General features: G+C 35.2%; 14 protein-coding genes and 3 long non-coding RNA genes across 31 annotated transcripts; 9 read left to right on the forward strand and 8 right to left on the reverse strand.

Annotated features, from left to right (window-relative positions):
• Window positions 1-9790: 9790 nt before the first annotated feature.
• LOC127966698 (hypermethylated in cancer 2 protein) lies at window positions 9791-17206 on the reverse strand. Its single transcript, XM_052567881.1, has 2 exons — window positions 16918-17206; window positions 9791-11745 (listed from the first exon to the last, which is right to left on the reverse strand). Exon 2 carries the CDS (start codon window positions 11713-11715, stop codon window positions 10030-10032), a length of 1686 nt encoding a protein of 561 aa, XP_052423841.1. The 5' UTR covers window positions 11716-11745; window positions 16918-17206; the 3' UTR covers window positions 9791-10029.
• Window positions 17207-19109: 1903 nt separating this feature from the next.
• LOC127966886 (ubiquitin-conjugating enzyme E2 L3) lies at window positions 19110-21812 on the forward strand. Its single transcript, XM_052568224.1, has 4 exons — window positions 19110-19180; window positions 20529-20624; window positions 20738-20924; window positions 21007-21812. Exons 1-4 carry the CDS (start codon window positions 19154-19156, stop codon window positions 21159-21161), a joined length of 465 nt encoding a protein of 154 aa, XP_052424184.1. The 5' UTR covers window positions 19110-19153; the 3' UTR covers window positions 21162-21812.
• Window positions 21813-23650: 1838 nt separating this feature from the next.
• On the reverse strand, window positions 23651-28590 carry LOC127966270 (creatine kinase S-type, mitochondrial). 3 transcript variants are annotated; one of them, XM_052567156.1, is made up of 10 exons: window positions 28449-28590; window positions 27338-27531; window positions 26077-26275; window positions 25592-25687; window positions 25269-25490; window positions 25051-25136; window positions 24428-24551; window positions 24190-24324; window positions 23983-24108; window positions 23651-23890 (listed from the first exon to the last, which is right to left on the reverse strand). In XM_052567156.1, exons 2-10 carry the CDS (start codon window positions 27484-27486, stop codon window positions 23774-23776), a joined length of 1254 nt encoding a protein of 417 aa, XP_052423116.1. In that variant the 5' UTR covers window positions 27487-27531; window positions 28449-28590; the 3' UTR covers window positions 23651-23773. The 3 variants fall into 3 exon arrangements, with proteins under 3 accessions (XP_052423116.1, XP_052423115.1, XP_052423114.1); XM_052567155.1 differs by lacking the exon at window positions 25051-25136 and adding an exon at window positions 24764-24849 and having other exon boundaries at window positions 27338-27528; window positions 28449-28566; XM_052567154.1 differs by having other exon boundaries at window positions 27338-27528; window positions 28449-28566.
• Window positions 28591-34694: 6104 nt separating this feature from the next.
• LOC127966272 (uncharacterized) lies at window positions 34695-44147 on the forward strand. The gene is made up of 3 exons (XR_008155572.1): window positions 34695-35371; window positions 42612-42822; window positions 43999-44147. It is a non-coding gene; the product is annotated as an uncharacterized LOC127966272 (long non-coding RNA).
• Window positions 36512-59270, reverse strand: zfyve16 (zinc finger, FYVE domain containing 16). 7 transcript variants are annotated; one of them, XM_052567152.1, is made up of 18 exons: window positions 59224-59270; window positions 57454-57567; window positions 54463-56405; window positions 52827-52923; window positions 47733-47900; window positions 46481-46620; window positions 46175-46397; window positions 44186-44308; window positions 43948-44103; window positions 42593-42817; window positions 42388-42470; window positions 41966-42070; window positions 41727-41877; window positions 40886-40966; window positions 40641-40803; window positions 39952-40057; window positions 39680-39856; window positions 36512-38606 (listed from the first exon to the last, which is right to left on the reverse strand). In XM_052567152.1, the coding sequence occupies exons 2-18, from the start codon at window positions 57521-57523 to the stop codon at window positions 38448-38450; spliced, it is 4170 nt and encodes a 1389-aa protein (XP_052423112.1). In that variant the 5' UTR covers window positions 57524-57567; window positions 59224-59270; the 3' UTR covers window positions 36512-38447. The 7 variants fall into 7 exon arrangements, with proteins under 7 accessions (XP_052423112.1, XP_052423109.1, XP_052423107.1 ...); XM_052567149.1 differs by having other exon boundaries at window positions 47724-47900; window positions 59224-59242; XM_052567147.1 differs by lacking the exon at window positions 59224-59270 and adding an exon at window positions 58877-59045 and having other exon boundaries at window positions 47724-47900.
• Window positions 59271-61510: 2240 nt separating this feature from the next.
• On the forward strand, window positions 61511-69751 carry marveld2a (MARVEL domain containing 2a). 3 transcript variants are annotated; one of them, XM_052568107.1, is made up of 9 exons: window positions 61513-61621; window positions 62281-62337; window positions 62440-62555; window positions 64509-65668; window positions 66295-66330; window positions 66924-67066; window positions 67172-67343; window positions 67756-67806; window positions 69096-69751. In XM_052568107.1, the coding sequence occupies exons 4-9, from the start codon at window positions 64559-64561 to the stop codon at window positions 69213-69215; spliced, it is 1632 nt and encodes a 543-aa protein (XP_052424067.1). In that variant the 5' UTR covers window positions 61513-61621; window positions 62281-62337; window positions 62440-62555; window positions 64509-64558; the 3' UTR covers window positions 69216-69751. The 3 variants fall into 3 exon arrangements, with proteins under 3 accessions (XP_052424065.1, XP_052424067.1, XP_052424066.1); XM_052568105.1 differs by lacking the exon at window positions 62440-62555 and having other exon boundaries at window positions 61511-61621; XM_052568106.1 differs by lacking the exon at window positions 62440-62555 and having other exon boundaries at window positions 61514-61621; window positions 62281-62368.
• A 706-nt stretch (window positions 69752-70457) lies between these two features.
• On the forward strand, window positions 70458-78468 carry LOC127966826 (occludin). Its single transcript, XM_052568108.1, has 9 exons — window positions 70458-70559; window positions 70975-71034; window positions 71778-72429; window positions 72510-72677; window positions 74737-74864; window positions 76403-76585; window positions 76660-76831; window positions 77662-77703; window positions 77790-78468. The coding sequence occupies exons 2-9, from the start codon at window positions 70976-70978 to the stop codon at window positions 77886-77888; spliced, it is 1503 nt and encodes a 500-aa protein (XP_052424068.1). The 5' UTR covers window positions 70458-70559; window position 70975; the 3' UTR covers window positions 77889-78468.
• A 2251-nt stretch (window positions 78469-80719) lies between these two features.
• On the reverse strand, window positions 80720-90557 carry erap1a (endoplasmic reticulum aminopeptidase 1a). Its single transcript, XM_052568104.1, has 18 exons — window positions 89760-90557; window positions 89492-89630; window positions 88985-89119; window positions 88761-88881; window positions 88435-88589; window positions 87262-87375; window positions 87035-87166; window positions 86427-86558; window positions 86246-86329; window positions 85931-86088; window positions 85348-85436; window positions 85085-85268; window positions 84067-84223; window positions 82626-82810; window positions 82377-82538; window positions 82002-82142; window positions 81776-81857; window positions 80720-81195 (listed from the first exon to the last, which is right to left on the reverse strand). The coding sequence occupies exons 1-18, from the start codon at window positions 90245-90247 to the stop codon at window positions 81046-81048; spliced, it is 2808 nt and encodes a 935-aa protein (XP_052424064.1). The 5' UTR covers window positions 90248-90557; the 3' UTR covers window positions 80720-81045.
• Window positions 90558-90807: 250 nt separating this feature from the next.
• LOC127966829 (uncharacterized) lies at window positions 90808-98758 on the forward strand. The gene is made up of 4 exons (XR_008155708.1): window positions 90808-91150; window positions 91588-95687; window positions 97226-97280; window positions 97658-98758. It is a non-coding gene; the product is annotated as an uncharacterized LOC127966829 (long non-coding RNA).
• Window positions 98759-111730: 12972 nt separating this feature from the next.
• Window positions 111731-117656, reverse strand: LOC127966827 (synaptobrevin homolog YKT6). Its single transcript, XM_052568110.1, has 9 exons — window positions 117542-117656; window positions 117384-117434; window positions 115909-116019; window positions 115732-115814; window positions 114980-115080; window positions 114204-114308; window positions 114004-114069; window positions 113732-113833; window positions 111731-112400 (listed from the first exon to the last, which is right to left on the reverse strand). The coding sequence occupies exons 1-9, from the start codon at window positions 117553-117555 to the stop codon at window positions 112365-112367; spliced, it is 669 nt and encodes a 222-aa protein (XP_052424070.1). The 5' UTR covers window positions 117556-117656; the 3' UTR covers window positions 111731-112364.
• Window positions 117657-118122: 466 nt separating this feature from the next.
• Window positions 118123-133865, reverse strand: aebp1a (AE binding protein 1a). The gene is made up of 20 exons (XM_052568103.1): window positions 133329-133865; window positions 131663-131920; window positions 131516-131572; window positions 130837-130914; window positions 130005-130088; window positions 129664-129726; window positions 129502-129561; window positions 128642-128719; window positions 128186-128295; window positions 127138-127277; window positions 126966-127050; window positions 125922-126066; window positions 124435-124514; window positions 124127-124250; window positions 123276-123472; window positions 123005-123178; window positions 121680-122058; window positions 120513-120652; window positions 120266-120365; window positions 118123-118907 (listed from the first exon to the last, which is right to left on the reverse strand). Exons 1-20 carry the CDS (start codon window positions 133603-133605, stop codon window positions 118405-118407), a joined length of 3132 nt encoding a protein of 1043 aa, XP_052424063.1. The 5' UTR covers window positions 133606-133865; the 3' UTR covers window positions 118123-118404.
• LOC127966828 (uncharacterized) lies at window positions 121813-128817 on the forward strand. Its single transcript, XR_008155707.1, has 3 exons — window positions 121813-121962; window positions 123286-123486; window positions 128384-128817. It is a non-coding gene; the product is annotated as an uncharacterized LOC127966828 (long non-coding RNA).
• Window positions 133866-136286: 2421 nt separating the features above from the next.
• Window positions 136287-137760, reverse strand: pnx (posterior neuron-specific homeobox). The gene is made up of 2 exons (XM_052566959.1): window positions 137628-137760; window positions 136287-136949 (listed from the first exon to the last, which is right to left on the reverse strand). Exons 1-2 carry the CDS (start codon window positions 137758-137760, stop codon window positions 136537-136539), a joined length of 546 nt encoding a protein of 181 aa, XP_052422919.1. The 3' UTR covers window positions 136287-136536.
• Window positions 137761-145758: 7998 nt separating this feature from the next.
• Window positions 145759-162097, forward strand: LOC127966696 (set1/Ash2 histone methyltransferase complex subunit ASH2). Of its 4 annotated transcripts, XM_052567876.1 has the most exons (18): window positions 145759-145912; window positions 146736-146802; window positions 148472-148617; window positions 148696-148784; window positions 149796-149890; window positions 149975-150070; window positions 150141-150236; window positions 150629-150704; window positions 150781-150816; window positions 151167-151269; window positions 152709-152926; window positions 153339-153506; window positions 153587-153780; window positions 155175-155267; window positions 155349-155447; window positions 157654-157713; window positions 158917-159062; window positions 160398-162097. In XM_052567876.1, exons 1-17 carry the CDS (start codon window positions 145815-145817, stop codon window positions 159022-159024), a joined length of 1842 nt encoding a protein of 613 aa, XP_052423836.1. In that variant the 5' UTR covers window positions 145759-145814; the 3' UTR covers window positions 159025-159062; window positions 160398-162097. The 4 variants fall into 4 exon arrangements, with proteins under 4 accessions (XP_052423836.1, XP_052423835.1, XP_052423837.1 ...); XM_052567875.1 differs by lacking the exon at window positions 160398-162097 and having other exon boundaries at window positions 158917-159487; XM_052567877.1 differs by lacking the exon at window positions 160398-162097 and having other exon boundaries at window positions 150799-150816; window positions 158917-159487.
• LOC127966697 (G protein-coupled receptor kinase 5-like) lies at window positions 159707-173580 on the reverse strand. Of its 2 annotated transcripts, XM_052567880.1 has the most exons (16): window positions 173395-173580; window positions 170947-171045; window positions 170344-170456; window positions 169792-169869; window positions 169554-169627; window positions 169380-169472; window positions 168435-168498; window positions 168196-168336; window positions 167396-167586; window positions 167246-167283; window positions 165872-165961; window positions 164982-165190; window positions 164690-164830; window positions 163472-163609; window positions 162804-162986; window positions 159707-160460 (listed from the first exon to the last, which is right to left on the reverse strand). In XM_052567880.1, exons 1-16 carry the CDS (start codon window positions 173444-173446, stop codon window positions 160401-160403), a joined length of 1764 nt encoding a protein of 587 aa, XP_052423840.1. In that variant the 5' UTR covers window positions 173447-173580; the 3' UTR covers window positions 159707-160400. The 2 variants fall into 2 exon arrangements, with proteins under 2 accessions (XP_052423840.1, XP_052423839.1); XM_052567879.1 differs by lacking the exons at window positions 170344-170456; window positions 170947-171045; window positions 173395-173580 and having other exon boundaries at window positions 159707-160455; window positions 169380-170023.
• Window positions 173581-174459: 879 nt separating this feature from the next.
• Window positions 174460-185719, forward strand: LOC127966779 (mesoderm induction early response protein 3-like). Its single transcript, XM_052568023.1, has 13 exons — window positions 174460-174520; window positions 176178-176202; window positions 176640-176785; window positions 176994-177128; window positions 178202-178322; window positions 178424-178497; window positions 178676-178745; window positions 178898-179040; window positions 180588-180669; window positions 180740-180834; window positions 181115-181242; window positions 181909-182048; window positions 183032-185719. The coding sequence occupies exons 1-13, from the start codon at window positions 174512-174514 to the stop codon at window positions 183451-183453; spliced, it is 1590 nt and encodes a 529-aa protein (XP_052423983.1). The 5' UTR covers window positions 174460-174511; the 3' UTR covers window positions 183454-185719.
• Window positions 185720-189886: 4167 nt separating this feature from the next.
• On the forward strand, window positions 189887-196661 carry LOC127965919 (chronophin-like). The gene is made up of 2 exons (XM_052566642.1): window positions 189887-190829; window positions 193835-196661. The coding sequence occupies exons 1-2, from the start codon at window positions 190238-190240 to the stop codon at window positions 194158-194160; spliced, it is 918 nt and encodes a 305-aa protein (XP_052422602.1). The 5' UTR covers window positions 189887-190237; the 3' UTR covers window positions 194161-196661.
• Window positions 196662-202500: the final 5839 nt, after the last annotated feature.

Genomic DNA, 202500 nt, shown 5'->3' on the forward strand with positions numbered 1-202500 from the left:
TTTGAAGGCTTATTTTCAACTCTTTTTTTTTCAACACCAACTTTAAACTATATATAAATATAAAATAAAAATTTAAATATAGCAAAAAAAATTCAGTAGTATATCAAAGATACTGGCGGACATCAGCCCCTCTTATTTTTCAAATGCACTCCTACAATCTGGTTGGACACGCCCACTTTTCATGCTCCAATCAACTGCTTCCAAAGTTCATAATTACAACATTTTGAAATTATCCAATAAATGCAATCTCAAATGCACATTTTAAGGTAACTGCATTCTGCATTCAAGACAGCAGACATTTCTTCCTTAAGCGAAATCTTAATATCCAGGTCATGGTGAGTAAAGGTGAGCGCTCATCCCAGTATTACCGTAGTATTATCAGACCATTGTCTTAAGCATGTAAAGGAGGGCGAGGGACGGCAAGCGTGATCTTCATCAGACCCACTGCTGTCTCCGACACACACACACACAAAACTAACACAACGTGACAGTGATGAATGTGCTGGGGCCGCTCGGACCCTCTGTGAATCTGCATACATATGGTGGGGGGCCGACCCATGTGACATATTAATGTTAATCAAATACACTTGACAGTTCCTGATTAAAAATGTTGTACCTAGAGGCCAGGCTTCATGGAGCGGGTACAGTCACTGCATTTTAAACACTGCAGGAGCTTCACGTAAACATGCTGCAATCATGAGGAATATGAGGATTCTGGTTCTGATTTAACCATTAATGGTTCGCTCAAAGTTAATTTAGTTAATTGGAAAGTTGTTTAAAAGTTTTTAGTTTTTATTGCATTTATTCAAAATAAAAAATAAATTTCTAATAATATATATTCTAATAATATATTTTCTATATCACTTTTTATCAATTTAACACATCCTTGCTGAATAAAAGTATTGATTTTATTTTAAAAAAAAAAGAAAGAAAAAAAATTACTGACCCCAAATTACTGACCAGTAGTGTATATTGTTACAAAATATTTCTATTTTAAAACATAGCTTCTTTTTTTTTTTCTTTTTTTTTATTCATCAAAGTATCCTAAAAAAAGCATCACATGTTCTGAAAAAATGTTCCAACTTTGATAATGAATCATCATATTAAAATGATTTCTAGAGGATCATGTGATAATGATCCTAAAAATTCAGCTTTGCATCACAGAAATAAATGATCATTTAAAGTATAATAAATTTAAAAACAATTATTTTAAATTGTAATAATATTTCACAATATAAAAAAATTTTCTGTATTTTTGATCAAATAAATGCAGGCTTGATGAGCAGAAGAAACTTCTTTCAAAAACATTAAAAACAGTAATGTTTCCAAACTTTTGGTCTGTACTGTATATATTTGTTTTCCTAAATAAAATAAAAAATTATAAATATTTTTTAAAGTATAGGATGTAAAATAAGTAAGGTTTATATAATATATAATGGAAATAAATTATTGTTATTCGATTTGTTTAAATAAATATGCAAACCTCACACTTGGCATTTATACGTATTCATATGATCCAAACTCATTTTCTTACAGCTCATGGCACCAATTTTAGCATCCTGCATCTTTCAAAAATCCACTGTACCTTTGAATTACTCAGTCAAGCTTCATCGTGTGCGACGAAGAATAAAGAAAAAGAAAAAAAAAGGCATCAGAATATCACATTAAACCTTTTTTTCTTCTCCTTGTCCTTTGTGGCCCTTCAAGCTCAGGCAAAGGAGCCCATTATGTGTTGCCCTAAAGCCTGTTTTGTAAAGCGCCATGGCACAGTGTAAATAGAGCGTCTTTCTCTTTCGGAGAGGCTGCTGTATGAGTCCATGTGAAAGGATCAATATGCTAAACTCGCGCAGTGCCCACCACCTGTAGGGTCATTTCTTTTGGGCCGTTACTCCGTCAGCCTGGCAGTCTGTGCCATTACATTCAGCCCGGTGAAAGAAAGAAAGAAAGAATGAAAGAAAGAAAGAAAGTAGAATAGACTTGGTTCTGCTGGATGGGACGGGCTCGTGTGTATCCCCCCTCTGTCCTGCATTAATCCAGGGCTGGAGGGGCAGCTGCTGTACTGCTGAACAGACACCTGGTGCAAACCGCCGAGAACAAACGCTCAACGCCATGCTCTTCAAACGCTAAAATAAATATCACTTAAATGAGAACAAATATTCAGTGTGATGTTCATCTTCAAACGTTACAATAAACTACACTAAACAAAAAGAACAAACTTGTAACACAATGATCTTCACCAAACGTTCAAATAAAATGCAAAAAACACTAAAATAGAAAAAAAAATACTATTTAACACTTCACCAAACGTTCAGGAAAAAGCGAAAAACACTAAACTAGAAAATAGACTCAATGCAACACTTCACCAAACATTCAAATAAAATGCAAAAAACACTAAACTAGAAAAAAACACTCAATGCAACACTTCACCAAGTAAAAGTAAATAACACTTAAATAAGAACAAATATTCAATGTGACGTTCATCATCAAAAGTTCAAATAAACACTAAACTAGATTTTTTTTCCAAATGTTCAAATAAACAAACATTCAAATGCATAACACTAAACAAAAAGAACAAACCTCTAACGCAATGCTAAACAAGAACAGCATTGTTAAACAGACAAACATTCAAATACATAACACTAAACTACAACAAACGTTTAACACGATGATATTCGCCAAACGTTCAAATAAACAACACTTAAATGAGAAAAAAAACTTTCAATGTGAAGTTCTTCATCAACATTCAAATAAATAACGCTACACGAGAAAACGCTCAACACAACGCTCTTTGCCATATATTGAAAATAAATCGCCGTTAAATGACCATATTCAAGTGACGTCAATCATCAAATGGTCAAATAAATAACACTAACCAAAAACAAACGTCCAACACTTCCAAAAAACAAAAGTGACACTAAAGTTCAATAAATAACCCTTTACATACAAGATGTTCCGCTCTGGTGCTTTTGGTTAATGCCAAATTATGCAACATGGTTGCTAAGGTGTTCTGAATTGTTTTTAGCCTGTTTCAATAAGGTTGCTTTGGTATTCTGGGTTGTTTTTAGCATGTTCTCTATTGCTTCTGGCCTGTTTTTTGATATAGTGTTCTGAATGATTTTTTTTTTTGTATGTTGCTATGTGGTGGCTAAAGTGTTGGAGTGGTTTTAACATGTGGCTATGTGGTGTCTTACTGGCCCAAGTCTCCAGATAGGCCTTATTAGCTGTGATACCACATCACAGGAGTTTGCTGAAATCACCAACCCAAACTATGACCAACAGCAACAGTCCCGCTGGCCTTAACCAGTTTTCATATTCAAATAAGCATCGGGCAGCAGATGCGGCGATCATGGGCATTAGACGCTGAAAGGCCTTTCATGCATTTAAGGGCTTCCTGCAAGATCTGCATGTGATTTTGCCTCCTCGCAGATGTGTCTATAGTTAGTCTGTACTTAGCAGACGGGCCGATTGGGGGGAGGCGGCATCAACATACAACTCATTGTGCCTGAAACTGACCCCTTTCAGGGTCATTTGGCATGTGACACCACTTGAGGCGGGGCTTAATGGCCCTGTAGAATCAGCCACACAAGGAGCATAAAAATGCCAACCCTCTTTTCCCCCGGGGTAGGGAGGTGCACGCTGGCCTCTTGACATACACTGGCAAGCCTGGTGGGGGAACAAAAGGAGGGCCGGTCTAAATGGCCGCGAGAATGCCGAGCAGAGGGCCATGCAGAGGGGAAAGAAAAGTGCCACTGAAGGAGCGAGCCATCCACTCTGATTGGTGAAGCACAGAGAGGGGCTCCCAGATGGCAGACGGACCCCTTGTGCCACGGGCCGTTAGAGCCCGGCTGGGGTGAGGGGCCCCGATTCCCTCTCTTGCCCTCTTGTCATTAATCATCGGTGACCCCCGGTCTCAACGACGCAACACGTCTCGCAGCATTCACCTCTGGATGGTGCAGAAACTCAAGTGCAGCTGCTTTAAATGTGAACAGAGCACTGAACCTGGAACTACAATCAACAGAAAATAATTTCAATTCATTCAGTGAATGATGCATATAAAATTATACAATGCCCTGAAGTAAACTTGCAATGGAAGTAAATGGGGCACTATACCACATAGTTTTATTAAAGCATATTTTATTAACTTCTAGTTATTCATCGCTTGTATATTTACTGTTTGCATGGAAAAATCCACAATAATTTTCATGCATCAATGCATAGATCATGTTAATTTCCATTTTACAATTTTGTATAAAAAAGGTCAAAAAGTGAGTCTTATGTTTTTAAAAGTGCATAAAGCTAAATAATGCATTTAAGTAAATGGGGCACTTTGAGGGCATTAAAAGATGATGTAGCACTAATAGATTGTTTCTTTAAAAAAATTCAAGTATGAATTTGTCCAAATTGACATTTGAGACTACTGTTTTAAACAGATGAACTTGAAGTTATTCCTCACATTGTGTAATTCCTGTGCTTGGAGTTTTCTCTATGTAAAAACGAATTATCCTGCATCATTGCACGGATCATGCAGAAGTAAGATTTTCCTTACTTTGCATGGTCAAAATAGTTGCAGAAGTCAAGAAGTGATTAGATCACAAGAATGTTGCACCAATTTCAAAGGCAAAACTAAGCCTTAAAGCAAACTTACAATTGAAGTAAATAGGGCATTTTTAAAATCACACAAATTTCATTTTGGCAAGCCAATTAAAATAGAAGTAAATGGGGCATTTCGAGGACACAAAAAATGGGATACCATACCACTTTGTTGTTGTTAAAGCACAAAAAAATATATATATATATATATATATGAAGCTGTCCAAATTAGTCATTTCCCTGCATCATTGCATGAACTTTACTAAAAAGAAAATTTAAAAAAAGAACATTTTTGGCTTTGCATGGTCAAGATTGGATTGGATCGTAACTTTGCACTGACAAGGTCAAAAGAAATTATTTCACAATGATATTAAAGGAAAAGACTTGCATTACCCCATTTACTTCCACTGTAAGTCATAAAAGCAAAAGAACATGAAGGAACTCAAACACACAAGGACACACAGAGAACCCAGCATTTTTTTTTTATCAAGATTTTAATGAAAAGATTCTAAAATGACTTCTCGTAGCTGTACATTAAGACTGTGAACGTGAGATGAGCTCTGTACACTGTGTTTTATTCACATGAGACAGAATTTGAGCTGCAAGCTGCATGTAGCTCTGACCTGAATACAAGCTCTCTGAGGAACGTGATACCGCTGTGTTGTCCACGCAACATGTTCAAGGCTGACCAAAAACCAATTCATTTTCGTCAAGAGCAACTTGTCTTCATTCACAAGTGTGCTAAATTAATGCTCCTACTGGTGACAATGTCTGTTTTCCTCCAAATTTCTCTCTAATCTTGTGCCCTGCTCAGTCAGAATGAAAATAAATATTAATCGGCTCATAAAAAAAGTTATTGGAATGCTAAATTAGAACGTGTATGGTGGACAGGCTAGCAATGCAATATGGTGTTTAAGTAAAAACATATGGGAAACATGTCCACCTGCTATGCACGTGCTTGTAAATCTGGCTTTGGTTTAGTTAGTTTGGGTTGGTTTGGTAACTTAAGGTCCCTGACACTTGCCAGTTACATTGACAAAAGGCAATGTTTAACAAAAACAACATATAATACTATCTGGGATATGTAAAGTTGGACAAAACTACACGTTAGCAGCAAACAAGTGTGAGTTATAATCTTTGCATTTACTCAAAGCTTCAGTAAATCTGTAAATAACTGATGAGATGTAATGCGTGAAGGACCTCAGTGAGAACTTAGAAAGTGCATTTTATAAAGCTTAAAAAGATGTGGTCTTACAGTGAAAAAATGAGGAGATTTGAGTGTTTCTTAGGAAAAACCTTTGGCTCTGTTGGGCATTTGTATATAAAACTCCCTTAGAGAGAAAAATGGAATCGACTGGCAGCCTTGAATCGCAGCGTGCAACAACACGACAGCTTTCAGTACAGAAAACACAACCTTGAATGCCTTTAACACAATTCTAAAAGGTCCCTTCCTGTATCGGCGGGCAGAGGCGTACAGACAGAGAACATTTAAAGTCGACAAACAGCCTTCAAGTGTCCGTGACAGGAAACACATGATCCAGAGCACGTGCATGCTTTGAGTGAGATAAGATTACAAAACGATGTGGGATACATCCTTTATGATGGACACTTCATGGAGAAATACATTCCTCATGTCTACGTCTTCACAGGTTTGAAAATGATCCGTCTTGTCATTTTTTTCAGTTTACCTCTCAGCTTACTACGACAGAATACATCAGACCCTGAAGACACGTCGTCTCACCCAAAGTGAAAGCTTAAAGTGTGAAAACAGGATCAAACAAATAAATACATTCATCACTGACAATAGACATTTGATAAAAATAAAAAAAAGTGAACACTGTCAGTAAGTGTTTGCACCAAAGTAGATGGAGGAGAGGCCAGTCGGTTTTTAAGTTGCTTCTTTTACGGACAAAAAACAAAACAAAACACAGGCAGCTCAGAATACTTACAACACAGTTTTTGAAAAACTAAAATAAACTAAGAGAGATGATGATGCAAAGAATTTTTACAAATAAAATATATATATTTATATATGCAGCAAGTTCTAAAAAGTTACTTTGAGGTAAATGTGTTTGTTGTTTTATTCATGCGTATTTACATTTTTTTTTAAGAAAAAAAGAAAAGCAGCAGATTCATAAAAATAATGATGTCAACAACATGATTTTCAGAAGGGGATGTCTCGGCACGTCTTAAAGGGCCAGTCGCAGATCAATAAAAGTAGCAGCCCATCCAAATCAAAAGCATGCGGCTGCGTTCACAGGGTAAGACACACGGTTACGATTCGTTTAAACACGGAAGCAGGTCCAAACTGGCCTCTCCTCACCTGAGGTCTATGACTGTAAAGAGTTTATGTAAACAATGAGATATTATACACAAGTATCTTTAATGTCAGACAAGCTGTCAATCAATCAATCAATCATTCAAAATGTGCTTTGGTTTAGAAAATAGTCAGAAAATTTGGGTATGAGCTTTTATCTTATTAGTTTATACATTTTGCGCTTACTAGAATGTTTTTTTCAAAAAACACTCTTGAACTTAAAAGTAAAACTCTTCCATGTACATCTCTGGATTTGTTTTATTTTTTCATTTGTTTTTTTTTTTTGAAGGCGTTTTGAAATGGGAACACACTCTTAAAATCTATTTCGTAGGAAACTAGTGTTTTGCTTTTCATCAATAAAATACAGAAATTGACACAGTCTTACAAATGTAGTCGAAAGCTCCGCATTTCAAAATATGCAGAACTATCCCTGAAGCTTTGAAGTAGAAACATTATTGTCACAGTTTGAAACTTTGTGTCATCCATTTTTCCGCTCTCCCAGTTCTCTCAGCTATAGTCTCAAACGCTGGAATCAACAACAGAGCCTCGTATCACCCAAGACATAATTTTTTGATGGTTTTCAAATGAAGTGCTTGTAAATTAGCAAGATATCAAGGGGAACCTTTTCCTGGAATCCTGTTCAATATGTTTGACAACAAAAAAATATTTAAGAAGTCTCCCTGAGTTGAGGTGTGCATCAACACCAGAGCGCACTTATACTGTAACAAAACAAAATCTAACATCCAAGATGTGCACAACTTAGTAAATAAGACATTTTGGTTACTTGCATTGGGTTAAAGTTAAATATAACTGGCTAAGCTTTGGTGCTATGCTGAAATCACATGAATACTGTGTGTAAATGGAACGAGTTGCACACATCTTCAGTATACAACTTTAAAAATCAATGGAAAAAAAAACAGAAAAATTAAAGACTGACAGAATTCCAGGAAAAAGGTTATCTGTAAACACTACTCCATTAACACGTCTATAGCTGCACCCCAAAGTTCATCATTAACAAGCACAAACACAAGACTTTGGAGTAAGAACCAGAAAAAAGGAATGCCATTAAGACTTTTACATTAAGAAGGCTAAGAATTACTCATGGAATGTGATACGCTGGGATTGGCGGAATAATTAATCGTAACTCAGTTATGAAATGAAGATGGCAGCAAAGAATTCAACACTGAACTATAAATACATCCATCAGCGTTTACCCAACACTGATCATGTAACATTCACCCGACACAATTACCAGCATTTTGAGTAACCTTAAATTATTTTCAACATGCTTACTTTATATAATACCTTGAATGAGTAAATGATCATGGTTTTAACTTGAGACCAAGTAACTCAGCATGGTTTTAGAACAATGTTTTATTTGGGACTGATGGCTAATAAGCAATCCAGTGCATCAATTCCTCCTCATTCAGTAAGCTTTCCAAGTATGTTCAACATGTAACTAAAGAACCTACGACACTTGTTATGCAGTTTTCTCTTGGTCTGAACTAAAATAAATGAGTCCTTCTGAAGTTCTTCAAAGTCTCTCTGCAGACAAAGTAAGAATCCAGACACTCCTGAAAAACTTCTGTAAACTTAAAAAAAAAAATAGAAAGCCAGTGGCCCACCAACCACCAGAAGATTTCATTGGTTTTTAGTAAAATGTCAAGTACAAACTAACCTCCCACTACATTGCTCTTCATCAAGAACTAAAAGACAAAAGTACATCCTTACCTCCTGCAATGCAATCTAAAAACTTTGGTAGGGATATTCTACAGGAAACGTTTGTTGGTAAGCCATTCTCCCCAATATTACATTTCTCTTTGGATTTCTCTTGACATAAAACTCTCAATACCTTAAATACATGTGCCCAAAAAAACTATTCTCTACAATAATGCTTTTAAAACTTAAAACCTTTGTTGATGGGTAGGTTGCAAGTATTTTGAAAGCCTCAGCAAACTATATATACACCTATATTCAGAGACCTCCATAGCTGCAATTAATGTATTGTTCTTAATTAAGAGGTAGCAATGAGACGATACCTTATGGACTCGCCTTGTTCAGTGAAGGGAAAATACTAATAAAAAAAAACACTAGACAGATTTTCTGAAGTTCAGTATCACTAAAATGAACCCTGCCCAACCCATCACCCAAATCAACCCAACCCTCACTGATCCTAAAGAAATAAAGGAAAGAACTTCCAGTTAAATCATTCACAGAAGCATACCAATAAGTTATCTAAAGAAATCTAAAAACAAGTACCTTTAAGTTTGGCTTTTCTTTGAGAATAAAACCCTATATACTATGCGAGTAAACGACAAAAAAGACACCCATGGCCTCTCGTCACCACTTTGCATTGGCTTGCATCCAGATGTAGGAACAGGGTACATTAGAGTAAATTCATGCCAACTCCTATCACCAAATCATCAACCACAGTACAAAACTTACAAAGACCCTGTTTTCCAGCTACACCAAGAATTAAGCCAATGGATGTGAAGTGCAGAGTAGGTATACTGGGAAATGTTTGGTTGGATGCACAAAGCTTTTATGAAACACCACTTAAATGACGACAGACAAGCCATTTTGCATGTCTGACAACACGATCTTTGAGACCCTTAGGAGACACTTCAAAGAATTAGAACCTTTGTGTATAGAATAACTTGGTCAGTACAAGCTCAAACCTTGCTGAGTGTTTTACATAAAATATATCGCCAGAACTCTCGAGAGTGATAATTTATCAAGGACCAAGAATGGAAAGAAGGAATATTTCCGGGACACGCAAAACCCTTAACAATCAGACAGACCACATGGACTTGTGAAACAATGCATGGATTATAGTGGTTGAGAGTGGTCACAATATCCCAAGGAATCATACAACAGCATTAGTACCTCTGTTTTTCATTCACAGCAAAATTCATACAAAATAAAAATCATATGCCCATAAACTCATACCGATTGGTTTATTTTTTCCATTGTTGGGACTTATTGTTTGAAAGGTTCCTCCTGTAATTAACAGCAGAAGAGAACCCAGCTTTGGGTTATCGGCTCCTTGCAGTGTACTTCAAAAGGAAGATGTGTGCATTGACTCTTTTTGCTGAGGGTCTACTGTTCAAGGTGTCTTTGGCTTATGAAGGGGAGGTATGCATTCGTAGGTGGCTAATGAGGTTACGCTGCTGGGTAAATTTACCCCCACATAGCTGACATTCGTACGGCTTCTCACCTGAGTGAACACGCATGTGCTCCGTGAGCCGGTACTGGCGGGTAAAGCGCATGCCGCACTCGTCGCAGGCGAATGGCTTCAGGCCCAGGTGGCTGCGCATGTGGCGGGTCATGGTGCCACGTTGGGTGAACATCTTGCCGCAGATGTTGCAGGGGAAGGGACGGGTGAGCCAGTGGGTCTTCTCGTGTTGTCGAAGAGTGGCTGGATCTTTGTAGCTCTTGTTGCAGACCGAGCAGCTGAAGCGACGGGACTCGTTGCCAAGGACATGGGTTACTTGTGAAGACAAGTCTTCCGCTTCTACTTCATCTTCCTTTGGATAGGAATCATCCTCCTCCTCTTTGATGTACAACTCTTCCTCTGTGTGGGTCTCCACGTGGGCATTCAGTTCCTCTGAGCTCGGAAAGCCTTTACCACAGGGGATGCAAACATAAAGGTTGTCACCAAGGGCAGGCTCAAAGCCTTCCTGTCGGAAGACGTAATTGGCGCTATTCCGTCCACCTTCACACTCGCTCTGTCCACTCTCTTCACTTTGCTCCTGTCCGTTCTCTAAACCTTCCTCATCATCTTTCCACTGGAAGGATACTTCAGAATTGCCATTTCCTCCACCAGGGAGCCTCTCCCCAACTACTTTAAATCTTTTGACAACACTGTTGGGTAAAATTCCTCGTTTTGCATCTTCCCTCTTGTTGCCTTCACTCTTGGGTTGCCTTCTCTGCCGGGCGACCTGCCGGGAACTTTTACGCTTTTCAACATCCGGAGGCGGTTGGCTTTCTTCGCATTCTCCTCTGCCCTGCTCCATGGGCTCTCCAGCAGTGAGGTTCTGCGTGTTGGTGTTCTCATCAAATGAGGCACTGTTGGCTGTGGATTCTGAGGCAGACTGAGGTGATTCTTGTGGGATGCTGCTGGGACTTACTTCTTCAGTGGCTGTGCTCCCCGAGGGGCTTTTCTTGGAAAGGTCTAGGCCAAGTTCCTGCATGCCACAACTGCCATTGCTTCCATTCTTACTCGTTGAGGGACTGAGCGAATTTGCTGAGGTTGTACAGTGGGTGTTTCTCACAAACATCTCATCATCAGACAAGTCTTCTTTGAGTAGCTCCTCATGCCTCTTTGTCTTCTCACTGTCTTTTAACCCTGACATTTGGTTTGGAGTTACAGGTGTATAGGACAGCCTTTGGTTCCTAGACGTTCTTCCATTGGTAGGTGTGGTTGGCTTATTAAGAAGGGATCTCCCATTACGCTTGAGCTTCTTCCTGCAGAGAGCAGCCAGGTCATGAAGTTGGAGGTAGCTTGCTGCCGTTAGAAGGGCACTAAAATTGTGGTCACTGAACTGATCAGACGATAAAAGCTTCCCAGTATAAATGAAGTCCAGTACCTGCCGGAAAACTGACGGGTTGACCATGTCTGTGTCAAGGTTAATCAAGTTGTCATGAAGGATAAGGGATTTGAAATAGATACTGCTGGCTGCCAGGATATTCTTGTGGGCCCGAAAAAGGGCATTTTCTACTACTATGATCACATCACACAGATAACCTTTGGCTCTTTGTTGGTTTAGCTGCAGCAGCAATTGTTTGGCATGATTTGGCAATTCCATTTCCAACTTCTTTTTCTTCACCTATGAAACCTAAAAAAGAAAAAAGAATGTTATGCATGGTAATGGAAAAAAAATCCATATAGTTTTATGTCCTACATCACTTACTATGAAGTTCACACCAAGTGACCTTTTTTGCTGACTTTCTGGTTTTGTTATTTACAGTTGGGTGTGGCATATTGAAGCACCCAATCCTTATTTTTAAACAGGCAATAGATACAACACAGCTATTGCTCCATACTGGCCAATCACAGGGCTGTAAAGTGCATCTAATTGGACAAATCCCTGTGCAATTCTACATCAGTCACATCTTACTAACAAAGAATGAGTGTTAACATTAAAAGTGCAAAGCAGCTAAAAGTGAACTGTCAATGTTTTGGAACACAAAGCATAAAGATGAGCTCAAAGCTAACAGGCATTAAATAAAAACCACAAAACTCTTGTGCATTAGCAAATCCTGTCTGAAATTTTACATAAATTCTGTGCTCTAAATCTAAACAAATCAAGACTAAGTAGAAACATTTGTTTCTACTGCCAGAGAACACTTGTTAAAAAAGGCCTTCTCATAGTATGCATAAGCTGGCATCTTATTCGTCAGGTGCGTACAAATTCTCAACTTTCAGCTAAAAGCAGAGAAGGGATAAAAGGCTTGAACAGTAACACAATTTCTTTTCTTCTGAGGGCGTCCACTAAGGCTTAACGTTCCTGCCAGCAGTCATTAATGCCAGCCTCCAGGGTCAGTCCCTTTGTTGTCATATGGGGGTTGGGTGAAATAGGCTAGTGGACATCACAAACTAGCTTGTGTGACAGACAGCTTGAAACCTGAGCTGGGATATCACCAAGGGTGTGGTGGAAAACAGGTAAAACAGCACCCTTTCTACAGGATGAACAGGCCACAGCTTGCAGCAGAATCTTTGTAATGCGGCAAACAAGGTTTCTGCCACTTAGACCAGCCGAGACTGGCGTGTCAATGGGAAAAACCTTTAAACAATGCCCAGACATTTTCACATTCAGAGCATTGTGGTTATTCAATGCCTTGTTTATTAACAATTAACAACCCAATTTAGCATGGGTGGAGTACCCGTCCCTGTGGAACACCCAAATGAACACTATTATTTTTTTTTTTACAGATTATTGTAAAAGCTTACTCTTGCATATAAGTCTCAACAAAATCCATAAATACAGACTACAGATCTGTTTCTGTACCATGTTGAATATTTATCAGTTGTTCCAAGTCAGTATGCCTACCTATCTCAGATTAACTATTTATATCTTATTTATGACGGCAATGTACAACTGAGCCAAAACCAATAATGGGGAAAGGAAACCAAACAGTCACTGGAATTTTATGTTAAATTCTGCGTAAAAGCAGACCAATGAAAGAAATTTGTAATGTATTGATATTTAAGTCCCACCAGTGTGGTACATTAAAAAAAAAAAACTAGTGGTTTAATATTTAAAAATGACTCATTCATCAAAATGACAGTCTCCATTTACTTGTCTCATAAAAACCAGAATGCCCAGCCCTAAAACTAAACCCTTTCGCATGATACCATCTCTCAGGGTATTTATAGGCCTCAAGCACAGGAGAAAGAACTGCATAGATAACAATAAACCACGACTGTTTCGCCAAACTTTGATAGCAAAAACCCACTGCTCAAAAAAACAAAAGACATTTAAGAAATGCATTTATCTAGAAGTTGCACACCACCAGTCTTGATAAGATTCTGCTGGTCTTTCAATTGCTTCGGCGACATTCCGATCCCTCAACAAAAACAGCAGTCCTGTCCCAGAGATGAAACAACTGCTCTAATCAGAGAGATTGTCGTCAGGAAAAAAAAAGTCAAAGTGCAAAAACGGCCAGTAACAACATGGGTAAACAAGTCTGGCAAAGACTGTGCTTAACCTCATAAACAAGCTTATCCGGTGGCACGGACCCCTGGGGCCCTGATTTTATTGTCTTATACACACAGAGTACTTTTGCTCATAGGAAAGAGGGCATTGGTAAAACAAAACATTATTCATGAGATGCATCAACATATATCTAGTCTACACTGCAGCAAATTAAGAACAAAAAAAGACAACCATAAACACCTTCAATTTTTCATTGAAGATTTAAAGTGACTAAAATCTCCAAAAACACGGCTGCAAATTGGGTTTTAATAACATCAGGCAGGTTAACTTGATAAGAGACACTTCTTCTATAGATTGTGCACAGAGATGTTACGATCTAAGTGCTTACTGTAACCACCAGTCTCAAGAGATCCAAAAAAACCTGGAAGCCACACAAACCTGAACCAAATAATCTGATGAACGACCTGAACTAAGAGATAACACAAAATCACTTATCTGAAGAATTCAAGGCCTTTGTCCACTGCCCATGTGCTTTTCACTCAATGTTATGCCCTGTTTGTGCTAAATGAAGGATGGGTTTTTATTTCCAGCCCAAAAGCAAGCATAAGATCTTCTAATTGATGATGACAAAACAACTGCACAAACCAGACTAGCTTCTATCTGGATTCAACCATTAAATCTGTAATCTAACACATCAGAAAATTAATGTTCAACAACAACAACAAAAAAAAGTTTTACAGTGTATGCTAAGATTTTTATTTGGAGTAAAATTAAGCAATGAACCATGCACAATAAGACCAGAATCATGCACTAAATCAATTCTGACAAAAAGTCAACGTTGCACTATGATTACACTACTGATAATTTCAAATGCTGTCATACTATTTGAACTCCAGCAGGACATTTCTTGCAATTGTCCAGGCACAGCTGTATTTTGCAGATAAACTAAAAGAGCATCTGGGTTCAGGCCTAAAAATTGTCAGAAGACACCAAAAGACCTTATTCTTACAAACTTGTTTCAAATGCACTTCTATGCATGTCACACTAGTAAATAAAAACAAAATCACTGAAACCAAACATTACACTAAATGCTTAAAATGTAGGCATAACATTTCTCTAATGGAAATCAAGTATTAGGGAATCTGGCACAAAAACAACCACTCAACCAGATTGGGCAACTCTGGAACAACCCTCAAACAGATAAATCACATCGTATTACTCAACCTCCCAACACAATCATGTAATGTCTTTTTTGCCCAAGAAGTGGTTAAAAGGTCCCAGGTTAAAAGGATCTAGTCAATAAACATGCCAAGCATGTTAGACAAGATTTCAGACATGGGGTGATGCCTTAAAGCAACATGCACACAATGCATGCATTCAGACATGAACATCAAAACTGCCCTAAAAGGGTTAAACTAAACAAAGAAATACAAGGTAACCTATATTCTGGTGAAGAACAGTTAAATAACTTCAAACAAGGTTTATAGCCATTTTCCTGTTATAAAACATAAGGGGAATTTAAAAAATAAGTCAAACCATCATTATTACCCAACCAGACTAGACTAGTTCAGAGGTGGCATGACTAGATGAGCAGATAAAGCTGTCAAAAACAACGGAAATGTCATGAAGAATATGAGGAAAAGATTGTGCTCCTCTTAAATGGAAACAAATACTCAACTGGGTGTGAAATAAGATTTCAGTCTAAATGCAAACCCACAACACAATTCCTAACCATCTTCTCAATGATAATGACTAAATAAGTGCTGTTAGATCTGATCATCTGCATTATTCAAAGCAGAAACCCAGAGCTGCCTTTCATAAGAGTATTGATTAGATCCTAACATGCATGCCATTACATCTGTTAAACACACCTTTTATTCCCGTTTTCTCTGACCTTTGTAAAGGACAACAAAACAATTAGGACCCGTCGAGAAGCGTTTGGAAGCAATCTCTACAGTTGAAGATAAGCCTCACTGGACCATGGACCTAAACATCAGCGCCAAAGGACAGAAAACCATGCATCTGCAGGTTTGTTTACCTTCAAAACAATGATCACAAAAGCATGCACAAGACTCGTAACATGCTTTCCTTACACAAAATGGGACTATCTTTGGGTAAAAGTAATTCAACATCTCGTTCAAGCAAATTGTCATCCAGAAAGGGAGATACTTTAATGGTGTGGCACTGATGTAAACCCACCAACCACTGTAAAACATCCCCCTCCCCCAGCCCATTAAAACAGATGAGAGTAAAGGGGTCCTTCAAGCTCTCCTCAAGATACTGAAGTAAAATTATTGAAATATAACATTTATGCATCATTTAAATAACAGAAAGAGTCCTGATGACTACAACCTTAAAAGCACTTTAGAATCTCAAATGCACTTCATAAAGCGAAACAGCACAGCACCTATGTTTCCTTGTGAAGAGGGATCTACGTACAAACATTACAAGAAATGTAAAATAACAAGCTAAAATCTTCACTGCAATGCTTGCCAAACCACAGTGACACAGGCAGAGGCGAGCTGTCACAACACCTCAATATACTCTCCCATATAAACTAGTATAAAACCACAACTCTGGGTAAAAAGTTACTCATCTTCATGTTTGTATGACTCATGTCTCATTACTGCAAGAGGAACAAACTAATAATCCAACGTTGCTTCATCATAATACAACCTAGTCGTGAAGATCCGAATGCACGAGCACACAAACACTCGACAGATCCCACTATAAATCAGCTTTACACTCATAAATAGCGATTTGCTGTCGAGCGTTCAATTAAACAAACACATCCTCATTTTATGACATCTTAATGTATGGATCAACAATGCAAAACATTATTATAAACGAGCATTATAAATGCTTCTTGCGATAGTTCAACGATGCAAAACCATGCACAAATATTCCACTTGAGCATTTTACGTGTTAAAGGTAAAACACAGTCTGAGGGAGGGGTGAAACAGGAATGCTGGCCAAATAAAGGGCCACTGGTCGGGGTTTGCCATCAAGGTGTCGATTAATAATTTTTCGTAAAGTATACAGATGCAGTATACAGGTATTTCATGTTTAAAACAATGCATTTGATTACTGCATAAGCCATGATGAAACAGGTACAATGCTTTGTGGTAAAACACACATATCTGTCCCTGCCAGCTGCGCTCGCGCTGCGTGTGCATTGAAAGCCCAGTGGGCACGCGATACGAGCAGTGTGTTGGAGGAATCTGTGTTTCTTAAAAAATATATATAAATTTAAATAAAATACAGAGAGGAACCCCCTCACAAACCCGCGTTACATCGCACGCACGCGTCCCCTCGCAACACAAAACGCGTATGTAATAATAAAGTATCTACCTTAATGCATCGACAGGAGCTCTTCAAACAGTCATTCTGCTCTCACATCTCACAGCTTTCCGAGCGCCATCTTGCCTGCAAGCTTGTGTGACGTGAGAAATCCTCACCTCTGACCCAAATTTGAATAAGAGGCAGTAAAAAAAAAGAGGGGGAGAGAGGGTAAATGCCCTGCCTCTGCCAGCCACACACTCTCATTTACCTAAACAGCCCAGGGCTGCTCTGAGATGTGTAACGTGCCATGACCTGCCACTGCTGCTGCCACATTTGCAATCCAAATGCTATGTGTGTGATTGTGCATCTCCATCATGCTCAGGGTTGCTATCATTTCTAATTCTAATTCTAATTCTATATTAAAATATACATGCATGGAATATTTGTAGGCTACTTGTTTAAGTGTATTTTTAATTTTGAGGGGAAAATGTGGTTAAAAATGCACCGAAAAATCTATTGGCACAGAAACAGTTTTCACTTAAAAACTGTCGGTCAGTTTCACTAAAAACAAGTAAGACATTGAATAAAGCATGTTTTTGTAAAACTAATTAAACAATGCATTTAGTCAAGCCACATTTATTTATAGTGCTTTATAGGATAGCCTACAGATGTTTTACAAGTACAAGTAATAAACAGGAAACTAACTCTTAATGATGCAAAGTTAATCAGTTACAGCTGTGCGGAAGACAATAGTGTCATTATTCAGATGTGTTTGTGTCAGTACAGTTAGAGCAATAGCATTTTATAATTATTATAAAAGTATTATATTATAATTAGTCATATATCTTTATATAAATTGTTGTCTAAAAAGTCTGTCAGTTATGCATCTTGATGTTGTAGGGGTCTTTTATGTCTCTTGGGACTGTATTGTACAGAAAAACATGTAGTTCTGATATTAAACGCTGATTTCAAACCTACAGGTGTGTACGTTTTTTACTAATTTCACATAAGTGACACTTTCTGACTAAATAATTAACCATATTTACAAGCATTTGATTTTGTTTGAATAGTTTTTTTTATTTTTTATGTTTAAATCTCTGACTGAGGCCAGATGGTTTTGCAAGCTAAATACTTCTGGATCTCAAGCCCCTGGGGTTTTGAGAGACAAACAAGAACAGCAGGTTTGTGAAGACATTTCCATTGACAGTTCATTAACATGTTGTTACTCCAGGAGAAGTGAAACTATGATAAACATATAGACGTATAGAAAAGGAAATAAGTATGTAAGATGTGTTTATTAAATGCCCAGATTCCCTTTACTTTTTCACTTTTCTTTCAGTTTAGGAAATGTTTCATTTTTTAAATTACGTATTCTACAGTAAGCAGACGTGTGTCCTAAATTAACAGGCTTCAGTTGATCTGCAGCCCAGTGATTGAGTGTGTGTGTGTGTGTGTGTGTGTGTGTGGGTGGGTGTCAGAATGTGCAGCATTAATAAAGTGCTCTTACACCATCTTGTGGACTCGTTTTGTTTTACTTTCTCATATTCAAGTCTATTACTGTAGTTTTCATGTAAAGAACATCTCCAAGAGCGTACCTTTGGTTTGGACATTGGGGGAGGTATACTGTTTACACACACACACACACACACACACACACACACACACACACACACACACACACACACACACACACACACACACACACACACACATATATGTATGTACACACACACACACACACACACGCACGCACGCACGCACGCACGCACGCACACACACACACACACACACACACACACACACACACACACACACACACACATATATATATATATATATATATATATATATATATATATATATATACATATACATATACACATACATATATATAGCCATCAGCAATATTTGCTACTTCTTCCTCAATTGTGGTTGCAATTTAATTATTTACATAAGCGTGTTAATGTTATTCACAATATAAATTTTTTGTTGCCTCAAGTAACAGCTATACATTTTCAGTTAAATTAAATTAAAATCTGATTTAGTATAATAACTAAAACTGAAATTAAAATATAATAATATTTATATAAAAACTATAACTAAACACAATATAAATAAACACAAACCGAAATTATTTTAACTAAAATGAACACTGTTAAATTTAATTTATAACATTCTAATGATGGTAAAATAAGACTGTAGTTGTCACAGATGACGCACAAATGATCGTTTATCACTTTTATTCATTTGTTTGAAGTGACTGAATTCATCGCGCTTTGCATTGTGGGCAAAGGCAGATCCAAAGATGGCGGCGAGCAGGCGACTGCATAAGGTAAATATTCTGATAAAAATCTGCTTTTGTGGCTACTAAATCGATATTTTACCGGCTTTATCTCCGTTCATAGTAATAATTTGAACTTGAATCACGGTTGGTCTCGAAGCTGAAACTTTAGAGCACTCTGGTGTGAAATGTGACGAGGATGATGAGGAAGAAGCTAACGATCTTTAGCCATAGTTCGTGTTTACTCTTCTAATGGAAATAAAGAGTCAGATAAAGCTCAAATAAGATATTCAGAGTCTAATTTATAACGTGCTTCAGAATAAACTTATGCACGTCTGTCAAGAGTGTTGTTTTTGTTGTCCGATGATGTTTAGTAGATACGACACAAACTACCTCATCTCTAAGTTTAGTCTATTAAGTTAATATCAAATCAGAAATAGAGATCAAATCGAAGTATAATGAATACTAACTACTTTAATATAACAGATGAAGTTGTTTTATAGTTTTCTTAGGGTGTAATTTAATTTATGAGAAATAGAAACAGGAAGTAACGTTATGATGCCTGTTTTTTCTTCCTTTAATAAAATCATTTGTAAACGACAATTTTTTTTTTTTTTAAAGATTAACGGTGTTTTTATAAATATATGAATTCTGTTAGTTTTTAATGATTACATTCATGTTTCAAAACTCTTGTGCTTCTCACCCTGTTAAATCTCCAAGATATTATACAGTATTTGGCGTGTATTTGTTTCATTTTAACAGATTTAACCTGTTAACTGCCACCTGGACCCTCGGTGGGCCGCCTACGCTTACTTCACTGTATTACAATTAAATCTTAATCTAATCATGACAAACTATAAATCGTTGGAAAGGACTCCTAAATATATATTTTACCAATCTTTTTTGTTAAAAATTATATAGGGAAAGTAATAATTAATTTATGGCAAGAGTGCACCTCAAAAACCTTCTGACCTTTGTCAAAAAAAGTCTTCTTTGTCGCCTTTTTCTCTATCAACCTTAGAAATCATTAGAAATTATATATCACTTAAAAGTCATCCTTTGAAACCCATTTTAAATTCAAACATTGCATTACCATGAAAATGGTACATCAGAATCATGTTACAAAATGTTTTAAATCATGAATTATTAAAATTGAGGTTTGGATCATGCACTTTCAAGTCTATGTTCAAAAATGTGAGTGACAGTTAACAGGTTTAAAATAAAAACTGCATGGATTACAACGTAAAGTTAACTCTAGGTTTTTAACTGAGGATGAGAATTGTTCACATGAGCACGGTGAAACCGAAAGTATTTTGTTCTCACTTTGTGGTTTCTCAAATTTCTCAATGATTCGAGAAGTATCAGGTTTCTTTGTACCTTCATGTGCTGTGTTCAACAGGAACTTGATGAAATCCGCAAGTCTGGAATGAAAAATTTCCGCAACATTCAGGTGGATGAGTCAAACATTCTGACCTGGCAAGGACTCATTGTTCCTGTAAGTTTTTATTGAATGTGAATGTCTTTTTTTGTGCATGCATAAATACGGTACATCACCACCATCATCTCTCAATTGAACCGTTTTGCATGCACCCTGCTTTCTGTTTTCAGGACAACCCTCCATACGACAAAGGTGCGTTCCGGATTGAGATCACATTCCCTGCAGAATACCCTTTTAAGCCTCCAAAGATCACATTTAAAACCAAGATCTACCACCCGAACATTGATGAGAAGGGTCAGGTGTGTCTGCCGGTCATAAGTGCTGAGAACTGGAAACCTGCCACCAAAACTGACCAAGGTATGGCACATCTCTAAACCATTTAATCCACCTCGCACCAATAATATCTGCATTAAATGTGTTTTCTCCTCTCTTTCTCCAGTAATCCAGTCTCTCATCGCTCTCGTCAACGATCCCCAACCAGAACACCCGCTGAGGGCCGACCTAGCGGAGGAATATTCAAAAGACCGTAAAAAATTCTTTAAGAACGCGGATGAGTTTACAAAGAAACATAGCGAGAAGCGGCCATTAGAGTGATATCACGCGGGCGCGTTTCCCTTGTTTCTTCTTTGCCCACTCCTCCAAAACCGTTTCCCCCAATCCGAGTCCCCGCCAGTCCGCCCTCACTCTCGGTCCCCCGCGGAGCATCCCAAACGCATGTCACCTTCGGCAGAAAGACCCGTGACTTCTCAACCTCGGGTGTCGAAGCGTGTCAAAATTGTGATGAGGGAAACGTGCGAATGAGAACTCGATAAAAGTGGTGAGATTAGGGGGTGGGGAAGGACGGGGGCGGAAAGGTTGTTCCTTTTTAATTTGTTCTTAAACTGCACAGAGATGTGTTCAGGTCATGTAATCTGCTGCGTGATGAATCTTGACTGTCTTCATTGCAGAATACTGAACCAGAGTATAATGTTAAGTCGTTTCACTTTAAAAGTTATGACAGAAGAAATCCAAGTCCAATAGTTTCTTGAATGAAAACACATAATACGTCAAAGGTGTGTGGCAAATGTTTCTTTTATATTTCTCTTTCATCTCTGTAATATTTCTTTTTTGCTTAGGTTGCACTGTTTTCTGTGGAACAAGGTTTCATGTTCTTCATAATCTCAGTTTGTAACTCACTAAATCACAAACTAGTCACTGTCATCAATATAATGTTTATGATGTCATAAAAAGGAAAGCAAAACTTGACTTTGTGTCTGACTGAACTTCATGTATCTTAAGGGACACACAAACCAGATAATGGGAACAATGCTCTCTCTTAACTAAGAGTTTTCCCTTCAAAACTCTTAATATCCTGTTTATTAATAGTAAAGTGGTAGTTATGTTAAATATTGGGTCGGGATAAGGGCTCTAGACTATAATCATGCATTAATATGTGCTTTATAAGTACTAATAAACAGACAATATTTTAGTAATATGCATGATAATAAGCAACTAGGTAATGATGGATAGTTTTCCCTAATCTAAAGTGTTACCAAATTACTAAACTTAACCTCCCTTTTAAACTGCATGTGAGATATACAGTCGTATAGGAATAGTAATATCTCTTTTCACTAGTTTATTCCTGGATTTGGCAGAAATGTGTAGTTTACTCATAAGTATACTAGTTATACAAACACTACTAAATTTTAGTTGTCAAGTTTTACAGAGGCCTTTTTTTCTTGGATTGAGGGGTTGTGCAATTAATATGAAAATAACTAATGTTTTTGTTAGTTCTGGGAAAAAAATCAGTTTACTCCTATTATACAGAATCCAAAACACCTTGTACTTCTGACAATGAAGCACGTCTTCATCATGGCCACTAGGGGGCGTTTGATGCTTCAGATCCAGGAAAAGGTTAAATGAACCCCCAAACCACTATGAAGATCTGATTTCAAGGTAAAATGGTCAATTTGTGTAATTCTATTAAAATATATTTTCTTATAAACTACAGGATTCCTCAGTGCATTGAGTTAGTTGATTACAACAAGCTACCATAGTTGCCAACGACAGATAATGTGGTCATTTGCTATTAGCTACCACTTTAATCAAAAACAGAAAGTTCTCAGTTAATGCTAGTCATACCTACAGTTGTACACACACATGGTAAGTTTGGAAGAGTTACAGTATTCTATAAATATTTTTTTCAGTACGAGAAGTAGCAGATCAGACCATTTAACCTATAGTTGAAAGATTTTCTCATATTGATAAGTGTTTTTATAGTTAAACATTCTTCTGTCCATAAAAACGTAGTGCTGGTTCCAAGGTACAGTGATGTTGTCAGAGGGTAAATAGTTTTATTACCATAATTATTGGGTTAATTCTGGATTTTGGTTGCATGTAGAGTAGACCCTCTAAAATAGCCTCTGTGTTTTTTTCAGTGGCTTCTACAGCTAGCACGCTGAACCCATTTTGTAAAAGCACACATATATTTACCCACATCCACTTCTCTCTTAAGTATAGAACCAAGATTAGCATTATTAGATACGGCACTAAGCAGCTCCAAATGTAGCAATTAGCCCCCATGGATTAGTCTGTCTAACTATGGGAGTGGCGTTAAATTAATTACAGTTCAAACTATTGTTAAAAGTAGATCGGACCTTTCTGCATTTTACAATGGATAAAAGACTGTTCATAGTGAAAAAAGTTTTATTTTCCTCAGATGATCAGATATATTTAGTAGGTGACATTGAAACAGTCATCATCGAGAAATCTGGGAGAACAAAAAAGTATTGGTTTGATTTAGTGTAGTGCTTGGGCCATGTGTCCGGCAACTGAGTTCCCAGAACCTTGTAATGATAAACCCATTACTGTCTGTGATGGCAGAGCAACTGCGTTGACCTTGTTAGTGGCATCCTGCTGCTAAATACTTAAATAGAGTAAAAAGCTTCTGGCAGCAACATAAGATGTCTAGCAAGCAACATTAGAAACTAAAACTGCTGTTATAACAAAAGTAGATCTTTACACTGCTAACAAGCATTTTTGTTGATTGCAATGGTAGCATTCTATCAGTTGCATATTGTTAGTGGTTGCAAAGAAAAAAAGCATTTGTAGTTTTATGGTTCATTTTATTGAGCTTTCTATACATAGAAGACCTCCGGTTTTGGGATTAGTGGAAGGAGTGTCCGAGCTTCTCTTGCTGGGTCCATCCTTCATTAAAAGAGCATTGCTCACTTCCTAAAGTGTTGGATGGGGGCAGGGATTTTGATATCCTGGCCCTTTTCCAGCCTCTTCTCACACTCTATCAGGTAGTTGACACCATCAACGACTAGCTGCACCAGTTCCACCTGGTACAGAAAAGCAGAGTCACACAGAGTTTGAGAAACGTATGCATCTAAAACTCCATGCAAGTTAACCCATTTGATTTTGAATGACCTACCTCGGATTTACCCAGGCGGTCAAGGTTAGAGATGTCGAAGACATCGCCCACTGCAGCTGTGTCCACTCCTCCAGTGCCACGCTTCTGCAGCCGCAAGTTATCCAGGATCTTGCCTAAGCGAGGGTCCTACATGCAATTGTTTGAATAACATTAGATATAACTCACGTCCAGAAGCTTTCACTATAAGATAAAGTTAATTATTGTAACCTTGCTGAGCTTTGGCAAGCGGATGTGTACTCCAGCTCTGAGGCCGGTGCCCAAGTTGGATGGGCAGGTCAGGATGTAGCCAAGACGTTCATTCCACATAAACTCCCAGCCTCTCTCCTGAATCAATTGTTCCACCTGTGCAACAGAGAGGCAGCCAACGGATGGAAGACATTAACCTTATAGGACAACTCTAGGTAAGTTTATAATTGTTAAAAGCATGAAGGATGTGTGGTTTTACCTGTTTGAGTCCTCTGCAGAACCTCTCAAACACCCTTTTCATGTTGCCACCCTTCTCCATTGAAATCACACGGGTGTGGTCTTCCTCATTGATCCATATTAGAAAGGTCTTCTCGTTGTTATGCCTTGCAAATAATGGGATTTTTTAAAAGACTAAAAGAGGCTCTGTACTGTTATGCCTTCAATCTAACATTAAAGCTACATATGCAAGTTTTATCTGAATGCAGTTCTTTGCTTGGAGGCAAATGTGAGAATATTTAGATTGTTCTTATGTGACATATCTTGTTAGTAACATAAATGGTGATCAAATCATGCTAAGAACTTCCTAAAGCCATACCAGATGCCTCTTGCATCTGGCCAGTCACGGGCCATAAAAGCACAAGTCAACAAGGGGGACACAGGTTTGTCAAACAGGAAGTGGTCCTACAGAAGGATGAAAGAAAGATAAAGATAGGTGGAACTGGAGGAGGATCACAGAATTAGAAGTAGACCAGACACTTGGAACACTTCTTCAGTCGAATGCAACCTATGAAAAAAAAATGGAAGATGGGAGGAAGGGTCTAGAACTAAAGAGACTGTTGGGGTTGTACTGTCACAGCTTGTTTTCTCTCGGTCTAGCCTTACCAGATCCCACGAGCATCTGGCCAGTCCCTGGCCATCCCAGATGCAGTGAGCAGAGGAGACACAGGCTTGTCAAAGAGAAAATGCTCCTAAGCAATGCCAGCATGAAAGGAAGAGTTCAGCATCATGATGTGTGGAAGCAGCACACTTAAACACAATCACATTATCAACCAAGCACCAAAGTATCCCATGACTGAAAGAACTTTATGGAAGCAACTCACATCGATAAGTCTCTGCTGCTCTTGTTCAGTCATTTCGGTCAGGCTGTAGTAACGACCAGAGAGGTCACCCTTCAGGCCAGCCAAGGCCTGGACCGTGACCCTTTCGACTTCACGTCGTTCAGAGCGGCTGCAGGCAGGGGGAAGGCTGAGGCCACGGATACTTCGGCCTGTGCGTACACGGGAGGACAGGACATACTTTTCATCGAACACACCTGAATGGATCTGGAAGATAAAGAAAAGCCAAAAACAAATTGGTAGAAAATAGAATTAAATGGGAATATAATGCATCATTTTGCATAAAGAAATAAATGTTAGATGTTCACCTTGGAGGCATCCAGGTCAGTGGGATGCTTCATGGTCCTTGGGTCATAGCCATTGTGTCTGTCCTTGATTACTGGATCAAAGATTTCAGCAAAAACCTGCAACATCATTTGGCAAAAAAGTCAAGGGTGTTTTCTTTAGATTAGTTTGCATATCATTACCTTGAAAAGAGAGTAGAGGCAAAGCCAGAACTTGCTGAAAAGTCCTGTTTATACAATAATAAATTAGATTTGGCCAAGGTGGTTTATGTTGTTTAGTGGTGGTCTAGTCAGCAGATCTACATAGTTGTACCATTAACTTGGTCTTTCTGGCAAAGCAGGATGATCAAGGAAGTTGTACTGGTTAAGAAGCCAGCATCCCTAACAAAACATATACCACTGACCAGCTAGTCTTTTCATCAAGGATTGAACAAAATTACCTTAGAAAGAGAATTTGGATATTATGTCATATAAAAAAACATGTAGGTAGTTTAAATGTATGGCTGTACCTCATAGCTCTCCTCGTCACCAGCAACCATCCCAACTGTCTTGATGAAGGGATGACCAGGGTTGTCCACACCAGTCTGAATGCACTGGTCAAGAGTCCAGTTGTTTGGGGTGATCTTGTCCCTCAGTTTGGCATAGATGGCCGGGGTTAGTGCACTGGCCATGCAGTTGTTGTGTTTACGAAGGTCAGGGAAGTCGGCACTGTTGAGGAACACAAACGCACATCTTTAGTCATGTTCTGTCATTGGGAAAGATCTAGCAGTGGTCTCAAGCTCAATTCCTGGAGGGTCACAGCTCTGCAGAGTTTAGCTCCAACTCACATCTGTTTGGAAGTTTCTAGCAGTCCTAAGACCTTGATAAGCTGGATCTGGTGTGTTTGATTAGGGTTGGAGCAAAGCTGTGCAGAGCTGTGGCCCTCCAGGGATTGAGATGAGACCAATGACCTAGAGTCTGTGGAAGTTATGAATGAGAGGAAAATGACGTCCAAATAGTTGCCCCATTGGCATTCTTGCTGGAATGAAGACTGTGCTCAGCAGTAGAGTGATGCAACCTTGATGCAATAGGGAACACTACAGAAGGTTGTTTCTATCTAATGCTATAAGACTGTACAACTCATCCACTATGTGAAGAGTTGTCATTGGCACTGGCTCAAATGGTGAACCTTTTGGAGATTCAGTCAAATCACAAGACTGCTGTATCAATAGTGTACTACTACTCGAAAGTCTATCCAGGATTAAGTCAGTCTGGACTTAGAGGATCTCAAAGCTTGGTGGAGGTATTTGGGACAGATGAACTAAACTATGAAGAATGTTGGTTTTGGATCATTCTAAAAGAGAAACTCTCTTCATATTTGGAATGTAAATCTTGGACTGCTGATCTGATTTGGTCTTCGGCATCGATTACAGTAGTGCAAATAAGGTGATATGCAGGACAGGACATAAGCTACTTAAATGTTCCCACCCATTTACCCTTCACTCAGTTGACGTGTGATACTTCATCACACAGTACATCATGACCTCTTTGTCTGATCATTTTTTTCCATTGCAAAACACATGCAAGTAAGCTGATGGAATAGAAACTACCTCACCCTTTGTTCTTAACTTCTCATGCATTTTATTCTGACATGATTGCTAAATAAGCAATGTGTTAAGTGACAAATGATAATCATAAAAGCAAGTCTAGATATCTATTAAATAACGACTAGCTGTATTTCATGCAATATTATCAATGGGATGTAATTGTACTCATGCCTCCAGTGCTTACCTGGGAGGGTAGAGTTTCCTCCTCTGATCTGCAGAGACGGCAGCATTATCGCTCATTAAGTAACCAGTTGCAATAGCACCAGCTCCAAGGCTCGCCATGAGCAAGCCAGTGGTACGGCTCGACATCACCTTGGCGAATGAGCTTGCCATCTTCACACCGTTTCTTGTCAAAAAGTTCTGACGGGATCAGCACTGCTAGAACAAGGTGGCAAGGTTTTCACAGTGATCACAGCTTCTTTTTAAGACTATAGCTATCAGACTAAACTTTGTGTTAGAGTAGTTGATGGTGTCCTAAGCTGACAAGTATCACCTTATTTCAAATACACCTCTACAATTTGGAACCCCAAAATTTGGTCAATAAGTAATGGTTTCTCCAAAGCAGACTCTTAAACGTTTAACATTTGGTGACATCCTTGACAACGTCCTTTTGACACTGCAACTGGAACTCTAAAAGTGAAAGTGTTATTAATAGACTAGTAGACTACATGAAGTGTTTGGAACAGAGCCCCAGCTGGCACCAGTCTACCCAGAGTCCTTGTGCTCTGACGTGAGATTCTGAACCAGTCACACAACTGAACACAAGACCAGCCTGCCCTGAACTCAGATCTACATTATAAACCCAAAACCATGAACACTCTGTGATACTTCTAAGCAGGTTTCCCGTCAGCACTTGACCGTGGTTTAAAGTCTATCTCTTGGCGATTTGTGAGGGATTATTAGGCTTTAAACTCAAGGATTAGTCCAGAATGTTAAGAGAATAGCTCTAAATAAGATACTGTGTAACGTCCATAATGTCACAGCGATTCCAACTATTGCTTCCTATTGAAATAGTAAACTATATATATGTATCTCCAATCTGTTTTACAGTCATTCAATACAACTTAAGTATATCAAATGAGGAAAATATTTAAAAGTTGTTGCACTTTGTTAACAAGTAAATATCCAACCAAATAAAACAGCTGATTGCTGGCTTACCACTTTGCATTCAGCATTTTCAATATGTACCAATCCAAATCCAATTTATATATCCAGTTTCTGGAATTCCCAATTCTCAACCTTAGCCTAAAGATTTTTGCAATTTTTGTAAGTAGTATAAGAGATGAGAGTTTTACCTGTAGAGTCTCCTCTGTTACAGTAGGCTGTGTCAGGAAGCACACAGTCTGAGAGGGAAGCTGGCGCTCCTCCCAGGATTTGGGATTAGAGGTGGACCTGATGGCCAATCCTCTTCCACGTAAGTGCCAGGTCATAACCCATGTCTGTCGTCCGGCTTGTCCTTGAGACTTGCCGCCATAGTCCAGCATTTTGTCTCCAGGTGACAGCAGCGAAATATACAGTCTCCGGTGTTAATATGATAAAAGCAGAAAATCACTCACTGCTTGTAGAAGACATTTCTTACTTGAACGCTGATTCTGAATCACAATAATTATCCCATTATCAATTAACATGCACAAGCTAGCTAGCTAGCCAGAATGATGCTGATTAATATGTATATGTATATAGATAATTACATATAGATCTATCCCTAACATGTTTGGTTATACAGTATATACTCTTTAAATACAATATATTTGGAAATAAGTTAAGAGCATACCCAGACTTCTTTGGGAACATGCACTAGAATATTTGCAGCTAATATTAAATATCCTAACAGTCAAAACTCATTCATCTCGAAATATACGAGCATGTGTAACACAGCTCAAAATGTTGCATGTGAGCTGAAATGTCACAGAAAGCCTCGTGATCAATGATGGGTTAATTCAGCTTCATCTGAGGTGTAAAGCAGAACTAGGACAGGATTTCTCATTGTGGTCAGATGTGGTCCGTAAACTCATGATTTGACATCCTTTACAGACATCTAAAGGGTTTTCTCTGAGGAGAAGGGGATCAGAAAAAAATGTGACTAAATAAATAAATATATATAGCATCTCTATTTATTATTTATAAGAGATTATTTTATTATTACAAAAATATTTTTGTATTATTTACACAATGCAGAACACATTGTTGATATTTACATTATATTACAAATGATAAAAATCATATTTAAAACATCAGTGTTTTTATAATATGTTATCATATGAATATTATACAATGTTGTATATAAATATACTGCATAAAAATCTAAATAAAAACAAACATACATCACACTGGTTGCTTGTAAATAAAGTTAATTATGTGTAAATATCACATGGAACAGAAACAAAAAATACATTGGATTAAAAAGATACATTTAATAAGATTATAAAAAAAATCACATGCATTTTATTTTTTATTTGATAAACAAAAATATCAGAAAGCAGAAAAATACAGTTATATATGCATACTTATGCATGCATATATACTTATTTCCCTCTCCAGTATATATTTTTTTATTTTTGTATATATATTTTTTTAAATACAAAAGCATTTTTATAATTATCTAATATATTTTTTTATAAATATTTTTTTTTTCATTTTAGACAAATAATAAATATATGTATATATAAAAAATAAATATATGTATATATATATATATAGAGAGAGAGAGAGATAGAGAGAGAGAGAATTTTCTACATATGATTTATCATATAGAGTAAATTTTCTAATATTTTTTGATAATTATTTATCTGAAAAGTTTAACTCAAACAAAGCTGTTAAAACTGCTGATAGAGTGCCATCTTGTGGCACATCCAGAACGAATAGGTCATTTTTAGTGGTGTATGAAAAGCTGAGTATCCTACTATTGTTCATATTTGGTTTTGAAACTTCAGATCATAAATCTTCTGAAAATCATGACTGGGGTCTTTTGATACCCTAAACAACTACTTGGCAACCTTCCAGATCTCAGCAATGTACTAAAAGCCTGAGAAGACTCTTGTAACTGGATAAAACCTGTGCAACCCCACAGCACTAGTATTGTGTCAGCTGGTTTTGCACAGGAAAACAGCTTTCATGGTTTCTTGATCTGAATATAGATTTCACATGCATTTGTACTGAAATGAAAATCAATCTGAGCCAGTTGCGGATTGGGACAGTAAATCAGGCCGGGAATTTGACTCCACACCAGGCCACCTCTGTTGCTGCAGTCACCACCAACCAATTCATGTGTCCACAGACTGCTAAACTCTTTGACTCTTTCAGTTGTTTGAATTGGGTTATACTTAAAAAATAAATCAAAATCCTTAGTCTGTGGACGGCAAAATAATCAAATGGAGTATCAAGAAGAATCAAGGCATTCACTGTCTCTATACTCTTTCCCTGAATCCCCCTCTTTCTCTCACTCTGCACATTTTCTCTGCAATATGATATAAGCACTTTCAATAATCTATATTAATTATGCAGCCATCAATTGTATGTCCCCATGATCACAGTCCTACTACTGATGACCTTATAAATCAGAAATTCAGATCGTGATTGATTTGAGTCAGTTTGGGAGTTCAAAGCGGGTTTGCAAATCATTTGAATCAGTTCGGGAGTTCGGAGCATGATCGCGAGTTATTTGAGTCAGTTCAGGAGTTCGTAGCGGTTTCGCTAATCATTTGAGTCAGTTCGGGAGTTCTTAGCGGGTTCGCGAATCATTTGAGTCAGTTTGGGGATCGCAAACATTTGAATCAGTTCGGGAGTTCGGAGCGGGATCGCGAATCATTTGAGTCAGTTTGGGAGTTCGTAGCGGGTTCGCGGATCATTTGAGTCAGTTCGGGAGTTCACAGCGGGTTCGCGAATCATTTGAGTCAGTTTGGGCATCGCGAATCATTTGAATCAGTTCGGGAGTTCGTAGCAGGTTAGCGAATCATTTGAGTCAATTTGGGAGTTCAAAGCGGTTTCGCGAATCATTTGAATCATTTCGGGAGTTCAAAAAGTGTTCGCGAATCATTTGAGACTGTTTGGGGATCGCAAATCATTTGAATCAGTTCGGGAGTTCAAAGCGTGATCGCGAATCATTTGAGTCAGTTCGGGAGTTCGTACCGGGTTCGCGAATCATTTGAGTCAGTTTGGGAGTTCAAAGCGGTTTCGCGAATCATTTGAATCATTTCGGGAGTTCAAAAAGTGTTCGCGAATCATTTGAGACAGTTTGGGGATCGCAAATCATTTGAATCAGTTCGGGAGTTCGTAGCGGGATCGCGAATCATTTGAGTCAGTTCGGGAGTTCGTAGTGGGTTCGCGAATCATTTGAGTCAGTTTGGGAGTTCGGAGCGGGATTGCGAATCATTTGAATCAGTTCGGGAGTTCGTAGCGGGTTCGCTAATCATTTGAGTCAGTTCGGGAGTTCTTAGCGGGTTCGCGAATCATTTGAGTCAGTTTGGGGATCGCAAATCAATTGAATCAGTTCGGGAGTTCGTAGCGGGTTCGCGAATCATTTGAGTCAATTCGGGAGTTCGTAGTGTATTCGCGAATCATTTGAGTCAGTTTGGGGTTCGCGAATTATAGCTGTATATGGATAGGCATTTTTAACTAATTTAGTAGGCCTAGCTAGTTCTAATTACGTTTTCCAAGCGTGTATAGGTGTGATATGTGAACTTGTATTTTGTTTTACTGATGTGTCTTTTAACAGTATCAAGTATATTCAAAAACGGAACAAATCGTGCCTAAAAGTGCACGCATCTAGGCTAATGTAAAGTTACATGAAGTCATACTAGTGCGCATGTGCATTTTGAGTGAGTTCTTTCACTGCATTATTCGGTGTATTCAAATACATTTTTGAATGCATGTGAATGATCACAAAATTCAAGATATGGGGGTTAGAAAATGTATATATTTATATAATTTTATGTAGTGAATCAATATCACACGAAGAGTGCCATTTCAGTTTTTCTCCAAAAATCAGCATGATTAAAATATGATATTAAGTTACTACAAACAATAATTTAATTACAAATACAAAATGTTGCAGAATAATGTAATATGAATAATAGCCTCAAGAACCTTTCTTTTTGTCATTATAGAACCTTTTTAGCATAAAAAAGGTTCTATACCTCCGCCCCTGATCTGAGCCGATGCATCACTGCTAATAGAGGAAAAGCATCATTAATGTCACTCAGTTTATTGGGAAAAAAGTTACACCTGATGTTCTTGAATAGTTGCCATGATAATGACTAAACATTTAGATTGTCCACTGTGAAGCAGGTTCATGGTTTCTATTAACAGCAGACAACGTGCCAAGAAACAGCTCCATGTGTGCAATAAAAAAAATAATAAAGTAAAAACTTAATAAAATGAAATAAATTAAAAAGTAAAAAATAAATAACAACATTAAACCGAAAATAAAATAGAAAAAGTTGAACAAAATACAGTAAAAAAATATATATATATTTTTTTAATAAATTAAAGATGATAAGTAAAACAGTAAAACATTTAATTAAATACAAATAAAATACAATGAATGAAATAAAATAAACAACATTTAAAAACAGAATGAATAAAATAAAACAAAGTTGAATAAAACAATAGAACAAAATAGAATAAAACAAAAAATAAAAGAGAAAAAAATCTATTAAACAATTAAAGAACAGAGTAAAAAAATAGAATGAAATAAAACCGAAAACAATTTAGAATTGAATATGAAATCCATTTAAACACAAAATTCAATAATAAAAGAAAAATCATTAAAGAAAAATAAAATGGTAAAAAATAAAATAAAAAATAAAATACTAAAACAAAAATAAAATAATGAAATATGCTTTTTAGTATTCCGTTTCAAAAACGTCCATCTATCAAGCAAAATTTCTTTTGATAAATGACTTCTAAACTAATAAAACCACTGTAATTAAAATGCTGCAATATGGAAGGCCTGAAAGGTCCACCAGTCATAGGTTTGGTTAAAATATTAGAGACATTCATTAGACTAATAACTGACATATGCACAGTTATTTCTTATTGCTTAAATAGGACTCATCTGACAACACTTCCAGCTTTTACATATGTAAGATATTAATTCTAGCACTGAAATATTTCTACATTACATAACTCTAGACACCAGAACACCTAATATCATCACAACCAAAACCAATCACGTTAAATAACTCATTTATTATTAATATATTTTTTAATGCAAGTATTGAATGGTGGTAAAGTGCTGAGTTAGTTGCTGCAGTAATCAGATGCACTCGGTCGGAGGGAGCCGTAATCTGGAAGTTTGCATCTTTATGGAGCTGGCATTGCTCAAGTGGACTGAAACCACACCGTCTCACCTTCCAATCAACCTGACGACAGTTCTTTCACATATGTAAAGCAGCTATATTTCACATAAACACCATTATTTCAAAGGTGTGATGCAGAAAGACGGTATGACCAGCTGTCCCAAAACAAGGTGCTTTTCTTCACGAGACAATTCCTGTTTGGTAGAAGCAATGAAACGCATTTTAAAGTGCTGCCATCTGCATGTCATCCTTGAGTTCTGATACAATATACATGCAACAAATGCTGTACAAACCACAGATGAAGGCATCCAGAAGTACAGTTTAATGGTACAGTCAGTGTCCCTGTGAAACCTTAGATCTCTACAGTCATGCAATACTTAAACCAACGACATTAATGATGCCTTACAAGCTACAAAATGATTCATGGATTAATTGCAATAATTAAGCCTCAAAATCAAAACATAAAATAACTTAGTACATTGCATTTAGTTTACAGTAGTATTGCATAAAATCTATCTATCAGTCTATTTATCTATCTATCTATCTATCTGAGATTCTAAATTCTCTGAATATCTGAAGTTCCTGGGAATCAGGGTTATTTTGAGTCTTGATGTTTTCCTGCTTCTCTCTCTTTCTCTCAGTGTGAATAATGATCCTCTCTTTGCCGCTTAGATCTGATCAACGTCATGCCTGCAATGCAAGCACAGTCAAACACATTTACACTACAGACAGACGTGCAGCTGTGATCACTGACTCCAGCCTTCATCCAGATCGGTCTAAATTTCTGATAACACGGTAAGAACAAAATCAATTTTTTTCTCTTCTTTATTCATTTACTTCTGCATTAACACTGCACGTCTGTAGTGTTTGACATTAAACGATGAAATGAGCAGCTTTTGATCATTTAACCATGTGCAAACTAAAGACTCCCATGTCATGAAGTTGTCTGAATGAGGTTTGCTTAAAGCCTTTATTAGATGAATTTTCTTGTGTCTCAATGGTTAAGTTGACACAAAACAGACAGCACTTTGAACCACAGTACATGGTTTAGGATAGAAACACTTTGCGACCTCTTCAAAATCTCAAGTGCATACTGAATGTGTTTCGTACATCATCTTTCCATGTATATTACAATAGCTTGAAGAATTGAAGAAAATGGCATGGAGTCATTTTTTGATTAGGATAGGACTTTAAGTGCATAAGTGGAGCTTCTCTATGACACCAAATGATTGCTGGTCCCTCAAACAGAACAAATATCATCTATACTTTTCAGTCTAATCAAAAACAAACAAAAATATAACCATAAATTCTTAAGGTGAGGTCACATTTTCTACTGTTCTTTGAACTTTTCATGGACAAAAATCCATTCATTCCAATAGGAATCAACATGTGAGCTTCAAGTGATGGTGGAAGATGTCCCTGAACAGATTTTGCACATTCAAGTTGGTTACATACAGAAAATATGTTTGGTTTGAAAGTGATTTCTGTGTTAAGCAGTGCTTCATGCATTCCTATGCTATTGGCAATGGACCTTTTATTTGCCTGTAAAATTTCACAAATTTGACCGCATTTTTAAGGTCAAAGCAGGGGCGGAGCTGGGGGTGGCCATGGCCACAATGGAAATAATCACTGCCACCCCAATCGTAATTGCGATCTATTATAAATAATAATAGTTTCTTAGATTTTGATCAAAAGGGCCACGATCGATCATGGCAAAACGATTACGTTCGGACTGCGAAACTATCGCGACAGTTTAATCACTTGTCGCTTACAAGCAAATGCGCTATCGCGAGAGTTTCCGTAGCGCGCATTTCTTTCCCGCATTTGTAAAAAGTCGAGGACTGACAGAGACGAGGAGTGAAGCTTCGCTTTTGTGCCTGGTTCAACTCGTGTTTGAGCATACAAACACATCTTTTCAGGTGAGTTACGCTGCTTTTTCTTCTGTGTGGGCGTATTCAAGCCGCGCGCTTCAGTTTGAATCTGAATAGCGCGTTCAGCGCTGGGGCAGAGTCACATTAGATATGAGGGGAGACGTGAAAAACGAACATCGCGTAGTTTTCATATAGATTACTTTATCACAGAATATCAGTTTTTGGCAGCACTTGTTTAGTTTAAAAGTAGACATGTCAGGCTTTCTATAGATATCTCTCTCGTATCACTACGTCGAGTATTCACGGAGTTACAGTTCATTTTAATGACGTGTTTGTAAATGAAGACAGCGCAGCACAGACAACGACTAGCAACGCAATGCCTTCTGGGACTTTAGGACACGGACGCTGCTGTATGTATTGTATTGTATTGATAATAGACTGTTTTGTTTGCTCTCTACAGCTAAAAAATAAGTTACAATGGTAAAACCTTGATGTGTAATTAACTGCCATACTCGTACTCATGACCGGCATGGAAAAATAATTTGAATGGAGTGCGATTTTTCAGCTTTCCCGCTGGAAAACCGCACCTTGATCTCAGGTCTCCGAGTTAACAAAGCGGCGTCACATGGCTTGGTTAGCAGCAGTAAGAAGGAAAAGAAGGATTGTCCCTTTGGTCTGATATATACACACGTATGTATGTGCATTTATATATATATATATATATATATATATATATATATATATATATATATATATATATATATATATATATATATACAGAAATGTACGTTATTGTCGCATTGAAACTACGCAGTGACGTAGTTTCCCAAGCTCTATTGGAACAATAAATGTGGATAAAGCATCTATAGCTAAGAAAACAGGATGCAAAAACATTTAAAGGACCTGTAGGTTCAATTCAAAGTTAAGACATTACTGGCACAGAAATTCATCTTGCCAACATACAAATTAATTCAAAATACGTTTTGAGTCATTGTGTATGGAACATACCTTTGCTTGTGTGCCATGTTTAATGTTCACAAAGTCTTTACAAAACTAAAACACTTAGAACTATAATGCGAGCAGTAAGTTTGCAGCAAATCCCTTGCCCATTTACAAAAACTCACTTCATCTAAATGGCAAAACAAAAGTCTGTTAGAAACATATCATAAACGAGCACGAGACAAGGCATTTGCATACTTATAAAAGTTTTATTCTACATGAGATACATATTAGAAATGAATGTTGTTTTGAAGAACATCCTTAGGTCCCATACCAGATCATTCATCAAATAAATCTGGTTTTCATGAATAAATAGATATACATTACGCAAACTGGTACATTTCAACAGCTTTTTGTAAAGCATAAAAATACTGATGATTTAATTGATCAGTAACAGTGAGAAAGTAATTTAACTCCCAAAATATTCCACAAAGCCCAAATAAGGATCTGAGATGTCTATAAAATGCTCAATCCTTCCACAATAATCACTTGTATCTTAAGAACATTTATATTTGGTTTGTGACAGAATTATAGAAGCCTTCAGATTATTTTAATATACCAGTCAATGTATCAAATAAACAGATTCATCACTGCTTATGGTCTGTTTTATCACCATGAAGAAAAACTGAAGAAAAAATAAGAAACAATCACTCGCCCTGTAATTTGCTTTCACGAACCACAATAAAAGTGCATTTGGCAAGTTAATGAATTTAGGTTTTGTTAAGCTGCAGCCTTTAAAAAGTAATGATTTCATAAACTTGACATTAATATAATCAGAATTCATTTGAGGGAAAAAAAAAAGCTTTGTTTTGCAGGGTTGAGGTACATTTTAAGCTCAAGGTAAAATTATAGGATCACAGCCTAGAGAAAGAACTCAAGGTTATTGCATTTATAAAATAGCTACTTAATTCAGAAACGCCATCCGGCATATTTCATAATTCTTCAATCTGTCAAACAGTTAAAGATATTTTAATGCCTGGAGTATATTGAGGACATTTGTCAGCCTTGTTGATTCGCATTATTGTGGGTTGACATTTTTATTGATTTATTAAAAATCTTTGAAAGTGTTCAGATGTGTTGATATCAGGCCAACATTTAAAGCTCTAAGGATCCTTCAATTCCTGGCTGGACACACCAACAACACATTTATAGTGTTAACAGATGGGGCTTGTCCACTAAAATAAAATAATAGTAAAATAAAGCCATTTAAAGATCTCAATAAATGAGCTTTTGTTTAATTAATGCAGTAGTGTGAAAATAATTATATAAATGTTAAAGCAAAGCATTTCATTCAGATCATCCTATCGTCCTTTACTCTGAACTTTTCCGGTAAATATAATATCTGGTTTGAAACAATGTTTTCACAAGCATTTCATTACGTTTTTTGGGGTTATAATAGCAGAATGTATAATAATTTTTAATTTCAATGCCCTATAAAAATATCACTTTCAATCAACACATGAACTGTCTGCTCCAAAAATAGTATTTAAGCTTAATAAAAGCTTAATCGAATTAGCAGATGATTTCATCTTCATGTTTTAAACAATCAACCCTAGGTGCATTTCATCCTGTGTATTTTACAGATCGAGAAAAATGACTAATCAGAAGACGCAGTACTTAAAAAAAGTACAATAATTAGTACATAAAACGTTCATATGGATTCTTAAGTCCACATGAAGCTACTTCATATGGTAAATTATGATGGATGGGAAAAACAGATTCCAGCACAGAATAAAATAGACTTGAAGAAACAGCACTTCATATTCTCAGTTGCAGTGTGTGTAATCAAGTAACAATTATAATTACCAGTATATCTGACATTGTAGTCATACATAAACAATTCTGTTTGCATTCAAACTAACATTCACTGATCAGCATCAGACCCTGGAAACAAGACTGAAGAAGCAAACTTCAGCGTAGTTCTCACATTTTTATTTTTGTTGCTGATCCAAGACCTTTTTCTTTATTCTAAAGGATCGCTAATACAGGGATCGCCCCCTTTTCCTCTAAAAAGCATCAAACTCTCCATACCTTGTCAGAGATCAGATACGGAGTCTGTCTATCTGTCTGTGATTCATTGGTCTGACGGGTGCCTGTGGCTGGAAAGTTTGTAAGTCTCAAGAGTTCAAATGCTCAGTGAGATGAAGAAGAAAAACTCCATGTCCATGGCCTGATGGGGGACGCAGGAGCTTCCTCCGTGGATGACAGGAATTAGAGCCCCGTCCAGATCATTCATGTACTTCTGAGGCAGGAGGCGGCCACCAGAGCCAGCCTGGTACTCAACCTATAAAAATACAATGATTCTGCTAAATATTGGGATTTTAAATGGGATTAAAAAAGGCTCGAAGTGGATAAAAAAACTTGCTGTTCATCAAAATGCATTTCTGGTTTTAGGTTTTAAGACAACTTTGATGAAAGGTTTAGATCCACTTCAAATGTTTCAAATTTTTAACATTAGATTAAATATATTGCATGAAATATCAAACAAATTAGAAATATTATAATTGCAAAATTGTATATTTGCAATGCTAAAATGAACAATTACTATATTTTAAAATGTAAAATTTGTAATATTAATATCTTTAGAGCAACTTAAACTAGCCATGAATATTAGTAGTGCAATTTTACAATATTATATATGGTAACACTTTAGAATAATGGTCCATCAGTTAATGTTAGTTAACTACTTTAGTTGATGTTAATTTCAACATTTACTAATGCATTATTCAAATCATGCACTGTGAATTAGCATGTGAACATTGAATACCTGTATTTTCATTAACTAACATTAACAAAGATGAATAAATACAGTAATAAATGTATTGCTCATTGTTTTTTCATGTTAATTAATTAATTAACTAACATTAACTAATGGACCATTATTCTAAAGTGTTACCCTATATGTACATACACACACACACGTGCATCTAAAATAAATTTAATATCTTGGAAAAGTTCTTTATTTTTTTGTAATTAAAAAAAAATGCAAACTATTTTATATTATAGATTCGCTGCACACAAACTAAAATATTTCAAGAGATTTTAGTTTTAATTCTGATTGTTAAGACTTACGGCTTAGGAAAATGTAAAATTCAGTATGACCAAAAATTTGAAAAATAAAGAATTTTTCCATGATATTCACATTTTTTGAGATGCACCTGTGTGTGTATGTGTGTGTATATATATATATATATATATATATATATATATATATATATATATATGACCATAGGAAGCCCTTAGAACTGCTCGTTTGTTGACAATTCTGATCTTATATTATAAAATGAGCAGGTTTTAGCCTGAGGTGATGTTGTTTAGTCAACACTGCTGTGTAAATTAGCAGCCAAAATAATTTACCATGTCTGTGTCGGTGGAGACCCGGAGAGCGAGAGAGTTAAATCCATTGGCCATGAGCACAGAGAGATGCGGACAGAGAGCAGCGCAGCTGGCCGTGGCGATCTCTCTCTGAAACTGAGCCGATGACGTGAGGACAGCAGACAGAGAGACGTCTGAAGACTTCAACAGATAGAAGACCTGATGGGAGTTAGGACATTCATTTGTGAAATCGACGTGGAGCAGAGGTGACATCAGTAAAATCCCTTGTTTGGCAGACGTCATGCTGTACTCACCTCAGTACACCTGATGCTTCGGCCGTCCATCTCAAACTCTGAGTCTTGCTGGATCTTGACGCTGGACACTCCTTCTAGAGACTTGCCATCCACCGGACTGGTGACTCTGCAAACATGCAAACACGTTATACAGTCTTAGGGAAATTAAATTTGACCTGACACAGCATCTTAACAGTCACAGAATAAATATTAAATGGTGCTTAATTAATGCAGAAAACCTTTTCAAGGTCACTGGCATCAGCAGCCAAACAGATCAATAGTGATTTATCATTCAGTACAGTATTGGTCATACAGAACCTCCACAAGCAAGCATCTGGTGAGAACATGCACTACTGGTCAAAAATCTTTTTTTAAAGTCTCTTCTGCTCACCTATGCTGCATTTATTTGATAAAAATAGTGAAGTATTATCACAGTTAAAAAGAACTGTTTTCTATTTGTATATATTGATGAAATCAGCATAACAGAATGATTTCTGAAGGATCACATGACACTGAAAATACAGCTCTGATCACAGGAATAAATTACATTTCAATATAATATTAAAATAGAAACGTTATGTTAAAATAGTAAAGATATTGCTGTTTTGACCGCATTTTTGATCAGATAAATGCATAAGAGTCCTCTTTCAATATATCTTGAATACTCCAAACTTTTGACAGTGTTAATGTACGTGATAAATGGCTGGTACCCAGTGTTGACAGGTGCGGTCCAGTCCACCCAGCGTACATTCACGTTTTCCCGTGTCTCTTCCGAATCTGCTTTTCCACACGGGATCTGGAAGTCTGTCTGGTCCCTGAGGGCCTGTCGCAAACCCTCCATGGTCTCCGGAGGGATTTGCACCATTAACCCATCTAAAGATGAAGACGGACAGCATGATGATTAAACGTTTTGATCTGTGGAAGTATTTGAAAGCGATTTGTGTGATAGCATTACCTTCCACAATGCTGGATTTGGCAATGAATCCTGATGAGGCTTTCAGAGCACCGTTAAAAACCACAAAACTAGCTCCAGTCACTGCAAATGAAAGACGAGGTCCGGTGAGACATCCACTAATCACATTACATAACAAATGTTACACAACCAACAACTTTAGAGTGATTTCACACTAAACCATTTGGTGCTGACCAAAGTACATTTGAAAGTTTGGTTTTCCTAAAGATTTTGATAATATTAAATAGTTGCAAGACAAGACTTTAAATTTTATATTAAATTATTATCTAAATATTTTTGTGCATACAAAAGCAATTAAAAACTTTTTTTCATGTTAATTCAGTCAAAAACATTAGGAAAACATGCCTTTATTATTTTTTCACAAATATATATGTAGGTAAAATAATATGTATATTATATATATAAAATTAAATGTATACAGTGCATAAATTATGTAAACAAACTTTGATTTGGGATGCAAATTTATTTATTTGACAGCCCTAGTATTGTGCAAAATTTTTGTGCATATAAATAAATATGATTAAAATAAACGTGTTTTCTTTGCGTTTTTTTTAATGTCAAAAACACTGATAAAAAAGCATGGGTTATTTTAAATGTAAATTGGAATAATGCATTTCATGTAAAGTAAAAAAAAAAAAAAAAAATATATTAATCAAATTCTATTTGTGTTAATTTAGTCAAAATCACTGGGAAAAACATGCCTTGATTTTCATTTGATATTTAGATTTTGCATAAAATATCTACTGATTGAAATGTTGGTCCTTCTGATAAAAATAAAACCCTTTTAGGACATTCAAGAGAAAACATATGCTATAGCAGTGACCTCTCCTGGTTTTTCCTGGTTTACTGTTGGCTTGCGTCTGGTAGCTTCCATCCTCGTTCTGCAGGCAAACCAGGTGAGAATCGGCCTCAGTGCTGAAACAGGCGCCGAAACTGATCACGTGCTCATTAGAGGAGTTCACCACCTTCAGCATCTACAACAGCCAGAACAACACAACACATTCAATAACAACACATTAACACTGAAGCCTGACTGCTGCACAATTCAAATATAACTCTGACCTCATTAAACCTGGACTTGGGAATGTCGATGTAGCTGTTGCCCATCTCCATGTGCACGCGCAGATTTTCCACCACCGGTAAACTGTACTGGTAGTTCCTCAGATCCTGTGTCAGAATCAGCAAATCACAAGAATGAAGGTGGATAACAAGGATTTGGCGTTACAAGGCATAAATTGACAATTTGCTGAAAACGCACACACCCTCAGAGTTTGTTTCTTCATTAGATTTCGAGAAATGGAGCATTGCATCAGTTTCAATTTCTTGAGAAATCTCTGCTTTGCATTAATGTACAATGCAATAATGTCAAACTTTGAACTTTGTAACAGACCCCAAACTTTTGAACAACAGTGTACATTTTTAAACAATGCATTGCAAACTCACATGAAACTCACAATATTTGAGGGATAAATGTGAACACGTACTGTAAGCAGATTCATGATGGTGTGTCCCGTCTCTTTAAAAACTGAGTCACGGAAACGCACGCTCACCAAAGTACAGGGATACACTGTAACAATAAACACCACATCACAAGACTGGAGGAGAGGGTGCTACGAGCTCATATTATATCTCTTTAAAACAATATTTTAGTACAAACAGTGTCTAAAGGATGTTTTAATGAGGGCTCACCATTGTATTGCACCCCCAGAGCGAGCAGCAGTCGGAGGGGAAACACTTTAGCCCAGGGAACCTCTAGTTTCTGGATCAAAACACCGCAGAGGAACGAGACCTGCGGCAGAGCAAGACCATCCAGCGGCTGAAAGGTTGGAGTGAAGAACAGGACGCCCCCGTGATCTTTACTGCCCAGGAAACTGTCAGTGAACGTCACATTTCCAAGGTGCTCGATGAACTTCCCTTTAGTGAGAAAATTAAGAAAAAACAATATAAATATCACTCAATTACATCCTGAATATTTAGTGGTTTTATTAAACAGATAAAATATCATGCAACAAAATAAACATTACAACTAAATATTTCTGCTGGTATAAATATTTTGCTACTAATTTATCAGTACAGCAGTAAAAAATCTTGATTTCTAAAAGTCAGAAAGAGAATGGAATATGAAAACTAACTATGACTGTTTTTGTCTCCCCTTTAAGGCAAGACACTATGGATGAACAGGGTAGTAATTTCAAAACTAACAGATATCACCAAACATTTTCAGTTGATAACTGATTACACATTAAGAACCGCAAACATGTTTTGGTATGGTATGTTTAAATATGCAAATTATGCATTAATTAATAAAATATGCACTAATTTGCATGCATTTCTAGAAACAGATTTTTATTATCAAAACTTTTGTTTAGGACAAATTCATGAAACTTTAACAATTTAGTCAATACATAAATATATGTGTGTTTGTGTACACACACATATACATATATATATATATATATATATATATATATATATATATATATATATATACACACACTATACAATCCACCCCCCCAAAATGCATTTTTATTTTATTTTTTATTTTTTTTTCAAAAAGTGCTACAGTACAGAAATGGCACTGTATTAATTAAAACATGGATAAAAAATATTGTAAGAGTTGTAAGTTATTCTTTAATAATAATAATGATTTTACTTCTAATGCTAATAAAAAAAATAATTAAAAGTAACAGAAGTTGTATTATCATTATTATTGATATTATTTTTACTTTGAGAAGTACATCATTTAAGAAAAAAACTGCCAGAAAAATAAAAAAAACATGGTTTTAGATATAAAATGTATAAAAACTGTAAAGTTTGGTGTATGTCAGTGCAACTGAAGTCGAGCAAAATGTCATTTTTTAGAAAACAGCTTTTAAAGATATGCATTGTAATTTAAATGTAGAGACCCAAAAGTAAAAAGTTGTATTTCTTTTCTTTAAACTAGTCTGAAACATCACGTCATGAAAAGCCAAAAATCCTAAGATCTCAAAACCAACTAAGCACAATGTGTTCGTCTGTACTGTGAAGTGTTTTGTGTGACGTACCTTTCTGTGCATCCTGGTATAAACTAATGTACAGACTGAATACGTCTCTAGGCAGGCTGTTCTCCTCTGGGAGACACTCGATTATAAACACCAGCTCCTTCTGGCCCACTCCCTGAAGACCATTAGAGCTCAGGCACCAGCACCTCTTCCCAACATCTACAACACAGACATAGAGAAGGCAAATGAACAAGCTGGACATGATCACACATTTTAATCAGATTGAGACACTGTGACATACATGTGACGATCTTGACGTTCACCAGTAAATTGGCGTTGAGCACAAAGGTCAGAGGTTGTGGGCCTCCCTCTTCCAACAGCAGGAATATTTGGCAAGCAGCAGGACGTTCCTCAACTAATACATCTAGAATGCAATGACAGACAAACAGTTCAACTCCCTCAAGAATCAGCAACAGCAAAATGACTCGTGTGAGGTCACAAAAAAACTACCGAGATGGAAGCAGCTTCAGTTAAAGGTAGTAAGAGACTTTGTCATTTTATACTCAATCAGGATATTAACTGACTTCTGTAAGTAAATAGCATTCTGTTGTCATCTATAAAGCCATACGTGGACACATCTGGCATTGCAATAGAGCCTGAGAGCATGAAATGCAAAATTTCTTATCGAATAGTCTAATGTATGTCTAAAAAACACCTGTTTAGTGGGGTTTGCCAATACTGTCAAAAAATAATATCACAATATTTCATTCAATATTGATTTAATGCAACATTCATTTCATGCCATTCCTGGAGAAGAAAATGAATTCCACATATTTGCTAGACTTCGAGAAGAAATTGGAATATAATTCAATTATTTAGAATTAAACTACAGAATTAGCTGCTTTTTATTCTTTATTTATAAATGTTTTTTTCCCAAATTTTGCATTTCTGTTTCATCAAAAAAGTTGTGTAAAGAGGCAAATTCTTCAAACTTAAACAACAATATAACTACTTATTTCCAGCAAAAAAAATATGTTATTTTGTGTTAAAGTTTTCTTTTTTTTTGGTCAAATTAAGTGCTGCAGAAATTTTATACCGAATTAAGACATGGATGAAAATAACAATAATAATCCTTAAAATAACAATAATAATATTAATGATGATAATGAAAAGTAAAGTTTTATTGTTGTATTATTATTATTTTTTATTTTTGAGAGGAGAAATATATTATACTGATATATTATTGTAATTATTTACTCAAATTGAACCATACTTTTATTCTGGTTGGTCATTGCGAAGACTTTTGAGTTGAGTGTGTATCTGACACTAGTTTTTTATGAAAGGATGGCAAAAGTGACCGCTTGACTCAGAGATGAAGTACATGAGTTCATGTTCGAGTTTATTTTCGATATCGTGCATATTAGGGCTGTCAAAATGGCTGAAAAACTAAATTTGAATTATAATTCAATTTAAAAGGCATAATTTCAGTTAGGAGGACAAAAGCTTTTGGCTTAGGGCAGATCGAGCAAAACATTATGTTTCTTCAAAGCATAATAAAATAACACAACTATCTTTGAAAAAAGTGCATAATGTTTAAAATAATGTTTATAAACCATATATATAAATAATAAAGTTGCTTAAAATTTTTTTAAAGAAAAACAGCACAATGCATATATGCATTCTTTATTACAAATGACCGGAAACCAATCACAAGAGTAGGCTACTTTCTTAATTTAAAACATGAGATACAGTGGGATGGGGGAAAAAATGCCATAAAGTGTTGAGAAATGTTTTTTTAAAAGTTGAACTTACATTAATTTTCCATGGCTATCTAAACGTGCTGGTCTCTTGAGCGAGACGCGAGTGCAATGCTGATATATCCCCCTCTAGAAAATGTGATAAATATGCATTTGTGTGAATGGCTTAGTTTCAGTTTTGACGTAAACAACATCTTCTCTACACTGATGCTCTCGTTTTCTGCAGTATATTAAATGAACACCGTAGCAGCGCCGCATCTAGTGGGTTCAAACTGGATAGGATAACATAAGCATTCAAATGCAATGACACTTAACATCGTCGTCGCATTTCATGCACCACAGATAAGGGGCAACATTTTTTGCATCCGAATGTGGATTTATTTCATTTTTTTAATTCAACAAATATTCAATTTTTTTTATTTATTTTTGGACAACACTAGTGCATTCATTTTTTGGGAATAATATTGATGTTGACTTATCGAGCCCAATCGAAATGAGACTATCCTCTAGTTTAAGCCTTTGAAAGTGCTCACCCCCATCTTCCTCCTCTCCTGTGGTAATGAGCAGAGGAGGCAGACCTTCATCATCCTCTGGCACCAGACTGACCGCTCTCTGCACACAGCTGCCCACCGCACAGAGCAGGCCGTAGTCCCACGGACCTCTGACGGGCGGACGGCTCGCCTCCACAGCGCTGTCAGAACTTCCTCCTGCGCTCTCATCACACTCACCACACTCACCAGGCAATATAGCATCAGGCTGAAAGGCAGCAGATCAGTTAATGACTTCAGTTGCCATTATCAGTTTTCTCCAGCATCAGTTAAGAGGATTTAGCATCTCACCCCCGGCGGGTCTGGTGTTACTGGACTCGACTCCTGAGACGATCTCCGGGTCTGTACACAGAGTTTGGTGGTGTCTGCGACCTCACCGTTCGGCAGGATACCATCAGCAAACCACACATGCTTCTGCTCACGTGGAAAACCTACGAGAACACATGGAGCAACACAAACGGCAACTTCAGGATAAGGCTTGAAACAGGGTTATTGTTGTGAACTAAAACTAAAATAATATAAATAAAACCATATATATATATATATATATATATATATATATATATATATATATAAATTCGTTACTTGAAATAAAAGGTTAAACTGAAAATAAAATGTATATAAAAATCTAACATTTCAGTTAGTTGCCAATGCATCATTGCATTTTTTTATTTCACTTTAAAAAATGCTAAAATAACTGCAATCTTAATAAAATGAATAACTATACAGACACATGAACTGTGACTTAAAATAAACACATTTACTAAAACTTTTACATTTAACACTATGACTGTATATCAATGACACTAAAATAACACTGACTTGAAATAGTTGTCTCAAATAAAATATCCATGATATTTGGTGTGATGAAGAGGAAACTATTTTTTCTGTTTTCTATATTTTTTTACACCAATTACAATACCGTTTAAAAGTTTGCTTTTGGTTTGGGTCAAATGTTTAATCAAAAATACACTAGAATTTGTGAAATATTATTACAATTTAAAATCACCTTTATTTATTTGAATACATTGTAAAATGTAATTTATTCCTGTGATGCACAGCTGTATTTTCAGCATCATTCCTCCAGTCTTCAGTGCCACATGATCTTCAGAAATCATGCTAATTTGCTACTCAAGAAACATTTCTGATTATCACTGTTGAAAACAGTTGTGCTCCTTCATATTTTTGTGGAAACGGAGCTGCTTTTTATTTTTTCAGATTTTTTTATGAACTCAAAGTTAAAAAGAATATAACTTATTGGAAATCTTTTTTAAAAAACATTTTAAATGTCTACTAATGTGCCACTTTTGATCAATTTAATGCATACTTGCTGAATGGAAATATTTGGTAAAAATCACCCTGACCCAAAACTTTCACATAGTAGTGTACAGTTAACACGCTAACCTAGTCTAGCACACTATATGATACGTAGTGCATGGAAATTTGGGACGCAGACACACTTTCATTCATGAACTAATTCTATTAAGTGGACGTCACTGAGAGCTATAACTCTGGCTCAGAGTGCAGTGCGTACCGTCATTACCGGGGTGTTTGAGGACAGACACGGGGACCATGACGGTGGGTGGGGGAGAGTTGAGGGTGCCGGCGGCGCGGGCCTGCTGCATGGGTGGTATGGTGGAGCAGTACTCTGATGGGATGTTGGGATTGGGACTGGGCCCAGTAGGGCTCATCATTCTCTCATGGGCTTGAGCTGCACACAAACACACAAAATCAGCCATTCCTAAATCAGTCTTTACAGTGTGGTGAATGAAAGGTCATGCTGGGAGAGAGAATGAGTGAGAGAGAAAGGAACAGTGGGTACATTTTAGGCTTCTCATTAAAGGCTGTGCAGAATTTTAGTTAATCAGACCCCAAAATTTAAGTAATTGCTAATGAATACTTTTGTAAAATATAGTACTTCATATCTTGACTTATGTAATGAAAGAAATCTAATATGTAATATATTATACGTATCGATCTTGAATTATTTTTATATAATTAATATTCTGTTTTATGCAAACATACATACTCAAACATTAAAAAAAAATATATATATATAATTCAGCAAAAAATTCAGACATCATTTACTCAAAGTTTTATGACTTTCGTTTTTCTTCTCTTGAATACAAAAACAGAGATTTAGCACAAAAAGTTCCATAAACGTATTTAGAAAATCCTTCCCTCCAGTGCAGCACAGTGAATACGATTCAATCTGTTCCTCACTCATCTAACTTCTGGATGACTTTCAATAGCACACTGGCAAGTATGAACTACTTTTATGGTGCTTTTCAGAGATTGATAACCCCTGGTTTATAGGTTTTATTTTATGGAAAGAAAAGCGACAATGTTCTGCTTTTTGTATTCGATAAAACAACATGAGACTTATAAGTGCATTACCATCATCTATCTCTGAAATGGACCATTGACACTTCTAACTGAGATTGTAGATAGAGTGTGAATGGTCCATTTGAGAGATAGGTGGCGGTAATGCACTTATAAGTCTGCGATCCGCCGTAAAGCAAGAAGAAGAAGATGCGTGACACGCCGGCTGTTGACGCACTCAGGACAGTTCGGACATTGTGTGAATCAGAGGTAAAAAACAATATAAATACTGTTCAGTTTCTTGCACAGACTGATCGTTTTGTGTCTTAACACGCCAATGTATCATCAAGAGCTGCAGAGTTTAATTTTGTTTGTGCATTTTTTTTACTCTCAAAGCTTTGATTCCTATCCACTTCCATTATATGACTGAAAACTGCAATGGTTTGAGATAAAAATCTCTGTTTGTGTTCTGATGAAGAAACAAACTTTCATTTTTGGGTGAACTATCCCTTTAATGATGAAAATTTAAATTTTGGGGTGAAGTGCCACTTTAAATGCAGTGAAAGAGCAGTTCAAATGTCAAATATATTTATAATACACTACCATTCAAAAGAATAAGGGGAGTAAGATTTTGTTTTTTAAAGAAATTAATACCTTTATACAGCATTTAATATCTGTTCAAAAGCGACAGTATGTTTAAAATGTCACAAAAGATCATTTAAAATAAATGATGTTATTTTGAACGTTCCATTCATCAAATAATCCGGAAAAATAAAATGCATTACTGTTCACAGAAACATTTTCAACATTGCTAATAATCAGAAATGTTTTTTTGAGCAGCATAATATAATGATTTCTGAAGGATCATGAAACACTGAAGACTGGAGCAAATTACATCTAAAAACATATTCACATAAAAAACAAGTTATTTTAAATTGCAATAATATTTCACAATTGTACAACTTTTTTATGTTGCCTGATCAAATACATGCAGCCTTGGAGAGCAGTAGACACTTTTTGGAAAAACATCTTAAAGACTCCAAGCTTTTGAATGGTAGTGTATATATAGTAAGTCCACTCAAATATTTTGTTATAATTGTCTATTGTCTAGTATTGTAAACCAAATGAAGACTAAAGTCCAAAGTACAAACTTCAATCAGCTGAGTAACATTCTAATAAATCAAACATTTACCAGCAAGAGCGGTTTATGTCAATCACAGTACTGTTGATATTAAAGTGATGGGCACGAGCCACCAAACCAAATTTAAGAAACAGGATGTCCAATGCAGCCACAGTCTCATAGATGCTCATCGACCTGACTACACTGGCACTGCCTGTGACACTCACAAACAAAACAGCTAGAAGCATGAAAGCCGAATATGCTGGCTCCCTGTGAAAACAGCTACAACAAGATGACAGATGGGAAACATGAAGCCAAGAACCAGCAGGACAGAACGTCCTTCAGCATGTGGAAACTCACTAAAGACGGTGCCAAAAAGTTACAAACTTTAAGAGTTAACCAAATAAAACAATCAATTATACTTTGAGCCTCAAGAGGGCTCGATTTCGATTCAGTTCAGTGATCTTACCTCATCCTAAATTAACTCTCTTCCAGGTTAATCATGGTTTGCATGCTAGTCTCCTAGGATCGTGTTAGTGAGCGCCGAGCGAAGGAGGAAGTGTCTCCCTTGCTGTTAAGCGAGAGAGAGTCTGCGAGTGAGTGAGATGGAGGGAACATCCTTGAGCCTCTCTCATCCCGGACGGGGCGCAGCTCACTTCTGCAAGCTCACACTGAGTTGTCGTCTATCCTGGAACAAGCAAACGTCTCTGGCTACGAGTGCAAGCTCAGTCAGTCCATCACACACATGCACAGAGGTCGTATTAAATGGCTGAGAGTGGTGATAAACCCTCCTCGCCTGAAGACGAGATATGTGTGTGTGTGTGTGTGTGTGTGTAACTCTATTCCTCAACCCAGAGAGTGAATGAGAGAGAGTGTCACGAATACTGCACCAGGTGGGTCCTATACCAAACACACACACACACACACACTCAAGGACACGCACAAGAGCCCTGGCTCCACCCAGCCCTGCACCAAACACTGCGAGAACTCATTAATGTCCTTTTTAATGTGCAAATGGACCGCACGCTCTCTGTGCCATAGACCTGCAAAAAAAAAAAACTAAAACCTTGATCTTCTCCATTAATTCAGCCTTTGAAAAATAAAAGAGCTTCAGATGTTTGGTCCACAAAAAAGTTGGACATAAATTAAAAGGATACGGGATCTGTTTGTTTTAAAAGGGACGCAAGTGAGCCAGTGTTATTACTGCTGACTGAAACTAAAAAAATTAAATAAAAACAAAAAAAAGAGGTAAAGCTTGAATTAAATAAAATACACTTATGAGATTAAGAACTTAAAAATGCTCCTTTGGCGATTAAACAAAATACTACTAAAATTAATTAAACTGAAATATATATATTTTTTTAACTGATAAAAATTACATTAAAAATTACTAAAACAAACATGAACATTCAAAATTAAAAAATAAAAGCTAATTCAAAATATTAATAAATACTATTAGAGTACATAATAATAAATTAAACCTAAACTAAATCTGAGGATACAAAAATAAACACAAACTATTTATTCATATTTACAATAATAATGCTAAAATAGCACCATCATGACAGCATTGCATCAACTAAGGATATCAATGTCATTAAAATAATAAAAGTACATTATTAAACTATTGTATTAAAAAAAGCCATTAAAAACATGTATGAAGGTTAAAAAAACAGTCATAATAGTGTTGATTTACACCAAAAAAAACATACATACAATAATAGCTCTATCGGCATCCACATTCATAAACAATAACATTATTCTAATTGTAGACTTTACTCCTAGAAAGTTTTGTGAATGTGACGTCAACATGCGCTTTAATGTTTTTAGCGTTCATTAGATGAAAAAGAAATCATTGAAAATGATTCCAACTATTTTGTTTCTCAATGTTGTTATCGCTTTATTTTTGTGTGGATGCTACTGTTTTCTTAAAGTTAGAGAGTTTTGTTTTTTTAACTTTATGGCTATGGTTATTGTTTTTTTGTGTAAATGCACCTTTAGTAATCAGTTACAATCTATCAGAACTAATAAAGTCTGATAGAGTTTCTAAATTGTTAAAATTGTTCTATATTTAAAAGAACAGAGTTCATATCATATCGTGGTCGACTGATATATCGCCAAGGCCGATATATCGGCTGATGTTTGGCATTGTTCTGCCGATACGTTTTTCTGTTTGATCTAATAATCAGATAGAACTGTTACAATAACAAATACAATACAAAAGAACAATACAAAAAGTATTATAAAGATATAATGCTTTTATATTATTAGTAATAGAAAGGCAAACATTATAATACTATCTCGTTTGCATCCGGATTCAGCAAATACGCATTTATTTCATTTAAACAAATCTTTGAATGACTAATGAATATTTAGTTTCACAAACCTTGCAGACTTGGGTTATGAGTATTACCTTGGCTTAATTTGAAGAAAAAAAATATGATTCCCAATGCACACAACTTCCCAGAATATTGAGTGCCCTGTTGGTAACAGTGTTTACTTTCTTTTTAATTATATTTCAATGTAATATTTATTTTTACAGTACATTTTTCTTTTAACGTTTTCATTACTGTTATCGTTTTACGTGCAAATGGGCCTTTAGAGTCAATTACTTCTCAGACATAACTAATGCATACTAAGTGCATCAAACAAAGCTCTTTCAAAAATGTAATGCCAATATCACAATACTAATACAATAAGTGCTTTCAAATAGTTCTCCCTCAAAAACTAATTTTATCAATCTAATTTCTGTTTACCACATAACAGCAGCTAAATATAAACCATCTGTGGCTTTAGTTCATGTAGGCCAAAGTGTAGAAATGGGTCAATCAAAATGAATCAGCTTTTGATTCTCCAGATCTTTACTGATGGACTGGAGTGGTGTGGATGACTTGTGGATTATTGTGATGTTTCTATCAGCTGTTTGGAGTCTCAATCTGACGGCACCCATTCACTCCAAAGCATCCATTTCTGAGCAAGTGATGCAATGCTACATTTCTCCAAATCTGTTCCAACGAAGACACAAACTGGTGAGGACATTTTCAGCAAAATGTTGTGTTTGGGTGTACTATCCCTTTAATGTTTGATTGTTGTAATGGATGTTTTAAAGGTACAGTATATTGCATCCACTGGAACATATTGAATTCATTTTTATCAAGCCAGCTGGGGAGTATATTAAAGTGGTTTAGCACTCACCTTTCTGTATGGTAGCATGGCAGATGACACAAACCCTGGCCTCTTTATCCAGATACTTCAGTCTGCATTTGCGGTTGCAGCAGTTTGCACAGTACACCTGCAAAGCAGACAACATTATTCACTCAGTCACTGAATAAACGCAGTACTTCATCCGACATAAATCTGGAGAAAACCCTCTGGTGTCCTTTAGCACATTTTATCTATTGGCCCAATATGAAAACAGAAACTCAGTGCTGCAATTCAAGCGGGAAACTATATCAACGCTAAAAATACATTCTGCTGACCCAGTAAATCTGCCTCTATATTTAGCACCTCCAGAGAAAAATAAACCACACAATGACGTAATAAAACAAAAGACCTCGCATGAATACATAAAATGAGTACTTCTGCTGTCTAAAGCAGCGGGCTACAGGTTTAAGGCTTTCCTGTGATTATAAATAAACGAGAACACAATGACACAGACCTCAACGCAGCTGACTGCATGTTAATTCATTGATTCACACTGCGGTTATTTGCCTTTCACCTCCAAAAGTCAGGGGACACTCAACAACTTCACAAAGTTACAAAGTCACTTTCAGAACTGAAGCAAACACATTATTAAGACTCTAATTATGTTCATGTATACAAAATAAACCCCTGATTGTACATATATTGCTTATTATGAAGATGCTTACTTGAGAAATAATTAATGGACTTTAAATATTGATCAGTGTTTAAACAATTTTTTTATGTGAATAGAAAGAGTACAGAGTAATATAGCAAGTAATTCACCATCCTGGGACAATGGTCAATTATACAAAATTTCATTAAAACTTTGGGGTCATTGAGATAAAAAAAAAAAAAGTACAATATATTTGTTAGACTGTTTTATAATAATATGTAGGTAAAATCGCTCAGTTCAGTTTGTATCATGCAGCTGTGGTCAATAAAAGTAATATGCATGCACTAATTAGCACTAAATCTTGTGTTGTTTTTTTTAAAAAGACTCTTTTACCAGACGTTTACAAACATCCATGTTCACATTCATATAGTGCAGTAAAATACACATAAAACCAATGCAGCAAATTATTATTATTACAATGTATTTTATCAAAATATCAAATATATAACTACTTAAGTTCAAATTTTATGTTAATGTTAAACTCAATGTTTTTGAGAGAAGACTCTTCTGCTCAACAAGACATTTATTTGATCAAATTACAGTAAAAACATCGATACTGTGAAATAAATACTACAATTTAAAATATCTATTCGAATTTCAGGGAGAATTTTGAATGCATTTTATAATGTAATTTATTCCTGTAATCAAAGCGGTATTTTCAGCATCATTCCTCCAGTCTTCAGTGTCACATGATCCTTCAGAAACCATTCTAATATGCTGATTTGCTGCTAAATGAACATTTATTATTATTTATTATTTTCTGAAACAGGTGCATCTTATTTCAGTGGAACACTTGATGCATTTTATTCTTCAGGATTCTTTGATGAATAGAAAAGTGGCCACTTTCGATAAATTTAATGCATCCTTTCAGAATAAAAGTATTAATTTCTTTCAAAAAATGAATCGTAAGACTCCATACTATTTAAAATCTTTCAAATAATTGTTGGTACCGACACTGAGGGACAACAAACTCACCTTCCCACATGCTCTGCAATGGTGTCTCCTCTTGGTAAAGGTAAACTTTTGCTCACAGTTCATGCAGTTAGGAGCCTCAGAGTCCGGGACCCACGGAGGCTGCTTTGACCCCAGATCCTCGGCCTCGTGTCCTGGTGGATCAGGACTCTCTCCTGGGTACGGTGGAGGCTCTGAAAGCTCATCGTGGCTGTAACTGGTATCATATTGCTGATAAGAAGGGGGTTCACAGTTATTTTCATCTTGGTAAGGAGAAACCTGTGAGCCATTCTCTGAAGAAAGGCATGACACATTGGGTTCAGCATGACTAGTCCGGTGTCTTTCAGATGGAGGCCGTGCGCGTGCGGTTCGGTTGGACAACTGCTTTGGTCTCGCCCCGCCATAATTTGACTCTTGGTGAGGGGTGCAAACTGACTGAATCTCAACAGGGCTGGTTGCAGTTTCATGGCTAATAGTTTGTGTGGCGTCTGTCCTCAGCGGGCTGCTGTCCTGAGATGAGGAAGAAACGTTCGAACCTTCGCTCTCCTCCAGATATTGAAGTGATCCATCGCTCTCAGGAGAAGCAAACGTCTCAACTTTGCAGCTCTGCAGCTCCTCGTCTAAAAAGCCTTCCACGTTATCGTTCAATTCTGAAAAGCCGTCATCTGCGAATTTTTCTGCGTCGGAGTTGATCTCCACACCCTGACCCATCAGAAAGGCGTCCAGCTCCTCGTCCGTGACCATCATCACAGTCTGGTCGCTTTCAGGAAGGTAATCGTTCGCGATACTTAAATCGTAGGAGTAATTTGGACTCTCTGAATAGGGCGGAGAAGGAAACTGTTTTTCTGTCGGTGACAAATTGCGCTTAAAGTTTCTTTCAGGGTAATGGCCCGAGACAGCAGTCGCTCTTTCTGTGTTCGACATGATTTGGACAAGCTCAGGTTCATCTTCAGGTGAGGAATCAGGTCTATTGGAGGAGAACGGTGTTGAGGGTTCTTCTAACGGAAGAATTAACTCTTCAGCCTCTTGAATCGCTGATTTTTTTTCCAGTTCAGCCACATCTTTGGTTTCAATCACTGCTGCCTGTGGGTCTAAAGATGCCACAAGGGATCCACACATAGAAACAGCCATCGGCAAGCAAGACAGAGAAGTTTCCTTCTCCAAGGAGGGACTTCCATCTGGATCCTCTGGAGTTTTAACACTGAGATCTTCAGGTAGTTGTGTATCTGATAAATCCGGCTGGAGCGACACAACGTGATCTTTACTGGTTACTGAAACAGCTTCATCTGTAGCTTGAGGATCTGAATGACTAACTTCCTCGTTTACTGAGACTTCACATGGAGAACTGTTCTGATCATTGGAGTTTGAGTCTTCAGGACTTTCAATTCGACTGCACTCCAAAGGAGTGATGCTACTTAATCCATGAGGGTCACCAACAGTCGGTAATATGACATCTAGCAGGCTGAATGAGTTGTAGTTAACCTCAGAGTCATGTTTTGGTAATTCACCGGCGTTGGAAGCATCTTCTGGACAAGAAACTACAGGACTCTCGAAATCCACTAGCAGCTCCTCGTTAGTTTGTTTCTCAGGAACGTCCTGTTCTTTAAAGTCCTCCTGACTATCAGCTTGCTGGAGGTTTGCAGAACCCGTATCATTCACCAGATCACACACCGGCTTCAAGGAGCGGTCCGGACAAGGAGGAGCCGAACTTTTAATGCCTCTGCTATCAACGGAGGACAGGAGGTCCACACCTGTGAGCGGCCGTTCATTTGAATAAGAATCTTTCTGGTTAAAGGTAATACTTTGTGATTTAAGTCCATAGTGCAGGGCATTGACATCTGGGAGTGTTTGCGAGGCCGTGTGTTGCTCTGGTATGAAGCTCTGAACGTCCAAATGGTGACCAGGAACGATTGTGGCGTCCAGAGAAGGAGGGCTTGTTAAAGTGGTGGTCTTGTTCTCAAGCTCCTCTAAAAATCAAGTAAAACATCATATTAAATTATAATGTAGCTAACACGAAAACATCAGCCATAATTAAACAACCAGAATAAATGTTATGATACCATAAAACTCACATAAAGATAAGACGACATAGGATATATATTGTCGCACATATTATATATTATGAATAACACATAATATATGAGATTTCTCCAGTGAAAAGTTTAAAATAAATATTTATTTTTGATGATTTTGAAAGAAGTCTCTTATGCTCACCAAGATATTTATTTGATTGAAAATACTGAAAATATTGTGTTAATATTTTTGTAATTTAAAATAACTTTTATATTTAAATATATTTTTTAAATGTAATTTATTCCTGTGATACAAAGCTGAATTTCAAACATCACTACTTCAGTCTTTAGTGTCACATGATCCTTCAGAAATCAGTCTAAAATGCAGATTTCTCAAGAAACATTTATTATTATTATCAATACTTAATGCTTCATATTTTTGTGAAAACCATGACTTAGTAGTGTTCCTAGGTTAGGGGTAAGTACGATAAAAATAAAAATAAAATGCAATAATAATAATAATAATGTTACTAAAAATGTCTATTTCAAATAAACGCTGTTATTTTGAACTTTCCATTCAAATAATCCTGAAAAATGAAATTAACATTATTTCCATGAAAGTATGAAGCAGCAAAATGCTTTTCAAAATAGATAAAATTAAGAACAACTATTATTAATTGAGTACCAATTAATAATTAATAATAATTTAGCAGTAAATCAGCATATTTCTGAATGATCATGTGACACTCAAGACTAATGATGCTGATAATTCAGCTTTGTCATCAAAAGAATAAAACTGAATTTTAAAATATATTCAAATAAAATGATAATTTTAAAACTACCAACTACATACATAAACTATAGGATGCATGCACATTATACAGAACGTATTATCAATTAAATGAATGGCAAAACTGGTTGAATTTACATCAATAGAGGAATTGTGTCATCCTCACCATAATATTTATAATACTTAAATATCATTAAAGCAAAAGCCTCAAACCTGCATTGAGTTCAAAGTCATCCAAAAGCTTGTCCAGGTCACAGACAGCAGCCTTAAAATAGCTGTCCATCCTAGGACGGGGTACGATACGCCTCACTTACCCCTGCAGAGAAACTGGAGCAGTTGAGAGAAAGTTAAAAATTACACATTTTTATTAATATAACAAATTTATGTCTCAGGAATCTAACTAGTGAATACTTGGTAGTTACTGAAAATAATAGACAAAATAATAAAAAAACAAACAGACAAGCTGTTGTCTCAATGCTTCAGTACAAATAAGCAAAAAGTGGAGAAAAAATATGTATTCACTCACATTTTTGAACATACTTGAAAGTGCAAGATCCAAACCTCAATTTTTATAATTCATGACTGAAAACATTTTGTAATATGATTTTGAATTTAAAATGGTTTTCAAAGGATTAATTTTTAGATTTATGTTTTTAAGTGATATATAATTTCTGATGATTTCTAAAGTGTGATCGAGAAAAAGGCAACAAAGGTCAGGACTCCTGTTATGATGTAGGTTTTTGAGGTGCACTTTTGCCATAAATTAAACTATTACTTTTACTACATCACTTTTAGCAAAAGAGATTGGTAAAATATCTATTTAGGAGTATTAGACCTTTCCAACGATATATAGTTTGTCATGATTAGATTAGGATTTAATTGTAATATAGTGAAGTAAACATAGACATCCCACCGAGGGGCCAGGTGGCAGTTAACGAGTTAAATCTGAAGATTTGTAAAATTTTAATATTTTATATTTTAAACATCTGAATACACAATTACAGTTCTGGATGTTTACTTTGCTGTGATTTATTGTGAAGTGAAAAGTGGAAGTGTGATTTCATAAGATCTGTAGTGCAAATCAAAGATTTGACAAAAAACACATTATATATAGCAATACATTTTAACCAGGAAACTATAAATACAAACAAAATATACTGAATTAATTCACTCAGACTTTAGTTAATATCTAGGATTTCTGTCTTGAGTTTTGTTTCGAAAGAGCTGTTCATTGCGATATTCACCTAACGTTAAATTAACTGTTTGACGTTTACTTAGTGCTTATTATTTCAATATTAATAACAACATCCTTATTTATCTAAGATAAAGTCTCGAATGATCCATTTGAATATAATGTAACTTACTTGCCTACTGCACTGTCAGAAACTAATAAAGCACAACATTCAAAGCGTTTCAGCACACAATAATAACGCTTTCATAACTCCAAAGTATCAAAAATAAATAGTAACGTTACGTCAACTTACTATTTTTCATAAAGTTGTATTAGCTGTTGAGTTATCCTTAGCGATCTGCTAACTAGCTTCTAGCTGTTAGCGTCTAATCACACACAAACATAAATACAACCCAGGTGACTGGAATATTATTTTTTATGACATCTTTCCGCTTCATTAGCTACCTTAATATGTGTCATGTTCAGTCGTCTTCGTTTGTTGGCTGTGTTCGGCTAAAATGTTAGTGTATTTCACTGTTAGCAGCTAGCTAATGTTTTCTTTTTCCTCAGTAAATTCCACAGTCGACTGCGCAAGCGACCATTTCCAGCCGGCGCAAGAGTCGCTGTTTAAAGGGGACGCGCATTATTTTTTGACTGACCCTGTTTAGAGTAACGTCATGTTTAATTTTCAACAGGAATATAAAAAAATATAGTGAGTAAGGGACTGAAGTACCGCGTTTGCAACGGACTGTATTGCTGTTTAACAACTCCGTCTTTTCGAAGAGAAAGAAGAAGATAAAAAAAAAACTTACAGAAGACAAATCCTGCATACTACAGTTTTGAAAGTTGTGACTTCGCTAAAAATCACGTGATCTTACGTGAGCCTTTAAACAGTGCAGTACCATAGTAAAGACCATTAAAGGGTTAGTTCACTCAAGAATGAAAATTCATCCATGTTCTGCTCACTCTCAAGGCATCCTATGTGATTTACCGTTCTCAGAATAATCCAATTTAAGTTATATAAAAAATTGCCCTTGCTCTTCCAAGCCTTTCAATGGGGGTAAGCGGGTGTTGTCAACTGTTTAGAAGATGTTAAATAAAGTGCGCGCATCTGTAATAAAACATCCCTCCCATGGTAGGGGGTTAATAAAGGCCCCCTGTAGCGAATCCATGCGTTTTTTGTAGACATAAATATCCACATTTAAAACTCATTAAACACTTTTTTTCTCACTTCTGATGACTGTTGGGAACCAGAAGACGTATGCATCTCTTGTAAAGATCATTATTTGGTGTGTTCGGTGTAACAGAATATGTTGACATGCTTTAATGTAAAATAAAAAATAAATAAAAACATTATTTTTCAAATACTGTACATTATTGTAGGTCATGTATGCCCCGCCTCTCTCAAACACATTGTTTTCTACAAAGCCCCTCCTTCCGACAAGTGCAGTCTGCTCTGATTGGCCAACTGACCCAGTGCATTGTGATTGGCCGAACACTGCAAGCACTCATCGGAAATGTAACGCCCCTTTCCATAACCGTGAGCTTCATCTTTCAAAATAAATGTAAAGACAATTAATAATGTCCTTAGTTAACCATCGGTTTGAGACTGAAAGGAGAACAGTCGCGTGACAGACACAGTGATGAAGCTCGTATGTGTTTGCAGGACACAAGACACGGACGGTTAAGACAGCTGACTGCACTGTGTGACCCCCCCCCAAACACAATACGCAAAACTCTGGATTTGCAACCTTACAGATCTTTTTCATGAACCAAGAGCTTGTAACACTCCAAGGAGAAAGAAAAAATTAAAGGAAACATTTCATTTCATAATTTTGCAAACATTAATAGAACATTTCTTTTGAATGTTCTCTATACATTTTTAGAATAATGTCCAACTAAAACATTTCTTTTAAAAAACAACATTCTCTCATTTGGTCTGCTCCCTGGCTGGAATGTTAATATTTCAGTATTTGATTCAGTTGTGTGTGTGTTTATTTCTACTGCAACACAAATACTTTTTAACACAAATACATTTTTAAATTAAAAGTTAGTCCTTCGGTTATGCGGCTGTTACTGAAAGAGCTCCTATTCATAAATGTGAATGAGAGGTCGACCATAAAAAGACATAATATTTTGCAAATCAGTTATGCAGCTCAATACCATTGTGTTTATAGAAGTGTGATGTAAGAAGGGTGTTGTAAATATTTATTATAGATCATATTTAAGAAGCCTAACTAATCTTTGTCTTCAGCTCGAGAAATAGTTTTATTTTCACCTGAACAACACTACGACTTTGTTTTAAAGCAGGTACTGAGCCTATTTCCACATATTCTTCCTTTAAACGCTTCATTAGTTCCTCAACTTACTGAATCGAAACTGCTTTCCATGTGTAAACTGAAAGTCATTGTTTGTTTGCCTTTTCAAGTTTTATCGAAATATGTTTGAAAATGAATCACACTTACAGCACATGAAGAGATAACTCTTGTTTAAACAGTAAACACAGAAAAAACAGCATGCTGTTTTTCCCAGCAAATAATGTAGAGTAAGCAAGATATGACTGCACAATACTGATGATTTGCAAATATGTAAATCACAGAAATTTAGGTCAGGAAACACATCACCATTGTAGATTGAAGACTGCATGAGGAACAACATGAAACTCTATATATCCAACTTCTGATTTGAATATGAATTACATCTTTATAGTAAAGAGGAAGCACAAACTCTTCCTGTAGTGAGTCACGTGTGTGATTTATTCAAAATAGGCCTATATCTTATTAAATATTTCTAATATCCCCAATGTGCATTTTTATAACTACTTTAGTTTTAACTACTTCATTAATGCATTATATACTCTATTATGTAAACAAATATATTATTCTTAAAAAAATGTATATACCTATCTGCATGATAAATATCATGCAAATGATGTCACCTGAGAGTCTGAGCATATTCAGCGTGACGTTAGTCACCAGTTTCAGTCAACGTCAACATTGCTCTTAAAACCTGTGAGAAAAAAAATAAGAAAGAAGTTTCTAATGAATTAAGACAGCAGCTCGATATTTTATTTCCCTCTTCAGGTAAAGTCTTCACGTCTCTGATGACGTCACACGCAGGGATAGGCTGCGTCACGTGGTACAACTTTCCAAACCTGTGTGTGTTTTCCGAAAAAGTAGAGGAACAAAAACCTCTTTGATAGTGGAAAAGGTAAGACGAAACCATCCTTAAAGTGTATTATTTTAACCTTTAACTATAATACACTTGTATATGAGAACTAAGCCGCATTTCTAAAGATGTGATCGTTGTTGTTTTATTATAAACACATCTGTCTGTCAGTGCTGCTGCTGTTGTCATGTCGTTTAGTTCCAGTTTACTAAACATTCTTTTGCTTTATATTTGACATATGTTTTAAATTAAGCAGGTATCGTAGTTTTGAGAATAGATGTTCGTACTATTGAGGATAAATAACCATCTTTTAAACTTCGCTGACCTGTTGATCCCGCGGTGTTTTTCTTAACCGCGCTTTGTTTCAGTTAAGCGAGGAATGTATCAATAGATTCGTTATAGTGTAACGTTAGAATTTTAAATGGCGCGAAAATGTTGTATTATTCTTTACTGGTAATTAGTTACATTGTTGCCAGCAACAAACAAAAAACGATTAGCTTGTACTATGGTAATTACATATCACATATGGTCAAAAAGCCATAAGCATTACTTTGTATACCTTTTAATACTTTATATATATATATATATATATATATATATATATATATATATATATATACACAGGTATTTTTTGGCTCTTCGTGAATGTGTTGATTGTATTTATTAAAATATAACTTTCTTATTATTATTTTGTCTTTCAGGGTTTGGATTTACAATATCATATAAATGAGGTTTTACACACTGAACTCAAGGCCAATGTAAGTCTTGCACAGTGTCTGCGTGTGAAAGGTATTCCATAAAAGTGTCTTGTTTTTTTTCTTCCCCTCATCCATAATACTTTTCTCTTGTTGTTTCATCAGGTAAACTATGCTTAAGGAAGAGTGTAACATGGAGATTGTTGTTTTCTTTATTTTATGGTGTTGACGCAGCATTAGTAGTCTGTGATTACCCAATCAGACGTCTAGTTCTTGAACAGGCATGTTCATTTCTGTCTCTGTGGTTGTCTTGATTCTGTCTGTGGTGTAAATGTTTGGGTTGCAGTCGTATCTTCTTGTGGGTTTAGAGTTAACGCTCTTGGTAGTGGATGACAGGTTACTGTTTCAGTCGCTGCTATGTTCAGGTTACAAAGTTGGACCGCCTGACCCAAGGAGCACCTGTGTCTGAGAACATATATTCTACATACAAACCCGATTCCAAAAAAGTTGGGACAATTTAAAAAATGGGGGAAAAAAACAGAATTCAATTATGTGGAAGTTTCAAATTTCTGTATTTTATTCAGAATACAACATAGATGACATATCAAACGTTTAAACTGAGAAAATGTATAATTTTAAGGGAAGAAGAAGTTGATTTTAAATGTCATGGCATCAGCACATCTCAAAAAAGTTTGGACAAGGCCATATTTATTAATCCATTCCTTTTTTACTCAAAATTTGTAAAGTGTCCCAACTTTTTAGGAATCGGGTTTGTAGATCAAGAGAAATATTTATCTCGCATGTCTTTGGAATACTTGGTCAACTGTGGCATTACATAGTCAAGTATTTTTGTATAATTATGCTAAAGTGTATAATTTTCCCACATAGCAGTTATAGTTTCTGACTATGCGTTTATTACTTATAAAATTCTCAATATATAATTCCATTTAACAAGTTCACTTCTTCTTGCTTTAAGACACTGTTGCTCCCAAGGGGTTTGTTTCTTGTATCACTTCCTGGTATCCCGAATGGTGGTTATTTGTGTCGATAGCCTCTTATCTGCTTTGGAGAAGGGTTTTTGCATAATATCTTCATGTTTTAGCTTTTTCTTGTGCTCTTTCACTTGTAGAGAGGCATTTCCTGCACTGTTGATGAAATCATTAAGCTTTATCTTGGTATGTTAAAACCAATATACAAGCAGATAATTTTGCATACTTTGTTACAGTAACATGAACTTGTTCTTGCACATAAAATCTTCTCTGTAGGCCTAGTAGTGGTTCTCAATTTGGTGTTTCCTCAATATAAACATGTTTAATAATTAACAGTGTTTGACTGGATGCACTTAGGAGTTCCTCCTATTTAAAAGTTAAGCTACTTATTTGTTATATCTGCAAAGGTTAAATAAAATTCAATTGAAGAAGAAAGTGCAATGCTCACTCTACAAGCTAAGCTTAATTATATGGGTCACAAACTACCAGTTGAGAACCACTACTCTACAAGAACTATAACCAGTTTCTTAGATCTTTTCCTAAACCTTTCTACTTCATGTTCCTTTAAAGGAGGAGACACCATTCGTCATTGTCTCTATTAATGGTTCTTGACTGGTTTTGCTTTCACATCAACTAATGACCCAAAACTGAACCATAATTGATGTAGAAGCAAGAAAAAATGTATTTATTATAAGACCGTGTTTGTACTTCGTTTAACATCAACAACAAAGGTATCAGCATTCTGGAACCTTATATTTAAAAGTTGTTAAGCCTATTTAATTTGTTTTAACTTTGCAAAATAGCCGGTAAAAAAGACAGATGCACAGCCAAGAGTAGAAGAAATTTTAGAATTCTCAAATTTTAGAATAAAAGTGTGGCTCTCACTTTTTATACAGGTGCTTCTCAATAAATTAGAATGTTGAGGAAAATTTTATTTTATTTTAATAATTCAACTCAAATTGTGAAACTTATAAAATAAATAAAATGCACACAGACTGAAGTAGTTTAAGTCTTTGGTTATTTTAATTGTGATGATTTTGGCTCACATTTAACAAAAACCCACCAATTCACTACCTCAACAAATTAGAATAATTGTTAGTTTGTTGAGAATCACCTGTAAACGAGTCATTTGCGATGTTCAGAACAGACTTCAGACAACAGACCAGTTGGGAACCACTAATCTACATGAACTAAAACCAGTTTTCTGTATCTTTTCTAAAGCCTCTTTACTTCATGTTTCTCTAGGGATAATTGCAGATTCTGGAGGAGACTCCATTCGGTGTTGCGTCTGAAACATGCCCCACTACAACGACGTGTCCACAGGCTCGTTCCCGAGTCTTCACAGCTTGACTAACCACAGGACATCTGACTCTTTATACTCCGAACCTCTTCCACCACCTCCCCTACCAAACCAGCCACCAATAGGCCCCGAGTTTGACCCCAGTGGAATCGAGGACAACGGGGACTCAGCCATCGACATCAAACCCGTCCACCGTTTCATCCCAGACTCATGGAAGAACTTCTTGAGGTCCAGCAGCGGAAGCAGCAAGCTGAAGTCAATGTTGGGCTCGAGCAGCAAGAACACGACCACTGACGGCGTTCGTTGTTCTCCGCCGCACTCGCCGTCGGTTTCCGGTTCCTACCGAGACCAGTACGGCGGATCCGGAGGCAGTTATAACTCACGTAAAGAGCGTGAAGCAATGCTATTGGGCAACCCTGGGGAGTCCGTTGACGGGCGAACGGTGCACACTGCTTTGACATACGGCGAAAAAGTTGAGGAATACAACCAGCGCTACGCCTACATGAAGTCTTGGGCTGGACTTTTACGTATTCTTGGTTGCATCGAGCTGCTTCTTGGAGCAGCGATTTTTGCATGCGTTTGTGCTTACATTCATAAAGACAATGAGTGGTATAACATGTTTGGATACTCGCAGCCTGGTGGGGCATATGGAGGTTATGGAGGTTATGGAGGTGGTTATGGAGGCGGTTATGGCAACACCTACTACACCGGACCCAAGACACCGTTCATCCTTGTGGTGGCGGGATTGGCGTGGATAGTGACCATTATCATGCTTGTCTTGGGAATGACCATGTACTATCAAACTATCCTTCTGGACTCCAATTGGTGGCCTTTAACGGAGTTCTTCATAAACCTGGCTCTCGCGCTCTTGTTTTTGGCGGCTGGTTGCGTCTACGTAAATGACACTCTCCGAGGTGGACTCTGCAACTATCAGTACTTCAATAATGGCATCAATGGCGCTTTCTGTCGCACTGAGGCTGGGCAGACGGCCGCAATCTTTTTCCTGTTCATCACCATGATCGTGTACTTGGTCGGAGCCATAGTGTGTCTAAAACTGTGGCGGCACGAAGCAGCTCGACGACTACGAGAACGTAATGGGCAGGAGGTGAGATTTTTATATTTTGGTTTCTATTTCTGTTGAATATTATATTCTAAAATGGTGCAATTTTAGTATCAAGATGCTATTATAGTATTATGAATTAGTTCTTCTTGTGTTTTATTTTTTCTTTTTTCTTAAAGTTTTAGTAAGTTTTCTTTGTGTTCTTGTAATTTGTATTAGTTTGTTGTATACTGTATGGTTTTACATGAAATTTCAAGATTGAATTATGTACATCAAGTTAAAATTAAGATATGAAACTTTGCTTTGGCAACTAGCTGGAATTAAAAAAAAAGTGTATATTATTTTATTATGAAAATAAATTTAATTTAATTTTTTCTTCATTTAAAGTTTATTCTATTTCAGGTAACTTTTTATGTTTTAGATGTAGTTTTAACTATAATAACATACAAACAAATTTATTTAACAAAAATTTTAATAAAACTAAATATTTTTCAGGTAGGCTGTAATATTGTGACATAGTGCACCATTATTGCTGTAGTATTATGTCGTACCTGTTCTGTTAATCATGATGTATAATTTCCAGCATCTTCATATCTTCATTTGTTATAATTAAATATAGTTGCAAAAATGAATAAAACAATAATTGAATCAACTCTGCTTCTGTTTAATAGATGCAGCCAAGAGATTCTCCTTCTGCTGTGCATTTGGCAAGTATTTTGGCTCTGTCTGTTCTTGTGTTTACCCATGGTGCATTGCCATCTGCTAAAAAAATTGGATGTATAGCAGTTAGTTCAAATTAATATTTCTGGTTATGTAATATAAGTCTTTGCTGCTCCAATTAGCAAGCAGACATTTCCATTGCATTTTTCTCTATTAGTTTAATGTTTTGCATAAAGCCTTTAAGGGCAAACTGGAAACCAATTTGGATGACTAATATAACAATCATCCATGTTCGACAGGCAAACAAAGATGAGTTTAGCTGTTCAGACCTCAACAACCTTTGTAGTCCCATTTAGCTGCTTATGAGCCTTTTTCAAGACTAGAAATAGCTTAACAAATCACAAGGGGTACTACTGATGAAACCACAGACCTAATTTCAGACATTTAACCAAAAACCTTCAGGACAATGGAACTAAAAGTGCTAAAATACAACTTGTTTCTTGGTTTTGGCCCACAAAAATACACCATTCCCTCAGCACTCTATTGAAACTAAGGTGGGCGGGGCTTAGCGAAGGGTCAGGATGTGATATAGTCATAGAATATTGCTGGTTATTTTGTATCCTTCTCTTCACTTTAATAGGTTGTTGATGGTCCAAGGGAGCCGATGGCAATCTCTGCGCCGGTACAACACACATACACTGCTGTCGCCAAGCCCAAAGTTGTGAAAGGGCATATTCCAGCTGGACACGCTCCTAAACCTGTGATCATGCCGGACTACATTGCGTGAGCATTTGCTTCACAATCTAGAAAACGAGAACTCATTTCGTGACCATGAGATGCTTTTTATTTGTGATTGTGCTCATCCTTGTGTTTTGTGTTTCCCTGCAGTAAATATCCCACTATCCGAACAGACGAGCAGCGGGATCAGTATAAAGCCGTGTTTAATGACCAGTATTCAGAGTATAAAGAGCTGCATGTAGAAGTTCAAGCCATACTCAAGAAGTTTGATGAAATGGATGTGATGATGCAGAATTTACCGCAAAATCCCACCAGCCATATGGTCAGTCGAAATTTGCTATTAATTTGCATATTAACTTTAGTCTGTCCTTTGAGACTTGTAATAAAATTTCATCAATTATAAAATGACATGAAGCACGGGATTTTATCTCAAAAGTTATCATGTATAAAAAAATAACTTTTCACATTAGGTCACATTAGTTAGCATGAACTAACAGTAAAAAATACTTCTAGCATTTATTAATTTTAGTTCATGTTAATTTCAACATTTATGAATACATTGCTTCCTAAATCTAGTTAAATCTGGTCTGATAAACCTGGCATTGCTTGTTGTGAATTTTGTTGGTTCTTTGATAAATTACCTTTGGATAAAAATGTCTGTTAAATGCATAAAAGTAAATAATGCATTTCAGAAGAATAATTCTAAAAAAATGATCTCTCATTTATGATTGTAGGAGCGTGATCGCATCAACAAAATCCTGCAGGAATATCAGAGGAAGAAAATGGTGAGTTATTGGAATCCATTTAAATAGTTATTAAAAAAAAAATAATAATAATAATTTACCAGAGGTTTTTTTTTTTTATATGCGATTCTGTCACTTGCAGCATCATACATAAAGCGACATGTGAAAACAATGTGATTTTGATCGTTAAACATTTGTTTTGGGGGATTAATGTAAAAACAATTCCACATTCACAATCATAAGAGTGTAATACTCTCAGCTCAGTTTAATAGATGACTATAGATTTCCCGAGAAAACCAGCACAGATGATGTATATATAAAAAAAAAAGAAGAAGAAGAAGTCCTGAGATTCTGTCTTGGCTTTACAGGCCAGTAGGTTTTGTCTGGCTGATTTATAACGTTGTGAAGCGTGAGTGCTGAAAGAAAGGAAGGAGGATGAGGAAGGGGCGGAGGCTGATTTTCCCACAGGATTTGCCCCATTGTGTCTTTTCAAGAGGAGGAAATAACTCCTCTGTGGCTCCTCTATAAAGTCAGTTTGAGCCATATTTTGAGTGATAGCTCAGGAAAATAAACCGGTCGTGACACAGTCAAGATACACGGATTTGTTTCTGTGAGTTTCTAGAACCTCAGCTGCAATCAAGGAATAGTTCACCAAGAAAATGTATATACTAAAATATCTTCAATCTCAGGCAACCCCAGATGTAGATGAGTTAGTTTCTTCATCAGATTGTGAGAAATGTAGCATTGCATCAGTGTCTCAGCAATGGATGCTCTGCAGTGAATGGGTGCCGTCAGAATGAGAGTCAAAACAGCTGATAAACACATCACAATAATCCACAGCACTCCAGTCCATCAGTTAATGTCTTATAAAGCCAAAAGATGTGTTATTTTAAGAATCAAATCCATCATAAAGACTTCTGTTCCTCTAAAGAAAAAGTTCTCTCATCTGAATCAGGAAAGAAATCTGCACAATGATTTAAAGTTAAAAACGTTTTAATGATTAATTTGTTTCTTATAAACACAACTTTTGGCTTTCTAAGACTTTAACTGATGCACTGGAGAGCTGTGGATTATTATGGTGTTTTTCTCAGCTGTTTGGACTCTCATTCTGACGGCACCCATTCACTGCAGAGCATCCTTTGGTGAGAAAGTGATGCAATGCTATATTTCAGTTCCTATGAAGAAACAAATTCATCTACATATTGGAGGCCTGATTTTGAGTAAATTGTCATTTTTGGATGAACTATTCCTTTAAAGACTAGTTGCTCAGTTTGGTTGTGGAATGCAGTTTAACCAATTTTTATTACCTGTGATGGTGTTTTTGTCCCAAGGATCCTTCATTTTTGGAGAAGAAGGAAAGGTGTGAGTACTTGAAGAACAAACTCTCGCACATCAAGCAGAGGATTCACGAGTACGACAAAGTCATGGGCTGGAACGATGGTTACAGCTGAGACGGACAGCACTGGATTCAAACCTGCTGTGACGGTCCTTCATTTTCACGCCAGGACATCGTATTACACTGAACATGTGACCACTGTATCTGGATTATATTACAAACAGTAATCCAATGAGGGATCGATAAATTGCATGCTCTTAATGTACGCGCTGAGTCTTGAGCACCGACTGAAAATACTTTTTTACATTTTATATTTCACAATGCTGACTAGAAGTGCATGAATGTTTAAAGAAATACTTTGTGTTCAGTTTATGCATGTATGCAGAACTGCTGTTTTATTTTTTACCTGAAGTTTCTTTTATGATTGTATGCACTATTCAATTCATTTTTCTGCCACTGTATATTTGATCTGAACAACAGCTTTGTCCTTATAAATTCATTGTTTTTCTGTATATGCATGACAAGTTAAACAGGTGATTTAAATGCAAACAATGTAAAGAGTGAAAAGTCAAAGCATTTCATGCAAATTTGTTGTAATTGAGGATATGTTTGAATAAAAAAAGTCCAGCCCGGAGGCACTTTCAGACACAACAGAGCAGCTTTTCAACCTCAAAAAAATTATACATATATTTGTATATAATTTCGTTGGTTAAATTAACTTCTCTTCTAAGCATCCCTATTGTTTACTTCCTGACAGTTTTAGTATATGCTTCCATTTCCCTCTGTGGCTGATTGAAACATAAACATTAAAATCTGAACTCAATACAATAACGTTCATACACTATTCTAGGACAAAAAGATAATTTTCCTTATAACCCTAAATACTTTTATTTCCACTCTTTTAAAGAAAATATTTAATCAAATCTCTATCAATTCCATCATATCTCCATTTCCACCACAAACCACAGCATCCCTTTATCCCCGCATTGATTTTTGCGTAATCAAGTTTAAAATTAAACATCTCTTCAACATAGAAGTCTCACCAAACCTTTGTTAACCTGCGTGTTTATTATCGCAGAGTCACTATTTTATTTGTAAAGTGTCTGAAAGAGACGAGGTTAATTTATGGCTGTGTTTCAAAATGTATTATGCTGCCTATCTAGACTGTATATGAAACACAGAGAGTTATAAACTTATGGTATAAGTCTTGAACACATGAATTGTTTAGTTAGGAATCTCGTTAGATTGTGTGACACGTGTGTCTCTTTGTATGTCTATGTGTGTGTGTGTGTGTGTGTGCGCGTGCGCGTGCGTGGGTGGGTGTGTCTGTCTCTCTGTGTGGGCGGGGCTTAATCATCTTAAGGACAGGCTGTTGTCGCACCTGTTTTTGTACAGTCTATGGTCGCACCTGAACAGTGACGCAGTGAAGGTCAGTGCGCGAGAGCAGCTCCACAAACAGGTGAGAGTGAAACCACAAAATATAGAATATTATGTTTTCCGTACTATAATTAATATCAATTAATATCAGTCTTTATATCATTGCTTAATATCTGCGTTAATTAGATATGAGATAATTGATGCTTATGTTCACTGATCTGATGATACTAAGGCTACTTCAGAAACAACTCAGTTCCGTGAGTTAGTGAAGAGTCAGAATCTGGCCTTGTCATTGTGTATTAATCTTAAATATTATAATATCATATTTTTTACACCGTTTTTACTGGGTTTTACCCACTAATTGTCAATTTAGATTATTTTCCGCTCCGTCGACTCGTAATGACAACTGACGTTTAGTTGATAATGGTGATCTGATTTATATTAGTTTTACACTTTGTGTATTTATAATAATAATACTGTTTTTGTCTCTTTTTCAGAATGTCTTCGAAGCCGCACGGAAGTCCTCCGCCCTATGATTATCAAACAGAGGATGGATTGTAAGTGTTGAGTTTTACCTTTTCTGGATCGTATTTCATGGGTTTCCTTTTTTTTTTTAACCCATTTTGCCTTTGGTCTTATAGTGAGGAATTGAACTGCACAGTCAGAATGAACTGTAACTGGAAATATTAAATAAATAAAGGACTAAGGATGATTATTGGGCAGTAGGCTGTTGCCTCATTCAATGACCATATTGGTATAAAATATAAAAAAATATTATTATTTTATTTTTTTTCGGTTGAGAAGGCTGGCAATGCTCTGAAACCGATAGCTCATAATTGCATATCATGTATGTGTGTGTTTGTTTGTGTGTGTATCTCATGTGTATAAATAAGTACCATGTTTTGCCTGTTTTTAAACGGCTTACTATTCACACTAGCACGATTTAAATGAAATTATACCATACAATATTGAATATAAAAAAAAGTCGGATAGTGCTTTTAAAATCTGGTATTGTTTGAAATGGAAAAACAGCCAAAGAAAGAGCCAAAGTAAATGATAATTTGAATAAACTCACTGATATTTTGCATTAGTGTGAATATTTATGTCATGTGAATATTATAGGCTATATTGGTATAAGTCAAAAGTCTATTTCTCTCCAAAAACAAGATACAGATATTCACTAATATCTTTAATCCCTACTCAATTCATCTAAAAGATTTGAGATGTTTGCATATAGTCAGAATGTTTTTTGTCTCTAAAAAGACTGTTTCTAAATTGGTTTTCCCCATTTTCTCTCCAGTATTCCTGGCCCACAGCCTGCGTATTCGTACTTTCCTGACGATGAGTTCCAGCATTTCTACCGCTGGACATCTCCGCCGGGCATCATAAAGATCATGTGCGTCATGTCGATCATCTTCTGCGTGGGCATCTTCGTGTGCGTGGCCTCGACTCTGGCCTGGGACACGGATGCAGGAGCGGCTGGATTCGGCTCTATTGGAGGCTCTTATGGAGGCTCATACGGGAGCTATGGAATGGGTGGAGGTTACGGAGGTTACGGAGGTTACGGAGGATCTGGAGGCTACGGTGGCTACGGTTATGGGATCCTCGGCTCTCAGAACGACCCCAGGCAGGGCAAGGGTTTCATGATCGCCATGGCCATCATCACCTTCATCGTTCTGCTCGTCATCTTCATCATGATCATCTCGCACCAGAGAGTGGCTCAGGGAAGGAAGTTCTACCTGTCTGTCATCATCATCAGTGCCATCATGGCTTTCCTCATGTTAGTTGCCACCATAGTCTATCTGGTGACGGTTTACCCAATGGCTCAGTCGTCCGGAACGATGCAGTTCAATCAGGTCTATGCCATGTGCGCCGCTTACCAGCAGCCTCAGATGTCGGGTGCGTTCGTGAACCAGTATCTGTATCACTACTGCGTGGTGGATCCTCAGGAGGTAAATAAACACCGTGTTGTAAATCATGGCTGATTTAAGTCGTTGTGCACTAATAGTGAGCTTTTTCTATCTTCATTCAGGCAATCGCTATTGTTTTGGACTTCATTGTCACTGCGGCCCTCATCATCATCATGGTTTTTGCCATTAAAACCCGTCAAAAGATCAATTATTATGGGAAGGATAACATCCTGTGGCGCCGCGTGAAAGAATTTGATGATCAAAACTCGCCAAAGGATGTAGAGGACTGGGTGAGCATGATATTATTGTTCTTTGCATTGCTAGCTGATGTACAGTCAAACCAACATTTGTTCAGACATTTCTCGGGTCGCTGGGATTTTGCCAAGTCAGGTCAACATTACTGTCCAAAAATATAGATTTAACCCAATCTCTAACCCTACCCATAATTTATTCCTAAAATCAGTGGGGAATGATAGCTGATTAACAATGGTGTAGAAGCACCTTACCCAAACAGAAAGCCTACAACAGAAACGTATCCTTTAATTCTGATTGGTTGATTGGAATGTTGTTCCAGGGTAAACAAGGGTGTTGATCTAGGAACAGGTTATACTTGGTGAAATCACCAGGAAATATCAGGAATATTGTGATCTCCAGCCCTAGAAATGTCATTGAAATTCTTACAATTAGAATTAATGAAATATAAATAAATAAATACACAATTAGTCAATATAATGAAATTATATATATATATATATATATATATATATATATATATATATATATATATATATATATATATATATATATATATATATATATATATATATATATACACAAAATACAATAAAAAAAAAAAATTTTTTAATATGAATGTCATTTAGTATCAAATGAATATAAAATCTGGTAATGTCCATTTATTTGGCTAGAAAAAGCTTTTTGTGAGTATAATCTCTTTTATAAAGCACATTTTACAAGAAAGTCCCGTTTTAATCTTCTAAATGTCATGTATAATACAATGTGTAACTTGCCGTTGCTTTGTAATTACAATTTCAATTTTTTTTTTCAACTAAATCCTACACAAATGTTTTTCAGCATGGAAGATTTGTCTAAATGTATAGGTCGAGAGAAGGTTTCATTTGCTCTCTATTTAATGGTGCAGGAATGGCAGTTAATATGTTGGAGATTATTTGTGATTTTTAGTAGTCACTCAACTACAAGCCTTTGTACTAGTCATATACTGTGACCTGAAGGACTACAATTTGGTCTTTTCCACAAAGAAGGTATAAATTCTACACCTGTGCTCATTTCTGTTTCCAAACAAAGAGTTATTTGACGTCCTCCAGTCTCCAAACTACATGAACCTTTTTATCTCTCTCAGGAATCGTCTGTCTGGTTTTAAATGTAGGAGGCCTGTGTGGTTTTCTATAGCTTTTAGCATACTGAAGGTGGAAAGACTGGTTTGTGCGTGCGCGCGTGTGTGTGTGTGTTTGTGTGTGTGAAGGTGGATGGGGGAGGGAAGCGTTTGTCATTGGTTTCTGGGTGTGGTTTGCTGTGACAGTTTCAGTCACATATGTGCCTGGAGCACAAAAACAGTCATAAGGGTAAATTTATCAAAATTGAGATTTATACATCATCTGAAAGCTTAAAAAAATTATATTTCCATTGCTGTATGGTTTTTAGGATCAGACAATATCTGTCTGAGATGCAACTATTTGAAAATCTGGAATCTGAGGGTGCAAAATATCTAAATCATCTTTAAAGTTGTTCAAATGAATTCTTAACAGTGCATATTACTAATCAAAAATGAAGTTTGGATATATTTACAGTGGGAAATAAGAAATAATAATGTGTTCTAGACATGTAAATGGTCCTAAAAAGAGACCTTTCTTTATGCAAACATCTGTTTCAAACAGGCATACATATGTATAATGTTTTAAATGTGATATTTTAAGATCGGTTTTTATAAAAAAATGAATGGTGGATCTAAATAGAAAATCGAAACATTTGTGTTTCTAAGCAGAGGCAGATGTTTGTGTGTTATTTAGTTTAATCTTCAAGTCGATCTGGTTCAACCAGAAACTCAGAACTATGTGCAGCTAAAGGGATGTGTTTTTGAGACTGTGCTCATGTTAAATCAGACGATTCTAGAGAAGATGTTTCGAGAAGATTCCTCCTATTGTATTTGTTTACTGCCTCAGGATAGACACGCTGAAACATTTTTGCACCAGAGAATTCATCCTAAAGCAGAAAAGTGAATTTCATATATATTCTTCACATTAAAATAATGAGAATAACGAAAACTGTTGATAATGTCCCAATGCAAACACTTCTTGCTGCTGTCTCTCTCAGGTGAATGATGTGAATGAAGTGCCAGAGCCGATGCTGGCAGAGTATCCCATGAAGTTTGGAGGGTCTAGAAGCTATCTAGATGACAACAGCACAAACTACGACAAACCTCCCCCCAGTGAGAGTCCTGTGTGAGTACAGCCATCATCTGACATCATCACACTGCATCTAATTTTCAGCTGTTTTTAAAAATTGTTTTAAAAGTGGCGAAATCAGATCTGTGTTCAGACAATGTAACAAGTGCATCTATATACTGGAAGTGTATTATTATAAAAATTACTACATAATCTATTTTAATAAAAACATTATTATTATTATTATTAAATACATACATTTATGCATTTAGCATAAGCAACTTACGGTGCATTCAGGCTAACATTTTTTTACCTAACAAATAATAATATAAAATAGTATTCAAATTATTAAAATATAGCTTAACACAAGAAGAAATATGACTGATGTGTCAATTTGAATTTCAAAATATAATTAAATCTTTTTCAAATCTATCTACATTTATTTATTATCCTGTATTGAGGTACAACTATTACTTAATGATAATAGTTAATTACGAAATGATTATGATGTGTTTTAAAAGTATAAAAATAATGAAAACAATAAAAAAAAATTATTTAAGGGCTGTCAAACCATTAATCACATCCAAAATAAATCTGTTTTTGTTTGCATAACGTGTGTGTGTAATGTGTATACTTATGTAAATATAAATACACACACATTCATTTATATATTTCAGATAAATGTTACTTTTATATATTTAGATATAAATTATATGAATATAAATATGCATGTAAATGTACATATTTTCAAAATAAACAAACTTTTATTTTGGATGTGATTAATCGTTTGACAGCAATATTCATATAATTAATTTTATTTTTTTTTAATCTATCCACATAAAGCATGTGCTGAACTGTATTGTGCTACACTTACTATTATTTTTATTACAATTAGCATTAAGACCGTAGAATAAATTATTATGCTAATCGGAGCAACAAAAAAAAGCTCCACAAAAAAAAAAAAAAAACTGAAATCATGCATATTTTTGTTATATTTTTTTAATTTATCTACATACCATCTCATAAAAAGTGATTGCAGTGAGCCATTATCACGACTTCAAAATTGCGGTTTCAGTTTAAAGTATGTGTTTGTGCTTGACTTAAAATAAGTTTAGTTTAAGTTAGATCACACTATGATGCCGTTGTTTGCAAATCTATATGACTTCATAACCATTTGCTAGTTCAACATGACACTTGAGAATGTCAACTGAAAAATGCTGTCAGTTGCTTGAAAGAAATGAAACGAATGTGGACTGAGTTACAGAACGGGTCGTACAGAAATGCTAAATAAAGCCTCGTCAGATGTTGCATGAGATAAAGGAAGTTTTCTCATTCTTTCACTTCACTTCCTAGTTTGTGTGTTGCTCTCGGGTCTGAATCATTTCTGGAAATAATGTGCATTATGGAGACTGACCATCGTGTTTGTTGAGACAGCATGACGAATACCTCAGCTATGTGTACTTTATCTTACATGGTGCTTTCTTAGAAGCAGAAACAAATGACGACACTGTGGATGAATGAAATCCATGTCTTGTGTAATCTGTCCTGTGTTGTGTCTTTATGTGCATTTTAAGTTTGCATGATTGATTGTTCAGGGAGCTGGAGCATGGGTTGCCCATCCGTAGTTCAGTTCCACTGAGCAGCGGATCAGAGATGAACAGCTCTGCAGGGCGGCCCAAGAAACGTCGCGCTGGACGCCCACGAACCGCCGACAGACGGGATCACGACACGGACTACGCCTCCTCTGGAGACGAGCTGGACGACGATGACTTCTCCAGGTGAGCTGACTGCTGAAATCCAGCTCTGAGTTCATGACGTTCAAGATGAGATGGAAGTGCTTTTGTTTTTCCAGTGAATTCCCTCCCATTATTAATAATGAAGAGAGAGAGGATTACAAGCGCCTGTTTGATAAAGACCATCAGGAGTACAAGGAGCTCCAGGCGGAAATGGACCAGATCAACAAGCGTCTGGCTGAAGTGGACCGCGAGCTCGATGATCTGCAGGAGGGCAGTCCTCAGTTCCTGGTATGAAAAGCCGTCAAGATTCGGCGATGAGACTCATTAATTCACAACACTGAGAATTAATGAGAACTGGAATATTCTCATAATTTTTTTTATATTACTATTATTATTATTATTATAAAATAATTTGATTATATAAGTTATATTCATTAACAACAGCAAAATAATAAATTTTATCTTTATTATTAACATTATTATTTTTAGTACAAGAAAGTACAAGAAGTTTTTTTTATATTTAATTACAATTTTACTTCCCATTACTGAGAACTAGTAATTACTGAAATACATTTTTATATTATTATTGATTATTTAATAATTTGTTTAATATTGATATAACCTTTAATATTTATTAGTTATTCTTAGTATTAATAAATTAGCAATTACAGTACAATAAATATTGTGTACAATATAAAATTTTTATATATATATATATATATATATATATATATATATATATATATATATATATCAAGATCGTTTTTTTTTTATATATATCGCCCAGCCTTGGTTCTGTGTATATTTTTTATCTATATATAAATACACACATATTTAGTATATATTTAGAAAAATATTTACATGTATTTACAAGTCTATATTTATAATCATAATTTATATTATAAATTAATTTAATATATAAACGTGTGTGTATATATATATATATATATATATATATATGACTTGAGTTTTGTAAGATTTACCCGATGGTGCATGGCTTGTTTGCCTTACAGTGGAACTGTTGGTTATGCTCTATTATCTGTGAATAATAACGTAAGCATGGGAAAGCGTTTGAGTCATTGCGCTTGTTGCTGACTTCAGTCATTCTCTCGTAACAGGATGCCATCGACGAGTACAATGCGCTGAAAGACACAAAGAGGGTAAGAATGAGCTGAATCCAAGATTTCTCACAAAAAGGAACAATAGTGGAGGATGTTATCTGATGTATTTTCCACTGTCTCTGCAGAGTGGAGATTACCTGGTGAAGAAGAGGCGCTGCAAGCACCTGAAGGCCAAACTCAGCCACATCAAAAGAATGGTCAGCGATTACGACCGGAGGACCTGAAGATCATTCCCATCACATTCGAGAGGAAACGGCTACTGGACAGTATTCGGAGAGTACAGATGTGTTGGAGTCTGTCCAGATGTGTGGGTTATTGCCATTTGTGAACTGGGCTGTGTTGCTTTCTGGGCATTTGATAGATAAAGCATGTAAATATGAACCAGTTTTAAAATCTGGTTAACTAATGGCAAAATCCTCATCAGTCCTGTAGTTGTTTTTTGTTGCATATTTCCATTTAGCGGTTACAGATTTAACATGAACTTGTTGGTGTTTCAGAACAGCGTGTTTGTTTTATAGTTATTTAGAGATTTCTTAGTGGATAAGATACTGTGCCAAATCATTTTACCAGGTGGGTGGTTTAAACTCTTGATATCCAGTTATGTCTGTATAAATCAAGCTGTGATCAGTTACAGGTTACATAGCCTTTAATAGTCTTTTAAGCTGCATTTATGCCATTTAAAAAAAAAAAAACTTTTAACTTGCTCCTATGTAAATATGTGATTTAAATATTTGATTTCTTTTCATTGTTTTTGACAGCTATTCATGAAGTCATTTTTAATGCCATAATAAACATTTACTAGTATATTAAGTGTTTGTGGTTTCTGAAAGGATGTCAGTAAAATCCACAAAACGTTTTTAAACCAGTTTCTGTAATTTTAAACAATAAGTGGGTGACACAAAGTTAAGGTTTAGCGATTCATTTAATGAATTACCTGACTTCGGCAACCGGAAATGACCATGTAGGCTATACCATCGAGTTCGATCTTTAAAGTAAATACAATGTTACTTCTGATATGACGCAAAAAAGTCTGAGCTTTAAAATGGTTCGAAAATCGAACACTGAATGCCGTTTTGGCGCGCTTTAATGCGCCTCAGTCCAACGGTTCCCGATCTCTTTCTCTTTATTACCATTTCCAAACATCACAAACAATGCTGAAAGAAAAAGACAAACTTTCCGTAAGGTAGCCTATTGTATCTTAATGTAAACAGAATCGTGATTCAACCGTGAGGAGACGTAAATAAAACACCGTGTGTACAGAATAAGTCACTTAACAGTACATTTACCTCATTTAACATTTAAAGGGATATTTTACCTAAAAATTAAAATTCTTTATTTAATGTCATAAAACATTTATATTTTAACAATTTGAAATAGAAACATACAGTATTGTTCAAAATAATAGCAGTACAATGTGACTAACCAGAATAATCAAGGTTTTTCGTATATTTTTTTATTGCTACGTGGCAAACAACTTACCAGTAGGTTCAGTAGATTCTCAGAAAACAAATGAGACCCAGCATTCATGATATGCACGCTCTTAAGGCTGTGCAATTGGGCAATTAGTTGAATTAGTTGAAAGGGGTGTGTTCAAAAAAATAGCAGTGTGGCATTCAATCACTGAGGTCATCAATTTTGTGAAGAAACAGGTGTGAATCAGGTGGCCCCTATTTAAAGATGAAGCCAACACTTGTTGAACATGCATTTGAAAGCTGAGGAAAATGGGTCGTTCAAGACATTGTTCAGAAGAACAGCGTACTTTGATTAAAAAGTTGATTAGAGAGGGGAAAACCTATAAAGAGGTGCAAAAAATTATAGGCTGTTCAGCTAAAATGATCTCCAATGCCTTAAAATGGAGAGCAAAACCAGAGAGACGTGGAAGAAAACGGAAGACAACCATCAAAATGGATAGAAGAATAACCAGAATGGCAAAGGCTCAGCCAATGATCCCCTCCAGGATGATCAAAGACAGTCTGGAGTTACCTGTAAGTACTGTGACAGTTAGAAGACGTCTGTGTGAAGCTAATCTATTTTCAAGAATCCCCCGCAAAGTCCCTCTGTTAAAAAAAAGGCATGTGCAGAAGAGGTTACAATTTGCCAAAGAACACATCAACTGGCCTAAAGAGAAATGGAGGAACATTTTGTGGACTGATGAGAGTAAAATTGTTCTTTTTGGGTCCAAGGGCCACAGGCAGTTTGTGAGACGACCCCCAAACTCTGAATTCAAGCCACAGTACACAGTGAAGACAGTGAAGCATGGAGGTGCAAGCATCATGATATGGGCATGTTTCTCCTACTATGGTGTTGGGCCTATTTATCGCATACCAGGGATCATGGATCAGTTTGCATATGTTAAAATACTTGAAGAGGTCATGTTGCCCTATGCTGAAGAGGACATGCCCTTGAAATGGTTGTTTCAACAAGACAATGACCCAAAACACACTAGTAAACGGGCAAAGTCTTGGTTCCAAACCAACAAAATTAATGTTATGGAATGGCCAGCCCAATCTCCAGACCTTAATCCAATTGAGAACTTGTGGGGTGATATCAAAAATGCTGTTTCTGAAGCAAAACCAAGAAATGTGAATGAATTGTGGAATGTTGTTAAAGAATCATGGAGTGGAATAACAGCTGAGAGGTGCCACAAGTTGGTTGACTCCATGCCACACAGATGTCAAGCAGTTTTAAAAAACTGTGGTCATACAACTAAATATTAGTTTAGTGATTCACAGGATTGCTAAATCCCAGAAAAAAAAAATGTTTGTACAAAATAGTTTTGAGTTTGTACAGTCAAAGGTAGACACTGCTATTTTTTTGAACACACCCCTTTCAACTAATTGCCCAATTGCACAGCCTTAAGAGCGTGCATATCATGAATGCTGGGTCTTGTTTGTTTTCTGAGAATCTACTGAACCTACTGGTAACTTGTTTGCCACGTAGCAATAAAAAATATACTAAAAACCTTGATTATTCTGGTTAGTCACATTGTACTGCTATTATTTTGAACAATACTGTATCATTAAAATGCTAATGTAAAACTGCCTTATTAAATACATTTTGTTTTGGTTTAGATTTTTATTTTCTTGATTGAACACATTTTGTGTGTGTGTGTTTCAGTAAAAACTCATTTCAGTGCATTGCTGGTTTCATTGAGTTGACATTTAGCATTGATATTTTCAAACTTATTTAAACACTACTTTTTTTTTTTTATTGCAGCCATTTCAAAACCGTTCATGTTCTGTGTGATCATATCAGAGCTGGTTTCTTCCAGTGTTATGGTCCTTGTTAAGTGCCGTACCCAAGGTGAAACTAGGTGCAGTCTTGAGTTGCACACCCTGTTAGACACACTTTCAAGCGTCTCAAGAGTTTGTCAGGACTCAATCACAGACTGTTTCTGTCCAGCCAGGCTTTCAGGAGTGGCACGTTCCTGTCCATCCAGCGGATGTTCTGCTGGATTTTTTGCAGGGCCTGTTGAATGCTGCGGAGCCCAGAGCCCTGATCCTCCGCTAGTGATCCGAAGAAAGACTGAACCTACAGGAACAACACAGTCTTCTTAGATTTCTACTGACACTAGTCAGTGCAAACTCTAGGCTTTTGTTTTCATGATTCATTTAAAGTCATGTAACCTCAGCATGATGGCAGCTTAAAAGCTTAAAACGTTAGCAAATGCATTGAACTAAGAATGAGCAATATATTTTTAAAGCATTTATTCATCTTAGTTAATGTTAGTAAAAAATATAATTGTCAATTGTTTGGGCATATTAGTATGGAGACTTGTTTATGATATGAAATGTAAAAAATTTAAAAGTTAATATTTTGAGATTTTGAGTTTATGTCCCAATTCTGAGATGTAATCTCAGAGTTGTGGAAAAAAAGAAATAAAAATAGATATTGTGAGATATAAACTAAGCAAGAAAAAAAGTCAGATTTACATTATTATCCAGTGGCAAAAGAAGCTTCCATATGTTAATTTAAAATTAATTATCTAATGCTAGCTAATAACACTAACATTGACTAATATTAATAAATGCTGTAGAAGCACAGTTCCATATTCATGTTAACTAATGTTTGCATTCATACTTTTTAAAAAGACTTTACTTTTAATAAGTACCTCATCGAGCATTTCTTTGGTGGAATACTGATCGGTCACACCGACCGCCATGCGAGATATTGCAGACGAACCGAGATCGAACCTAAAAGGAGGATTTGGATTTAATACACCACTAACATTCACAATCTAACATGCTAGAATGCGTCATAAGCACCATAAAACAAAAATGTGCTTTAATTTGACATATAACAAGCTCTTAAGAAAGATCTGAAAGCTTGCAACACACTTTTTCACAAGTTTCCCCCAGTTGGATTTCAAGAAGTCCCAGGCGAGTTTGAAACCTTTTGGGTTTTTACTGACAGTGATGACCATTGATGGCAGGTCTTGAGTTTTCATGATCTCTCCTTCAATGCTTCTTTCCAAAAGCCTAGACAGAACGAGAAAGAAACACATCATAGAGCAGGTTTAATGACTCAAGGTCTTTATTACTGGCACGCAGGATTGAAAAGATGAGAACTGAATCATGCTTTTGCATATTAATGATGATGTTTGGACCATATATACGCCAAACAGTTTAATGATACATGCACCATAATCGATGTCAAGTTTAGGTCAACTATGAAATTGTGATGTCTAAGCAGCTTCATGAATCCAGACTCACCACTGAAGCTTGTGAGTCAATGGAGTGTAAGAGAGGGCGGCTTTAATCATCCACTTCTCTGATGGTGAGACGGATCTCTTGTATTTCTCTAACAGGAAGTCCCAGCCTTCGTCTGTACGTGCCCCTTCAGTGTAGACCACCAAACTGATGTCAGTAGGCAACCTGAAGCATTCAACACATGTCTGGATGAAGGCAAGTTTAATGCAGTATGTATAATATTGATGATACATGACTCAGATGAACTCTCACCACATTTTGCCATCGGATTCTCTCCACTGCTGGAAGAGGTGAGTGGCGGTGCTGACGCAGGACGGGTAACGACGGACGCAGGCGAACAACAGCAGATAATTCCTCAGCATCCGCTCGGACACAGACCCTTCATCAGACCAGCTCTGGCGGTCAATCAGCGTCTTGAATAACTTCACTAAATGACCCTGTTAAAACAGCAAATCAACAACGGCATGTCTACACCCAAAATGCATTAAAAAAAAATGACCAAATTCTGTTGTAATAGTTTAATTACATTTTAATAATAAATAAAGTCTAATCAAAGGACTTTAACTAATTTCATAAATAATTAGGATTTTTAATAACCCGAATTCATAAAGATGGTGATTATCAAATTAATTACTAAAACAATTTAACAATTTAATCAATCTCTAATCCTTTCATTTTTTTGGCAAACAAAGTGCTGCACACAATATGGATTGATAAACTGCTTTAATAAACTGTATTATTATGATTAGAAATACATTCTAATGTACAATAGTAATATATTTTTAATATTTATTGAAATTAAATTAAACTTTTATTTATCAGGTTTCTGTGTGTCTTTGACTGAAGTTTTAAAAATTTTTATTAACAGCTATTTTTCAATCCACATATTTGTATGCGCATTTTAGATTTTCGTATAAAAAATGCTGAATGGGAACGCCAAGGCATGCATAAAATAAAAAAATGTGCATAAAAAACGTATGAGCACAAATGAGTAGAATACATTTTTTATCCGGTAAGAAAAAATGCGCATTAACTACGATGGAAACACATTTACTATACATGCATCCATGCGCATTGAAAAAGTAATGTGACTTTGCGCTATGAGACGGGATAACTTGTCTAACCAGTGGACCGATCTCCTTCACAGCATCTATATGTTGTTTGTCAGGAAAGTCTGTCATCAAAGCATTACGGTATAATCTTACATGACTGCGTTCTCCACCTCTAAAAGATCTGACCGCATTTATTGTGTTACGTCTGCTTGCTCTGAAGCGCAAGTCATTTAATAAATATGACAATTATTATATTCAGTGGCTTCTTCTACTCTACTCTATTCTTAGAGATATTCAGTGCCAGTTTATCAGGAAGTGACTTTTGTTCTCTTTGACTCGTTGGACGGAAACGTTGCTTTATTCGCCAATGTTTAATGCGATATTCCAGTTTTGCAAACAAATTAAATTTGCATCTTTGGATCGAAACCTCCATTATAAAATAGCTTCAATTTTTTGACTGGATTCTCTGATTCAATCTTTGTTTTTTGCACTGTTAAAATCTCAAGTAATGCCATCTACTTTAGAAAAGGTCACCATGAGTTTTGAAACTTATCTAAACTGAGACCCTAGAAAGTAACTCAGCATCCAAACTATTGCACATATTATCTTAAACTAGACGTATTCATGTTTGCAACCACAACCTTCAGCTGGTTCTCCAGTTCCTCCATGTTTCTCTTCTCCATGAGTTTGTAGAGCGGCACCAGCTCATTAAAGCCCTGCGTCACCGGCATGATCTCAGACTCTTTACTGAGGTACAAACTCAGATTCAGAGCTTTGTCCAGAGGGAGTTTCTCAATGCTGAAGAAAAGACAAATACATTTGAATAAGAACAGAAATAAACTGTTTGCAATGATAGCAACAAGACTTAAATCAAATCAAGTATTGTTTGTGCTCAAATGCTGCTGGATCTTTTGCTTTTCTCCATATTTGAAGTCTTGCTAGCTTTGAATAAGAAGACATTTTGGTGATTTTTTTATTTATTTATGATGTCATAAACATCTTTTAGCCAAATTATTTTCTTTAAAGGTGTTTTCTGCATTCCTCTTTATCATAAATGACACTTGATTTAAATGAATTTTTGTAGATGAGTTTGTTTTTTCATCAGATTTGGAGAAATGTAGCATTGCATCAGTGTCTCATCAATGTATGCTCTGTAGTGAATGGGTGCCGTCAGAATGAGAGTCCAAACAGCTGATAAAAACATCACAATAACCCACTCCACTCCAGTCCATAATGTCTTATCAAGTGAAAACTGCATGTTTGTAGAAAACAAATCCATCAAGACATTTCGACTGTAAACTGCTGTTTTCAGCTAAAATATGAGTTATCCATATCCATAACAAAACATAATCCATAAAAATGCTTCCTCCAGTGAAAAAGTCTTTGAAATGTGAACGTCAAGCACTGTTTACAAACCAAAACAGATATGTAAACTGATTGGAGTGCTGTGGATTACTTGTGGATTATGGACTCTCATTCTGACGGGACCCATTCACTCTCATCCTTTGGTGAGACACTGACGCAATGCTACATATCTCCAAATCTGATGAAGACACAAACTCATCTACATCTTGGATGGCCTGAGGGTGAGCTCATTTTCAGTAAATTTTAATTTCTGGTGAACTATTCCTTTAAGAAGCACCAGCTCAGTCTCCTCACCTGACCAGCTGAAAGATGTCGTGGATCAGACTGGCTCTGTCGTTGCTGCTGAACACACGGTGGTTCTGCTGGAGTTGGTTGATCAAAGCGTCCCAGCCTCCTGACTCATAATGTACAATATAATACCCCCGCAGGTCCACGTTAAATTTAATCCAGTCCACCTTCTCTGGCAGGTACAACACATCTGCAAACAGATGGTCAGATTTCAGTATAACAGAAGGTAAATATGTTGATTTGGTTTAAAACTGTTAGCTCAGACACACCTTTTTCACTTTTCAGCAAGAAACGCTGCACTGCACTACTGTGACTGGTGATGTAAGTCAGAGGAACCTGCCACAGGAAGCTCGATGTCCTGTGAGAAATTACATACAAACAACAAATATCAAAAAAACTATCATTGCTTTGAGTGAATAGCATTAATGCTATATTGAGAGTAGCATACTAGCATACTGTATTTACTATTTCTGCATCATGCAGGCAAACTGTCTGTTTTCATAAAAACGAGTGTTGCAATTGCAATATATACACTGCAATATATATACTAAGAGGCCGATAAATTGAACTAAAAAAGGAAAAAGAAAATATAAAAAGGTACTGTTATTCAAAATATTACTAAACAATACTAAAGTATATAAATAATACTTAAATATCTTTGTAGGCCGCAATGCAATGCACTGAACTTGACCTTTTCAAGATGAAATATGATTTTCCTTAATTATCTTCTTAGCCGTAACATACAATTTTAAAAGCAAAATACAGTGTGATAAATTTACTTTTGCACATGGTATTTTTGTAATGTATGAATAATACGCATTAAACAGTAGTTTAGTATTACATAACCTGTACCTTGAAGTATTTGAAGAGTTTGCTTCTCTAAGGAAGCGCTCCTGTTTGAGGGTGACCTCTTGACCTTTGACCTCCACAGTGATTAAAGGAAAGCCCTCCTGCAGAGTCCAGGTGTCCATAATGGCACGAACATCAACACTGTCCTCCATGAACCATTTCTGTCAGAACAGGTTTTTAATCATTTAACCAGTTATTTAGTTATAATAGCTTAACTTATTGTAAATATAAACCATTTAATTAAATATTGAAAACCATTCAAATATAATAATAGATTAACATGTAATTAAATGTAAATGGTTTTATAGCAGCACTCACAGAGGCTGGAGATTTAGCCCTGTTTTGGGAACAGAATCCATCAAGTTTTAGTCTCCCTGAATCCGATTCATCAGAAGTGCAGATCTGAAGAGATTGAAAATGCATTTGGCCTCTAGAGCAATCGATTAAATTAATTCAAGGACTGGAGAAACATGCACAGGAGCCGCCTGTGGTAACTTACATTGGTAAGACTTTCCCAGAGGTGAGCGTTCACTGTGTTCTGGTAGCTGTGTGTCTTCAGGTAGTGTATAATACCGTACTTGAAAGCCTCTGGCGTCAGGAAATCCCTCAACATGTTCAGGATACATGCACCCTTCAGAGTAAAACAAATTAAACCTTCTTTTGTGTTGGGTACTCCATTTGTGTCGGAGGAAACTGACTACCATTGGTTTCCATGCAATTTCCAAAAAAGTCAAGGACTGGTAGTTAGTTTTCTGGATCTCAGAAAATAATTGAAAATTGAAGTCTTAGAAACTTGTAAACTCACAGGGGTTTGAGAACCAGACATAAAAAAGGCAGTCAATAAAGGTTTTCAGGATACAAATTGGGTTCAGTTTGAACCCTAACATCACAGAAGTCACCAAAATGTATACAGACTTTCCAAAACACAATTATGTGTGGAAACTTTGCATGTATCTAAATGACCCAAAGTGGGAAAATATCACCACATTTCAAGAAGAAATAAATAGTTTAACCAGTGTTCCCAACCATTTAGATATCTAATGTGTGTCTTGCAACACAACTGTAATAAGGGAAAGTCAACTTTAAGGATTCTAGAGAGAGATAAACCTTCCGGTATGAAACGTCATCAAACATCTCGCTGATCTCCGCAGGATTCTCCACTGGAGTGGAAATGGGGTGCGAGGAGGTTAAAGAGTCCACCGACATAGCAGTGAAGCACTTCTCCAGGAAATAATCATCCTGAAATAGAGGCCCTCGAAATCAGATCATACCAATTATATTCACATGTGATCACAATCTCAGTCATTAGCTGTAGCTGTATTAATCGGTCTCACCACTTGCAGCTCGGGGTGGGTGATGTTGACAGACACATACTCCATGAACTTGGCAAAGCCCTCGTTTAACCACAGGTCGTTCCACCACTGCATCGTGACCAGGTTTCCAAACCACTAGACATCAGATTCAACACACTTTACATATCTGAGCTGGTTTCATGAAACACATCATTTAGCTCCCTTTCAATAATAGCAAAATCATAGCTATCACAATATACACTATTGTTAAAAAATCTGGAGCATATTCAATTCTTAATGACAATTGGGCAAAATCTAGGATGGTTGAAAATAGAATGAGAACTAATTAGTATTTGGGGTGAAAGTAATTAATCTTTTAATATGTCATAAACTAATTTTTGTTGTAAATATGCCTGGCAAGATTATTACACTGAATGACATTTTAGTGGGTCTCTTTTCTAAATCAGAGGGAAATATATATTTATTTTTTGCTTAGAAAAACAAAAACTTAATTAAATTAAACAGAATTATTTTTTTGGGCAGCAACATTTTAAAGCAGTATTACACTTATTGGTTTTATGCTGCATCCCTTTTTCATCTTTATTCATCAATGATGTGTTAAATTGATAAAAACTTTAAAGACTTAGAAAAAGTTTCCATTTTTAATAAATGCTGCTCTTTCTAACTTTTTATTCGTCAAAGAAATCTGAAAAACTGTCACAGCTTCCAAATAAATATTGAGAAGCACAATTGTTTCCAACACTGATAATAATTCAGCATATTCGATTTCTGAAGATCATGTGACACTGAAGACTTGCGTAATAATGCTGAAAATACAGCTTAGCATAACAAAAATAAATCATATTTGAAAGTATATTACTATAGAACACCATCATTTAAAGTTGTAATAATATTTCTCAATATAACAGTGTTTTTTTGTATGTATTTTTGATCAAGTAGATGTAGCTTTAATGAGACTTCTTTAAAAAACGTTTTTTACTAATCCAAAACAGTTGAATGGCAGTGTTTATAAAATGTGTATAACACAATATATATTTTATATGCATTTTACACACATTATATTAATTTGTTTGTTAAGTATTATTTGTTTGTTAAGTATTCTAATGCGTAGATGGCCCTTAACAATCTATTTTGTGATAAAGGCCGACTGGCATTATTCATTACTTAGATTGAATTAGTAATAGAAATATCAACCTGATGGGCAAGTTCATGGGCAATGACTTTGGTGATTCCCAGTTTGTCCGAGGAAGAAGATTTCTCAGGGTCAAAGAGCAAACCGGACTCTCTGTATGTCGACAAGCCCCAGTTCTCCATAGCACCTGACTGGAAATCTGGGATCGCTGCAAGATCTGCAAGTGATTACAGATGGAATTAGGTTCTAAAAAGCCAAGAAATATTCAGATTAGTTGCCAATTATTTCATGGCAGATAGTGATATAATATCCTATAAAGACTGCGACTAAAGCATGCATCTGTGTTCAACAGTAGTAAAGATAGTGAGTGCTGAACTTTCACACGCACCGTGTTTGGGAAGTGGATATGGGATGTCAAAATAATCATCATAAAAGTCCAGCAGTGTGACGGCGGTGTTAAGAGCATATTCTGCCTGACTGATCTTCTCGGGAACAGTATACACCGATATCTATATCAGGATTCAGGTTGTGAAGAGTCAATGGACAGTGTAATAAGATATAGGTGTATTATTATGCGTATTTATAATACTTTTGGTCATGTTATCGACTTGCCTCGACTCCATGTTGGCTTCTTTTACTGATGGACTGGAAATCGGAGACGATGAAGGCTACCAGGTAGGTGCTCATCTTCACCGTCGTGTCAAACTGATCCTCGAGCAGCCCATCGGCAATTTCTACAGTTCTCAGCTATTGGAAGAAATAACCTTGCATTAGTTTACATGCACATGATACGGTCTGTAAAAAAAAAATATATATATAATGTGTTTGAAGTTGTTGCATCACACTGAGATTGTGTAATTTATAAACACTGACAGTTATGGTGTTATTACAATCAATTACTCATGCTTTTTTTTTTATTGGTATTTTTTTCTTATGAAGTTTATTTATTTGGAATGTGTGAGAGCCATTAATGTCAAAGATTTCCCAATTTCGTTTTTTTTTTCCCTCATAGTTTGTTTTTTGTTGTATTACACTGATGAAGAATGCAGGTCAATTTCACCTGCACTATAAAGATCAAACCCAGATATTTAACAGAATAAAATGGTTAATTATGTGTACTTTAGGCATGTTGGATATGGAAATGTGCCTGGACTCCCGGCGCACACGGATGGTAAAGTTTGCTTTAAATGCAGGTTCGTCGAAACAAGGGAAGGCAGCTCGGGCATGTGTCGGCTCAAACTGAGTAGACGCCAACATCCTATAGGGAGAAAAATCATCCTTTTGAGGTTTTTCCATATTCAAAGCCACTTCACATACAGTCTGAGTACAACCTTCCAACAGTTAACCTAGAGTTAAAACTCAAGCACCAATGGTGTGGTTGTCTTACCTAACCTCTCCGCTGTTTGTGGTATATCTGCCTTTATAAAAGCCATGAAAACTGTCTGATAAGTTGGCGTAGAACTCCAAATGCACCACATGGTTGCCCTTCTCAAATGTGAAGCCATCAGAAAAGAGTGCGATCTGTTCATAGGCTTTGAACTCACTGATTTGCAGATCCTGAAGATGTCTGGAGCCCAAGAGCTGAGCTTTGGAGATTTGCAGGTTCTTGCTGTGAAGGATGATGGCTCTGGTGTCTTGCTCCACCTCTATGAGAATCTGGACGACTCCGGTGTAGGTCAGGGAGGTCAAGTTGGGGTGTATCAGGAGGTTATAATGCTGGGGTTTCACTGTTTCTGGCAGTCTTATCTTATCCCAGGGAAAAGGCAAGGCATCTGTGTCTGTGTTGAAACTCATTGCATGGCTCCCAACAAAAAGAGCGCAGAATAAAACTGCAAATGCAAGGCAGCATAAACACCAAGACTGGGCAAAAGGCATGATGAAAAACAGAAGCTGGAGAGAAAAAGGTATGTTTCTTTTGGATATGAGTCCTTGTCAATTGGATATCATTGCATGAGCACTGTTTATGATATTTACACGTCACAAGGGAAAAACCCACCCTCAAATTTTACTAGATATCGAATGTATCGTTGATTTTAGGCGACAAAAGTTTTGAACGAACCTGCGCACGATATCCGATCGGTAAATGAAAGTGAAAGCAAGCAGCTGTCACTCAAAATATCTAACTTCCTGCCTCATAAACGACTCGTTTTTGCTCTCAGATTGTGTTATTGCATGCTGGCGCTTACAGCATAACACACGACGTTTTATGTTTCTAAAAAAACACTATATTTGTTAATAAAAAGCAAGTGTTAGCGATTAAATTGTGAACGTAGCGATGAAAACTTGCTTCTCATGAATATTAATTACGTAAAGTGACGTTTTTCGTTTTCCATTCAACGGCTCTGTAGCTGACCAATCTCAGTGCGAAAGAAAGGCGTTTGAATATTAATTAGGTTACGTTGCATGACGATTCACAAAGTTCACCGAGCAACGTCATCAATGACCTTACTGCTGTCTTAAAAAACCGGCCAGATGAAGGCATCTCAGGAGACAGGAAATGAAGCTTACATTGATTTTGGACGTGCCTTGATACTTCCCTACCTTGGAATGCGACCTCCGAAGGCAGCATTTTTCAGTTTTCGGATGCACCCATAAATACCTAGATGCCTCATTGGCCGCTCAACCGCACGTCAACGTCGCCGCCATATTGGAGCGGGCAACTCACTCTCATAACTCTCGCATCGACAGTAGAAAACTTACCTGACTCATCGACAGATTGGACACCTTCAAACCGTCACACGATAATAAAAACAGATCTCGGGATGTTATCGTTCACAGGTAAGACTCAGCTGTTCTTTCTCGATATTTTTGGTTATTTTTAACATTATGTTGACAGCTTAATTAACCTCCAGTGTCAGACTATTAATAATAGATAGCGATATCGCAAACTGTAGTTAGCAGTGAAAGCGGAGACTATAAGAATTCAAAGTTTAAATGAATTCTTATTACGTTTTAACTTATATTGCCGTTTATATAATAAACTAAATGGTGGTATGAGCACAATATACATAGTGAGCATTTTGACTGTCTAGATTAATGATGGAGCTAAATCTTCTCTCTTTAATTTCACTACCGTTACTTATTTACAAAGATTAAGTGGTAACACTTTAGAATACTAGTCCTTTAGTTAATGTTAGTTAATTCAATAACGAACATGAACAAACAATGAACAAACTGTGAACTTATTCTATGGATTCTTTTTTCTTCCCTTTTAGCCATTTGCAAACAGGACAAGGACAGCCTTAAGGAAAGCTGTTCTCTGCATTTCCAAGAGACAAGACTATACCTCCCTATAGACTAATGTTGTGTTTGTACTAAACCCAGAGCAGCCCTGAATGAATCGACAGAATGACCCAGCTCATATTCTCAAGCGATTAATCGTTTGAAAACAAGACAGAAATACTAAGGAAGAAAATCTCTGCATTAATCACTTAATCGTTTGATTCTGATTCATTCAGACATTTCCAATAATGTTGATACAAATGCTAATACTGCACTCATGTTTATATTAAAAGATGACATAATCATTCATAAATAAAACTTAAACCCAGCAAAGAAATAATGGATGTTGCATTAAGTAATTTATTTTCTCATTACATACAGTCAAGTATATTACAGATCTCTTCATACTTTATATAAAATTAGATTCATTGGCGTATATATTCAGATTTGAGAGGTTAAAGGGCAGAGAGCATGATCACTATACAGCGGATTCCTCACTGCTTCCTCACATCAGTAATAATCTGGGGAAGAAAAAATTATTACACTCTGTATTCCAGTGCTAATATATGAACATCATGAAACCAAGACATTTGCAGGAGATGCACAATGACCTCAGATATAAATTTTTATTATCTACTCAATATATTTATTTTTAGATTTTTATTGGTTAATTCTTTAAATAGGGAAAAAAATTCTGCCAAAGGTGAAAACTATTGTTTTTCTTAGCCGCTGACAGATATTTGTTCTTGTTTTAAACATGAACTCATTTATATTTTAGTAAATCCTTCGCAGTAAATGATTTAAGGATGTTCAGATATTTGAGCTTGAAAACAAGAGGAAGAGCATCATTCTCTGCGGTGAAGAAGAACACCATGACCTTCATCAGATTAAAATCTCTCGTGTTTGTGTCCGAGTCGAACGGTGGTGGGTAAAAGAAAAGAGTAAAAAATAAACCCTGGACAATCTTCCTAAAACATACGTCTGCAGGAGCCTCGATGATTATAAATATGCTTTATCTTTATCACAGTATTTCATCTAGCCTTGTGTTCAACTCCATATTTATACTGAAAATAAAAGTAGCTGTGATCTTATTCTAGTTAGCGGCTCTGAAATCGAGTGACAGCTGATTGGTTGATTCACAAATGTCTTCACACACAAAAAGTGCTTCATATTCAAACACAGTTTAGATTAACACTCCTATAACTGTATTGTCTGTGTGAGAGGAATCAGACAATCAAATCCTGCGATCGTTTACTCTTCCTCAGCCTGAACAAGTATTGTTTTTTCTGCTGAACACTAAAGAAGATGTTTTTTTGAGTGCGAACAGTTGACGGCACCCATTGACTTCTATAATAGAGGAAGAAATACTATGGAAGTGAATGGGTACCATCAACCGTTTGGTGTTTAAAGCATCATCTTTTTAGCATTCAGCAGAAGACAGAAACTCGTACAAAAAATATATAATTTAAAAATAAATAAATATGTAAAATAAGCAAACACACTTTTTTTCCTAACTAGTGATTCCCAAAGCAACCAAATATGTGTCATTGTTGTTAACTTAGACTGAAACTACTAAAAACAGTTTTCTGTAATTGAAATAAAGCTAAAGTAAAATGATACAGATAAATCGTGTAAGCTACTACTAAATATTGCAGAAACGTAATTTTCTGTAAAGTTGCTTTGCAATGATTTGTAAAGTAAAAAGCGCTATAAATTAAGTAGTTAAATTAAAGTAGTAACTTTTTACAAAAAAGTTGAAATGCTAAAATTATTAAAACACATAAACATAAAGGCTAAAAAAAAAAAAAAAATAATAAAACTAATTCCTAAACCTCAAACTGCAACCATGAGGCTAAAAGCTATGCTATGTGTCACTCTGAGTAAGTGCTGTAACAGTTGTAAGATGTTGTTTGGACGCCAGAACCGTGTGTGTGTGTGTGTGTGTGTGTGTGTGTGTGTGTGTGTTCCTGTGTTTGGCTCCTGGGATGATCTGAATCCTCTCAAAGTCCCTCCCCAGGATGACGATGTCACAGAGTAGTACGCCTGTCCCACGAGTCCCGGACAAGACAACACACACAGTCTGACACTGATAATCACAGAGAGTTCTACATATCATCTGAATGTAATGTTTTGCTACATTTTTATTTTATTTTTTTTAATCGAGGAATCAAAGTTTTAAATGTTTTCATTTACGGTTAATAATCTCTGCTGCTGCTGTTACACTCACAGTCACGAACAGCTTGAATCATCTGGACTTTTTTAGTCAAATATTTTTTGGCAAAATTTTTAAGCATTTTTATTTTATATTATTTCTTAACTTATCAGACAATATCTGCCTTCATATTGCATGCATCTTGTTTATTCTCGCTTATAAACTTTTTGTTGCTCTTTTTGTTGTTTTTGTTGTGTTGTTTTTTATCCTCATTTGTAAGTCGCTTTGGATAAAAGCGTCTGCTAAATGAATAAATTTAAATGTAAACTTAACAAATTATGGCTTTGTTTCCTTACATGAATATCGAAATATTCAACTCAAATAAACACTTGTAAGATGCAGTATTAGAATTAGAATTTAATTTGAAATACCCTAAACACTGCACAGAGGTTAAGATGACCATTGCTACAAAAATAAAATAAAAAAAATTAAACTCATCCTATTTTGTTTTAATTTTCCCTTACTAAATTATACAGTTACTGATGCTATGGACTGTGGGATTACTAACAGGCTATTAACAAAAATCTGTCTCTAAACCTCTTTTATCTTTATTAAAAGTTGATCTAGACTAATATATGATAGAATCAAATGTTTTGCAAATCCGCTTGAAAGGCCTGATCTCAAATGATTCGTGAAACGCGCTTCGGAGTTCAGATCTGAATCAAATGTTTTGTGAACTCCGAAGCCCCGATCAAATGATTCGCGAGTTCCGATCTGAATCAAATGTTATGTGAACTCCGAAGCTCCGATCAAATGATTCGCGAAACTCGCTTCGGAGTCCCGATCTGAATCAAATGTTATGTGAACTCCGAAGCTCCGATCAAATGATTCGCGAAATGCGCTTCGGAGTCCCGATCTGAATCAAATGTTATGTGAACTCCGAAGCTCCGATCAAATGATTCGCGAAATGCGCTTCGGAGTCCCGATCTGAATCAAATGTTTTGTGAACTCCGAAGCCCCGATCAAATGATTCGCGAAACGCGCTTCGGAGTCCCGATCTGAATCAAATGTTTTGTGAACTCCGAAGCCCCGATCAAATGATTCGCGAAACGCGATTCGGAGTCCCGATCTGAATCAAATGTTTTGTGAACTCCGAAGCCCCGATCAAATGATTCGTGAAACGCGCTTCGGAGTCCCGATCTGAATCAAATGTTTTGTGAACTCCGAAGCCCCGATCAAATGATTCGCGAAACGCGCTTCGGAGTCCCGATCTGAATCAAATGTTTTGTGAACTCCGAAGCCCCGATCAAATGATTCGCGAAACGCGATTCGGAGTCCCGATCTGAATCAAATGTTTTGTGAACTCCGAAGCCCCGATCAAATGATTCGCGAAACGCGCTTCGGAGTCCCGATCTGAATCAAATGTTTTGTGAACTCCGAAGCCCCGATCAAATGATTCGTGAAACGCGCTTCGGAGTCCCGATTTGAATCAAATGTTTTGCGAACTCGCCCCGAATCCCAGATCTCAAGTTATTTTCCAGTGAAAGCGCTATAGCGTTCATTCGCCTGCAGAACAATGGCGGAGACTAAAAGTATTCAGATGTGTATAGTGTGCCTTAGTGTTCTAATTAAAAAAAATCTTATTTAGCATTTCATAGTTTTCCCACCTACGAAAATAAAAAACGCGTTGAAATTGGGCTATATGGCGAGAGAAGGAGGCGACAATTACTGTGTGGAAAGGTGTGCCAAGTACTTCACGGAGGATGAGGGCCGTGTCCAACCGGAGTATGGTCGATCTCGCACCGTGGGCTGTGCCTTCCAGGTTTGCGTGGAAAAGTTGCAGAGACGTTAAATCACGCGTCAAAACGGGATGTTTGTAGTGCAGAGCTCTAAATCTCGAGATGGTGCTCGAGCACGATTACAACAGCCTTCCAGTCCCAGGTGAGTGTAATGTGTTAACTAAAACAATAACTTATATTAAAAGCTTATCGGCAACTATAGACAGTAATCAAATATAGTATGTTTTATTTGTATTGTTAGATGTAACGTTATACATTTAATGTAGCACATGGTAGCAGTTATGCTAACAGTCGAGCAGGTTAGTGAAGCTGTGTTTTTATACTTTTGCCATCATTCTTTTTTACTGCTCTCTTTCTGGCTGAAGTCACACAAAATTAATAAAGACATTTAAAGTTATCAATAAAATCTATGACAATGTAGGAAATACGAGCAGTTGAACAAACATTATTTTATAATAGTTTGTAGGTTATTTAACTGTTGTTTTTATTAAAGTGTTATGTTTAACACAAAATAATACATGTATTGTTGTTTGCTTTATGTTAATTAAGTGCTCTTGCTGAGGCATGGGAAAAATAAAGGAGCTGGAAAAAATACCTGCTACTGACATCAGCATCATCTACACACATGCCAGTGACTTCAGCATCATCTACACACCTGCTACTGACATCAGCATCATCTACTCGATTCAATTCAAGTTTATTTGTATAGCGCTTTTTACAATACAAATAGTTACAAAGCAACTTTACAGAAAATTATGTTTCTACAATATTTAGTAGTAGCTTATGTTGGTGACTGTCAGTTTGTGCACATTTGACAGGATTTTTAGAAAAATGAATACAAGACGTAGTCAGCCAGACGATGAACATTATTAATTAATAATTATTATATGATGCAGTCACACTTGTAGCAATATTTGTTAGTTCTGTTTGTTGATTCAGGGTTAGCATCATCTGGTGTCTTCTGAGGGGTCAGCATCATCTCTTCTCAGGTGTTCTGGATCCAGACTGGAGCTTGTGAAAATCCTAGTCCATGGCAAAACATAGAAACAAAATAGAGACATCATTAGCACAGCTGCTGATCCAAAAAAGTAAAATTAGTTTAACCCAAGCTAATGAATAAGAATGCACATTTGATCAGATGCAACTACACTCACAATTTAAGAGATACATTATTCGAATGCTTGCCGAGAGAGATGCATTACTCACCTGCTAGTGACATCATGCTCCTCCTTACCTGCTAGTGACATCAGCATCATCTACTCAACTGCTAGTGACATCAACATCATCTACTCACCTGCTAGTGACATCATGCTCCTCCTCACCTGCTAGTGACATCAGCATCATCTACACACCTGCTAGTGACATCAGCATCATCTACACACCTGCTAGTGACACCATGCTTCTCTTCACCTGCTAGTGACACCATGCTTCTCTTCACCTGCTAGTAACTTCTCTGCTTTGTGATAAGCAAATTTTGCTATCTTATAGTAAGTTTAAGCTTTTGTTACCTTCTCAGCCAGGGTTTTAACCAACATTATACATATAATCTGTCACATACTTCTCAGTGTCCTTTTTTTTTCTGAATTTAATGCTTAGATTTTAGGGGTAAAATTTAAGTCAGAAATTTTTTATAAAAATCTAACTCTTTACTTTTACTTATGATCTGCAATATCGTTTCAGATTCTGAACACATCAGAAATCACCAACCCCTCCTGAGATATTTTTCCAGTTTGGGGTAGGTATGTGGCAACAATATAACATAAATAACAATATAACATAAATAACAATAAAATATAATTAATTGAAGCATGACTTGTTGGGGTAACTGTTTTTTCTTGTAATAGAACACTATAGAACTACATTCACTATAGAACAGGAACATCATTTGTTGGTAAATTCTTCATGCCTATTTTCTTCCTAGCAAAAAATTAATGTATATGCCCAAGTAGAATTCAACAACTTTAGCCGTGATCTCTGTGATCAGCTCATCATCTCTCCATACCCTCTCCACATGGAAGTCACCTCTTGTATTTGTCACAAGATCACACCAGGTTAACTAAGCCAGTAACCATCAGCTGACCGTGGAATGCCAATTGTGTGTTTCTTTCTCAGTTTTGCATGGTCCCCAATAAACTCAACGTGGGATGCCTCTCCAATTTCTTTCACATCAGGGAATTTAACCTCTACCAGGCCACAGGGAGGTTCTTCATTTGGGTCCACCACTTTGCCATCTGCACCAAGGTGTGGAGCATCAGGGTGGATGATGAGACCAGATGGAAGAACGTTAACGTCAAAGGTCTCCTCATAGCGGCGAAGAACCTCTGGCTCAAGTTTTAATCCTCTACACATCGCTCTCTAGAGACCCCGACAGATGTTTACACATACTGTTTAATGCAAGATATAACTGCATTTAACCTGCAATTACAAATGCATAATGTTTTGATGTTTTAATCCCAAAATGTTGAATACTGATATTTGCAATGATAAAAGAAAGAAAGTGCTTTAAGAGGTGAAATTAAAAACACCAATATCTAGACAATCATGAATTGTAACATCACTTCCTTTAATGTTTTTACTATACAGTTGATATGGAATTTGTTTAAATATTAAATTTGTAAAAAAAAGTATTACCCGTTTAAATGAAATGCTTATACAAAATAAATATGTAGTTTACTTTAAAGTATATCTACATTTCTTGCTTTCATACATGGTCATATGAAAAAAAAATTGCCGTACTTAAGTGGTAGATTTCTGCCATTTACTGGAAACCATTTAAAATTACAATTTTAAACAAAAGCACTATATGAACATTCTGAGTGATTTTATTACACTAATATACAATCAGACATCCCAATTTCTGTTTTGGTAAAGTCATTAAGTGTCATGTCATTTAGATGAATTAGAATTTAATTTGGGGTCCTGAAATACCCTGAACACTACACAGAGGTTAAGATGACCATTGCTACATAAAATAAAAATTGAAACTCATCCTATTTTGTTTTAATTTTCCCTTACTAAATAATACAGTTACTGATGCTATGGACTGAGGGATAACTAACAGGCTATTATTAAAAATTTGTCTCTAAACCTCTTTTCTCTTTATTAAAACTTGATCTGGTAGCCTACATGATAGAATCAAATGCTTTGCAAATCCGCTCGAAAGACCTGATCTCAAATGATTCGTGAATCGCGCTTCGGAGTCCCGATCTGAATCAAATGGTTTGCGAACTCCGAAGCCCCGATCAAATGATTCGTGAATCGCGCTTCGGAGTCCCGATCTGAATCAAATGTTTTGCGAACTCCGAAGCCCCGATCAAATGATTCGTGAAACGCGCTTCGGAGTCCTGATCTGAATAAAATATTTTGCGAACTCCGAAGCCCCGATCATGATTCGCGAAACGCGATTCGGAGTCCCGATCCGAATCAAATATTTTGCGAACTCCAAAGCCCCGATCAAATGATTCGTGAATCGCGCTTCGGAGTCCCGATCCGAATCAAATGGTTTGCGAACTCCGAAGCCCCGATCAAATGATTCGTGGATCGCGCTTCGGAGTCCCGATCCGAATCAAATGGTTTGCGAACTCCGAAGCCCCGATCAAATGATTCGTGGATCGCGCTTCGGAGTCCCGATCCGAATCAAATGGTTTGCGAACTCCGAAGCCCCGATCAAATGATTCGTGGATCGCGCTTCGGAGTCCCGATCCGAATCAAATGGTTTGCGAACTCCGAAGCCCCGATCAAATGATTCGTGAATCGCGCTTCGGAGTCCCGATCTGAATCAAATGGTTTGCGAACTCCGAAGCCCCGATCAAATGCGTGGATCGCGCTTCGGAGTCCCGATCTGAATCAAATGGTTTGCGAACTGCTCCGATGCCTCAGAATGTATTGTGTTTAATCTTGCAGATCATGACTTATATCTACTCTTCATCTCCCTGAAGTTTGGTAATATAAAGATTCCTCTTTTGAGCTTCCACCTTTTTGAACTTCCAAGGTACATTCCAATTACATTACATGAATATGTTACAGTTATACTAAATTAACAGATTTGTAAACCGAAAAAATCAACGAAATCAACAAGTGAGACAAATGTAAGCTTTCAATTAATAACCAAACCTAAATTTCCAAACCTAACTAAATAACTGGAGGCAAAGTTTTTTTTTTAAATGCACGTAGATCACAAACCTCTGAAATCGGTTGATAAATGTGAACGTTGTCGTGTTTTTATTCAGTAAAAACCGCAGCTCCCCGTTTACTTTCATTTGTTTTAAGGCAGTCTTGCCCTCACCAACATGGGGTTTGCTTTGACGTATCGCGGCAACGGCTCAAAGCGGCCAATGAGGCGTCTAGGTATTTATATGTCTATGTGCGCGTCAGAAACGGAAGTGCTAAAATGGGCTTCACTTGTCTCAATTGAGTTCCAATGCGGTCGCTGTGTCCATTTCTATTACTGTCTTATGGTATTTATATGTCTATTGATAACACGTGTTTTTGTGCAGAGACGAGTGAGACATTAAACCGCGCTGCGCCTCAGCGCCACCCACGGTACCGGAAGAGAAATGCAGGTCAAACCACACGATCTCGCTTTGATACGAGTACGACCGACTATAGAGAATAACAAAGACTTATAAACTATTTAAGAATTTATACATCGCGTTTAATGTTTTTGTACGGTCTCTCGTGTTTTATTTACAGCCAAACGCGGTTAAAAACGTTTCAACTGCAGTTACTCAGTCTGACCGCTTGATGCCGCTGATGAGAAACGCCTTTTTTATGACCTGACAGAAGACAAACAAACGCATTAATGTAGAGGAAAAACAGAGCAAGAACACAAAACACTAGCAAGTTTACATTCTTAAATATCGAAGGACATTAATCAACACCTCTCCTAATAGTGTGTGCGGGAAAACTGCATTAAACTGCCGTCTCTGTAACGCTTATGATGAGGATTTGTTCATTATGTATGAAGATACACTTGTGCATGAAGATACACTTTCTGATTTATGATTGTATGAACACTAAATAAGTGTGTGTTCAGATGAGGCAGCGTGTGTTCACCGGGGTGGTCACACAGATGCAGGAGCATAATGGGATTGTGGATCAGGAGGTTCATTTTCCAGTGAGGTCTGTGTGTTTGCTTTTTTCTGAATCAAATGAATCATAACCTGAGTTGATGTGATTATTTGAGGTGTGTTTGTGGTTTGTTCTGTAGTGTTGTAGTGGGTCGTGTGTCTCTGGTGGGAGAGAAAGTGTTGGTGAAAGCGGTCCAGGACCTCCTGAAGCCCATCAGCTGAGTGGCACAGACAGTTCAGACGCTGAAGGGACAGGTGCTCAGAAAGGTTTTTGGGTAATATTTCAATAACATCCTTTTAAAGAGGCCGCTATATAATAGAAATGCTCATATTTTGTGTGCATCTCAGTGTATTTGCATTAGCAGGGTTTGTGTAGTAACTATTACTTCGAGTTCACATTGACATTTTTTTAAAGCACAGAAATATTAATTTCCTCTAAACATGTACACTGTTAAATATTATTAGCATTTAAAATATTGATCTTATATTTGAATGTGTTTCAAAAATGTAATTCATTCCTGTGATGTCAAAGCTGAATTTCCAGTATATCATTACTCCAGAAACACTTCAGAAATCATTATAATATGCCGATTTGCTGCTCGCGAAACATTACTGATTGTTATCAATGTTAAAAACATTTTTTGTGGATTCTTTTTAATGCATCCTTGCAGAATAAAACTATAATTTTTTTTAATAGAATCTTATTGCTCCTAAATGGTAGTGTGCATATTTTAATTGTACACGTATGTCGACTATTTTATGAAAATCGGATTTTGCATGTAAACATGCGCCAACAATGAATATCTGTAACAATGAAAGGTTACATTTGCCCTAATTATAAATAATGTTTTGTTTCTTAAAATGATGGTTCTCAGAGGTTAAAATGAAACACAATTTTTAATCTAAAAATGTAAATATTTGGTGTCAAGACGCTCTGCATATACATTATACATTATGCATTTAATGAATTACCATGTTGTTTTTCAGAAGTTTTGTCTGTTTCTCTGGTTTCTTTCTGTCAGCCCTTCAAATCTCCTCCTCCTCCGCTGCATTACATTGTGAAAATTGTGAAATACTATTACAATTAAAAAAAAAACATTTTATACTTTAATTAATTCTAAAATGTAATTTATTCCCGTGATGCGCAGGTGAATTTTTCAGCATCATTACTCCAGTCTTCAGAAATCCTTTTAATATGCTGATTTGCTTGTCGAGAAACATTCCTGATTATTATCAATGAGGAAAACTGTTCATGGAAACCGTGATAAATTTTCTTTTTCTGAAATGTCTGATTAATAGAAAGTTCAAAAGAACAGAATTTGTTTGTAAATGTCTTTACTCCTCATTTCTGATCAATGTAATCCTCTCTCCGAATAAAAGTGTTGAGTGTTACAAGAACATTACAGATTTATTTCAGCGCATCGTTCTGTTGTTTCTGTGTGACCGTCCTCGAAGACTGTCCTGATTTTAACAGGTCTTTGTGGCGTGACTCAGGGAGGACGTTGGTGGAGGGCCGTGAGGAGGAGACACCATGCACCAAAAACGAAAAAGATGGAGGGCCGCCTCCGAGGAAGAAGCGCCCAGAAAGAGCAGCACCACATCCACACACAGCTCTCCGTTGTTCTCCTGTTTCTCCAGGGACACGCAAGTCAGTCAGAAACTCAAGTTGAGCTGCATGTGTGGATATATAGTGTCTCTCAGGAATATAAGTATAAACATACAACGATAGAACAAGCTATGCGAGATTTCCTCTTGATTCTTTCAGACAGGCCTGTGTTTATCTGGAGCTTCAGCGGCGGTACCCAAACCTGCACCTGCCCTCCGACCTCTTCCACCTCCAGCTGTCCTGGACCAAGAGTTTCCCGCTCGAGCATCCTCTTCCTCTGAGAGGAATGTGTCGCTTTCACGTGGGATCAAACCAGATGGAGAGTGAAGCAGATGTTTGCGAGTCCACAGATGATGCATTCTCCGTTAGGGTACGCCTGTTGCTCTTTTGACGGATCATGTGACCATTAGGGGTGAGCGGTATATTGAGCTTGTATGATTTATAGATTTTTCTACCATTCGATATGAGGCAATACCATTTGTATCGACATATAGTAGTTTGTAGGAGTGGGAGAAAAAATCGTTTCTGTGATGCATCATATTCTCTCTTCAACAAATCTGAGCTCGTTTATTTTTCCCGCATATGGCACGTGGGACGTCTTCATTGCACAGAATTTACACTGTGAGACACGTGCACATTGCTTGACAATCTGTGCTTCCACCCACCGTGTTTTATTGTAGATATGCTTTAATTTCTGCCGTTTGCAATGCAGTACTATTAGATGCACGAAGCTCGCGCACTGACAGACGTTCACCTGCACTTTGTGTTTGTTGTCCTGAAAATGCACTTGCATTTTTGAATACTTTTATATGAATTTGATGTACACACAGTCAGTTATGTTTTCAGAGCAGCACAAAACATCTGATATGGAAATCAATGTGTGCGTGAATGAAGCCTGTTAAAGCTGTCACCGTCTATGATCTCATCAGAGATAATCAAACGGCAATAATGATGAAATAAAAATCCTCAACGATCGTCTGTAAACTTTCGGACACTTAAAGATAAGTAATAAGTAATTGTTTAAAAAAAAAAGTCTGCTGTGCTTGTATAATAAAAAATAATAAAATAAAGTTAGTTTTGCACAAAATAAATTTGTGCAGTAATATTGAAAACTGAGAATGTGACGCAAAGTGATATTGAGTTGATAATGACAATCGTAATTGAATTGAATTGTGAAACCAGTCTAGATTCAGACCCTATATTTAAGATAGCATAACTGACATAAAGAGATTCCAACTATAAAAAAAAGCATATAACTGCAATTTTGTTTAAGATGTAAAGTTGTAAAGATTTATTTGCACAGCAGAAGAATTCATTGGGGAAAAATGTAGATCAAGAATCGTTTTGGAAATGGATCGTGACACCCAGAATCGACTTGGAGCGGATCATGAAGTACCTGAAGATTCCCAACCCTAATAGATATACAGATTGTATGACAACATTGTGATGCATCGTTAATCGAAGCGAATCGTGAGATACCCATAGATTCCTACCGCTAGTATAGCGAGGACACAGACTGAGCTGCTGCAGAAAAATGCAGAAAAATGCACAATCCAGTTTGTTCTTAACATGTCACAAGCTTCATATTAAGGCATTTAAAAACTGGTAAGACATAGTTTATAGTTTGTTTCACAGTAGTTTAAGCAGCTCGGTCCGTCATATGCTCGGACAGACGCACTGTTTAATGTGTTTGAGATGTGCTGTCTTACTGAATGCAGAATTTACATTGCACAAGTAAATGTGAGAAACCCATGGAAATATTTCAATGTTTCTGTCAGAAGTGCATGAGGCTTATGTTCTGGGATTCTCTGCTAAACGTCAGTGAACAAGCACCAAATGCAATAATTATAATCACACAAGTCTATTTTTATGATTGCATTGACTGTAAAGAGACTGTAATGGAATAATCAAAACTCTGAGCTTTTGTTTATCATTTATCTTCTTTTTTTTTTTCTTCATGAAATTTCACTTCTGCTTTAAAAGCCTTATTTTTGTTTTTAGATTGTAATGTTACAATTTTAGAGTGAAATGTGATTTGTGGACATAATATAAAGGCTCACATGGTTACATTTACTTGATTTGTCTTCATAGCCTTTAATATGTATTGTTTTGTTAGATAACATTGAGTTTATTTATTCCAAACACAAAAACGAAAATCTCAAATCGGTGAGTTCTCAGATTGTCAGATTCAGATGTGTTCTCTGCAGGTTCTGCTGTTTGTCGATGCCGTGTCTTGAGGACTTGTACTCAGTGTTGTGACCTCTCAAAGGAAGCCGTGCATCCCACTGCACTTCTCAAAGTAAGAGCATTCAGTCCTCAACGTCTCTGAAACCACACAATACAAGCTCCAAAACTGAGCGATGCGCCAAACAACCTTTTAGTGAACAATTCTTACAGTTTTTCTTACTTTGAAGAACATTTTAGTAATTTAAAGAACATTTTCCCAATGTTAAAAAAAACATGGGTATTTAAGTTTTTTTATTTTATTAAATGATACTCTAAATAAAAAACTTAAACTGTTCTAATGATTGAGTCATTCGTTTATCTGATTCATTCAGACAGCTGATTCATTCAACAAACGAATCTTTAAGAAGAGTCACTGAATCATTGACTCATTCAGTTAGTTCAAAAGCAGCTAATTCATTCAGTATCACTTACTTATAGAAGCAGTAAAGATTGAAGGTCTGCATTTTTTGCATATATAATAAAAGGCCCTTTTCTTGCTAGAAAGTCTAAACTATCAATCAGATGACAGAAAGCATGGAGTAGTTTGTGTGTTGATCATTTAGGATGGGTATTATCTGTACTTTTTGTTTTATCTAAATATAAGGTGTGTGTATGTTTGTGTACAGTATATATATATATATATATATATATATATATATATATATATATATATATATATATATATATATATATATATATATATATATATGTATGTGCATGTATGTGTGTGTGTGTGTGTGTGTGTGACCCTGGAGCACAAAAGCAGTCTGAAGTCTCTTGGGTATATTTGTAGCAATAGTCAAAAATACATTGTACGAGTCAAAATCATAGATTTTTCTTTTATGCCAAAAATCATTAGGATATTAAGTTAAGATCATGTTCCATTAAGATATTTTGTTAATGTCCTACTGTAAATATATCACAAATTAACTTTTGTTTAGTAATATGCATTGCTAAGAATTAATTTGAAGAACTTTAAAGATGATTTTCTCTGTATTTAGATTTTTTTGCTCCCTCAGATTCCAGATTTTCAAATAGTTGTATCTCAGCCAAATATTGTCAGATCCTAATAAACCATACAGCAATGGAAATATTATTTATTCAGCTTTCAGATGATGTATACATTTCTAAAAAAAATACCTTTAAGACTGGTTTTGTGCTTCAGGATCACATACACACACACACACACACACACACACACACATATATATATATATATATATGTATGTATGTATGTAAGTATGTATGCATGCATGTATAACTATGTTCATGTAGCTCCTCAACATGATCTCTCTTTTGCGAGTAGCAAAATGGAATGTTTTTTTAATACTCGTTCATAATCCGTTTGGGTTCCATGAGAGTATTTTAAAAGAAATTAATATTTTTTATATTTAGCGAGCATGCATTAAATTGATCAAAAGTGACAAACACATTTCTAACCTTACAAACTTTTCTATTTTAAATCAGTGCTGTTCTTTTGAACTTTCTATTGATCGAAGAATCCTGAAAATAAAAATGTTGTTCTCGAGCATGCATTAGAATGATTTCTGAAGCAGTTGTGCTGAAAAAATTCAGCTTTGCATAACAGGAATAAATTATATTTTAGCATAACCTCACATATAAGACTAATTGCTAATCTAGGCTGCATTTATTTGATCAAAAATAGAGACTTCTTTCAAAAACATTGACAATTTTACTGAGTCACGTTATGCCTTCTATACATTCATTAGTAATCGGCACACGTCTCTAAATGTCTTTCTCTCCCTGAAGGCACAAGATAGCGAAGCTGAGATATATTTCCGGAGATAAAATCGAGACAGTTGTGGTGTCGTTGCCAGATGTGTGGAATCTAGTGCCAGCAGATGAAGACTGGACAAAATTAGCACAAAAACATCTGGTACTGACCGACATCAGTGTAGAAATAGTATGCATATATATATATATATATATATATATATATAATTCAGATTTCTTCCCTGTCATCCAGGATGGTGATTTGTCACTTCCAGAAGGTCCGTCTGTGGTTTTACACCCCTCCGCTGGACTCAATCTCTCTGTCGAGTCTCTGTCCTCACTGTTGATGGCAGAGGTGTTCAGTGAGATGCTTCAGAGGGATTTTGGGCTTGAGCTGGATCAGTGTCTGTGTCGTCTGCCCCAGGACCCCAGTGTCAAAGAGGACCGCATCGCTCTCATGGTACACCATTAGCATCATTAGCATCACTGAGATACTGGTATTGTTTTAATAAGTAGCTCTCATTTAAATAGTATCTGTTTTTATTTCAATTTTAATTAACTTGGTAGTGTTTTTCTCATTATTATTATTACTATTATTCTTATTTTAAAGATATAGTTTTCTGTATATATATTTTTGTATCCTTTTTTCCAGTTTTAGTTATTTTATCAAGTTAAACTATATAAAGATGTGAAATGTTTGCTTGGCATTTCAGTTAAAAAAAAAAAGTTTTTTCTGGTTTTAGAGTCAACTCTATTGTTTCACTAATATTTTGAACGATTTACTTTTGTATTTTCAGTTTTGACTTTAATTTTAGTTTTGTGAATTTAGTGTTTTTATCATTGTTTTTTAATGTCTATGTGGTTTTTATTAATTTAGTTCAGTTTGAGTTTTTAACCTAAATTGAATGAAAATAGGAAATGTTGCATCGGCAACTAGCTGCAATAAAATACTTTTGTTTTCTTTTTTAATTTTTGTATAAATTTATTTTATTTTTGTTAAAGTTTATTTTAAGTTTGCAGCTAGCTGAAATAAAATACTTTTTTATTAAAAAAATGTTATTCGTTTATTTTAATTTTGTTAGTCTATTTTAAGTTTGCAACTAGCTGAAATAAAATACTTTTTTTTAATTTATAAGTTTATTTTATTTTTGTTAAAGTCTATTTTAAGTTTGCAACTAGCTGAAATAAAATACGATTTATTAATAAAATACATATATATCAAATTTTTATTTGGTTTTATTTTTTTAAGTCTATTTTAAGTTTTTAATGGAAGTTCTTTTATATAGTTTTAGTTTTAGCACACACTCTCATCTGGATGTCATCTGTATACAAGCTCCTAAACTATTAAAAATGTTTGTAGTTTTTTAGCACTGTATAATTTTGTGTAAAGTCCACTTTTAATGTTGGAAAAGGTTTCTTTGACCAGAACCAGTTATTAAACAGAATTAAATAGACTACTGTAACTTTAAGGTTTCTAAATGTAAATGACCTCTGTTATGACTGGCTGACTCATAAAAAGGTGTTGAAATGTAAATGTAAGCCATCTAATGTTTTACTTAAAAGAAAAAAAGAAAGAAATCTACAGACTGGAATGATTTGAAGGAAAAGTTCACCCAAATTTGCTGAAAATGTGCTCAGCCTCAGGCCATCCAAGATTAGGATGAGTTTGTTTCTTCATCAGATTTGGAGAAATGTAACATTGCATCAGTGTCTCATCAATGGATGCTCTGTAGTGAATGGGTGCCGTCAGAATGAGAGTCCAAACAGCTGATAAAAACATCACAATAATCCACAAGTAATCTACACCAATCTAGTCCATCAGTTAATGTCTTAAGAAGCCAAAAGCTATGCGTTTGTAAGGAACAAATCATTCATCAAGACGTTTTTAAACTTTAAGCTATCACTTGTGGCCAAAATACGAGTCTATAATTAATGAAAATAATGCTTCCTCTGGTGAAAAAGCATGTCTTCTGTTGTCTCACATCAAAATCAACTCGCATATTGGTTTAGAGCTGTTATGGAGTGTTTTGCTTGATCTGTGCAGATTTCTCTCCTGATTCAGACAAGAAGACTTTTTTACTGGAGAAAACCATTTACTGGATAAAGGACTTGTATTTCGACCAGAAGCAATGGTTTAAAGTTAAAAAAGTTTTAATGACAGCTTTTCACTTCACTAGATATTAACTGATGGACTGGAGTTGAGTGGAGTATTGTGATGTGTTTATCAGCTGTTTGGACTCTCATTCTCACGGCACCCATTCACTGCAGAACATCCATTGATGAGACACTGATGCAATGCTACATTTCTACAAATTTGATGAAGAAACAAACTCATCTACATCTTGGCTGCACCGAATATGAGCAGATTTTCATATTTTGGGTGAACTACTTTGGAAACCTCTTTTGGCGTAATGCTTCATTTCTGTCATAATGTTCCATGGTTATTTGAGTTGCTGTGTGTTGTGTGTGATTCAGAGGCAGCAGAAACAAGGCAGGCATCTAATGAACAGGAGCAGGAGCATCAGAAAGAGCTGAAGAGGAAACTGGAGAAAACCGAGACGCTCAACAAAACATACAAGAAGAGTCTGAAAGAAAACAGCAGTCAGAGGATCTCGGTCATCGAGAAGATGCAGAGAATGCTTGAACAGGTGACATCCTTAAATGTTTGTTTTATATCCATTCTAGAAATTATATTTTATATGCATTCTTTTTTTCAATACACTGTTTTTACCATTTAGACAACAGCCCTCACGAATGCAAATGCAGGAAAGGATGAGAAAGCGTAGAGACTCAAAAGCTCATCGGATGGTGATGCAATAGTGTTTGGACCAGCGAGAATAAACAAAAAAAGCCTGCAAAATAATAACAAACTTCCCTTTTAGCTTTTAAATATATGATTCCACGTGTGTATTTATATATAATTAATAAGCACACACATATTATGTAAAAAATGCATGCGATTAATTGCTATTTAAGATACTAAATTATAATATTAATAAAATTAATTATTATACATTACAAGCGAATTCATTTTCCCCCATCTGTTTTCAAACAGCACACATGACAGTGTTTTGAACATAAAAATGCTATGTCTTTAGCTTATTAAGAAAACGTTAAAGTACAAGCCGTACAGGTTTACAATAGAGGAAATCGAGGGATTCAGATACATTTGTGTCCTCACACAGCACTGAAGCGGTGTTTGTGGTTTGGCTCACCTGACGAGTCTCTCATGTGCTTTAATTTACCCAGAATGCCATGAGATCGGTGATGGAGCAGGCGGTGAAGGAGGCCAGACTGACAGAGATCACACAGAGAAGCTCAAGGTTTGTGATCGCTTCATTTCAAGGAGTTATGTATCTCTTATGTCCAGTGATTGGATGTCATTGATTTTCTGTGTGACTGATCTACTTCGAAGACAATCCCATCATCATGACCCCCCCGTCATCAAAAACATGCAAAAACAACTTCAAAGTTCCCATTAAAAAATGTATGATGTTTTATTTTTGTCTCGATTTTGGACTGAAATATGCCTTGGACATGTTTCATGAGATTTACTATTCATATTAACAGTTCAATAGTTCATCAGCTAATATAATCCGTTTGATAATGCTTTTATAGCTGTATAACATGGAGAAATGGACAGATTCGGCTATTTGATTTCAACACTGACTACTCATTTGATCACGTGACAAGTTATAGCACAGGTTACTGGTTAAAAACTGATGAGAGGCATTTTTTGTTACTGCCAAATATTTATTAGTCAACATATTACGTTTTAGTACAATTAACGAGTATGTGAAGGGGAAAACTAGTCTGAAACATCACTTAGTGATTGTGTTCTTCTAAAATGAGCCGGCAATGGTTTGGCTAACCCAGAAAAAGGCACCTCAAACGGTCTGACACTACATCAGCAGTTGGTTAGTTATTCATACACATGAAGTGTAACCTGTCCATTGCTGAGGGCAGACAGATGCACACCGATTAAACACACACTCATTTAGATCCCAATATAACACTGTCATGTTTCCATTGTCGGAGAACCTCAACTGAACATAAAGATCTACACACACGACACTCTCAGTCCACCTTTACTGACGCATAAAAAGCACAACATTAGTGTTAGAAGAACATGTCCTAGTGATGAACTTAAGATGAGTGAGTCCCACAGAGAGGGTTGTATTTCTCCTCAAAAAAGCAAAGGAAAATTTAAGTAAAGCATATTTTAAGACAGTAATTTGAGATTGTTTTCATGACCGTTATGCACATTTTAACCCCAAATTCTCATTACTGTAAGACTTTAAAAAAAAACAATTCTTAAAATCCTGTTATTCCTAACTGTGTGATACATTATTATTATTATTATTATTACTTGCATCTAAATAAACTTGAAGGCATTTTATAGTATATTAAGTACTTTACAACATACACACTTTTACAGTACAATTATGATGACTGGGGGAGAATTATTCCTATTAGTCAAAATGTAATTACTATTATAATTACTGTTATTATTTTATAACCTACTATTTAATTAATGTCAAAAGAATGCATTAGAGTTTGCGTAAGAGTGTTCTTACTTTTAGAATAAAACAATATTAATTATGAGATTTTTTAAATCTAAAGAAAATACAACTTCAAACATTCTACTATTTGTTGTTGAAAGAATGATGAGAAAATATCTTTAATATCACGAATTGGGTCAAATTTAGGGAAAACGGTTTTTAATTGTCAGAATGCAGAAAGGTTCTATTTATGACATTTCCAGAATCAAAACAGAATATAATTTAAAAAAAAAATCCTATTATTAGATTATTTTTGAAAGAGTGCATTACCTATTTTCTTAATATATGTATAAAATTTAAAAAATGAGATTTCATTCTCATGATAAATTGTGCAAAAAATGCCAATATCATAAATTGGGGGGTTTTGACAAATTGTCAAAATGCTAAAATATAAATAGAACTTAAAGACAGTGTTAAAAGAATGCATTAACATATTATTATTTTTACAGTAAGAACATCCCCATGGCAATTCAGAGAGAAAATATCATTAATATAACTTATTGTCAAAATGCAAAAACATAAATGGTCTAAAACGAGATTTTCTTCTGATTTTAGGGTGAAATAAGACCTGGACATGATCTTGACAGGTTCACCCAGATACGGCTGGTTTTACCCAAACTTTTGTGCATGTATATTTAAGCTTTACAGAAAAGAGAAAAAGCACATTAACTTGAAACCAGGACTCAGGAGTCGAGTCTTCAGGCCGTTAGCAGCAAAGCGTCGTTAGATTTGATTCAGCATTTGAGAAGTCCAGCGAGACGAGAGTCATGTGATCAATCACTAACACAGCACAGATTTACACACACAACTGCGTTTACCGTCTCACAAGGGTCAAGGGGGCTGATTTCACACAAAACCACACTTTAAGGCTTTATTAGGACTCTTAAATATCACACGACATGTTCGATATCAGCCACCAAATGTATATATTGCAGGAATGTTTCTTAAGTATTAAAAACCAACTCCTGATGCAAGAAACCAAACCCAATACCATTCAGTAATTTATTTACATTTCCAAGAGGAAAAAGAATTGTGCACAAACAGACTCTGAAACATTTAATTTGGTCAGTCACTTACACACAATATCGAGAATCCGAACGCTATGAACACATCAATACTTATCACATTATTTACCGTTTTCACATTTAAAAAGAATTCATCGCGCTACACGTCCACTCTACAAGGCGCTTCAAAACTGCCAAAGCTGAATAATGAGTCAAAATACAGAGATTACAGCATGTTACTTGCATGTCCTCCAGTGAGATAAGGCTAATTCAACACACCTGCATCTAAAGTAAGGCACAGCGGGGACGTTTGACTCGAGCCCCTCTATGCTTTTATCCGGATCCGTTTATGAGCTTGTGCCAGACCCTGAGGAACCGTCAAGAAGAACACCAAGTTCTCACACAACATGAAAACCGATGGCAGAGTGAGTGTGGTGCATCATGGGAAATCAGCCCCCTCTGAGCCCGTTGTTGTTTAGCGTTGGATCGGCCGTCTCGTGTATTCGCTATGACTGCTGCGTGATAAAAGCACCAGCCCACACCAGGACAGAGAGAAAGAGAGGGGGGGAAATAGAAAACCAGAAAGAAGAGGTGGCCGAAGAGTCCAGTTCAGTCCGATCACATGATCTCACAGCACGAGTTCTGCTTGCGTGCCTAAAACACAAAAACACCAACATTACATCTTCTGAAGAAAATGGGAGATCTTGCCTATTGACATTAGCAACTTCCTCAGTATTTTCCATGTGGTTTTTAAAGAAAGACACTACAGGCACTGGTCAATTTTGAGATTTTGGGATATTTGGCTTTGCATAATGTGTTGTTTCTTTTAAACTTTTAAGAAAATGTAAGTGTTTGTTTTATTGAGCTTTATCTTGCATCTGTAGATTTTGTTATAATAATACATACTTTAAAGAACGTGTTTTTTTTTTCTCCACTTCTGTAGGACTTATGAATGCCAAATTTTATTCATATCTATATTCTGAACATTTATATAGAGGTGTTTGTTGATTTAATCATTCACAATAATTTTATTATTAGACTTTATCTATTTACATCAGTAGATTTAAATTATAACACTTATCTTTAAAGAGTTTTTTCTTCACTTCAGCAGCACTTACATAAACTACATTTTACAGTTTTACTCATATCTATATTCTGAAGATTTTTACTGGAGGGTTTGTTCATAAATCATTCACCTGATTTTATACACCACATTTTTTTTCACTTTATTTTTTCTTTCTGCCTGTTGACAGTAATTTTTAATTTATGTACTGATAAAAACAGATACCTAAAATCCCCTCTGTAAAAATGCTAATATTTCAACATAATGAAACAATAACTTTAATCCTGACTTTAACTATTTGTGTCTGTAGACAATTACATCTTTAGAGAATTAGTTTTTTCTTCACTTGGGTAGTAGTTACATAATCCAAATTTTACAGTTTTATTCATATCGATATCCTGAATTGTGGTATTTATTCTATATCCTGAATTGTGGAAATTTTACATTTATATAATATCTAATTCCTAATATTTTTTTCTGGCTGCTGACAGAATTTTCTAAATTGCAGAGTGACGAAAAGAGAAACCCAAAATCTCTTCTGTGAAAAAATAAAACTAACTTTAGTATGTCAACAAATTTAAACAAGAATTCTGAACCTCACTTTTTCCTATATTCAAATTTATTTTCTGGAAATATACATTTAATAGATCATAAAATTTCAGAAAACATGTAATACATAGTTGATTACATTAAGATTTGTAAACATATTTGTAAGGTAATATATATATTCGTTTCTTTTAAAGCTATTCATCTCGGGTCTCTTGCCTTATGGCAGTTGCTAGGTTTAATACTTGGTTTTAGGGATTAGTTCAAATCACTAGCCGTAAGCTTGTGCAATAACAAGAGAGAGTTATATAATAATGTATAACATCATAAACTGCATGTTCTGTTGCTGTGTTTCATAAGCATGTAAAGTACTGACCGTTTTATAAAAGGCTTTTGATTGGTTTCCCAGATGCTCAGATTTCTGAACTAAATCATCCAGCTTCTCGCCTCTCTCCAGAAGTGACTCCATTGTGTTGTGCTGGGGAAACACAGATTCAATTAAATACAAATGCCAACGCATTAAAGGCAAACAAACTCTTCTGTGTGTACAGTCACGGCACACTTACACATACAGCAGACTGGATAACACAATGTAGGTGAAATAGATGATTGAAACAATCCAAAAAGTGTGAATTAAAGAAAGCTCACCAAAATAATTTTGGTTTCATCCAGTTCTGCTTGCACTTTGGTCATAGCGTCAGCCTCACGTGGATTCTGTGAAACGGGAATGCTAAAACGGTTACGGGTGATAAAACGTGTTGTGTTTACTAATAAACTGCCTTTAAACCCCTTGAATAACAATGTGGACATTATCCTACACAGTTTGACTATTAGTGAACGGAACTCACCTGGTATTTAGCCAGATGACTGTCCAGTGCTGTGTAGTGAACGGTGGCTGGAGAACCAGACGGCCAGTCTGTACTGTTGACCTGTCTGGAGAACTCATCCAGCACCTGCAGACAACCACACAACCATTACAGAGAGAAAATTAGCATTCCTAAACATACAAAAAATCCTGGAAAATTATTATTTTCAAAATATTATTTTAAATTATATATATAGTTTTAAAAGCCATGGTTGACAGACAGATAGATAGATAGATAGATAGATAGATAGATAGATAGATAGATAGATAGATAGATAGATAGATAGATAGATAGATACTGTAGACAGACAGACAGACAGACAGACAGATAGATAGATACTGTAGACAGACAGACAGACAGACAGACAGACAGACAGATAGATAGATAGATAGATAGATAGATAGATAGATACTGTAGACAGACAGACAGACAGACAGACAGACAGACAGATAGATAGATAGATAGATAGATAGATAGATAGATAGATACTGTAGACAGACAGACAGACAGACAGATAGATAGATAGATAGATAGATAGATAGATACTGTAGACAGACAGACAGACAGACAGACAGATAGATAGATAGATAGATAGATAGATAGATAGATAGATAGACGGACGGATAGATAAATAGATAGATAGACAGATACTGTAGATAGACAGACAGACAGATAGATAGATAGATAGATAGATAGATAGATAGATAGATAGATAGATAGACAGATAGATAGACAGATAGACAGTCAACATAACGCACCTTATCAAGTAAAGTGAAGCAGACTCTGGAGGGATATTCACTGTCTGCGATCACAACAGCACCGAGACTGTCATTTCGCACGTACACGTGACACAAGTACTCTAACGAGGGAACACACAAACAAACGATTAATTAATCCACTGCAGTTCTGAACAAATTTGTCTAATTGTTCTGAATATGCACTTCTAATCTTAAAAGTTTATTTCTCAAAAACTACACTTGCAGACAATATAATAATGCTTAAAATAAAATGCAACATAGGTTTACTTAAAGAGACATTAGGAATCATTAAGAATCAAAAATACATTGAAATTCATGACATACAAGTTTGAATAGAAATGCAGTGATGTAAATGCTTGTCAGTTCATTTGAATCTAGAATGAAAACCTTAAAATAAACAGCTGAAATAAACATTAACTGAAATAAAGTATATATATATATATATATATATATATATATATATATATATATATATATATATTAAAAAGTACATTTTGAAAATATTTTTTCCAGCTAGATGCCAATGCAATGTTTCTTATTTTAATTTAGTTTAATTAAATATACATACACACACAGTGTATAAAAGCTACTAAAACATTAAAATGGCAATGGAAATGTTTGGTGCTTTAATTACAAAGTGAATCTAATAACTAGTCCTTCATCCTGAACAAGCTATAATTAAACTCAAAAGCTAGAATCAGGCCAGTGGTGAACATTTAATAAGACTTCTTCTTGATAATGTTATCACTGACCTTGCTCTTTGATAGTTGCACGTGTTCCTAATGATGAACGCTCAACAATCAGCGCACTGGTGAACGTCATAAACTCCTGTACACTGCGAAACAGAAACCATTTACAGTCCGCTGCAATGAGAACGGTTTTGTTGGCCATCTAAAATAGTTTTGTAGCTTAGAACCTAGATATTGTACCTGGATCTCTGGAAGAAACTGAATGATGACAGATCATACGCCGCCTTCAGCAGGTTGGCCTTCGTCGAGCCTTTATACAAGATGCTCAGACTGTAGAGTTTCATGGTGTTTCTGAACACAACAAAAATGACACATAATCACAGTTTCTATTAAAAATACAGAATATGATGGTTGATTCAGGACTGTTTTAATTGAATGATTATTTATATTTAGATGATTATATCCTGAACGACCAACACTGCTCTTAATATGTTTTGTTATTTTACTTCATTTATTAAAAAAAATTAAAACACTAAGGTTGATTCAGGACTAGTTTAACTGATTGATTATTCATATTTAAATGATTTATCCTGAGCAACCTACACTGCACTATTTTTTTATTTTACTGAATTAATTTATTTTATAAAAAATATTACAAAATAATAAAACTAAACACTAAGGTTCATTCAGAACTGGTTTTATTGATTGGTTATCCATATTTAGAGGATTTATCCTGAGCAACCTACACTGCACTATTTTTTTTTTTTTGTTTTGTTATTTTACTTCATTCATTTATTTATTCTATAAAAATATTACAAAATAATAAAATCTAAAATTAAACTACAAGGTTCATTCAGAACTGGTTTTATTGATTGATTATTCATATTTAGCAGGTGTTTTTATTTCCTTAGCAACTTACACAGCACTTATTATTGATTCAGCCATGGTGGATTATAATTATTTTTATTATTTTTTTAATAGTTAAATCACAAAATAGTATAAAATACAGCACCATGGTTGATTAAGTACTGTTTTTTTTTAATTATTATTGATTATTCATATTTAGCAAATGATTTTATACTGAGCTAATTATAATTTAATCAACCAATTACTTTATTATTATCATTATTTTTTTAAATTACTAAATAATAAAAAATACAACTCTAAGGTTGATCTAACCAATTTATTCATATTTAGCATTATCTTAAACTGAGCGACTTACACTTAAGTTATTATTGAATTAAACTAAGTGTTTAATTTTTTATTTATTGTTTAAAGACAACGTTATTATTTAAATGTGACAAGGTAAACAAACACAAGGCAAGATTGCAGTCAGTATAACATCCTTAAACAGATAAACATAATTAATTCTCCTGCAAACTTGATTAAACCTACAACCTTTTAGTTACCAGCCCAGACAGATGTTAAACTACTAAGGTACACCACACCCAAATATCTCAGGTCAGCCCATACAGGCCTCTGAAGAGGGTCACAAAACTTAATAATATTGGATCTGTTTATCGAAACGTTTATAAAGCAGATGGTTCACAATGATTTAATACAGTTCAACAGGCTAGTGATGACTAAACAGCTGCTTAGCAGTCGTGCTAGCTCTACAAATACCCCGAGATCGACGGCATAATCCTTCTTAATCTTTCTTGAACAGACACAGTCATCTGACGTTGTAGATATACATAACGAATTGTCATTCTTACCTGCTGTGTGTAAAACAGCCAAGACTGGAGCTAAATCTGCTAACAGCTAATCTAAACAGATCAAAACAACTTTTATTTATTTGTCTAATCTGACAGCGGTGTCTCTGGAACGCTGTTCCGGAATTGAAAAAATAAGTATTATTTATATAATGGATTACAATATCAGTGGCATCCAGAGTAGTTTGCTGAGTGTGTTTAATCAGCTCACACAAGTCTCCGAGGATATTTTTCTTTATTTTTTCAGAAACTTGCTAGCTGGCAGAAAGCGGCATTTCAAAATAAAAGTCCTTCACGCACAAGCTGACGTGCACAAAACAAAAGTCTCTCCGTGAAAGCGGATGGAGAGAGAAAAAAAAAGTCCCTGACATACCGTATGTGCGCAAAACAAAAGACTTTAGATCACAGGTGCCCAAATATTTTTTGGGGGAAGTGCAAACCTTGATTGAGAGCCGTGGCAGAAAAGAAATGTTGCATTACATCCAGCTGTATATATAATATATTATATAAAAATATGTAAAAAAAAAAAAAACAAACAAACATCAAATTAATTTATTTTTTACATTTATCAGATGCTTTTAACCAAAGTGACTTACTTATTCAGGCTATATGTTATATATATAATGTGTTCCCTGGGAATCAAACCCACAACCTTTTGCACTGCTAACGCAATGTTCTACCATTGAGCTATATTTGTATATATAAATACTGATTGTGCATAAGTGAGTCAATAACACAATGATATATTGAGACTTTTTATTAGAAAACATGTGCACATTATAATATTTGTGTACACAAACAAGCATGTTATTTGAAGACAGCTCAGAAAAAGCAAATTTTTTGCCATCATTCAATAGTAATGCTTCATTCTCGTGATCACTCACAAAAGACCCCCTGAATTAAATAAGAATGATATTTCTGTCTTTTTTACTGTGTTCCACAGAGAGCGTGATCTGTAATGTAAGAGCCTGAATGCTTTAAGCTTAAAGGGGCAATATTCCACACATTTCCATACAATCCTTCTCTAATCTTCATCTATTCTGTACTCAAAGTTATAATCCTGAGTTGGTGCGCTGTCCACATCAAACCACTGGTCAAACCAGGTGTCTATAGTTGAGGTTTCTGTTGTGGTGGGTGGAAGTGTGGTTGTCGGAGTCGTCGTTGTTGTGGTCATCTCTGTGGTTGTGCTGGCTTTCATCCTCTCCATACGCAGCTTCCGCATGCGCATCAGTCGCAGACGGCGCAGACGTTCATTCTGGGGGACCTCAGCGGCCCCTGTGCTCTCCACGTTGACACGGTTGTTGGGGTTCACAGGGGTGTTGGCAATCAGTCTTGGCCTCTTCCTCCCCTGGGCCATGATTTGTTGAATTCGAGCCCAGTTGGATTTGGTCAGAGTGAAGCTGCAGGGTGTTGCATTAGCATCATATCCCACAATGCAAAGACGAGTCTGAGAAGAATAACCATCAGCTCTTGCAGTAACACGATACTCGCCCGGGTTGAGAAGCCGCCAGTAATCGCCAGTGGCAGCTATAAAAAAAGAAGAAGTTTGGATTAATATACCATACTAAACAAAAATATGCCACATCAAAGAACCACTGACAAATAATAATACAATACATCAAATAATAAATTTGAAAGTCAATTCTCCTACAAACTTGCAATTTAACCTGTTAACTGCCACCTGGCCCCTCTGTGGGTCCCCAACTTTTTCTTCACCATATTACAATTAAATCCTAATCTAATCATGACAAACTATATATCGCTGGAAAGGTCTAAGACTCCTAAATAGATATTTTACCAATCTTTTTTCGTAAAAAAAATCATGTAGGAAAAGGAATAGATTAATTTATAGCAAATTTAATAATATAATTTATAGCCTACATCATAACAGGAGTTCTGACCTTTGTCAAAAAAAAGTCTTCTTTGTTGCCTTTTTCTCTATCACACTTTAGAAATCATCAGAAATTATATATCACTTGAAAACTTTAAATCTCAAAATGCATCCTTTGAAACCCATTTTAAGTTTAAACATTGCATTACAATGAAAATGGTAAATCAGAATCATCTTACAAAATGTTTTCAGTAATGCATTATAAAAATTTAGGTTTGGATCATGCCTATGTTCAAAAATGTGAGTGACAATTAACAGGTTAAAGAAAAAGTTTTTTGAGAAGGTAATTCAAAATTGTGACAATAAATTTGAAATAGAAATAAAAGTTTGGATATAATTTGTCTAAGTTTTTTGTCGAAATTTAAAAATAAATATATACGAATAATAAAAAGAATAAAAAGAATAAAGAATAAAACGATATGATATAAAATGAAATAATATAATATAAAAAAGTAGTGGTGTGAAATGATTAATCACAATTAATCCAAAATACAAGTTTTTGTTCACATAGTATATAGTGATTATGTTTACTGTATATAAATACACACACATTCATGTACATATTTAATAAAAAAGCTATGCTTATATATTAAATATATATATGTATATATATATATATATATATATATATATATATATATATATATATATATATATATATATATATATATATATATATAATATAAATTCTATGAATATAAATATATACATGTAAATATTTTTGAAATATATACTGTATGTGTGTGTTTATATATACATAATATATATGCACAGTACACACAGATATATTATGTAAGTAAAAACTTTTATTTTGGATGCAATTAATTGCGATTAATCGTTTGGCAGCACACAAAAAAGTCAGAATTGTGAGAAATTAAGTCAAGATGCAAACTCGCAAATTCAGAGGGGAAAAAAAAGACAGAATTGCGAAATTGCGAATTGCAAATTTTTTTATTTTATGGTGAAAAAACAGGCTTTAATATGAATTGGTTACCTGTTTTGACATCATGTTTGATTCCTTCCACTGACACCGTGGCATTTGCTAGAAGATTCCCATCGACGTCTCTCACAACTCCTTTAATGCCTCGATGCACCTGTGGGTCAAATGATCAACCGTTTTTAAAGCTTTGTCGCTGTTTTAAAATGTACATTTTATCTGGAAATATAAATTCTGCATCCGTCCACCTTATGGCTTCAGCCACTATGCCACAAAGAGATCTGATGTGTATGTGTTTTATAACCTGCTCAATGAAAGCCAGAAGAGCCTCTCGGTTGTTTTCCCACTCCGATGCCAATTCGCTTTCATGAGGAAACTTATCACACCCAAGAAAGATGGAAATCTCAAAGCAGTTGGTGTGAAGATAGCTGAAGTCATTCATGCCTAAAGCAACACAGAAAACTGAAATTGTGAAAGATGAGAGGATATTTTGTCATTTTATTTATAGAAAAAAATTAGTTTTCTATGTCAATGCAATAAATATTTCTGCAGACCTACAAAGGAATTATAATAGCACAGTGTTTTATAATTAGTGGTGCTATCTACATTTGTAATTGGCTTGTAAAAATTGTTTTAGTGCATGTTTAATGGACTTTTTTTCGTTGCATTTACACAGTTCTGAGACCTATGATAACATATTTCTAAAAAGATGAAGACTCTCCCCCTAAACTGATCATTACAAAGAGATTTGTGGAGATTTAATTGTGATCACCAGTGTTGATTGGTTTTATATTTATGTATGTTTAGAGTATTGAATTGTATTATTATCTGTGTATTTATTTTAATGCTGTCAAACGATTAATCGCTATTAATTGTAAGTTTTTGTCGACATTATGAGTCTGTACTGTGTTTTTATTATGTGCATTTAAATACAAACACGCTTGTATATATTTAAGAAAAATATGCTACGTTTATATATTAAATGTATTTTATACACTATAAAATATAAATGTATATACATGTAAATATCACTGTATGTTTGTATTTATATGCACATAATAAATAAACACAGTACACATGAATATAGTACGTACACAAAAAACATTATTTTGGATGCGATTAATCGCGATTAATCATTTGACAGCGCTAATTTATTTATTATTTATTTTTATTATTTCTACAATGGCATTATCCATCTGTAAATGTGTACAATATTGCAAAGTTTTTCTTTTTTTTAATTTGAATTCTTTTAAAATTGTTTATTCTTATTATTGATTTTGTAATTTTTTGCTTGTTTGTTTGTTTAATTATTTTGGCGGTAAGGGTTTTCATGGGTGGAACGGGAAAATTAATATTCTTAATTGTATAAAATGCTCTGTTAAACGGAAAAAAATATATAAATGTATTTTTTGAAGAGGAGAAAAAAAGAAAGAAAGAAAACTATACGGTTAAACTTCTTATCATCACATACTGCCCACAACCGGCTTCCAGCTGGCGCGGTTGATGATGCCCTGGCCTCCCGTGACGTCATCCGTGTGACAGGAGCCGCGCTGGTTTTCCGTCATGGTCAGGTGGCTGTGCGCGTACGTCATCGCGAGCCAACGGAACAGGTTTTCATCCGCCGTTTCGCGGAGAGCGCCCTCGTTCTGTCGCTGAATCCTGGCCCAGGTTTCTTCGTTCATGTGCTGGTACTCGTGCACCGACTGACCTCCTCTGTCGTCTGTGGCCCGCGGTGGACGCTGCATGTCAAAGGGGTACGTGACGAGCTTCTCTCCGCCCTGAAGATTAGCGCCCAAAACAAACGGCGTCCTCTCCATCCAACTGATGATTGCTTTAGTTTCAGCAGCGACCTAGAGTTTAGATTTGTTAAGTAAATGAAACTCTGAAACTCAAAAGTACTGACACGCTGCCTCCAGATCATGATTATGAATAATATTTTGAGTTCTGTTCAATATTAGTTTTCGTTATGAATAATTGTATCAAGGTTTGGTTTCCAGCTAAAGTATCCAAACATATTTACAGCAATATACATTTGATAATATAGAAAATAATATGCTAAGACAGTTTTTCTTACCCAATTGGCATTTTTTTTGTTCTTGTTTTTTAGCATAAACTTCACTCTTAAATGTAAATACATCTTGTGTAAGTAAGTTAAAATATTTTGCATGTTTAGATATTGGGAGACGGTGAGAAAAAAAATATAAGATTGGGGGGGGGGGTATTTTTATTGCTTTTGCATTCATTTGCAAAATATTATGTTCACTGAAAAGTTTTGCGTTAATTTACAAAACATCTGCTTTAACCTCCAAAACATTTGCGTATCTTGCAAAACTATTGTGTTCCCACAAAAACGTTGCATTTGCTCAAGACACATTTTCTTTTTCCTCCAAAACATTTTCGTTCTGTTACCAAACTATTGCGTTCCCCAAGAAACTTTGCGTTAATTCGCAAAACATCTGCTTTCACTTGCAAAATGTTTGCGTTCTCTCAAAAAAACCATTGCGTTCACCCAAAAACGTTGTATTTACTTACAAAAAACTCTGTTTTTGCCTCCATAACATTTGTGTTCCTCTGGGAAACTGCGTTCATTTGTCTACAGAAGCAATTAAATATGTTTTCCGACCACCTCAAATGAATTATTTCCCTTGCAAAAGTTTTGCAAGTCAAAGTAATCAAGGACAAGGCAATACTTTTGCAAGAGAATGCATATTTTTCCTCCCATCTTATTATTACTTTTCATAACCATGTCCCTTTATTGGCTCCATACAACATAACTCCTTAAAACATTTTACTCACAGAGCCATTGAGAAAATTCTCAGGAATGGGAATGTGGTGATTGGGAATGACCCGTGGCACCCATCCCCTGTCCTCCGCACCCCACAGAATACTGTTTAGGTCTGGGAAGTTCTGGAAAATATCATATCCCTCCTCTGTCCAGTGGCCCAAAGCCCAGTTCCCCATCTCAGAGCCCTAGACAAACAAGCATCCGCCCAAATAAATACTCGCATGATAAAGAGAAATGCATGGGTGGAGAACAGGGAATGTTTGTTTGAAAAGTTTGTCTCACCATCTCATAGGCCAGCTCATAAGCATCAGGGTTCAGCGAGGGCACTAGATGGATGCGTGCGCTCTCCACAAGGCGGTGGACTCGTGGATTGTCATCATTGTATTCCTTACAGAGGAACTGCATCAAGAGCAACAAAAGTTCCCTGCCCAGAACTTCGTTCCCATGAAGCCCTGCTGTGTAACGGAATTCGGGCTCACCTTTTAAAAACAAGGTTAGTTTAAATTGAAATAAAACTTAGCAAACTAACATTTTGTAAACAACTGTATTTGTACACAATGAGGTTGAAAAAGGTTGAAACCACATTGAAAACATGGGAACTTTTAACTTGAATTGTTAAACTAAATATATGGCACTAGACCACAAAACCATCATAAGGGTACGTATTTCAATATGCATAATCTGAAAGCTGAATAAATTAAGCTTTCCATTGGTCTATGGTTTGTTAGGCTCTGACAGTATTTTGGTTGAAAAAAAATCACCTTTAAAGTTGTTCAAATGAAGTTCTTAGCAATGCATAAATTAAGTTTTTACATATTTACAGTAGGATATTTACAAATTATCTTAATGGTACATGATCTTTACTTAATATCCTAATGATTTGTCATAAAAGAAAAATCTATTTTGACCCATGCAATGCATTGTTGACTATTGCTACAAATATACCCGAGACTTAAAACTGGTTTTGTGCTCCAGGGACATGGACAAAATGTTTTTATTATTGAATTAGAAAACTGTAAAATAGAAGCATTTTTGCTCTCATTCTAGACTAATAAGAAATTTAAAGGACACTCATTTTATTTAGAGTAACAGTTTTTGGTTTTGTTTATTGATGTAGCCCTCTTGGAAACTACCTGTCTCGTGTTCTCCAGGGTTGTCTGAGATTTCCATTGCGTACATCTTCAGCCCTTGAGAGCTTTTTCCAATGTTGTATATTCTGGTGATGTTGGGACATTCTTCGTTGATCATCTTCATCATCTGTTTATATACATACACATTTACATGAAAACTCTCGCAGGATAGCAGCTTTTCAACAAGACCACAAAAAAGATTCAGAAGATAGAGTTCAAACTTCACGCATGGACATGTTTTGACGTGTTTCTGAACCTCAGCGTTGACCCCAGTGACCTTGAAAATAGCTGTGTGGCTGTTAAAGTCTCACCTGTCTCATCTCTTTGTAGTTGTGATGCCTGTAATCGAGATCATCTGTCGGTGGAACATCGTTCTCGGTTGGATAACTAGCTGGAAAGAGAAAATCATTTGAGCTATTAGACTTATGTGACAAAAATATGATTACAAATGTATTTAAAAATGACATATCAATTTTTTTATATGACTTGGATATAGAGACCCATAGAAAAACTAATACGCTGAAACATCATAATCATGACATTAAAATGTTTTAATTAGAAAATAAAACATAACAATTCTGGCATTTAAAGTATAAAATTATTGTAAATAAATAAATGACATTATTAATAAAATGTCAAAAATTCTGATCATGATGAATCAATATTATGAGATTAACGCATAAAAGCGCATTAATGGGAACATTAAAGAAAGTTCTTTAAAAAAGTTACTTTTAACAGTAATGCATTACTTTTTGGTGTAAGTAATCAACAAAGTAATTGAGTTACTTTTTGAATTAAGTAACTAGTAGCTGTAACTAGTTACTATTTCTTAGTAACTATCACAACACTGCTCATAATTATGATTTAGTTCGTCAATTTAGACGTTTTTACTCATGAATTAGAATGTCGTTATTTAGAACGTTTATCACAATAATGTATTTTAAACTCATAATTTTGGCTTTTATATCAGAATTATGATTTAGTATGTCATTTAAAATTATCTCAGAATTATGATTTAGTATGCCATAATTTATACTTTGTATTACAGTTTTAACTTTTTAACTGAGCTTTATTTCATAATCATGATTTAGTATGTAATTTCAGTTTATCTCATAATCATGACTTTTTATCTCAAATTTATGATTTAGTATGTCAGTTTAGACTTTTTGTAATTCATGATTTAGTATTCTATAATTTAGACCTTTTATCTTGTAATTATGACCTTTTTATCTTTTAATTATGACTCATAATCTCATAATTATGATTGTCTCAGAACTTACATTTTATCTCAGAATTATGTCTATGTCAGTTTAGACTTTTTAATTAATGATAAAGTATTCCATAATTTAGACCTTTTATCTCTTAATTATGATTTTTTTTATCACATATTTATGACTTTTTATCTCATAATTATGACTTTTTTATCACATAATTTGGACCTTTTATCTTGTATGACTTTTTATCTTATAATTATGACTTTTTACCACATAATTTAGACCTTTTATATTGTATGTATGACTTTTTATCTCTTAATTATGACTTTATCACATAATTATGACATTTATCTCATAATTATGACTTTTATTCCATAATTATGACTGTCTCAGAATTTACATTTTATTTCAGAAGTATGTCAGTTCAGACTTTTAAATTCATGATTTAGTATGCCATAATTTAGACCTCGTAATTATGACTTTTTATCTCATAATTAGGATTGATATCATATAAATGTATTTTGTAGCATTATATCAAACTAATGAGTACTCTGTCAGACTAAGGTGAGAGCTGCAGTGCTTACTGGGTAATGGGCAGCCGAGCACCTCCAGCCTCATACACAGACTGCCGTTCCAGCTCTGCGGGAGGATACGGATGTAACGCGCCACAACTGGATATGAGAACTCGGTCATTACTGGAGTGTCTTTATCCACATTCCCATAAAAGAGCTGTAGAATAAAAACAACAACAGAATTTGGCAAAAACCAAGTATTAAAACAAGTCAAAATGTAATTTGGATGCATGATGTTTGATTATAATATACAGAGGTGGCCAAAATGATTAGAACACTAGTATTTTCTCCAGCTAAAGCAATAGTGTTAAGTCAGTTATTTCTATCTTTTGCTGTAGTGTGTCAGTAGGAAATATCAGATTGCATTTCCAAACATTCATTTTTTCCATTAATTGTAATAATCCAGTGAGATTTTTGTTTGCTTCACTCAGAGATCTGGTCTGATCATCATCAATATGTCTGTAATAAGATGAAGAAACAGAACAGACTCAATCCAGAAGAACTGTGGCAACATCTCCAAGATGCTTCAAGAAAACATCCTGAAAAACGATGCGCTAAAAGCTGCTTTAAACGCAAAGGATGCTCACACCAAATGTTAAAATAATTTAGTAAACAGAAGTTAACTGATAAAGAAAATCCATTTATGACATTAGTTTGACAGCATCCTCATCCTACAGCATTTTTACACAAGTGTCTAAACTTTTAACAGCACTGTAGCTTTGCAGGATGTTTTTTTTTTAAGCATCTTGGAGATGTTTGCACAGTTCTTCTGGATTGAGTCTCAGTTTGTTTTTCTTCATGTCACTCCAGACAGACTGATGATAATCAGATCAGATCTGTATGTGAAGCAAACTCAAATCTTGCTGTATTATTCCAATTAATGGAAAAATGAATGTTTGGAAATGCAATCTGATATGTCCTACTGACACACTACAGCAAAAGATAGAAATAACTGACATTAAACCATTTTTAGCTGCTGGAAATACTAGTGTTCTTATCATTTTGTCCACCTCTGTAGATTTATGCTGTTTTAACATGAAGTATGTGTGAACTGACCCACTCAGCATAACCATCATGAAGCACCGTCCAATCACGACTGTCGTTACTGAAGGCCACGAAATACGACGACACGAAGTCATCACTAAAAGAGAGAATGGTTTGCAAGTTAGGCGTCTCATTTTCTTTCCTGTGATCAGAAAGAGTCCAAATGTTTTAAATGATGTCTTACTGTGTATCGGAGCTCCTGCCCTGCGTGATGACGCCGGTGAACTCAACCTCTCGATGTGCGTTCACCTGAAACCAGTGCTCCTTCTCTTCTGTATCAGCACACCACGCTCCGCCGTAGACATCATCCTCATCAGCTGAACTCTGGAAACGGGATCACTTCAAAATCTAGTCTTTTTCATGCATTCATATACAGATATTCCCTCAAGTTATGAAGAGGGGAGATTAGAAAATGATGCAAGCCAGACTTAAGCATGCATTGCTCATATGAGCACCAAAGCTCAATATGTCTTATACTTAGCTGCTCTAGTCAGTTTGGAAGTAATCTGTTTTGGGTTTAAAATATTAAATAATCCTGTTTATTATTTTAGTTTGATAAATCATTTTTATTTCTCAGATAAATATATCTTAATTTTAATTATAGGTTGTACTAGAACAAGATAAAGCATTGGAGTATTTTTAAGCATATTTGCTCTTATTTTTTTAATTGATGAAATTCAATTATAAATGTAAAACAAACAAACTATAAAAAATCAATCTTGTAGTTGGTGTAAAATGTTCATAATCTTATTCAATTCATATTGTCTACACTTTTCTTGTCGAATATAATATTTCAGACTAACCCATAGATTTCTGTTGGCGGGAAAATATCCTCCTTTATGTTCTTTTTGCCACAATTAATTATCTTTGAAGCATATTTTGATGGATTGTAATTGTTTAAATCAGCACTATGTAGCTTTTGGTGCTCTAGAATTTTAATAAAATGTATTATTATAAATAAGTTACCATTATAAACATTGTGCTCATTTTGAACACAGAACACAGTGCTGCTTTACTCTTTATTTTTCTGTTGACTTTATGAAAAGTTTTTTTTATGGCCAGATCTAGTTTTAGAATTTTTATCTAAGAACACATTTAAAAACCTTCGTAGCTCGCATGGCGTTAAATCATAAAGATACAAACAAAGCATTTTTTTTTTTTGGCACAGCTGTTATCAATATGCAACATCTGGATAATTGTAAAACTATAACATGGTATGACTGTTTAAGTACCTGCATGTTCAGACGTCCTCTCAGAGCCGAATATCCATGATGAGACATAGAAGATGCCATAATCTGATCATCCTCCACTCGATGAGACTCCATGCCAAGAGGAGGACACTCTGAAAGACAGGAAATAGTCTCATTCTTTCGGTGATTGGAGCACTGACAGCTGTATTTTAGACACTGACTGTCTTTCATTTTTTACAGAGGAAACCAGTTGTGCTGAACAAAGGCTGAAGCTGGAGCCAGCAGTGGTTTTAGTCTGAGTCCAAAAGGCTGAACTCCAGCTGGAAACCTAAACCTTTGCGTGGGAAGAACATGTCAGCTCTGCCTTGGGCTCAGAGTTTGTTCACTAAACTCACAGAATACCAAGTCTGTGCTCACAAAAATCCTCTTCTCTAAAGAGGCCGTGTGTTTCTGCTCTGATTATAATATGTTTTGTGGCTGTTTTCCAGAAATACTCACTCTTTGGCTCTGCATGAGGAACCATCTGCTTTCTCTTCTCCTCCTCCTCCTCTTCCCACATCTTCCGTAGTTTTTCCGCTGTGTAAGGGAATGGAGAGACTGAGACTCGAAATAGTTGGTCGTTTTTAGCCTCATTTCATAGTAAATCTATTCAATAAATGCCAGCAAAAAACATGTATTTGTCTCCAGTTTTTCCGTGAAAAAAAACAAGAAATATCTGTCAAATAACTGCCAATGGGTAAGAAAAACAAGTTTAATTGTAAATCAAATAATTTCAGTCAGTTCTAGCACTGTTGCTTTAGAGAGCTAAATATGGTAAAATAAAAAGCAAACTATTTTCTTCAGTGCAAAAAACAAAAAAAACAAAAAAAAAACACTGAAAATAAAGAAAGGTAAATGTGCATTAAAAAACTGAACTCGATTAGTTTGTAATTTATGATTATTTAATCATTTTCCATCTTTTTATGAATATATCCTGCTTATAATTATCAATGAATTAAGAACATATGGGATTTCGCCAAAAATAAGTGTGTGTGTGTGTGTATATATATATATATATATATATATATATATATATATATATATATATATATATATATATATATATATATATTGCTTAAAGAAACAAAGTCATGCATTGCTGAATTTATTTATTTATTTATTAATTGTTTTGCCAAAGTAAATCTTTAACAAAAATACTAACCGGACAGCTAAATACTTTCTAATGAATAAATCAAAAGGCATTTTTCACTACATCTCATTTACTGCAGACCACCCAAAAACAAGCCACAACCTACAGCACACATGCAATAAAAGCAGATTCGCTTTCATTTGAACAAACATTAAACTGATTTACACACCTTTCTCCTCTTTGGCCTTTCTTGCTTTTTCCAGCTCTTCCTCCAGCTTCTTTGCTGCCACTAAATTTTCAGAAAGAAGCAAATTAGGATAAAATATACTAAGCATTCGAAATGACAGATTTAAGCAGATTTCATAGAAAAGTTGAAATGGTGCCAACGTACAGTCAGAATAATCATATTCCTCATACCAAGGGGCAACTGTTCGAGGAGTGCTAGTAGATTCCTCTAGATAGGAAAAAAAATAATATATTTGACAAATGTGATTGAAAGAGAATACAACATGTTATTTATTTGCATTGCAGTTCCTTTTTGCATTTTCACCTTAGTGCATAAATTAAATTGCATGTAAAATCAGTTTAAAAATTTTGTCTGAATAAAATGTGAGTGATGTTTATGGGTGCAGAACTCCACACTGAGTGTTTTGTTACATGGCCGTTTTTTGTTTTTTTTCTACAAGTGTCGTCTTTCCCAGACTTTTCTGGTGTAAATTGGTGCTTAATTACCTGGGATAGGTAAATATATACTTGGGTCATCAGTGCTAGCCGGCTTCTTGACTTTATGGATGAGGTCGGGTTCTGGAACTTCATCTGTCAGATGATAATAGTTAATAAGCCAATTATTGGTATTTTCAGACTTTTAGATTTTTTTTTAAACATGTATGTATATGTATAACACTATACCTTGTATCATATCACCTTTGCATCAAAGTAAAACATTGTTTTCTTTTCTGACTGCTCTCTCAATTGTTTTCCTTTTGCTGTTTGAGCAAATGGGAATGCAAAAAATGCGGTACTCTCCCATTTACTGCCCTCAAACTTTGACCAACTATGCCGACTACCGCTGCTGAGAAATGTGTAAAAGGTTTATAGTAAGTAAATCCACCTCACCAACTAATTACTATTAAACAGTGAGGCTATATAGAGCTACTGCAAAAATGCAAGTTCAAAGACTAGATTTTTAAAGATGGCCGCGCACTTTCTCTGATGCATAAGGATACTCAGCATAGATATATACTCACTGATCTAACCAGAGAAATAAGCTTTTTATTACTCTGTTTGAGCTAAAATTACAACATTTATGGCACAGTTGTTTTCAGATTTCTTTGGTGGTTTCAAACATGAAATTTTATTGTAAGCTTAGTGAAAAGTTTTGGAGAATTTGATGTTTCCCCATTTGAGAGGTGTTTCAAAGATGGCCGCCTAGTGATATGACTTGTCTTAAAGGGACTTTGACATGGTTAAGTACATTGGAAAAGTTCAATGGATTTTCCTCGTGAAGCCAAATTTGCTAGTAAAGAAACTTTTTAGGAGTGTGTGTATGCTGCTGCAAACATACGTCGGGCGTCCCAGTAATCCGGATCGTGCTCTTTGATTGTAGGCGGTGTAAATGCGTCTTTCTTGCTGTGGACGTCTACTGTAGGTTAAATACCAAAGAAACCAGAGACAAAGTGTGAATAGCAGTGTTTTGATCAGAAAAGGCAGCTAAAAGGCTGGAATACAATATTTGTATGTACAGATTTAATTCCATCCAATTGAGAGAGGTCATACGTGTTTTATATTTTGGGGTGATTTTTACAACACATTATTTTTAGGTTTTGTTTTTCCTTTGCAAGCATCTACAAAGTGTACACTAAGTGTATACCTAGTGTAAAAGTCATGTAATATATTCCAGCCTTAATGTGCTCTGTACACAACAACCCAAGACTACTAATTCAATTTTTACATCCTGTCTAATTGAGGCCATATGAAATTAAAGGTAAAGTATGCATTATGCTCATGATTTCTATGTGGTTTCTTCTCCACGCTCAAGATCTGGACTCAAGTCCTTCTTTAATGTAAGTGTGTGGGATTTTTTTTTAATAATGTTTACACTCCTCAGGAAGTCCGTCAGCCAGTGACTTATAATTAGACCCACTCTCATTCTGAGTTTTCAAACAGCTCCAAAGATTTCAAGATCTAAAATTAGCTCAGAAGGTTTTAATTGTAGGTGTGTTGTGTTGTATTTGTTGTCATACCATGATCTGGGCCAATGGGTTTCTCAGTCTCTGTTTCCTTTGGATCTGTTGGAAATACTGAGCACAGAGACTGTATTTAAAGACTTTTAAAGACCACAATAGCATTTACTTTAAAATAATAATGTGTTGAAGGTTGTGTACACATACACGTGTCCCATCCCAGCTCCCGCATCAGTTTCTCCTCCTCTTCCTCCATGGTTGGCTTTCTGGTTGGTTTAGTTGTTTTAGTCATTGGTGTTGTGGTGGGCTTTGGTGCTTTTGGCTTTTTGGTGGGTTTTGGAGGCTTGGGTTTCTTGGTGGGCTTTGGTGGCTTGGGTTTCTTTGTTGGTTTTGGGGGTTTGGGTTTTTTGGTGGGCTTCGGTTTCTTAGCTTTGGCTTCCTTCTCAGCCGCCTTCTTTGCCTTGGCTAGACAATAAATGAGGAAATGATAACCACTGTCATGCAAGTTTGGGTTGTTTTTCTATACCCTTAAATCACAGAAAACTGTCCAAGAATTAATGAATTACATGCATAAAGGCTCTAACGAAAAGTCCTGCTTACAAACAAAAAGGGACAATGTTTCAGCTATATTTGTCTTTATCTGTGAATGCATGTTAAAAGATATGATGCTTTTCCATAAAACGGATACTCTGATACACTCCCCAAAAATGTAAACAAAAACAACTAAACTCTTACCTGGTGCTTTTCTTTTGTACAGATGGTGTTTTATCTTCACATGAAGAAGTCACACTGACATATTGGAATTATGTCAAACATAGTTGTTCACATTTAACAAATCAAAGCTTTTAGAAAGTTTTACAGTTGTCATAAACTTCTGAAAACACTCTGACGGAGAAAGCAAAGCTTGAAATACTATCTGATTAAATCCAGACCATTGGAAAAATAAATAAATCACTGCTCAGCGTGGATGAATTACTACACAAGCTTATGTTTAAATGCTTACTGTCAGCACAGAGTTGTCGAAAGATCTTTTTACTATATTTAAAATGTTTTTTCTAGACATGCAATGTAATTAAATACTGAAAATTGAGACTTTATGCTTTTTCTTTTAAGGAAAACATGCAGTAATTTGTTAGTGTCTCAATAATGCTCCACATTCATTTTACAGCAAATTGGCTCAGAAAGTTTGGGAGAATCATGAGAGACAAAGTTGATACTTCAATGCAAGATGATTGAGATCTTCCGAGCTATAAAAGAGCAATTATAACTCCCTCAGGATGCTGTGTAACTTCCTTTTGTTGATGATTTTCAGGCCATGCGACTGAAGGAGAGCTGTCACACACACACACACACACACACACACACACACACTGCTGTCTCAAACAGATCAGATTTAAGCGAGTGTTTCAATTCAAACCAAATGTCGGCTCCGTCTCTCTTCCTGTCTGTGTTTCCCAAACCTCACAGGACAGAGAAGCCTGTAGAAGGTTTGTTTTCGTATTCAAGGCCCGTAATGTTTTCAAAAACCATCTGTGATTCTCATTCAACCCTTTCCTAGCCCAAAACTGTAATTTCTTTCCCACATGCCCCCTTCATCACAGTTTTTTTTTCCAGATGAAAGACAAAAAGAAGAAGAAAAAAACAGCAGCATAAAGTATGTCAGTGGACTGACCAGTCATGGTTTCACTAAAAAAATGTTGCATAACCTCAAAGGAGCCAGCGAAGCTTTTGGTTAAGCCAGTTATTTGTCATCATGACAAAGCACAGCCTTCTTCTCCTGCATGAAACTGGGCTGCATCCACCAAAATCCTCACCAAATACAGTCTAAATGTCTTATTCTACTAAATGTTCAGCATTTTATAAAACAACTCACCAGCTAATAGCTCCTCAGGTGTCTTTTTACCCTTCGGTTTTTGTTTTTCAACCATTTCCTCTTCTCCAGGTTCATCCATCTGAGTGTCTTCTGCAAATCCATCCTGTAGATCTTCTCTTTTTGAATTTGAATGAATCCCACTGTTTTGGCTCAGTTGGATGCTTCTTGTTCTCTGGTTGGGCTTGGCAGCATTAACCAACTCTTCATTGATAACCAATGTCAAAATCCAGCACAGAGCAAATAAAGCTGCACACAGAGGAACCCTCGGTGCCTGCATGCTCCTCTGCAATCTTCTACACCAAATTCTTCTACAGTTTAGAGATGGTGTCTTTTTCAGTACTAAGTGTTTTGGAAAAACAAAAGCTAGTCAGCCGGGACTCGTCAGATTGTCTGTGAAAACTAGTTCATCCAAATGTTTGGAGACTGCTGGAGATGGACTCAGTGGAGCTAGCGTGGAGGTCGCATGTAATGTGGATTGTGGCAGTTTTTCCTCTCTTCTAGTGGAATGGAATTCCGCTGACATCCCCCTCTGAGTGAGTGAGGAGGAGGACAAAACCCACAGAGAAAAAGAGGAGGAGACTGAGAGACAGAGAGAGAGTGAGAGGGAGGTAAGTACACTCTCAACCCTTCCAAAGATTTTTTGCTCACCAAGGCTGCATATTTTAGATCAAAATTACACATAAAACAATAATATTGTGAAATATTATTACAATTTAGAATCAATGTTTTCTGGTGTTTTCTTATTTGTACCCACTTTATATTAAGTGGCCTTAACTACTATGTACTTACATTTTAATTAATAATTTAGTACAATGTACTTATTGTGTATACAAGTATGTTTTTACATTGTACTTATATTTAAAAAAAAAACGACATGTAATTACATCTGTATTTAATTTCTGTAATTACATTTATAATTACACTGTTGACCCATACTTTACACCTTAACCCACCCTTAAACTTACCCATACCTCCAACCCTCTCCCTAACCTTACCCCTATCCCACCTCAATAGCAGCAAAGGTGTTTTACAATACAATATGAACACAATAAGTACATTGTACTTATTTTTTATGTAAGTACATAGTAGTTAAGGCCACCTAATATAAAGTGGGACCAAATATTTTATTCAAAGCTGAATTTTCAGCATACTTAGTGACACATGATCCTTCAGAACTCATTGTAATATAATCAAGAAACATATCTGATTATTATCACAATGTTGAAAACAAGTTACGCTGCTACATATTTCATGTGGAAAAACTGATACATTTAATTTGTCAGGATTCTTTTTATGAATAAACATTTCAAAAGAACAGCATTTATTTGAAATAGGATCTTTTGTAACATTATATATATATCACATTGCAATAATTAGATGTTTTGGATAATGTGTTTGTTAAAACTGAATAATTCTTAAAATTGGCATATATTTTCTTTGAAGAGAGTCTTGTTTGCAGAAATAGCACTCTATCAGTTGTTCCTTCTTTATATATATATATATATATATATATATATATATATTTTTTTTTTTTTTTTTTTCTTAATCTTCAGTGGTTTTCGAGCATGTTTGCCTTGAAGAGCTAATATATATTTTTTAAGACTCCATTCCTGCTTCGACTGGCATGAAGCAAACTGATTCACAATCTGGAAAATAAAAGAAACTACTATATGGTTCTCTCAAAACCATGAAAAGCAACTATTTATTGATGTGCCAGTGGACATCTGATGTTAATCGAATCCATGTGCAAAAATACAGACAGATGTGTTCCTGTTTGACTCATTTGGAGTAATTTCAAACGTTTTCTCATGTTCATCATCTTCTTCCATCACGAGCCAGGAGACTAGCTGTGAGTCACTTCTGTGCTTATCATTTGATTTCCTGTCTGACACATCTTTCTGCTCTCCATATGAAAATCAGTCTGCTTTTTATTCACTCGTTTATGAGTTATGTTCTTTTTTACATTTAAGTAGAAAGACTGATGATTGAATTTAATATATAAAATGTACACATTTTCACACACACACACACACATTTGTTTTTGTGAAAAGTGGGAACATCCCATAGGCATAATGGTTTTTAAACTGTAAATTCTATGGCCCTACACCTAACCCTCACAGGAAACTTTGTGCATTTTTACTTTCTCAAGAAAAAAAAAAATCATTCTGTATGCTTAATAAGCGTTTTGAAAAATGGGGGCATGGGTTATGTCCTCATAAGTCACCCTCTCCTTGTAATACCTGTGTCATGCCCATGTCCTTATACAAAGTTGTGTCCTGATATGTCACAAAAACACGCCCACAAAAACTACTAAAAATCAATGTTTAGAGTGTAAATATCAGCGTCGACAGGGATGCACGTGGGCAGGTGCGCATGCGCGAATGAAATAAAACATGCGCTGGAGAAAAATAATTTTGGATCATTTGTTTACCAACATCTGTTAATGCCATATCAGCGGTTCATATTGACAAAAATTCCATTCAAACTAAAAGCATACATTTAGGTTACGTGCGGCCGGTTTCAAAACTGTGACACTTTATTCAATGACGCGCTTCACTTTCATCTGTGTTAAAAAAAATAAAAATAAAAAAATAAATTGTGTCTGATTTTAGGTTTTAAAATTATTAAATTAAATATAAAATCTAATAAAGTAAAAAAATAAAACCCAAATATTAGTGTTGTATTTTTTTGTGTACTGTAAAAAAATAAATTAAGTGAAGTGAGCCTATGTGTAAGACTTCCGGTTCATTAGCTGCGGGAAATAATGAGAAGAATAACAACGTGCACTAAACGGTAAAACTGTTTGCATTACAAACCAGTGTTTGCTCATAACATAATACATTAAACTGATATGGTAAGACACACGTTTTCAATATTAAACAGCAAAACGATCGGTTTTATACCGCTAAAAAAAGTAGTAAAAAATGCAAAAAAAAATATAAACTTTATTGTGCCTCTTACATTCAATTACTTTAAAATGTGGTATAAAATACAAATGTAAATGACATTATACATATTATTACCATAAAAAGACATTAAATATTACATTAAATATATTGCTAGTGTTCATTCATTCCTTAAAATAAACTTTCTTCAACGGAAATTCTTCAAGAACATTTATGGGTTCTAATTTACAGATTTAAAAATTCTTGATTCTTCAGATCAGTCTCTTGGTCTCATCCCAAAAGAGGTGGACAGTAAAATAAGATCAGAACATCACGAGGGTGTGGTGGTGGTGAGGTGGTGTGTAATAATGCACAGGGTTTGCGTGATGTCCAGGCAGCGCATAAATACAAGAGTTTTGCATGAATGCTGGATGTGCGCAGTGTTTCTGCTCCTCTCCTCCATGACCTTCTTGTTCCTTCTTCCATTTGGTGCGTCGGTTCTGGAACCAGATCTTGACCTGTGTTTCGGAGAGACGGAGGGCCGTGGCGATGCAGTGGCGCTCAAACACTGACAGATAGTGGCTGTTCTGGAAGCTTCGCTCCAGGATGCGCAGCTGATCCAGTGTGAACGCGGTGCGGATCCGCTTCGATTTCCCCTTCGCGCCAGAAACACTGTTTGAATCTGCTGGGTTTTCAGATTCCGTCGTCTTTGCACTGTCTTTATTTGCAAGTGAACAAAGTCAAATGTAAGAAAATATATAAAAAATATATAATTTTATTTTATATATGTATAATTATTTTAAGTAAAAAAAAAAAGATAACATTAAAACATGATAACACAAAATTTTGAAAAATAATATATGTTTTTTTTTAATAAATGATATAAAGATGATAAATGCTTGATTAAGCCACGTGACTTTCGTCCGTCTGTCAGAGTGTTTATTTGCATTCTGACTTATCGTCAAGTTTTTTTTCTCTTATTAAAAACAGGGTTTAAAAAGTTTACATTGCATAAGTTTTGTTTTGATTCTCTTTCCTTTATGATTTATTTTAAGTAAAAAATAATAAAAAAGAAATAGAGCTAACACAATTAAAACGTAATACAAAATATTTGAAAATTTTATATATATATATATATATATATATAAAGATGATACATGCTTGATTAAGCCACGTGACTTTCTTTCCTTTATGAACGATCTCGAAAAAGGCACGTGAGGACGCGCCAGAAAAGTCATCAGACAGCGTCCTCTTCTGTACAATTTTTAATTCGAAGGTTAGAAAATTGATTTTTTTTAATGCCGTACGCATAGCTTACTTTCTAAAAGATGTTTTGTTTGCATAAAGTACAGTGAAATATGTTGCTCTGCTATGCTATTTAAGTTTTTGAAACGCACGAATGGCTGAGACTCACTTGAGTTTTCCCGCGTGTTGACGTCTCTCTGCGTCTCGTGATGTTTCCCGGTAAATTTGGAGGGATCCAGAATGTCTGCGATGGAAAAAGAGGTTTTTCCCAGCACTGGTGAATTGCCAGTTTCTTCATGCATCCTGACAGTCTCTTCAAGTGTGTCCATAAACTCTGAGTCCCGTGATATCTGAGCAGATCGCTTATATACAGCTCAGACAGACGCGTGTAAAATTAACATGTTTAAAGATCTCAAACTCCTCTTTTACACGCTTTAACATCTGAATGTGTCTCAGTGGGTGACACGCTTCCTTTGCCATTTATTGCCCTGCATCTGGTTAAAATGTGCCCTCTTCTGAAGAGTCGTGTCGTTTTTTGTACCAGAGCTTGTCGTTATTTGCAATTGTGTGATTTTACGGCGGTCGAGCGCGTGAGAAGCTGTTGTGATGCTAATTAATCGACTAAAGTCTTCCAGAAGAAAAATACTTTAAAGTTACTTGCTTTGAAGACATGAGAAAACCGTTTTATTTAATAAAATATTTAGGCTACATAATAAATATTGAATAATACAAATTGGGATGCAAAACATAAAATAATTGTGATAAAAATAATATATTTATGTAATATAATATAATAATATTAAAAAAAAAAAAAAAAAAAAAAAAAAAAAAAATATATATATATATATATATATTATATTATATTTTATGATTCAGATTCAATAATTCAAGTGACCGAATAAAAAAGCAATACATTTGAATGTAATACAGTAGTAAAATGTTTTTATAAATGAATATCAAAACCAACAGACACATTTTTCTTTAAAAGGACAAAACTGAGCAACAGTTAAATATTTCAAAACAAAATAATTGTATTTACACATTTAAAATAACCTTTAGAAATGCATTCACATTTTTTATATAGGATATATATATATATATATATATATATATATATATATATATATATAATCATTTTGTGTATTCATGTGTATTTGTTTTAATTGCCATATAATATTGTATCATTTCATACAATAATTAAAAATACATTTATTTTTTAAATATTGAAATACAGATACAAAATTAAATACACAAATTATTTTATTTAAAATGAAAATATGTTTGCAATACAACTGAATGCAAAATACCTGTATTTTATCATTTATTACGCACTTTAAAAAAAAGCTTTATATGTAGAAATATATTTTTGTCCTTTGGTGTATATTTATGTGTATTTGTTTTAATTGACATAATATTTGCATCATTTAATAATAAAAAAATAAAATAAAATAAAAGATTCTTTATTCAAACCAAAGATAAAACTGATAGAAATAGACAGACTCTGTGCAATATAACTGATAAGAATAAAATATAACTGAATACAAAATGCATGGATTTTCTCATGGAGTGCTTTAGACTGTGTGTAAAAGTATGTGTAATTGTTTTAATAGCCATGTTAAATATACCACTTATGCATGCAAATAAAGTTTTTTGTAGGTTGATTTAATGTTGTAATGGATCTAATGCGGCAGAAAGAGTGCTGGTCTCCTGCAGGATGAGTGTGTGCTCAGTAGGAGCCTCCAGACAAAGGTCTTATGATGCTGTAAATAATGGCTGAAGGCTCCAGAGGTGGCCCTCGGCGGCAGCTGCCAGCCGTCAGCACCATCTATACTGCTGGTATTCACTGCTCGAGGCTTCGCCGGCCCACCGGGACAATTAGCAGATGTCACCCGTGTCTGTGACCCTGCCTGACCTGCGCCTTTGTCCCAGCGGTGAGGATGAGGAGGAGTATCAGCGAGGGGCCTTCAGCTTCATCACACAGCAGAAGATCTCCAGCGCTGCAGCTCAAAACACATTAACCTCATTAACCTGCGCTGCTTCTGTCTGACACTCTTTAGAAGTTAAACTCGTATCAATTATTGACCACCGCATGGGTCACCAAAGTGGATTTTAATGCAGGCCTATTATTTTGAAAAATGCTTGAAATTACCTTGAAATGCTCTGAAGTATGTTGATTTTATCGTGCTGGATACATAATCTTGAAAGTTTCATAATCTATTTTTTTAAACACTTTGTTATGATTACAAAGTAATGCTAGAATGCTACTGTAATTTCAAAAATTCAAGGCTTTTAATATACAAATCAACCTTAAAACACCAACCATTTAAAAAATCTCATAAATAATGTAAAATAAAATTTCACCTACATCTACATATTACAAAATAAGTCCATTTAAAAATTACATTAATCTATCACTAATAAATAATGCAAATATACAGATTAATCTAAATTCCCATCAGGGTTAGAACAACATCAAGTACCTCAAAACTACAAATCCATATTAATATAACTCACCATGGAAATATACAGACATAGAAGTACTTCAAATCTACAAATTCATATTGATATCACTCATAAACAATGTGAATACATAGATTACAATTCAGATCCAGATTTCAGAACATCAAATACTTCAAATCTACAATTTTACATTAATATCACTCAAATTAAAATTCAGATCAGCATTTCAGAATAACATCAAACGCCTCATATTTACAAATTTACATTAGCACTATTCACGAAATATCAAAGTATTATGATAATTGATTATACATTTTGAGCACTGGGACAGACAGTTTTTTTTTTTTTTTGGCTTCTGGAGAGTTTAAACAGGTATTGCTCAACAAAATTCATCATGTGAATGATGTGCTTGGGGTATTCCACACTGAATATGAAATAAGTAGCAAAGAGGAACTCCATTGCCTCCATCACATCCATTTCTGCGCTCACAATGTTGACCCCCTCCATATTGATGCTGGCTCTTTTTGCATGGAGGAGGTTTGAAGCTTCATGAAAAAGTTGGAGTTGGCTTTACTGATTCCTGCAAGTTGGAAAAACATATAAATTATTTGTGAAATAACTTAAAATATTGCATACTTTCTTCCAAACAATTAGGGATGTGACTGAGCATGTTTTACCACAGTGGAAAGGCAAATTCACTGGCTCGGTTGCACACACAACTCGCAAACAATCATGACCACAGAAACTTCAAGATCAATTATTCATTAATAACATAGCTTGGATAGCATACTGAAAAAAGCAACAATGTATCTGTTTTTGATTTAACTAAACTTGCAGCTTGATTGTTGAAGAAACACTACACAAACATTATTCACACATGCAGTTTCTCACTTTCTCTCTGTTGTTAATTTAAATAAAAATGTTATTCGTTCGAGCTACATCATTTCTGTATCTGATTTAAAGCATGCAGAATGCTCGATCTAAAGGCCGGTTGCTTAAAAAAAATGCATCAGTGATGCTTTGCCTCCACATCTTTCATTTAAATTGTGCAAATGTTTTTGAGAGAAACTGAGCAGCCCTCTCTCAATTTTAACATCTTTGTATTTCTCCTGATATTACTGAACTACTGTCAATAAAAGTAAAACATTCTTCATTAGAACATTATTCTACAAGAGCAAGACATTTTTATTTAATTTTGTTATCACATTCACAGAGCTACATGCAATCAAGTGATCGTGGCTGTCAATTCTTTAAAATGATGGCATCTCAAATATCTGCTCATAACAATGAACGTCATACAGTTTGGAACTCAAGTTCAGATCATTTTCTGAACCCCAAAAATCTAAGTACTTCTGCTGAGATTCTGAAGTATGCTTACATTGGACACTTTATTAGGAGAGGATTTATGAATGGCAGTGAAGCAATGCAGCTGAGGTTGTAAAAATGAAAAAAATTAAATGCAAAATGTCTCAGTTCACATTACTTAAATCTCCGATCTCCGTGTGCAAGTGTAATGTTTGCATGTATGTCATTGCAGCAGCTAATTAAACTTTCATTGTAATTAAACTGACTGGAACTACCTGTGAATCAAATTCTTTTAATGCACACCTTTAGCCAATCAGAATCAAATATTTAGACAAACCATGGTATAAATAGATTTATTAGAGTAACCATTCAACAAACCAAGCAACTAATGGTTTTGTTATGGAAAAAAAGAACACTTTTTGTGTTTGTGTCTATTTTCTGAAGTAAACAGTAGTGTTCCTGTAGCTCAACTGGCAGAGCATTGTGCTATCAAGAGCAAGGTTGGGGTTCGATTCCCCGGGAACACATGATAGGTAAAAATGGATAGCCTGAATGCACTATAAGTCACGTCTGCTTAATGCATTAATCAGAACTTGAAGAGCAGTCTCTAGATTAAGATGAAGGTCCTTCCCAAACATCTTCCTATGCATCTTCACTTCATGCAGCAGCTACCAAAAACAGAAAAAAAGAAAAAAGAAAGAAAAATTCATTAAAACAATTTTGACTTTTTATTCATACAAAAAAAAGGAAAATGCAGTGGACATACTAAACTAAAAAACAAGGAAAAAACACTAAAAACAAATACTCACAAGTTGTGGAACCCTTGCAAGAAATGGGAACATGTCCATGACCTCACATGTTGATTTTGTCATTAAATCAACTCTTTTAAAAAGAGCGCATCTCATTAGATTTTTTATATGTTTGTGTAGTCAGGTTGTCTTTTACGTAGTTCAGCATTTATCACAGTAATGTGCTCCTGAAAACTTAATTGATCTTCTCCAATATTTTCCAGGTTTAATATAATCTGAAAAACGTAGTAAATAACACAATTCCTATTGTATATCTACAATCTCCTAGCATTACTGGTCAATAACCAAACAATTTTAAGACGTTTTAGTGAAGATGGATAAAACAGACAAACCTCCTGGGACTGGGTGGAAACCGGATTATCAGTACACAGGAGTACTGGAAAGTTTGCAGTCTTGCATCTTTTGGTTTGCTGAAATGAGCAAAAGACAGTTCATTTAAGCAAAAATATTTAGAAGTAACTGAAAATCAATTATCAGTAGAATTAAAGCATTCATTCACCCCCCCCCCCCCCCAAAAAAAAAATCATGTCACCATTTACTTGTTTACCTTTGTTGTTCCAAACCCACATGACTTTTATTCATGGATGTCATCAAAAACTTGATTTGGCTGTATGTCTCATACTGCAGATTGTATGGCTTTTCTGTTCTGTATAGGGCTGAGTTTACATAATCTTAGAGCACTATCTGCAGTTAAAAACTAAGCTTAGGATCAGAAAACACAAAATTTAACAGTTTGCAACAAGCACAACAAAACTTACCGATGTAAGGCAACTTGTGACACTGTTGCAGTTCAGGCTCTTTCGTGCTATAGTGTAAATCCGCTGAAGAAACATTGACAACTTAATTACTAATGAGAGTTCGGAGAGTTCGGAGCGAGTTCGCGGATCATTTGAGTCAGTTTGGGGATCGCGAATCATTTAAATCACCTCGAGAGTTCGGAGCCGGTTCGAGAATCATTTAAATCACCTCGAGAGTTCGTAGCAGGTTCGCGAATCATTTTAGTCAGGGAGTTCGGAGCATGAATCATTTGAGTCATTTCGGGAGTTTGGAGCAGGTTCGCGAATTATTTGAGTCAGTTCGGGAGTTCAAAGCGGGTTAGCGAATTATTTGAGTCAGTTCGGGAGTTCGTAGCGGGTTCGCGAATCATTTGAATCAGTTCGGGAGTTCAAAGCGGGTTAGCGAATCATTTGAATCAGTTCGGGAGTTCAAAGCGGGTTAGCGAATCATTTGAGTCAGGGAGTTCGGAGCGTCAATCATTTGAGTTATTTCGGGAGTTTGGAGCGGGTTCGCGAATTATTTGAGTGAGTTCGGGAGTTCGGAGCGGGATCGTGAATCATTTGAATCAGTTCGGGAGTTCGTAGCGGGTTCGCGAATCATTTGAGTCATTTCGGGAGTTCGGAGCTGGTTCGCGAATCATTTGAGTCAGTTTGGGGTTCGCCAATCATAGCTGTATATGGATAGGCATTTTTAACTAATTTAGTAGCTAGTTCTAATTACGTTTTCCAAGCGTGTTTAGGTGTGATATGTGAACTCACATTTTTTGTTTTAATGATGTGCCTTTTAACCGTATCAAGTGTATTCAAAAACTAAACAAATTGTGCCTAAAAAGTGCAGGCATCTAGGCTAATGTAAAGTTACATGATGAAGTCATAGCTACTAGTGCTGGTGTGGCGCGTGTCTTTCTTGTCATTATAGAACCTTTTTAGCATAAAAGGTTCTTTGGAGTTGAGTAAAGAAATTATTCGACATTTATTCCTTCCTAGTACTATTTATTTAATTATATATTTAATTATATATTTTTTACATTTAACATATATTTTTCTCACTATATGTAATTAACAAATATTTATTATAAGTAATTAATTAAATTATAAATATGTAATATTTATTAATTTTTTATTAAATAAATAGGTCTTATGTTTTTTTAAGTGAATTTGTATTAAATTAAATACAATATTATGTGATTAAGAATTATATATTTAATGTGTATATATTATATAAAGTACATTATATACACTATAATAAATTAAAAAATATATACTTACACATTTTAATATTTAATCCTATATTATTTACTTTTATCATATATATTTAAATTACACATGGAAAAAAGTAAAAATAATATAAAATGTGTGTATCTATCTGTCTATGCTTTTAATAATAATTGACAAACAATTTACCACACGTCTATTTATTTAACAAAATATCTAATTATGTATTTATATCGCATAATATTTAACTTTTATTTAAAAGTTGCTGTTTTTCTGTATTTTCTGTATTAAAGACTTGGCATAATGTCACGTGGTACATGTTAGGAAATATGTATTCCATCTGAAAATGATCCTAAACATTTGAATATCTTTGTGCTTGATGCTATACTTTTTGCTTGTACTTTATAATATTTGAAGTGTTTATTGAAAACGTAATGGTCGTCGTGTCTGTACCTCACAGATGGCCAACAATACATCAGCAAGACCAACACAAAACACGACAAGTGTCTGAACAATCCTCCTTCCATTCCATCATCAGGCCTAACAACAGCATTGTCCTGCACTTTCACACAAACAATGGGCAGCTTTAGTGGTAATGGATGCTTAAAGCATGTTTTACAGGTTTACGATGGAGTTGATTTCCACGGAGAGAAAGGGACAATGTGATTTGTGGGAAGAGTTTGTTTGCATGTCGTTCAAGCATCTGTCCTTACAGGAAGAAACGCTTAAACACTTCTGAGCTGTTTACTACAGACAAACAAATAAATAGCCTTATAAGACAAATAATAAAAAAAATTAAGACTTCTGCACTGACGCATTACAGTGAGATAAAACTGTATTAAAAATGCAGTTAAGTAGTTTTAATAAAATGAATGAACGAGTCAATAAATAAATTATACTTCTCAAAGTAATGGTTTTGTTTAATAAAGTTTAAGTATATGTTTTTTTATTGGTCATTTTTCTTTTTTAAATATATTTCCCTAATAATTTTAATTTACGGATAATTCATAAAACTAATAGGTTTGCCTAAAGTAAACAAACAAACAAATCTGAAATGGTTCAAGGCTGCTTATATATATATATATATTCAGGCAACACTCAATAGAGTATGATTTTAGTTAGGACTTCGGGGACATAAAATATCCAGCGAATGCTGAATTGTCTCTAGCAATAATTTTGAATCAAACAATTAAATAAATGTGTATGTGCCAAACCACTGTTGTTGTCATTTCCACCGCATTTGAAATCGGTAATACCATTGATATTACCTGAGAAAGTGAAGAAAAAAAAGAAGACAATTCTGTCATAATTTATTTACCCTCATTTGTTGCCACTGACTTCCATAGTAGGGATTAAAATACTATGGAAGTTAATGGAGGTTGTGTTGGAGGTTTTTTTTCTTTTCTTTGTGTGTAGTTTTTTATTTGTGTTTCTTATATGTGAAATTTAACTAGCATTAAACACAAATTACATTTTTCTGTATTTTCCTTACTAAACTAAAACTTAGATTAATAAAATAATAAAAATGTAGGGAAATTAAACTGTATTTATGCAGTTAGCAGCCCTATAGTGCATTCAGGCTATCAATTTTTATCGTGTTCTCGCGGAATCGAACCCCCAACACACACACACACACACACACACACACACACACACACACACACACACACACACACACACACACACACACACACACACACACACACACACACACACACACACACAGACAGTTGTCCTGCAGGTGTCAGCGTGTGTCTGATCACCGCGTGAATCACGGATAGCCTGGTCGCGATGACGCTGTCGTGTTATCGCGAGATTTCAATGAATGTCGTTATTTCAAAGATGGCGGCAGAAGCGGGATCTGTGCCCGAGAGAGACACAGCAGAAGGGTGAGAATCAATAAAAACATGCTTTAATCAGGATAAACATTAATATTTAGTGATTAGAGACGTGATCAGATCGACACTGTACAGCTGTGATATTAATAGTTCGCTAAGGGTTTTTTCGATCTCCCTCTGTTTAAGTTAATATCGTGTCTGTGTGCTGCTGGATCGGTTTGTTTCTCTGTGATGTGCGGTTCTATTAATTTGATGTTTACATAATGATATTGTTTAATGTATTCTATCTTGATTTGACCTTATTTACCGTTAAGGTCCTTGCTAAAATAAATAAATAATAAAAAAATCGTTCATTATGTTCTCTTTGTGGGTTCGTATGATGTGTGTGTGTGTGTGTGTGTGTGTGTGTGTATATATATATATATATATATATATATATATATATATATATATATATTAGCTCTGTCAAATGATTAATGCATACAAAATAGAAGTTTTTGTTTGCAAAATATATACGTGTGTGTTGTGTATATTTATTATCCATACGTAAATGTAGACGGTATATTTTTTTAGTTACTTACATTTATTTATACATCTATATTTATTCATACAATTTAAATACAAATAAATGCATTTAATTTATAAAAATATTTTTCTGAAATATACATGCATGTGTGTGTATTTATACACACAAAATAAATATACACAACACACACATATATTATGTAAACAACTTTTATTTTGGATGCGATTGATAATATGAGATATTAAACCTACAAGACATGATCAGTAACTTAATCCTAATGGTTAGGATTAAGTTACTGATCATGTCTTGTAGGTTTAATATCTCATATTGTCACGTGTGTTTTTGCAGAGATGCATCATTTGGAGATCTGACCACAAACATGGAGACGGAGTCATCGAGTGGAAAAGAGACTATGGTATGGCATTTCTCACATGATGAATCATATTCAGCATAAAATCAAACCTCATGATTTACTTTATTAACAAATATTATGCTCTTATTGTGAATGATTTATAAGTGGGTTTATCTTCTTTAAATGTTTATGTAATGGTTATATTGTTCTATAAAAAATAATGATTTTTATGTTTTTACTATAATTATGTATTATACAGGTACATTTAAATATTTTTGTATATTTTAAATTAGCTTTTATTTTTATTTACGTAGTAAATTAATATTTTGAATTAGCCGTTTTACTTTTCATTTACTTCTTTGTTATATGTAATTTGTTTTTATATGTTTGTGTTTAGCTTTAAGTTTTATTTCTATTTTAATTTATTAAACTTATTTATTTTGATTAGTTGTCAAAGAAACATTTGTAATTTTTTATTTAAATTTTTGTATCTAATCTAATATTTATATTATTTGTTTAATCGCTATTCCAGTTAATTGCATAGTTTTATTTAGTTTATTTTTTAGTTAATAATTATTTTTAGTTAAAATAATGCTTCAGCTTAATCCTTTATCATAATCCATTCTCTTTACATAAGTATAACATTTTGTGAATAAAAAGTCCTAATATGTTTTTAAATACTCATGAATCAAGTTAGCCGCAACGCGTCGTTGCACAAATGTGTTGTTTTTACATTTTAAAGCCATTTGAATTAAGGCTTTGATATATTTTAACACCACTCAAGTGCCTTGGATTTATGAGTGTTTTGATGATACAAAAAAATCCTGCATCCAAAGAGCACCGATTTATGGATTTTTAGAGTTATTTTTTCCCCATAATTTTTAATGTCCTAATTATGGTTGGGAATCGTTAGAAATGTTCCTATTCCGGTTCCATCAAAATAATTTAACAACTATTAAAAAATAATGGTACGGTAAAATGCACGATACTCAACTACTCAATGCTCGGTACTGTTTATTACTTACTGTTACCTTAATTTAAATGTTGGAAATATCAAAATTCAACAAATCACAGTACACAGATCTTCATAAGTAGGGTTGGGTATTGTCAGGAATTTTACGGTTCCGGTTCCATTTAAATGAACTATTATTATCTTTTTTACTGTTGTACCTTCACTGAATGTAGTGTTGCTGGAAGTTAGTGATTCATTTTGAGTAATGCTAGTCCATCAATCAGCATGTGCTTCAAAGCTGATGTCTTTTACACTACAAATAACATTTAGCTTTTCAAGCAGGAATAAGCTGGTTGGCCACTTAACGAGACACTTGTTCATTTCTTTAAATTAATGAAATATAAACTGTTAAACTTCTAACCATGTATACACACACTCCATAAAGCCCCTGTTTTACAAATTATAATGCAGTCAGGAGATTGTGTGATTAAATGAGTGGTTTACACAATTTGAAACATTTGAAATGCATGAAAATAATTCTTTTTCTATCACTTTGTTTATCACTCTTGAAATGACCTGTACACTCAATAATCTAACCCTCATGCATACATAAGGGAAGGCGTGGCCTAGTGGTTAGTGGTTTGACTCCTAACCCTGAGGTTGGGAAAAGTCCTAATATTTTGTTTCTATGTCCCTGGGATCACTTGGAAAGATGTCAGATGGCTTGAGAATGTGCTGTTTTGTGTTGAGATTCAGTATAGTGTCTGTGTGTGTGCTCAGGACACGGCGGGGGACAGTTCGGAGGCGGCGGACGCACAGACAGGGTCTGGAGATGATGAGAACGGCCGTCAGCTCGGGGAAGTGGAGCTGCAGTGTGCTCTGTGCATGAAGTGGTTCACGGCGGACACGTTCAGCATCGACACGGCGTACGTTTGTGTCCTGACGCAGATGGACGGGTGTCTCACATGCATGTTCTTACTCTGACCCTTTCTTCTTTCCTGCAGAAATTGCCTGCCGTTCGTCACCAATTATGTGTTTCACTGCAATGTGTGTCACCACAGCGGAAACACCTACTTTTTGAGGAAACAAGCGAGTGAGTGGATCAGTTTGACTTGCTTTTGGATGCTGCTGTTTGAATTGTTACGTAGCTGTTATGCAGTGTGTAATAGGGCTGGACGATCTGGAGAAAAAAAATCCATTTTTTGGCGGGTAAAAATTTAGTTTTAAAAAGAAAATTTCAAATTTGTTGTGCTTGTTTATAAGGCTGTGCAATTTTGCCCCAATTTTGTAATTTAAATAAATATTGCTTTGATATTATTATTATTATTATTTCCCCCGATCCTATTTAGTATTAATATTATTATTGTTGTAATTAATATAATTACTGCTAGTTGTTTTTCTTTAATATTAATGTTATTATTAATGGAAATTACTTCGTAAAAACAAATATTTTATTACAAGAAATGAAATCATAATAATATTCATAATGAGAGTAATTTTAGTTTGTTACAAATGTAAAATTAAAATACTTGAATTTAAATCCATCTTAATTTCTTTCATTTTCAAACATTTAACCTTTTATTTTTTATAATAACCATGATAATAATATAATTATTAATGTTGTAATTGTTTCTCAATTGATTGTTAGAATTACTAAATAAAAAAAGGAAATATTTATTTTGCGATTATTTTAGTTTACATTACAACTCGTTATGATACTAATATATGTCTGTCTTAATTTCTTAATTTTTAAATGTTAAACCATCAAACTTTATTATTACTGTGATAATTGCTTATTTATGATAAAAAGTGCTAAATAAAAGCAAAAAATATTTTGAAATTAAAAATAAAAATAATTTTTTTGTTTACAACTGTTACAATACCAATATTTATGTCTTCATTTCTTTATCACACTTTTATTATTATTGATTACAATAATAATAATAATAAATATTATAATTGTTATAATTAATCAAATGTAAAAGATTACTTAATTTAAAAAAAAATACTTGAAAAAATTTATGTTTACACTAAAAAATTTAGTTTTATTGAGATTGTGTAGCTCCAGTATCTGTATTGCATTCATCACAGCGTCTATCCACAGATCTGAAGGAGATGTGTCTCACTGCTTTGGCAAATCTGACCTGGAAGTCCAGAACTCAAGAGGAGCATCCCAAAACTATGTTCTCTAAAGATAAGGTACGCTTTCCGCTGTAGTTAAGTGAGTGCAGTGCCATGTGTTTCATGTGTGCTTTCAGTCGTGTTATTTGTTCTCTTGTGAAGGACATCATACCTTTCATTGACAAATACTGGGAGTGCATGACGACCCGTCAGAGGCCCGGCAAACTCACATGGCCTAATAATATCGTCAAGACTATGGTGAGTCATTTGAAGTCACTTGAAGGTTTATGGAGCTTTAGAAATGCTGACTCTTGTTGTTTGGACTCAGAGTAAAGAGCGTGATGTGTTCCTGGTGAAAGAACATCCAGACCCCGGCAGTAAAGACCCTGAAGAGGACTATCCCAAGTTCGGCTTGCTCGATCAGGTGCGACTTTATAGAGATCAGATCATGTGATCACAATGCTTCAGAATCACACACAAGTTCTTAATGTCGTGAAAATCTGACTTGCTCTTTTTTTGTGCACCCTCAGATTCCAGATTTTCAAATAGTTGTATCTCGGACTAATATTTTGAGATCCTAACAAACCTTGTGGAAAGATTATTTATTCAACCTTCAGATGATTTAGAAATCTGAAGTATCCCATTCAATTAAACCTGAAATCTTGAAATAAAAATGTATTCCAGTAATCTGCTTTAATTACAACTGCGTAAAATCATTTATTACGTTGTATTTTGCAATTTTGAACATGCCCAGTTTTTCACTGTATTTATCTTAAGACTTTTGTTCTAGCACGTTCTGTGTTTGGTTTTCCTCAGGATCTGGCCAATATTGGACCGTCGTATGACAACCAGAAGCAGATGACGGCTATCACGGGCTCTGCAGGGTTAAATGGTAAAACTCCACTCTAAACTCCAGAAATGATTAAAGCTGTATATTTGATCCCAATGCTTAGGGAGTGTCTTTAAAGCTGTGCGTTGTATTCCAGGTGGATCGACTTTTTCAGGTGAATATGGAGCGTTTCACGTGTGGAAGACTGATGTTTGGTGCTCCTGTAACTTCTCCTTTGTTTTGCATTGACTTGCTTGGGCTCATCTGCTCGATCTGCAGCACTAATTCATGTTTCTGTGTGCTTGCGCCCCCTCTTTACCCTCTCAGACACTGAAATCTAACCGTCATGGCTTTTGGCATGTATGAGTGGACTGAGGAGTATTGCTTTGACGCTTAATGGTGTTTGTCAAACGCTGTGGCCTTTAGATTGAACTCGATCCCTGGGCTGCTCTGCTGCAAGCGTTTGGGCTTTAGGTTGATCTTGGATGAATCCGGCCGAGGTTTGAAGCTCTGTTTCTGTCACAGGTGGGCTTCCTCCAGCTGCTACGGGTAAAGGCCGAGGAGCCAAACGCAAACAACAGCAGCAACAGGATGCAGCCGCGGCTGGAGCGGCCAAGAGAACACGCAGGTACCACAACAAACGCATATTCAACTCATTATGAAATGAAAATCCAATCTATTTTGTAAATGCATTTTATTGATCTGGTTGTGAATTATTCATTTGTGCATGTTTAGTTGTTTTTTTTTGGAAACTGTGATGTTTAAACACAGTGTCATTCACTGCCAACTTGAAATCTTTTTTGAGGGTGATGTCCACATATCGAAATTCAATCTGTCCAAAAATTTTTTTTCTGTTTTGATCCGTTATTCTTGAATGTAAGTCATAAAACAGAAAAAAAAGATAATGATTTAATCATTCTCCTCACGTGAACCTTTACTTCAACAGGTAACAAACAAACAAAAAAGCTTTATTTTTACATTTGTTTTTAAAAATGTAAACAAAGCTTTTTAAATATTTCTAAAATATTAGATTTTTTTAAATATACAGATGTCCTTGTAGAAGTTTTTTTTGTTGTTGCAAAAATGTAAAAAAAAATTTGTAGAATGTATAATTTGATTAAAAATGATAATTTAAAATTCTGTAAAACACTTAACATTAAGATTCTATTTGATTCTTTTTTTTTTTTTTACATTTATTAATGTTAGGTAATTTAATAAATTACATTTACAAATACATTATTAAAATCAAAAGATGTATCTGTTAATATTATTTAATAGACCTGAGCTAACATGCGCTAACAACGAACAACCAACGCTGTATTTTTATTGCCTTATGTTAACCAATAATAATAAATACTGTAACAAATGTATTTCTCATTGTTTGTTAAAGCATTCAATATTGGATACTTTTTTTAAAGTGTTGCCAAATTTTTTTTTTTTTTTTCGCCCAATTTTTGGCCAATACTTCTTCCATTAAATCCCCAAATGAAGTAATTTAGAACAAAAGACATTTAGTTCAATTTTTTTACTTGTATTATGATATCTGATTGTGTTTTATCCTTTTATTTATTTATTTATAATTTATTTTACATGCTAACATAGAAATTAGGACCTTTTAGAATTTAAAAACCATTAAATTAGTATAATTATCTTTTTTTTCTGTTTTATGACTTACATTCAAGAATAACGGCTAACATAGAAATTAGGACATTTTAGAATTTAAAAACCATTAAATTAGTATAATTAAAAATGTAATGTCTTAAATATTTGAACAAAAAATGTGAAATACTTAAAACCGCTAGTTAATTTCAAAATTTATGAATACATCATTATAATCAAAATATGTATCTGTTAATATTATTTAATCAACTTGAATTAACATCTAATAATGAACGGTGCTTTTTCACCCAATTCCCCAAAATAAGTCATTTAGAACAAAAATCATGTAGGTAAATTATACCTGATTGTGTTTTATAGATCTGATGAAATATCCTAAGATACTGACGTGGCATTAAATGAATATATACTCCTGCTGTATAGATCTGATTGTGCTTAGCTCTGGTTTAGTGATCCGCTGTTCTCAGCGCAGCGCCTGCCACCTCATGGTTATCCTCTCGAGCACCCCTTCAATAAAGACGGGTACCGCTACATCCTAGCCGAACCGGATCCCCACGCTCCCGACCCGGAAAAACTGGAGCTGGACTGCTGGGCCGGGAAGCCCATCCCTGGAGACCTGTACCGCGCGTGTCTGTACGAGAGAGTGCTGCTGGCGCTGCATGACCGAGGTACAGGTGTCATCCATAACATCTGACATACAGAGGCGGCCAGTATGATAAGAATAATCACAGAATAATCATAACCAATGCAGATTTATTTAAGAGGTAATGACACAGATCTATTCTAGAAAAGGGGCGGGGAACAGCAGCTCATTTGCATTTAAAGAGACAGGCACCAAAAACTGCTTCCACTCAAAATAGGCATTTCTGTGCTGAAACTTTACAGACACATTCTGGGGACTTTATATTACATAATGTAAAAAGTGGCAATATAATATGTCACCTTTAACAGAAGTTATACAACAAAAGATATAAATAACCGACTTAAAACCATTATTTAGCTAGTGTTCTTATCATTTTGGCCACCTCTGTAGATAAACCTCCTGCTCAATTGCTTACTGCATCCTTATCTCAATTTCAGCTCCGCAGCTAAAGATTTCAGATGACCGCTTGACGGTGACCGGAGAGAAGGGTTACTCGATGGTCCGAGCGTCTCATGGGGTCAGAAAGGGCACGTGGTATTTTGAGGTCATTGTGGATGAGATGCCACCGGACACCGCGGCTCGACTGGGCTGGTCACAGCCTTTAGGTCAGTCCTGTAACAGCACTGCTAACACTTACAGAAGCGTCCGTGTATTTACAGCATCCGTCATGTGTCTCTCATCTCAGGAAACCTTCAAGCTCCTCTGGGTTATGATAAGTTCAGCTACTCGTGGCGCAGTAAGAAAGGAACACGCTTCCATCAGTCCATGGGAAAGCATTACTCTGACGGATACGGACAGGGCGACGTCTTGGGCTTCTACATTGAGCTTCCAGACGGCACCGAAACCGCTAAGGCTCTGCCTGACACATACAAGGACAAAGTATGAGCACATTAAATCTTTTTTTTTTATTTGACCTTCAGATGAAAATGCGATTTAACTTGCGATTAACTAAAAGGAATAGCTCACCCAAACATGAAAGTTTACCATCCTAGATCTAGCTGAGTTTGTGTCTTCATAAGATTTGTAGAAATGTAGCATTGCATCAGTGTCTCATCAATGGATGCTCTGTAGTGAATGGGTGCCGTCAGAATGAGAGTCCAAACAGCTGATAAAAACATCACAATAATTCACAGCACTCCAGTCCATCAGTTAATGTCTTTTGAGTGTATTTTTATGTGAGAATCTTTCACAGCAGGAAGCGTTATTATGGATTATGTTCGGTAAATAATTTAATGATGGATTTGTTTCTTACAAACACACAGCTTTTGGGTTCTCCAGATGTTAACTGATGGATTGGAGTGATGGAATGGATTTCTTTTAAATGTTTTTTATCAGCTGTTATGAGTCTCATAATGACGGCACCCATTCACTGCAGAGGATAAATTTATATATACAACTCTGTGTTGGTTAATAAATAAATTTATTAATCAAACTGCTAAAAAATCTTTATTTTAAGTTTCATTTTTCTGCTAAATGGAAACTTACATTTGTTTTTTTGTAAAATGTGCATTTTGTTCATCAATAATTTACATGGTAATTAGTAGTTAAACGGACAGAGCCCCACGGTTCGACATACATGTGATCCGCGGATTAATTGCAAACTTGAAACATAATAGAGTGAAAGATTATAAATTGTACGTGTTTATACGTGTGAGCAATTTTAAACCATTCCAACCAAAAGGGATCTCTATTTGTTACTCGTGCAGTGTGAACACTGAACTGAATCCTCAGAACACACACATACACAACAAATTTTGACAACACACCGATCTCGACAATAATTCTGGTAAAGGAATAAAAGGTGAATGAAAACAGCTGAGAAAGAAACTAGATCTATATCATTATATTGGATCTGTGCTTCAGCTCTTAAAGTGACAGCAGCCTATAAATAACTGCTGCTGTCATTAAATGCTTATCAAACAACAAAACACTTTGTCAATGATCTATAATTTATAGAGTGACCACTTTGCAGTGTTATTTTACCCCAATTATAAAATTTTTGTACCAGAATAACAGTAACTTTGTTCTGTTTTGTTTGGCTATGCTTGTAATTTCTGCATTTGTTTTTATTTACTCGTTTCTTTAATAATGTTTGTACTTTCTTAGTTAGGCTAGTAGTTTTTCTGCAGTGTTATCCAAGAAGTACTTGGCTTTAAGTTATAAATGGGAAGCAAAGTTACATTTGAAATAGTTTTTTATTTTCTTGCTGATCCAAAAACCGTGAGATTTGTGATCCATTGAGCCGTTAATAATAATGTTAATTTTTCTCCAAGGCGCTGATCAAATTCAAAAGCTACTTGTACTTTGAAGAGAAAGATTACGTGGATAAGGCCGAGAAGAGTTTAAAACCCACCAGCTCCAGTCGAGTGAGTGTTTCACTGCACTATATTCATGCTCACATGGTTATTTGATTGTGATGTCCTCACTAATGCATGATTTTTGTTCAGATTATATTTTTTAAGAACGGAGTGAATCAAGGTGTGGCCTACGAGGATCTGTTTGAGGGCATGTATTACCCCGCCATATCCCTCTACAAGAGCTGCACGGTACGTGAAAACCGTCTGAAAGTTGTGTTTTATTTTATGGGAGTAAATCTAGGTAGGTACTAGGATCTAATATGCTGTTTTGCACCGTATAATGCTTTTAATCACCCACAACCACTCATGCACATACTACCGTTCCCAAGTTTAGGGGATGTTTTTAATCAAAAGTGTCATTTAATGTAACATTAAATGTGCTCAGCTGTATTTTCAGCATCATTCCTCCAGTCTTTCAGTGTCACATGTAGAGCTGAAACAACGAATCGATTTAATCGATTAAAATCGATTATTAAAATAGTTGTCAACTAATTTAGTAATCGATTCGTCGCTAAATAAATTTTATTTGCCATAAGCGGCTCATTTCGTGCATATTTCAAATCTGCGGTGACCAAAGTGTGGCAGTAATGAGCCACCGGAGGTTTTACTCAGCCAGTACAGCAGGTGAAGTAGCGAATAGCCAATAGCTGGCCTCGTTTTATGTCACGTGCTTCCCGAACAGCGTCTCTGCAGCATTCAGCGGGAAGTGGGAGTACTTTACTTTGAGCCTTCAAAATGAAGAGTAACCTGTAAACTCTGCACTACTGAACTGTTTAAGGGGCCGTTCACATATCGTGTCTTTTGCGTGCTCAAGTTCGTTATTTCCTATGTAGGCGCGCAGTATGCACTCTCATAATGGAAGCGACGCGGTCGCGACACGCACGCGGTGCGATGCGCCCGTTTTTCCAGGCGCGTCCACACCGCATCCATTTATCCTTTGCTGAAATTTCCGGGTCTTCATGGAGAGGGCACGTCATGGAGAGAGCACGTCATGGTTGCTTAGCAAAGGCAGACGCCTCAGGGGCGCTTCTGCCCGAGCGCTTTGGAAACAAGGAGAAAGCGGCGCGACTACTTTTCCCCTTTTTTTGGTGCGATATGTGAACGGCCCCTAAGAATTTTATTTGTGCAGATTCTCCAGTACAAGGTTGTTTGCAAATGTTTAGTCGTAAAAGCTGATAACATTGCTTTTTAACAGTTAACATTTAAAGCTTTACAAACATGTTATGTGATCAGTTTGTCGTTTACCAGTTCATAATTCAGACTTGCAGCCTAATTATGACTGAATGAGAGAGGTAAATGTTTGAGTATATTTAAAATGCACTTCTAAGTATTCACTGCTCTTTTTCACACAGCAGGTTTTTTGTGTGTGTCCCAATTTTTTTTTTTCTGGACAACCTTCTGATGGATTTTACTTTAAATTGTGAGTTCCATTCAGGTTTCATGCCACTGGCACTTTTTTTTCGAAGGATTGTTTACAATTTCACAGCATAAGCTATAAAGCTTTTTCCCAGTAAATAATAAAATACAATGCACTGCAATTTTATTCTGTTTTTCCTTATACTTCGTGAAAATATGTTCTCAAAGATTCCTTAAGCTTTGTTTGGGATGTTAAACTACTTTAGGAGCTCTAAGGACTGCCATGGTGAAAACAATATTTGAAATCTCCTTGTGAATTTTGCTAGAGTATGGGTCAGTGTTTTGATTGCAGAAGAGTTCGACAAAGGATTACTAACATAATAAAACAACTCCAGGTATATTTTTGATGAGGATATGACAATGCAAAATGGTTAAAATCTCTTAAAAATCTATGCTGAATGATAAAGACCCTTTATTAATAATTTACTTGGGGAAAAAATGGAAAAAAATAAAATATAAGTACATAAACCGATTAATCGATTAATCGTAAAAATAATCGACAGATTAATCGATTATCAAAATAATCGTTAGTTGCAGCCCTAGTCACATGATCTTCAGAAATCATTCAGATATGCTGAGAAACATTTCTGATTATTATCAGTTTTGAAAACGGTTTATTTTTGTGTAAACTGATACATTTCTCAGGATTATTTAATGAACAGAAAGTTTAAAAGAACAGCATCTTTTGTAACATTATACATGTCTTCACTGTCACTTTTTTGAATGCATCCTTGCTCAATTTTAAAATTAAAATATTGAAAAAATCGTACTAATCTCAAGCTTTTGAACACTAGTATAGGTACACATTTTTTCTTCTTTGTGCTAAGCTGAATTAGTTTGAGCGCTCAGGTGTTTATCAAAGAGTTTGTCTGTATACTCTGTCCGTACACTAGATGGTGCAGTTATGAAAGAGTTAAGATGATGATGATTATGTCACACATCTGAACTGAAATGAGTGGATGCTGTTTCCTCTTTCCAGGTGTCTGTTAATTTTGGACCTCACTTCAAATACCCACCGAAAGACATCAAGTATCAGCCGGTGAGTGCCAAATACAACATTATTTTTAAACTTGAATACTTTTCCTGTTACCATAGTTCTTGATATGTTCATGTTGGAGATATTTCTGTTATAGCTGATGTTTTGTGCCCATTAAATCATGACTGATACAGAGACTTAAGTCATTGTACTCCCCATTATAATTAAAGGCTTTGGCTCAGCCCTTGATTCCAGAGAAGACATTAATGCTATGTGTGACGTAGTATTAATGCATACAGGAGATTCATGGGAACTGGCTGGGAGGGCCTCGTTTTTGTTTTGCTTAAATCTTTTTGTAAAAGAATAAATCGCTGTGCATTCCGGTGTCATGAAATATATAATGTTGTTTAAATATTGACTATAATAAGCTTTTACATATGTATTTTCTGTTTTAATTTTAATTGAGTTATTTTGTTGTTTAATTTTTCATTTTATTTGTATTTATGTATTAGTTTTTTGTTTGTTTTAATGTCTATATAGTTTTATTCAATTTTGTTTAGCTTTTCATTTGAGTAAATCACGGTAAACTAAATGTTCCAACAACTAGCTGAAATAAAATTGTTAAAATGTTTTTAGTTTTTTTAATTAAAAAAATCAATGTATTTTATTTGTAATTTTTATTAGGTATTGTTTTAGCCTAAACATTTTTTTTATTATTATTATTATATTTTTTTTTGTAAATAAAGTGAAACTAAAAAAAAAAATGTTAAAGGTTGCTTTGGGAACTGCCTAAAATATAATATATATTTTTTGTTGGTTTATACTTATCATTTTTATTATTGTTATTATTTTTATTTACATTTTATTTCAGTAAAAAAACATTTATGGTTTTAGTTTTTATTAACTATAATAAATGTGTATATATCTGCATTTAAATCAAAATGATATAATAATAAAAAAAAATAGAATTATATTTTTAGTGAAAAGCAGTATAGGAAAGCGTGCATTGATATTTACAACTGTTTTACTCTCTTTTTCTTTCTGCTTTAGAATTCAAATTTTCTTGCCAACAATAAATGTTGAATTTGAAAAGCATCACCCTTCATAAGCCATTTTATATCAATATTTTGCATTTAATCACAACATATTTGAGCTATATTGTCTGATATGAGTTTCTGCTTTATGTAGAGTTGAAGTACAACAGTCTGTGATGTTTTGAGCTGTTATCCATGATTGCATCATCGAGTGTGTGTTGTATATCATCAGATGAGTGACATGGGTTGGGCTGCTGTGACTGAACACACACTGGCTGATTTGCTGTACCATGTGGAGACAGAAGTAGATGGGCGACGGAGCCCCCCATGGGAGGGTTAAATCCATGCCAAATCCACCACCCATAAGGCTGAAAACAGGTTTTCATGTACCATTCTCAATAGTACACAGCATTTTCTGTTATGTATTAAATCATTTGGTTACACTCATATTCTGCCATTGTTTTCTATGCAGCATTCAAAATGACTTTTTCATAAGTCAGCTTGCATTTCTCATATTTTGGTTTTTATTTAATGAAACCTCACTCTGCACCAGATTGTGATGTTTATAGATGAATCCGACTGAATGTGAACCTGTTGAAGCCTGATGTTCGGTTTTGTGTGTTGTGCTGTGTGTTTAACAGTGTTCTCAGATGCCATGGGTTTCCATTCATGGTTTTTATCAGCTGTTTATTTGTTAATTGATTTGTTGTCATTCAGATAGATGTAAAATATGATTGTTTTTTTTTTTTAGAAACCATGTTTTATACACAATCTTGTTTTAATAAAGTAATCTAAATGGTAAACATTTGCTCATTGATTTTGTCTTTTATCTACAAATTGAGCATATAAAATAAATCTGTTTTTTTTTTTTTTTTTGCAATATGAAAGCATGAAAAAAGTCATTAGCACACTGATTTAGTATTTTATTTATAAATTGAGCATATAAGACAATAAATCAGTTTTTTGTTTGTAATATAAAAGCAGAAAAAAGACATTTGCAAACTGATTTTTTTTCTTTTTTTCTTTTATTTAAAAATTGAGCATGTCAAATATAAATCAGATTTTTATGGAATATGAAAGCATTAAAAAATACATTTGCACACTGATTTAGAATTTTATTTATAAATTGAGCATATAAAACAAATCAGTTTTTTGTTTGTTATATAAAAGCATGAAAAAAGACATTTGCAGACTGATTTAGTCTTTTATTTATAAACTGAGCATATAAAACAATAAATCGTTTTTTTGTTTTTCATATAAAAGCAGAAAAAAGACATTTGCAAACTGATTTTGTCTATCTAAAAATTGAGCATGTCAAATATAAATCTGATTTTTTTGTAATATAAAAGCATGAAAACATACATTTGCACACTGATTTAAAATTTTATTTAAAAATTGAGCTTATAAAACATAAATCAGTTTTTTTTGTAGTATAAAAGCATGAAAAAAAGACATTTGCAAACTGATTTTGTCTTTTATTTACAAACTGCGAGTATAAAACATTGAGTAGCGGGGTTTTTTTGGTCTTATGAAAACTTGAGAAAAGTACTCAAACCCTGTAGACTGTAGGGTTTGTAATACAGTAAATACAAGTCTTTTCAATAAGCACTGCCACTTTAAACAACCTCTACAGTGAGGAAGCCATCTGTCTTTTACATGAATCAGGAATTATGAAGATGAAAGGACGGTGTTTTGTTTTGTCCTCTTCTGCAGAAGTCATTCAGAATCCTGGCTGGATAAGGAGCGATATATGGGATCAGCTGACTGCCCCCTGTGCTACAACAATGGAAATACAAAGGAGACATTTTTTTACTTTTATTATTGTGAATTATATTTGTCAATGGCATTAATATTCAATGTTATAAACTGAAGAAAAAAAATTGACAACATAGCTGAGAATCTTCACCATATTTGGCATGACATTCCTTTTTAAGAGCTATTTGTGGAGCTATAAATATCATATGACAAAAGTTACTGGAATTTTGCAACAGGTGGGAGTTATTTAAATACAAAAGTGTAAGTTGTAGCCTAAATAACAGAATATTATATTAATCAAAGCAGTATTTTTTGTTAACTGTGGCTTTTGCAAAGTCAGAATTGTAAGATATAAACTCAGATTTATATCTCAGAATTAATAAGAATTGTGACTTAGCTCACATTTCTTACTTTTTTCTTGCAATCAAATCAAAGTTTATTTATAGAGCACTTTTTTTAAAACAAGAATTGTTCACTAAAGTGCTGTACAAGCACAAAGCTAAAATAACAGATATTAACGCTAACAAAACACATAAAACAGCTCTTACACTGAGTTGAATGCCAGATATTAAAAATATGTTTTAAGACTGGATTTAAAAACAGCAAGTATCATTTAGGGGCAAGTTATTCCAGAGATTTGGAGCTGCGAAAGCAAAAGCCCAGTCACCCCTGCTTTTGGTCAAGGTACAACCAAGATTGATGGATCATGCGGTTGTATTAAATCAGAAAGGTCAAGGTCAAGATAAAAGCATGTATGACCCTTTCAAAATCATTAAAAGACAATAAAGACTTGACTCCTGATAATTTCCTCAACTGGAAAATAAAATAAGGTCCTAGAATAGAACCCTGAGGGACACCACACCAGAGAGAGATGCAGAGAATGACACAAAATCTCCCAAGGCGAACTGAGAAACTTCCGTCACATAGATAAGATCTAAACCACTCCAGCGCAGTTCCCCAAACTCCAATGTAACGCTCCAACCGAGAAATCTAGGTGTTATGGTCTACAGTGTCGAAAGCAGCCTTAAGATCCAGTTTCTGTGCTGTGGAGGGATTTAAAACCAGACTAAAACACTTGCAGCAAACCATGTTGACTTAAAAAGTATCGTAATTGATTAAAACAACCTTCTCTTATATTTTGGAAAGGAACGGAAGTTTTAAGATAGGTCTAAAATTATCAAGAATCAAGGTCTCCAAATTTGATTTCTTAATCAATGGTTCCACTATTGCATGTTTAAAATTTTTAGAGGTACAACTGAGGCAAGATTACTGTTTATGATTTCCTAAATTTTCGGTCCAAGGGTTTCAAAAACATTCTTATAAAATCAAGAAGGAATGATATCTATTAAGCAGGTAGCTGGTTTCTTTTTAGCTAAAATGTCTCTCAAAAAGGAAAGAGACAACTGGTCAAAAACAGCAGAGCAGATAATGGTGAATGATGAATCAAAAAGTACTTAAACTTTTCCATTTTAACAGTCTTTTGATTTTTGGCAGCAAAGTTCCTTGATTATTACGGCGCAATGAGAGTATAGTTCCTAGCCATATCAGTTTAGAAAATGGTAACTTTTCATTGTTCGTCGGTCTTAGTACACGATGTAAGTACAGAAGATTCAAGTTTTAAACAGGAAAAATATTGAAACTCTTTGGTCATTTTTGAGCGAGATGCTAACGGTGATCTATGATCTATGATCTATGCTAAGCTAAGCTAAAAGTGCTACATCCAAACCCGGAGATCAGCTGAATGGATTTGAAAACAGTAAAACACAACTGTTTAACTCTAGGGGAGTTAGAAAATGAGCTTATTTGAAAAAAAAAGTGGAGTGTTCCTTTAACTCCTCAGTACATGAGCAATTGCGGGTTTATAAATCATAATTCTGACTTGCGACTTTTTATCTCACAATTCATATTTTCCTTCTCAGAATTTAGAGAACTGCAAGATGTAAGGTTGTTGTGTCATGAATTTGACAATGACCTTTGAATATTCAGTATAATACAACATTTTCATAAATTGTGACTGTTTAACTCACAATTCAGCCTTTTTTCCAAACAATTTACTTTCTATCTTACAATTCTTACTTTTTCTCGCAGTTGCGAGTTTGTATCTTTAAATTCTTAGAATTATGAGAATTTTTTTTTTAATTAGTTAAAAAATGGGCAACTAATTTTTTTGAACCTTTTGGCTTCCATAACTTTTTTTCTTTCAATCTGATCAAAATTTTGTTTGGATATAGCTCAGTCGGACCGATTGAGGTATTCAGATGAAGTCCTTTTAATCAAATTACTAGCCCGCTATTTGTGTGCATGTAAACATAGCTAGTTTGAGTGTAATAAAGTGCAGAATTGTCATTTGAAATGGCTCCTTACACGTCTCTTGAAGATTCGGTTCAGCAGCCGGTGTCGGTGTCCGCCGCATTCATTAGGACTCCGATTGATGAGTTGAGTCTCTGAGCTGGTCTTTCGGATCAAAACGCTGCGGTCCAGATCTGGTGTTCTTGTTCCTCGTGGCCCGAACACATTCAGGTCTTTGAAGCACTCGGTCTCTATCATCTAAATTGATTGTATAAAAGCATATATGTCACCACAAACCAGTTGTAAGAGTAAATCTTTTTAAACTGGGATTTATACATCATCTGAAAGTTGAATAAATAAGCTTTCAATTGATATATGGTTTGTTAGGAGGACAATATTTGACAGAGAGATTTGAAAAACTGGAATCTGAGGGTGCAAAAAAATCTAAATAATGAGAAAATCATCTTTAAAGTTGTCCTAATTAAGTTCTCAGCAATTCATATTACTAATCAAAAATTAAGTTTTGATATATTTACAGTAGGAAATTTACTAAATATCTTCATGGAACATGAGATTTACTTAATTTACTAATGATTTTTGGCATTACATTTTGAGCCATACAACATATTGATGACTATTGCTACAAATATACCCCAGAGATTTAAGATTGCTTTTGTACTCCAGGGACACATATAAAAAGTTGAGCATAAATTGTCCTTCTTACTCTGATGTTTCTTCCTTACCTCATTCTGCCAGGGCACTGTCACGCTTCCCGTGTTAAACTTGCTATAGAAATGCTGATCGACCTCATCGAGGCTCACTCCTTTAACGGTGGAGAACTGATCGATGTCCAGGACGTCTGCGCAGTAAACGGCTCTCGGCTGGTGGAGAGAATAACATCACATGATTGTTTGACTTTATTGACTTTGTTGACTTTATTATCGTAATATTTCAACTTTATTTTGAAACATTTCGACTTAATTCTCGTAATATTTCGACTTTAATCTCTTAATATTTCGACTTTATTTTCGTAGTAGGCCTATCATGACTTTATTCTCGAAACATTTAGACTTCATTCTCGTAATATTTTTACTTTATTCTCAAAGTATTTCGACTTTAATCTCATAGTATTTACTTTATTCTCGAAATATTTAGACTTTAATCTCGTAATATTTCAACTTTCCTCTTGTAATATTTCGACTTTATTCTCGTGGTAGGCCTATTACGACTTTATTCTCAAAACATTTTGACTTTAGTCTCTTAATATTTCGACTTTATTCTCAAAGTATTTTGACTTTATTCTCGAAACATTTCAACTTTATTCTCATATTATTTCGACTTTATTCTTGTAATATTTCAACTTTATTCTCGAAATATTTCAACTTTATTCTCGTATTATTTCGACTTTATTCTTGTAATATTTCGACTTTATTCTCGAAACATTTCGACTTTTTCTCGTAATATTTAAACTTTATTCTCATAATATTTAAACTTTATTCTTGTAATATTTCCACTTTATTCTCGTAATAATTCCACTATATTCTCGAAATATTTCGACTTTATTCTCATATTATTTCGATTTTATTCTCGTATTATTTCGACTTTATTCTTGTAATATTTCGACTTTATTCTCGAAACATTTCGACTTTATTCTTGTAATATTTCAACTTTATTCTCATAATGTTTCGACTTTATTCTTGTAATATTTCCACTTTATTCTTGCAATATTATGGCTTTAATCTCGTAATCTTAAATTTTTATTTTTTTCAATGATGCTCTAAAACGCTATCGTAGTAAAGACATTTATAATGTTACAAAAAATTTCTATTTCAGTTAAATGCCGTTCTTTTTTAAATTTTATAATCATTGAAGAATCGTGAATACTAAAATGTATCAATTTCGAAAAGATATGAAGCAGCACAGCTGTGTTAACATTAATAATAATCAGAAAGGTCACTCACGTCGGGAACAAAGGGTGGCGTCATCATTCCTGCCTCAAGTCTCGTAAAATTGATGTCCTTAAAGAACGCGTGACCTTTGATGACCTCTGATCCTCGTTCGGATTTGCAGCCCAATCGCTCCTTTGTGTTTTTAGCCAGGAGCTAAATCATAAAACAATCTGAAATATTTATAGTATTCTTTTTAAATAGAAAGTAAGACCTAATCAGACCGAGATTTAGATTAGATCAGATCAGATCAGTGAAAACAGAGGAGGATTGTACTGATTCAACAGTGCATAAAATGCAGCCTCACGCTTTTACAGATGCTTGTGGTGTCCTCGTCAAACTTCTTCCCGTAATTTTCGATCATCTCCAGAACTCGCCTTTCCATCTCCTTTCTCGGCTGTCGTTCCTTATATTTGCGGAACGGAGGATTTCCATCCGTCATTTCGTAAATTAGACACCCGAGTCCCCACCAGTCCACACTTACTCCATATGGTGTGTTTATAATGACTTCTGGTGCTAAAGATGTCAAAAATAAGTAAAAAAATATTTTGCATGAAGAAAATTAATTAAAATGTAGGACAAATAAGATTGTTTTTTTATTATAATTATTATTGTGACATTATTTTAATGATAATTTGCTAATAGTTATCATTAACTTAATGGCATGCAAATCTTGATGGTCCTAAAAATAGATTTATTTTTGCAAGAAACAATATTTTATGTTCAGCAAGGATGCATTAAATTGATAAAAAGAAGTGGCAGTAATGACATTTACAGTGATACAAAAGATTCAATCTCAAATCATTGCTGTTCTTTTGAACTTTCTATTCATCAAATAATCCGGAAAAATACAATGTATCAAAATATTGTGCAGCACATCTGTTTTCAACATTAATAATAATCAGAAATGTTTCCTGAGCAGCAAATCAGCATATTACAGTGATTTCTGAAGAATCATGTGACACTGAAGACTGGAGGAATGATGATGAAAATTCTGCTTAATATCACAAAAATAAATACAATTTTAACCTGTTTATTGTTATTTGAAATTGTAAAAATAATATTTTACTTTATCACTCTTTTACTGTATTTTTATCAAATGAATGCAGCATTAGTGAGCAGTAGTGCAAAAATATATCCTATAGATTTTTTTTTTTTGTGTGTGTAAAGTATAATTTACTAAGATGATTTTCATACCCATATATCCGGCTGTTCCCACTCTGCCCTTCACAAGTTTTTCTTCTGGCAAGATTACAGCTAGTCCTAAATCAGAGATCCGAATATGACCTGTCAGAAAACAGATAGCAAAATTATGATTAACACCACATCATCTAACAAGTAAAAAAATAAATTATTTAAGTTTTTTCTTTTATCTTTCTAGGTTAAGATATATTTCCCTGATCTAGAATTCCAAAGGTGCTAATAACAGCTCTATACAACGCGTGGCGAATAAAAAGTCATTATTTTAGTTTTCTTTGCATTTCCTTGGGCTCATTTAATAAAGTTCTTACTATGTTTCTGGTCCTTCACTCTTAAAAATAAAAGTGCTTCACGATGCTACAGAAGAACCTTTTTGTCTAAATGGTTCCATAAAGAACCTTTAACACCTGAAGAATCTTTCTGTTTCATAAAATCTTCTTTGTGGCAAAAGAAGGTTTTTCAGATTGTAAAAAGATAAGAAAGAGATGGTTCTTTAAAGAACCTTTGACTGAATGGTTCTTTGAGGATCCAAAAATGGCTATTCTATGCCATCGCTTGAAGAACCTTTTGAAGCACCTTTATTTTTAAGAGTGTTGAACATGATCGCTGTCTATGGAGGGTAAAAAAACCTAAAAAATATCTTCATTTACATTCTAAAGATGAACAAGGGTCTTAAAGGGTTGGAACGACATGAGGCTGAGTAATTAATGACAGAATTCTCATTTTTGGGTGAGCTTAATTTAACTATGAAAGCCTGTTTGTTAGTATTTCAATAATTGCCTGAATTTATATCTAACAATCTTTGATATGTTATTTTGATATGTTTTTCTTTTGATTTAGAATTGTGAGTAATTTGACTTACTATTGCTTCAAAAACTAAAACTAAATCAGAATTGCGAGATAAAAAGCAATTACCTTTTTACCTTCTTTAATTTAATTTGTGATTAGATAAAAATGGCAGTTATCTTTTTTATTTGATATTCCTTGTTGGAAACAGTTCCATACTTAATGTCACCAACATTTGGCAAAGACCCTTCAATATTTAAGCACAAAAACACACACTTGATCTCATGCAACAACATTTACTTACGACTTTTTTAAGTCATTTTTTAAGTCATTGTATTAAAAAGTCTGATCGTAATTTTATGCAACAGGTTTATAAGGTCAAACGACAACAAATGTTCAAGCTGACATTCCCTGTAGTGCTTGCATTTCCTCATTTTTGATAGTGAATATCATTTCGGAGAAATGTTTCCTGGTTGATTATGCCAAAAATAGAAAGTTAATGGAAATGTTAGACACTGAAGGGAATGTTACAAAGCTGGAATGGGCAGGAAACGTCTTTTTGTTTTTATGGGGAAGTTTACATACCATTATCATCCAGCAGAATGTTTTCTGGCTTTAAATCTCTGATAGAAACAAAACAAAACCTAATTATGAGACAGCCTCTATCTGTTTGAGTTCTTCCTCACAGGTAGTTTTCTAGAAACTCTGTCAACTGTGTCCTGTGCATTAACCTACCTATAAACAATGGACTCTTTATGAAGATGGCTCAAGCCGCACAGGATCTCAGCAGCGTAAAACTGTACACTTTCTTTTTTGAGTCCCGCGGTGCCCATGTTATAGATGTGATACCTCAGGTCTCCTCCGTTCATCAGCGTCAGCACCAGACAAAGAGCCTGTTTCGTCTCGTAAGCGTATGCTAAACTGACCTGACACATCCAGATAAACACACACACAGCAAAACAATAAAAAAACAGCTCCTAGTTCATTACCAAATACATACAGGAGACCAAAAATAACAAAACATAAAAGAATTCAATAGATATTAGATATATTAGGTCAATTGATATACAGACAGAAACTTATTTATTGAACTGTAATGTGTGTGTGTGTGTGTGTGTGTATATATATATATATATATATATATATATATATATATATATATACACACAAACACACACACACACACATTTATAGTCTTCATTCTTAATGAATATATATACTATATATTATATATTTTTATATGTCTACATTCTTTTATGTCTATATTTTTCATGCATACACTGTGTAAGTTACAATACAATTAAAATAAATGTAAAAGCTACATGAAATAGCTGTATGTAAAGTAATTTTTATAGCAACTTCTGTATAAATGTTTTGAAGATATTTATAAAATCTGCTTTCTGTCTTTGATCTGGGAGCTAAATCTGACCTGAACCTGTTTTGTGAGATTCAACGGAGCTGAAATTGTCATTAAAGCATAAACATTTACGTCAAAAACATGAGACTTGGTTACTGATAATAATCAGAAATCTCACCACAAATCTGCTGTTGACTCGTTCTAGAATCTGTTTCTCGTTGAGGGCCATGGCTTCTCCTCTCTGCTTCTTAATACGCTTCTTCTCCAGTTTCTTACAGGCGTACATTTTCCCTGATGCTCGGGACTGATACGCACACACCTGGAACCAGAGGCGTCACATTACGCTGTTCTCTTTATTTCCATTATAAGCTTCTGTGGGTATGATTATCTTCTCCACTGTAAAAGAATTGGTCTCACCTCTCCAAACCCACCCTTTCCCAAAACACGGTACTCTCGAAATAAATCTCGGGTGATCGGACGTCTGCAGGGATTAAAAGAAATATCAAAGTCTGTTCAAAGCATTTCCTGAAGGACACAGCATTGCTCGTGATGCTTTAATGATGAATAGCTAATGATGAAAAATAACAATTTGCTGAAAGTTTACTTAAGACATCCAAGTTAGTTTCTTCATCAGATTTGGAGAAATGTAGCATTGCATCAGTGTATCATCAATGGATGCTCTGCAGTGAATGGGTGCCGTCAGAAAGAGAGTCCAAACAGCTGATAAAAACATCACAATAATCCACACCACTCCAGTCTATCAGTTAACATCTTGTGAAGACAAAAGAAGAAACAAATCCATCATGAAGATGTTTTTAGCTTCTGGCTAAAATATAAGTCCATAATCAATAATATCACTTCCTGCTGTGAAAAAAACCATCTCCCGTTGTCTTTCACATTAAAATCCTCCCACAGATTTGTTTAGAGCTGTTTTGGCTTGTAAACTGTTCTTGATATGTGCAGATTTCTCTCCTGATTCAGAAAAGATTCGTTTTTCACTGGTTTACGCATTATTATGGATTATAGACTCTCCTTTCAGCCGGAAGTGATGATCTGAAGTAAAAAAAAATGTCTTGATGGATTTGTTTCAGCGTTTGTCTTTACAAGACATTAACTGATGGACTTGAGTGGTGTGGATTACTTGTGGATTTTTGTGATGTTTTTATCAGCTGTTTGGACTCTCATTCTGACGGCACCCATTCACTGCAGAGCATCCATTGATGAGACACTGATGCAATGCTACATTTCTCCAAATCTGATGAAGAAACAAACTCATCCTAATCTTATGGTCTGAGGCTGAGCACATTTTCAGCAAATGTTCATTTTTAGGTGAACTGTTCCTTTAAAAGGATCCACACTAACCTCTCAACCATCTTCCACTGCAGGAATCGGTCAAAATACATGCTTTTGAGGTACTCCGCAAATGGAGCTCCACTCAGATACTCATGAAGTGCCCTGCAAGATCAAAACACGTTACATCAATGCTCACAGACACACATGTACAGATGCATTGACAACCAAACTTGAGGAACTGACTTTTGGCAGCTGCTGAATATATTTTCACTGCACTTCTCAAGTTCCCAGTCTACAATGGCACGCACCCTAGAGGACTAAAAACACATACATGAGCGTGAAAACACCTTCCTTCAGGTGGAACACTCATCTTTTCTTGTAGTTAAGACAAGTTAGTGATGTTTTCTGCAATAAATGCAATTTTAAGTTTTGATTATCAGATTGGAAAATAGGTGAAAGGAATAAATGAATGTTTAAAAACCTGTGAGGTCAGATATTTGTTGATGAGTTCTTTTCCAAAGTTTTTTCTCTTGTCATCCGGTGTCACCTCATATTCGGCCTGAAAGAGAAAAAACAAACAAATTGTATTTCACAAAATGTAAAATAGATAATCCAGCTCACGTAAATGTTCATATACACTGATATCAATTTGATGCATGATTCTTTTTCACTCAGAAATTGCAAGTCAATTTCACAAATAATTACAAATAAATGGCAAGCAGCATGTTGTTTCAAATGTGTAACAGATGGACTGAGTAATATTAATTAACTTTATGTACTAACTATATTGTTAGGGTTAGAATTAGGGTTTGGCTTAGAGTTATTTGCATGCAATTATGCACAATTGTATAATAAATATATATAATGTTTTTTTTTTTTTGCCATACATTGCGATTGAATTTGAACTGCAACATAAAGATTTTATTCAATTCTCCAGTTGTTTATTTTAATATTGCATGCCGTTCAATGCATTATTAGCTTCACATCAATTCAAGTCCATTTCAGAGGCCTGGTATAAGACAGAAGATCATACGGTTTGATCCAACAGGTCGATGCAATGCTGCAGATCAGATTTAGTTGCACAGAAAAGACGGAAGAGTTGATTTCCGATGGGCTGGTTGACACACAGACTGTAATAATCTCGCTCTGAAGGACAGAAAAGAACAATGATTTAATGCAATTAATCGCAAATATATTATTGCTGCTTAAAAACAACAATCAGGACATTATCTAACATTTATAATATTGATGTTTTCCCAAAATTATGGTGTATTTGTGACCCTGGAGCACAAAAGCAGTCTTAAGTCTCTGGGGTATATTTGTAACAATAGCCATCGATTCATTGTATGGGTCAAAATTATAGAATTTTCTTTTATGCCAAAATTCATTAGGATATTAAGTAAAGATCATGTTCCATGAAGATATTTTCCTACCGTAAATATATCAAAACTTAATTTTTTAATTTTAATATGCATTGCTAAGAATTCATTTGGACAACTTTAAAGATGTTTTTTCAATATTTAGATTTTTTGTGACCCTGGTTTTGTGGTCCAGGGTCCCATATGTGCACTGTATATAAACTGAACTGCAAATAATGAAATAACACTGTAATAACTAAACTTAAGCTTCTTCTCACCGATACTCATCTCCAGCTCTGTGCATTCGTTTATGTGCGGGAAACGCAGAAATTCCTTCCATTTTCGACTCCTTCCTTTACGGTTCCCACCATTGCCTTCTGCACAACAGATACCAAAAATACGTTCACAGCTGAATATAATATAAGAGGCAGCAAAGATCTTCTGATTCTAGTTCAAGGAATCAAATTCAGAATGATTTGTCTGTTATGTGTCGTTCCAAAATCATTCATGTTAAAAAAGACATTTAGATATCATGAAATAACACTGCATGTGTGTTTCCATGAAATATTCCAAATTAAAAAGGTACATTTAATGATTGGTTTTAATATGTATTTTATTCAGTCTGATTTAGATTACTTTAGCCATCCATAAAACACAAGAGAAACACAACAAAAATGCTTAAATAAAAAATAAAAAATATTTTTTTAATGTAATAAATTTATTTTAGGAAATAGTTTAGCCATCCATAATTGTGCTTTTCATATTTTATTATAGTATTATTATACTTAACTAACATTATTATTATACTTAACTAACATTATTGAGAATAAGATAATAATGAACTAAAACAAAATAAAATAAATGTACAATAAATACTATTACAATGTAAACATATGTGTGTATGAAAAAAAATGAAAATAAAACTTTAAATAAATTACTGTATTAAATAAAAACTATTTAGACTCATAAAGAAATAAATAAACATGAGAGAAACACATTATTTGTGATTATCGTTTATGTAATAATCTCTTTTAGAATACTTTAGCCATCCATAACTGTGCATCCTTCACATTTTTTAGAAATACCTAAATGACATCTACCTAAAAATAGATTCATGAATAATAATATTATTTATGTTTCTTATTCTAAGTACTTCAGAAGGTGACTTTTGGTGTTTTGGACCAGCAGTGCACTTATAGTCACTATAGAAATGTTTGTTTTGGAAACATAGTTGCTTTATTAATCACGTGTGTGTGTGTGTGTGTGTGTGTGTGTGTGTGTGTGTGTGTGTGTGTGTGTGTGTGTGTGTGTGTGTGTTCTGTTTGAATGACAGTTTGTTGACAGTAAAGCTGAAAAGAATCCACAGCATCCTCTACTATACGAGCTTGTGCTAAAAATAGCAGTGGGAATGAAGCTGTAGGAACTGTAGATATCAGATATGAGAAGACACCTTACAGACTCCTTCACCCCGACAATACTCTTCTCCACACAAACAACTACAGCTTTATTATGTGAGAAAGTGTTATCGACTTGTACCTGTTCACTCAAACAGTTAGTGCTGAAGAACTTTTTGTCTAAAGTTGACAAAACATGCAAATGAATCTATTTTTAGCGCACAGATTAGATGGATTGCTTACAGACGAAAGAAGTCAGACCTGTTTGTGATGCAAGGCCCGTATGACGTCAAAGGCATTGTGCGACTGGTTTTGTTTGAGGTCAAGAGTATCTCAGGTTAGAAGTGCAAGCTAAAATATGTTGAATGTGCCGTTTCTTTTGCTCAGAGGAATAGGGAACTAAACCGAATGCTGAAAAACATCACAGTTTATGGTTTTGAAGCGAACCTATGAGACATTAAACTTAAAACGTGCTTGTGTCGACATGTAATAAAAACAAAAAGATTTTAGGTTAGAGTTTATATGAATGTGAGGGAAAAGTCTTTTAGGTCCTTAACACTGTGATAAATGATTTCTGTGAAGTAAAACAAAGATTATTAAAGTACCATTTAAAAGAAAATACTGTTTTCTACTTCAAAATGTCTTAATTGAACGTGTTTCTTCTCATTTCTTTGTATATAAAAGTGAAATTTACTTGCAGTGTTTGAGTTTCATTTTATTATTTTTATCAAAATCTTGTCTTCTCTAGTTCATATGTAAAGAGCTGCAGTGTAAATGTATTTTTAAAAGCACTTATAGTTTCATAAAAGCATTGTAATTGTTAAATAATCAGCAGAATAGTGTTACACCGCAGCACATGTCTACTACCCAAAAGCATTTTGGCTACCCATAAAATGTTATTTTTACTTTTACTTTGATTTAAATTTGAATGAAAGATGTAAATAAAACAAAAAGTATCAGATATATTTTACAAGAAAATTCTATTTCAGTCTCTCTACTTCAAAATCTAATTTTTAATACAATGCGTTACTTGCTGTTTATTTGAAATTAATTGTGAAATGAACTATAATGTTTTTTGACTATATACAAACAAATTTGGTGTAGAAACAATTTGAGTAATTTTAGAAGTAAATTTCACAAACAGTTACAAGCAAAAAACACATGAAATCTTAAAAGTAAAAAACTAAAATAAGTGTTTTCTCATCAAACATTCTCTAATGATTTACTTTAAAAACATTTACAATATGTTAAATCTCATTCAAACATGTTATTATTCTGATGTACACTGTTCCTAAAAATCCATCTCTTAATCAGTTGTATAAATATTCTTACCTTCTCGTGCTTTTATAAGTGCACAGTTTGCCACCATCGACTCAATCTCCATCTCTGCAGCTGATGAAAGTCAACCAAACTGGGATTTCTGCATTTACCACAGATTTATTAAATTTTTTCCTAAAGTGCACTGAATTATTGCATACGTAGACATGCAATTATTCATGCACTCAGTTCTTCAGATAACTTAACATCCTCTGTGTGCTTTAATAGCATGCATGCTGTCAGACTGAAGCCTTCAGTGACAAGTGAAAAACTCAACTTTCTTGTTCTGCTTTCATCTGCTGCGTCGTCCAATCTTCTTTCACCTGCACAGATGTGTCACCAAAGTGACGTTACAGTTTCAGTTTTTTTTTTTTTTTAACTGCTGGAGATCTCATTTAAATTGGCATTAAAAGACATGCTTGTGTTAAGAAAGTCTTTTTTATTGTAAATGTTATCCAGTATACTGCATATTGTGGAATATAAGGGAGGCCTATTATATAACTTTTATAAATGTGCATCAACAATTCTGAACAGAAACAAGACAATTCATATTACATTTGCAACATTTTCTTAAAAAGTAAAAATGCATCACACTAGTTTCACTTCAACACAGGACATGATCAGTTTGGAAACTGTTTAACAAGTAACTGGCGCCACCATCTGCGCGATTATTATTAAACAGATATATGCGTGATGTAGAATTATAAATGGCAAGACAGCTTAAATTTGCTTTAAAACAATCTTATTTACCTAATGATTTTTGTTCTAAATAGATAATAGGCTATTGATCGTTCAATCCAGTAAAATCATTGCACTTACTGAAGATGATTCTGACTGTTTGCGTAATCTTAATACGTAAAACAAAAAGTTATCACATACAGTCAGTTCACCCAGTATGTTTTCAAATAAAACTTAACATATGTATTTTTAATGCATCCCAAAGAGTTCTCAGGTAATTAAACCCATTGGAATACAGCTAGCTCCAAACAGCCAATCCCGTGCTCTGCTCGCCGTGCATTGCAAGCGCGTCAGCCAATCAGAAAGATCCAGCAGGAATACGATCACGCCATTGGTTTGCGACGTCAATCCGGGCTCCGTCGAAAAGCCAGTTCAGTAGCCGAAAGGTACCAAGATGGCGGAGGTAAGTTGGAAAATAGGGGGAAGCCGTCATATTTTGTTCGTTAATTTCTCTTTGCACAATTCATAAGTTTGGGATTTCGATGTGTGATTATATGTAATAATGTCTTATCTTTGGATAAAGACTGGTTTTGTAGAGATTCAAACGGTTTTGGCCGTTATAACGATGTTTAAGCGTCGAGCGGTCCGATATTAGGCGTCAGATCTCAAGCCTCAGCGAGCGTCGCGCGCGTCGCGTCGGTTAGTGTGTCGCGAGACCGCTAGTTTATTTTATTAAGCCCATTTTTTCATATTTTTAATTATCTTCTATTCCCGTTTTTCGACTATATAACGTACTTCTGTGTGGTTTCAGAGTAATTTTTTTCTTTGCTGCAGTAACGTAACCGGATTGATGCTGTGAAGTGACGACCTCAAACAACTATTTTTTTTATTTTTTTTTTAAATAAAACATGTATTATTTTATAACTCCTTATGGCTGTATTTTGTTTAAAAGACTCTGAATAAATACTAAATATTTCTTTGACTCGTTAGTCACCTTCACAAACTGATTATGTTGTATATTCCGTGTATATTTCCAAATATAAATTATGTTAATAAAATTGTGAGTCACTTCTTTTATCTCAATGAATATTTTTTGTGCATATATATATATATATATTAATTATAGTCGGAATTATTTTGTATATCATTGGATTGTCATGAGTGTGAATGATGTTAATATTAATATACGTAACGATTCATACTCTCGTTAACAAATAATATACTCAACTGTTTTAACAGTAGTTGTAATAATAATAATGTTTTTGAACAACAACTATTAATCAGACTATTAGAATCATTTCTGGAGGATCATGTGACACTGAAGATTTAAAGTAATGATGCTGAAAATTCAGATTTGAAATCACAGGAATTAATTACATTAAATTGAAAGCAGTGATTTTTAAATTGTAAAAATATTTCAAAATGTTACTGTTTTTGTTGTACTTTGGATGAAATAAATACAGGCTTGTTGAGCAGAAGAGACTTCTTAAAAAAACAAAAAACATTACACATCTTACGGTTCAAAATCTTTTGACAGTTAGTGTATGTATAATATATTTAATACACCAATTTTTTATATGAAAATTCTGAAAAAGTTGTTTGAATCAATGATTCATTGACTCTTCTTCAGCCGTTTCATTACTGGATGAAACTGTGAACGATTCTCTTGAATGAATGATTCATTCATTGACAAATACATTTTAAAGTCCCTTTTCAATGCCTTTGACACAAACGCTATTTGAAGCGCAGTCACTTTCAAAAGGGGATTTGCTCTGTTTTGATCACTTCCAAAGACATTAAAGTTTATATCTTAAGTATAAACTTTACCCCAGTATTTCTGTGATAATGAAAAGACAGTTTGTGACTGTTTCTTAACCAAACAGTGTGAACACCGCTTTAAATGAGATCGCATGGGTGTCTAAATCGAGATATTAGCTTAAAAAAAAACATTTTAAAATGACTAAGACTTTGAAAACTTGTTCCACATTTTTAAATGCATCCTATAGTTCTGCAACCATAACAATAATTATAGAACCTGTGGAAATTTGGTGGAAATTATGCTGTAATTATACTTTAAATTTCCTAAATATCTCATGTATTATTTCCTTTTGTAATTTCAGGCTTCCTTGGGAAGTACAAGCCCAGGTAAATATTCCTCTGAATTTATTTCATAATGTTTATATGTGACCCTGGAGCACAACACCAGTCTTAAAGGTAATTTTTTTTTAAATTGAGATTTATACATCATCTGAAATCTGAATAAATAATCTTTCCATTGATTTATGGTTTATTAGGAGGACAATATTTGGTTGATATACAACTATTTGAAAATCTGGAATCTGAGGGTGCAAAAATCTTTACTGAATATCCTAATGATTTTTAGCATAAAAGAAAAATCTATCATTTTGTCCCATACAATGTATTGTTATCTATTGCTACAAATATACCCCAGAGACTTCACACTGCTTTTGTGCTCCACGCTCACATACATAATTATTATATCTAATGTGAATAAATATAATTGAATACTACATTCATAATATACATTATACAAACACTATTTGTAAATTTGATCTTTTCAGTTGGCTCTTTGTCATCGGAAGATCACGATTTTGACCCGACGGCAGAAATGTTGGTGCACGATTTCGATGATGAGCGTACGTTAGAGGAAGAGGAGATGAGGGAAGGCGAGTCAAGCCGGAGCTCGGAGATCGATGATCTGGAGAAGGTTTGCTTTGATTATTTATTTTTTTGTCCTTCACACATTGATTTCATTTACAGATTGTGGTTATTTTTATATTGTGGCTAATCACAAATATGTCCAGGCTGCCAAAACCAAAACTGTGTGCATTATCAGTGTGTTAATGTCATGTGCGTCTGTAGTCTACTGAATTGTGTGCAGTGATAAAGCGCTGAGTTTAACGTCTGTGTCACAGGAGGGGAGCATGCCGCTGGAAGAGCTGCTAGCGTTGTACAGATATGAAGCTGCAGACAGCGCTGTCGAAGGGTCCAGCGTGGACAGTTCATCTGTAGAGCTGACCGATGAGCTGCCCGACATGACGTTAGATAAAGTAAGTCACTGTAACGAGATCTTAAGATTTATTGGTTAGTTTATTTATTTATTATTTTGGATGACTGTTTTCTTCTTTATGAAGTGTTTTTGAAACAAGTTTCTTCTGCTCACCAAGGCTGCATATATTTGTGACCTTGGAGCACAAAAGTGTCCGTTTTTCGAGATTGAGATCTGAAAGCAGAATAAATCATCTTTCCATTGATGTGTGGTTTGTTAGAATCTGACAATATTTGTCTGAGATGCAACTATTTGAAAATCTGGAATCTGAAGGTGCAAAAAAAAATCTAAATATTGAGAAAATCATCTTTAAAATTGTTCAAATGAATACTTAGCTATGCATATTACTAATCAAAACTTAAGTTTTTATATTTATCATGGTAGGAAATTTACAAATTATCTTCATGGAACATGATCTTTACTTAATATCCTAATCATTTGTGGCATAAAAGAAAAATCTATAATTTTGACCCATACGGTGTTTTTTTTTTGGCTATTGCTACAAATATCAAAAATTGAGTAAAACAGCAGTATTGTAAAATGTTATTACAATTTAAGGTAAATGTTTTCTGTTTGAATATAATTTAACTGTGATGTACAGCTGTATATTCAGCATAATTTATCCAGTCTTCAGTGTCACATGATCTTCAGAAATCATAATAATATGATTTACTGTTCAAAAAACATTTCTGATTATTATCAATGGTGAAAACAGTTGTGCTGCCCGAGATTTTTGTGGAAACTTCGATGCATTTTATTTTTCAGGATTCACAGATGAATAGAAAGTTAAAGAGAACAGCTTTTATTTGAAATAAAAATCTGTAGTAACTTGTACTGTGTACTTGACTTATTTATGCATCCTCGCTTAATAAAGAAAAGTACTTGCATTACCATTGAGGTCTTACCATGTCCACAAAATTTTAAAGCAGCACAACTGTTTTTAACATTGACAATAATCAGAAATGTTTCTTGAGCAGCAAATCAGCATATTCTTTCAAGAGCATAAAGAACCTTTGAGCAGTTGTGTATATTTTTGCTGTTCGTTGACTACATGTCATCTTTTTCTTGTAACAGGAGGAAATCGCTAAAGATCTGCTCTCTGGAGACGATGAAGAAACACAATCCTCTGCCGATGACCTCACACCGTCTGTGACATCACACGAAACCAATGATTTCTTCCCCAGGACTCTTCGCTGTAAGCACATAGACGTTGTAGACCTTTGCTATCTCTTACAGTCTGTCCTTTATGTGTCCGATTCTTCTGTAGTGCTCAAGTCTGCTTTAATTGTTTTCCAGCGAATGTGGTTTATGATGGAGACAAAGAATCTGAGGGTGAGGATGATGGTTTGAGTCCTGAAGACTCTCGTAAGGTGAGGAAGATAACTTATTAGATGCTTTTTCTGGTGGCTAGGCTTTGTTATTGTAGTCTAGAGTCATACTAGACAGTCTTATTCAATGTTTGAGTTTAAAAGGGGATGTTTCTTATCCTTTGTGCGTGTCGTACAGAGTTCAAAACAATGTTAATTATATTAATTTGTGTTTTCACAGGAGATCATGGTGGGATCTGAATATCAGGCAGAAATTCCTCCTCTCACATGTTATAGTGATCATGAAAATGGTGAGTCTATATAATAATGAAGGGTGTGACTTAATTAAATTAATTGAAAAAAAAAATTCTCCATCTGCAGTTTTTATACACTCAGAAAAGCCATTTTTTGGAGATGTAGAAAAGTATTTTAAATGCAGGTTTTCCTTGAATGTGCTTTTCAGTGTATGCAGAGGAAGATCAGCTGCTTTGGCAGCCGGATATCTTACCCGAGCCGAAAGTCAAAAGCTTCTTGCAGGACGCTCTGAGTGCGGATGGAAAGATGGACGGAGATGCCAGATGTTCTCTGGTCAAAGACAACGAGCAGGTGAAGTCACAGATCTGTCGTTTTACACAAAACACACATTTGTTGCACCTGATAATGAGTGTCTAGGCCTGTCGCAATAATCAATATATCGACTTATCGTGCAATATATGCACATGACATGACATTGATGCCATATATCGCCCATTATATTTACTTAAAAGTTGATGTCACCATGTTTCGTACATTCCACTTGCGCCTGTGTCTTTTGCATCGTCTCGTACAAAACATGGTGCAGTCGTCAGGAGTGTGTTCAAATTAAAAACATGCTTCTACTAAAAAAGTGTTCATCTGCAGATTTGGTCTTGTTTAGGGATCTGTGCCTTTGTGCATGCAGATATCTGACTGCTGAGTAGTGATTATTTTTTCAATATTAGTGTGCTTCCTTTATTTATAGAGAAAAGAAGGTCTGGGGAAAATCTGTAGATGGAAAAATCCTTTTTTTTTTTCCTGACCGTTTAAAAAAATAAACAATACTCGTTACTTTGCACTTTTTTTTTGCAAAAAAATAAAATAAAAAAAGTTTATTTACTATTGCTAATTAAGGTTTTAAAGGCATATAATATTTGGATTTCCATGATCTAAATATTCTCAAAAATTAAAAGTTTTTTGTCATTTGGAAGTGTGTAGGCCTTTTCATTTTATGCTGTTACATTATGATTTTATATTCAGTAACATAAAATGGTCTCTAAAATGACAGTAATATAGATTATCGCAGTTATTTCTGGGGCAATATATTGCACAACAAAAAGTTATGACAGGCCTATGAGTGTCCACTAAATTTGACTGAACTCTTCATATTTATTCATCGACACTTAACCCTGTAAAGTCTTACATATTAAATAAAGGTCAGTTTTTTGTTTTTTTTATGAACCGTTTGAGAATGTACACAAAAAAAAAAAAAAAGGCCTATGTTTTTTGAACTTCACATTTAATGCATCAGACTTTTAAGACTCTGATATAGTGAGAATATGAGTTTTATTTAAAGTCCCAAACTCTAAAATAGGCAATTCAGTGCGGATGCTTATTTTTTACTGGACAAAAAGTGATGAAATTCTGATGCTTGTAATGTAAATCAATGAAATCAAGTGATGTAAATATCAGTCATCACTCTATAGCTCCAATAATTTCTCATGTAAGAAAATGAATAGTTGATTAAAAACATATAATGCAATGCAGCCCAATGCTGACTGAGAGATAAAGAAATAAATTCTCCTGAAGAGATGTGAGATGTTTTGGAGGCTTGAGAAGATCATTCCTCCACTGAGGAAGAGTGGAAGTTAAAAAAACATTCTTCTTATGTTTACACGATAAGAATCAGTAAATATTTGACCGCAAAAAGACACTTTGAGCACGAGCTGAAGCTGGACGTTAGTACAATTACACTAAAAGACCTTTCACTTGCTAAAAAACTATTAATCAGATGACAGAAGGCATGTAGGAGATGTAGTTTGAAATAAGTTTAACAGCAAAGTTCTGGTCATGTAGAGACCTTGGAAAAATATTCAGTAGGCTTTTTGGGGGTTAACTAACCTGTTTGTTTTCTCCAGGCTTTATATGAGCTTTTAAAATGCAACTATAACATCCGGGAAGCTCTTGAACGGTATCGCAGCAACCTCAAATCCTCGAAGGGTAAGTGGAAATATTGTTGTTTTGCTACAGTGGGCTTGTTGAAAAATAAACGTATGTAAATCTTGTTTAGACGAGATGCTCCCGTGGTCTGAAGAAGAGTGTAGGAATTTTGAACACGCTCTTCTGTTGTACGAGAAGAACTTCCACCTCATCCAGAAACACAAAGTAAGAGCCGTCTTTTCTCCTGCATTTTTTATTTGATTTGAGTCAGTATTTGCATAATTCAGATGTCAGTTCGTATTGTATACATAACATACTGTATACATACAAATAAATTATGATATAATGTAAGGTGGGTCTTTATTTTTTCCATTGGGATTTGATTGTGTTATAAAATGTCAGGCTATAATGTCACTGAAATCTTTCAAAGAGTCTTTGATTTATATGATCATATTGCTCCAATAATTCCTGATTATTAAGTTGCATGCAACTTTTTTCTTTCAAGGTGAACACACGAACGGTGGCAGAATGTGTTGCGTTTTACTACATGTGGAAGAAGTCTGAGCGATTCGAATTTTTCGTCCAGCAAAACCGATTCGGGAAGAAGAAGTTCAACAGTTATCCTGGCGTCACGTGAGTTTCCTAATGATCTTCAGTCGAGTGGATGTTAAAATGTTCAGTGTGAATAAGGGTTGGTTGGGTATTGTTTGAATTTGATCAATGCTTATCGATTCTGATTCTAATCGATTCCCAGTTTCAATTCCGATGAAGTCAAAAGTTTAGATATCAAATGTGTTTATTCTGTCTCTCTTTTTGCAAAATGTTTGATTCCTGCTGAATCCCATGAACAAAAACTGGGTGAATCAGTGTTTTTGAACGAATCTCTTAAATGAATGACTCAAAGACAAATGGCTACATTTTTAACAGCCCTGTTTCGGCGCACACAGGAATTGATAGGCAGAATTTTTAATCCAATGCCAATTTAACAATTTTTTAGCTAGTTTTAGCGACCCTTTGTGTATGGATAAATATAGCAACTTCTTTGGACAAACCTTATCCAAGTTCTCATCTTGCCTGCTGATATTCATCTATATTCATCTTTATATAGATCAGTGGATTTGCCATTATGATGTCATCTGGTGACTTTTAGCTACTTTCAGTTGAAAGCAGTTTGCAACACTGTGGATTCCTGACTTTAAGTATTCGATTCTGGAATTGGAATTGATTTTGATTCCCAACCCTAAGTGCTAACTTGATCCAGAGTGTTAGAGAGTCAACTGAAGGCTGATTCCTGTGCAGGGATCTGATGGACCGGTTGGTGGATGAGGCCGAGGGTTTGGTGGATGGATCTGCGTCTGTGTGCTCCAGCGGCAGGATCGAGTCTGCAACCGAACAACAGCTCAACCTGCTAAACTCCATCACAGCCAGTGACCTCTCCGGTACGTTACTGAAGGTTTACTTCATTACTGTGTTAATGCTTTGGTAACAGACTATTAATGTATAAGGCAATAAGCCGTGTGTTACAGTAATGCTTCGTGTGATAATGTAGAAAAGTGACTGTAATGCACTGCTTGTAGTGGCTTATTGATTTTATACATATTTAACTACAAATTAACAGCAAAATATAAGATGCCAGTGTTCAATAAATAAAATACAAAAAGTAAGTAAGAGACTAGTTTATCAGGCATTGGCTGAGCTAGTCTTTCCAACATCTATACCATTTTATTATTGAATAAATATTGGGGAGAAATAATCTTAACTAAATATGGGAACCAAATATACAAAGGACTTAATGGTATCTGACTAAATATTGAAAATAAAGGGAATCCGCTCACATTAATTGATTTCTATATTAAATTTGTTATGTATACTTTAAAAAAAATATTTAATCAAAATAAATAACTTTATAATTAGTTTTAAATATTATAAAAAGCTTAGATAGATGGATATAAAATCAAAATTTACTACAACGGTGTCATTTCTTTTAAACAAGTTTTGTAAAAGATTTGGGGGTCAGTTTTTTTTTTTTTTTTAACATTTATTTGTATTTAGCAAGGATACATTAAAATGATCAAAAGTACCGGCAAATACATTTGTGTTTCAAATAAATGCTGTTCTTTTTAACTTTATTATAGAACCCTGACAAAGAAAATGTATCAAAATTTCAACAAAAATATTGTTTTCAACATTGTTTCTTTCATTGAAATGTTTCTTGAGCAGCATATTAGGATGATTTAATCATGGATCATGTGACACTGAGGACTGGAGTAATGATGCTGAAAACGCACAGAAATAAATTACTTTTGACAACATATCCACATAGTAAACTGCTATTATAAATTGCAATGATATATATATTTTTTCCTGTATTTTTGCACAAAAATTGATTGCAGACGAGTTTAACCTTTACCTCTTCCTCCAGCGTTGACAAGCACAGTGGCGTCGGTGTGTAACCCCGCAGACGTCAGCTGTCTAGACTCCTACAGCTTCTCCTCGCTGGACGGGCTTCACCGCGGTCCCCTGAGCCACGAAGAGCCGCTCAACTACTCCAGCGACGGAGACGGAGACTGCCTCAACCTGATGGAGACGGGCTTCTACCACTCGGAGCTCGGGCAGATCAGTGTGTGCGGCGAGGACTGCGAGCGGCCCCCGGCCAAGCGGATGAAGATGGGCCTGTCGGAGCCCTTCATAAACGACAGCAGGAGCCTGGCTGTGGATTTCGAGGGCCGCACGCACCACATCACAAGTGCCAAAATGGCGGTATCAGTCAGTGACTTCGGCGAGGCGGGCAGCTTCATGGGAGCACACACACTACATCAGCACACACCGCTGCAGTCGGAGTAACACGAGTGTGACGACGCTCACGGGACTAGCTGCAATCCAACATGTACATAGGCGCATATTCCTTCAAATATTTGCTTTATTTTGGTTTCTGATTATATATGTGTGGGTGTATATATGTACAGAATCTTTTCTTCGTTTACTATGACATCAGTGATGTCTAATTGTACAGACCTAAATCTTGATTTCTCAAGAGCTAATACAGCCATTTATTTTCCAGTCTTGAATTCTTCGGAAGTGTCATAAACGTGTCCGGATACTGTGGAAAACTTGCATACTTTGAGCCGAGGGCCATGTCGATTGGCTGTCAGCTCAGCCTCTCCTCTGTGGTTCCCATCAGTGTTTACAGGCGCCTCGGCTCAGCCTTCGTCTGAACCGCATTTACGACCACTTCTACGTTTCGTAACGCACCATTTTGAGCACAAGAACCCGGAAGAAGTTGACAAACTGCAAAAACAAACCTGCGAACAATTGAAAGTGGTTCATGCTAATTTATATATATATATATAGGCTCTAAATACAAGAGGTATTATGACGCGTGTGATTTTTAAAATGTTTTTTTTTTCTACTTCTACGCATATTTATTTAGCAGTCTGTGTTTGGCGTATTTATTGCAAATATAGACCACTGGACTGCATCATGCTTGTTTTTGTTTTCCGAAATGGTTTGTCTGTTGTTATTTTTAGTGTGTGTTTCGATATTTGGAGATCACTATTTATTGAAAAACCATTTTGCAGGGATTTCTGGCCATGGGAGCAGAAGCGGCCCGCAGTTTTACCCCTCTGTTCCCTTCAGTGACTGATTATGCAACGTAGTAAATGATTTTTCTGGCACGGTGTTCGTTTGCTGCAATCACTGACATGACGTTCATCTATGCATCGAGAGTCACTTACAGATGAAACGGATCATTTCGGACCTCGTTTGCTCGTATTTTTTTCAGCTTTCCAGAGTTTTACTTTACACTCTCTCGTATGGCAATAATTTGTAAATATGTAGATACCTGAACATACCTTCCTGTTTTTTTTCTTCCTCGGCAAACAGACTTGAACATGAAGATTTGCTTTTGAGTCTGCGTATGCCACAAGAATGCCTTCTCGACTTCCTTTACTGTCCGTTCAACGCTTTTCCTCATAAGAGATTTACTTAAGAAGAGTTTATTTATTTATTTATTCACTCAGCTGCAAGTGAGTGTAGTGTGTTAGCAGGACGAAGAGCTTCACAGGAAGTAGCGGAGATAGCTGAATGTACAGTATTTTCACATAGGGATTTACTGAACTCGAATGTCTCTTGGTTAAGACAGAAGCCCGGTTTGTAGTGTTGCCCTCATTGAATCCACCTGGAAAACGCTTTGGGGGGCGATCTGTTGGACGGCTCTGTAAAATCATGTTTTTCCTCGTACCTGCAGCCAGAATCCTTCTTATTTTAGATTTTATTTTTCTGTCTTGACATACTTGAAGGATGTGTATTGATCGATTTAAATACAATATTCTCCAATTCAGTCCTTTAGGTTGTGCAATTCATTCCTGAATTGAAAAGAGCTTTAGGAAATTGTGTTGGTGAAGTAATTTGTCCAAAGTTTGTATATATATATAAAAAAAAAAGTTAATGGCTTAAAATTGAAATTGTTATGTTGTGATGGTTGTCTGCTTCCAGGGAAAAAATGTACATTGAAAAACCTTCCCTTAACTTATAATGTTTTATGCTTTTTCATATTCAGTTGGCTTTCATTCTCTTTTCATGCTTTTTGGAGGGGGAGAGTTACTAGGTAAATTTTGATGTAATTAAAATTGTGTTAAATAGACAATCAAATGGCGATTAATATTGGAAAAGGAAATTATCATTCTTAATGTTTGTACATAGACACCGTTCTTGTTTCGTTTGTTTTATTTTGTATTTTATGTTGTACTTAACTGGTAAACCGTTCCAGAAATAAAGTTCTGGAGATATTATAAACGTGTTAAATGAGTTTATCCATATACTCGATTACATTTGATGCCTCTGGATCTTTATTTGCCATAATAATGCATCACAAGATTGTCCTTATTGTTTTTTGTTGTAATTTGATTTAGCTTCCTCTAATGCTTTTACAAATGTCTGATATCAAATGCTAATTTTATGGAAAGAGGAACAGATAAGTAAACACATCAGGAAAACTTTAGTTTTCAATGCAGATTTTATTTTACAAGAAGACATCAGAACTTACTAAGTATTTCACTTTGAGCTGAGACACTCTAGGTAAAAACAATAAAGGAATAGAAATGTGTCTTTCCATCAGTGTCTCATCAATGGATGCTCTGCAGTGAATGGGTGCCGTCAGAATGAGAGTCCAGACAGCTGATAGAAACATCACAATGATCCACGTAACTCCAGTCCATCAGTTAACATCTGGAGAAGACAAAAGCTTCATGTTTGTAAGAAACAAATCAGTTATTAAGATGTTTAACATTGCTTCTGGCTAAAATATGAATCCATTATAACGCTACCTCCAGTTGAAAAGTCCATCCGTTGTTGTCTTCACTCATTAAAATGCACCCACATATTTGTTAAGAGCTGTTTTGGCTTGTAAATGATGCTTGATCTGTACAGATTTCTCTCCTGTTACAGATAAGATAACTGAAGTGTTTGACTATGAAAACCAGCACAGTTTTCGCTTCACTTCGCTTCGTTTCATCATCATCTGAAATCTTCATCGGAAAGCTAAGCTAAAGCTATACATCATCTGAATGAATAAATCTTTCCATTGATGTGTGGTTAGTTAGAATCGGACAATATTTGGCCAAGATAAAACTATTTGAAAATCTGGAATCTGAGGGTGCAAGAAAATCTAAATATTGAAAAATCATATTTTAAGTTGTCCAAATGAATTCTTAGCAATGCATATTACTAATAAAACATGACGTTTTAATATGTTCATGGAACATGATGTTTACTTAATATCCTAATGATTTTTGGCATAAAAGAAAAATCTATAATTTTGACCCATACAATGTATTTTTGGCTATTGCTACAAATATACCCCAGAGACTTAAGACTGCTTTTTTTGTGCTCCAGGGACACATATAGATAATACAAACCATCTTTTTTTTTTTTAAGTAAAACCTTTTTAAAACCATTTTGATATCATATTCCTGATAGCAGACATTCACAGCTTGTTCTGTGGATGAGAAGAAACTTAATAGTCTTATGTTTTCCTTTATAACTGTGGATGGTAAAAATTGTAATCAAAATCACAAACATAAGTCAATAAAAAAGGTATTAAGGAACACCACATGACAGTAGTAATAACCTGTTCTTCATTATGAAATTGCATGATATGTAAAAGACAGTGCAGTACTCAAGTTTTTAAAACACTGATTATATAAAACAAAAACTAAGACTATTATTATGTATAGTAATATTTATTATTATATTAACAATATTAATTACAATAATTATTATTATCAGTGTTAACATTGAAATAATTATAATGATAATTCTTATAACTGTGTATGTAACTAGTAGTCACCAATACAGCTGTAAACAGGGGCGTAGCAACCGGGGGGGACGGGGGGGACACGTCCCCCGCACTTTTAGAAACAGGTGATTCTGACCCCTGCTAATTTTTTTTTTTTTTTTTTTAGGATCCAGCGTGAATATTTCCTGTAGTGTTCTCTGATTTGTTACTTAGATTTGAGTGAAGTAACATTCAGCCAATCACAGAGCGAATCATCTCCTGGGCGCGTCTGCTATGAGCTTCGTTCATGGCATGAATTTTCGTTCGTTCGTTCACTTTGCTATTAGGCCGTCTGGGATAAAATGCACCCCAGAAAAAAGCAAAGGACGATTACATCCTTTTTTCAAACATACACTGTAAGTATGTTATAGTATGTCGCGATGACACGAATCGCGCGATAAAGTTTTCATGTTATGATTTAACCTATTGAACCCGTATGGACCTCGTCACGTCGCGCCGGATTCAGTGTGTTAAATGCTCTCCTAATTGTCACTTTCGATAAAAGCGTCTGCTAAATAAGATGTAACAATGTTATTGGTTTCTGCTGTCTTTTGTTTGTCTACGTGCTGCTCGCGGAGTAAAATTATCATTTCACAATAAATCATATTTGTTTTGCAACGAATATCTTAAAATACTTTATCAAATTTTATTATTTTAATTCATAACTGTTACTTTATGTCCTAACTAGTCTGTAGGAAAGGCAGGCTGTGACGTCACTGGCAGAGAGAGGGGTCAGTTGCTCAACCTCTCCAGAATGTGTACAGGTGAGATTTGTATAAAAAAAAAAGCAGATTGACTATCTTAAATCTGCGGTAGGGAACTTTTGACGCTCTAGCGCAGTGGTTCCCAACCTTTTTCAACTTGCGGCCCACACAACCAAACACATATGTTTGTGCGGCCCACTTCAAAAAAATTAACTGACCCCTCTATTGTTGGGTTAATAACTTAGTACTCAGAAGCTATATTTTAAACTATATGTATTGAATAAACTAGGGCTGTGCGATATGGACAAAAAAAAAAAAAAAAAAAAAACTATCGCAATTTTTTTGATCAATTTTGCAATTGTGCTTTTACAGTCATAAATGCATTCAGGATTAATTTGAAACATATTTCCAAAAGAAAACCAATCAGAGCTTTATCAAAAAGTTGTAACATCTCTAGAACAGACATAAGTCAAAATTATCACTATAGTGAAGATGTAAAAAAATGTATAGACTTGTGGCAAAAAAAATCCTGTATACAGGGACTTTTTTTTCTTTTTTGCCATGCATTGTTCATAGAGCTCATTAATTGTAGCGGTGCCTCAGGTGTTTGCAGTGTGTATACAGTATGTGTATGCGGTCAGCAGTGAGAGCGCATAAATATAACGCGAAAGCACATTAAAATAATGCACGAGTGCGAATCTCTCTGTTCGCAGCAGATTTCCTTTGCTCTGTCACAAAACCGGTCGTGCTTGCTCAGATACACTCTGCTTTGCGAGGAGAGAGTGTGCACACTTAAAACGTGTCTCCTCTCACTTAAACTGCATCCTGTTCACTAACAAATTCACTCTATGCTCATGTGTTAGACATGAATTATTTTCGCACGTTTTTATTTCTAGCCTTTTACCGCAGTGAGAACGCTCTGATCCGTCAACATTGGCTCAGAAAAAAGGCGCATCACAGACAGTGTGTGAACCTGGAGTTAGGCATATGCGCACGCTCAAATCGTGATTTTAGGACGTTTTCTTTTAATCGCACAGCCCTAGAATGGACTGGAAATGAACAGAAAATAATTGGCGGCCCACCTGCAATACCACCGCGGACCACAGGTTGAAAACCACTGCTCTAGCGTTAATAAACAGAACTGCTTGCGCCTTGCGGAAGAACATCATAGCCGGAACTACTTCTCTCTGTTTATGTCTATGAAGAATCACAAAGGTACTGGGTTACTCCGCCGCGGTACCCCGAAGCAATCTAAAATAGTCCGAATATAAACACTTATTATAGGTGCACCCTAGTGATTCAGGACAAGCTAAAAACACGGTTTGGAAAATGGATTCATGTTGTACTCGCTTATTATGTTCATTTTTCTACATTTTGAAAACACACAAAGTTACGGACCGCAGCTCTGATTGGTTGTTTTTTACCGGGAGTGATGTATTTCTGCAAATGGCAATAGGACCACTGGGAGGAGCTTGATTTTTTCACAGATCATCTGTCTCATATTTTTCATAAAATGTATGTTTGTATAAAATTACTGTAGATGTAATCTGTATACTCATTTAACGCCTGTTTTTGTCCAACTGTTAAAAAAAAAAGTTATTGTTCAAATGTAGTGCAACTGAAATATTGTAAATATCATAAAATATCTTTATTTCATAAAGAAAAAAAAAATTATAGATGGTCTCCCATTGGTCTCAAAGTCCTGCAGTATTTTTTAATTTTGAGTATGATTTAACAAAAATAGGTTCCTGTAAGCTATCATGTCATGTTCCCAAATTTGAAAAAGTAAAATGCCAATTGGTATTCTATTTAGAATTTACTATGAACATCAGCTTTGGGTCAAATCACCATACAGCTGTCCCCCCCACTTTTAAAATGGCTGCTACGCCCCTGGCTGTAAAACATTAGCCTAATAATTTAAATCGTATTTAAATATGTAAATACTCATACTATTATGTTTAGTAATATTTATTATATTAATATCAATATTAATTATCGTTGTTAACATTTAAAATTAATTATAATTATTATTCCTATAATTTTTTTTTATGTAACTAAGGAGGACTACTATACAGCTGTAAAACATTAATAATATGAATCATATTAAAATATTAAAAACTCGTCCTAAAGTAACTTGTCTTGGAATAAATTGTTCACTTGACGAAGAGTTCTGGAAAAACAGAAACTCAATTCAGTTACTGTGAACAGAATCTGGACTGATATTTACTGCAAAACACTTGAAACATTATTAATTATAACCATCGCACCTGCCCAATTAGAAGTCACATCTAATGTCACTAAGCCCCGCTCACTTTTTGTTAATATTTAAATATGTCGTATGTATACTTTTCTGATTGGAGGACACGGAGAAAAGGCGTGCCCACAGCGAAATCCAAATAATGTGATTGGATCGTCTTTAGTCCCGCCTCCACCAGCAGCAGACAGAGATGGACGCGTTGGTGAACCGTTCCACTGCGTCGCGTTCGGTTCTGCGTTCATAACCGTTAAAGTACGGGACTTCAGCGCGTTTGATTAAAACAAACGCAGTTTATCGCTTGTTTCCATCGTACTGGGATCTCAAGCCAGCGAGATGGCAGACAGCGGCGGCTGCGTGACGCTCCGCGGCGCTCTGATCCGGGACCTGCTGGACTCCAAACACAACGTGCTGTTCGACTGCGACGGCGTCATCTGGAACGGAGAAACAGCCGTTACTGGAGCTCCGGAGGTGGTCAGTCTGCTGAAGCAGCGCGGTAAACGCGTGTTCTTCGTCACTAACAACTGCACCAGGCCGCGGGAGAACTACGTGCAGAAGTTCAGCCGCCTCGGCTTCACTGACGTCGCGGAGGATGAGATCTTCAGCTCGGCGTACTGCTCCGCCGCTTACCTGCGCGATGTGGCTCGGCTGGAGGGGAAGGTGTACGTGATCGGCTGCGGCGGGGTGATGAAGGAGCTGCGGGACGCCGGGGTGCCGGTGGCGGAGGAGGAGGACGCGGAGCCGGGCGCCAGCATCTACACCTGTCCGCTGGACCCGGATGTGAAGGCGGTGCTGGTGGGATACGACGAGAACTTCACCTTCATGAAGCTCGCCAAAGCCTGCTGCTACCTGAGGAGCCCCGAGTGTCTGTTCCTGGCCACTGACCCGGACCCCTGGCACCCGCTGAGAGGAGGCAGGGTCACCCCGGGTGAGTCAGGGCTCAGGGAAGCTTCATGCATCATCCTATTAAAATCAGAAGCAGACATTGTTGATGTCTTGAGAGGAACTGGATTCATGCAACTACGTAATTTAATTACTAAATAAATGTAACCTTAATCGGTTACAAAACGTTCTTTTGCTTTAAAAAAAACACTAATGTATCTGGAGTTTTAGGACGGTTTTATTTCCTATTTAGTTTCATGTATATGCTTTAGTTCTTTGAGATTTACTCAAAGTACTCAATTGTAATCTGGTACGTTACTTTAATAAAGTAATTTAAATGGTTACACTACTTTTTAAATTTTAGACATTCCTGGAAACCCTTTACAATTGTCGAAATCCATCCTCTAGGAAAATCACAACAAGAAAGTTTTGGGTGTAAATGTGCTTGACTAGCATTAAATTACACTAAGCATATAATTTCTTAAAGCAAAATAAAATGTGGAAGAATCAAGTAAAAAAAAAAATATTTAGAAAGAAAATAAAGCCATTTTTAAGGGCTATTATGAATTTCTGCACTGACATTTTGATGTTAATCCAACACTTTCTTCACTAAAACTCTCATTGCTTGCAATGCAAAATAGGTTTATTAATTAAAATAAAATAAAATGTTTATTTATGATGTCAAATTTTTATGGATTCTGGCTTTTTAAATCATGGTAACTACAAATTATTATTATTATTTTTTTTCAGAAAGAAAATAAAAAAGCATATTTTAGGATCATTAATATTTTTCTTCATTCTCGCATAATTTTCATGACAATTCACCTATTTGTCCCCAACAAAACTCTTATTAATTTAATGCAAAATTAAAACAATTCATGTTTTTTTTTATTATTTGAAAATATTTTCCTACATTGACTTATTACTTTGTTTCCACCATTTATAAACCTAAATTAAAGGCTTTTTTTATGAAAGTAATGAGAGTTTTGGGTGTAAATGTAAAATACAATCTTCACATTTCTTAAAGCAAAATAAAACCTTACATTTATGGTAGAATCAAGCTTTTTTTTTTTTTTTTTTTTTTATATAAAAGAAATCAAGCCCATTTGAACTTTCTGCATTTTGACAATTTTTATGTAAATTCAACGTTTTCTCCACCAAAACAAAATTCACTTGTAGAATAAATCAATTTTTTATCATATTTAGTAATACTTTATAAATCATGGGAACCATAAGCAGGAAGAAAATAAAAATGAAATTTTTTTTGGCAGTAAGAAAACAAATCCTGTTTTTGGTTTGAGATTTTTCTGCATTCTTTTTAATGACAATTCACGTTATATAAAAAAAAAATCTCTCATTCCTGTAATGCAAACATAAAGTGTGTGTATATATATATATATATATATATATATACACACACATACACACTTTTTATAATATATAATAAATAAAATTTATTATTATTTTTTTTTTTTTCTGCATTGTGACTTAATATTTTTCGGTTTCATTTGAATGAAATTCAACACTGCTGTATCCAATAAAGAAACAAAAATACCGTTATTTTAATGTAACATTAATTAAAGGCATTTTTAATGACAGTCATGAGTTTTGGGTGTAAATGTGCTTAATTATCATTAAAAAACACAATGCAAATCACTGCTTAAAACATAAATGAATATATGGTTCCCACATAAAAACATTGTTTTCTAGGATTGGAATAAAGGATAAGACATTGTCGTCATGAACTACTAAAAGGGTCATGCAAAACAAATAAATAAAACAGGAAAATGTATTTGTGAGAAATTGTTTAAATTTGAAAGTAATTTGTTTAACTAGTTAATATTCAGTTTAATAACTAGTTTTTGTATCTTTTGATTTTGACGTGAAAAGTGACACGGACATGTTTCCAAGAGGTTTATTCTGTCTGAAATCTATCTGAAGTTCCTCAGATGCTCTAGCTCTGCTGAGCTGTTTTTTCGGCCTGTTGTTTGAGTGACTCTAGAAACACATGGACGATTCACAATGAGGCAGCCCCGCTTGAACACAGTCAGAAGTGAGTGAACGCTCTGATTGGCTCTGGTTTGCAACATCTGTTGCAACAAAACTAAATTGAAGCCCCAAATCAAATAAATAACAAATAAATAAGAAACTAAGGCTTTGTCTGTGCTCTTTCCATTGAAAATGAGAGGCAAGCACTGCATTTTAATCATGATCCAAACAAAGATGTTGCATGCATGCAACATGAGCAGTTTTTAATCGAAATTAGATTGTGTAATTTAAACATTTGAAGCAAAAACAGAATGGCTTGACTTCAGTTTTGTGAAACTATACATTAAAATATCTGCATGAAACAGAAACTGCAGACGAGCTGAATGAGACGCAGACTCACTCTAACAGCAGGAGGCGCTTAAAGCGTTTCCTTAGTTACCACTGTAAACAAAGCACTCATGAACACTGCAGCAGGCGGAGCTTAAAGCGTTTCCTTGGCTACCGCTGTAAACAAGGCACTCATGAACACTGCAGCAGGTGGAGCTTAAAGCGTTTCCTTGGCTACCGCTGTAAACAAGGCACTCATGAACACTGCAGCAGGTGGAGCTTAAAGCGTTTCCTTGGCTACCGCTGTAAACAAGGCACTCATGAACACTGCAGCAGGTGGAGCTTAAACCGTTTCCTCGGTTACCGCTGTAAACAAAGCAGCGCTGTGCTTTTAATATGCTACATACAGAATCGCAATTTGTTTCAAATCTCAACTGATTTGAATCGTCAAACATTTAATCTATTTTCAACCGGCTCACTGTTAATCTAATAAGTAACCTAATAATAGTCCTAATAAGAAGAATCTAACAGACCTACATTAATTGGAAATGCCAAATGCTGTAAATATTGCCAATATTAAAAGCTTTTGACCATATTTCCCATCCCTAGCACAAACACAGATTTGAATGTTTCGGTATGACTTTTTCCCAAGGTTTAACAGACATGGGAGATTGGTTGTCATTTAGAAGTGAGATCTTTGATTAATGGTGCTGCTCTGGTGTGAATGTGACGCAGGGTCCGGCAGCCTCACGGCCGCTCTGGAGACGGCCAGCAGCAGGAAGGCCACGGTCATCGGGAAGCCCAGCCGCTTCATGTTCGACTGCATCGCCAGCCAGTTCGATGTGGACCCGGCGCGCTCGCTGATGATCGGAGACCGGCTGGAGACAGACGTTCTGTTCGGCAGTAACTGCGGCCTGACCACAGTGCTCACGCTGACCGGGGTCTCCACGCTGGAGGAGGCGCTCGTATACAGAGACAGCCAGGAGCCGCAGAAGAAGCACTGCGCTCCTGATTACGTGATGGAGTCTGTGGCTGACTTCCTGCAGGCTCTAGACGAGTGACAGCTGCACTGTTCCTCAACGTCTGAGAAAACACCACAGAGCTCCACTCAGACATACGAGACCCTGGAGCACAAAACCAGTTGGTAGGGTCAAGTTTTCTAAATTGAGATTTATGCATCATTTGAAAGCTGAATAGATAAGATTGATGTATGGTTTATGATCAGACAATATTTGGCTGAGATGCAAATGTTTGAAAATCTGTAATCTGAGGGTGCAAAAAATCTAAATATTGAGAAAATCATCTTTAAAGGTGTCCAAATGAATTCTTAGCAATACATATTACTAATCAAAAATTAAGTTTTTATATATTTACAGTAGGAAATTTACAAAATATCATCATTGGACATGATCTTTACTTAATATTCTAATGATTTTTGACCCATACAATGTATTTTTGGCTATTGCTACAAATATACCCCAGAGACTTAAGACTGCTTTTGTGCTCCAGGGTCACATATTTCATCCATTTTATTTTATTTTCCTGAAAGGTAAGAATATATAAGGGGTTTAATTCTTTATTTAATTTGTGAATTTAAAAAAAAAAAAAATTAAGTTGATTTTTTTTTTATTTTATTATTATTTTTTTTTTTTTTTTTTTTTTTGGTGTTCTTTATTGTTGAAAAGCATTTAAGAGGACTTAAATGTTCATACATTTTAAAATTGTCATAATTTCTAAAGATTTTTAATAATTTTCTAAAGCTATCAAATAAAACATGATTAGTGATGCCATGAGTGATAATGACAATAATTAACCTTCAATTACACAATAACATGAAATAAAATAAGCCCCTAAAATACCTTTCAATAATACAAAAAATATTCCATTAAAAATTGTCATTTTATTTTTGAAAGGTGATTTATATTTAGTTTTAAAAAGGTAATCAAGTTTAGCTCCATCTGTCAGAGGAATCTCCTCAGATAAGACTCATTTATGCATCTCATGCGTTCAACAGACAGAGAGCAGTGTATTAAAGAGGATGAATGTGACTCTTTGAGAAGCAGTCGTGCATGAGATGAGCTCTGTGTGTCTGCAGGAGGTGTCTTAATGACACTCATCCTGATGTCCTTGTGTGAATATTACCTCTTGTGCTCCGTAGAAAAATTTTCATCTGGGTTTAGAGGGGGAGCAACACAATTTATATATTGATTAAATATATATCTCCCCATTTACTTAATTTACTTTGTGTTAAGGGAATTTTATTATATATTTTATTCTATAATATATAATATAATTTGTATGTATAAATGCATGTGTGTGTGTGTGTGTGTATGAAGAAATATATTGTCCCCTAAAATGGAATTACCTTTTAATATTAAAATAACATGAAAAAAAATCTAAGGTAATATTTAAGATTTATTTTTCATTTCATTTTTTATTTGTTTATATACTTTTTTTTCATATTTTCAGAATTATTTTTATTCAAATATAGTTACATTATGGGGATAAAATTTCTTTGTGTGTATGGTGTGTGTGTGCTTTCAAATTGATTTGATATTTGAAAGGTAATAATAATAAATGGATTTAATTTGTCATTGTATATGAATTTGTGTGTGTGTGCTTTATTATTGAAATGTAATTAAATCACAGTCCTCTTAAATTCTATTTTTGAAAGGTAATATTTAATATATTTAATTCATTTCATTTTATTTTCCTAATTTTTAATTGTATTTTTATTTATTATGGGATTTTTTATTTTTTTTGTCAAAATGCAATAAATACAATCCCCTTAAATTGGACTTTTGGAAGTTAAGTGGAATATATTTTTTTGCATGTGTGTGTGTCTCTGCCAACAGCTGCTCAGAAGACAATCAGCTAATGTCCCTTGAGTCCAACACGAGTTATGAAGTAAACCGCATAGGTGATTAGTTAAGTCTAGATGAAGCACTGTGCCAATCCAAATCTCTACTTGATAATGGGACAGTTTAGAGCAGCTTGACCAATGCAGAAAATAATTTATGTGCCAGCTACTGTACGTGTATTTATTTAGCTTTAATTGCATTAGTGTTATCTGACTGAGATTTGTTATTCAGATCTGGATGAAAATGTCTGACCTCTGCTCACTTGTTTGTTGATTGGGTTTTGAATGCCTTTTATTAACAAAAGTGACCTTTTTGACTGGAGTAGTTGCTGTTTGAGAGCCTTGTCACATGTTTTTGAGCTTCACATGAAGTCGAACCACTGAATATGAAACGTGTGTAAATCTGACGTGCCAAACTCATCTGTGTGAACGCACTGAATGTCAACCTGGATAAATGAGATTAAATCATATTGTGGTTTTGATCCTAGTCGCAGAAACTGGACCCGTTTTTTTATAAAAACGTAATCCTGAGTGATTTCTGGTCATGGTTTATTGTCTTTAGACTTTGTCCCCATTATGAACATCTAATTCTGAACTGTGATCATATTGAAGACAAACATGCAAATGCATCTGCTGATGGATTTAATGCTCTTTATGTGATGTGAATTCACTTTTTTTAAAGAAATAAAAATATGCCTTGTATCTTGTCGTTATTATTTTCTGCACATGATTAAATTTATCGGAGTAGCTTCATACGACATGTTTCAGTAACAAACCTTCAGGAAGTTATTTTTTATTTTTTTTTTATTTTTTTTTTTACCGTAATTGAAATGACTTGTCGAGTAGTCGAGTGATTGATTACTTAAACCACTAGTCGGCGCTGTCAGAAATAATCGACTACTCCATCATGCATTAACCATAACGCATGCACAGAGTTTGCAAGTACAATGTAAAATTTAGGATTACAATATTGCGTTTACCGGTTAATTTCTATTACTTTATCTATGTTGCATGTAAAATTAAAATATGTAATATGTAAAATATGTAATAATTAAGGGTGTACCCTAAGCAGAATAGCCTAGCCTACTTTATTCAGAAAGGCACGGATGATGACTTCAAAAACTAATAACAGACAAGGAATAATTCTGCCTGAATATTCGGATCCGGTATTTGCTAGATAACAGTTGAGTCATGGGATCAGCACAATATTATACACAGACCTCTAAAGTCACAAGTGTGAAGTGAATGAATGTAAACTTTATGAGTGAATAGAGCGCAAATCAAACAGCATCGCTGTTTGTCTCTCCGTCAGGGGCGGGTCTACGTGGTGCCCAAATTTGATTGGCCACCCCATGTGGCCCCCCCTATAAGATGTCTTGTGATTGGTTAATTTTACGGCCGATCAGTTTACTGAAGTTCGCGATTCAAAGCAAGTATGGGTAACTGCAGCATGGAGCAATGGGCATGCTAAAAGGTGGGCGTGTCGAAAGGTTTCTCATTGGTGGAAAGAAAGGTAAGGGGCGTGGCAAAATGTTTAGCGAAAACTGGCTGTTCCGCCTAAAGGTGAGCCATACTCTTAATCGCTATTGGCCTATAGATTAATAGAAAGCGATAAATAAAATGCATAATCCTATAAAACCAATTGAAATTCATCCATTGTAAAAACAGTGTTAATGATGTAAAGAATATTATTTTAAATTACATTTGAAAGTAAACGGCTTACTGACGTAATCATCACCGCACGTTTAGGTCTTAGTTTATCAATAATCCAAAACAGATTATTTTTGAGAATACAAATGTCTCTTGACACGGTTAGTCGCACTTGCTGTTGTTAAGTTAAAGTCATTTAAAGTCAGCTGTATTTGCTAAAATTAGTGAACTAACAAGAACAAACAACGTACAGCTGTATTTTTATTAACTAAGAAAGTTTAATAAATACTGTATCAAATGTATTGCTCATAGTTAATGTTAGTTAATACATCAGTCAACAAATGAAACTTTATTTTAAAGTGTTACACTAGAAAACTAGGTTTTGCCTGATAGAGAAAAATAAATGACAAATCCATTAAATTATCAAATTTAAAAATGAGTCAGAAGAGTTTAGTAACCTTGTTTTAAGTTGCATTAACCAATTAAGCAAACAGACACAGGCTTATCCTCTAAAACATTTATTTAGCTTTCAGTTTCAGTCACCAATTCAAGTAAAAAGATAGATAGATAGATAGATAGATAGATAAACCACTCATTCATTCATTCTGCAGTAGCAGTCCATAGAACAGAATCCAGCAAACTCTTTGTCTGAATAGAAAGCTGTGAAGATCCCTTCTTTCCAAAAACCACAGTTTCTACAGCCATCACATCTGCTGAGCTCCAGCTCCACTCTGTATGTCCTCCTCACATCTGGACTGACAGACTTTCAGTCAACCATACTTACACAAGAGAAAAACAAATGTTGAGAGATTCAAAAAAGAAGTAACCAGTAAAAAGAATAAAATATCCAATAAAAAAGAAGCGCAAGTGTCTGAGATAGCAAGTCTGCAGCCAGACCCTTCTCCATTATATTATAATAAAACTGTACTACTGACTCTTCACTGAGTACCAAAAGTACATATGCTTCCTGTGCATGGTTTCTAAAAGAATGGAATCAGAAAAAAGTTTACTGGCACTCATCTATATCACAGGTTATACTAATATTTACATTTATTCATTTAGCAGACACTTTTATCCAAAGCGACTTACAGATGAAGACAGTGGAAGCAATCAAAAACAACAAAAAGAGCAATGATATATTAAGGCTCGAGCCGCGCGGCAAACGCTTGCTTGCTAGAAATAGAACCGACGCCTATTTTTACCGCGACACGCGCGCGTGTTGGAAGCTTTTCCATGCAAAATATAATAGGAAAATGTGTTTAAATGTAATTTTGTACACAAATACATATGAATTTCTGATATTTTGATATTTGAAAGTCTATAGGTTGACATAAATTCAGATATAAATGTAATAAAATAAATAAATAATTATCGATTTTCAAATATTGCACCTGTCAAACATAATCTATTTCGCCGTCAATACTTTTGACGGTGTCCTTTATCAGTAGGCGTAGGTGTAGGTGTGTAAAAAAAAGTATATATTGTTGTCATGAAGACATGAGCCTGGTCTGTCAACGGTCTCCCTCTACAGCAGCAGCGCGCCAGCGGTGTCCTACTTATAAAGGACACCGTCAATACGGCGAAATAGATTATGTTTGACAGGTGCAATATTTGAAAATCGATAATTATTATTTATTTTTTTTATTACATTTATATCTGAATTTATGTCAACCTATAGACTTTCAAATATCAAAATATCAGGAATTCATATGTATTTGTGTACAAAATTACATTTAAACACATTTTCCTATTATATTTTGGCTGGAAAAGCTTCCAACACACGCGCGTGTCGCGGTAAAAATAGGTGTCGGTTCTATTTCTAGCAAGCAAGCGTTTGCCGCGCGGCTCGAGCCGCGCCTGAGACGCGCGTCTCACGCAGGCGGTCTGTAAGCTCTAACCTGTTAACATGGGAGCCGAATTAAAAACCGACACGCCACGCAGCTGAGACGCTTGCGCCACGCATCCAGTGTGTCTCCGGCCTAACACGCCCATTGCTCCAGGATGCAGCTACCCCTGTCTCATTCAAAGTGCAGTGTACACTGGTCGTCGCGGCCTTGGACTTTTACTTTTACTTTATCAAGTGTGGGAAGTCAAGACACCAAACAAAAAGCTGGTAGGTAACCTTTATGTATGGTTTGATATGTTTGTATGGTTTAATATGTTTGTATGGTTTCACGGTGGCCCAGACAGCTCACCACGCTGCAACTTTAGAAAACACGTGCAAATTGAAAAAACATCAGCAAGTGAAAAAAACATCTTCATCAGTTTGACAACACAAGTGCATATGCATATAACAAAACGCGCTGCAAATCATCACAACACTTCCATTGTGGCCAGTACTATTTGCAGCGCGTTTGTTAATTGCATGTGTTGTGACGATTTTCAGCGCATTTCGTTAATGCATGTGTTGTGAGGCAGCGTTTCTTTATATGTATGTGTTGTGAAGGATTTACAGCACGTTTCGTTATATGAATGTGTTGTGATGATTTGCAGCTCGTTTCGTTAGATGCATGTGTTGTATGGCAAGCCGAATGAACTTTTATTAATTCGCAGGATATGTATTCTTGATATCAACAATTCAATTTTCACTAGTAACAATTTTAATTCTAGATATCAGGAATTATATTTCCACTAGTAATAATGTTAATTCTTGATATCAGGAATTGTATTTCCACTAGTTAAATGTCACCATAGGCTTCCATTCAAATTTAATTGTTGATATCAAGAATTACTTTCTTACTAGTTGAAATTCCGATTTCACATATCAGAAATACAATTCTTACTAGTAAAGACCTTTATTTTTGATATCAGTAATAACGTGGTTACTAGAGCCCCTTTCACACTGCCATTCCGGCAAATACAGGGGTAAAGTGTTCCTGTAATTGTTCCCTGGTCGCTAGATTTGGCACTTTCACACTGCCAGTGATGACCCGGTATATGTGCGTGCTTTCACACACAACTCGTGAAGATCCCGTAACGACACGTGACATCAGCGCGTGACGTGTAATGTAAGAGTCGACAACGCTTGGCACGTTATACTTTAACTGAAGCAAGCAAACGATCTCTGCGTCAGCGCGGAAAGTGAGGAACTAACTGATCTCTACTTTATTACAGTTTGCACATATGTTTTCGTCGCGAATGTTGATCTTCCTTCAAAACAGCCGGTAAAAGAGTCGCGCGATAACGCGCGTCATCACTTCGATACGGAATTAGATCTGGCTTTTGTTCACACAGCGCTCGTTCCGGATCGATTACCGCAATGTTACTATGTCCCCGACCCGGGTTCGATTCGGTAATCAATTCCGGGACGTGGTTGCTTTCACACAGAAGGCGACCAGGCAATGTTACGGGAATATTGCGGGTCCGACGTGCAGTGTGAAAGGGGCTTAATACAGACGTCTATTCTTGATATCAACAATTGAATTCTTGATATCAACAATTGAATTGTTACTAGTGTATGGCAAGCCGAATTAACTTTTATTCATTCGCAGGATATGTATTCTTGATATCAACAATTAAATTTTCACTAGTTAAAATGTTCATTCTTGATATCAACAATTAAATTTCCACTAGTAACAATTGCTATTTTTGATATCAACAATTCAATTTCCACTAGTAACAATGTTAATTCTTGATATCAAGAATTGTATTTTCACTAGTTAAATGTCACCATAGGATTCCATTCAAATTTAATTGTTGATATCAAGAATTACTTTCTTACTAGTTGAAATTACGACTTCACATATCAGAAATAAAATTCTTACTAGTAAAGTTATTTTTGATATCAGTAATCACGTGGTTACTAGTAATGATGTCTATTCTTGATATCAACAATTTAATTATTGATATCAACCATTTAATTGTCACTAGTGACAATGTTCATTTCTGATATCATGAATGTAATTGTTACTAGTAAGAAAGCCATTTTAGAGATCTGAAATTACCCTCCCATTTGTTGATATCAGAAATACATTTGCAGATATCAGAAAGGAACATTGTCACTAGTAACAATTACATTTTTGAAATCAAGAATTAACTTTTTAACTAGTAACAACTAAATTGTTGATATCAAGAATTCACATTTTTACTAGTAAAAATGTCATTGTTGATATAAAAAATTATATATCTACTAGTAAGAAATACAAAGCTGATATGTGCATTTAGAATTGTAACTAATAACAAGTGCATTTTGATATCTGTAATAGTTTTGGTGCCGTTTTAACATTTAAACATAGGAATTGCTGATATTAACAATTGAATTCTTGATAACAACAATTTAATTGTTGATATCAACAATTGAATTCTTGATATCAACAATTACATTTCAACTAGTAACGACGTGTATTCTTGGTCTCAACAATGACGTCATCACTCGCAGAAATAAGTTTATCATATCAACAATGAAATTACAACTAGTAATACACATAATTCTTGATATCAGTAATTTAATTCTTACATGTTAAAATGGCATTTTCACTAGTAAAAATTGTAATTTAAGATATCATTAATTCCTTTTTGAATATGTGCATATCAATGAACCCCTTTTTGGATACGTGCATAATTTAATGATGAGTGAAACCCTTTATGAATGTTTATGTCGGATAGACGACAAAATAAAGAGTCCAACAGAGAATGGGCACATTTGATTGCCCTCTCGTGAAAATAAAATGCTCCTGTAGGCTATTTTTAATAATTATTTAGTTTTTATTTTGGCACAGGCTATTTAATTCCACCTACCAACATCTGGTAGTGTTAAACAATAATATAAAAAGACCTTAGAAATCTGTTGTATTCTGTGGCGCAGATGATAGAGCACGTGGCTACAGTTTTTTTTACACGACGGACCCTTCAACCTTTTCACGTCATATATGTATATGTATACATATGTATA

Source organism: Carassius gibelio, chromosome B10 (genome assembly GCF_023724105.1).
Source record: "Carassius gibelio isolate Cgi1373 ecotype wild population from Czech Republic chromosome B10, carGib1.2-hapl.c, whole genome shotgun sequence".
Classification (NCBI taxonomy): Eukaryota; Metazoa; Chordata; class Actinopteri; order Cypriniformes; family Cyprinidae; genus Carassius; species Carassius gibelio.

Coding starts and splice junctions, on each gene's coding strand:
- LOC127966698 (XM_052567881.1), bottom strand. CDS start 11,715: ATGGAATTGCCAAATCATGCCAAACAATTGCTGCTGCAGCTAAACCAA.
- LOC127966886 (XM_052568224.1), top strand. CDS start 19,154: ATGGCGGCGAGCAGGCGACTGCATAAG. Junction 19,181..20,528: donor CGAGCAGGCGACTGCATAAG/GTAAATATTCTG, acceptor TGTGTTCAACAG/GAACTTGATGAAATCCGCAA. Junction 20,625..20,737: donor GGCAAGGACTCATTGTTCCT/GTAAGTTTTTAT, acceptor TTCTGTTTTCAG/GACAACCCTCCATACGACAA.
- LOC127966270 (XM_052567156.1), bottom strand. CDS start 27,486: ATGGCAAGCTCATTCGCCAAGGTGATGTCGAGCCGTACCACTGGCTTG. Junction 26,276..27,337: donor AGGAAACTCTACCCTCCCAG/GTAAGCACTGGA, acceptor GTTCCTCAACAG/TGCCGACTTCCCTGACCTTC. Junction 23,891..23,982: donor ACCGCCTGGGTAAATCCGAG/GTAGGTCATTCA, acceptor TTTCTGTACCAG/GTGGAACTGGTGCAGCTAGT.
- zfyve16 (XM_052567149.1), bottom strand. CDS start 57,523: ATGGACAGCTATTTTAAGGCTGCTGTCTGTGACCTGGACAAGCTTTTG. Junction 52,924..54,462: donor ATTGCAGAGCATGTGGGAAG/GTGAGTTTGTTG, acceptor TCTGCTTTGCAG/GTGTACTGTGCAAACTGCTG. Junction 46,398..46,480: donor TAACACCAGACCCGCCGGGG/GTGAGATGCTAA, acceptor GCTGCCTTTCAG/CCTGATGCTATATTGCCTGG.
- marveld2a (XM_052568105.1), top strand. CDS start 64,559: ATGCCCCACTACAACGACGTGTCCACAGGCTCGTTCCCGAGTCTTCAC. Junction 65,669..66,294: donor GAGAACGTAATGGGCAGGAG/GTGAGATTTTTA, acceptor TCTGTTTAATAG/ATGCAGCCAAGAGATTCTCC. Junction 67,067..67,171: donor ATCATGCCGGACTACATTGC/GTGAGCATTTGC, acceptor GTTTCCCTGCAG/TAAATATCCCACTATCCGAA.
- LOC127966826 (XM_052568108.1), top strand. CDS start 70,976: ATGTCTTCGAAGCCGCACGGAAGTCCTCCGCCCTATGATTATCAAACA. Junction 72,430..72,509: donor GCGTGGTGGATCCTCAGGAG/GTAAATAAACAC, acceptor ATCTTCATTCAG/GCAATCGCTATTGTTTTGGA. Junction 76,832..77,661: donor AGGGCAGTCCTCAGTTCCTG/GTATGAAAAGCC, acceptor CTCTCGTAACAG/GATGCCATCGACGAGTACAA.
- erap1a (XM_052568104.1), bottom strand. CDS start 90,247: ATGCCTTTTGCCCAGTCTTGGTGTTTATGCTGCCTTGCATTTGCAGTT. Junction 87,167..87,261: donor CCCACCCCGAGCTGCAAGTG/GTGAGACCGATT, acceptor CCTCTATTTCAG/GATGATTATTTCCTGGAGAA. Junction 86,089..86,245: donor GGGCTAAATCTCCAGCCTCT/GTGAGTGCTGCT, acceptor CTGTTCTGACAG/AAATGGTTCATGGAGGACAG.
- LOC127966827 (XM_052568110.1), bottom strand. Junction 114,309..114,979: donor GCTTCACTTTACTTGATAAG/GTGCGTTATGTT, acceptor GGTTGTCTGCAG/GTGCTGGATGAGTTCTCCAG. Junction 113,834..114,003: donor ATGAAACCAAAATTATTTTG/GTGAGCTTTCTT, acceptor GTGTTTCCCCAG/CACAACACAATGGAGTCACT.
- aebp1a (XM_052568103.1), bottom strand. CDS start 133,605: ATGCAGGCACCGAGGGTTCCTCTGTGTGCAGCTTTATTTGCTCTGTGC. Junction 124,251..124,434: donor ACTACAAAGAGATGAGACAG/GTGAGACTTTAA, acceptor GTATATAAACAG/ATGATGAAGATGATCAACGA. Junction 123,473..124,126: donor CCCTGGAGAACACGAGACAG/GTAGTTTCCAAG, acceptor TGTTTTTAAAAG/GTGAGCCCGAATTCCGTTAC.
- pnx (XM_052566959.1), bottom strand. CDS start 137,760: ATGCATGAAGAAACTGGCAATTCACCAGTGCTGGGAAAAACCTCTTTT. Junction 136,950..137,627: donor CAACACGCGGGAAAACTCAA/GTGAGTCTCAGC, acceptor ACATTTGACTTT/GTTCACTTGCAAATAAAGAC.
- LOC127966696 (XM_052567876.1), top strand. CDS start 145,815: ATGACGCTGTCGTGTTATCGCGAGATTTCAATGAATGTCGTTATTTCA. Junction 149,891..149,974: donor CTATGTTCTCTAAAGATAAG/GTACGCTTTCCG, acceptor TCTCTTGTGAAG/GACATCATACCTTTCATTGA. Junction 153,507..153,586: donor GGGCTGGTCACAGCCTTTAG/GTCAGTCCTGTA, acceptor CTCTCATCTCAG/GAAACCTTCAAGCTCCTCTG.
- LOC127966697 (XM_052567880.1), bottom strand. CDS start 173,446: ATGGAGATTGAGTCGATGGTGGCAAACTGTGCACTTATAAAAGCACGA. Junction 165,962..167,245: donor CATTCTGCTGGATGATAATG/GTATGTAAACTT, acceptor GTTTTCTGACAG/GTCATATTCGGATCTCTGAT. Junction 160,461..162,803: donor ACCGAATCTTCAAGAGACGT/GTAAGGAGCCAT, acceptor CCATTGTTGTAG/CACAGGGGGCAGTCAGCTGA.
- LOC127966779 (XM_052568023.1), top strand. Junction 179,041..180,587: donor TGGTCAAAGACAACGAGCAG/GTGAAGTCACAG, acceptor TGTTTTCTCCAG/GCTTTATATGAGCTTTTAAA. Junction 180,670..180,739: donor CAACCTCAAATCCTCGAAGG/GTAAGTGGAAAT, acceptor AATCTTGTTTAG/ACGAGATGCTCCCGTGGTCT.
- LOC127965919 (XM_052566642.1), top strand. CDS start 190,238: ATGGCAGACAGCGGCGGCTGCGTGACGCTCCGCGGCGCTCTGATCCGG. Junction 190,830..193,834: donor AGGAGGCAGGGTCACCCCGG/GTGAGTCAGGGC, acceptor AATGTGACGCAG/GGTCCGGCAGCCTCACGGCC.